This window comes from Dendrobates tinctorius, unplaced genomic scaffold, assembly GCF_039654945.1.
Source record: "Dendrobates tinctorius isolate UK_male_01 unplaced genomic scaffold, ASM3965494v1 ptg000032l, whole genome shotgun sequence".
Lineage (NCBI taxonomy): Eukaryota > Metazoa > Chordata > Amphibia > Anura > Dendrobatidae > Dendrobates > Dendrobates tinctorius.
In genome coordinates, this window is record NW_027361700.1 from 45,123,252 (window position 1) to 45,411,609 (window position 288,358).

General features: G+C 43.4%; 1 protein-coding gene across 1 annotated transcript; it reads right to left on the reverse strand.

Annotated features, from left to right (window-relative positions):
* Nucleotides 1–64,659: 64,659 nt before the first annotated feature.
* Nucleotides 64,660–201,982, reverse strand: C1QL1 (complement C1q like 1). Its single transcript, XM_073572866.1, has 2 exons — nucleotides 200,680–201,982; nucleotides 64,660–65,071 (listed from the first exon to the last, which is right to left on the reverse strand). Exons 1-2 carry the CDS (start codon nucleotides 201,289–201,291, stop codon nucleotides 64,892–64,894), a joined length of 792 nt encoding a protein of 263 aa, XP_073428967.1. The 5' UTR covers nucleotides 201,292–201,982; the 3' UTR covers nucleotides 64,660–64,891.
* Nucleotides 201,983–288,358: the final 86,376 nt, after the last annotated feature.

A 288,358-nucleotide genomic window follows, 5' to 3' on the forward strand; every position in this document is an offset into this window, starting at 1 on the left:
GTTTTCTGAGAGATAGCGGATAAGACGGGAGTGGACCAGGCGTTCCAGGAGTTTAGAGATGAAGGGAAGATTAGAGACAGGTCTATAGTTAGCGGCACAGTTTTGGTCGAGGGATGGTTTTTTAAGTAGTGGATGTATGATGGCATGCTTAAATGAGGAGGGAAAAATACCAGAAGAGAGAGAGAGGTTAAATATTTTAGTTAGGTGAGGGGTGACAGCAGGGGAAAGGGACTGGAGGAGATGTGACGGAAATGGGTCACTGGTGCAAGTAGTTGGGCGAGAAGATGCAAGGAGCCTGCTTACTTCTTCTTCTGTGACTGGTTCAAAATCAGAGAGTGAGTTAGATGCAGTGGGGGAGGGAGGACAGTGCATGGTATGAGGGGATTTGGAGATAATTTCCTGTCGGATCTGGTCAATTTTTTCTTTGAAGTAATTGGCCAGATCGTCAGCTCGGAGCTCCGTGGTTGGGGCCTGTACTCTTGGATTGAGTAGAGAATGAAAAGTGTCAAAGAGACGTTTCGGGTTATTGGACAGTGAGGTGATGAGGGTGTTGAAATAGGTTTGTTTGGAGAGGTGAAGGGCAGTGTTGTATGTCCTAAGCATAAACTTAAAATGGATGAAATCTTCGTGTAGATTGGATTTTCTCCACAGACGTTCGGCGCACCTGGAGCACCGCTGCAGGAAACGTGTTTGCACCGTGTGCCAGGGTTGTCGCCGTCTATGTTGTGGTGTTCTATTTATAGGGGGTGCAAATTCATCCAGGGCACTTTGAAGTGTTTCATTGTAATGCTTCAATGCAGAATCAGGACATGAGAGGGAGGAGATAGGGGCCAATGAAGACTGCAAGTTCTTCAGAAGTTTCTGGATGTTAATGCCCTGTATGTTTCTATAAGTCTGGACAGTGGGGGTGACCTGAGCAGCCTGGCAGTTCTTTATAGAGAATGAAAGAAGATTGTGGTCAGAGAGCGGGAGAGGGGAGTTTGCAAAATCATCCACTGCACAAAGCCGAGAGAAGACCAAGTCGAGGGAGTTTCCGTCTTCATGCGTTGGAGAATTAGTAAGCTGCGAAAGGCCAAATGAGGAGGTTAGAGATAAAAGGTGAGTAGCAGATGGGGAGAGGGGAAGAGCAATGGGGATGTTGAAATCTCCCATGATGAGGGTAGGGATGTTACAGGAGAGAAAATGTGGAAGCCAAGTGGCAAAATGATCCAGGAACTGATGGGAGGGGCCGGGAGGACGATACACCACCGCCACTTGCATGGAGAAGGGGGTGTAGAGTCTGACGGCATGGACCTCAAAAGAAGGGAAGACAAGTGAGGGTACTTGAGGGATAACCTGAAAGGTACATTTTGGTGATAGGAGCAGACCAACGCCTCCACCAGCTCTATTGTCTGATCTTGGGGTATGAGAGAAGTGTAGCCCCCCGTATGAAAGAGCAGCAGCAGCGGTAGTATCTGACTGCTGGATCCAGGTTTCAGTAAGAGCCAGGAGGTTAAGAGAATTAGAAAGGAAGAAGTCATGAATGAAGGAGAGTTTGTTACACACTGAGCGAGAATTCCAAAGTGCACAATTAAGAGAGATAGATGGCAGGCAGGGAATATTAATAAGATTAGAGGGGTTTCTGAGTGTAGCAGTGGAGGGGTTTGACTTTCTATAACATGGGGGACCAGGGTTGGGAGCAATGTCTCCTGCGACTAGGAGAAGGAGGATAGAAAGAGTGAGCAGATGGTTAAGTGATTTGTGAGAGCGTCTCTGGTGTTGAATGGTGGGACTGCCTGGATCTGTGCAATTTAACAATGTGAAAAGAGCGTGAGTGCTATACATAGGAGAGGAAAGAAGTGAGGGGCCAATATGGATGGAGTGTGGAGAGTTAATGCCAGGGCGGTGGATGTGTGTGAATGCAGCGGCCAGGATATTAATTACACAAATGCATATGGTATATATTTGTTGTACTCCAAATGTACAGGGAATAGATGTATATAAATGTCTTTACCTGTCTCCTGCCCTGTTTAACTGCCATGTTATAACTGCCAGAAGTACTTTGATACATGTACTTCGATTACATGTGCATAAATGCCACCCCTGCATAAATGCTCCCCCCAGCTAGGTCTGAATATATAGGAGGTTAAGGCTAAGTTTTTTTTTTTTTTTTGGCTCTGTCTTCTCGTTAATCAATCACACTAAATTGAGACACCAGGACCCAATAAAATGTTGTGGTCAAATAAACACATGTCCAGCACTACATGGATCATAAAGCACTTAGAAAAGTTTCTTGACCTCACAACATAAGGGGACAAGCAGAGTAAGTTGAAAAAAACTATATACCAGATATAAGTTTGCAGAGTTGAAAACACATAGATAGCATTCAGGATTAACTGCTTGCTGACATTGAATGGAGACACAGGAGTGGATTCAGAGCAGAGATTGGAAAAGCTGGTTACCAGATATAAGTTTGCAGAGTTGAAAACACATAGATAGCATTCAGGATTAACTGCTTGCTGACATTGAATGGAGACACAGGAGTGGATTCAGAGCAGAGATTGGAAAAGCTGGTTACCTGTATGAAGAGAATAGAGATGCGTGTCACATTCATCCATGTTATAACTGCCAGAAGTACTTTGATACATGTACTTCGATTACATGTGCATAAATGCCACCCCTGCAACCTTGTGCCAAAAGACAGCAGCCATGGGTTCTTCTAAGCAGTTGCCTCGCACTCTGAAAATGAAAATAGTGTAGGCCCACAAAGCAGGAGAAGGCTATATAGAAGATAGCCAAGTGCCCTTCCCTCGGTTCGAAATCTAAGTGGAGGTCAAGATAAGGACTGAAAGACCAAGCAAAATTTCAGTGAGAGGTGTGAACACTGCTGCTAAGTAGTGACAGACGAGCAAGTGCGGCAAGCAATCTCTGTTTGCTCACAGAGATATTAGCAGAGGTAAACACAAACGGCTGAGCCTGTTAGTGTCACAGGTCTCAGGTAAATGCACACACGGTATCTGGTCACAGGAGCAGGACCCAAGACAGAGGAGTTGCGTCTGTCTAGACCTACCGTGTGTGCGGCGTCGCTACTGCGGACGCCAAAGAGGACTGCAACTGCAGCGCGGCGTAGGACACTGCCGCTAGTCGACAAAGCCAGGAAGCAGGCGCAATGTGGATGATGCTGTAGTGGCTTGCCACGCGCTGGCGTTGACTCTAAGCTAAGTCACTGTACAAATTTGTAATATCAGAGGGAAGGGATCTTAATGAGTCATTCACAGGTTCATACATCCTACATCCATCATCATTCACACAGTAGCAACTAGAGACTATACTAGCACATGGCCGAACGGTCATGCGCGCTTTTTATAGCCAGGACCTTCTGGAAGCTTCCAGATCTCCGAGATGGACCAATGGCACATGACTCCCGATCTCCAATGGGAGATCATCTCGTGAGCATGCCCAGTAGAAGAACAGAGGGACTTAGTCTCTGGAGCTATCTGCAAAGCAATCTCCTCTGCGGTAGATAGACAGCAGGAGACCTGACGCCTCTACTGTTCAGAAGAAAACCTCTTATGTATCCTCACCATGAAATTCAGTGTCAGAATAATAATAATCTTTATTTTTATATAGCGCTAACATATTCCGCAGCGCTTTTACAATTTGTACACATCATCATCACTGCCCCCGATGGGGCTCACAATCTAAATTCCCTATCAGTATGTCTTTGGAATGTGGGAGGAAACCAGAGTACCTGGAGGAAACCCACGCAAACAAGGGGAGAACATACAAACTCCTTGCAGATGTTGTCCTTGGTGGGATTTGAACCCAGGACCCCAGCGCTGCAAGGCTGCAGTGCTATCCACTGAGCCACTGTGCTGCCAGGAAGTATGCCAAAGAACATGTAAACAAGTTGGTACATTTTGGAAACAAGTCCTGTGGACCGATGAGGCTAAAATAGAACTCTTTGGCCACAATGATCAAAGGTATGTGTGGAGAAAAAAGGGCACAGAATTTCAGGAAAACAACTTCTCACCAGCCATTAAGCATGGGGTGAATCAATCATGATTTGGAATTATGTTGCAGCCAATAGCATAGGGAACATTTCACAGGTAGAGGGGAAAATGGATTCAATGAAATTTCAGTCAATTCTTGATGCAAAGATAACACCTTCTATTAAAATGTTGAAGTTGAAAAGAGGATGGTTTCTACCAATGGATAATGATTCTAAACTCAATTCAAATCCACAATAGACTACCTCAAAAGGCACAAGCTGAAGGTTTTACAATGGCCCTCACAACCCCCTGATCTGGACATCATTGAAAATCTGTGGCTAGACCTCAAAATAGCAGTGCATGCAAGACAATCCAGGAATCTCACAGAACTGGAAGAATTTTCCATGGAAAAATGGATGTCTGGCTACAAAAAGTGTTTACAAGCTGTGATACTTGCAAAAGAGAGTGCTACAAGCTACTCACCATGCAGGGTGCCCAAACGTTTGCATCGGCCCATTTTCCGTTTTGTATTTTTGAAATATGAAAGATGAAAATAATTTTTTGCCTAAAATGCAAAGGAAATGTGACATCTTTAACTTAAGGTCTATTAGAGATCATTTCATCTTCATCTTGCTTAACTATTCACAATAACAGTCATTTTGACCAGGGATGCCCAAACTTTTACATGCCACTGTAAGCACATAGGGCCTATACCCCCTATATGGCTATCAAAATCACACCTTTAACCCTAGAACGCATACCATAGAAATTTACACTTTCACATACCTGGGGCCTTTTAGGCCTGTGTGCAAATAACGTGGAATAACTCAAATAAAAATGCTTTTCTTAGTTTATTTGAAAATTGCAAAGTAAGGATGCATTCCCACTAGAGCTGGGGTCCGCCAGGAGGGGATCCGTAATGGATATGACCTGGTGACCCCAGCTAAGGCTGGCGGAATCCCAGCATTCCGGCAGCCTTAACTGGAGTTACCAGGTCAGATCCATTACGGATCCCCTCCTGGCGGACCCCAGCACCAGAGGGAACGCAGCCTAAGATGTGAATATTTCAAAACATTATAATTATGTGCAAAAACAACAAAAAAGTAAGTACACGGGCTTAAAACGCCCAATATATGCATTCTATATAAATCTTTATAATAACGATTTTTTTGTCTAAACGTTTTTTATATAAAAGTTTTAGTAAACATGGTGTAGGAATATTTCGTTTCAAACTTTCCTTTTCAACTTTACTGATGACCCCAACAATTTTATGAAAAAAATGTACAGAAAACATCTCTTTTGGACAAGAATTGTGGAGTTCCTACAGTTCCTTGAGCAACTCTTACAATATTATGTGATGTGGTGCGTCCAAGAACCCCAGCAGTACTGTTCCAAAAAACATTAGTTTTGGATATTCTATTAATTAATTCTGCTGGATCCACTACTTCTTCATCATCTGAAGAATCACTGGACGATGAAGTAGAGACATTAGCTGGTGGCATGTACTCTTCATCAGACAAAGAAAGTTCAGTCTTCATCATAGAATCATAGAATCGTAGAGTTGGAAGGGACCTCCTGGGCCATCTGGTCCAACTCCCTGCTCAAAGTAGGATTCGCTAAATCATCCCAGACAGATGTCTGTCCAGCCTCTGTTTGAAGACTTCCATTGAAGGAAAACTCACCACTTCTCGTGGCAGCCTGTTCCACTCATTGATCACTCTAACTGTCAAAAAGTTTTTTCTAATATCTAATCTGTGTCTCCTCCCATTCAGTTTCATCCCATTGCTTCTAGTCTTTCCTTGTGCAAATGAGAATAAAGATGATCCTTCTACAATGTGACAGCCCTTTAGATATTTGTAGACATCTATTAAGTCTCCTCTCAGTCTTCTCTTTTGCAAACTAAACATTCCCGAATCCTGCAACCTTTCCTCATAAGACAGGGTTTGCAGACCGGTCACCATTCTGGTCGCTCTTTTCTGAACTTGCTCCAGTTTGTTGATGTCTTTTTTAAAATGTGGTGCCCAAAACTGGACATAATATTCCAGATGAGGTCTGATCAAAGAGGAGTAGAGGGAAATAATGACTTAACGTGATCTAGACTGTATGCTTCTGTTAATACATCCTAGAATTGCATTTGCCTTTTTTGCTGCTGCATCACACTGTTGACTCATATTCAGTCTGTGATCTATTAGTATGCCCAAGTCTTTTTCACATGTGCTGTTGCTTAGCCCTATTCCTCCCATTCTGTATATGCTTTTTTCATTTTTATTGCCCAGATGTAGTACTTTGCATTTTTCCCTGTTAAAAACCATTCTGTTAGTTGCTGCCCACTGCTCCAGTTTATTTATATCTTTTTGAATCCTCTCTCTTCTCTAGTATTAGCTATCCCTCCTAGCTTTGTGTCATCAGCAAATTTAATCAGTTTACCCTCAATTCCTTCATCTAAATCGTTGATAAAGATGTTGAACAATACAGGGCCCAGAACAGAGCCCTGTGGTACCCCACTTGAGACATTCTTCCAACTGGATGTGCAGCCATTTACGACCACTCTTTGGGTCCGATCACTAAGCCAGTTATGAATCCAACAGTTGCCTTGTCCATTCCAAATGATTGCTTTGATTTCTTGGTCAGTCAAACCCCTGGATGTAGAATGTGCCATTGTAACATTAGATGTCAGTAAACTAAAATGAAAAAAAAAAATGATTACAATCAGGGTTGTACACTCTTTGTTAGTGTGTGTGCTAAGGGTAAAGTGCAGCCCCCCTCCTCTCACCTTCAGCAGGTTACCACTTTCTTTTAGGTGCAGTAGAAGCCTCTGGATTTTTGTATCTCAGAAAGTTTCTTTTTCCAGAAACAAGAAAGCTGACTCCTTCCTCCAAAGTCTCTTCAGCAAGTAGCACACAATGAACAGGATGTTGTCTGTCCTCCTGGTCCTGTGTGTTCAGGACCTGTGATGATGTCAGAGACGCATAACTTTGTGAGGGAACCTCCTTCCCAAGATCACATGACCATGTAGTCAGGCAGAATCCCCACTCATCACAGCAACAGCAGAGTCATAAAGCATGATCATAAAGACAAAGTCTTCCCCAGCAACAGTAAAGACAAAAAGACTGAGAATCACATGTAAACCTAGTACAGGCCTAAAAGGCCCCAGGTATGCGAATATAGGGTATTCCCAAAAAAGAGTTGTTTTACCAAAATGCCTGTAACATAAAAATATATGAACAACTGGAAATTACTAACAACTATATACCTGAGGAATACCTAGAGTTTCAGAATTATAACTAAAGTAAACTTGCAGAAAATAGAAAACAATTAACCTAGCAGGCCTGCGAGGCCCCAGGTATGCGTTCTAGGGTTAATGATCTAATTGATGCCTCAATTCGGCAGAAATAGAAGTTAAACATGCTAATTAACATGCTCAATGTACCCTTCGTGTAGCAAAGGGACAGCTTAGTACATCGTCCGGCCTCTGGTTTTGCATGTCCCCGCTTCCTTCACTAGTGATTGATGTCAGCCACCAGTGAGGGAGGTAGTGCATTCGGAACCAGCCATGGAACAGTGAGCTGAGCCTCACACCAAGGGTGCACCGAGCAGCCTAAAGGTGAGTACACACAGTGCGGATTCCACTGCGGATTTTTCCCTGCGGATTTGCAGGTAAAGTGACCTGTGGTTTTCCTGCGGATTAGCCTGCGGTTCTCCCCTGCGGTTTGACACCTGGACAATGGAACAGGTGTCAAACCGCTGCGGAATCCGCAGAAAGAATTGACATGCTGCGAATTTAAAACCACAGCAAATCCGCGCGGAAATATCCGCAGCATGTGCACTGAGGTTTTGAAAACCCATTGGCTAACATTGCACTGTACAATGTTAGTGGATCTGCAGCGGATCCGCAGTGTGTGCACATACCCTTATTGGCATATCTGATTTAGCTTCAGTCTCTGCAAAAAGAAAGCAATTATAACACTAAACATTGTTATAGAAGCCATATACCCTACAAGAGTATGTACTTAGTTTATATTGTCGAATGGGCTGACAGACTCCCTTTAACTATTACAGTCATATGTAAAAGTTTGGGCACCCCTATTAATGTTAACCTTTTTTCTTTATAACAATTTTGGTTTTTGCAACAGCTATTTCAGTTTCATATATCTAATAACTGATGGACTCAGTTATATTTCTGGATTCAAATGAGGTTTATTGTACTAACAGAAAATGTGCAATCTGCATTTAAACAAAATTTGACCGGTGCAAAAGTATGGGCACCCTTATCATTTTCTTGATTTGAACACTCCTAACTACTTTTTACTGACTTCCTGAAGCACTAAATTGGTTTTGTAACCTCATTGAGCTTTGAACTTCATAGCCAGGTATATCAAATCATGAGAAAAGGTATTTAAAGTGGCCACTTGCAAGTAGTTCTCCTATTTGATTCTCCTATGAAGAGTGGCATCATGGGCTCCTCAAATCAACTCTCAAATGATCTGAAAACAAAGATTATTCAACATAGCTTTTCAGGGGAAGGATACAAAAAGTTGTCTCAGAGATTTAACCTGTCAGTTTCCACTGTGAGGAACATAGTAAGGAAATGGAAGAACACAGGTACAGTTCTTGTTAAGCCCAGAAGTGGCAGGCCAAGAAAACTATCAGAAAGGCAGAGAAGAAGAATGGTGAGAACAGTCAAGGACAATCCACAGACCACCTCCAAAGACCTGCAGCATCATCTTGCTGCAGATGGTGTCACTGTGCATCGGTCAACAATACAGCGCATGCATAACGCCTTTTTGTATGACCAAACAACTCAATCTTTGTTTCATCAGTCCACAGGACCTTCTTCCAAAATGTAACTGGCTTGTCCAAATGTGCTTTTGCATACCTCAGGCGACTCTGTTTGTGGCGTGCTTGCAGAAACGGCTTCTTTCGCATCACTCTCCCATACAGCTTCTCCTTGTGCAAAGTGCGCTGTATTGTTGACCGATGCACAGTGACACCATCTGCAGCAAGATGATGCTGCAGGTCTTTGGAGGTGGTCTGTGGATTGTCCTTGACTGTTCTCACCATTCTTCTTCTCTGCCTTTCTGATATTTTTCTTGGCCTGCCACTTCTGGGCTTAACAAGAACTCTACCTGTGTTCTTCCATTTCCTTACTATGTTCCTCACAGTGGAAACTGACAGGTTAAATCTCTGAGACAACTTTTTGTATCCTTCCCCTGAAAAGCTATGTTGAATAATCTTTGTTTTCAGATCATTTGAGAGTTGTTTTGAGGAGCCCATGATGCCACTCTTCATAGGAGAATCTAATAGGAGAACTACTTGCAAGTGGCCACTTTAAATACCTTTTCTCATGATTTGATACACCTGGCTATGAAGTTCAAAGCTTAATGAGGATACAAAACCAATTTAGTGCTTCAGGAAGTCAGTAAAAAGTAGTTAGGAGTGTTCAAATCAAGAAAATGATAAGGGTGCCCATACTTTTGCACCGGTCAAATTTTGTTTAAATGCAGATTGCACATTTTCTGTTAGTACAATAAACCTCATTTGAATCCAGAAATATAACTGAGTCCATCAGTTATTAGATATATGAAACTGAAATAGCTGTTGCAAAAACCAAAATTGTTATAAAGAAAAAAGGTTAACATTAATAGGGGTGCCCAAACTTTTACATATGACTGTATCTATATTTTCTTGACTGTCAGAGTATTTTCTTTTCTTTAAGGGGTCGGCCATCTTGACAGAGTAGCAAGTGTGAGGTGAATACATCAGTTTCCAAAAAAATGTTTTCCACATAGTAAACCTCAGTCAGAGAACAAATCATTGACTTTCGTGGGAAAATGTTTTGGGCATGCTCTATGACATGTGCAGAGGTCCCCGTGCAGTGAGGGGGATGAGGGAGTTTGTGTTGTCTGTGCTCAATCTCATAATGGAAGTGTTACTGTTCACTGTAATTATGTCTGTAACGATAAGTAGATGACTAGCAAGGATTTTTCTTTTTTAAATACAGATAGATGGAAATCTCAAAACTATCTAAAGTGATTTATCATTTTGACAGAAAACACAAGTTCCAATTCACCAAAGCTTTTACGTCAGAAAACTGACATAAAAAGCTGCAAAAATTTTGCGCAAAAAAATATCGACTTTTGGTGGTTTTACGCCATATTTGAACAGCTCTGACAAAGTAGGCAGAGCAGGTGCGACAGGGGCACAAATCTTATTCCAGTCCCTGACATTTGTAAGATTTGCACTTCACCCACTCATGGATGTAGATCTCTCATGAAGATGAGACTATAACCTTAAGGTACTGTCACACTTAGCGATGTACCGGCGATCCCGACTAGCGATATGACGCGGTCAGGATCGCTGGTACATCGCTAAGTGGTCGCTAGTGAGCTGCCACACAGGCAGATCTCACCAGCGACATCGCAGGGGTCGGGGGTCGCTACTTACCTGTCAGATGAGGTGATCCTGACGTCCTCCCGCCCGGCTCCACGCGTCGCTCGTCTCCACAGCAGGAAGCGCCGCAGGAAGCTGGCGACGAGAAACGGCCCAGGACGTTCTCGCGCGATCAGCGATGAGCAGCGGAGGAGCCGGTTGGAGGTAAGTATCACACATAGCAATATCGCTAGCAATATCGCTGCTACGTCACAAAACCAGTGACGTTATAGCGATTTTGCTAGTGATATCGCTTAGTGTGACGGGGCCTTTAATTGTTTTCCTAAGACACCTTTAACTACCGGATTAAAATACACCACATGCAATAGTGTGGCAGCCCCTTCTTCTCAATGAGCCTTAAAGAGCACCTATACCAGTTTGAGGCTGCCTTTTTTTTATTGAAGAATAGAATAGCTAGCCCAAGGACTCTTAGTCATCTGCATTTAAAATGGACAAGTGCAATCTGATAAAAAATTGGATTTCACTCTGACTAATGTTATTCAATGATTCAGTGCTCATCTGTGATTTTTTTTCTCAGCTTGGATTGGACTGAGAGTGGCCGCGTATATTGGACGAGACTCGCCAATGCAAGTCAATAGGTGCAAGAAAAAATTGTGAAAGGTCCCACGTAGCAAGTGGTGACATCACTATGGTGACTGGGGTTCATCGGCTATGAACTCCAGAGACATGTCTCATATCAGTGCTAGATACTGCAGGAGCTTACTCTCCGGTCTCAGTGTGTTCTGGCTGGCTTGCTGAGCAGTCTCATGATGCCACCACTCAACAAGTCACCAGGATGTAGCAGAGCTGCAGGTCTTTGTGCGACAGCATTACATAGGGATTATTGGCAAACAGGTGAGGAATATGGTGTTTTTTAAAATTATTTACATAGTAATAAATTGGAAAAAGAAGGTCGGAGTGTTTCTTTTAAGTAATGGACTTTATTCTGTGTGTCTCTTTTATTGGCTTAGTAAAGGGGGTGTCTTATAGACGCCTCTCCATTACTAACCCTTGGGCTTGATGTCAGCTGACAATACGAAGCTGACATCAACCCCAATACTATTACCCCACTTGCCACTCCACCAGAGCAAGTGGGAAGAGCGGAGGCTAAGCATCAGAATTGGCAAATCTGAAGGATGCACCATTTCTGGGGCAACTGATGTTTTTAGTCTGGGAGGGGGCCAATATCCACGCCCCCTTCCTAGCCTATTAATATCAGCCCACAGCTGTCTGCCTAGCCTTTGCTGGTTATTAATAATAAGGTGACCCAACATCAATTTTTTTGGGGGGTCCCCCATTTTAATAACCAGGAAAGGCTAAGTAGAAAGCTTTGAGCTGGTATTAATAGCCTGGGAAGCTCCATGTTTATTATACCCTTCCCAGGCGATAAACATATAAACTATATTGCCCCGTTCCCCAGCTATCGGCTTTCCCTCAGCTGATTATTAAAAAATTAGGGGCATCCCACATGATTTTTTTACTTTACGCATTTAATTATGAGCTAAATACATGTACAGTAAGCTGCATTGCACTGATTATATATCTCAATTACATCTAGGCATCTATCTATCCATTATCTATCTATCTATCTACAGTGCTGTGCAAACTAATTGGGACAAAGCATTTTTTTAAGTAAAATTGTATTCTATCTATGTTTCTATCTATCTCTGTATCTATCTCTGTATCTGAGATTGTTTTATTAGTTACTAAACTAGCTTCAAATGACAGAGAATTACCATATTTAAAAGTTCATGTTAAAAACGCATTGCATATGGATTCAATACACTTGTCATGAGGATGCTAAGGGAGAAAAATCGTATTGTATTTGCATGACACTTGTCTTACTTTTCAGTAACAACATCGGACAGATTTTTTTTATGGTGATGAGACTAGAAAGTCTAGTCTTTAAGGAGACATAAGAGACACTTGGGACCACTTTTGGTAAAAGGTGGTATTTAGAAAACTCACCAGTCTGAGATTCCCTGCTCTTTTCTTAAAGAAGCACTCCCATCAAAGTTTTTATCAACATAATATATTGCAGTCATCATATTATACAGCTCTGTGTACTTACAATTGCTCATTTTGCCTTTCTACTCAGTTAATTCTTCTCTTTTCTTTACTCTATGTAGAAACAGGAAGTCTCTTGTCCCTGCATTTATCTTTCCCCTCTTCAACTCCTGACCTAGCTTCTCCCTCCTCTCCCTGCCAGGGACTTTTGCAGTGATTTATGAATCATCCAGGGAAAATTGACCTCCTATTACTACATAGAGCTTAGAAGAATTCAGCTAGTCAGTTTTTAATCACATGATGTCATAGACCTAATGAAAAGAGAAGAAATAGCTGGGTGGAAAGGCAAAATGATAGGAATGTTTCTTTAAATAAAAATGGCACCACAGACTGATAACTGGTACTCTTTAAAAGAGTTGTCCATGGGATAAGTCATCAATATCAGATTAGCCGGTTTTCAGAATGACAGAGTATGGAATTGTAATAAGACAAATCTTCAGAAGAAAGTGTTCCGTGGATTTAGCTTTTTGCCTGCTCAATCTGTTGTGCACCCAGGATGCGAATGAAGCAGGTGTGGTGCTACAGCTTCATTCGTGTTGGAATTAGACAATTCTGTACTCTGTGTAGTAGCCATTCTTGAGTGCTGCAGCTTGGGCCTATTAAAGCAAATGGGAGCTGAGCTGCAATACCTGACAACAACCATTACACTTTTCTGCTCCAGCTCTGCACACTGTTTACATTCGACCCCACTGACAGCACTACAAACAGCTAATCGTTGGGTGTACAAGGTGTTACACACCCACTGATCTGATATTGATGGCCCACTAGAGAATAGATCATCAATATCTAAGTAATGATAGCACCTTTAAAACAGTGTACAGGCGTGAAACTGCACAGCTCAGTTCACACTTTGTAGAGCCTGTTTTCGAGTACTGCCATTTCGCTTCAATATGGCTGGTTTCACATTAGCATATTTGCGCGCAGCGCATCATGCGCTATAGGGCGCATGCGCCATGCTCCCTTAAGTTTAACATGGTGGGCGCATGGTCTAGCGCTTGCACGCATTCATCAGCGTTTTCGTGCACATGCGCTTTTTCCAGGTGTGCGCCCAGACGCACTAGACGCTACATGTTTCATTTTTTGTTCTGCCAAACCTCGTAAAAAAAACACTTGCGATCGCGTGTGCACGGAATGCGCCAAAATAACACATTACAGTCTATGGGGTCGCAGGCGTGAGCTTGGTCATGCGCACTCCAGCGCTTTTGAGCGCATGCGATTTTTGAGTAAACAATGTCTATACACTGGTTTAAACCACCTCCCACACAAAGCAACATTGTTTGCGAAGTTGTGTACATAAGAAGGTGTTTGCACTGGCAGAACAATACTCTACAGACAGCCTGAAAGAGACCAGACAGCCTGCAATAGACCAGAGCCATTATTTGGATCAAAGCTGCAGCATCAAGAATGTGAGTATTCTAAAATCTAATGTCTGCCTGTCCTTTCAAATGTATGATGCACTAATGCCTTTTATTTGTTTTTATTGCAGCATGTCTTCAGGGGATGAATATTGGCCATCCCGTGGTGAACTGGCCCAAGCAGAGTGTGATGTGAGTATCTTCCTGCCCTACATTTTGGGTAAGTATAGCTGCTGCATCTACACATGTGTAAAATTAATTTTTGTTCTTTTTCAGACATCATCGGACACGGTTTCAGAGGCCGAATTACAGGAACAGCCAAGCCATGTGTCAGCGGGGAGACGGCATGTAAGTATAGACTGACTTTGAATGTATTTTTTTTCCCCTGCCTTTTTTTCTGTCCTGTTTTTCATCTTCAATCTTTTTTCTTTTCTGTATCTTTTTCATTTACAAATATTTCCAAAATTATAATGTATTTTTTTTCTAGATTCCACAACGGGATGAAGAAATCGTTCTGGACAACGAGGCCCTGATCAACCTGGTCCAGTTGTGGGACAGCCGTGACCAGCAGCACACGAACAGCACGGTGACCCGACAGCTCTGGAATGAGGTGGCCGCAGCGCTGATGGATGGCTGGGACACTGCGTGTCAAAGGGTCCACAAGGATTTTCGTAAGTATTTCAATGCTCTGTGATGCCGCATTGACTCTTGGGCATGATGACACAGGTGTGTGTCATGCTACATATTTTCTAGCATGGTACACAATTGTGTTATCATGGCCAACAGTGAATACATTGACTATGGTATTGCTGTGTGGTGCCGCATTGACTCTTGGGCGTGATGACACAGGTGTGTGTCATGCTATTTTCTAGCATGGTACACAATTGTGTTATCATGGCCAACAGTGAGTGCTTTGACCTATTGTATTGCTGTGTGATGCCGCATTGACTCTTGAGCGTGATGACACAGGTGTGTGTCATGCTAGATATTTCCTAGCATGGTGCACAATTGTGTTATCATGGCCAACAGTGAGTGCATTGACCTATTGTATTACTGTGTGGTGCCGCATTGACTCTTGAGCGTGATGACACAGGTGTTTGTGATGATAGAGATTTTGCCATCAGTGCATTGTCTATTTTTTTTTCTTTGTTTTTCCCACAGTGAACAAAGTCAGAACCCATTGGTGCACAATGAAGGACCGCTTCAACAGGGATGTTCGTGATGAGGGCCAGGTTCAGCGGCAAGAACCAAAAGAGAATACCGCTATTATCGGGAGTTGGCGTTCTGTGACGGGAGTATTCTCCAGAGCAAGGAGGGACAACAGGCCTGGGAATAATCCAACAGATTTATTGACCAAAAAACAGGAACGGGGGCACCTCCCGACAATCCTTGTGCCAGATCACAAAACCATAGTCCTTTAAGAGTCCCAGAAATCCACCACGATCACACAGAGGCCGAAGCTTCCTCAGACAGCCTCGTCCTTCTCTTTTAGCATCCAACTCACATCTGATCTTAAAGCAAGAATGTATTGTCAGGGCTCCTGGGATCAGTCCATCTGAAGGGGGGTAGGGGTCACACCTACTATTCAATGGTTTGGTCCATCAGAAGATTCTAGAAATGTAAGGGCTCCACTTAGTCTACAGGATGTGTATTGTAGGTTATCTTCTGCTTAGGAAAACAATAGCCAAAGTTCCACTAGCTGTTGACACAAGCCTAAATTAGATTATGGTCCAGGTACATCACAAGACATTGCAAGTATTGGGGGAAGGAGACATGGTTAATTTACAGCAAATGAACCAGAGGAAAGTTAAATGACATATTATACAAAATACAGGACAGGGCAAGACTGCAAATCATGACAATCCCTTCCCCTCCCAATTTGTGTACGTACTAGGGACCTCTACAGGTCACTGGTTAAGTACACACAGGCATGGCTGACAGGACTCAGGGCTCCTCTTGCCTGGACAGTCCATCTGCATTTTGGTGTTGGCTGCCTCTTCTATACTGTATGGTAAAGTTATAGGGCTGCAGTGCCAGGCTCCATCGTAGTAAGCGTCCATTGTCCCCAGAGACTCTGTTCAGCCAGGTGAGGGGATTGTGATCAGTAATGACAGTGAATTCTCGTCCATACAGATACGGCCTTAGTTTCCTAAGGGCCCACACTACAGCCAGACATTCTTTTTCAACAGTTGCATAGGCCACTTCTCGGTCCAGCAGTTTCCGGCTGAGGTAGGCAATGGGGTGCTCGTCCCCAGCTGCATTCACCTGGCTGAGGACAGCTCCCAGTCCATAAGCAGAGGCGTCCGTCTGCACAAGGAATCTCCTCTTGTAGTCTGGAGCAGCCAGAACAGGGTCACAGACCAGAGCGTCCTTCAGCTGGTTAAAAGCCTCATCACAGGCTGGAGTCCAGATCACCAGCCGGGGCATCGTTTTCTTGGTCAGGTCGGTAAGAGGCTTGGCCACAGTGCTGAAATGAGAAACAAATTTTCGGTAATAACTGGCAGTGCCCAAAAAAGCCATAACTTGTTTCTTAGTTTGGGGTACAGGCCAGTCTCTAATAGCCTGGATTTTGGCAGGTTCGGGACGGAGCTTCCCTCCTCCTACTCTATGCCCTAGGTACTGGACTTCACCCATCCCCAATTGGCATTTATCTGGTCGAATGGTTAGGCCTGCTGCAAGAAGCAGGTCAAGAATAACGGCTACTTGGTTCAGATGTTCCTCCCACGTCTGGCTGAAGATAGCGATATCATCCAAGTAGGCACAAGCAAAGTCACCACATCCCCGGAGGATCTGGTCCACCATTCTCTGGAAGGTGGCCGGGGCATTCTTCATTCCAAAGGGCATATTTAGGAATTCATACAGACCAAAGGGGGTTATAAAAGCGGACCGTTCTCTCCCCTCCTCCGTCAGAGGGATTTGCCAGTATCCCTTACTGAGATCAAAGATAGTGACATATCGGGATCCAGCCAGTCGGTCTAGAAGTTCGTCAATACGAGGCATTGGGTAAGGATCACTGACGGTATGGTCGTTTAGTCGTCGATAGTCCACACAAAATCGAGTACTCCCATCCTTCTTGGGTACTAACACCACAGGAGAGGCCCAAGGGCTATGGGAGGCCTGGATTACCCCAAGCTGTAGCATCTCCTCCAGTTCGTGCTGCATGGTGTTTCGAACTGATTCAGGTACCCGGTAAGGAGCCTGTTGTATGGGACGGATGCCCTGAGTGTCCACATGATGTTGGGTGACGGTGGTTCGACCTGGTTGGGATGAGAAAGCAGCACGTCTCTGTTGAAGCACTCCCAGCATCTGGTTTTTCTGTAAGGAATCCAGGTGATCTCCCAGAGGAACCTGTTCCACAGTGGATGGGGCTCTCGCTGCTTCCACAAGATCAGGTAGGGAGTCCTCATCCTCTTGACCGTCCTCTGAAGCTAGCCGACAGCTTGCTATCATTGGAAGGGTCCGGTCATGGTACTCCTTAATCATATTCACATGGACAGTCTTTTGTCTTAGCCCCTGATCATCTAAAGCAAGAAGGTAATTGGTGTCATTCAGTTTTCTGAGAACCCGGAAGGGACCCTCCCATGTTGTCTGCAGTTTATTCTGCCGATGGGGAACAATCATTAAGACCTGTTGTCCTTCTACAAACTCCCGGTAGCGTGCTTTACGGTCATACCATGTCTTCTGTCTGGTTTGAGCCATCCGCACATGACTCTGGGCAAAACTAGCAAGTTGGGCCAGGGTTTCTCGCAGCTTTAGGACATAAGGGACAACAGGGGCCCCTGTATCTTCAACTTGCCCCTCCCAGTATTCCTTGAGCAGGGTTAAGGGTCCTCGGACCTTTCTTCTAAAGAGTAGTTCAAAGGGGGAGAACCCAGTGGACTCCTGGGGAACTTCCCGATAGGCAAACAAGAGATGGGGTAGGTACTTCTCCCAGTTTGAATCTCTGTCAGTGAAGGCCCTCAGCATATTCTTCAGAGTGCCATTAAATCGTTCACAAAGTCCATTTGTTTGGGGATGATACGGGGTCGTGCGGATCGCTTGTACTCCACAGGTGCGCCACAGACACTGGACCAGCTCTGACATGAACTGGGAGCCTTGGTCCGACAAGATCTCACTGGGAAATCCTACTCTGGTGAAAATGGTAACCAGGGCCTCGGCCACCTTGGCTGCAGAAATACTTGACAAGGCCACCGCTTCTGGATATCGGGTGGCATAGTCCACAACAGTGAGAATGTACTGCTTTCCAGATTTACTTGGTTTAGCCAGAGGTCCAATGATATCAACAGCTACTCTTTGAAAGGGTTCTTCTATTATAGGGAGCGGTTGCAGGGGTGCCTTTGGGTGATCTCCGGGTCGCCCTCTACGCTGACATATGTCGCAAGTTCGGCAGAAATGCGCCACTGCTTGGGAAATCCCAGGCCAATAGAAAGATTGAGTCAATCGCCTCTCGGTGCGGGTTTTGCCTTGATGGCCAGCAGTAGGAATATCATGAGCAAGGTGTAATAGGGGAATTCTGTATTTCTGAGGAACAATCAGCTGTTTGCTATAAGTCCAGGGCTTATCTAGGGAGTCGGCATTGGTAACCCGATACAGAAGTCCATTTTCTCTGATAATTCTTTCTCCATTCTCCCCTAGCTGCCCTATTTCAGCTCGAGCTCTAAAACTAGCTAGGGTGGGGTCAGTCTCCACTTCTTGTCTAAACTGAACTTTATCCCAGGTAACATTCATATTATCCCCACAAGAAGAATCACTCACCGGCTGTGACGGCAGTTCTGGTGGCCTCATTTCCATGGATGGGTTGTACACGTCCACATTTGCTGCTCTCTTGGCTTGACTTCGGGTTACCGCACCGACAAAGTGGCAATGAAGATTCCCCACATCATTTCCTAGAAGAACGTCTGCAGGGAGGCCGCTCATCACACCGACCATGCATTGTTTGGCCCCAAAGCCATAATCCAGGGTCACACTCGCTCTTGGAATATATCTCTGGGTACCTCCAGCCAATTCAATGGCAATTCCTGGTCCCTTTTGAATTGCTTCTGGTTGAATTACTCGGGGATCGGCTATGGTGAGAAAAGCCCCAGTGTCACGGAAGCCAACAACTTTTTGACCATCCAGCACGACCTCCTGTAGATGTTTGTGCTGAAGATCAGAAGAACAGGTGGCTGGGGCTCGCACCCCATAGACTCCTGGTAGGGAAGCCAGGATATCAGAGTCACTTGGCAAGTCATCAGGCACTGAATCCATCTCTTCTCCAGGTGAGGGGGTCTGTAGATAATGAACAGGCAAAGGCGGTCTGTAGGTGTTCTGCCTCCGTACACCTGGACATTGGAATTGCATATGCCCGGGCTGCCCACATCCATAGCATCTGCGCTCTGGGATTCTTCCTCCACGTCGTAGTCCCAAAGGTGGAGCAGGAGTAATGCGAGGCACAGTCACACGAAGGTCACCATGAGTTGATGGTCTAGTGGGATGGTGAATATTGGAGGCAGAAGGACCAGGGGCCGCCAGCGTTGGGGGGCTGGTAGTTTTTTTCTCCCTGAGTAGTAATTTTTTCCACTGAGGCTTGATGGTGAGAGCCTCATCAGCTAGAGCTGCAGCTTCCTCCACTGTTGCTGGTCTCCTTTCACGCACCCATTCCCGGATCTCAGCGGGGCACTTAAAATAAAACTGCTCTTTTAGGATGACCTGCAGGAACGTTTCCCAGGTTATTGCCTCCTCTGCCTCCAGCCAGCGATGACATATATGTTTGAGTTTGTGAGCATACATCTTGAAGGACACTTCCTCATCACAGGCTAAAGTACGGAACTGAGTCCTGTAAGTGTCTGGGGTTACAGCATAATGTTCTAGAATAGTCTGTTTAATCTCCGCATACTCACAGTTCAACCGAGGGTCCATAGCTCTATAGGCTGCGGCAGCTCCACCCTCTAAGAGCCCCACAAGATGTCGGACGCGCTCCCTTTCCGGGACTTCCATTAATCGACACTGATGCTCAAAGTCCAGGAAGAAGCCCTCAATGTCACCGGAAGCCTCATTAAACGGCTTGAAGTCTTTGCGGGACACTCTGGGGAGTTCCCTCATGGGGGATGCTGTGGGTACAGTCTGTCTGGAGCTTCTCGCTGCCTCCAAAGTGATCTCCCTCTCCAGCATTGCCCTCTCCTCCATCCTGCGCTGCCTCTCCTTGGCTGTGCGCATGACCTCCCTCTTATCTTCTATGGTAGCCTCTTCTCCCAGCAAGGCCATCTCCTCCTCTTACCACACAAGCCACTGACTTTTTTGGGTATTTACCTCCGACTGCCGCCTTTCCTCTCTTTGCTGTGAGGATCCTTCCTCAGCATCATCTTGCAGGTGAACTGCTTCCAAAGCCTCAATCAGCTGCTCCTTGGAGAGTCCCTTGTAGCTGACTCCCAGTTCACGGGCCTTTGTTTGTAGGTTCACCGCAGTCCAGTTCTTGTACTCTGCGGTGCTGGTTCCAGATGTTGATGGGCCGTTGTCCTCCATTCCTTCTGCTCTGATCCCACCGCTGCCACCAGTTTGTGACGGGAGTATTCTCCAGAGCAAGGAGGGACAACAGGCCTGGGAATAATCCAACAGATTTATTGACCAAAAAACAGGAACAACACGAAGGTAATTTGCAGAGTCCCAAAATAAGTCCACAGGAAACTGATTCGGGGGCACCTCCCGACAATCCTTGTGCCAGATCACAAAACCATAGTCCTTTAAGAGTCCCAGAAATCCACCACGATCACACAGAGGCCGAAGCTTCCTCAGACAGCCTCGTCCTTCTCTTTTAGCATCCAACTCACATCTGATCTTAAAGCAAGAATGTATTGTCAGGGCTCCTGGGATCAGTCCATCTGAAGGGGGGTAGGGGTCACACCTACTATTCAATGGTTTGGTCCATCAGAAGATTCTAGAAATGTAAGGGCTCCACTTAGTCTACAGGATGTGTATTGTAGGTTATCTTCTGCTTAGGAAAACAATAGCCAAAGTTCCACTAGCTGTTGACACAAGCCTAAATTAGATTATGGTCCAGGTACATCACAAGACATTGCAAGTATTGGGGGAAGGAGACATGGTTAATTTACAGCAAATGAACCAGAGGAAAGTTAAATGACATATTATACAAAATACAGGACAGGGCAAGACTGCAAATCATGACACGTTCCTAAGACCGATCCTTGCCACCAGAGCGTAAGTATTTTTTTGTATTGTATTGCTTTTTGCTCTCTGCTTTTCTATTCCACAGCAGTTGGCGCTTGTAAATGCATGATACTAATGTTTTTCTTTTCTTTTCACAGCACCTGGAGCAGCACCCTGCAACCTGTCCCTGGAGCGGTCCTTCATCGAACGACCTCGGACCCGTCCAAGCCATCCGACAGCCAGGAAGAGGCTTGCAGGTCAGCAACACAGACAACTGGAGACCAGAAAGCTGGTATTTCAGGTCTTCCTCTGTCCCAGGTCTCTGCCACTGGTTTTGCGGGCACTTCCCGCCAGTGGCAGAGGGCCTTGGACAGGAATGTCATGCCCGAGTTCATGCACTTGAGCACGGCCTACCAGAACAGCCTCAAGGCGCTGTCCGACAGAGTGGAAAGCTGTTTTGCCCTCACGGAATGCGGTTTTAATCACATGGACCACCGCTTCCACTCTGTCGACAGTCACCTTGACCGCCCGGAGGCCGACCTCAACCGACCAGCGCTCCATTTTTTCAGCAAAATTGAACGGGCCAAACACCTTAATCCTGATCAACAGCTGAATGTGATGCAGGCCTGCAACACTGCTTACTTGCAGACTATGCAGCAGAGTCAGCACATGCAGTAGTCAGTGGTGTCATTTCCAACTGTGCCACCAGTGACTCGCTTCACCACACTACCAACTTCTGCTGCATACCACTGCCGGGCCTCCTGCATTCCAAGCCAAGCCGGACACCACTACACCACCCAAGTCCGAGTGCTGCTGGACACTTCCCCGCAACCACCATGGTAAGCGCTGCTCCTGTCTAGAGCACCACCACCGCCACCGCTCCACCTGCTAGGAGCACTGCCACCGCTTCACCTGCTTGGACTACCACCAACAATCCTCCTGCTAGGAGCACCGCCACCACTCCTCCTAGGAGCACCACCATCGCCACCACTCCACCTGTTTGGAGCACTCCCACCGCCACCGCTCCACCTGCTTGGACCACCGCCAACACTCCTGCTAGGAGCACCGCCAGTGCTCCTCCTCCTAGGAGCACCGCCACTACGCCTCCTTCTAGGAGCACCGCCACCACTCCTCCTTCTAGGAGCACCGCCACCACTCCTACTGGTAGGAGCACCACCCCCGCCACCACCGAGCATCGTCAGCAGAGGGGTGATCTCCATTCCCTTTTTGTGCAAAGCCACCCAAGTTCAACCCGGTCCAGCTGGTCACCAAGGTCAAAGCGGTCACACAGTGCCAAAAGGTCCAGGCAGGAGACTCCAGGACACAGAAAGAAAAAAAACAAAAACTTTGTCTGTCCCTCCCCCCTCTCCTCCTACTGTGTCTGAACCTGCCTCCAGTTCCATCCCTGAGCTCCCTTCCCCCACTACTTTTGTCACCCCTTCCCAAAGAACCCCTTCCTTGCTTTCTAGCCATTCCTCGCCTCTCCACACCCCCAAAGTGCCACCATCTTCCCCCAAACGTCGTTCCCAATAACCCTTTTTTTATTTTACAATAAATGTAAAATTCTGGTTTCCAATAATACTGTTTGGTTATTGTATCTTTCGCTGCCTACACACACTGCGCCGTACACACACTGCACCGTACACTTTGCGTTTTTGCCACCGCATAGCTCCATTACTGACACATGTTTCTTGTGTCATTCCTGGATATATGTGTAGTCAAAAGCACAAATATATGACTTGTATTTTCCACCACCATTAGTGTCTTCAGTCTGCTAATATTAAAAAACAAATAAAAAACAAATCTGAACTGAGAAAAGTAAGTTAATGTGTATGCACAATGTAAGTGCATATAAACACATGACCATTAACCAGAGAAAACAAAAAGCAAAAAACACAAATATAAAAGTAAAAAATGTACTGCAAATAATGCATAAAGGTAATAATAATAATAATAATAATAATAAGGGTATTTAGTAAACATAATTTTGATCAAAATAACAGCTTAGGCCAGACTGGATGGCTTTCCCAGCTCAGAAAGAGGGCGGTCACACCCCTATATGCACTGAATGCACAATGAAATGAATAAAAAACAAATCTGAACTGAGAAAAGTAAGTTAATGTGTATGCACAATGTAAGTGCATATTAACACATGACCATTAACCAGAGAAAACAAAAAGCAAAAAACACAAGTATAAAAGTAAAAAATGTACTGCAAATAATGCATAAAGGTAATAATAATAATAATAATAATAAGGGTATTTAGTAAACATAATTTTGATCAAAATAATGTACAAGCCATCCCGCAACGTCACGGCAACCCTTGTGGGACAGTCCCAACTCTAGTATTTAAAACCTTTTCACTTGCCAAGTGGCGTGAATGTGAATAAGGGTCGAGCGGCTGAACCACTAGTAACAGATTAGGCCAGACTGGATGGCTTTCCCAGCTCAGAAAGAGGGCGGTCACACCCATATATGCACTGAATGCACAATGAAATGAATAAAAAACAAATCTGAACTGAGAAAAGTAAGTTAATGTGTATGCACAATGTAAGTGCATATAAACACATGACCATTAACCAGAGAAAACAAAAAGCAAAAAACACAAATATAAAAGTAAAAAATGTACTGCAAAAAATGCATTAAGGTAATAATAATAATAATAAGGGTATTTAGTAAACATAATACTAGAGTAGGGACTGTCCCACAAGGGTTGCCGTGACGTGGCGGGATGGCTTGTACATTATTTTGATCAAAATTATGTTTACTAAATACCCTTATTATTATTATTATTATTATTACCTATATGCATTATTTGCAGTACATTTTTTACTTTTATATTTGTGCTTTTTGCTTTTAGTCTGCTAATATTGACAGACTGTATAGAGGGTGGTGTTGAATGCAAGGCATATCTATTGTTACCTTGCCCAGGTATCATAAAAAGTTAATTGAGGATGGTGTGTTTTTACCATCATCATTTAACTATTTTTGACACAAGGCCAGGGGATTCTAGATATACCTTGTAATTAACCACATCCTCTATTCAGTATGCGGTGTATAAACTGAGGAGATGATGGGGAAAATACACGTCATATGTACTATACCCTGGCCTTGTATCCTAACTATTTATCACACCTGGGCAGGTGAATACACATATGAGTTAACCTGCAGTGTCGCTTCAGTCTGCATTATCTATTTCACACAGACTGGAGCGATGCTGCAGTTTAACTCATATGTGTATTCACCTGCCCATGTGTGATAACATTCTGAAGTCAGGATACGTTATTTTGGGCGTCCTCACTTCAGCATGATATCAGGCCTGGGGATTGTAGAAGTTGTATAAACTTTATTATCTCTCCAGTCTGCGTTCATACTCAAGCCACAGTGGTGCTCCTACAAATAATATTTATAGTCACATGGTCAGGTGTAATAAAAAGTGACGGATGCTAGTGCATCCCCAAAACACTATTTTTAACATCAGGCCAGGTGACACAAATATTAGTTGTATTATCTCCACCGTCGTTGTAAATTGAACACAAACTGGAGAGATTATAAAGGTCATACAACTTGTGTGTATGTATAGTCACCTCGTCAGGAGTGCTAGTAAATTCATGATGCACAAAACACAGCATCATGAATTCACTGGTACACCTGGGCAGTTGATTATTGTATTGGAGTGTATAAAAATAGAGTGCACTCGGTACAGGTATCAAAACAGGTTTTTTATTAACATACACGTAAGAAAACATTTTTACACTATTTGATCTTGCCATTCCACCCGTCCTACATCTGAGATAAAGTTGGCCGCAAATTGGTCCCTCATTTGGCCAACTTCAACGGATGACCTGAGTGGGTGCTGAGTGAATTCAGGCAATGGGTTTGGAGCTGCATCATCGAGTTCAAAGTTAGGGTGCTCTTTAGCCATCACAAAATTATGAAGAACCACACACGCCTTCACCACTTCATCCACTGTTTCCAGTTTCAGATTAATGGCTGTGGCGAGAATGCGCCATCTGGAGACAAGAATACCAAAGGCACACTCTACAGTTCTTCGGGCCCTGGTCAGTCTGTAATAAAAGATTTTTTTGGTGTGGTCCAAGTCCCAGCTGGAGTATGGTTTCATCAGGTTTTGGCACATTTGAAATGCCTCATCCCCAACCATTACAAATGGCAGTGGCGGACCTTCGGTGTGGGGAAAAGGCTGCTGCATAGGGAAATTGAAATGGCTGCCATACAACCTCCTGCCCTTGTCAGAGTTCTTAAAAGCCTGTGAGTCATTCCCACGACAAAATGCCCCAATATCCACTGCAACAAACATACAGTCTGCATCCGCAATGGCCATGAGTACTGTAGAAATGTACTTCTTGTACTTGTAGTACTCTGATCCACTTCTTTTGGGTTTGATTATCCGGATGTGTTTCCCAGACACCGCTCCCAAACAGTTTTTTCAGCTAGTCCAATCCACTTTTCCACGGTGGGCAGGGGCATAAATTCTAGACAGAGAACATCCCACAAAGCCCGGCAGGTGTCCGCAACTATTCCCGACAAGGTAGAGATTCCAATCCGGTAGTGGAAGTGGAGTGAAGAGAGGGTCTCTCCAGTAGCAAGGAATCTGTGAAAACGAGAAAGAACAAAAATTTTTATTTATGTATATGGTTTTTTAAAACAATAGAAAAAAAATAAAAAAATTAGTACGTGGCATAACAATAATTCTGCAGGCTTTTGTATACAACATGGCAGAACAGTAATTCTGCAGGCTTTGGAATAGTACATGGCAGAACAAAGAAAATTATGCAGGCATTGATTTGTAAATATTACAGGAGCCGTTACTCAGGAGGAATCGCTTGACGGAGCTGTGTGTCCTGTCTCCGGATGGATTCTTGGACACGAGCAAGCAAATCCCTGAAGCTTTCTTGGGACATCCGGGTATAGTCAGTAAATTTCTCCGGGTTTGCCTGGAGCTTGCTGTAGAGGGTATGGTATGCTCCACGGATCTCCCTCCCGGTGTTCAATAATCGGATGTATCCACAAATGCCGCCGCTGCCGTCTTCACTGTCTCTCTCTCTCCCTTTGTTGATGGCAAGCAAATGCAAAAGTCTGAGCCAGCGTGATGTCCAGATCCAAGTTGAAGTGAAAACTCTTCCTGCGCAGATCCATGTTGACAAAGGAAATAGCAAGTAAATCTGAAGAATTCAGCTGTAAACAGGGTATATATAAAGAATTCCCATGACACACACCACCTGATGTCCCATTGGTGCAGTCTGTTTCAAGAATTTTGCAAGGATTTTCATACTGTGAAATGTGACACCTAGACAACGTATGCGCATAAAAAAACGCAAGCAAAAACGCATGAAATCGCATACAAACGCTGCGTTTTTTGTCGTCATGCGCACGCTGATGCTTAAAAAAATCGCAGCGTTGATATGCGTTTGCAAGTGTTTTTTCATTGCGCTTCATGTGCGCACAAAACGCTGCGCAAAACGGCGCAAATGTGAAACTAGCCTAAGAGAGTTCTGTACACTGTTTACAATAGGCAGCTGATGGCACTGATCTGATATTGATGGAAGGAACAAAACAAAAGAGGGATACTTTGGAGTACTTACCACAACACAACAACACAAGGGGTAATAAATGAAGGGAGTGTTAGGACAGAAAAGAATTAAAAGGAGCCTGTCAACAGGACTGCGCTGTAACCTACAGACAGTGCTATGTCGGCACTGTTATACTGATTAAAATGATACCTTGGGTGATGAAATCCATCTTGTGGTTATTGTTCAATCAATCTTTATTTTCAGTGTTGAGCTAATGATATGCTCAACACTGATACTGATAGCTGCTACTGCGCAGGCGCAGCCGGCACAATTTTCAAACTGATTTTTTTTTGTTATGTATTTATTGATTCCATAAAAGAAAATAATTACACATGTAAGGGAGGCAAAGGACTGTAGTCGTTACCGGCAATACTGTAACATCGATGTCCAGTCCTTCCCCTACAGAAAACTGTATTCTTCTCTTCAGCATACCTGCATCTCCAAATCCAGACTTCCCTGGGCACTTCCCAGGCGACGACGGTCCCTCTTTCAGGCGACCCGAAGTAACGGAGACACAGTCTAGGTTAACTTGAACATTCTCTTTACTTAATACTTCACATGATACATCAACAATTGACACATCATGATATTCACTTGATTCCTCATCTTTCCCTGCTTGGCTGTCACTTCTGTCCAGTACACCCCCGGACCGGACCGTCCTAGACTGCTCCCCAGTTCCTTCCTGGCCTGACCTCGCCATGATGACAATTCCTTCTGCCTGTTTCGCCCCAGACTCGAAATGATCAGTCACTAGGTAAAGCATCCGGCTGTCTGTACCGAACTCGTCGAAGCTCCAACTTCCTTCATCTCCTCAGTCCAACCGACTACTGCCCTAAAAGCATCTGCCCGGGAAATAAGTCACCACATCTTTCCTTCCTGTCCTGGCCCACTGCTATGACACAGTGGCCGTGGGTAACGTGGGCTGCAGCACTTTAACGTTACATGGCTGCCGAGATGTCTAGGCCTATAGCCCATGTGGACACTTGGGCACCCTGTCCCCGTCTGACCTAACTTCCCAGAAACTTCTCTCTTACTACCTGGCAGCCCCTCCTACACTTAATCCTCTATGAACATCCTGTAAACTATACCTACAAGGCCCACTAGTATGCCCCCATCTAGTGGCCCATAGCAGAACTACACATCTAAGGTTCCCAAAAGGATGAACTTACCCTAAACTGTACATGAATATAAATATACATTACATTATATACAGTATAACACTAAGAAACGCATGATACAAAAAAATTTCTAAAACTTTTCTGATCGTTAAAAAAAACGCAAGTCACTTGGCTTAATGTAAGCCACATCCGGTACGCACCGCAGTTCATGATGCACAGGTGTCATCCCTGGATCTCAGTCCTCCAGGACTTAGAGACCTTCATCAATAGCAGCGGACAGTTTGTATTTACACTTTCCACAAATGAGGAAGCAGTCCTAGGAGAGGAGCTCCCCCTTCCCTTGAGGGGAGTACAGTCTTTCCAGAGGTTTCCAGTTAGGAAGATAGTCTCTCCTTTTTCCAGCAGAATGAGCGCAACAGGCGCAACAGAAACAAAATAGTCCATAGGCTCCATATATTCTGCCTAGCTCACAGTCCTGTAGGCTGAAATGACACACCTAAAAAAACATATAACTGACATGGGCAACGCTTTACCTTCAGCGTTGCCAGAGGCCGAACTTTACCCGCTTACCGTGAGCGGGGGGAATATCTTCTGGAGGGGCTACAGTGCTCACAGGGATGCGGAACAGTCCCAGCAGCTCCAACAAAGATGCAACAAGCATAACAGATCTTTTTCCAAATTTCAACGGCACGCACCGCGTGTCGCTCTTTCAGATGCCAACTCTGCAGCTGCAGAAGATGTAGATTGCACCATCGTTGCGCCACCAGGCTCCTGGGTGTTGGCTGAAGTTTGGGCCTGCACTGACTCCGGGAATAGGCCCATGTCGTCCTCGACGTAGTGGGTAACCTCAACCGCATAATACTCGTGAGGACAGTCCTCCTGGAAGAAGGAGATTCGGTCTCCTTTTTGTAGCAACCACCCAAACTTGACAGATGCACTAGCATATCATTAACTCAAAACTGCAAAACTGAAAATGAAGATTAAACAACAACCACAATAAACATTATAGATGGGATTATGCCGGTGCCTGCCCGCAGAAGGGGATTTTTTTCTTTTTAATATATATATATATATTTATATATTTATATATATAATATTCATTATGTAAAATAGGGGGTAGGTCAGTGAGGGATCAGTGACCTGTCAGAAGCCATACAGATGAATACCTAATCAGAGGACCACAAGAAGACCCCCACAGGCCCACCCCGAAGCACGAGCATATCATTAACTCAAAACTGAAAATAAAGATTAAACAACAACCTCAATATGGATTTTATCACCCAGGTATCATTTTAATCAGTATAACGGCGCCGACCTGACACTGTCTGTAGGTTACTGTGCACAATCCTGCTGACAGGTTCCGTTTAAGAAAGAAGGTGTTATGGTGTTAAGGTAAGGTAACATATCATAGCAGTAGAAAAAGACAAGTATCACTCACATATCCAAAACTCGTACATTGATTTATTGTGGCTAAGCACAATTTTCCAAAATTGAATGAGGCTTTTTAGTTTAACATTCAGACTGTATGAAGCCCACTGCCAGCCATGTCACGTCAAACCTTCTAGTGCAGGAGTGGAGAACCTCAGGCCTGAGGGCTGTTCAATGACCTTTACTTCTGCTACCAGGCAGATCCCGAGGACCTTAGTGCTTGGGTCAGTAGCTGCATGTTGACTGCTCGTGACCCTTTAATTTGTTCTTTTTCTGCGGCACGCAATGTGCACTACTGAACGCTGCAGTGCTTGCAATGAAAGATTACGTCCTGATGCTGGCCAGTGCCAGGACTTACTTTGTGGGCAGAGTTAGAGTGGGATGTGCTTTATTTCATAGTAACATAATAACATAGTTAGCAAGGCCAAAAAAAATACATTTGTCCATCCAGTTCAGCCTATATTCCATCAGAATAAATCCCAAAATTTACATCCTTCTAAAGAACCAAATCACCAACATAGTTTATGCTTCAGGAAGACATCCAGGCCTCTTTTGAACCCTTCGACTGAGTTCGCCATCACCACCTCCTCAGGCAAGGAATTCCAGATTCTCACTGCCCTAACAGTAAAGAATCCTTTTCTATGTTGGTGGCAAAACTTTCTCTTCTCCAGACGCAGAGTATGCCCCCTTGTGACTGTCACCTTCCTTGGTATAAACAGATATTTGTATTGCCCCCTTATATACTTATACATGGTTATTAGATCGCCCCTCCACCGTCTTTTTTCTAGCCTAAATAATCATAGTTGTTCTAGTCTCTCTGGGTATTGTAGTTCCCCCCATGCCCTTTATTAATTTTATATCCTTCCTGAGCACCGGTGCCCAAACTGAACACAGTACTCCATGTGCGGTCTAACCAGGGATTTGTACAGAGGCAGTATAATGCTCTCATCATGTGTATCCAGACCTCTTTTAATGCACCCCATGATCCTGATTGCCTTGGCAGCTGCTGCCTGGCACTGGCTGCTACAGGTAAGTTTATCATTAACTAGGATCCTCAAGTCCTTCTCCATGTCAGATTTACTGAGTGGTTTCCCGTTCAGTGTGTAATGGTGTTATTGATTCCTTCTTCCCATGTGTACAACCTTACATTTATCAATGTTAAACCGCATCTGTCACCTTTCAGCCCAAGTTTCCAACTTATCCAGATCCATCTGTAGCAGAATACTATCTTTTTTTGTATTGACTGCTTTACATAGTTTTGTATCATTTGCAAATATCGATATTTTACTGTGTAAACCTTCTACCAGATTGTTAATAAATATGTTGAAGAGAATAGGTCCCAACACCGACCCTTGTGGTAACCCACTGGTGACAGCATACCAGGTAAAGAATAGACCATTTATAACTACCCTATGCTTTCTATGACTAAGCTAGTTACTTACCCATTTACACACATTTTTCCCCAGACCCAGCATTCTCATTTTGTGTACGAACCTCTTGTGTGGCACGGTATCAAACGCTTTGGAAAAATCAAGATATACCACGTCCAATGACTCACCTTGGTCCAGTCTATAGCTTACCTCTTCATAAAAGCTGATTAGATTGGTTTGACAGGAGCGATTCCTCATAAACCCATGCTAATATGGAGTTAAACAGTTATTCTCATTGAGATAATCCAGAATAACATTCCTCAGAAACCTTTCAAATAGTTTAACAATAATTAACGTATTGGTCTATAATTTCCAGGTTCACTTTTAGAGTCCTTTTTGAATATTGGTACTACATTTGCTATGCGCCAGTCCTGTGGAACAGACCCCATTGCTATAGAGTCCCTAAATATAAGAAATAATGGTTTGTCTATTACATTACTTAGTTCTCTTAGTACTCGTGGGTGTATGCAATCCGGACCCGGAGATTTATCTATTTTAATCTTATTTAGCCGATTTCACACCTATTCTTGGGTTAGATTGGGGACCCTTAATATAGGATTTTCTTTTTCTCTCGGCATTTCACCGAGAATTTTATTTTCCACTGTGAATACCGTGGAGAAGAAGGTGTTTAATATATTAGCTTTTTCCTCGTCATCTACAACCATTCTTTCCTCACAATTTTTTAAGGTGCCTACACTTTCACTTTTGATTCTTTTACTATTGATATAGTTGAAATACAGTTTGGGATTAGTTTTACTCTCCTTAGCAATGTGCTTCTCTGTTTCCTTTTTGGCAACTTTAATTAGTTTTTTAGATAAAGTATTTTTCTCCCTATAGTTTTTTAGAGCTTCAACGGTGCCATCCTGCTTTAGTAGTTTAAATTATATCTTTTTCTGTTAATTGCCCCTCTTACTTATTGTTTAGCCACATTGGGTTTTTCCTATTTCTTGTCTTTTTATTCCCACAAGGTATAAACCGTTTACAGTGTTCCTATGTAAGAACACAGTGGCAGCATCTCCTCCTATGATGCATAAACCAGAGTCTCATATCTTCTGCTGGGAAGTATAAACCACAACCCCATGTCTCCTCCTGTGATGTATATGCCACAGCTCCATGTTTATACTCCAGCCCCAGTGTCTCCTATGGGATGTATATGCAGCAGTCTTGGTGTCTTCAATGTGATGTATATAGAGCAGTCTCGAGATCTCCTATGTGATGCATATACAGCAGTCTTGGTGTTTCCTATTTAATGTATATACAGCTCTCTTGGTGTCTCCTATGTGTTGTATATACAGCAGTCTCATAGTCTCCTGTGTGATGTATATACAGCAGTGTTGGGGGTCTCCTATGTGATGTGTATACAGCAGTCTTGGTGTCTCCTATATGATGTAAACAGCAGTCTTGGTATCTCCTATGTAAGGTATATACAGTAGTCTCCAGGTCTCCTATGTGATGTATACTGCACACCTCCCACTGTTTGAGTTGTATAAATGTAACGTGAACAGTGATGAATTTCCCAACATGAGGAGACCTGAAGTGTAATATACATCTGTGTTTGATACAACTTACTGCTGCGAGTTTTCTTCAACACCTATCATCACAAAGAGTAGCCTGAGCTCCAGATCGAAGCAAACCTGGAAAAGCAGTTGTGAGTAGCAACATCATCCATACCACCTAACACCAAAGAGAAACAGTTCAAGTAATCACATTAGGGATAAGTTAATTGAATGCTTGACCAAATATAACATGGTAATTTTCAAGTTGATCATTTTGTATCTTCCCTGAAGGATGTTATAAATATCCAAATGGCCCTCTGCAGAAAACATGTTGCACACCCCTGTCCTACTGGATGCTTAACCTTAAAGCTGAAGCACCACATACTATCCACCTGCACCAGCAGAGAGAACAACCTTTTCTTTTGTTTTACTTGGACCAGCACTCCTCCCAGGCGTTTTTAAGAAGAATTCCACCTATTTTTACTCTCATTTCATTGTCTGAGAACATGTGGAAAGTGAGAATTTTAGCTGGTGTTGGAGCTGTTTGGAGGCTATTATTGCTGTGGTTTTGTACCTGTGGGGTGGTGTGGTTTGGCGTCATGGGGGCTCAGCCTTGCCGCATGGGTTATGTAGATCACCAGGTTGCTTCCCCTGTTGGAGCACTATCACTGTGACAGCGGTTGGTGCCACGTTTAGGACCCACTAAGAAGTTTGCTGTGACGTGGCAGTGGGATTCATACTGTCTGATCAGAATGTTAAACTAAAAACCACATGTTTAATTTTTCTAAATTTTTGCTAAGCCGCAATAGATGAATGTGTGGTCCTTGTTTTTTACAGCTATGATGTCATGGTCATGATTCCATCAGGCATCTAGGAAGTTGGTTGTGACAGTGATAGATGTCTCAGGGGTCCCAGATCTGTGTATATTTATCCAGGGTGTTCTTAAGTGAGGCAGTAAGGCTTTGCAATGAGCGGACGTCTTTCAGTTGCCCGTATAGATCTAAACGAGATGAGGGGCTGTTTGTTTCCAAGCTTTTGTGATCAGAGACTTAGCAGCTGTGCAAATGTATAGGAACACCCTGGCTGACTTCTTACCCAGTGTTGAAGGGGGTTCATTCAGTATGTAATTTACTTAATCCATAAGAAGACGAAAGGAGACGAGGCCCTCTACCAACTCCCCACCATACACCAAAAAGGGGTAATAAGACTATACTGCCAGAAGCTATGAATGAGTTTGCCAATATACACTAACTTTCTCCAGCAGGTGGGTGGTATTGATGGGTCTAGGAAGTGAAGGAAAAATGCATGAGTAGTTTGAACTTAATTTGTTTGTACGCATACAAGATTTAATTGCTTGGCCCCATATAGTACTCTACTATATGACATATTTACACCAAGAGCCTGTTACCATTTATCCATGTATATAAGCCAAAGGGGGATGTCATAGAGAGTACGATATTTGATTAATTGCAGTGATAATACCCTTAGAAGAAGGACCCTGCCAATATAGCCTCTTAAATTGGGATGGGGGCACTGTTTGGAAAGATGATGCCCAATTTTAACGATAAGTCATGAATACTGTTTCTAAGTAGAGGCCAATCGCCTCAATGTTTCAGCAGAGGGAAAATGGTCGTGGACTCATTGGAAGGTGGAAGACTTGCGCTACTAAAATTGGCTCATAATAGTCATGGTTATTGGATACTGCATGGCTCTATTACTTTTGCTTTGTAGTGGTATTATATGAGCACTGTACAGTAGTTTGTGCTACAGTTATTAGACTTCTACTGAATTGTCGTAGACCAGTTTCCATCTCTTGATCATAATGACCTATTCTACCTCAACTTCTTCTGAAAAAACAAAGCATCCTCCTCAAAATGTTTGGCCCGGGTGATATATGAAGAAACCTACTTAATTCTAAGTGTGCTGTGTCAATGTGTCAGTCATTATTGTGTTATGTACATGAAATGTTTATGCGGTTATTAGCTTCTACACCTATATGTACTATATGTGTTGCCTTAGATGTGACTGACTCCTTTTGCTTGTAATTGGGCTGAAATTTGCAGATGTCTGCTCTACATATACTAATATAAATGACAAGTGTCCCTGAGTTTCCATCAATGTGACAGATTTTGCATAGAACAAGTATGTGACAGGGCACTGAGTTTTACTGAATTAGTTCGTAGAAGAAATAACACTAAATTCAACAGCAAAAAAAACACACAACAATAATAAATAAGGAGCGAAACAAATTTAAAGAGATAGAAGTCTACAAAATTTGTCAAAGGAGTTGACTTAGTAAGGATCGGCTTTTTTTCTCCCACAAGCAGTGCCACTCTTGTCCATTGACCGTTCCTGGTACTGCAGCTCAGATCAGATCAGATATAAACCAAAGATAGATGTTCAAGGTGGAAAAAAAGGCCATTTCTTTCAAGTCTTAAACAACTCTTTAAATTTCTAGGTAGTACCATACAAAATTATGCTTTTGGAACATTTTTCAATGTATCATTTTTCTCCTTATTCTAAGGTATGATCTAAATGTGTTTCTATATATTTAGACCGTATACAGTGATCTTAGTAACTGCCACTGTTAAAGGGGTTATCCAGGACTATATTAATTACTTACTGAGAGCCTAAGAACTAACAGGCAGGTAGTTGCTACCACAGTCACAGACCGCTCCTGACAGTGATTCTGTGGCTTCCCCTCCCGTCACGTTGACAAAGTAGTGGCTTGGTTTCCGCCCTGCTCTGTTGCTGGGGCGTGACTACCGATGTCATGCTGATTGACAGCTGGCTCCCTACTGCCTAACTGCGTGAAGCCAGCTGTCAATAACCATTGTGTCGGCAGTCACACCATAGGGGCAGTTGCCAAATTCTATGTGAGTGCTACATAACAGGGTTAGGGCTACATTTAGGCTATGTGCACACGCTGCGGATTCTGCTGCGGATCCGCAGCGGTTTTGGCCTCTGCGCATCCGCAGCAGTTCTGCAGACAATGTACAGTACAATTTAAGTCTATGTGTTTCACATTCTGCTGTGCACATGCTGCGGATTTTCAACTACAGAAAAGCTGCGGTTTTGAATCCGCAGAAAGAATTGACATGTCAATTCTTTCTGCGGATTCCGCTGCGGTTTGCCACCTATTCCATTGTCCAGGTGTCAAACCGCAGGGGAAAATCGCTGGCCAATCCGCAGGTAAAACCCAGGTCATTTTAGCTGCGGTTTTACCTGCGGATCCGCAGATACAAATCCGCGGGTGAATCCGAAGCGTGTGCACATAGCCTTAGGGATAGTGCTAGGGTTAGGGTAGTAATATCTACAATTTCTACAACCATCATCATTCAAAAGTTACTAGTCCAGACCTTCAAGGTCCCATAAAGGTTTCATAGTCTGGTTTCATACAAATACACCACTGACTTGTATGAGTTTACATTATTATAATTGTTATTATTGTATATTGAATGGCCTTCTGTTCAATCTCAAGCCATGGCAACTTGATGGATGAACACTCTGTAGGAAGGTCGATCTTCTGCAAGCCTAGATAGGTCCACCAGGGTCTTCTCTGCCATTATCTTGATAGCATTAAGCCATCTGGTTGGTAGTCTTCCTTTTCTCCTTGTTTCTTCTATTTTTCCGACCATGATGTCCTCCAGTGATTCCTCTCTTCATATGATGTGTCCAAAGTAGGTGAGTCGTAGCTCGGTGATCTTTGCTTTGAGTGACATGTCTGGCTTGATTTTTTCCAAGATTTATTTGTTCTTGCCATCTATAGTTTTGAAAACACCTTCTCCAGCACCACATTTCAAAGGCGTCAATTCTTCTTCTGTATTGTTTATTGTACAGGTTTTGCATCCGTATGTCACCACAAAAAATACCAAACTATGTACTAGCTTTATCTTCGTCGCCAGTGAAATGTTCTTTGATTTGAAGACCTTGTCCCAGTGACTTCACTGTTGATTTGCACATATCTATTCTCCTATTGACTTTGAGTGTCGTTGCTGCATTTTGAATTTTTATTGATCCGTGTGGGTGAGTTTATATACACGCAATTTTCTTTCCATCATATATGACTGAGCCTCTGATGCAGATGTGGACAGGGCCTCTTCTGTAGTAAGGAGCCTCCAAACAGCTTCCAGCGCTAATGTGAACATAGCCTTACATAATTCTACACTTGAAGAATAGATTTCTTCTATGCATATAAAGCCAGTGTTTTCATTATTGGAATATGCCAATAGAGGTCTTTTATTGTAGACTCTTGTATTGTTTTTTTCAGAAAAAATAAGATAAATATTTATATTAATAGCCCCACTGAAAACAAAACTGGTATGTCAATTACTCTATGAAAATGTTAAATTGTCTCTTTCAGTAAATGATCATATGCTGTTTGTTATATATACTGCTTACACCAATGTGCATATCACCCCTACCCGCACCCCTCCCATCCTGCAGAACACACAGTCTGACTCTGCACACTTCGGGCAGGTTCAGGGTGTATGGAGGACGCTTGATTTGAGTCAGTAATTGCTGTCTTCCCATCGGATTTTCCGGCTGACATCTCATCTCACCGGTGCTCGTGTCTCCCCCCATCTGATTTCTACCTATCCTCTTAATTGGGACTCTAGATCTGTAGATTCAGTGATTTTATCTGAGTAACTGACCCAAGCTGGGGGAGGGGAGCTACATTTGCTGCATTAAAACCAACTATAATTGAGTTGTTGTGTTTTAACTCTTTCACGGCTTCCACGCAGAGCATTTCACCCGAGCATGGCAATCTACAGTTATTGATCATAACTTGTTCCGAGAACTAGTATCCTGCTTATTTTGCTAGTTAGCATCACTTTTATCCCTACCGCCACTGTTAGCAATCGGACCTGGGAAAACCACCTTATACATCTTATAATAAACTCTGGGAACTTGAAAAGTAATGTAATATTAGCTTATTAATATTGCTATTGTTTTTGAAAGCCAAGTGTCAAACCAATTCTACATTCTTTTTGTTGTTAAACAAACAAAACAAAAAATAATTCATTTGGTTGCTATTTGTCAAAGAAATCTGCAACCCAATGTCAAAATTATTTAACTTGAATTGTCTGTATAATCATAAAAGGAGATATCCAGGATTTAAACCTAAAAGCATGTAGTTCCTAACAGAAGCAACTACCTGTCTGGCCTCTTTCACACGTCAGTGGTTCCGGTACGTGTAGTGACAGTTTTCTCACGTACCAGAGACACCAGGGGTGGGATTCAAATTTTTAACAACAGGTTCTGTGTTTGCGTGTAGGAAAAGCACATCCATTTTTAAGCCACACCCATTTACACACACCTTTTCCTCAAACATATGCAAGTAGTGGCGTAGTCAAATAGTTGAAAGAAAATAAATTGGGATGAGATCAGAACAGTGCACATTCTGGCCAGCGGCTCTCCTGACCCTAGTGTGACAGCTGCATACATTTCTATGCAGCTGTCTCACTTGACTGACCGGCTGGCCAGGCTGTGAACTACATTCTACAGTATAATGGCCCCACACGATGCTGCATACAGTATAATGGCCCCACATGATACTGAATACAGTATAATGGCCCCATATACTGCTTCATACAGTATAATGGCCCCACATGATGCTGCATACAGTATAAAGACCACACATGATGTTGCATACAGTATAATGACCCCACATGATGCTGCATATAGTATAATGGCCACATGTACTTCTTCATACAGTATAATGGCCCCACATGATGCTGCATACAGCATAATGGCCCCATATATTGCTTCGTACAGTATAATGGTCCCACATGATGCTGCATACAGTATAAAGACCCCACATGATGCTGCATACAGTATAATGGCCCCACATGATGCTGCATAGAGTATAATGGCCCCATATACTGCTTCATACAGTATAATGGCCCCACATGATGCTGCATACAGTATAAAGACCCCACATGATGCTGCATACAGTATAATGACCCCACATGATGCTGCATACAGTATAATGGCCACATATACTTCTTCATACAGTATAATGGCCCCACATGATGCTGCATATAGTATAAAGACCCCACATGATGCTGCATACAGTATAATGGCTCCACATGATGCTGCATAGAGTATAATGGCCCCATATACTGCTTCATACAGTATAATGGCCCCACATGATGCTGCATACAGTATAAAGACCACACATGATGCTGCATACAGTATAATGACCCCACATGATGCTGCATAGAGTATAATGGCCACATGTACTTCTTCATACAGTATAATGGCCCCACATGATGCTGCATATAGTATAAAGACCCCACATGATGCTGCATACAGTATAATGGCTCCACATGATGCTGCATAGAGTATAATGGCCCCATATACTGCTTCATACAGTATAATGGCCCCACATGATGCTGCATACAGTATAAAGACCACACATGATGCTGCATACAGTATAATGACCCCACATGATGCTGCATACAGTATAATGGCCACATGTACTTCTTCATACAGTATAATGGCCCCACATGATGCTGCATACAGCATAATGGCCCCATATATTGCTTCATACAGTATAATGGTCCCACATGATGCTGCATACAGTATAAAGACCCCACATGATGCTGCATACAGTATAATGGTCCCACATGATGCTGCATAGAGTATAATGGCCCCATATACTGCTTCATACAGTATAATGGCCCCACATGATGCTGCATACAGTATAAAGACCCCACATGATGCTGTATACAGTATAATGACCCCACATGATGCTGCATACAGTATAATGGCCACATATACTTCTTCATACAGTATAATGGCCCCACATGATGCTGCATACAGTATAATGGCCCCATATACTGCTTCATACAGTATAATGGCCCCACATAATGCTGCATACAGTATAATGGCCCCATATACTGCTCCATACTGTATAATGGCCCCACATAATGCTGCATACAGTATAATGGCCCCACATAATGCTGCATACAGTATAATGGCCCCATATACTGCTACATACAGTATAATGGCCCCACATGATGCTGCATACAGCATAATGGCCCCATATACTGCTTCATACTGTATAATGGCCCCACATGATGCTGCATACAGTATAATGGCCCCATATACTGCTCCATACTCCCCCTCTCTTCCCCCTCCCTTCCCCCTGGGCTCATTCTCATCCTTCCCCCCATCCCCCTTGCATGCATGGCTGGGCTCATTCTCATCCTCCCCCGGGGCTCTTTCTCATCATCCCCCTGGGCTCATTCTCATCCCCCTGTCCCCCTGGGCTCATTCCCCCCGTCCCTTGGGCTCATTCTCATCCTCCCTCCGTCCCCCTGGGCTCATTCTCATCCTCCCCTTGGGCTCATTCTCATCCTCCCCTCCAGTCCTTCTGTGCTCATTCTCATCCTCCCCCTGCGCTCATTCTCATCCTCCTTCCCGTCCCCCTGGGCTCATTCTCATCCTCCTCCCCGTCCCCCTGGGCTCATTCTCATCCTCCTCCCCGTCCCCCTGGGCTCATTCTCATCCTACTCCCCGTCCTCTTGGGCTCATTCTCATCCTCCTCCCCGTCCCCTTGGGCTCATTCTCATCCTCCTCCCGTCCCCCTAGGCTCATTCTCATCCTCCCCCCGTCCCCCTGGGCTCATTCTCATCCTCCTCCACGTCCCTCTGGGCTCATTCTCATCCTCCCCCATCCCCCTGGGCTCATTTTCATCCTTCCCCAATCCCCCTGGGCTCATTCTCATCCTTCCCCAATCCCCCTGGGCTCATTCTCATCCTCCCCCAGTCCCCCTGGGCTCATTCTCATCCTCCCCCTGGATTCATTCTCATCTTCCCCCCCATCCCCCTGGGCTCATTCTTATCCCCCCCGTCCCCCTGGGCTCATTCTCATCCCCCCATCCCCCTGGGCTCATTCTCATCCCCCCATCCCCCTGGGCTCATTCTCATCCTCCCCCATCCCCCTGGGCTCATGCTCTTCCCCCATGTCCCCCTGAGCTCATTCTCATCCTCCTCCCTGTCCCCCTGAGCTTATTCTCATCCTCCCCCTTGGCTCATTCTCATCCCCCTTGTATGCATGGCTGGGCTCATTCTCATCCTCCCCCGTCCCCCTCGGCTCATTCTCATCATCCCCCTGGGCTCATTCTTATTCTCTACCCGTCCCCCTGGGCTTATTCTCATCCCCCCTTTTGTATGCATGCCTAGGATCATTCTCATCCTCCCCCTGGGCTCATTCTCATCTTCCTTCCTGTCCCCTTGGGCTCATTCTCATCCTCCTCCCCATCCCCCTGGGCTCATTCTCATCCTCCTCCCGTCCCCTTGGGCTCATTCTCATCCTCCCCCTGGGCTCATTCTCATCCTCCCCCCCCTTCCCCCCGGTCTCATTCTCATCCCCTCATCCCCCTGGGCTCATTCTCATCCCCTCGTCCTCCTGGGCTCATTTTCATCCTCCCCCCATCCCCCTGGGCTCATTATCATCCTCTCCCCCGTCCCCCTGGGCTCATTCTCATTGTCCCCCTGGGCACATTCTAATCCTCCCCCCACCCCCCTGGGCTCATTCTCATCCCCCCCTTGTATGCATGGCTGGACTCTGTCTCATCCTTCCCCCGGGCTCATTCTCATCCTCCTCCCCGTACCTTTGGCCTCATTCTCATCCTCCTCCCCGTCCCCCTGGGCTCATTCTCATCCTCCCGTCCCCCTGGACTCATTCTCATCCTCCTTCCCTTCCCCCTGGGCTCACTCTCATCCTCCTCCCCGTCCCACTGGGCTCACTCTCATCCTCCTCCCCATCCCCCTGGGCTCACTCTCATCCTCCTCCTCGTCCCCCTGGGCTCATTCTCATCCTCCTCCCCGTCCCCCTGGGCTCATTCTCATCCTCCCCCTATTACCCTGGGGTTATGCTCATTCTCATCCTCCTCCCTGTCCCCCTGGGCTCAATCTCATCCTCCTCCCTGTCCCCCTGGGCTCATTCTCATCCTCCCCCCATCCCCCTGGGCTCATTCTCATCCTCCCCCGTCCCCCTGGGCTCATTGCCATCCTCCTCCCGTCCCCCTGGGCTCATTCTCATTCTCCCCCTGGACTTATTCTCATCCTCCTCCACATCCCCTGGGCTCACTCTCATCCTCCTCCCCGTCCCCCTGGGTTCACTCTCATCCTCCTCCTCGTCCCCCTGGGCTCATTCTCATCCTCCTCCCCATCCCCCTGGGCTCATTCTCATCCTCCCCCCGTCCCCCTGGGCTCATTCTCATCCTCCTCCCCATCCCCCTGGGCTCATTATCATCGTCCCCCTGTCCCCCTGGGCTTATTTTCATCCTCCCTCTATCCCCCTGGGCTCATTCTTATCCTCCTCCCTGTCCCCCTGGGCTCATTCTCATCCTCCTCCCTGTTCCCCTGGGCTCATTCACAACCTCCTCCCATCCCCCTGGGCTCATTCTCATCCTCCCCCAGTCCCCCTGGGCTCATTCTCATCTTCCTCCCAATCCCCCTGGGCTCATTCTCATCCTCCTCCCCATCCCCCTGGGCTCATTCTCATCCTCCTCTCCCCCCCTTGTATGCATGGCTGGGCTCACCTGAGTCCTCCTGTGGTCCCTGTGTGGAAATCTAGGCGCATGTATCCTCTTCCTGTATGAGCGGTCACGTTGTACCGCTTATTAAGGTCATGAATATGGACGCCGCGCCTATGGGAGTGGAGTGGCGTCCATATTCATTATTTTAATGAGCGGTACCACATGACCGCTCACACAGGAAGAGGATACCAGCATATGGAGCTGCAGGCAACGCTGGAGGAGGAGAGTATGATGTGTTCAGGAGGGGGAGGAGGGGGAGGAGAGACCAACCCCGGACTTATATTAAAATAAAAAAAAAACTTGCCCCTCTGCCACCCGGCCCAGCCCGCCCCTGGTGGCAGTACCGGATCGTGGCTCTGAATCTCCCCGGTTCGGGGAACTGGCTGCTTTTTTAGCAAGCGGTTCCATCGAACCGGGGAGAACCAGCCGAATCCTACCCCTGAGAGACACTGACACACGTAGACCCATTCAAATGAATGGGTCTGTGCACATGTCAGCGTGTTTTCACGGACCGTGTGTCCATGTGCAAAATACACTGACATGTCCATTTTAACATGGACACACGGCCCGCAACACGTGCTGCACACGTGCACGCGGAGAACTGTTCACACTGTCCTCCGTGCTCACGGACGGGAAATGTCAACTGTTCCGTAAAAGTTTGATTATTTTTATAAAACCTACGTTCCCTGGATTGATTACTGCCAAGGTTCCAGAAGAGGAAAACCTGGAGCCAATGGAGGCCTGCAGGCCAGAAGTTAGTGTGATGCACCCCACACACAACAGCACAATGGGATGGGAATATGTGTTATTTGTACAGTGTCAGAGCAAGTGGGATCAGCGACTCGTCCACGACTACCTCACTTGTGCACTTTACACCTCTTCTGATTTGTTGCGTAACCATGCTACTCACTTGTGTGTGCAGGATAACGTATCACAGGAACCATATCTATTTAAAAGTCTGGCTGATTTATTCCACTCCACATAAACCGCATCACAGGTAAACTTAAATGCAGCCTTTTCCAAGCACAAAGTGAAGCATACTGTAAAGAAAAAGTCCATACAGTAGTGTGGGTTCGCACACTTGGGTTAGAGTTTAGCTTCTTAGTCCTTTATTAAAAAAACCTCAATCCTAGAGGTCTGCACACCTTCAGACACAGACGGATGTGAGACAAACCGGCCACATTTTACCATGTGAACCACACTCAGGGCTTGGGTATGTGGGCAACCAAGCCTTTTCATCTCTTCAGCTGCCTGAAAACCTGGCCCAGATGTCCTACAAATCTTTTAGTACTATGTGTACTAGAGCATTACTTCAGGTTTACATCACAATGGACAATCACCTCCGTAATACATACCTCCCATCAACTATGCGCCCGGCAGCCATCTTACATACCTCGCTCTGCCTAAAGTACTGGGGCTGGGTATATTCTTCAACTAGACATGGGATTATTGAGAGAGCATCGGTATTACCATGTAGCGTCCCAGCTCTATGTTCTACACAGAAGTGGAAATCCTGTAGGGCTGGAAACCAGCGGGTAACTTGAGCATTTTCCCCCTTTTTCTCCAACATCCACCTGAGTAGGACATGGTCTGACACTAATTTTAATTTATTACCCTAAGGCTGGGATCACACATGCGAGAAACACGGCGAGTCTCGCATGTTAATACCCGGCACTGCTGCCGGCACTCGGGAGCAGAGCTTGCGGCCGCATAACAATACATGCAGCTGAACACTCCGCTCCTGAGTGCCGGCGGCAGTGCTGGGTATTGAGACGCAAGACTCGGCCATGTTTCTCGCATGTGTGATCCCGGCCTAACAGATAGTATCACAATGTGTTCACTGCCCACCTCATGGCCAAGCATTCCTTTTCTACAATGGAATAATTTTAATGCATGCTGACAGTTTCCTACTCAGGTAGAGTATGGGGTGCTCCTCTCCGTGTATCTCCTGAGAAAGGACCGCTCCTAATCTAACTTCTCAGGTATCCATCTGGAGTACAAATTCCTTTTTAAAGTTGGGGGCTACCAGGACCAGCTGCTTACACAGAGCTACTTTCAGTTCTTTGAAGACCGTCTCCGCCTCTGAAGTCCGTTTGACCATAGCTGATTTTGTCCCCTTAAAGGTGTTGTCCACTACTAGGACAACACCTTCTTGAACTTAATGTTTGGCCCCGATAAAATAAGAAAATATACTCACATCCAGTGCTGGTGCCCGCAGTTGGGGTCCCAGAGCTCTGGTGCGGTGGATTGACACGTGTTGTCCAGCGTCCAAACAGCACTGGCATCACTGTCTCAGCCTTCGTACGGGTTGAACATGAAGAGGAAGCCAGTGCTGCAGCTGATCTCTGACAAGGAGAAATGTTACACCTCAGACCTGAGTCCAACAATTTGCATATTAAATTTCCCAGAGGAGCAATGCACGGCAAATAAGCCTCCTTACTTTGGCATGCCAAAGCCAGTATGTCACTCGCCACTGAGAAATGTTACCTCTTAGACCTCAGTCCAGAGCCTCTCACTTAACCAAATCAGTTCTCATACTTAGCACTCATGAGGTGCAATAATCCAAAACACTGTGTCTGCAAATTGAGATTCTGATTTGGCTTTCATCCTAAGTCATATTTCAAGTGACTTGTAGGATTGTTGCTTCCAAGAGGTGGTGCTATAGAGTTCAAGTTCTCTTCCTCTCTGAAGAGGCAATTTACATATTAGTTTTTGCATCGTCATATTTTGAGAGCTGCAATTTTTCCATATTTCAGCAGATAGAATCATGTCATGGTTTGTTTTCGTGGGCCGAGTTGACATTTTTATAGGTCCCATTTTTGGGCTCATGACATTTTTTGATCACTTTCTATTCCAATTTTTGGAAGGAAGAATTAACAAAAAACAGCAATTCAGGAACATTTTGTTTTCATGCCGCTCCGCATGTGGTAAAATTGATAAGGCAGCTTTATTCTTCAGGTCACTATGATTACAGCGATATCACATTTACATAATTTTTTTTTATGTTTTGGCACTTTTACACAATAAAACTATTTTACAGAAAAAAATATATTTTTGCATCGCTGTATTCTGAGAGCTATTATTTTTTTTATTTTCCACTGATGGAGTTTTCAGTGATACCATTTTTATTTACCTTTGTGTTTTTGATCACATTTTATTCCACTTTTTGTTTGGCGGTATGATAAAAAAGCATTGTTTTTTGCCTTGTGTTTTTTTTATTTTACGGTGTTCACTGAAGGAAATGAATACTGTGACAGTTTTATTTTCCAAACATTTTTTATTATAATTTTACAATAATAATGACACAAGGGTAAAGGGAAGGAAAGAAGGAGGGAGGGGAAGGGTAAGAAAACAAAGGGTGTTACATTAGAGAACTCAAAGAATAACATGATGTACAAGACCGATACATATGTAACATATGAAAAATATCCGAGACATTTCACAGTTTGCCAGGTACATCTAAATGCTAAAAGTCCATTATGTAATATAATGAAATTTAGTCTGCAATCAAATTTCTGAGGCCTAAACCTAATAACCAAACTAAAAAAAAAAAACTAAGCCTTAATCTAATAACTAAAACTAAAACTCAGTCTACTTAAGTAGAAATATGTTCTAAACACGAAGTAAATTACCTAATAAAAAGTCCATTCCATATTCCCCATTTTTTATCATACTTCTCAATGAAATTGTTATTTATAGCAAAACGCCTTTCTAAACTGTGACAGTTTTATAAGTCGGGTCACTCCGGACATGACAATACTAAATATGTGTACTTTTTTGTTTATTTTTTTACATGAAAATATTTATTTATTGGTACAATATATATATATATATATATATATATATATATACTATAAACGTGTAAAGAAGAAGCAAGTCGGCACTGCCAATACTACTGCTGATGTGAGGCTGTCACATCCATACTGCACGTGGAGGCTGAACCCCGAGATCTCGGGTGCTCGTGCAGAAAACACAATGTATGACTCCAATGAGAGGAAAGAATAGCATAGCACTCACCGATCCAGGTGAAAAAGTCCGCTTTATTTAGCAATCCGCATTAAAACTTCATGGCCGGGAGGCTAGAGGGAGGAGTGAGCAATGTCTGACGACGGCCGTTTCGTGCTTACTAGCACCCGTCGTAACGTTGGGTCACCATGGCAATGATCGGGCCCTTGCAATGACATCGCAGTGGCACCAATCAAAGGGGAGCGGGAGCCCTTTGGCTCTCCCTGCCTTCTAAATGCAGCATTTGGAGAATTACACTGCCGGGAGAGGGAGTTAAACAGTGAGAGCTGGGAGTCAATTGTCAGATTCGTGGATCACCCGGTGACGATCATGCAATCACAGAGCCTGTGCGCACAAAATCGCCAAGATATATCCATACGTCCTAGGTCGGGAAGTTCTTCCAAACCAGGACGTATGGATACGTCTAAGGTCATAAAAGTGTTAAAACAGGTTTTTATGTAAATTTTTTTTTTTTTTTTGCATATTACTATCCATATTAAAAAAAGTATTCTGAATTCTTACAATTAAGCCTAATTTTAGACTCACACTACACGCTAACTTTAATTAGAAAAAAAATTTGGGGCCATCTTAAAAATGACTCTTTCCCAGTACTTTGGCATGCATCAGATTATTAAAAGTTTTCCATGCGGGCCATTGTAAAAATTAAATGCTTATAGTTGTTGCATAGTTGTTGCTATGAGACAAGCAATTCCAATAGTAGAAAAATATCTTAGCGCATATGGTGTTATTGTGCAATGTTCCAAATCTTGGACTGTTCATCAGTGGGAAATCTTTACTTCGGTCTATAATTCCAAAAGCTGTTTGTCTCCGAAAGCTGACAGGTGTCTCCATATGCAGGCTTTTGTAATCTGACAGTGTCTGGAGACCTACAGGTCGCTTCTGTGCTTTCTCACGTGCTGCACCTATTTTAGTGGTGGATGTGATTTGTGATATTTATGTACAGGAGGTACAAATTAATATATGGTGGTGGATGTGGTGGTGAACATCTCGGTGTTTCACGAGATTTGACATAGGTGCGAGAATTATGTAAGTATCAGAAGGGAAGAACATCTGTTTTCGGACCTGCTTCCTACACCTCAGTCGTTTGGCAGCCAGCACCCGACAGTCATACCTTACTGGATCCAGTGATTTTTCTTCATATACAACACATATATTTTAAGTTCCAGCGTCAAATTAAAAATAAAGGTACAAAATAATTAAAGGGAATAGGGAGATGAGGATGTAACACTGCAAGATGAGTAGGATTTGTTCTTAATGAAAAGAAACATCGGCATATGGTGCTTCCGACAGGGGGAACATTTGCAAATTTCTCTCACCTCTAGAAACGTCAAGTAATTGCTGTATTATTTTCTTATTGTGTATAACGTCTATTGCTGTCTGGGATTATATTTATTGCCAGTATGTGAGTGGAAGCGGAGTTTCATTTAATCTAGGTCCCAATGGGCAACCTTTACCTCGGGCTTTTAAACATACAAAAACATTTTATCTGTCTGGCTGTGGAGACTACACCATACCACTGATTCCTCTTTTCTATGTCCTAGTGCACACTTAATGTAGTAAGATGTTTAGATGCACAATTTGATCTACTACTGAACTACACTGGAACTGTCACGTTCCCCGTCCTGAGTGACACGGCCAGCAGGCCGGTAACTGATACAACAGGACGCGGCACATGTAATAGTCCTATGTGACGCAGCCCGCAGGCCGGTAACTAATACAATAAGACAAAGGGAATAGGGAAAACCTGGGTAACAATAACAATGGTGGCCCTGCGATAGGGAAGGGGGACGTGGAGACCTCCTGCACTCCCCTGAGTCAGTGTCTCTACACTCCTAACGTTCCCTAGGCCGGTTCCGCACCGGACGCCGATCAGGAACCTCAAAACCCTGACTCGCCCTGCACCTAAACCCTCACTAGGGAATTGGTCGGTGCGGAAAATAATCCCACCACTGCACTAAGCGCACATAAGGAAAAGTGACAAAACAGGGGAACACCACTTAGCTTTGCTCTGTTGCTTACGCTCCCAGCCACAGAGCCCACCACCTGCGTGCATCTTTTCCTCCACCGTCTCCGACATCTGGGTGCGCTGTCCAGAAACGGACCTTCTCTGCATCATAGTGCAGCCTTGGAGCAAACAGAGTCCACACCTGCGTGCAGCTGTCCAGAAACAGAGTTCCGCAAATGAGTCCAGCTTTTCTGCCAAAAAGTCCAGCATGCTTGAGTCCAGCTCTCAGCAACCAAGTCCAGCATTTTGAGTGCAGCTCTACACCGCAGCTGCCACTCCACCAATCCATGCACGAACACCCTGCTGACACCATAACTGTGACTCCACCACGCCATGCCAGCACTCCTTGCAGACACCATAGCTGACACTCCAGGAATCTCACTGAGCTGCCCGTGACTCTCATTTAGCTCCATCCTTCAACCAGGCTTGCTTGCAAATGAATACTTTATCACCAACCGTGATTAATACACCTGATACTCTCTTATAGAGCACTCACACCTGTAACATAATTACGTGCACAAACTAAGGTAACCAGAGTGCAATGACCCTAATGGCCACCGGGGGGAAAACTACAACTGAAATCACCACAGTGCAATGACCCTAATGGCCACCGGGGGCAAAACCACCCTTGGCACACAGCCAAGGGAAAAAAAAAGGTTACCTTGTGCATTTACTCTGTCAGATCCAACCTGGATCATGACAGGAACATAACCATGGTGTTCCCACGCTTGAGGAATATGTGTATTTTACAATATATATTTTTAAAGGAAACAAAAACAAGGTAAAAGCCAGCACCATTCAACCTGTATGTCAACTTGTCCTTAAACCAAAACTTGGACTGAGCAATCAAGCCTCTAGGTACCGGGTGCTCACAAAATGAAATGCAAACATGTATATAGGAAGAAAAAGTAGTGGCACTCACAGGTCCTGTAAAATCCAATGTCTTTATTCAGAAAATCACGTTTCACGCTTTCCTGCGCTTCTACGGGTCCTGGAAATAAGAATCCAGAACCAGTACTAGCGCAGGAAAGTGTGAAACAATTGTCCTCCTGCACATGTACTCCTTCCATATCTGCAGCCAATTTTAAACATGTTTTTCCGAATAAAGACATTAGATTTTAAAGGACCAGTGAGTGCCACTAATTCTTCTTCCTTACTAATATATATTTTTACTATAGGTAAGTACAAATAGACAATCATTAAAACCTAACCTCATAGGACTACATATATGAGCGTTCAATAAGGCCCATCAACCAATAATGGATAATTAGTTTTACTTTTTTTGTTTTATAATTTTGCCCAATATGTGTAAGGTTTTCGGATGTTCCATGGAGCCTGTTTTGCCCTCGTCCAAGATGGAGTCTGGTACTTTGCCCTGTCATTGAACTTCCTGTCAGTCCTGTTATTTAAGTCCGGGTCAGGAAAGACTCCTTGCCTGAGTATTTTGTTGCTGGTGGCTTCTGAGTTTCCTCCTGGCTTCTGGTGCTCCAACTGCTGCTGTTTACTCTGTGCTCTACCGCATCACTTTCAGCTGCCTTCAGTTCTCTGCACTGCTTCCTGATCCTGGCTCTGCTTACCTATTGTCCTGACTTCTAAAGAGAGGAGCTGCACATCTCTGGAACTGCTGTGATCTGTAAGACTTTGTCATTATTATTATCTGAATATTTACTCCTGGAACTGTGTCTGTGCGGACTGCGGTGTTGGACGTTAGCGAAACTTTTTCAGCCCTAAAAGAAGAACCCTTCTCCTTGTTGTTCACCATCTGCATATTTTCTACAGAAGTATAACACTTTAAAATCTAACCTTTATTAGAAATAATTAAGAACTATTTACCAATATAGCAATGAGATGAGACCTGCCATCTGGCCACATTACCTGCATGATGGATATTAAGCACTGATGCCATATTTCCTGGAGCCTCCTGAGGAAACATATGACGAAGGGGAAACGCGTCAAGGCTGTACACAGCAAGAGATACAGAAGAGTGGTAGTATGGATGAATTTCTTGCTCTGTTTAATACATGACCTCCTTCACTGTATAGACTTATCTGACATGAGTTCTATATGAAATCCCCTTATATCCATTGATTGCTCTATACTGAGATTATGGGTTCTTATATTATCCTGTTGAATTGTGAGCCCTCGCGGGCAGGGTCCTCTCTCCTTCATTACCAGTATGTATACCCCTTCACACATGTAAAGCGCCATGAAGTAAATGGGGTTTTCATGATAATAAATAATTATAGATTGTGCGTGGTCCGATGACAAGACCTTTTTCAATGAGTTTACGTAAACAAGGCCCCATTCAGACATCACATTTCAGATACGTGATCTATGATGGTCTATGGGGCTGTTTACCTGTCAGTGTCTTTTTGCAGATTGAGTGTCCACAAAAGAAAACGGAGACATGTCCATTTTGATCAATCACGGCTCAAAATAGGTGAGTGAAATAAATGGTTTAGTGAAAAAAAATAAATGGAGAGCACTTGAGGACATCTGTGTGTTCTCCAAGCACTATCTGTCTTCTACTGCTTGGTAGGAGATGCTTGGATGCTTTTACTTTTTCTTTGCCTATGAGAAAAATGATGGTAAAGTGGACACACAGGTCAACAATGGATGAAAATTGGTTCTAGTACACTGATGAAAATCATCCTGTATCTATATTGCGGTTACAGAATAAAGGCTCCAAGATTGACACACATTCTTATATTCAAGGGTAGTAAAGGCTTAGTACAAATACACACCAGCCATTGATGAGTTAAAACCAAATAACACTGGAGGAAGGCAACAATTATTGTCAGAGAGATCACTCTTGTGCTGTCCTTTGTTCAGAGCCCTGGAGTGCCCTCTCCGAGTGTCTGCATTCAGTCGCCAGTGTCCATGCATCTTGGGAACAGCTGAGCCCCAGACCTCTGCCTTTGGATCTGAGACCAACACACAACCCTCAGATTCCCTTCACATCAAACATTCACTTCATCACAGGAAGACAATTGGCTGGTTGTGACTGCCTAACATTTGGCCAGTACATAAGTGTCTGCCCTTCTCTCGACCTAACACAACAAGAGACAAGGACACTAGACTTTATGTAGTAAGCATTACATGATACCCTTAAAGGATTTTGTTGGGCAGCTGACTGCAATTTGTTGTCTTCAAACTATTGCTCTATTTTATGAATTATTTCATGCAGGAAGAGTTATTTCTTAAACTTGTGAAAATTGTAGTGTAGTGATAGGCCATGTTCACACGTTCAGTATTTGGTCAGTATTTCACATCAGTATTTTTAAGCCAAAAGCAGGAGTGGAACAATCAGAGGAAAAGTATAATAGAAACACGTCACCATTTCTGTATTTATCACCTTCTCCTGGTTTTGACTTAGAAATACTGAGATAAAATACTGACCAAATACTGAACATGAGAACGTGGCCTAAGTGTATTAATATACTCAGGGTCTGACTGGAGTGTCTGGGGCCCACAGGGGGAATAGACTCTAGGGGCCCACCTTACATATGCAAATACCTATTAGCCATTACCCCCGTTATAGTGGAGCATCAACTGTAAAACACAGGCGACACCTGTACAATAGCTTACATTAAATGGGTTCTTTGGTTAAAAAAAATTATTACCGATCCATGGGCTCAACAAGATAGGTGATAGCTTATTGATCGCTTAGGTCCGACCATTGTAAACCGCACTGATCGGAAGAATTGGGAAGTTTTATCCCTGACAGGACACTTATCCCCATTTTAAAATGCAGCGGTAGGTGGGATGTCTGACCGCAGCTCCATTCATTCTCTTTGCTGCTTGCCAATTGGGTCCCAGCAGTCAGACCCCCACCAATCAATACATCATCACTTATCCTATGGAGAGATGATTACTTGTTTTCATTGGAGAATCCCTAAAAGTGCATTTCTGCTGCTGTGTTCCAAGTATTTAATCACTAATGAAAATTAAGAATATTTTCCTAATTACTATCAGACAGAACAAATGACATCCGTACACAACACAATCTACTATAACAACACCAATAATATTACATACAAGGGAGAAATACCATCACACCATGACCAGACCACAAATTACCACCACATAGTGACCAAATCCTACAATACTGATCATGAATGAAAACCACAATACTAACCACCCAAGAGCTCTGTATGTAGTATATAGTATATACTGTAAGTGCTCAGGTAATACAGTCAGAGCCTCCTCCAGGTTTTCATGGGTCCCCGGCGAAAGAGTCTCCTTGGGCCCCTTTAACACATACCACGATTCATGATGCATAGATACCGCAGAGAAATATAGTTACAGTACAATGCAAAAGATTTCACTTACTTCTTACATTACATGAGCGATATCTATTGCAAACTCTAAAATAGCTCCGAAACCATCAAATCCTCACAGTGCACAGTGCGTTCCCTGGGGGAATCAATAGCTTTCATTTTAAACAGGACAGTATAGTCCTCCATACAGTATTATTGGCATCATGTAGTCCACCATACTGTAATATGGACACCGCATAGTCCTACATTCAGTATTATGGGCACCTCATAGTTCTCTATACAGTATTATGGGCACCATATAGTCCTCCATACAGTATTATGGGCACCACATAGTGCTCCATCCAGTATTATCAACACCATATTGTGCTCCATAAAGTACAGTATTATGGGTACCACATAGTCCTCCATACAGTATTATGAGCACCACACAGACCTCCATACAGTATAATAGACCTGACACAGTTCTTCATACAGTATTATGGGCACTACATAGTCCTCCATACTGTATCATGGGCACCACATAGTCCTCCATACAGAATAATGGAGCTCTTAAGAGCCCTTATAATAATAAAAATAATAATAATTTTTATTTATATAGCGCCAACATATTCCGCAGCACTTTACAATTAAGCAGGGACATGTACAGACAATAAATTCAATACAAGTTAAGACAATTTAAACAGTGACATTAGGAGTGAGGTCCCTGCTCGCAAGCTTACAATCTACAAGGAAATGGGGGGGGGGACACAGTAGGTGAAAAGTGCTTGTTAATTCAGGTCTGACAATTATAATAAATAGGGATTATCATATAAAGCTGCATGATCCAGTCATCAGCCCGTGTGTTTAAGTGCAATAGTCAAGTATCAAGTGCAGTTATCGCGTGCATGGAGGGTGTGGAGATAGATGAATAGTAGGGTGCAGATTCAGAATAATATTTGGAAGGAGGGAACAGGGCAAAGTTAGCTTACTGAGCAGTTGATGTGGTAGGCTTGTTTGAAGAGATGGGTTTTCAAAGCGCGCTTGAAGAGTTCGGGGCAAGGTATCAGTCTGATCGTCTGGGGAAGCGCATTCCAGAGAGCTGGAGCAGCACGAGAGAAGTCTTGGAGACGGAGGTGTGATGTTCGGATTACGGGGGATGTTAGTCTTAGGTCATTTGTAGAATGGAGGGCACGTGTAGGGCGATAGACAGAGATGAAAGAGGAGATATAAGGCGGTGCAGAACAGTGGAGAGCTTTGTGGGTGAGAGAGATGAGTTTATACTGGACCCTGTAGCGAATAAGTAGCCAGTGTAATGACTGGCACAAGATGGAGGCATCGGTGAGGCAGCTGGACAGAAATATGACCCTGGCTGCCGCATTCAAGATGGATTGGAGAGGAGAAAGTTTGGTAAGAGGGAGACCGATCAGAAGAGAGTTGCAGTAGTCCAGACGAGAATGAATAAGAGCGACAGTAAGAGTCTTAGCTAGAGTTGAGCGACTTTGGTCGGATCGGGTTTCGTGAAACCCGACTGAAACAAAATTTGTTTCAGATGAAACTGGTCCGACTAGGGCAAAAAAAGTCGGAGTTTCGTCCGAAACCCGACCCCAATGTAAGTCAATGGGGAATAAAAGTCGGCATTGAGTGGATGAATGTCATCCGCTTAATGCAGACTTTTATTTCCCATTGACTTGCATTGGGGTCAGGTTTCGGACGAAACTCCGACTTTTTTTGCCCTAGTCGGACCAGTTTCACAGTTTCATCTGAAACAAATTTTGTTTCAGTCGGGTTTCACGAAACCCGATCCGACCAAAGTCGCTCATCTCTAGTCTTAGCAGTTTCAAAGGTGAGAAAAGGTCTGATTCTGGAGATGTTTTTAAGATGCAGGTGACAAGAGCGAGAGAGTGATCGGATATAGGGAGTAAAGGAAAGTTCAGTGTCGAATATGACCCCAAGACAACGGGCATGCTGCTTGGGAGTTATGTTTGAACCCTCCAGGGTTATTTCGATGTTAGGTAGAGTGAGGTTAGTAGAGGGGAGAAACACAAGAAGTTCAGTTTTGGAGAGATTTAGTTTCAGATAGAGGGAGGACATGATGTTAGAGACAGCAGACAGACAATCCTTGGTATTTTGAATTAGGGTAGGGGTGATGTCAGGGGAAGAAGTGTATAATTGGGTGTCATCAGCATAGAGATGATACTGGAACCCAAATCTGCTGATTGTTTGTTCAATAGGGGCAGTGTATAGAGAGAAGAGGAGGGGGCCTAGGACTGAGCCCTGCAGGACCCCGATAGTAAGGGGACGAGGAGAGGAAGAGGAGCCGGCAAAAGATACAGTGAAGGAGCGGTCAGAGAGGTAGGAGGAGAACCAGGAGAGGGCTGTGTCCTTGAGGCCTATAGAGCGGAGCATAGTGAGGAAGAGCTGGTGATCCACAGTGTCAAATGCGGCAGAGAGATCCAGGAGAATCAGCAGGGAGCAATGACCTTTCGATTTAGCTGTTATTAGATCATTAGAGACTTAAGTGAGGGCAGTTTCAGTAGAATGTAAAGAGCGGAAACCAGATTGTAAGGGGTCGAGAAGAGAGTTATCCGAGAGATAGCCGATTAGACGGGAGTGGACCAAGCGTTCCAGGAGTTTAGAGATGAAGGAAAGGTTAGAGACAGGTCTGTAGTTAGCAGTTCAGTTCTGGTCCAGGGATGGCTTTTTAAGTAAAGGGGTTATGATGGCATGTTTAAATAAGGAGGGAAATGTACCTAAAGAAAGAGAGAGGTTAAATATTTTAGTCAGGTGAGTGGTGACCACTGGTGAGAGAGACTGCAGGAGCTGTGAAGGAATGGGGTCACTGTTGCAGGTTGTAGGCCGAGCGGAAGCGAGGAGCATGGAAACTTCTTCTTCTGAAACAGGCTCAAAGATATCTAGTGAGCTTGAGGTGCGGCAGGGAAGGGAGATGGGGCTGAGATATCCTGATGGATGTGGTTGATTTTTTCTAGGAAATAAGAGGCCAGATCCTCACTGCTGAGGTTGATGATGGGGGCCTGTACTTTAGGTTTCAGGAGGGAGTTTAAGGTTTCTAAAAGTCATCTTGGGTTGTTGGATAGTAAGGTGATGAGGGTGGTGAAGTAGGATTGTTTGGCCAGATGAAGGGCAGAGTTATAGGTTTTGAGCATGAACTTATAGTGGATGAAGTCTTCTGCTAAGAGAGATTTTCTCCACTGCCGCTCTGCACACCTTGAGTAGCGCTGAAGAAAGCGTGTTTGCATTGTGTGCCAGGGCTGCCGTTGTCTGTGTCGGGTCTTTCTGCGTGTAGAAGGTGCTGCTTGATCTAGGGCATTCTTCAGTGTATTATTGAAGTGTGACAATGCTAAGTCTGGACAAGAGAGGGAGGAGATGGGGGCTAAAGATGTGTGGAGATTGTCCATAAGCTGCTGGGTATTAATGGTACGTGTATTCCGATAAGTGTGGTAAGTAGGGGTGTCCCGGGTGAGGAGACAATTCTTGACTGAGAAGGAAAGAAGGTTGTGGTCCGAGAGCGGGAGAGGGGAGTTAGTAAAGTCGTGCAGTGAGCCGGGACGGGAGAAAACCAGGTCCAGAGTATTCCCGTCCTCATGTTTAGGAGAATTAGTAAACTGTGAGAGGCCGAATGAAGAAGTTAGAAAAAGAAGATGAGAGGCAGATTGGGAGAGGGGATCATTGATGGGGATGTTAAAGTCTCCCATGATGAGGGTGGGGATGTCGCAGGATAGAAAGTGAGTAAGCCAGGTGGCGAAGTGGTCTAGAAACTGGCGGGAGGAGCCTGTGGGGCGATAGACAACCGCCACTCGTAAGGAGAAGGGCTTAAAGAGTCTGACGGCGTGGACTTCAAAGGAAGGAAATGTAAGTGAGGGAACCGGGGGGATGACCTGGAAAGCACGTTGTGATGAAAGGAGCAAACCAACACCTCCACCGTGACTGTTCTCAGGTCTGGGGGTATGTGAAAATTTCAGCCCACCAAACGAGAGAGCTGCAGCGGTGGTGTCTGAATGCTGGATCCAGGTTTCTGTAGTAGCCAGAAGGTTAAGGGAATTACAGAGAAAAAAATCGTGAATGTAAGTCAGTTTGTTACACACAGACCGTGCATTCCAGAGAGCACATTGGAAAGCAATAGGAGAAGGCATGCACTGAATGTTAATAAGATTAGCAGGGTTTCTATATGCAGCTGGAGGAGAGTAATGTATGCTGGTGGAGGGAGGCCCAGGGTTGGGGGAGATGTCGCCTGCAACTAGTAAAAGGAGAAAAAACAGAAAGAGCAGGTGGTGGGATGATTTGTATGAACGCTTTGAGTGCTGCATGGAGGTATTGCCCTATACAGAATAATGGGCCCTATATAAAGCTCCATATAGAATAATGGCCCCATATATTGTTCCATACAGCATACTGGGCCCCATATAATGCTCTATACAGAATGGTACCCATATACTGCTCCATACAGAATAGGCCCCATATAATGCTCCATACAGAATTGGCCCCATTTAATGCTCAATACAAAATGGGCCCCATATATTGCTCCATACAGAATGGGACCCATATAATGCTCCAAACATAATGGGCCTCATACAATTAACCATATATAATAATGGGCCCCATATATTGCTCCATACAGAGGGCACAGAGGGCGCGCTGTAGTGACATGATCGTGCCCTCTCTCCTGAGACATCAGAAAGTCAGAAGACATGGAAGAGGCCAGAGCTGCGGAGGAACAGGGAGAGCAGTATTGCAAACAGTTTACAGTATGATGGGGTCTCCCATAGCGTCCCGGTGTCCTTGATAGTGAGTGGGCTCCTCCAGTTGCTCAGGGCCCCGCGACTTGCCCTGATGGTGATGTCAGCACAGAATACAGTGATCACCAGTAACATTATAGAAAGAAGTGCTGTATATAGTGTATAGTGTACAGGTATTGCAGTGATCACTAGTGTCATTATACACAGGAGCTCTGTACATAGTATACAGTGTATAGTGTGCATGTTCATATAATACACTGACTCACCAGTGACGTTTCTAGATGAAGTCCTTCTTCATCCAGCCAGGACTCGTTTCTGCAGACAATAATACACAGTTATCAATAGTTAATAGCTTCTAGAGCACATTCCCCAACTTATACACTACGCCGAGTGAAGAAAAAAAGTGACATAGTGCCATCCGTCCTGCACAGTAAAGCACAGTAACATGATCTCCATTTTATCCCCCCATGGAAAACAGTTTCTTAAAAATTAAATTGTATTAGAGCAGTAATAATGTCCCTTTTTGGACCCTAAACTAATAATGTATGCTCTTCAGTCCAATCACTAATTAAGTCCCTCATCTTGGCCCCCCTTATTTAATAATATAATCCAGCCTGGCCCCCATGTCCCTTGTCTTGGCTGGCCTCCATGTCCCTTGTCCAGGCTGGCCCCCATGTTCCTTGTCCATCCTAGCCCCCATATCCCTTGTTTTTCTGGCCCCCATGTCCCTTATCCAGCTTGGCCCCCATATGCCTTGTCTAACCTGTCCCCCATGTGCCTTGTCCAGCCTGGCCCCCATGTCCTGGCTCCCATATATGCATATTGGCCCCCTATATATCCATGGTTGCCCCATATGTCCCTTGCCCTGGCCTATATGCATCTTGGCCCCCCATATATCCATTTTGGCCACCATTTGTGCATGCTGCCCCCCATGTATCAATCCTGTCCCCCATATATGCATCCTGCTCCACCCATATATCAATCCCCAAATGTCCCTGTCCTGTCCCACATATGTGCATCCTGCTCTCCTATCTATCCGTCCTGGCCCCCATATGTTCCCTGTGCCGGCCCCCATATGTGCATCCTGGCTCTCCCCCCATACATCCATCCTGGCCCACACATGTCTCTGTCCTGGCCCCCATATGTGCACTCTGCCTCACCCCATATATCCATCCTGGCTCCCATGCCATGCCACATTCACAGGTGGAATTAAAAAAAGACTCCTCTTACCTTCCTGCTCCCTTCTTATAAATCCGGCGCTCGTGTTCAAATGGCCACAGGCCTAGCAGAGGCTGGCGGCTGACGTGAGTGCGCCCTTTGCAGGTGGCACACGACAGTGACATAATATACCGACAACATCAGACGCACAAATGTCAGCTTAATTGTAACGTGCGAAGCAGTGGTTCAAGTAATGAATGCTGTTTGCGCGCATCCCTGCAACATACTCTGACTGCGCTTTTAAAGGCCCCATGCTCTTAAAAACCGCAGGCTTTTTTTTTCTTCCTCCCCCCATATCTCTCGTCCATAACAAAGGTCCACCTGGGATTTCCCTGATACCTCGCCAGGCCAACTCACCGAACATCGATTTTCCCGCTTTCCAGCACAGCTTTTGTCCTCTTCTGAGTTACAGGTTGGCGATTCCGACCAGCCGGATCACACCGCGTTCTATGTGTGAGCCGGAAATCGATTTTACAATGTAATTCTGTGGAGTCTTGTTCTGATACTCCATAGATTTTTGTTGTAAAAGCCACTTCTGGGTCACACAAAGCCCAGTGTGAGCCAGTGAGTTGGAAGAGCCACGATGTGACTCAGAAGAGGAGAGAATTGGCCTGGAAACCAAGCAAGTTGGTGATTGGTTAGTGTATTAACACACTTACACAACATTACACTAACATTTAAACAGGTTTAAGGAATAAAAAATAAGGGTAGTGTTTCTTTAATGAGTTTAGTAATTTAACCCATAGTTTTGTGTGCAGAGATGATAAAAAGCTTTAAAAGGGAATTGGACTGTCTACAAATTATGCATCAATCAATAATACACAAAAATATAAAAAACTTTGTAATATATTTTATCAGACAAAACTCATACTTTCCACACTAATCAGAAACATCCACTCTAAAAAGACAGTTAAAATCCATTGTGGTCAGACAAGACAGATGGAATCGCATAGCGGTAAAATCCGCAGCAAGTTCATTATTCCTGCGGAATCGCGTCGATTCCGCCGCCATAGGAATGCATTGAAACGCTCACTTTATGCATGTGGCTATGCCCACCATGCGTAAAGTGAGCATTTCATATGCGGATGGTATCCAGGGTCTGGAGGAGAGGAGACTCTCCTCCATGCCCTGGGTACCGTATTCCTGTAGAAAATAGAATAAAAATAAAAAATAGTGATATTTTCACCTTCTAATGGCCCCCGGAGTCCTTCCTGCCCTCAGCCACGCTGCCGGCATCTTCCGGTCCCAGGGATGCATTGCGCGAATCACCCCAGATGACGTGGCGGTCTCACGAGCATGACGTCATCTGGGGTGATTCTCGCAATGCATCCCTGGGACCGGAACGTACCGGGAGCGTCGCTGAGGAGATCGGGGGCTGCCGGAAGGTGAGAATAACCATATTTTTTATTTTTATTTTTTACATTCTATCTTTTACTATTGATGCCGCATAGGCAGCATCAATGGTAAAAAGGTGGTCACACTTGTCAAGCACTATGCTTGACAAGTGTGACCAACCTGTCAATCACTTTTCCAAGCGATGCTTCAAATCGTTTGGAAAGTGCAAGCATTCTGCAAGCTAAAAACGCTTGCAAAACGCTTGTGTTTTGCTGGAAAACGCGAATTCCGCATTCTTTTTACCCGCGGCAGGGAGTTGCGGAAATGCTGTGGACATTTCCGCAGCATTTCTGCAACGTGGGCACATAGCCTAAGTGTTCTTCCATTAAATTTCCGACAAAGTCTAACATCAGATATTGTCACAAACATTTAGTTAGATATACTATAGAAACAAAAAGCAAAAATAATAGGACATTCACACATTACACCTACAGGAACTTTTATGACAACCAATTTTAAATTTAGAGAAATTAATATGGAGTTGATTTCCCTTTGCAGAATTAATAGTTTCCATTATTTTGTGATACAGGAAAGATATATGTCTTTGTAACGTGTTAGCCAGTAGATAGATGATTATTAAGAATTGCGAGTCCTCAGTGGTTGATACCTTTTAATGGCTAACTGAAATGATGGTAACAAATTGCAAGCTTTCGAGACTACTCAGGTCTCTTCATCAGGCATTGACTAATACAAAATCTGAAGAATCATATATTTATGCACAACACAGCACAGAAATAACTGCAATAGATAAGACAAGTGACGCAAAGCAGAACTATCATTATGGGAGAGTGATAGACGGTTATGGCCATAAATATTGGAACAGTTCATAGAGATTGTCAAAAGCTCTCTGTCCTCTCCAACGGCCGCAGGAACCTTTCCTTGCAACCAGAAAAAAATGTACAACCTGTCCATTTATAATGACCATAGACAAGATAAAGATCCCCAATTCACATCAGGACTACAAGATCCCAGGTACTTTCAGCTGTATCACATCTAATGTGGTGTACTTAATTATTTATACTAAATGTCCAACTGGGGATCTGTATGTGGGGGAGACTGGGCAAAAACTGAGAAGAAGGATGAATTCTCATCACCACACAATAAGAGAGAATGGATCTACCTGTGGCAAAACATTTTTGTATCCCAGATCACAGCACCATGGACATGAGGTTACTTGTATTGAAAGGTAATTTCAAATCTCAGAGAGACAGAAGGGTCTGGGAGTATAAACTTATGACAACCTTTAACACACTCAGTGCAGGAATCAATGTGTCGCATGGATTTATGTCTTTTTACATCAATTAAGGAATTTGCTCCTATGACCTTGTGGGGGCATCACAACACAGAACCAGACTCCAGATTACTATGAAACTTTCATACTCCTTATCTATGAACTGTTCCAATATTTATGGCCATAATTGTCCATCACTCTCCCATAATGATAATTCTGTGTTACGTCATTTGTCTTATCTATAGCATTATTTCTGTGCTGTGTTGTGCATAAATATGTAATTCTTCAGATTTTGTATTAGTCAATGCCTGATGAAGAGACCTGAGTAGTCTTGAAAGCTTGTAATTTGTAACCATCTATTCAATAAGCCATTAAAAGGTATCAGCCATATTTTTCATTCTTTTGTGGGTATTTATGCCCATTCATTCAGAAGAGCATTTGTTAGGTCAGACGCTGATGTTGAATGTGAGGGCTATTCTCACTATCTCCACTCTAGTTCATCCCAAAGGTGTTCAATGGAGTTGAGGGAGAGCCCTGTGAGGCCAGTTAACTTCTTCTACACCAAACTCCCTTATATATGCCTTAATGGACCTTGCTTTATGCACTGAGGCAAAGTTTTGCCAGAACAGAAAAGAGTTTTCCCTAAACTGTTCCCACAAAGTTAGCCAGGCAATTTTCTCCTAGATTTACCAAACCCAGACTTGTCCATCAGACTGTTAGATAGAAATGCGTAATTTGTAAGTCAACAGAACATGTTTCCACTTCTCCAGAGTCCAGTAGTAACTGCTTATTACCACTTCATCTGACACTTGGCACTTTGCTTGGTGATGTAAGACTTGCATTCAGCCATGGAAATCCATGTTATGAAGCTCCCGGTGCAGTTTTTGTGCTGATGTTAATGCCAGAAGAGGTTTGGACTCTGTAAGTATTGAGCCAGCAGAACATTGGTGTCTATTTTGCACTATGTGCCTCATCAATCGGTGACCCTGCTTTCTAACCTTACATGGTATGATACGCTGGGCTGAGTTACTGCAGTTCCTAAATGATTCCATGTTTCAATAACACCACTCACAGTTGATCGTGGAATATTTAGGATGGTAGACATTTCATGAACTGACTTGTCAAAGGCATGACCTAATAGGAGGGTTGAGCAAAAAGATTCACCCTGCCCTGGTCTGGGTTTACTCCTCTATGACATCTAGACAAGGACAGTCTTCACCTTTGTGCTTGCAATCCTAGGCCCAGGATCCTGGGCACCTCTACTAGGGCCCATGATATGGTGGAACGATGCATGTCATGATATTGCATCAGGCAAAGGGCTTAGTAAGTGTGAGAGGAAGCCGAACCCAGGATGTCATACTAAGTGAAGACTGTCTTGGCCCAGCTGTCACAGAACACCATTCTGGAAGCCAGACCATGGTAGCACAAACCTTTTTGCTGAATTCTACCTACTAGGTTGTCTCATAAAGCGATATGACTATGAGCTTTATAATAAAGAAATGCTTTACAGCATATACGGTCTGCCTTTGTTTTTTGGAATGTTGTTACCATCGAATCTGTCTTAAAATCTCTTTTTTTTGCCCTTTGCAACCAGTCATACCTCATCTTTGATTTATTAAACTGCTTTGGTAAAATGAAAGTTGTGATTTGATTCTATGAGTATCAGTATTGTCTAAAGACAGCTTTAATAAATCTCTTCCATATATTTATCAGAACTGGTAAAGTTGTTCATAAGGACCAATCAAGTCGAGACAAAATCTAATTGGTCCCTATAAGCAATTTCCCCAAATTTCCCTACATTTATTTTAATACATGCATGAATATAACTTTCCCATAAGACTTTTTCACTGAAATGACACCAAAAAAACACATTTTTTTTTTACAATTCCTAGAAGGATTTTATATTTACAAGAATTTTTTAGATATCCCACAGAAACATTACAGGACGAAAAAGGACAGAGCTTTTGCTATAGGTAACCCCTATGAAATACCAAGCAGGGATAACTTGTAGGATGTCAATAAACAGGGCACATAAGTCTTATCTTAATGTAAGATTAAGGTGTTCTTCCATTCCTCGCCTACTGTAGATATAATCTAAAACATGCAGTCTATTCTTCATTGACATGACCAACAAACGTGTGAAACGTCCTAAATAACCAGATGAGGCTGGTAAGCCCGCTAGGGAGATCTAGAGCCACTGTGAGCTCCGTAATACAGATTATTTGAGGACAGTATCTGCTAATAAATCATTTTGTGCCGGTCAATCTGATGCCCGGCAGGGTGGCATCTTTAAGTAGAGAGACATCAAACTTCACAAATCTAAATTAATTGGGGTCTGCAAAATGTGGACATAAAGTGCAGAAAAAAACATTATTTTAGCATTAAAGTGTTAGTTTTTTAATTAACAAGTCTCAGGGTATGAGTTTAGGATGCAGCTGCTAAATCTCATTGATCCTGTCTTCAAATGTAAAAAGTCACAATACGACAGGCCTGAGGAGGAGAACACAGCGCTCATGGATAGATCGTCCTGTACACAAGATATATACAGTATATATATATATATATATATACATATATATATATATTGTATATATACATATCTATATATGTTTTCCAGTCTGTGGGTGAAGATATTTTGTAACTCACTTATCTTTCTTTAACACTCTCTTTCTATATACTGTATATAATTACAAGATTTATTTGGGAATTCTAGAAATACACAGATTGAGGTAGAAGGGAGAAATAATGCTGGGGGCTATTAGGATTTAATTTAGGCACAAGAAACAAATGTTGGGCTGATGAAAGATATCTAAGCTGCCACACTGGAGCAAACATTGGAAATCAAGTAGTTGACTTTTACAACTAGGATATAATTATTATGAGTTGGGTAATAGTATAATGGCGTCATAAAGGCCTATGAATTTCATTTAACTATGGTTGATATATTCAAAGAGTATCTGTCACTAAAAGTCACGATACAAAGTACACACATTAATAAATACATCTTTGTAGACCTGGTGAGAATGGTGTACTCATTTTGAATACCATGTCAAAATGGATGTTTGAAAGTTTCCCCATCTGTTATTGAAAATCAGCATTTTATAACACATGCGAGTTCAAGTTTATTTTAAGAAAATATCCAAAATGGATGATTCAGCCATGGATTTTTAAAAGTAAGTACAAAAGTCTCATCAGGCCTAAGAGATCTATTTGATCACGCATGCAGTATGTATAGTGAAATCTAGTGACAGATCCTGTCTAAGTATGGAGGTGGCAACCTAAAAAAAGTTGCCAGATGTGAGCCAATGTGAGAGGTGGACTTGGCATGAAGGATGTTGGACAAATGTCGAAAAGGAGAATAGAAAAGATAAGCAAGGATGACTCTAACCAGAAATTCTTGCTTATGACTGATAGTACGAGGAGAATGAAGCTTAGAGGAGGGATGTAGTTAGGCTTAATAGGAATAGAGGTTGTAGAATTATGCATGGTTACTGGATAAGAGGTATAGGAAAAGGCTTTACCATTACTATTTAGACGGAAAATGAGTCTTGGTAGAGTGATGCAAACAGAGTTCTTGGAACCTTTCTACAAAGACAAAATTTGGTGGAATGATCTATGGGTTAGGCTTGGTGGAGAAGATGGCAGATTTGGAGGAAAAATATGGTTCTTGAAGAGAAGCAGCAGTGGAAAGATGCAGTATATCGATGATGTGAAATGCTCGTCAAAGGAATATATGAAGGGGCATAATGGATAGCTACAAGAAAAGACATAGGACATGAATTATACTTAAAGAAGGGTTACTGGAATGGAAGTGTTAAAGGCATGAAGCTTGCTGGATTCGATGGAGGTATATATTCATTGTAAAGGTAAAGGGAGGTGGATCAAGTCATGAGTCTACATAGATGACTATATGACAAGAGTATTGCCCTGCATTTTCCAAACATTGAAACAATTAAATAATTCCTAATAAGTAATGATGATTTGGCACAGAAGTCATGTCTGGAATAGGAAATTAAATTTGACAGCAAGACACCAAGGCAGTTTAGAGATATGATCCAAAACTGAAAGGAACTTGACTGGTATAGAGGTTATAAAAAAACGTACAGTTCATGAGATGTATAGGATTGGATTTTGAATGGGAATGTGGCCTCGAATGAGGACTGGAGGCAAGAGTGAAGTTAGGCCAGGAGTACAGTAGTGAGGCTTTATTGAACAGCTACACAGTGAACCATGGGAGATGGCACATGAGGCGTCAAGGACACAAGAGAGATGCTGGATAAGCAATGGGAGCAGCTACACAATCCCAAGCACACCATGTGCAATGGAGGGGATTTCAGTGTTCTATGCAGCTGTCCCAGGCTTCTCCCTCGGGATCTTTGCTCCCTGGCGGTGTAGGTAGGGGCAGTTTAGAGAACATTTTTCTCAGTCTGAATAAATGATGAAGCCAGAGAAGGTACTATATTTGTTGTTATTGCCTCCGTGAGCTTTTCCACCATCCAACTTGATGTAGACTTCATCACCCGCATCCAGATGAAGGATCACACTGTTACTGGCATAGTCGTAATTCTGGTCTGCATCTTGAGCAATGGCACTGGCTCGAACCTGCAGGAAAATAAGGAGAGAGTATAAAACATATATCTATGAAAAAGTAGAGACGTTATTTAATTGTTTTACTTTGGGCAGGGTCTGAAAGCTCTAAGTAATGTTATAATAATATTGGCGGGCACAGAGGGTACATTGAACCAAGGCCCTAGTGCTAAGGAACCCCAAGGACCCAGTATTGAGGTACTTTTAACACTTTTTCACAACATATGTAGCTGCATTTCCAAAGAAAAATTGGTCCTGTTATCCTTAGGTCTTGCTTGGCAAAAAGTAAATTCCTCAATGAAAATCCAAAAGAAAGCTGTGGTATTAGAAATATCAAATTTGCAAAGCTTTCAAGTTATTATCAATCGATAGATTAAGAGATAGCTTCCTGATTACAGGGGTTCTGACCGAGGGTACTCACACATCCCAAGACCAGGGCTCTGAAGAGTCAGGTCTGAATGGAACAGACGTTATACATCTGCATTTCCACTCCTTTCATTTTCTATGAGACTGACAAAAAGTCTCTTCAGAGCCCCAGGATCAGTGAGTGTTCAAATGGTGGGATCCGCATTAATAGGGACATTATATACTGTTGTGGATAGGCAATATCTTCAAAACTTGGCATTTACCAATGAAACAGAAAAAAAACAGACACCCACTCAAGTGGTAAATGAATGGCATCTGTGTGCTATCCCTTTTTTTTTAGCAATCTGGTTCCTTTAAATAATTGAGCCGCAAATAGGATCAAAAACAGATCTGACTCCATTTTATTTTGCAGATAATTAGTCCACAAATAAATGGATACGTGGATAGCTTCATGGACTACAATGTGTAAGTGATGTGTAAAAAACAGAGAGAATATGTAGGTGAAATATGTAAGTCTAAATGGAAAGTCCCTTTAAGAATATTGTTCCCGGGAATTATTTTATGGTAAATTAGTCCAGATACCACATTCACACATTTAGGATGTTTGGATCTAAACTAATTGCAATGTACCCATAATTCCTGTAGATTTAATGGGAATCTCATTTTCAGTGGCTGTACTGGCAAATATGTTCTAAGAAATGAGCTAGTCAAGAAATACAATTAGTGGGTCTTGTTTACTTGCGCAACAAGGGTAAAAGGAAATACAAGGTTTGGTTGAAAAAAATAAAATCTGAAAATAATAAACTAATTAGATGAAATCACAAGATGCAATTACCACGTCCTTTAATCTTACAAAAATCCATCAAAATAACCTTAAAATTGCAACAAGACAGAGAAATCTGATTCCACTTTATACCTCAGGAAGTCAATATTTTTTTGCGCACCGTTTCGTAGGCAGATGGACCCTTGACTCCTCTGTCTCTGAATCCCACAGTTATACGTATTGGAAATCAATGACCGTGCATTGAGTATATTGCCCTCAAGGGGTTAATCACAAATCTCTCTATTTTCAGTGGAAGCGCGGCGCCTTTGTGACAGGACAGAGGCACCCGTGAGGCAAGACACCAACTCCTAACACACAAGAAGCAGCACAGGTGTATTAATAAGGAGAATAAACAGCTCACTGTGCTAGTAATTAATGTCTCCAGTCACAGGCTCGCCTGCCAAGAACTAAAGAACGAGATAGAGAGAGAGGCAGTGAGAAGGAAGAGGAGTATGTGACTCATTAAAAGTGGCAGTCCCCCCTGCTGGAAAATAATTCTTGTTTTTTTTTCACTAGACAACTAAAGTCTGCCGTAACAGGCGATTGAGACAGTTTCGGACAACTGTCAGGGGAAATCTTTATACAAATGGTCACCACCAAGGACACCACACTTATCTGGCAATGAGTTGATCAGTCGGATTGGATCTAAGTTGTAGGCTGAAGTGGAGAAGATGCCTACAGCAAACGATGAGAATTCAGTTCTCATATTTCAGAGACCCTTTGAAAAGAAGTAATCCCAATTTTTTTGAATATCACAATTGCCAACCTAAAGTTTTTTTTTTCTGTAAATATTAAATATTCGGTATAAGGCCTCATTCATTCAGCTATTTTTGTTGTATGTGGGCGACCACTGTGTTTCACTGACAGCACAATGACAAATTATACTGTCACGACCCCACCACTCTCCGTGTCCTAGGGAGGCAGTGAGTGAGAGCTCAGCCACCCTATGGATAGCAGGGACGTGCTGGGCTGTCAGTAGTGTGGGTGACAGCTCAGCCGCCCAATGGATAGCAAGGGCGTGCGTGGCTGTCAGTTTTGTGAGTGACACCTCAGGCGCCCAATGGATAGCAAGGGTGTGCGTGGCTGTCAGTTGTGTGAGTGACACCTCAGGCGCCCTGTAGTATGCAGGGGCATGCAGGGCTGTCAGGATTGCTAATAGGATTGCCCAGCAGCTCAATCAGGCCAGACCTGCTGGGTTTCCTCCAGGTGTCACCTTTTCAAGGTGATTGCCTGGATATTTAACTGGCTGACAATGGTTAGACCATTGCTAGTCGTAGCTTTAGCACAGTGGTGTATTTACCGTGTTCTCTAGTGCTCTGTTATTCTGATCTTTTGCTGCCGACATTGGGCCTTGCCTCTGATCATCCGTTTGCCTAGGCACTTTGTCTCCATTCCCTACCTCCTCGGAATTCTGACTTCAGAATGTCACCTGTTTATTCCTTTGTCTTGCCCCTCTGTTTATGATGAACTCTCCTAGTATTTGACCCTAGACCGCTTGACTCAACTGCCTCACGGCTTTACAAGCGTCATAAGTACTCTATGGAGCTCTTCACATGTCACAGACTGATGGTCTGCATAAGGGTATGTTCACACTGGGAGTTTTTGCTGCGTTTTTAATGCTAATTTTCAACTGCTTTTTACAGTACCAGGAAAGCCTTTGAGATTTCAGAAATCTCATGCACACACATTTTTTTTTGTCTCATCTTGATTCTGTGCTTTGCTTCTATTTTTTGACATAGAGCATATGACTTCTTTCAGCGTTTTTGCAACGTTTTTCACCCATTGGCTTGAATGGGTGTTGAAAAAACGCTGCAAAAAGGCACCAAAATTGCAGCAAAAACACAGGTATCATTATTGCAGCGTTTTTTTCTACAGAAAAGCCATGAACATTAGCATGGACAAAGAGATACAAAAAATGCACCAAAAACACCGCACCAAAAACGCACCTAAACCTGCGTTTTTGCCTCAGCTTGTTTCCTGCCAAGAAATAAGGTTTTGCTGCAGAAAAAAAGCAGTGTGAATTTAGCTTATGCTGTCTATTTTTCACTGACTGGTTACTAGGAAAAGTTTAGGAAGCCTACTTCAGTTTCTTTTTACATACGAGGAAAACGGAATAGATATTTATAGTGACAATGGACACAATGACCAAAAACAAATGAAAATCGGATCCAGCTCTCTGATAAAAATTGTTACATTTTCTGTACACAAGAAAAAAAGACTAATTTGTAAATTCGCCCTAAATTATTTATTTTCATAGATTTGACTATGGATTATCAGCATTTACTGAGAGCTATAAAATGATAATTACAATCATAATAATCTGCACTATAATAACTAGTATAACCCCTTCTTGACCGGGCAATTTTCCATTTTTGCGCTTTCCTTTTTTCTTTGCTATTTGTCAAGAGTCATAACTTATTTATTTTTCCCTTGATATGGACTTGTGAGGGCTTTATTTTTTACAGGAGGTGTGGTAGTTTTGAATGGTACAATTTAGTTACATGCATAGTTACATAGGTTGAAAAGTTCAACCTTTCTCCACCAATAATACATTGTTACTAAATTAACTATAACCCAAAATGTTATGTGAGTTCATTTTATCATTTCTCAAAAATTCTAAGTGTGGTGAAATTGCACAAAAAAAAAAAACAATAAAAAACACGATTCCACATTTATTTGCGCTATTTTCCGGCATCCTCCTGACATAAAGAAGCAGGCTCCATACACGAGGACTCTACATTGATCGTACTATTACGTCTTATGTTAGGCAGATGTTAAAGAGAACCTGTCACATTGATGGTGCAGTCCTATCGGCGGGCAACATGTTATAGAGCACAAGGGGCTGAGCAAATAGATAAATAGTTTTGTGAGGAAAGGTCCAGTATAACTTGTATTTCTCCCACAACCTATATATTAATCTGCTCACCTCTTCCAGCTAATTGCAGGTGACACTGTATAATAATTGTGACAAGTTCTCCTTAATAACTTCTCTACTTTGTGGCACCTGATGCAATCACGGGATAGGGATGGTTTTCTATGGCAGCTGGGGGTCCTAAAACTTCTATGGCTGCATTTCTATAAGGTTATGCTTAGGTCTCGAGCTATCAAATTATCGCATTGTGAGGTCCCTTAGTGGTGTAGTAAAGTAATTAAACAGTTTACCAAAAATGTAATTAATTTTATTAATAAAAAAACAAATAAATAGCAAACAAATGAAATGAAAACAAAAAAAATATATTGGATAACAACAAATTTATAAAAGTCTGTAGAATAAAGCTAAGGCCTCCTTCACACGTCCTGGTGATTCCTGTATAGGAAAACATAGTACTGGTGAGATCCATGATCCGTGTGCCATTCGTTTGTCCATATGTGACATCCGTGTGACATCAGTGCATTTGCTGCCTGTGTGTCCATGTTTCACATATGTGTGTGGTCCGTGTATCCGTGTGGCACATAGTTGTGCCTGGGAAAAGCAGTACAGCTCACGCTGATCCCATGCACTGGGGGCTGAAGGCAGCTCTCAATATTGTCTCCTGGTCTCAGCGTGACTTAAAAGAAAAAAAGGTCTGGGTTCTTGCGCAATTTTAATAACCAGCAGAGGGAAAGCCCACGGATGGGGGCTGAGGTTAATAATGAGCTATTAATAACAGCTCACAGCTGTTTGCTTAGTCTTTCCTGGTGAATTTGGACCCCAGAAAAAAAATGACGCAGCATGAGGGTCCCCCTATAAATTCAAATCAGCAAAGGCTAAATAGATAGTTGTTGGTAATTATTAGCCTGGGAAGGGGTCAGAGATATTGCCCCCCCCAGGCTACCAACATCAGCCCTCAGCCACCTCAGAAATGGCGCATCCATAAGATGCGCTAAATCTGGAGCTTAGCCTCGCACTTCACACATGCCCTGTGATGGTGGCAAATGGGGTAATAGGGTTGGGGCTGTGGTCATCTTTGCATTGTCAACTGACATCAAATCCAAGGGTTAGTGATGGAGAGGCATCCATAAGACGCCCTCATTACTAACCTCATATTAAGTTTTGAAATAAACACACAGCAAGAATAAAATCCTTTATTTGAAATACAGCAAAACACCCTCTTTTACAAATTTATTTAAAAATAAAAAAAACAATGAAATAATGACATAAGTTCCACTGAAGCCCTTGTCCTTTGTAAAAGACAGAATAATAAACAACAATAATACGCACTTTACCCCTAATTTATTGAAGCCCTAATAATACTCACTTTACCCCTAATTCATTGAAGCCCTTGTCCTCTGTAAAAAATAAAATAATAAACAGCCATATTGCTCACCTGTCCTAAGTGAAGTCTAGCAATACTTTCCCATGCTGTAATCCATCTCTGTAATATCTGGTTTACAACCTGAATAGTGGCATGATGCAATTGTCTAGGCTGAAAACCATGAGACAATGAAGTGCTGGGAGCTCAATTGTTCCATGTGAAAAACATGACATGTGTGCACCACCATTGAATACAATAGGTGTGCGTGTGTCCATGTTTGCGACCTGCATATGGACACAAAAAACAGACGTGTGAAGGGGACCTAACACATTATTGAAACCATTAGGTAAAGCCAAAGATAAAAAGCAGGATTTTTGTTTTTAAATTGGACCTTGTTTCTTTATACCACCCATCAAAGGTTACTCAATAATTTATATATTATCAAAATTGTTCTATTAAAAAGTATGACAAGACCTTAAAAAAAACAAACAAGCCAAGCGTAAATATGGCTAACTTGATGATAAAATAAAATTCATTATGGGTATTGGATTGTGCAGCATTTTTACCCATTTATGCAAGTTCCACAATGAGTATTTTTTGAGTTATTGATGTTGAATATTTACTTCATTCATTAGCTAAATTAGGTTACTTTAGTTTTTTTTTCCATTGAGTTTTAAGTGCATTTTTTACATGCTGTTTTATCTCTTTTTTGACACTGTGGCTTTCCTCTTTTTGGTGTGTCATGGTTAAATAAAGTTGCTTTATGTTTCATTCTTCCTATTATTTACCTTCTACAAAACTTTATTGATAGAGTCATGTGTGGATTAAATATGTTTTTAAAAGTGTTTTTAGAGCATTTCCACAGTGGAAACACACTAGAAATGCACATGTGATTTTTTTACCTGCAGACTTTCTGCATCTAATACAAGTCTATGGAGAAAGTCCGCACATAAAACTTAGCGTACCCACAAGAGAGATTTACATATTGCGGATTTAAAACATGAACCAGAATGGACATGCAATTTCTATAAATCCAATTTTGTGCAACAGAAATATGTAGGGTAAAAAAAAACTCACCAAAAACTCATTGTGTGAACTTCTGTCACCAGGTTTTTCCCATACAGTGGCATGTAAGAGTTTGGACACCCCTTGTCAAAATTATTGTTATTGTGAACAGTTAAGCAAGTTGAAGATGAAATGATCTCTAAACAGCCTAGAGAATTCTTGATGCAAACCTAACACCATCTGTAAAAAAGCTGAAGTTGAAAAGAGGATGGCTTCTACAAATGGATAATGATCCTAAACACATGTCAAAATCCACAATAGACCACCTCAAAAGACGTAAACTGAAGATTTACAATAGCCCTCACAGTCCCCTCATCTGAACATCATTGAAAATCTGTGGCTAGAACTCAAAATAGCAGTGCATACAAGATGACTCAGGAATCTCACAGAACTGGAAGAATTTTCCAGGGAAGAATGGATGAAAATCCCTCAAACAAGAATTGAAAGACCCTTGTCACAGACCACCTCCAAAGACCTGCAGCATCATCTTGCTGCAGATGGTGTCACTGTGCATCGGTCAACAATACAGCGCATGCATAACGCCTTTTTGTATGACCAAACAACTCAATCTTTGTTTCATCAGTTCACAGGACCTTCTTCCAAAATGTAACTGGCTTGTCCAAATGTGCTTTTGCATACCTCAGGCGACTCTGTTTGTGGCGTGCTTGCAGAAACGGCTTCTTTCGCATCACTCTCCCATACAGCTTCTCCTTGTGCAAAGTGCGCTGTATTGTTGACCGATACACAGTGACACCATCTGCAGCAAGATGATGCTGCAGGTCTTTGGAGGTGGTCTGCGGATTGTCCTTGACTGTTCTCACCATTCTTCTTCTCTGCCTTTCTGATATTTTTCTTGGCCTGCCACTTCTGGGCTTAACAAGAACTGTACCTGTGTTCTTCCATTTCCTTACTATGTTCCTCACAGTGGAAACTGACAGGTTAAATCTCTGAGACAACTTTTTGTATCCTTCCCCTGAAAAGCTATGTTGAATAATCTTTGTTTTCAGATCATTTGAGAGTTGTTTTGAGGAGCCTATGATGCCACTCTTCATAGGAGAATCAAATAGGAGAACTACTTGCAAGTGGCCACTTTAAATACCTTTTCTCATGATTTGATACACCTTACACCTGGCTATGAAGTTCAAAGCGCAATGAGGTTACAAAACCAATTTAGTGCTTCAGGAAGTCAGTAAAAAGTAGTTAGGAGTGTTCAAATCAAGAAAATGATAAGGGTGCCCATACTTTTGCACCGGTCAAATTTTGTTTAAATGCAGATTGCACATTTTCTGTTAGTACAATAAACCTCATTTGAATCCAGAAATATAACTGAGTCCATCAGTTATTAGATATATGAAACTGAAATACCTGTTGCAAAAACCAAAATTGTTATAAAGAAAAAAGGTTAACATTAATAGGGGTGCCCAAACTTTTACATATGACTGTATATATATATATTTTTTTTTTAATTGCTACTTTTTTTTGCCTAAAATACAAAGGAAATTTGTCATTTTTAACTTTAGGCCTTTTAGAGATAATTTCATCTTCATCTTGCTTAACTGTTCACAAAAGCAGTAATTTTGCGCAGGGGTGCCAAAACTTTTAGATGCCACTGAATAATTTATGGTCACCACCATTCACCCTCATTATACTCACCTAGGGCGGTCCTACATCATCACACAGCTCTTGTGCATCTGTAAGAAGATGAGCCAGAGCAGAGTCAGCGGTTCTCTATGCACTTTGGAGCCGGAACTATCGGGACTGTCACCACTGTTGCCGGGAGACGATTTATCAGAATTGAGAGGACCTTTGCACTGGACAGTAGGGGGCGTGGGGTAGATAACGGGACTGAGCGTGTGAACATGAGAGATTTGGTGGGAAGGCGACACAAGTACAGGGTGAAGGTTGACTCTCCACTGCTCCGACTGTGAGCGCCATATACTCTAGCTCCCTGCAGATTGACTTACCATCGAAGAGAGTCCAGAATTAGCTGTCCTCGAGTGTTCCCGTACCGTTCCAGTCCTTATCGCCCGCAGTGTTAGATACTCGTTCTGATCATAGCGAGCCCGTTAGAGGTTCACATGCTGCTGTGGCCTGCGAGCCTGCATGCTGCTCGTGTTCTGCGACATCCCAGAGACTGTTCCCACATACCAACATACTCAAACCAAGCAAGCCCGGACACATTGGCATGGTCGGAAGACAGTGCATTTCGTTCCTCTGCAACAGAGCCAGAGACATTGTCTACAGACTACGACGCCGGCGGGAGATATTCCAGCCTCTCTCCAACAACAACTTCAAATGATAAGTTACCTCTTTCATACACCCCTTCCCCCAAATATTGTGTTTTTGTGCAAATTCTGTTGTTGTGCTCAGTGCTCCTGTGCTATTTCGTTGTTGTTTTCATCTCCCTGTGCGGAGTATCCCTTGTACTCAATATCCTGTTTAAAGTAAACTCTGTTAACCCCTTCTCTGCCTCCTGCTCTTCACTGCATCCAACGAACTTCACTTCCAGTACCTTTACACATACACAGGGGTGCGATGGAGGACACTGTGTGGTGACGTAGGATGCATCATCCACACTAAGCCAAGAAAGAGAACGGCATCGCAAGAAGACAGGAGGCGTTGAATTAAGATCAGCAACGCCCATTGGACCGGACCTCCACGTAGGTGTGTATAATAAAAGGTCTTTTTCTTCCTCGGAGGGCGAATTGGAGTCATATCTACATATATACATTTTAGAATGCTGTGACATGGGGCTGAAAGGTGGTGGCCTTAGGTTATATGGGAAAAACCTGGTGACAGGATCCCATTAACCTAAGGACTCGCTCACACGAGTGTATAACTTGGACATGTGGTCTCTGATGTTTTATCGGATAGCAGTTGGACCAAGGTTATACTATGGGGCAGTGCAGATATGTATTTTTATTTTCTCATGCTGTTTCGGCAGAATGAGAAAATATTTTAATTAATAGATCTGAGAATAAAAAATAAGTTCCACAATTGGATGTGTTAAAAAATGTCCCTGTGCTGAGATAATCTTATAAACGTGCCCCTGCTGTGTACTGTGTAATGGCTGTGTCTGAATGTACAGGTACATGGTCTGATCCTACCACATCTCCTGGGCAGGGGAGGACGCAGGTAAAACAGTTGTTAAAAACGACAGGAAAATGTTTTACCTCACAGAAAGCACAGCATGGGATTGCAGCTTATTTTATCTATATATTCTTTCTTGCTCACTTCCCTTCCCAGGAGCTGTGGTATGATCAGACCATGTCCCTGTACGGTCAGACACAGACATTACACAGTACACAGCAGGGGCACGTTTATAAGATTATCTCAGCACAGGAACATTTTATTTAATCACTTCCTATTGTGGAAATTATTATTATTCCAAGATCTATTGATTAAAATTAACTTTGTTTGTGGGAAAACCCCCTTAACCCCTTTCTGCCATTAGACGTACTATCCCATCCATGTGCCCTGGACTTAATTCCCAGGGACGGGATAGTACATCATAGCGATCAGCGGCGCCCACATGGTGAGCGCCGCTGATCGCGGCCGGGTGTCAGCTGATTATCACAGCTGACACCCGGCACAATGTGTCAGGGGCGGTCACGGACCGCCCCCGACACGTTAACCCCTTGCACACCGCGATCAAACACGATCGCGGTGTACCGGGGGTTAAAGGGAAGCATCGGCAGAGAGGGGGCTCCCTCCGTGCTTCCCTGAGCCCCCCACGGCAGCGCAATGTGCAGCGCTGCTGCGGGGGGGTCCTTCCCTGCAGTCCCCCGAATCCAAGATGGCGACGGGGACCTTCGGGGGCCTGCAGGGAGCTGGCTTCCTCAGTGCCTGCAAAGAGCAGGCACGAGGAAGCCTGCTGCACTGCCTGTGACAGATCGCTGATCTGTCACAGTGATCTGTGATGTGACAGATCAGCGATCTGTCACAGGACAGTGCTGTCCTACCTGGGACAATGTAATAAAGTTAAAAAAAAAAAAAAAGTGTTAAAATAATTTTAAAAAAATCGCCAAATAAATTAGAAAAAAAAAAAAATATTCCCCCAATAAATTATTTTTTTGGTAAAAAAGCAAAAAAAAAAACAACAATAAAAGTACACATATTTGGTATCGCCACATCCGTAACGACCTGCCCTATTAAACTGTCCCATTAGTTAACCCCTTTAGCGAACCCCTTAAAAAATAAAAATAAAAAACTAAGCAAAAAATAATGATTTATTATCATACCGCCGAACAAAAAGTGCAGTAACGCGCGATCAAAAAGACACATATAAATATCCATGGTACCGCTGAAAACGTAATCTTGTCCCGCAAAAAACGAGCTGCCATTCAGCATCATCAGCGAAAAAATAAAAAAGTTATAGCTCTCAGAATAAAGCGATGCAAAAATAATTATTTTTTATATAAAATAGTTTTCATTGCATAAAACTGACAATACATAAAAAAAGACATAAATGAGGTATCACTGTAACCGTACTGACCCAAAGAATAAAGCCGCTTTATCAATTTTATCGCACGCGGAACAGTGTAAACGCACCCCCCAAAAGAAATTCATGAAACGCTGGTTTTTGTTCATTCTGCGTCCCAAAAATCGGAATAAAAAGCGATCAAAAAATGTCACATGCCCGAAAATGGTACCAATAAAAACGTCAACTCGTCCCGCAAAAAATAAGACCTCACATGACTCGGTGGGTCAAAATACGGAAAAATTATAGCTCTCAATATTTGGTGATGCAAAAACTATTTTTACAATGAAAAGCGTCTTTTAGCGTGCGACAGCTGCCAAACATAAAAACCGCCATAAATAGTATATCAACCCCCCCGTTATCTCCCCCTTAGTTAGGGAAAAATAATAAAATTAAAAGAAAATGTATTTATTTTCATTTTTCCATTAGGTTTAGGGTTAGGGCTAGGGCTAGGGTTAGGGCCAGGGCTAGGGTTAGGGCTAGGGCTAGGGTTAGGGCTAGGGTTAGGGTTAGGGCTAGGGTTAGGGGTGTGTTATAAACTTCTGTGAAGCACTGAGGGGTTCAAAGTGCTCACCACACATCTAGATAAGTTCCGTGGGGGGGTCTAGTTTCCAAAATGGGGTCATTTGTGGGGAGTTTCAATAGTTTAGGTACATCAGGGGCTCTCCAAACGCACATGACACCCGCAGACCATTCCATCAAAGTCTGCATTCCAAAACGTCACTACTTCCCTTCCGAGACCCGACGTGTGCCCATACAGTAGTTTTCTCCCACATATGGGGTGTCAGCGTACTTAGGACAAATTGGACAACAACTTTTGGGGTCCAATTTCTCTTGGTACCCTCGGGAAAATAAAAAAATTGGTGACTAAAAGATCATGTTTGTGGAAAAAAAACTATTTTTTTATTTTCACGCCTGGGCGTTATAAACTTCTGTGAAGCACGGGAGGGGTCAAAGTGCTCACCACACATCTAGATAAGTTCCATCATCAGGGGCTCTCCAAACGCGACATGGTGTCCGATCTCAATTCCAGCCAAAAACGTCAAATGGCGCTGCTTCCCTTCCGAGCTCTGCCATGCGCCCAAATAGTGGTCTACCCCCACATATGGGGTATCAGCGTACTCAGGACAAATTGCACAATAACGATTGGGTCCTGTTACCCTTGGAAAAATAAGTATTGAGGGTGAAAAGATCATTTTTATGGAAAAAATATGATTTTTTAATTGTACGGCTGTATGTTATAAACTTCTGTGAAGCCCTTGGGGGTTCAAAGTTCTCACCACACATCTAGATAAGTTCCTTGGGAGGGTCTAGTTTCCAAAATGGGGTCACTTGTGGGGGGGTTTCTACTGTTTAGGTAGATCAGAGGCTCTCCAAACGTGACATGGCATCCGATCAAAATTCCAGCCAATTTTGCATTGAAAAAGTTAAACGGCGCTCCTTCCCTTCTGAGCTCAGCCATGCGCCGAAACAGTGGTTCCCCCCCACATATCAGGTATCAGCGTACTCGGGACAAATTGCACAATAAATTTTGCAGTCCAATTTCTCCTGTTACCCTTGGTAAAATAAAATAAATTGAACCTGAAGTATTTTTTTTGTGAAAAAAAGTTAAATGTTCATTTTTTGGGTTTATAAACTTCTTGAATGTGGTTTTGAGCACCTTGAGGGGTGCAGTTTTTAGAATGGTGTCACTTTTGGGTATTTTCAATCATATAGACCCCTCAAAGTGGCTTCAAATGTGATGTGGTCCGTAAAAATAAAATGGTGTTGCAAAAATGAGAAATCGCTTGTCAATTTTTAACCCTTATAACTCCCTAACAAAAAAAAATGTTGGTTCCAAAATTGTGCTGATGTAAAGTAAACATGTGGGAATGTTACTTATCAAGTTTTTTTGTGTGCCGTATCTCTGTGATTTAAGGGCATAAAAATTCAAAGTTGAAAAATTGCGAAATTTTAAAAATTTTCTCCAAATTTCTGCTTTTTTCACAAATAAACGCAAGTTATTTGAATGAAATTTTACCACTAACATGAAGTACAATATGTCACGAGAAAACAATGTCAGAATCACCGGGATCCATGGAAGCGTTTCAGAGTTATTACCTCATAAAGGGACAGTGGTCAGAATTCTAAAAAATGGCCTGGTCATTAACGTGCAAACCACCCTTGGGGCTTAAGGGGTTAAGTTCTGCTACTTCTCTGCACCTGTGCTGCGATTCTCTCGTGCGAGCGACAGAGTTTGAGTCAAGTGTCATTAGCATAATCAGCTCGACTCTTTTGGTTAGAGAATCAATGCTTGTGTGACCCTGACCTAAATGAAACACTCACATGAACATTTTCCATTAAACCTGTGCATAATGTGTATATACTGTAGTGGTCAGTATGTTATTATACTCACCTATTGCCTTCTTCTCCAGTATCCAGCGCCGTGTCGCTTCTCTTCTTAGTCAACATGGCGGCTCTTTAGACATACCGGATCACATTGTGTTCGATGTGTGAGTTGGAAGTCTCTTTTATAATGTCAGCCTATGGAACCCCATTCCGACAACCGATTGGCGTACATTGGGTATCCCGGAAGTGGCTTTATAGAGTCCAGTGTGATCTGGAGAGTCTGAAGAGCAGTGATATTGCTGAAAAGAGAAGCGGATCTGCGCTAGATACCTGAAAAAACGGCAATATGTGAGTTTAATAACACACTGACACTATAGTGCATACACATCTAAAAGAGTTTAGGAGAAAAAGAGGTACTGGTATGTTTTTTAAGGTGTGATTACTGTGCAAAATAGTAAAATATGAAAACAATATATATTTTTTATGAAAAATAAATATGTATGCATAGTCATTTTTGATGAACAGCAGAAATTTAAAATGAAAACCTCCAAAACAAATTGCTGTTTGTTTCCACTCCCCACAAAAATTTTTACCAAAAGTTAATGTTATATTTACACTAAAATAAGTTAAGCCAAAAGCATGAAGCTCCTTGGTCTTATAATGTGTAGTCTCTGAATTTCATGGGTGTTCTGGGCTCATAATTGAGATCAATATTCAGATCTTAGCCCCCTAACATTATCTACTTTCTTGATTGCAATACTAGATGCAGTTCATGGATAAGAGTGGCATAGCCATTCAGAACACTGCAGGGCTCTCCTATCATCTCAGATAACACAATAAGCAATTAGTATTTTGCCACTCGAGATTGATTGACATCCTTTTCTGTATTAGCATAATCAATCAGCATGAGCCATAAGATTCTGCATGAATATGAATACAATATAAGCAGGATTGCTCCTTATAGCCATTCACTTGTTTGTGCTCTGGTTTATTGTAGTCCCTTTTTTATTCAATGGTGAGTAGTTGGACAAGACCCCCCTCTCGCGAGGAACTTCATTGCTAGCAAGCAACAAGATGGGGAATGGCCCAAAAGTTGTGAAAAGTGTGTGGTAAAGATAGTAAACTGGAGGCCCTTCTAAGTGGCAAAATTCAACAACATAATAGAAGCCCTGCTATATCATAACTTCCAATTTTGAAACCCAAAAGATGGACATACGCTGTGCCGTGCAGATTACTGCAGCAATTCCTATGTTACACTAAACCACTTACCTAATCTCACCAAATCCTTTTATGCAAACACACAGAAATATTGCTCCTAGTGAGGCCCAATAGTTTTCCTACGCAGTATAGTACTGATTTTATGGCTTCTCACAGTGCTCTATACAACCAATATGCACCATCTACTTCATCCCTTTAAACACATACATTTCCATAAACACAATATAATGCCCACCACACATTAAATTCCCTAACACACAGTATGATGCAAACTCAATATGATACTCCCACACACAGTATGATGCCCCGTGTCACAATTCCGCCACTTGCTGTGTCCTAAGGATGCAGTGAGTGACAGCTCGACTGCCCTAGGGATTTCAGGGCCTCTTAATTTTGTGAATGCGAGAGCTTGGACACCCAAGCTATATCCATGCAAATCTGGGCCTTCTGAGTCTCCTCCAGGTGTCATTATTTCTGGGTGATTGTCTGGCTATTTAGCTGACAATGGTCAGACCCTTGCACGTTATAGCTTTGCTCGGTGGTGTGTGTTCATGGTGCTCTGTGTTCTGCTGTTCCGATATTTGTTGCCTGACCTTGAACGTTGCCTTTTGACTATTCGTTTGTCTTGCACCTTTGCCTTTGACGTACACTTCTGGTATATGACCCCAGACTCCCTGACTCCCTTGTCTCATGGCTTGTCTGCGAGAAGTGACTAGCCAGCATCACAGACCGCAGTACATTCTCACAAACAGCATAATGCACCCCAAAATGGCTCTCAAAGCCACCCTACCCTGACTGATTCCCACCAGCTGCCTCTCACACAATTTGACGCTCCCACATCCCATAAAGAAAATACAATGCCCCCACAGCCCCTTTTAAAAAGTATGATACCCTCACCGCCTCCCTCAAACAATATGATGCGCCTACATTCCCTCTTACACAGTATGATGTCTCCACCATCCCCCTCACACAGTATAATGCCCCACATTTTATTTTCTTACATATCTTGATGCCCCCCTCTCACAGTATGATGCCTTCGCCTTCATAGTCCCACAAACACAGTACTCCACCCCAGATCTCTCACAAACAATATGATGCCCTCACATTTAGTAGGATGGCCCCACAGCTCATCGCTTATTGTACGATGCTCCCCAACAGCCCCATCCACACAGTATAATGCCCCCTTGGTCCCTGCTTTGACAGTATGATGCCTGCCTCAGTCCTTTCCCAACACTGTATGATGCTCCTACAGAGGGATGCCACTACAGTCTGATACCTCCATGGTCCCCTCTTCACAATCCAATGCCTCCACAGTCACCTGACCACAATCCCCCACACAGTATGATTCCCCCATAACACCCCAAACAGTCTGATGCCACTATTCTCTCCCACATACAATTATGGTGCCCACATAGTTCCCCATGCACAATATGATGTGCCCTCATTTCTCCATAAACAGTATGATAAAAAGCAAAATTGCTTATTTTTACAAGTACTATACGATTTTTCACAGGGGCAGACACACAATTGGTGCAACTTGTGCAGCTGCACAGGAGTCCAAGAGGTAAGGGGGCACACTTCCATCTCCAAAACAAGTGGGATTGTGCACTGTAATGAGCTATTGAAATGTAAAGGGCCCTTATTCTGTTCTTGTACAGGGCCCTCTTCTGTCTGTGTCCACCCCTAATTTTACCTAGTTAAGAAGATAAGAACCCCTTTAGCGAGAATTTCATCTTGACTAAGGACATTCAGCTGCACCAAAGTGTTTCCCAAAATGAAAAGATACCCATCACTGACATCTGTTTCAGGCTTCCTGCCCCTCATCAGTGCAAAGCAGGGAACTGGTTTTCTGGTTCATGTTACAGGGCTTATTAAGGGTCAGACTTTGGCTTATAGAGTAGTTATTTCCAATAGATGGTACTAGAGAGCCAGTTTTGTTCCTCATAGAGGAAATATAATTTTGCATACCTATTCATGGACAAATTTTAGAAGACTGTTCCTGAGAAAGATTTTTTGCTGATGACTCCAGTACAGTGAGGACGTCAATCACTGAAGCAGCAGAGGACTAAGTGCTTAATATGAAGACAGCTTCTTCCCTATTTCTAGTTTGCAGATGAGGTGTTGAATTTTTGTGCCTGGAATAATCAGTGATTAATTTGTATGTATGGAGTGTATTGTACAGTCTGCTATTTGGGGGCTGCTCCTGATGACAGGTTGCTTTAAGTGAAGTGTGTGCGTTTTCAGCAGTATCTGTTTTATTCTTGCACACTTCACACATCCTACTTGAACGATTTGGAACATATGGGTAAATATTCCAAGTGTAACATCACATGGTTCAAGAAGAAAAGTTGTGCTCTCTGCAGATGTGCAGATCTTCTCACTGGAGAATTCCACAACGGCTAATCATTTATGTGTTGAGATTTTATAGAATAAAAGATAATGGAATTGCAAGGCTCTGTTCATACCATATTGGTGCCCAAAGTAAGACATATGCTACACAAAAGGAATCCACTATGTGCAAATACGGTACATACCACACATCTTGTATGCCATTAATGTTCATTATAACATATGTACACCTTACTGAATTTCCAATTCACACCATTTTTTTAATTTACAGGGGTTTTCCAGTCTACAATGAAAAGAGTGACTGCAGATTTTTGTATGCTCCCAGCGTATGCACTGTGCGCTGCGAAGATTACCCTTCTCTGCCCTGGAAACGGCAGTGATGTATACATTATGCATATTCCCAGGCAGAACAAGTCAACTGGGCGCGATCTCGCGCCATACAAGTGTATCGAGTGACTGCAGACTTTTCATTTCAGACCGGACATCCCCTTTAAATAGAAATAGGTTGAATATTAAAAAAAATGTTTACAAAGTATAAGAAATTAAAATACAATACAAAAGCACCCATTCAAAATAGAAAGAAATGCTTTAGTAAGGAAAAAATAACCTAGGAAAACTTCTTGCAGCGACCCATACTATACAATATATGATGTTATATATTCTGCATGGTGAAAGCATTATAACAATGTTAGAATTGCTGTTTTTTTTCATGACGCTTCCCAAATATCAGAATAAAAAGCGATCAAAAAGTCGTGCTTATTCGAAAATGGTACTGCAAGAGGTTTTTCGTGGAAAAGTAGTAAAGTAACCAAAATAATACATTTTACTTCAATACCTATTAGGGTGTGTGCACACGCTGCGGAATCCGCTGCGGATTAATCCGCACGGATTTTGCAAAAACCGCAGATAATCCGCAGGTCCATAGACCTGCGGATTATCTGCGGTTTTGCCTGCGGTTTGGTCCTGCGGATTCACTATCTCCACAATGGTGGAGACAGGAACCCGCAGCGGTTTCCGCAGAAAGAATTGACATGCAATTCTTTCTGCGGATTCAAAACCGCAGCAAATCCGCGCGTTTTTTTCCGCGGCGTCGGCACAGCGTTTTTTTTTTCCCATTCAAATGAATGGTACTGTACACCGCAGCTAAAACTGCTGCGTGTCCGCAGCGGCCAAAACCGCTGCGGAAACGCAGTGGAATCCGCAGCGTGTGCACACAGCCTTAAAGATCTCCAGGAAACACCTACATTTACAGTCCATGCAATAAAGCTTAAAGGGAATCTGTCACCCCATTTTAGCCCCATAAGCTGCGGCCACAGCCATCAGGGACTTATTTACAGCATTCTGTAATGCTGCAGATAACCCCCCGATGAAACCTGAAAGATAAGAAAAACACGTTAGATCATACTCACCGGGGGCCGGTGAGGTGGGTGTCATGGTCCGGTCAGGCGCCTCCCATCTTCATACGTTGATGTCCTCCTCCTTGCTTCTCCCTCGGCTCCGGCGCAGGCGCACTTTATCTGCACTGTTGAGGGCAGAGTAAAGTACTGCAGTGCGCAGGCGCTGGGAAAGGTCAGAGAGGTTCAGGGACTGTGCACTGCAGTACTTTACTCTGCCGTCAACAGGGCCGATAAAGTACATATGCACAGGAGCCAAGGGAGAAGCAAGGAGGAGGACGTCATAGTATGAAGATGGGAGGTGCCGGACGGGACGGCGACACCCATCGGACCGGACCGCCCCCTCCGGTGAGTATAATCTAATGTGTTTTTCTTATCTTTCATATTACATCGGGGGCTTATCTATAGCATTACAGAATGCTGTAGATAAGCCCCTGATGGCGGTGGCCGCAGCTGATAGGGCTAAAATGGGGTGACAGATTCCCTTTAAATGCGTAAGCAAGCAATAACTCCAATAAGTAGAAAAATGCAAGCCATTAAAATCATAATGAATTTTTACTATACAGTATATACTGCATTTATACACAGACAATATTAAAAAACATCTAAGAAAAATGAAACCCCACAGTTGAAAAATAGAGAAAAAGGCAGACACCTATAAAGCAGTAGTTAATCAATAGTAGGAATCTTGCTAACATGTACTGTATGCAAGTCATAAAGGAGAATGAGTAGGTATGGTTAACAAGTAAGATATAGATAAATAATGTAGGAAGTAGGGCAATAGAGTAATCTATCTAAGTAAGTCTCCTATGAAAAATAATAATACATAGACGTGAAATACATAAAATAGGAAGTACCCACATATCTCCAAAACTGCTGCAAGTTAATAGAGGGGTTCCGCCATAACCGACGCGTGTTTCGCAAGGAATGCTTGGTCCAGGGGTGGTGGGTTGTCAGAAGGGAACATATTTAAGCAGGAATTAAACAATGAAAGCTTATCATTACTTGCAAAACACCAGTGAGGGAAGCATACTGCTCGGCGTATTTAATTGTGCAATCCGCTCACTGCCATCTTGGAAATGTGTGTGCCAATGTGAGGCAACATACATGCATCACGGCTCACATGATCGGGTAAAGAAATGTGACCGCCATGACGTGCACCTCTAAAACACCGTGCCAAGGGGATGAAAAGGGGCGGTTCATAGTGACGCAGCATCCGTCATACAATAGCCACTGCAACTATATCACGTGGGTATACCTCTTGACCGAAAGGTCCTGAACTGACGGTTTGCAAAGGGATCCTTAAAAATGTAATATGCCTCGCGTCTGTTTCATTTGCATAGAAACTAGAAATGAACCAATAAGAACAAAAAAAGAAGAGGAAGAGGGGACCAATCTGAGCAATTAAATCAGAACAAAAATATATCATAGAATCATAGAATCGTAGAGTTGGAAAGGACCTCCTGGGCAGTCTGGTCCAACCCCCTGCTCAGAGCAGGATTCGCTAAATCATCCCAGACAGATGTCTGTCCAGCCTCTGTTTGAAGACTTCTATTGAAGGAGAACTCACCACCTCTCGTGACAGTCTGTTCCACTCATTGATCACTCTAACCGACAAAAAGTTTTTTCAAATATCTAATATGTGTCTCTTCCCATTCATTTTCATCCCATTGCTTCTAGTCTTTCCTTGTGCAAATGAGAATAAAGATGATCCATCTAAAATGTGACAGCCCTTGAGATATTTGTAGACAGCTATTAAGTCTCCTCTCAGTCTTCTCTTTTGCAAGCTAAACATTCCCAAATCCTGCAACCTTTCCTCATAAAACAGGGTTTGCAGACCGGTCACCATTCTGGTCGCTCTTTTCTGAACTTGCTCCAGTTTGTTGATGTCTTTTTTAAAATGTGGTGCCCATAACTGGACACAGTATTCCAGATGAGGTCTGACCAAAGAGGAGTAGAGGGCAATAATGACTTCATGTGATCTAGACTGTATGCTTCTGTTAATGCATCCTAGAATTGCATTTGCCTTTTTTGCTGCTGCATCACACTGTTGACTCATATTCAGTCTGTGATCTATTAGTATGCCCAAGTCTTTTTCACATGTGCAGTTGCTTAGCCCTATTCCTCCCATTTTGTATATGCTTTTTTCATTTTTATTGCCCAGATGTAGTACTTTGCATTTTTCTCTGTTAAAAACCATTCTGTTAGTTGCTGCCCACTTCTCCAGTTTATATATATCTTTTTGAATCCTCTCTCTTCTCTAGTATTAGCTATCCCTCCTAGCTTTGTGTCATCAGCAAATTTAATCAGTTTACCCTCAGTTCCTTCATCTAAATCATTGATAAAGATGTTGCACAATACAGGGCCCAGGACAGAGCCCTGTGGTACCCCACTTGAGACATTCTTCCAACTGGATGTGCAGCCATTTACGATCACTCTTTGGGTCCGATCACTAAGCCAGTTATGAATCCACCTAACAGTTGCCTTGTCCATTCCATACCTAGTCATTGTTTCAATAAGGATTGTGTGAGATACTTTGTCAAATGCTTTGCTGAAGTCAAGATATACTATATCTACAGCATTTCCCTTATCCATCCAATCAGTGATTCTGTCATAGAAGGAAATTAAGTTAGTCTGACATGACTTATTAGTTACAAACCCATGCTGTCTCTGTTTAATCACTTCATTCTTATCTAGGTACTTACATACATGTTGTTTAATAATTTGTTCAAAGATCTTTCCTGGTATAGAAGTCAGACTCACCGGTCTATAGTTGCCTGGGTCCACCTTCTTTCCATTTTTGAAGATAGGAACAACATTTGCTCTTCTCCAGTCTTCTGGGACTTCTCCTCTTCTCCAAGAATTTTCAAAGATTATGGAGAGGGGTTCAAAAATTTCTTCTGCTATCCCCTTCAGCACTCTGGGGTGTAATTCATCTGGACCTGGATACTTGAATTAGTTTAGGTTAGCTAAGTGTTTCCTCACTATCTTTCTGTTTATAGATATCCTGGATTCTTCTATTCCCTTAATAGGACAGTGAAGAACAGTTGATGTTACATTTCCTTTCTGAGAGAAAACAGATGCAAAATAGGAATTTAAAAGTTTGGTCTTCTCAACATCCTGGCTTACCATTTCATAATTTTTATCCTGTAAAAATCCTATAGTATCTTTGTCTTTTCTTTTACTTTTGACATATCCTCAAAATCCTTTATTATTGCTTTTGATGTCTCTTGCAAGCCTCAATTCATTGTCAGCTTTAGATAATCTGATTTGTGCCCTGCAAAATCTGCAGACAGCATTATATTCTACTTTAGATATGCCTCCCTCTTTCATCCATCCTGGTTTCCTTAAATGCTTCCTATTCTTCCCTCTTTTTGGAATTGTTAACAATTGTGCTTTGAGAATGTCATTTTTCAAGATTTCCCATCCTTCCTGTACATTTTTGTCTTTAAGGATATCCAGCCATTGGATCCCTCCAATTCTCTTTCTGAATCCCTTAAAATCTGCCTTTCTGAAATCTAACCTTGATGTCTGAGTCTTCACAGGTCTTCCTCCTCTAGTTATCCAAAATTCTAAAATATCATGGTCGCTACCTCCTAGGGTCCCAGCCACTTTTACCTCCTCAACCATTTCCTCCCTGTTTATAAGGATTAGATCCAAGGTAGCAGTTCCCCTTGTTTTCTCCCCTACCTTTTGGAAGATAAAGTTGTCAGCAAGAGAGGATAAGAATTTCCTTGACCTGTTAGTTTTGCCTGAGAGAGATTCCCAACAAATGTCTGGATAGTTGAAATCTCCCATGACAACTATGTCATATTTTTTGGAGAACTTGGCCATTTGATGCATAAAGAGTTCATCCATATCTTCAGCTTGCACAGGCGGCCTGTAGTAAATGCCTACAATGGTGTCCTTTCCATTGTTCTGTCCTCCTATTCTTACCCAAGCAGTTTCCATAGAACTCCCAGTCTGTGAAGCTTCAATCTCTGTGCAGATATACGCGTTTCTAACATATAATGCGACTCCTCCTCCTCGTTTATCAAGTCTGTTTCTTGCAAATAAGTTGTATCCTTCTAGTCTTGTATTCCAATCATGTGTATCGTCCCACCAAGTTTCAGTGATTCCAATGACATCATATTTCTTTTCCTGTGTTAGTAGTTCCAATTCTCCTTGTTTGTTGCCCATGCCTTGTGCATTAATATAGAAACATTTTAGATTGTGATTGGTTTCTCTTTCTCCAATATTTTTATTATTTAGATTATTTTGTCTTTGTTCTTCCTTTCCACTTCTAATAGCAGAGTTCTCCATAGCATTTGTCAGGTGTATGGCTTTTTCTGGCCTTTTGCTTCCATTCCCACATTGTTCTAGTTTAAAGCTCTCCTGATGAGTGTGGCAAGGCGACTTCCAAATACATGTTTTCCAGTCTTCGTAAGGTGCACCCCATCTCTAGCAAGTAGTCCATCTTATAGGTAATTCACTCCGTGATCCAGAAATCCAAATCCTTGCTGATGGCACCATCGGCGTAGCCAGTAGTTCACTTGCAGAATCTTATTCTACCTCCTTGTTCATCCACTGGGAGGATGGAAGAGAAGACCACCTGCGCTCCCAGTTCTTTCACTTTCTTTCCTAAGTTTTCAAAGTCACTACAGATGGTTTCCAGGTTGTTTCTTGCTGTGTCATTTGTCCCCACATGTATAAGCAGGAATGGGTAGTCATCTGTAATTCAAAGTATTTTCTGCGTATAAGGGAGAATTATATAAGCATGAACAGTTATGTCAACAACATAAAGCCAAGATACACAAATATATCTATAAATATACCAGACAAAAATGATATAATATACAATAACCACCATATGAAATACTGATCGCATTTGTTATGCGAAACAAATTCGCATAACCATGCAGGATATCCATAATAACAGAGCATACATCAATTTGTGCACATATATGGAAAATAAAAAGAATGGTCAACAATAACATATCGTATACACATACAGCCATAAATATATCCATACACATATACTCATAGTAGAAGCAATACATACATTTGAACACATACAAGTAGGGATAGAGTTACCAACATGCATACAAATATATGGCCAATATACTGTATAAACAACTCAAAAAATCAATGATCAAATTGACATGTGACAAGGTAATGCAAAAATGTGAATACCAGTGAAAAAGTGTTCAAAAGAAAAAACATATCTATTTTTTACCTGTGGTGTCTCATTTTTCCAATATGTTTTTTAATATTAGCTATGTACATATACAGTATATGTACCATATGTAATAAAAATTCATTATGATTTTAATGGCTTGCATGTTTCTATTTATTGGACTTACTATTAAAGAACTCTGTAACACCAGAACCCAAAAGATAATGGCAGAATTACTGTATTTTTTTTGTACTCCGTCACAAAAAATTAAACAGAAGTTAAACAATGCATTATATGTACCACAAAATAGTGACAATAAAGAATACAACTAGTCGTGGAGAAAAACAAGCCTCTATATGACTTTGTTAGCAAAAGATGTAATAAAAAGTGTCTAAATTTGGTAATGTTGTAATTGTCCTGACCCACAAAATAAAGTTCACTTGCTGTTTTTACTGCGCGATGAACGGCATAAAACAAATTGTTTTCAACAATGACCAAAAAACATTTGTGGAATTTCTGCTTTTTAAATTCTCCCTTAGAAAAAAGTTGATTCAAAATTAATTCATATCTCAAAATGGAGCCAAGTGAAAATATAATTGGATTTGCAGAGACAAAGATCTCTTATAGGTAACCTGATGGAAAAACTACAAAGTTGTGGCTTTTGGAATACAACGATGAAAACAACAACACAAACCTGTTGTATACTTAAATGGAATCTGTCAATAGGTTTTTGCTATATAATTGAATGCCCCCATAAAAGCATTCTTATCTTCCTGGATTGGCCCCACTTGCCACCCAAGGATAAGTTACCTCATTTATGTCACCAGAGCGCCGCTGCCTATTACTAGCTGCTGGCATTTTGCAGCCTTCAAAGTTTCATCAGGCGGAAGAGAAGTGTTAGGCCGGAGTCACACTTGCGAGTGCAATGCGAGAAACCTGCATCAATACCCGGTATTGCCGCCGGCGGTTCGGACCGGAGCGTTCAGCTGCATAGAAAGACATGCCGCCGCACACTCTGATCCCAAGTGCCGGGTATTGAGGCGAGAGACTCTTCTGAGTTTCTTGCATTGCACTCGCAAGTGTGTCCCCGGCCTTAGTCTGAGAGGTAATTATTCTTTCTTTAATTTTATTTATCACACTGCTGGGATTCAAAATGGTTGTCCAGTATAGCCAACTTCAGATAGTTTTTTCTCCAATGGCCAGAAAAGGGAAAAACGTGATACTCAAATTACCAGTTCCCTGTGACTCAGGCAATTTCTAGGTCCACTCACAAGTGGAGTAGACTGTGTCTGGGTTTCCGCCTCCAGTAGGTGTACACAACCGGAAATAATGCTCATCAGAACACATGTAGACTCTGTCGACACTATTATAGTCTATGGCCTCGTTGGTGAATATGATCGAATCTGGTTTGTGTGTAAGGATTTGGACACAAGCCCCAATGGAGAAAACCGCTGTGTGAAATGGCCCTTAGAGACATTTTTATGTTGAAAACCCTGTATGCACGAAGATGTCAAATTTTATTAAAAAAATAAAACTAATTTGGACAATAAAAACATACTACAACCTGTAAAATCCCAATAATTATAATACAATATGTACCATTATGCAAGTTTAGCTAATATTGAGGATTTCAGTACTATTGGCTGGATTCATCATTGGCGGTTTTTAACTCCCTTTTCTTTTTTTTTGTCTTGAGGTATTTGTTGATGTTTTTCTGTCAAATTCTTCAAAATGGCGCCCTTGGTTCATGAATTTTGCACAAAATCAAAAAAATTCTCTTTATTTTTGTCCTTAACTAATTTTGCATTTTTTGGGGTGGAAAAAGTCTCATGTTTAATAAAATGTCATCAAATTTGAGGAGGCTGATGGACTGATCTTGCCACATGCTTGTCTGATTTATGGACAGAAGTCTTGGTCGGTTCATAAGAAAAACTGCACTAACAAGAGAAAGTGGCCTTCCCCTTTAAATAATAATTCTAATTCATATCCCACAAGGGCCCTGTGGAATAAACATTACTTCCTCTAGATCAGGTTGATGGAACGATAGGATTTTTCTTTTTTTTCCCTTTCTCTCTTTTTACTTCTTTATTCTCATTTACATTTTGATTGTTTGATCTTATTGTTCCGTAATAATTATGGTATTTCATAAAAATAATAAGTATTTTTAAGTGGTCGTTCAATTGTCAGAATTTATTATTATTATTATTATTATTATTATTATTATTAATTGATTATTCTTTTGGAAAAAATTAGTATCCTAAGCACTTTAGTCAACTTCATTGATGTAATCTCTGGTGGCAACCTATCCTCTATTCTTTACCATTATTCCCCTGTCTTCCGAATGTGTGGGACAAGACTTAAGATTGTTGCCTCACGTTAAGATTCATTTTTTATGCCGGTGTTATTAGTAACATACGAACCCTACTACACAATTCGCTTTCAGAATTTCAGTCTTTTGTTCTGTATTCATAATTTGTCTTTAGTACTTTTGCACCTGTTCAGTTGTAAAAATCTTCAAGACGATAGCGAAGTAGTGTCTGGAGAAATCAAGGTCATACGCAGCTGGTTAAACAAAAACGAAAATCTAATAGTTTGTAAAAATGAAATAATACCATTTTTCTGCGCATTTATTAAGTATTTATGTTTTTGTCAATGACCTTGTTATGCCACTTGCCACAAGAAACGTCCAGTTTTAACCTTGGCATCTTGAAATTGCCCAAGAAGAATTCAAGGGGTTGTCCTTAAAGGGAATCTAAGTTTTTGGCACCTAATCTGAGAGCAGCACAATGTAGAGACCCTGATTCCAGCAATGTGTCACTTATTGTGCTGCTTGCTGTAGTTTTGATAACATCTTTGTTTTATCAGCAGGAGATTATCACTAGAGGACTACTAAACCTGCTGCCTTGTAGTCCTCCATATTCATGAGCTCTATATAACTCTGCCCCCACTACTGATTAGCAGTCTTCTGTATATGCTGTACATGGACAGAAAACTGTCCATCAGTGGTGTGGACGGGATTATACAGAGTTCAGCATTCAGGAAACCGCTATATCTGCTGGGATTTTACCAAAATTACAGCAAGTAGCTCAGTAAGAGACGCATTGCAGGAATCAGCATCTCTGCCCCTACGTTATGCTTCTCCAAGTGGGGATGACCCCTTTCCCCTACTGTTCATTGCAGTAAGAACATTATGGATATTGCATGGAGTCGCCATCTTCCTTCGGACTAATGACATTTATGACCCATATTTCTTGGGGCTGATGACCAAAATATTGAGGATATGTTTGCTTCATTGAACTAAAATATTTTCAAAGTGACAGATGTCAATCTGCCGTTTATCTCGATCACTGAATCTGGATCTGTCAATTCCTCCAGTTACTGTCGCGGCTAATGACTGCACGGAATTAGTGCATGAAGTATTTGCCGTTTTGTTTCCATCCAAGCAGGTGTCATATCGTAGCTGCCAACAGTTTGCAATCATTTCCAGTAATACTTTTGCTAATGATCTGATGTATTGAAGCCTATGATGTCTGATAAATTATTAGGAAATCAGAACCCAACTACTTTTGTCGCAATGACAGTTTAGGTTTGTTAATATATTAACACTTGGATAAGCTCCATAGTTGTCATTGGTAAATAAAGCTGTATATATATAAACATATATATATATACTGTATATATATATTTATATTGTTCTTAATTGTCAAGTGTCTGATTAAACAGCCAATCAGCAGCTTTGTGACTCCATTGGTGCAAGATATGACATCCCTATATATCTTTCATAAGAAAAAACAAACAGCATTCCATCCGGGTGAATATAAAGTATCTTATGACATCTTTATTCTGCCAAATGCAACGTTTCGACCCATAAGGGTCTTTTTCAAGCCTCCCTTTTTCCTATTGATCCCTATATATCTGTGATAGGCCTGAAGAGTCCTCAGCCATGCTATGCCATTGTACCTCTGCGGAGATTAGAATTTCCTTGCTTATTGCTACCTTGTTTAAGTTGTCTTCTACTGTGACAATAACATAGCTATATCAGTAGTATGTTCTTACATAATTAGGTCTCCTTCACATGTACTGTACGTGTCTCTGATACATGTGGCATCTGTTTTTACACATACCGGAGACACGTATCCACATGTATCCATTATAACCTATGGGGCTGCACTTATGTCCGTGTTTCCACACGGACCGTGTGTCCACGTGATCCTCACGTAGATATGTCTGTTTTTTTAAGGCAGCACAGATGACAAGGGCCAATAAAAGTCTATGGGTCAGTGTAAAGCCATATAGCACACGGATGATATCCGTGTGCCGTACGTGTAACACGTATCACAATAGAATGCAGAATAGCAATGACAGATTTTTATGTGTTAAAGATGTGCAAAGATAATAAATAAATAGATAATAGTTAAATACAGTAGATATCCGTCACATATATAATTAGTGCCTTACATATGTAGCTTACTAACCTAATAAATAAATAAATACATAAATGAAAAAAATGCCATGGGGTTCCCCCTATTTTTGAAAACCAGCAAAGGTAAAGCAGACAGATGAGAGCTGATATTATAAGGCTAAGGCTGGTTTCACATTTGCGTTTTTTAGCGCTGGAAAAAAACGCACATGTGCGCATGCGTTTTTTCCCCTATATTTAACATGGGTGCGCATACCTGCGCGCTTGTAAGCGCATGTATGCGATTTTCATGCGCTGCTTTTTTTGGGGTGTGCGTTTGTATTTTCCAGACGCAGCATGTTGCATTTTTTGGCCCTGCAAAAAAGCGCATGCGCACATATGCGCACGTTTTGCGCTAAAAATGGCCATTATAGCCTATGGATGCGCATATGTGCGCACTGGCATGCTCATGTATGCGTTTTTTTGCATATGCGTTTTTTTTTTTTAACCATGGAATTTAGGGGTTTGGGTTAGAGTTAGGGTTAGTTAAGGGGGTTTAGGGTTAGGGTTAGGGTCAGGGTCAGGGTTAGGGTTGGGGTTTGGGTCAGGGTTAGGGTTAAGTATGGTTTGGTTAAGGGTTAGGGTCAGGGTTAGGGTCAGGATTAGGGTTAAGTATGGTTTTGTTAAGGGTTAGGGTCAGGGTTAGGGTTAGGGTTAGGGTTAGGGTCAGGGTTAGGGTTAGGGTTAGGGTCAGGGTTAGGGTTAGGGTTAGGGTTAGGGTCAGGGTTAGGGTTAGGGTTAGGGTTAGGGTTAGGGTCAGGGTTAGGGTTAGGGTTAGGGTCAGGGTTAGGGTTAGGGTTAGGGTTAGTTAGGGTTTAGGGTTTGGGTTAGGGTTAAGTATGATTTGGTTAAGGGTTAGGGTCAGGGTTAGGGTTAGGGTCAGGGTTAGGGTTAGGGTTAGGGTCAGGGTTAGGGTTAGTAAAGTCATGGTTTGGGTAGTGTGAGGGGCCACCTAAAAATGTTGGAAAAAAACGCAAACGCGGTAAAAACGCACTAAAAACGCATACAAACGCATAAAAACGCTGCGTTTTTTTCATGCATGCTCATAAAAATGCTTGAAAAAAACGCAGCAGTTGTATGCTTTTGTATGCGTTTTTTCAATGCGTTTTTTTGCGGGAAAAACGCGCTGCAAAAAAAAGCAAGTGTGAAACTAGCCTAAGTTCACATGTAGCGGAATTCCCGCAGAAGTTACCGCGAGAATTCCAGAATTCCATTTCACGGGAAAATCGCATTTTAAATTCCCGCGGAAAAACTAGCGATTTGCAAGCGTATTTAGCTTGCAGAAGCTAGCATTTTCCAAGCGATCTGTAGCATCGCTTGGAGAACCGATTGACAGGTTGGTCATACTCGTCAAACATAATGTTTGACAAGTGTGACCAACTTTTTACTATTGAGGCTGCCTATGCGGCATCAATAGTAAAAGATAGAATGTTAAAAATAATTTAAAAAATTAAAAATCGGGTTATATTCACCTTCTGACGTCCCACGCAGCGTACCCAGGCCTCCGCGATGCTCCGACAGGTCCCGTTCCCAGTGATGCATTGCGGCAATGACCTTTGATGACGTTGCGGTCTCGCGAGACCGCTACAGCATCTCCAGACGCAAGGTCAGCAAAGGTCATCGCAATGCATTACTGGGAACAGGAGCTGCCGCGTGTATCGCTGAAGCCTGGGGACGCTGCGGGGGATGTCGGAAGGTGAATATAACCCGATTTTGTTATTTTAATTCTATTTTTTACAGGGATATGGTACCGACAGCCCGGAGGACAGTCTCCTCTCCTCCGGACCGTGAGTACCGTCCGCAAATGTTCTGCTTACTTTTCGCATGGTGGGCACAGCCACATGCGGAAAGTAAGCAGAACAATGCATTCCTATGTGGGCGGAATAGCCGCGATTTTGCAAATTAATGAGCATGCTGCGGATTTTTCCGCGATGTGATTCCGCCGTGGGAAAATCCACAGTATTAGCACAGCATTGCGGAATCCCATAGGAATGCATGGGATGCTGTTTTTTTGCGTTTTCGCGGCAAAAACATGAAAAAACCTGAACGTGTGATCGCAGCCTTAGGCTGGGAGGTCCATGGATGTTGGGCCCTTCCCATCCTAAGAATACCAGCCTGCAGCTACCTCAGAAGTGGAGCATCACATGAGATCCTCTAGTTCTGTCACTTCACCTTGATTCTTCCTGATGCCCTGGTGCGTTGGCAATTGGGGTAATGGTAGTTGGGGTTGATGACAGATGTGAATTGTCCAAAAACAAAGCTGACATCAAACCCTGGTGTTATTAATGGAGAGGTGTCTATTAGACCCCTCCATTACTAACCTAGTAGTAAAAAGGAAACACACAAAAACAAATACTTTATTTAAATAATGATCACCCAACACTTTCCCTGGTTCACCAAATTATAAAAAAAATAAATCCCACTGGAGTGATCTACAGCAATGTATATTATGGGGGAATCAACAGACTTGTATATTAGAATTGCTGAGAAGGGTCTACAGCAATGTATATTACGAGTGGGTCTGCAGCAATGTCTATTGTTGAGGGTCTGCAGCTATGTATAATACGAAGGGCTGGGGGGGCTGCTGCAATGCATAGTATGCAAAGCTGAGGTCTGCAGCCATGTAAATTATGATAGTCTGGAGGGTCTGCAGCCATGTATATTATGAAGGAGGGTTTGGTGCTATGTGTATTACGAGGGGCTGGAGGAGGTCTGCAGCAATGTAGATTATGGGTGAGTCTGCTGCAATGTATATTAATGAGGGCTTGAGGAGGTCTGCTGCAATGTATACCATGTGAGGCTGGGGTCTGTGACCATGTAAATTATGAAAGGCTATGTATATTATGAGGGGCTGAGGGTTTGTTGCTATATATATTATGAGGGTCTGGAGGGGATCTGCAGCAATGTAGATTATTGGGGCGGTCTGCAGCAATGCATATTATATGGGGCTGGGGAGTCTGTGGCCATGTATGTTATGGGGGGCTGAAGGTGTGTGCAGCCATGTATATTAGTAGGGGTTGGAGGATTGTTGCTATGTATATTATGAGGGGCTGGGGGGTCTGCAGCAATGTACATTATGAGGGGCTGGGATTTGTTGCTATGTATATTATGAGGGACTAGGGTCTGCTACACTTTATTCCCTGTGTGTATGGGAGTGTGGGGAGCGGTGTTGCACTGTTTACTGTTAGGGGCTGGAGATGACTTCCTCATTGTACACCCTGAACTGTTGTGATTGTTAATGGACTTGGGGTGTTTCAGTGTATTCTGTGTGTGGGGAGCTTGGTGGATTCTCTCTGAGAACAGTTACAGGAGGAGTGAGGGTCCTGCTTGCCAGCTTACAATCTATAAGGAAATAGTGGGACACAACAAGTAGAACGTGCTTGTTACAGTATGTACGGTCCAGCTTTCAATATAATAAATAAGGGTATTCATATTAAGCTGCATGATTCAGTCATCAGCCAGGATATGTCTGAGCACACATACTGTGTGCTGTTGGGTGCATGGAGAATGTGGAGACAGATGAAAAGGCTGGATCAGATTATGATTAATATTTAGGAGGGAACAATGGAGAGTTAGGTTGGTGAGTGGAAGTGATAGGCTTGTCTAAGTACATGTGTTTTTTAATGCATGCTTAAAAACATGGGGGCTAGATATTAGTCTGACCGTTTGGGGTAGTGCATTCCAGAAAACTGGCACAGCACGAGAGGAGTCTTTGAGACAGAGGTGCGAGGTTCGGATTATGGAGGATGATAATCTTAGATCAGTTGCAGTATGGAGGGCACGGGAAGGATGATAGACAGAAATGAGGGATGAGATATTGGGTGGTGCAGAAATGTGAAGAGCTTTGTGGGTGAGAGATATGAGTTTGTATTATATTCTGTAGCGAATGGGTAACCAATGAAATGACTGGCACAGGGAAGAGGCATTGGTGAAGCTGCCTGATTGAAATGTGACCCTGGCTGCCATATTCAAGATAGACTGGATAGGAGAGAGTTAGATTAGAGGAACATCGATCATAAGAGAGTTGCAGTAGTGCAGACGAGAGTGAACAGGTGCGGCAGTGAGAGTTTTTGCAGTTTCAAAAATACTATAGTACTATATAGTATGTTAGTACTATAGGCCTAAGTACTAACAGGCTTCTTCCTGTTGATACTTAGGCCCATAGAAGAAAAAATTAGTTGCTACCTACCTGCCTGCTGTGGCTGGTACCTATCTCTGCTGGCACAGAGTGGTCCCAGTTGCTCCTGCCAGCAATTTTGCAGATTCTGCTGACTTCAGGTTGACAGAGCTGCGGCTTCTCTTCTGCTCTCCTCTGTTGCTGGGGCGTCACTGCTGATGTCATGCTGATTAACAGCTGGCTCCCTGCTGCGTAATTGTTGGAAGCAGTCTGTCAATCAGCATGATGCCGACAGTCACGCCTCATGGACAGAGCAGTGAGGAAGAGGGAGAGCGGTCCATGACTGCTATGAGCCGTTGCTGGGTAGAACAGGCAGGCAGTTAGCAATTACCTGCCTGTTAGTTCTTAGGCCCATAGTAAAAAAAATAAATTAGTCCCGGAACACCCCTTTAACAGCATGCAGAGATTAATCTGAGAGGAACAGTCTCAGTTTCCTCCTATAAAGCAGTGTCTGCCCCTTTTGAAACAGTTGTGCCAAGTTTTGCAGCTATCCTGTAACCATGGGATAGGGGATAACTTCCTGATTGTTGGGAGAATGACTACTGGGACCCCCATCAATCCTGTGAATGGAGCTGTAAAGAGTCCCACCTGAAAGTAACAGAGGTCGAGCATGTGCACTTGTGCTCATTTCATTCTCAATGCGAGCACCAGAGATAGCAAAGCACTTTATCTAAATTATCTATTTTTTAAATTATCCTTGTTTCTGTGTAAATGACCAAATAAAACTATTTTTTTTGCACCACGCATTATACAGAGGTGATATTTTGTGTGGTCTGTTGTGGGTTGTATGCTAGGGCAGCTCCTAAGGCCACCTTCACAGGTCAGTGTCTCCAGTACGTGTGGTGACAGCTTTCACATGTACCAGAGACACTGACACGTGTAGACCCATTCAAATGAGTTTATCACAGTGCTAGTGGTGATGTAATGAAGGTTACTGTTACAGCTCATCGGCCGGCTCATACTGAACTGATCGTGGAAACAGCTGGCAGTGACTGGCGGTATGTTGTCACCGCTTGTCACTGAAGCTGCGCCCCAAGCTCAGCTCAGTGTGTTCTGGATTCATGGCTGAGCAGTCACATCATGCCACTGCTCAGCCATGTAATCCAGATGTAGCAGAACTGGACTTCTTTGTGGGACAAATGGATTGTCGTCGGACAGGTGAGGAATATGGGGAGTGTTTATTTCAAATGAGTCTGTCTTTCTTTCAATTAAAGGACTATACTCTGGCTGTGTATTTTTTACAATATGACTATGGGGGCGTCTTATAGATGGATCTCCATTACAAACCTTTGAGCTTGATGTCAGCTGACAATACAAAGCTGGCATAAACCCCAACCCTATTACCCCACTTGCCACTGCACCAGGGCAAGTGGGAATAGCGAGGCTAAGTGCCAAATTTCATGTATCTTATGGATGTGCTATTTCTGGAGCGGGTGATGGTTGATGTTGTTAGACTGGGAGGGGGGGGGCAATATCCCTGGCCCCTTACCAGGCTATTAATATCAGCCCACAACTGTCTGTTTGGCCTTTTAGAAATTATAGTGGGACCCTGCATCATTTTTTTTTCTGAGACCCCCAGTAAATTAACCAGTAAAGGCTAAGCAAACAGCTGTCATCTGTTCTTTATTTTACACACAGCAGGTGCTGAATACAACGCCCATCATTGTCACCTGGTCACACCGAGCTCAGGGAGGCCAGGCAACATTTATCCATGCTGTCTTCAGCACCTGGTGCCTGGGAACACAAAACTGATGCTTTGTATTATTTGGTGTAAATGGAAGCTGTGGGGTTCTCAGTTTTGCACATTAATTCCACCGGTCTGTTTCTACAAAATACATTATGATCTCGCTATGGTCTAGGATGTACATTTGAAAAAAACTAATTATGCATTCAGAGGCATCGCTGAGGCATTGACTGTGATGGTCAGACATAGTGCACCCATGTTTTACTCTCCTTACACCAGGTCAGAGGCAATCTGGGGAGGGTAGGCAAGGCATCTGTCCTAGGTGCAGCAGGTGCTACAGAGGCGCAAACGGTGGTAAGTGCTTCAGTGGAGCTGAAGACACCAAAGATTTATTGTAATGGGGGTGGGGGGAAAAAAATGGAGATTGAGGACACAGTTTGATGGGGTTGGAAGAAGTAGGATTTGAGGACAGTGTGAAGAGGGCGCCCTATATGGAAAGGAGAGTGCAGTGAAGAGGGCATGTACCATAAGTGGGAGAGTGTGAGGGTCATATTTTGTGCAGGTAATATAGTGAGGGGAAACTGTTTATTCAGGGGTTCAGTATGAGGCAGATATTTTTATTCAGGAACATTATAATGACCCTGCTATTTTAAGGGCATCGTGTGGAGAAGTGCAGCACAAAACCGAAGAAAATGGAAGTCTGCAGAGACGAGCTATGGATGAGAAAAATCATGGAGTCTGGACAAGGTGAAGAAAAGAAAGAGAACAACCCCAATCAGAGTCAACGTCATCTATCAGGTACCTGGATGTAAATGATTTTTTTGTGATACTGATAAATTCTCATTTTTTATTTGTGTTAGGAGCATTAAATGGGTTGCTCAAGTTTGTAATGAGTCTGCAGTCATTCTATGTGACTATAGACTTCTGAATTCTCACAGTGCGCCCTACACGCTGTCAGGATTCTCTCGTGCCGGTGATTTTCCTACATGCGATCACGTGCTGACTAGACATGCGTTGCCTCACTCAAAGAAGTTGTATTGAGTGACGTGGACATGACGTGGACGTTGGAATGTAGCCAGAAGTTTACAAATCGCATACTTGTGCAAGGGAGAATCTTAAAAGTGTGCAGTGCATGCGCTGGGAGAATTCAGAAGCCTGTAGTCACATAGTGTGACTGCAGACTTTCATCTCTAACCCGTACAAGCCCTTTAATTATAAAATGAAGCTCTGTAGCATGCCAATCCTAACAGTGTGTACTATACTCACTGACAGGATTCAGCTCTGCTTGCTGGTTCTATCAGTCCTCACATGGCCACTTTACTCATATGCAATTTTCATACTTATGGTCACGTGACATCGAGCGTTTCTTCCTGCTTCTGTCAATGTTCACTGAACATTGAGAGAATTAGGGAGTACAGCTCATCAGCACGTGACGTAAGTGTGAAAATCGCATATTTGCTTAGCACGGTAGGGTAGTAGATGAGGGCGTCAAACTGAATTCTTGCCCCCAGGTGCCGAAAAACCTAAATACACTTCTGTGCCAGGTATACATTTAGTTATAAAAGTATAGTAAAAACATCATCTGCTAAACTGCTAAAAAACCCATATTCCTGGCGTAAAGACAGTTGGACGCAAACATTATTGATTGTGTCAGCAGAGCGCTACATGGCGGCTTTGAATACTTTTTTGTGTATTTTCCAAATATACTGTAGTCACTTGTCTGGTGCTGCAATTGTCATGTAGATTTGTGCTACTACTACGTTTTTAATTGTATCCAAGTTTCTTACAAACAAGGACAAAGCATTGTATATAAACTATATACTGTTTCAGATGGTTTTGTTTTAGTTATGTTTTACAATGGTGGTAGATATATTTGTGAAGAAGAAATTCCCCCTACGTCTATTTTTAGCAAACCAAGAAGATTATGCTGTTATCTATACTTTTGCTTGTGTAAGGGCCTCGTCTCACATAGCGAGATCGCTAGCGAGATCGCTGAAGCGTCACCGATTTTGAGACGCAATAGCGACCTCGCCAGCGATCTCGCTACGTGTGACACGTAGCAGCAACCAGGCCCCCGCTGCGATGTTGCTGATCGTGCTCGAATGTCCTGGGCCATTTTTTGATCGCTGGTGTCCCGCTGGCCAGCGCACATCGCTATGTTTGACATCGACGAGCGGCCTCGTTAGCGACGCAGAAATCATGGACGCAGGCGGGAGTTGTCGGAATCGCTGCTGTGTGACAAGGTCCCAACGACCGCCGAGGTCGTTATACGGATTGCTGGATCGTTGCTGCGTCATTGGGTAAGTCTGCCTGTTTGACGGCCATGTAGCGATCATGTAGCGAGGCACCAACGATCCTTACCAGGTCGTATTGTTGTCGGGATCGCTGGTGCGTCGCTTAGTGTAACGGTACCCTTAGCCTGTAATATTGTCTTGTAAGCTGATATTTGATATAACATAGTGTGCTCTTATCCTTGATGAGTAATGAGTAGAGTTGAGCGACTTTTGTTTTTTTAGGGTCGCGTTTCGTTTCGTGAAACCCGACTTTTCCAAAAGTCGGGTCGAGCAAGATCGTCCGATTATAGGGAAAAGTCGGGGTCGTCCCGAAACACGAAACCCAATGTAAGTCAATGGGGAATAAAAGTCGGCAGTGAGAGGAGGACAGGAAACACACCTACAGTGCCCATTTGAATGTCAAAAGCATCAATTCTTCTTACTTAAGCTTGTCAACCTTAATTAACTTCATAATACAAGTTACGCACTGAAAAATGGGGGTTATTTGGCTAAAGTTGTGGGGGGGAGGGCTGGCTGCAGGTTTTCATGTGCCCTGGGCGAAAGAGCGCCCCTTTAACACATACCACAACTCATCAATGATCATGCTCCGATACGGCAGAGAAATAGCGGTATAGTACAATGAAAAATACTTCACTTTTTACATCTCATGACGAGGCCCATCTATTTCTCCATACAGAATCATTGGTCCGATATAATGTTTGAAACAGTATATGATGAGCTCCACATAATGCTACAGTATATGTTGGTCCCCATGGATGAAGCTCCACTGTCTTATGGGCCCAAATAATGCTCCAAACATAATGGGCCCCATTTCTAATGCTCTAGTGTATAATGGGCCCTGTAAATGCTGCTCCAGTGTCTGATGTCCACCTTTGGAATGTTCCAGTGTATGGTGGGCCCCATCTATCATTCTCCAGAGTATAGTGCTCCCCAAAAATTGCTGTCCCAACATTGAAAACAATCAAATAAGTCTCCTCGCTAGGGAATCCCTGTACTAGTCTGGACTCCTCGTCGTCCCCATCTTCCATCTCACTGCACAGTATTTCAACCTTGCAAGTGCTGTGATCCTGAGCAAGCAGGGGGGCCCACTCGTTGGCGACGGCACTGGCACACGGCCCCTGATAGTACGGTGGTGTGTCTGATTTGCGGGTGGGCCGAACCTGCACTTTCATCTGCAGCTTCCTCTTTGTCACCGTGTAAGATGGAACTGTATATGGGAAGGGTAACCTGAGTTTCATCAGGGTCAGATTCAGGCCGTGTAGCGTGCGAGGGGAATGTAGTGGTCTGGGTCAATGTACCAGCAGATTCATCGAGCAGTGGCTGGGCATCAGTGCACTTGTGTCGCCCCCAGGAGTACGGTCACCACAGTGGCATTACCTTCCTCCTAGGGAGTGTGATGTCATGCTTGGGAGCAACGAAGGATCTCTCTAGCAGGTTAACTGATTGGGCGGCGTTATTCCCACGAGTCATGACCCTCCAAACAGCGTTCATGAAGGCAAAGTGTTTGTTTTACGTGGGCAGTATGGTTGCAAAGCTGAACCTTAAAGGAATGTCCAGAAGGGCACCACCAGGAGTGGAGCCTACGGTTAAATTCGACTCCACCTGGGACACCTCAACCATGCCAGCTACAGAACAGATGCACACATTGCAAGCTTAATTCCGTTAACGAACGAGACTCCGTCATGCCCCGCGGTCCGAGTCCGGCTTACTAGAGGGACACGTGAGGCTCTGGAACATGAGATTGGCCAATAACTGGTGTGTCATGCCCTTACATGTCCGTGGCTGCATGTGCGCTACACTGAAAAGGCCAGCGTTTGTCGCTTACAGGTGCAGATAACCCGCTGAACAACGTTAGTGATGGGGATCACTGATTACAATTATTACCCGCGAACAATGATTTCCCAGTAAGTGCAGGTCAACTGCAGTTCCGGAATTAGGCCTAACCGTCATTCCTGAAAAAATGAAAAACTTACGTGTGCAAACCACAGGTGCTGTAGCTTGCTTAACAGCTCGCCAGCCGTTCTCACGCCCAGTATGGATTACACGTGATTGCACAAAGGTAAGAAAGGGTACCGTATCCCCAGATAACATGTATGGATAGCGTACACATTCAAAATATATGTCTCAGGAGGCAGGCTCAGACGGTGTTAGGCCCAGTATGGATTGCACGTGATTGCACAAAGGTTAGAAAGGGTACCGTATCCCCGGATAACATGTATGGATAGCGTACACATTCAAAATATATGTCTCAGGAGGCAGGCTCAGACGGTGTTAGGCCCAGTATGGATTGCACGTGATTGCACAAAGGTTAGAAAGGGTACCGTATCCCCGGATAACATGTATGGATAGCGTACACATTCAAAATATATGTCTCAGGAGGCAGGCTCAGACGGTGTCAGGCCCAGTATGGATTGCACGTGATTGCACAAAGGTTAGAAAGGGTACCGTATCCCCGGATAACATGTATGGATAGCGTACACATTCAAAATATATGTCTCAGGAGGCAGGCTCAGACGGTGTTAGGCCCAGTATGGATTGCACGTGATTGCACAAAGGTTAGAAAGGGTACCGTATCCCCGGATAACATGTATGGATAGCGTACACATTCAAAATATATGTCTCAGGAGGCAGGCTCAGACGGTGTCAGGCCCAGTATGGATTGCACGTGATTGCACAAAGGTTAGAAAGGGTACCGTATCCCCGGATAACATGTATGGATAGCGTACACATTCAAAATATATGTCTCAGGAGGCAGGCTCAGACGGTGTTAGGCCCAGTATGGATTGCACGTGATTGCGCAAAGGTTAGAAAGGGTACCGTATCCCCGGATAACATGTATGGATAGCGTACACATTCAAAATATATGTCTCAGGAGGCAGGCTCAGACGGTGTCAGGCCCAGTATGGATTGCACGTGATTGCACAAAGGTTAGAAAGGGTGCCGTATCCCCGGATAACATGTATGGATAGCGTACACATTCAAAATATATGTCTCAGGAGGCAGGCTCAGACGGTGTTAGGCCCAGTATGGATTGCACGTGATTGCACAAAGGTTAGAAAGGGTACCGTATCCCCGGATAACATGTATGGATAGCGTACACATTCAAAATATATGTCTCAGGAGGCAGGCTCAGACGGTGTCAGGCCCAGTATGGATTGCACGTGATTGCACAAAGGTTAGAAAGGGTGCCGTATCCCCGGATAACATGTATGGATAGCGTACACATTCAAAATATATGTCTCAGGAGGCAGGCTCAGACGGTGTTAGGCCCAGTATGGATTGCACGTGATTGCACAAAGGTTAGAAAGGGTACCGTATCCCCGGATAACATGTATGGATAGCGTACACATTCAAAATATATGTCTCAGGAGGCAGGCTCAGACAGTGTCAGGCCCAGTATGGATTGCACGTGATTGCACAAAGGTTAGAAAGGGTACCGTTTCCCCGGATAACATGTATGGATAGCGTACACATTCAAAATATATGTCTCAGGAGGCAGGCTCAGACGGTGTTAGGCCCAGTATGGATTGCACGTGATTGCACAAAGGTTAGAAAGGGTACCGTATCCCCGGATAACATGTATGGATAGCGTACACATTCAAAATATATCTCAGGAGGCAGGCTCAGACGGTGTCAGGCACAGTATGGATTGCACGTGATTGCACAAAGGTTAGAAAGGGTACCGTATCCCCGGATAACATGTATGGATAGCGTACACATTCAAAATATATGTCTCAGGAGGCAGGCTCAGACGGTGTTAGGCCCAGTATGGATTGCACGTGATTGCACAAAGGTTAGAAAGGGTACCGTATCCCCGGATAACATGTATGGATAGCGTACACATTCAAAATATATTTCTCAGGAGGCAGGCTCAGACGGTGTCAGGCCCAGTATGGATTGCACGTGATTGCACAAAGGTTAGAAAGGGTACCGTATCCCCGGATAACATGTATGGATAGCGTACACATTCAAAATATATGTCTCAGGAGGCAGGCTCAGACGGTGTTAGGCCCAGTATGGATTGCACGTGATTGCACAAACGTTAGAAAGGGTACCGTATCCCCGGATAACATGTATGGATAGCGTACACATTCAAAATATATGTCTCAGGAGGCAGGCTCAGACGGTGTTAGGCCCAGTATGGATTGCACGTGATTGCACAAAGGTTAGAAAGGGTACCGTATCCCCGGATAACATGTATGGATAGCGTATACATTCAAAATATATGTCTCAGGAGGCAGGCTCAGACGGTGTCAGGCACAGTATGGATTGCACGTGATTGCACAAAGGTTAGAAAGGGTACCGTATCCCCGGATAACATGTATGGATAGCGTACACATTCAAAATATATGTCTCAGGAGGCAGGCTCAGACGGTGTTAGGCCCAGTATGGATTGCACGTGATTGCACAAAGGTTAGAAAGGGTACCGTATCCCCGGATAACATGTATGGATAGCGTACACATTCAAAATATATGTCTCAGGAGGCAGGCTCAGACGGTGTCAGGCACAGTATGGATTTGACGGCCCAGATTACACAGCGGAGGAGCAGGGAGAGGTAAAGATTGCAAATGCTGGGGCCCTGCCCAAGCAAGGGGGGCCCACTCGTGGGCGTCGGTACTGGCACTGGGCCCCTCATAGTACAGCGGTGTGTCTGACGGCGGGTGTGCACCACCACCGTCAGAGACACTTGATTGCACTATGAGGGACCCTGTGCCAGTGCCCGCGCCCAAGAGTCGGCCTACCCACCTGTCCAGGGCAACGGCACTCGCACGGTGTCGTGCGCTAGGTGGTGACCCCGGCCATGGGGGGGGAGGCAGCACAGTTAGGGAGTTTTAGAAAGTGGCATATGTTGATGTTGGACATTCAGCTGATGCAAAAGGCGAAATAGGTCAAGTCCCAGGAAGAGGTGGACCAAAGCAAGCCATTTTTCTGTCACCCTATGTGTCATCAGGGGAAGGTGGGACAAAATCCTTGGAAACCCATGCATGGTTCATTTTAATGAAGGTTAGATCATCCACATTTTGGGTTGACAGACGGGTCCTTTTTTCTGTCAGGATTGATCCAGCTGCACTGAAGACTCTTTCCGATAGCACACTTGCAGCTGGGCAAGCGAGCTCCTGTAAGGCATATTGTGCCAATTCAGGCCAGGTGTCCAGTTTAGCGGCCCAATAGTCAAAGGGGAATGACCTGTGTGGGAGAACATCGATATGGGAGGAAAAGTAGTTTGTAACCATGGTTGACAACTGCTGTCTCCTGTCACTTTCCATCGATGCAGTATTACCAGTTGTGTGAGCGGTATTTGAAAAATCAGTCCACAACATTGTCATGAAACCCCTGTCTCCAACGCCACTTCTGCTGTGTGCACCACGAACACCTCTGCCAAGCTGCCCCCGGCCCGTACGGCTCGTGTGAGAACCATCCCCGCCCTCTGTGTGCTGGGAATGCCTCAAGCAACCGATTTACCAGAGTTGCTTGTTTATTAGCCAATATTAGGTCAAGGTTCTCCTGTGGCATGATGTTTTGTAATTTGCCTTTATAGCGTGGATCCAGGATGCTGGCCATCCAGTAGTCGTCATCGTTCATCATTTTGGCAATGCGGGGGTCCCTTTTTAGGATCCGCAAGGCATAATCTGACATGTGGGCCAATGTTCCCGGTGTCAATGATGCACTGCGAGTTCTGGTTGGAGGAGCACTTTCTGGCAAATCCACATCCCTCCAGTCACACACAAACCCTGTACCAGACCTTGCCACGCCAACATTTTCACTTGCCCCACGAGATGCATCCTCCTCCCCTAAATAATCATCCCCTTCATCATCCTCCTCCTCCTCTTCTTCCTCCACCTCGTCCAGGAGAGGTCCCTGAGCAGACAATGGCTGAATGTCATCAAGGATTCCCTCCTCCTCTTCCTCCTCATCAACATTGGCTGCAGACGCCTGCTCCTTAAGGTGCGTCAAAGTTTGCATGAGCAGACGCATAAGTGGGATGCTCATGCTTAGGATGGCGTCGTCTGCGCTTACCAGCCGTGTGCATTCCTCAAAACACTGAAGGACTTTACAGAGGTCTTTCAGCTTCGACCACTGCACACCTCCATGTCTGCTCTCAAAGTGCCTGGCCGTGTATCCTCCCACAAATGCATTATGGCCTGCCTCTGCTCGCACAGCCGCTCCACCATGTGCAGGGTGGAGTTCCACCTTGTTGCAATGTCGATAATGAGGCGGTGGTTGGGAAGGTGGAGCAATCGCTGCAGCTTCTGCATACGAACGGAGTGTACAGGCGACCGGCGGATGTGCGCGCACAGTCTTCGCACCTTCTGGAGCAGGGCTGTTAACTCCGGATAATTTTTGAGGAAGCACTGCACCACCAGGTTCAAGGTGTGAGCCAAGCAAGGTATGTGGCTGAGTTTTGAAAGGGCTATGGCTGCCACAAAATTACGGCCGTTATCACTAACTACCTTGCCTGCCTCAAGATGTACACTGCCCAGCCATGACTCAGTTTGTCGTTTCAAGTACTCGGCCAGCACCTCGGCGGTATGTCTGTCGCCCAAACACATCATCTGCAACACAGACTGCTGACGCTTTCCACTAGCTGCTCGATAGGGGGACACATCGTGTGCAACAGTGGCAGCTGCAGATGGAGTGCTCGTACGACTGCGCTCTGTGGACGAGCTTTCGCTTCTGGAGGAGGAGGAGGAGGAGGAGGAGGGTGGAACGCCTACAGCCAACTGTTTCCTATACCATGGGCTAGGCAGCACTGTCCCACCACCGCTGTCCCCTGTGGACCCTGCATCCACCACATTAACCCAGTGCGCAGTGATGGACACGTAACGGCCCTGGCCATGCCGACTGGACCATGCATCAGTTGTGAGGTGCACCTTTCCGCTCACTGACTGCTTGAGTGCATGGACAATGCGGTCTTTCACATGATGGTGGAGGGCTGGGATGGCTTTGCGAGAGAAGAAGTGGCGACTGGGTAGGTCATAGCGTGGTACTGCATAGGCCATGAGTTTGCGGAAAGCTGTGCTTTCCACCAACCGAAAGGGCATCATCTCAAACGAGATTAGTTTGGCAATGTGGGCGTTCAAACCCAGTGTACGCGGATGAGAGACTGAGTACTTTCTTGACCTACTCATAGTGTCTGGGAGGGTGAGCTGGACTTGAGAGCTGCATATGGTGGAAGTAGCGGTGGACAGGGCGAACTGAGAGAGGGTTGATGATGGTGATGGAGTTGGTGTTCTTTCTGATGGCCTAGAATCAGTCTTTTGTTGATATAACAGTGGGATTCCCTGACTGCTGTGGCCTTGCAACGACACCTCAACATTTGCTGCTGTGCTAACCGGTGGGCTTACAGTGGGGGAAACAATGTAGCGTTGATGACTACCTTCGTTGTGATCAGTTGCACATGTGGCACTTGAGGTTTGGTGTTGTGTCCACGCTTGCAAGTGCATGCTGGTTAAATGTCTAAGCATGCAACTGGTATTCAAATTTTTCAGATTTTTCCCTCGGCTAAAGGTCTTTGCGCACTTCTTACAGATAACCTTGGCCTGATCATGAGGATTTTGTTCAAAAAAGTGCCACACTGCACTCTTCCTACTTTGGCAGACATTTTGCGGCCTAGCACGCTGTGATCTTTTGACCCTCTGGACAAGCTGTCCAGCAACTCTTTTGATGTTTGGAACCTGTCTTTGGAGTGCTCCGGGCCTGCCAGATAACAGCTGTTGCGATGTCGATGTCTGCTGTGGATGCTCCTCATCTGAGCTATTGGAAGCAGCACCCTCTTCCCCCAATGGATGCCAATCTGGGTCAACAACTGGGTCATCCATCACCTCCTCTTCTATGTCATGTGCACCTTCCTCTGTGTCACCGTGTATGGTGGTATAGTGTGCGGGAAGGGGCACCTGAGTCTCATCAGGGTCAGAATCTGGCTCTGTACACTGCGAGGACAATGTAGTGCTCTGAGTGAATGTACCAGCAGAATCATCCATCAGCGGCTGTGCATCAGTGCTCTCCATGTTAGATTCATCTTGGACTGGGTAATTCACCATTTCACTTGATAATCCAGGCATGGTATGTGAAAACAGCTCCATGGAGTAATCAGTAGTATGGCCTGCGTCATCCTTCAATCTTGGTTGGGGTGAAGGACACAAGGAAAGGTGTGGTTCATGAACATGAGCCTCCAATGATGACTCAGTGCTTTTACTTTTTACAACTGAAGAAGAGGAGGCGATAGAGCTGGAGGCTGAGTCAGCAATGTAAGACAAAACTTTTTCCTGATGCTCTGGCTTTAAAAGCGGTTTGCCAACTCCTAGAAAACTAAGCGTTCGAGGCCTTATGTAGCCAGACGATGACGCAGGCTCAACACCTCCTGCATTCGGTCCTATTTTGCTCTTGCCACTACCATCAGATCCACCACCAACACCATCATTACCAGCTGCCAACCCCTGCCCAATTCCACGGCCTCTTCCACCAGCCTTCCTCATTTTTGGTAGAAATGTAGACAAAATCCAACAAACTATATAGTATGTAAAACAAGGTACAAGGTGTCTATAGGACAGGGGAGATTTTGAATTTCTGCACACACTTTTGGACACTGGACACTTTTGGATTGTGTGAGGCCCAATGAATATCTGAGCGCTATGTGACAGGCTCGATGGCACAGCTGTGACCTAAGTGACTAGAGGATAAGTGAGATTTTGTATCTCTGCACACACTTTTGGACACTGGACACTTTTGGATTGTGTGAGGCCCAATGAATATCTGAGCGCTATGTGACAGGCTCGATGGCACAGCTGTGACCTAAGTGACTAGAGGATAAGTGAGATTTTGAATCTCTGCACACACTTTTGGACACTGGACACTTTTGGATTGTGTGAGGCCCAATGAATATCTGAGCGCTATGTGACAGGCTCGATGGCACAGCTGTGACCTAAGTGACTAGAGGATAAGTGAGATTTTGAATCTCTGCACACACTTTTGGACACTGGACACTTTTGGATTGTGTGAGGCCCAATGAATATCTGAGCGCTATGTGACAGGCTCGATGGCACAGCTGTGACCTAAGTGACTAGAGGATAAGTGAGATTTTGAATCTCTGCACACACTTTTGGACACTGGACACTTTTGGATTGTGTGAGGCCCAATGAATATCTGAGCGCTATGTGACAGGCTCGATGGCACAGCTGTGACCTAAGTGACTAGAGGATAAGTGAGATTTTGAATCTCTGCACACACTTTTGGACACTGGACACTTTTGGATTGTGTGAGGCCCAATGAATATCTGAGCGCTATGTGACAGGCTCGATGGCACAGCTGTGACCTAAGTGACTAGAGGATAAGTGAGATTTTGAATCTCTGCACACACTTTTGGACACTGGACACTTTTGGATTGTGTGAGGCCCAATGAATATCTGAGCGCTATGTGACAAGCTCGATGGCACAGCTGTGACCTAAGTGACTAGAGGATAAGTGAGATTTTGAATCTCTGCACACACTTTTGGACACTGGACACTTTTGGATTGTGTGAGGCCCAATGAATATCTGAGCGCTATGTGACAGGCTCGATGGCACAGCTGTGACCTAAGTGACTAGAGGATAAGTGAGATTTTGAATCTCTGCACACACTTTTGGACACTGGACACTTTTGGATTGTGTGAGGCCCAATGAATATCTGAGCGCTATGTGACAGGCTCGATGGCACAGCTGTGACCAAAGTGACTAGAGGATAAGGGAGATTGGATTGCTTTTAAAAAAGCAGTTTGCGGAGCAGTGGGTAAACAGCAATGCCAGCCTGTCCGGAAGCCTTAGAAGGCAGCCCAACAACCAACACCACTGATACACCACTATATAGCCTCCCCTTGCACTGCACACACAGTGACTGGTGTGTTGTGCAGGCCAAATCGCTAGCAGCAGAAGCAGTTTTTTGGTCTTCTTCCCTGCCTAACGCTCTCCCTACAGAATCAGCAGCAACCTCTCCCTATGCTAAGATCGGCAGAAGTAAGATGGCGGTCGGCGTGCACGCCCTTTTATACCCCCTGTGACGCCCACCAAAGCAAGCCAATCACTTGCATGCCCTTCTGAAAGATGGTGGTGACCCGTGCCTATGTCATCACGTTGCCCACAGTGTCCGTGGATCCTGATTGGCTGAAAAAGAGCGCAAAACAAACTTTTGAAACGCGACTTTGGCGCGTAAGTCGCCGACCTCGTGGCCGACCTCATCCTAGGGTCGGGTTTCATTTCATGAAACCCGACTTTGCCAAAAGTCGGCGACTTTTGAATTTTTTCGACCTGTTTCGCTCAACTCTAGTAATGAGGTCTACTGATATGCTAATTTTACATTGTCTAGCCCAGATAATTTGTTGATTTTTAAAACAGAGAAAGAAAATCTATGCAAATAGATTACATAATCAAACAAGGCAACTTGGTCATCATTCTTTCCCTTATCTGTGAGGCTGGACTGAAGGACTCTGAGTAAATCTAAAAATAGGTTACATGCATCTGTATAAAGAGACTGAGACTGAGAGAGAGTGACAGCCAAAGATTCTGCCAATACATATCCATACATCCAAAGGACCAGAGACAGCACAGCAACCAATATCATGGCACCATCACGAGGGACATGGATCTATCATTCTACAGGAAACAAACTAGGAGTTTTCGGCTCCGGTTGGAAGAATACAGATCTGCTCCATTGACCATTGCTGGACCGGGGACACGTTTGGAGAAAGCCAGGATTGAGACCCACTGGTTGCCTGACTCCATGGAGATGTTCGGAGAAGCCAGGTTGTGACTCTCAGGTGAACTGGCCTTGTACCGGAATGGACTGTCATCTCCCTATGCTTGTCGTTACCTCCTCTCTGTGTGTGCCACAGGTGGGGTAGCGACCCTTAAGTAACATCTGCAATTTTCCGGGCGAGTCAGCGGAAGGGTGAGACTCTGTAATGTGCACCATCTTGGGTACCGTGCTGGGACTGTTCTATGTAGCTAAATAAAGCATTGCCACACTGTTTACCTTCACCCTGTGTTGTCTGAGCAGCGTTATGTCCACGTTAAAGGGAGAGTGGGCGTTTGTGGGATGATCCCTGGTCCATGCGGTTTTGGCTAACGTACCTGGCCGAACCCCCGTGTCTCCACATTATGGTAGCAGCAGTTGGATCCTACTCAGCCCAGCGGAACCAGGGGGCACTGAAGGTATACAGACAGACCCAGTAGACCATTGATGAGACATGCACAGCAGGTTTCGGACGCTACTATGTCCAACCCCACCAACTTGGCCTTGGGAAGAAAACCAGAGTCGATATATGACCTCAGCAAGAAACGGAAACTACAGGAGCTGTGCCAGCTTCAACGGATTGACTGGGATTTAATCCAATGGATACCAGTTTCTCATCAATTACGAGTGGAGTTTATTTTAACAATGAAGACATGGAATATGGACGTCCCCGACCCACCGTGTCTCCACAATATTTTTCTTCTGATTGTGTAATGTTGTCTCTGAAACTGATTGTCTGAGTCATTTAGGATCCTGTTGCTTACGCTCTCATCGCACTCATCACATATCTATTCAATTTGCATATAACTGATCACGAGTCAACCATTGTAACAACTGAAAGACGTGGAAAAGATAGAGGTTGGCTTTTGATTGTAAGTGTGCATCATGCATGGGGTGGTGATGTGACAGGCGTAGTGAGTGTGAAAACATGTAATATGAACAAGGCAAAAACTTTGAGGCTATCATGCATTTTTCAAGCTAAGCACTTATGTTTCTGACATGCAATTGTTTTCCTATATCTGTGTGGTACTCTCGCTTAAGATCAAATATGATCTATATATGATATAAATATGGTAAGCTAATGTTAGGAGTGGCGGCAGGCACTAAATAAAAATATAATTAAAGTGCCTTCGCCACTCGGGGTCCACCGTGCGGTAGCTGGAAAAACCGCAGCTAAGGGAAGGCAGAGTGATCTGGCGGCAGTGTGCAAAGGGTTAAACTGCACCCAATTGCACTAAGCAAGCTCTGTTACAATCACAGAGGCTGCAAACAAAAACCAAACACAGAAACGCTGAGTCTGTTTAAGGTCACAGAATCTCAGCGATGCACACGCGGTATTTATGGTCACAGGAGTAGCCTTAGTCAGCAGGACTACTCCGTCTAGACCTACCGTAGAGACACGTGTGCGTGGCTTCGCAACTGCGATCGCCCGTCAGGACTGCAATCGCAGTGCGGCGATAATTGCACCGCTGGCAAAATGCTGCTATCACGCTGGCGCAATGCAGACGCTAAGCTGCTGAGATAGATGGAGCAAATGCGCACTGGCACTAGCGCTGCTACTGGCAGAACTCAAACACTCACACAGACATAGTATCAGAGGAATGGGGGTTTCAAATGAGTCATTCACCAGTCCAAGCATCCATCAACATACAGCAGCAAGAATGAATATACTAGCGCATGGCGGAACAGCCATGCGCGCTTTTTATAACAAACGGGACCTTCTGGAAATCTCCAAGGCTCCAGGAAGAGCCAATGGGATTCGACACAGGACCTGAGCACCTGACTCCTGAACTCCAATGGGAGTTCGTCCCATGAGCATGCTCAGATGAGGGGACAAAGGACTTAGCCTCTGGAGAGAGTTGCCGCAGGGCAATCTCCTCTGCAGCAGGAAAAGCGCAGGAGACTGCAGAATGTGAGGATCTAGATTTCAGCAAAGGATAGGCAGAAATCTGACTCCTAACATTACCCCCCCTCCTAGGACCCCCTCCTCCCTGAGCCCTCCGGACCATCAACCTGTGCCCTGTGGTGGCATAGGGCACAAACTCATCCGAAGGCGAGCTTGGTGTCCTGGGAGGTGAGACGGTAAACCGGGACACCTGGACGGCATCAGTGGAGGCAAGGTCACCAGGTTTCAGAAGAGACACCTGGGAAATGGCGGCCGATGCAACAGAGCGTCGCTGTGAGTCGGCGGCCGTCGCCACCCTCTGCCTAGGAAGGCTATCCTGAGCACATGAGGTGCATGCTTGAATAAATCTTTTGATATCCCGAGTCCTGTGCGGCCACCAATACGCACCGGTCAATAGCTTCGTGGTTTGCATATAGCCCCGATGGTTGTGCGCATTGGACGCGTATGCCCAGGCGAGAACCTGAGTCCTAAGATGAGGAGGGACAAAAGTCTCGACGACCGGTTCAGATTCCGAGCATTGCGGGGAGCTGGCTTCCTGAGAAGCAGCACACACACGGTAACAACCGCAAAAGGACTCTTGGGTCGGACCTGTATCAAAACCATTGCGAGACACCTCCATGTGCTCTGGGGGTAGAACCTCTGGCTCAGGCAGCCCAAGAGGTTCAAAAAATTTGGGAGCCGAGCTAGCTCTCCGCTTGGAGTGAGCACACTCCATACCGCGCTCCGAAAAACGGAGGTTGATACGCGAGGAGACAGAAACTAGCTCCTCCAGGCTGGTGGGGATCTCTCTAGTTGAGAGAGCATCCTTGACATGCTCCGCTAGCCCACGCCAAAAAACGGGGATAAGGGCCTTGTCGGACCACTCCAGCTTGGACGCCAGTGTCCGAAAATGGACGGCATACTGGCTGACTGAGAGCGACCCCCGAGTCAGTGCGAGTAACTGCAGAGTCGTGTCATGCGTGACCCGTGGGACGAGGAAAACCTGCTTGATGGCCATTAACAGGTGCCCTGCGGTCCGTATCTCAGGATCACCGCGCTCCCACAAAGGCGTAGCCCATTCCAGAGCCTTGCCCGACAGTAGGGATATAACAAATGCCACCTTGGCCCGTTCTGTTGGAAATTGCGCAGCCAGCAGCTCCAGGTGGATTGAGCACTGGCTGATGCAACCCCTACAGGAGGCGCCATCCCCGGAGAACTTATCGGGTAATGGGAGGCAGGTGACTGTCGGTGCAAGGGTGGACACGGACATACGGCCTACCGCATCAGTTAGAGCCTGTACAGCAGCATCCGCAGCCTGTGCAGCGGCGAGAGCCTTCTCGAGGGTGAGTAACCGGTTCTCAAGCTGTTGTATGCACTGCATAAGTTGCTGCTGATCTGCCATCACTAGCCAGACCCAGGCGCTAGTATAATGTTAGGAGTGGCGGAAGGCACTAAATAAAAATATAATTAAAGTGCCTTCGCCACTCGGGGTCCACCGTGCGGTAGCTGGAAAAACCGCAGCTAAGTGAAGGCAGAGCGATCTGGCGGCAGTGTGCAAAGGGTTAAACTGCACCCAATTACACTAAGCAAGCTCTGTTACAATCACAGAGGCTGCAAACAAAAACCAAACACAGAAACGCTGAGTCTGTTTAAGGTCACAGAATCTCAGCGATGCACACGCGGTATTTATGGTCACAGGAGGTAGCCTTAGACAGCAGGACTACTCCGTCTAGACCTACCGTAGAGACACGTGTGCATGGCATCGCAACTGCGAACGCCCGGCAGGACTGCAATCGCAGTGCGGCGATAATTGCGCCGCTGGCAAAACGCCGCTATCACGCTGGCGCAATGCAGACGCTAAGCTGCTAAGATAGATGGAGCAAATGCGCACTGGCGCTAGCGCTGCTACTGGCAGAACTCAAACACTCACACAGATGTAGTATCAGAGGAATGGGGGTTTCAAATGAGTCATTCACCAGTCCAAGCATCCATCAACAAACATACAGCAGCAAGTATGAATATACTAGCGCATGGCGGAACAGCCATGCGCGCTTTTTATAACGAACGGGACCTTCCGGAAATCTCCAAGGCTCCAGGAAGAGCCAATGGGATTCGACACAGGACCTGAGCACCTGACTCCCGAACTCCAATGGGAGTTCGTCCCATGAGCATGCTCAGATGAGGGAACAAAGGACTTAGCCTCTGGAGAGAGTTGCCGCAGGGCAATCTCCTCTGCAGCAGGAAAAGCGCAGGAGACTGCAGAATGTGAGGATCTAGATTTCAGCAAAGGATAGGCAGAAATCTGACTCCTAACAGCTTGGGTGTGTTCCCATATATATATATGTACTAAACTTTGTTCTGTTATGGTGTTAATATTAAGGCTATGTGCCCACGCTAGCGTTTTTAAACACTCAGGAAAAGGATCCCCTTTCCCAGAAAACGCGCATCTTTTTCCGCGCGTTTCTTGCGCGGTTTTTGACGCGTTTTTGACGGGTTTTTTGACACGCGATTTCTGGGAACATTGGGGATGGCTAAAAATGCTGAGCAATGCGGGAATTAATGAGCATGCTGCGTTTTTAGCCGCTAAGCGATTCCTGAGCGGTTAAAAACGCATGCATTGGCACAAAAAGCCAAAAACGCATGCTAATTAATTTGATGCATCTTTTAAGCATTTCTGCAGCGTCTGATCCGGCACAATCGCTGAGGAAACGCTTAACAAAACGCATCGTGGGCACACAACCTTACTGTAGTTAGCTTGTGTGTATTCTCATACTTATGTAGTAAGATTGGTTCTGTTCCCATATCTATGTAGTAAGCTTTGGTGTTTTCCCATACATATGTAGTAAGCTCAGTTCAGTTCCGGTATATGTAGTAAGCTCAGTTTTGTTCCAGTATTTATGTATTAAGATTTTTTATGTTCCTGTATCTGTGTAGTGAGCTGGTGTCTGTTGCTGTAGCTATGTTGTAAGCTTGGTTTTGTTACTGTAGCTATGTAGTAAGCTTGGTTCTCATCCCATAACTGCATAGTAAGTTTTGTCATGTTTCCCTATCTATCTAGTAAGCTCAGTTCTGTTCCTGTATCTATGTAGTAAGACTGTTTCTGTTACCATATCTTTGTAGTAAACTTGGTTCTGTTAACGTATCTATGTGGCAAGCTTGGTTCTGTTCCTTTATCTGTGTAGTAAACTTGGTTCTGTTTCTGTATCTTTGTAGTAAGTATCTTTGGTGAAGATATTTCTATATATTGAATGCAATGCAACGTATTCAATCCACTGAATGGTGACTTTTGTGTAGTGAACTAGTAGATTTGTATTTGGGTCAGACAACTAGACAGCTAGTTATACTATAACAGTATTATGGTGTTATATCACTATAATATGCTGCACCAGCTACATTTAATGCAAAATAAATGACAATACTAATTCTCTAATTCTTAGTCCTTCTAAACGATTAAGCAGTTACTAACAGCTCGATATTGTATATAGAATTGCAAATGTGTGATCCCAATATGAAAACAGCACCAGCCACTGTCTTTAAAAGCCTTGCTACCTCTGCTGTTTTATACAGCAACCTAAGGTAAGCAAGTTAAAGAAGGGTCTGACGCAACTCGTGGGTCAGTGTTATGTGCTTGCTCCCCAGGCTAAAATTTGCCAGCCAGTCCCCTGGCCTTAGGGTATGTCAATAGAAGAATGAAAAAAGAACACTGTTGACTATTTCATTGCAGATTCCATTGAGAATTTGTGGCAAACACTGCCTGTCTTATATGTCAATTTTGTTACAGATTTGCCATGTATTTCCCCCATTGCTTTGCAAAGAGTGAGATGTGTGGTGAAAATCCAAAGAATTAAAATGCCATGGCTTTAAAAACTAAAGTGTTTCCATTTATGCGTTTTATTTTTGTCTCATTAGATTACTTAAATTATCATCCACTTTGCCGTGGATTTTCCACCTGCATTCCCAGACATAAAAAGCGCAGCATTTGTTAAGTGTGAACAAAGCCTAAAGCTGCATATACATTATTACCACTACAGGCAAAGGAAAGTATACAGTGCAGACATTGTGGTACTGTAGCCCCCATATTATACACTATCGTATAGGCAGATTTGTCATTTAGAAGTGCAGAAACATTGGGTACCAACTATTCATAAAAACATTAATATTATAATTTGGCTCACTACCAGGCAAGTATTCGAAGCTGTACATATTGCGGCACTGTGTGAGTACTGTACTCATTATCGATGTATTATTCTTAGTATTGTGCTATCATAGCCATTTCTTGGAGATGAGTTTCACATTTAAAATACAGTATGTCTGTGCTTGATTCCCATCAAATAAAAGTGTAGTGACCACGTAAAGCTCCTAAGCAGGTGGAGCATGGAGCATGAAATTGCTTTTTGGTATTTGAGCTTAATTCAAATAAAATGAAAAAAAAAAACAATGACAAAATTCTTCTGAAATATTTAGAGATCATCTAATAATTAGATCCTGATATAGCCACATGTCTTTTAAAGGAGTATCATTATCTTTCTGTACAATGCCGGCTTTACACAATGTAGTATTAGCACACCGCTATTGTGCATATCATTAGGGAAGGAGATTTTATAGTTTTTGTATTATATGGTATTTATATGGTCTCTACTTTATAACGTCAGATATTGAAACTTCCACTGTTTTCTGGACCAGCTGTAAAGTATTACCTATGTGGTCCCTGCTGATCTTCTGGTACGTCGATTGAGCAGAATTTGAATAAAAGAACATTTATGTGAATAGAAGTGCTGATCCTTTTACCAGTTTCTTTTTTCAAATATTTGCTTGTGTCAAATTCTGTCAAACATCCTGTTACGTGGAACCAGGTTTCAAAATCAAATTCACATATCCATGTTTTTCAGTCATAGTATGGACCACGATGTATGGACTGGCTGTGGATCTCTTTACCTGGAATTTTATAGCCTTATATGTGCCTTTGAGGCTGCTGAGTTGGGATTGGGAAGCCTTCAGTCTGTGAACCATGGTTAGGGTGCAGTCAGACTGCCGTATTAATCACACTTGGATTGCATTACAAGCCTCAGACTGGTCGTCGGCTCCCCTGGTTCTACCATGACAGCATGTATTTCTATGCAGCTGTCACTTTCAGGTAAGGAGAGTAGACGGCCAGTCCAAAGATTGCGATGCGATCCTCGCGTGAGTAATATGGCCGCCTGACCGCACCCTTAGAAAGGACGTGTGCTGCTGATTTAGTTTATTAGTCCTAGAGATTAGCAAATAAATTTGAGTGCAGTTCAATTGTACTAGAATTTTACTGAAATCTGCATTCGCCAAAATGATTATTTATTTTTTATTTTTGATTCTGCATGGATTCAGCAAAATGGTGGCATTTTTATGAGCCTTAAAAAGCGGCATAAAAAAGAAAACTTATACGCACCTTACTGCTCACCTCTTCGGCCTATCCACTCCTCACTGCCACCCATCTGGTCCTCGATGCAACTTCTGACCACTGCCAATCATGCAAGGTCACGGCGCACATCTTCAGAGTTAGAAGTACCTGCTCAGTAAGATAGGACATTTTAAGTGCTTTTGGCACAGATCAGAAGATGCGATGAGTACTGGACAGATGGCGGTGGGGGGAAGTGACTGGAGAGGTGAGTAGTGAGGTTTTTTATAAAAAAATGTTTATGTAACGTCCGTCTGCGGTCTGGGCTGCAGCCAGACAACACCCCAAGAAACACTGATACCCTTTACCCCTATACATGGATCTGGATTTATAGCAGAGCCCAGGCGGTGCTGTCTGAATAGGAGCAGTGGCCAGAGCAGGACGGTCGCCAGAGAGGGAGTTCCAATACAGGACAAAAACGTGGTAGTATCCGGGTCTAAACCAGTTGGGCAGCAGGGTACAAAAACGTTAGGCAGAAGCAGAGTCAGAAGTCCAAGCCAAGGTCAGAGTCATAACCAGGAGGGCAGCAGAGGTACAGAATCGTTAGGCAGAAGCAGAGTCAGAAGTCCAGGCCAAGGTCAGAGTCATAACCAGGAGGGCAGCAGAGGTACAGAATCGTTAGGCAGAAGCAGAGTCAGAAGTCCAGGCCAAGGTCAGAGTTATTCAACTATAGCAATTCACACAGTAACACGCAGGGGACCCAAGAATATATCCGGCGGCTTGCAAGACCAGTCCCAAGGTATTTGAGGGATCAGGTCACCCCTCACAGGTTCCCGGACTGCTGATGTCATCAGTACCGCCCCCAGGACCAGGCCAGATGATGATGCAGTAACCTTCTGATGACTGACAGAGGGGCGGAGCCTGCGTTCACCAGATGCCTGCACAGGTGCCCTTACTCTGTCAGCACCATAACTCATGGGCGAGTCATGGCACCTCCTAGTGACCGCGCCCAGAACAGCAGACCCCGAATTAAAAGGCAACGTGACAGACCGGCGCCTCCTAGAGGCTAAAGCCGGGACAGTGGGCCCTGAGTCTGATGCGACGGAACCACGGCCCCTCCCAGTGGCCGAGGCAGGAACCGCCGTCCCTGAGTCTGACGACGAAGTGGCGGTCCGGCGCCTCCTAGTGGCCGCGACCAGAACAGCAGGCCCCAAGCCTGGCGGCGACGTGACAGTTTTGTTGTTTTATTTTTTACATATTACATTTATTATGCTTTAGGATCTTGAGAGACCCCCAGACCATAATTCACATAATTCAAAGTTGTTCTCAGCTAATCTAATTTCCTAGGAAAATTCGCTCCAACAGGCAGATTCAAATTTTGCCTGATCCGCTCATCTCTAATTAGCCCCAAACAGCAATTATTATTTGCCTGACTACTTGCATATGGAATGACTAAAGTCTATATGGTCAATTAAATATTTCCTTTTCAGGTTCCCAGGCAGTTCATGCCAACCAACCATTGGACTTGAGTAGATTCATACATCATGTGCTTGTTGAGAAATTCACACCTATTTTCTGCAACAATGTAATAGCACAGTGTTAGTGAATTGGGTTATGTCTCACCTGGTGAGGTGGATCCACAAAGACTCTGGTCTCGAGCAGATTGTAAGTAAAACTGCACTAGTCGAAACTCGGGTGTAGAAGAACTGAGCAGTCATACTGGAAAAGTGGAACATGGATGTAGCAAAGCTGAACAGTGGAGCAGAAGTAGTGGAAAAACAGGAATGCCAACTACATTACGACTAAGATATCTCACCACCTGATCTGGATTTAAATGATCGGGTAGCATGATGTCATCAGTGCATGCCTGGTTGCCATGGCAACCCGACGTGCTGGATAAAAAGTCAGGAGGAAGGGAATTACAATACAGGGCTTTGTTCTGGAAATGAGACAGGTAACAGTACTACAACCCCTTAAAAGGCCCCACAGATGTGTCTGACAGGCAAGAGAGAAGTTGACTGGCATGGAACTTCTGCATGAATGTTCTTCCTAGGAACCCAACTACTCTGTCCAGTACCATGTTGTATCCATTCAATTAAACTGAATAGCCTTCCACCGACTCTCTTGCAGCCCAGTCTTTGGTTAAGTTCACACTTTTTGCTGGAATAGTGGTCTTTAAGAATGGTCTTGGAGACATTTTTAAGAACCAGATGACAAGCAGAGTGGCATGCCAACTGTTAGGACTCTTGAGAGTAGGAGGCAGCTTCAGAAGGAAGGTGACTGCATTTATTTGTTTAATCATTCTGAATGGGCCAATGGATCTAGGAGAAAGCTTCTTTCAGCTAGTTTTGAGGAAAATGTTTGTATTAGAGCGCCAAATCATATCCTAAGCCAAAATATTAATATTAGGATGTCTATACTTATCTGCATTCTGCAGCAGGTTGGCTTAAACCTCTGTCCTGATGTCATGGATGTTTAAATGAACCTATTCAAGGCAAGAAGTCATCTCTAAGCATGGATTTGTAAAGCAGGACTATGCTCCGATCCAAAGATCATATCAAAAAGACATTTCCAAGTGGCTACTGTCACCAAGATATTGCAGGAAATTTAGCATTGGCAGCACCCCTCTGAGAAGGAACCAGATGACCCTCATGTGTATTTATCATGTGTTTGAAGAGCCAGGACTTTTCCGTTCTGCAGTTGATGCGCTCCTTTGCCTGAGACAAGTCTGTAACTCTGTGGTTCAATATGCTTTCTAGTTTTACTCTGGCATCTAAGTTGGCTTGGAATAATAAGATCCTATTGACAACATTCCAGGCCGGGTTTTCCAGTCAGATAGATATAAAATGAATAAGGAAGAAGGGATCTGCTGGCATCATTCTACAATAATCAAGCAAATAAAATCAGATTTGAAAGGCAAATGCCCAAACAATCGCAGAGACTCAGAATTTACAATATAAACCAAGTAGCACTGTGGTGAGAATTTAAAATATAACTTTTAATAAATACGAAGTAAAATCAATGAATATTACCAATACCAAATGGCAAAGACAACAACAAACTAACCTGTTTAAAGGTCAACAAGTGTATATATATATATATATATATATATGTATATATATATATATATATAGTGCAACTGATGGTGGTTCAATTAACCTAACAAATGTGTATTGGTGTTGATGTCCTATAAATAGTGACAGGGGTCACATGTACATCATATACCATATTATTACATCATTATATACATGGAAAAAATTTAAATGATCTCACCCAGATGCTTATGTCCAAGGAAGGAGGATGACAATCATCACATCAAACACCCGTCTAATGCATACTAGTTACTTTAGTCAGGTGAAGCCAGCAGGAGGCCGTAATTGACCCTGAACACACAATTATGGCCTTCTTTCACCATAGCTCCCACCCTGACAAGGGCAGTCCACATCTGGCCCTGAAAGTGAATAGCCTTAAATTAATAACTTGCCCCTCCCGATGCGTTTCTCCCTATCGGATTCCTCAGGGGAGATAAATGCATGATATGATCATACTTATAGATCTTATTTCCAGTATCCTGATGGTTGATCTGGTTAATAACTGGTATATCCACATTTTTAGTAAAGTATGATATTAAATACCTTTTGTGTAGACTAGACATCAGGGGATCCCCTCATGTTCCCCAATTATGAAGCAGCTGTGAATGACATCCAAACCATCCACTTGTATCTAGCACTAGGAAGATGGGAGCTGGAATGAATGCCATTCATCCCATGCTTGTCCAGTGGAACGCACACACTTCCGACTTACAGACTTCCTGTCATCAATTCCCAAAGAGAGGGTCGGTGGAACGCACGCACTTGTTGTATGCGTCACTTCCTAGGTCCACTCGATTTTCATCAACAGGCATCAAATAACACACACTGTTGCAAGTTGTGGATGTGACAGATGAAATAACCACTCCCACCTTCAACGCAGTGCCGCTTTACTGTTTATTGGGAGGCACTGTTGTTTTCCAGACACACCTCTTCTATGTGTCATACTGCAGCTGATCATGTGACTATCAAATGAGGTAGTCTATTGTGGATTTTGATGTGTGCTTAGGATCATTATCCATTTGTAGAAGCCATCCACTTTTCAACTTCAGCTTTTTAAAGATCTTTTTTATAGATTGCGTTTTGTTTGCATCAAGAATTTGCTGAAATTTCATTGAATCCATTCTTTCTTCCACCCGTGAAATTTTCCCGATGCCACTGGCTGTAACACAACCCAAAAGCAAGATTGATCCACCCCATTTCTTAATGATTGGCGAGATGTTGTTTTCATGAAATTCTGTGCCCTTTTTTCTCCACACATACCTCAAATCATCTTGGCCAAAGAGTTCTATTTTATCCTCATTGGTCCACAAAATTTGTTTCCAAAATGAATCAGGCTTGTTTAGATTTTCTTTTGCATACTCCTGACTTTCATGGTTAGGACGCAGGAGAGGTTTTCTTCTGATGACTCTTCCATGAAGGTCATATTTGTGCAGGTGTCTCTGAACAGTAGAACAATGTACCACAACTCCAAAGTCTGCTAAATCTTTCTGTAGGTCTTTTGCAGTCAAGCGAGGGTTCTGATTTGCCTCTCTAGCAATCCTACAAGCAGCTCTTCCTGAAATTTTGCTTGGTCTTCCAGACCTTATCTTCACCTCCACTGTTGCTGTTAACTGCCATTTCTTATTTACATTTGGAGCTGAGGAAAGGGCAACTTGAAAACATTTTGCTATCTTCTTATAGCCTTCTCCTACTTTGTGGGCCTACACCATTTTCATTTTCAGAGTGCTAGGCAGCTGCTTAGAAGAATCTACAGCTGCTGTTTTTTGTCACAAAGTTAGAGGAGGCTGGGTTTTTATAGAGCCGGGAAATTTGCATCACCTGTCCTTTCCTAATGATGATAGAGAACAAACTATAACCCAAACGTTTGCATCGGTCCATTTTCCTTTTTGTAATTTTTAAAATGTAAAAAATGACAAAATATATACCGTATTTCTTTTTTGCTTAAAATACAAAGGAAATGTGTCATCTTTAACTTTAGGCCTTTTAGAGATCATTTCATCTTCAACTTGTTTATCTATTCACAACAACAGTAATTTTGACCAGGGGTGCCCAAACTCTTACATGCCGCTGTACAGCCTAGATCCTGTGGACTGGTACACTATAAATATCTTCAGTCTGGGTCCTTACAGATTTATGAATGCAACTGATGAGATGAAATAGTAAAATATGGTCCATAATGGTCTTCAGATGTCTAGATACACCCGGTAGACATATGGATAACCACAAATCAAAGTTTGAAAAAGAAGTAATGAAGAGAAATGAGCAGAGGATTGAAAAAAGTGGAGGTGTTTGCTGAAGAATGCAAACATCCAGAGGAATTGCTGAAAGGAGGAAAGGAGATAGGGAACAAGAAAAAGGAGGCGGGGGGAGCCGCAGACAAGGAGAAATATTCTGTCACACAAGAGAATGACGAAGCTTTGCCAAGACAAGCTAATCAGAAGCGACATTTGAAGAGGTGGATTTGTCCCAGCAGCTGCCAACATGTTTATGTGGAGCAGATGTATTCATTTTATGCAACAGAGAAGGAGGGGAGGGGGACTAGAAAGAAACTGCCTGGCAGAGCCAAGGACCCCCACCCTTCATCATCACGTGTATGTGGGGGGTCAGCTGAAAAGCAGCTTGTTGGAGGAAAGAATTAATTCTGGAATAATCAAAGCTCTTACACAAAGGGACAGAAAGTCACTACTGAGATGAAGGTGTGAATGAAAGGTGGAGAGGGTCTTGAAACAGCTGGAGCAAAGTAATGCAAAGAATGTAGAGATAGGCTAAGAAGAAGATGACTTGTGGTCATTATATATTTAGAGGGAAATATGCACTGCATTTGTGTATACATATATTTTGACACAGAGAAATATCTTTGACATATAGTGAAGCTACATATCCCAAAAGCAGAAGATAGAAGGCCATGGTGGGACCACAACATCTGGAGATACTTATTTGAAAGACCGATCCAGAGAATGAAAATTAAATTCCTCGCTTTTATGTGTATTCCCCATTTTTAGGGAGATTATGGCTGTAATTTACTTTGCAATTTGGAACATTTTGATTTTTGTTCTCTAAGGATCCTCTACAAGTCCTGGAACGTAGAACCATCTATATCATGCAGAGATGAGTTCTACAACCTTGATGCCAATTGACTATGCGATGTTGACAGCGTACTTCATTCTCTGTAGAGCTTTTTGCAGGGAGTATTTAGAAAATGTATTAAGGTACAACCTGCCCCTCATGTCCTGCCTATTGTGTATGGTACTGATACTGTGACAGGATATTCCATACTATCTAGCTCTGCCACGACCTTCTGGCTACTGTATGTTGGCCATTGTCAATGTTTTTAGGACAAGGTCACATAAAGGGAGTTTGTCAGCACAGAATGACTGTTCAAACTAAGTACAGGCACTCGGTGCTTCAGGGTGGGGACAATCAATTAAATATACGTACCTTCCCGTCTGCTTGGTTTCCATCTATCTCCTCCCTTCTGTGGCCTTATGAAGCAAGAGCTGTCAATCAAATAATATGGAATGGTGGAGACAGAGGGAAAACAATCAGGTGGGAAAATATATTTAAATGTTTGACATGATGGAACTAGCAGCGGGACTTAGTTTGAACAGTCATACTGTGCTGACAGAGTCCCTTTAACATTATATTCCATGAATAGGAAAACTGAGCTGTCTACCATTACTACGTTGCACTTTTGAATTCATGACACATGCTTCTGTCCATGGTGCTGATGGTAATAGTGAGACATATTACAATGTTCTCATCTGTTCCGCCAGTTGAGATATAATGATTAAGCGCCACTTGAGTTATAATGATTAATTGTTGTACAGTAATTCCTGGTGTCCTGGTGGGAATGCCCCAGACATCCCTAGGATAAAAATCGACATGTTGTCAACACAGCGGCCTAGAATAATCTTTCCTGACATCCTTGAATGTTTCCTGTTTTCCATGGCGCCATAGAGTTCTAGTCCTCATCCTCTCTGAAGAGGCAAGTTTAATTTCCAAGAGGAGCATTGCACGACAAATAAGCCTCCTTACCTTGGCATGCCAGAGCTGGCATGTCACTCTGCACAATGAGAAACGTTACCCCTTAGACCTCAGTCCAGAGCCTCACCTAGCCAAATCAGATCTCATACTTTGCACTGATGAGGGGCCACACCCCAAAACACCGTGTCTGCAAATTGACATTCTGATTTGGCTTTTATCCTAAGTCATATTGCAAGGCTCGTTAAAGCGTCGATAGTGAATTGTAGAATCTCTGTTTCCAACTGTTGGTGCAATAGACTTCCATGTAGCCCTGAGCCTACAATGCCACCTGGGCAACATCCTGGAGTAAGATCTAAATGACTTATTCTCAATTCCTGCACAGTCAAGCTATGAGTAGACTATCAGAGGGTGGGTGCGAATGTTGAATGTTGGGATCAGTACTGGAGGTGGGCATTAGAGACTCAGGTTCCTTAATCTACCAGTCAGACCCCATATCATTGACATAGTGTAGGTATACCATTATACCAATGGTCATACCCTATTTTGTCAGCGTAAACATTTTTTACTCATTGCAGATAAAATAACAAAATATATTGTATCTATCTATTATCTAGATTTCTATCTACAATATACATATGTTGATTAATTAGATGAAGCTTTTCAGGAGCTATGTCTTTCTGTAAACTTTCTCAATATTTGTCCTTGTTATTTCTTCTGTCAGTCATTTGGGTTGCATGGCACACGAAGGCCATGAACCTTTTCTTAATATCCTTTTAATTACCCAGAAATTGTCTGTATTTATTTAACCCCCTTGAACCCTCCATGCCTTGTCTCTGGAGTTCTATAAATAAACATATTCCTTTCCTATGACAGTAGATAACCCTATGTAGGGGTCACCTTCAATAGGGTCCTATATTTTCTGGCATAATGGCCCATTAATGGCATTCCCTGTCATCCAAGTCTGTCACTTCCAGCCTCTCCTTCGCTCCACCACCTCCATATAACAAAATCTCTAACCTCCCATCCTGTTTCTTCCAAGACATCTGTTCTTTGGAAATGTTCCTGCATTTTTTTAGACATAGAACCGGAGAAATTCTCCAGGGATGGCATGTTTTGAATCCCTCGCCCCCGTTGCTGGAAACAGACGCCTGTCTTTGGCTTAATTAGCTAATTACTTGTTCTTAACTACTAGGAGGTGTTTTCAATATTTGGATGGTTATAATTCCTTACAGCATAAGTCCTTCTTCTTATTATTATTCTTTTATTGAACTTTTTTTAGTATTCATCCTGTTTTTGCCATTGATTTTTACAGAATAGCCTTACTATCTCAAAATGTTTCAGAACAGGCACAACCAAGTATTATTATACTATGTGAAATGACAATGGTTCATACGCTGCTATGTAACAGTTATATACAGGGAGTAACTATATAAAAAGTCTATGAAGTACATTGGTGTGAATCCTTTCTCCTCAGTCTTCTACTTCTCTTAAATACATCCAGGTTAATTAATGCTAGTACTCTCTGATGGCATCTTTGGGTGTCATGCCACTCAGCAGCACTTGCTCCTCCGCTGGCAAAATACTGCTATGAAGTCACTTGGTGGCCAACTTTTGAGCCCAATTTCTAGTTCTGATTCACTTTGGTGCTCCTAGAATCCACAGAAGAGATGATAAGTGTCTGTTCATTGGCTTCACATAAGAGGAACCCCCACTAATTACATGAATGGGGATTCTGTCTCCCCCATTGTGTACAGCGATGGCGGACAATGTACAGAGCTGCTCCATTCAAAATCTATGGAACTGACAAAGATAACCAAATGCTGGCCTTGACTAACCCCTTCAAACCCATAGAATTTGAGGGGACACCTCACATGCATGTTCACCTGTCACTCCATTAATAGACTTTGAATGCGAGTGTGTGACTGCCGCTACATTCCTATAGGGGACTTGTAGGGAGGAGGGCATTGTTCTGTAGATAAGTGATACGTTGTGATTCTGGGAACACCCCTTAGGTGTTTAGCTGTGTCTTCTCGTAATGTTCATTGACCCAATTTTCGTTTTTTTCTTGGTACTTAAGTTTGGCATCCTGACTCTGTCAATTGCTTTCATCAGGCTGCCACCACTCCTGGTACTGAGTCAACCAATGGCTTCAGCCATGTTTTCAATTCACCTGTTCTGTAGATGGCCATTGCCATCAATTGAAGACATGTTTAATGGCTGTGACCTGGAAATTCTCAAGTAGAAAACACCTTCTCGTAGGATTAGAGTTGAGGAGCAGCAGTTCCAAAGCTTGGCTTACACCCATATTTTTCACATCTGGAAAGTCTAACTTTATGGAGGATGTACTTTTTTCACCAGAGATACTTTCCTAATCGTTAAGTGAATGTAACCTATTCGCTAACAAAACCTATACAGAAAACTAGGAGTATGAAGCCAAATAAGGGTACAATAATCTTTATTGAATATATACCACAATAAACAAGACAGATAAAAAGGAGATGCTAAAAACAGAGACTCCTTCCAACATGATTATGCATACAGTATTGACTATTTATTTGCTCTACAAAGAAGACATATTAGACTAACTTTTTTGTGAATGTATTATTGAGTCCTATCAATCTATGATACTTATATCTTTTGTATAGTAATTACCCTGGTGAGATATATTTCTGTTTTTAGCATCTCCTTTTTATCTGTCTTGTTTATTGTGGTATTTATTCTATAAAGTTTATGGTACCCTTATATGGCTTCATACTCCTAGTTTTCTGTGTAGGTTTTGGTTACAAAGTTTATAGGAGAGCCTTTAATCTTTGGTCTACTTGATAGCTATTGCAACTTATTTGATGTATAAAAAAATTTAAACAGAATTTCTCTTTTTGGTATTTTCTGATAGCCCTATAATAAAAATCAGAACGATGCTTAGACCCCAGAACTATCTTCCATTTCAAGTCGATGGATGTTAAGCAAACCTATGAATGCAAGCAGGGGATTAAATATTATGGATGGAGATGTTTCCCTGTCTGTGTCTGCAGAGTGCTATTGATTACTTTGGCAACTGTGTGCATGAGGCTTATGCTGGTCACTGTGCGCACTGAAACAGACAATGGTCTGTTTCAGAAAGAAAAAGCATTTTATTTGTTTACTGCTGTGTTTTTAGTTGGTACCCATACCCTCTCTATGACTATGACTATTGAATGATGTATGTTGTGGTCACGAAAATTAAAAACAAGTTAAATTATTCGGTAGAAATGTTATCTATGTAGATAGATAAATTGTAGTAATTATCAGCAGTGGTGTAACTAGAGTCCTATGGGCCCCTATGTAAAATGTGGCCCTGGGCTCCCATCTACATATTAGTTAGATCATATATTAGCCCTAGTGTGGGCGAGAGGGTCCCCATCGAGTGTCTGGGTCGGAACCAAGGGGACCGTCACTACAAGTTCCAAGTTCTCCTCACTACATCCACATCAGTGAAGCTTGAAGGAAAACCCACTTGGATTCATGCCAGCCACTGGAAGGCCCTGGAACGGAAGAGTGATGATCCTGTTCCTGCTGCTGATGACAGCCTTGCTCCAAAAGGGACAGACGCAGAGAAACCAATATTGCATTTTAAAGACAGCAACTCCTTTTAGATTTGATTTTAAGAAACATGTGTACTGGATGAATTACTTTTACTATAATCAACAGAGGTTTATGAATTACACTAGAGATGCAATCAGGGGAATAACAGATCAAGCTAGGCCCAACACCTTCCACTAACACAATAAAATATGTGAATACTCCCCCAAGAATTGACAAGGTTGAGAATGTGATATGATCTCTCAACCCACTCCAAGGAATTTGGTGAAGAAAATAATAACAAGCCCAACACTGGCGCTTAGGCCTTTGAAGTACCTGGAAGGAGGAGGGTGAGAGAATCATATCTGTTCTCAAAAGGGGGGACTGATAGGGAAACCCTGATTCTTTGGGGTCCCTTCATATACGGTCTTGCTCTTAATACTTCTATTAAATATTTAATAGATGAGCTCTCAGAGAAGAGATCACCTCTCACCTAATCGCTGCTATTCTTGCACCTCATGATTCATGTAACTGAAGGACATATCACGAGTTCCACGTAGGCCTAATGTAGATAATGAGTACATAGTCTTAGAATTAGATGAATCACCATAGATAAAGGGGCTATGAACCCTTATTAAGACAGGTTAATGAGGCTAATGCTAGGGTATTGTATAACCAATACCTGTTTACATCTTTTCCTGGAAATTCCCGAATGTATCTAATAATTAACAGCCGAAGACAATCTGATTGGTTGCCGAATATGAATGTGATTGGTTGGAACCATTTATGCTTACCTTTGATAATTAACTGACCAATGAAATATGATGATGTAATGTTAACACCCACCAGAAAGGGTATATATGACCACACCTTTTTATTAAATGTGTGCTTGGACAGCATCTTTGATACAGATACACCCTGTCTCTGTGTTGATCTGTCACCTTGCCCGGGCAACAAGCTATCAATCTGGCTACCATCCGGTATATCTAAAAGATCTCCCGTTGAGAGATAAAGATCAAACTCATCAGCGGAAACTGTTTCCGGGGGACAGAGTTCAGGGACGGACTGTGGAGACTGACAGGTGGACTGGGAGAGGAGCCAATATAAAAGTGGCGGGGAACGTGAGTCACAGTGAGTCAGCAGAATGAGACAGAAGGAGCAGGAGATTGTGGGAGCGACTGAGAGCCAGAGCGACTGAGAGCCAGAGCGACTCACCCGAGCCAGGAAGGAGGCCAAAAACAGGAGAGATACTTCCCCTGGACATCAGTGGGACGGCGCCGAGACGACCGTCCGAGAACCGCTGCCCCGCGACGACCAGCGGCCGCCGCCTTCCTCCTGCCCGCGGCTGTGGCCTGCCCGCGGTCACCAGCAGCCGTTGCCGCCTTGCTCCTGCAGCCTGCCCGCGGTCATCAGCAGCCGTTGCTGCCACGCTCCTGGCCGCGGCTGCGACCTGCCCGTGGACCCCAGCGGCCGCTGCCACCTTGCTCCAGCCCGCGGCTGCGGCCTGTCTCCCGCCGCCCACAGCCGCTCTGCCCTCACCCGTGGTTGTGGCAAGTCCAGTGCCGTCGGCGGCCACCACTGTCCCGCTCCGGCCCGCGGCAGGGGCCGAGCCTCTGCTTGCCATGGATTTCCCGTCGCAGCTGTAAGTTGCGCAGGTTGCCTGCCCCTCGCCACCCCACATCGCTGCTGCTTGCCCCAGTCCGGGGGCTGCGGCCCATCCGTCCAAGGACTCCGCCGGGGCCTGTGGTGCTCCAGTGTCATCAGAGCGCCGGAGCGCTCGAAGACTTAATCAACGCTTCAGCAACTGGGCCCAGCGACTGCTACGCCGAAAGACCACCATCCCGAACGGCGAGGGACGTCTGGACGGCTAAGTTGACTATATAATTAAGGACCCATAGTCGGCCATACCGCGGCCCTATAGTGACCGGCTATTGCAGGACGTAGTCGTGTTCTACCCCGTTTGTGTTTGCTTGTACAGTCATGGCCAAAAGTTTTGAGAATGACACAAATATTATATTTTCACATGATCTGCTAGCCTCTGGTTTTTATGTGTGTTTGTCAGATGTTTTTATCACATGCAGAAATATAATTGCAATCATATTATGAGTAGCAAAAGTTTATATTGACAGTTAGAATGAGTTAATGCAGCAAGTCAATATTTGCAGTGTTGACCCTTCTTCTTCAGGACCTCAGCAATTCTCCCTGGCATGCTCTCAATCAACTTCTGGATCAAATCCTGACTGATAGCAGTCCATTCTTGCAAAATCAATGCTTTTATTTTGTCTGAATTTGAAGGTTTTTGTTTGTCCACCCGTCTCTTGATGATTGACCACAAGTTCTCAATGGGATTAAGATCTGGGGAGTTTCCAGGCCATGGTCCCAAAATCTCTATGTTTTGTTCCCTGAGCCATTTAGTTATCACCTTTGCTTTATGGCAAGGTGCTCCATCATGTTGAAAAAGGCATTGTTGATCGCCAAACTGCTCTTGGACGGTTGGGAGAAGTTGCTCTTGGAGGACATTCTGGTACCATTCTTTATTCATGGCTGTGTTTTTAGGCAAGACTGAGAGAGTGCCCATTCCCTTGGCTGAGAAGCAACCCCACACATGAATGGTTTCAGGATGCTTGACAGTTGGCATGAGACAAGACTGGTGGTAGCGCTCACCTGGTCTTCTCCGAATAAGCCGTTTTCCAGATGTCCCAAACAATCAAAAAGGGGATTCATCAGAGAAAATGACTTTACCCCAGTCCTCAGCAGTCCACTCCCTGTACCTCTTGCAGACTATCAGTCTGTCCATGATGTTTTTCCTGGAGAGAAGTGGTTTCTTTGCTGCCCTCCTTGAGACCAGGCCTTGCTCAAAGAGTCTCCGCCTCACAGTGCGTGCAGATGCGCTCACACCTGCCTGCTGCCATTCCTGAGCAAGCTCTGCACTGCTGGTAGCCCGATCCCGCAGCTGAAACACTTTTAAGAGACGGTCCTGGCGCTTGCTGGTCTTTCTTGGGCGCCTTGGAGCCTTTTTGGCAACAAGGGAACCTCTCTCCTTGAAGTTCTTGATGATGCTATAGATTGTTGACTGAGGTGCAATCTTTCTAGCTGTGATACTCTTTCCTGTTAGGCCATTTTTGTGCAGTGCAATGATGACTGCACATGTTTCTTTAGAGATAACCATGGTTAACAGAAGAGAAACAATGATGCCAAGCACCAGCCTCCTTTTAAAGTGTCCAGTGGTGTCATTCTTACTTAATCATGACTGATTGATCTCCAGCCCTGTCCTCATCAACACCCACACCTGTGTTAATGGAGCAATCACTGAAACGATGTTAGCTGGTCCTTTTAAGGCAGGGCTGCAATGATGTTGAAATGTGTTTTGGGGGATAAAGTTCATTTTCTAGGCAAATATTGACTTTGCAAGTAATTGCTGTTAAGCTGATCACTCTTTATAACATTCTGGAGTATATGCAAATTGCCATTAGAAAAAATGAAGCAGCAGACTTTGTAAAAATTAATATTTGTGTCATTCTCAAAACTTTTGGCCATGACTGTATAGAGCCCCTGCGAGGGCAACCCTTGTTACCCCTTTTTGTTGGTCAGGCTGTGACTGAGGAGAGTTACCTCTAGGCCTATAAACATTATTATAAAAAGCACGAAACCGTCTCGCGACTCGTCACTGCATCCTGCGTACCTGCAAGTACCACACTTGTAGCATTATAAGTCCTATAAAGACATATGTGTTCCCCCGATAATGTAATAATTCCTGGTATAATGTCCTCTATCCTGGGCCCCTTCAGGAATAATGTATCCATCCTTTGTTCTTGGGACCATACATTTATGGGAGCTGTGCAACACTTTGCAAGCCTCTGTCAGGATGCTCTGTCACTTGAGGCTCTGATTACTATCTTCCCCCCCCTCACAAATACACTTTCCTTAATAATCCTTGGCACCAAGGAGGAAACGTGTAGGAAGGGATCATTGGGGTAATTGCTGTAGGTGTTGGCACTTGGGTTCTGATCTTGTAAGGGAAATAGCAATCAAATAAGGGAAACTACTTATACGATGGACTACTTGCTAGAGATGGGGTGCACCTTACGAAGACTGGAAAGCATGTATTTGGAAGTCGCCTTGCTACATTTGTAAGGAGAGCTTTAAACTAGAACAACATGGGAAGGGAAGCAAAAGACCAGAAAAAGCCATACACCTGACAAATGCTATTGAGAACTCTGCTATTAGAAGTGGAAAGGAAGAACAAAGACGAAAGAATCTAATTAATAAAAATATTGGAGAAAGAGAAACCAATCACAAACTAGAATGTTTCTATACTAATGCACAAAGCATGGGCAACAAACAAGGAGAATTGGAACTACTAACACAGGAAAAGAAATATGATGTCATTGGAATCACTGAAACTTGGTGGGACAATACACATGATTGGAATACAAGACTAGAAGGATACAACTTATTTGCAAGAAACAGACTTGATAAACGAGGAGGGGGTGTCGCATTGTATGTTAGAAACGCGTATATCTGCACAGAGATTGAAGCTTCAGAGACTGGGAGTTCTGTGGAAACTGTTTGGGTAAGAATACAAGGACAGAACAATGGAAAGGACACCATTGTAGGCATTTACTACAGGCCGCCTGTGCAAGCTGAAGATATGGATGAACTCTTTATGCATCAAATGGCCAAGTTCTCCAAAAAATATGACATAGTTGTCATGGGAGATTTCAACTATCCAGACATTTGTTGGGAATCTCTCTCAGGCAAAACTAACAGGTCAAGGAAATTCTTATCCTCTCTTGCTGACAACTTTATCTTCCAAAAGGTAGGGGAGAAAACAAGGGGAACTGCTACCTTGGATCTAATCCTTATAAACAGGGAGGAAATGGTTGAGGAGGTAAAAGTGGCTGGGACCCTAGGAGGTAGCGACCATGCTATTTTAGAATTTTGGATAACTAGAGGCGGAAGACCTGTGAAGACTCAGACGTCAAGGTTAGATTTCAGAAAGGCAGATTTTAAGGGATTCAGAAAGAGAATTGGAGGGATCCAATGGCTGGATATCCTTAAAGACAAAAATGTCCAGGAAGGATGGGAAATCTTGAAAAATGAAATTCTCAAAGCACAGTTGTTAACAATTCCGAAAAGAGGGAAGAATAGGAAGCATTTAAGGAAACCAGGATGGATGAACACAGAACTTAAGCACATGCTAAAAAGGAAGAAAAAAATGTTTATAAAATGGAAAGAGGGAGGCATATCTAAAGAAGAATATAATGCTGTCTGCAGAACCTGCAGGGCTCAAATCAGATTTTCTAAAGCTGAAAATGAATTGAGGCTTGCAAGAGATGTCAAAAGCAATATTAAAGGATTTTGGGGATATGTCAAAAGTAAAAGAAAAGTCAAAGATGCTATAGGATTTTTACAGGATGAAAATGATGAAATGGTAAGACAGGATGTTGAGAAGGCTGAACTTTTAAATTCCTATTTTGCATCTGTTTTCTCTCAGAAAGGAAATGTAGCATCAACTGTTATTCACTGTCCTATTAAGGGAATAGAAGAATCCAGGATATCTATAAACAGAAAGATAGTGAGGAAACACTTAGCTAACCTAAATGAATTCAAGTCTCCAGGTCCAGATGAATTACACCCCAGAGTACTGAAGGAGATAGCAGAAGAAATTTTTGAACCCCTCTCCATAATCTTTGAAAATTCTTGGAGAACAGGAGAAGTGCCAGAAGACTGGAGAAGAGCAAATGTTGTTCCTATCTTCAAAAAGGGGAAGAAGGTGGACCCAGGCAACTATAGGCCGGTGAGTCTGACTTCTATACCAGGAAAGATCTTTGAACAAATTATTAAACAACATGTATGTCAATTCCTGGATAAGAATGAAGTGATTAAACAGAGTCAGCATGGGTTTGTAACTAATAAGTCATGTCAGACTAACTTAATTTCCTTCTATGATGGTATCACTGATTGGGTGGATCAAGGAAATGCTGTAGATATAGTATATCTTGACTTCAGCAAAGCATTTGACAAAGTATCTCATACAATCCTTATTGAAAAAATGACTAAGTATGGAATGGACAAGGCAACTGTTAGGTGGATTCATAACTGGCTTAGTGATCGGACCCAAAGAGTGGTCGTAAATGGCTGCACATCCAGTTGGAAGAATGTGTCAAGTGGGGTACCACAGGGCTCTGTCCTGGGCCCTGTATTGTTCAACATCTTTATCAACGATTTAGATGAAGGAATTGAGGGTAAACTGATTAAATTTGCTGATGACACAAAGCTAGGAGGGATAGCTAATACTAGAGAAGAGAGAGAGAGGATTCAAAAAGATTTAAATAAACTGGAGAAGTGGGCAGCAACTAACAGAATGGTTTTTAACAGGGAGAAATGCAAAGTACTACATCTGGGCAATAAAAATGAAAAAAGCAGATATAGAATGGGAGGAATAGGGCTAAGTGACAGCACATGTGAAAAAGACTTGGGTATACTAATAGATCACAGACTGAATATGAGTCAACAGTGTGATGCAGCAGCAAAAAAGGCAAATGCAATTCTAGGATGTATTAACAGAAGCATACAGTCTAGATCACGTGAAGTCATTATTTCCCTCTACTCCTCTTTGGTCAGACCTCATCTGGAATATTGTGTCCAGTTTTGGGCACCACATTTTAAAAAAGACATCAACAAACTGGAGCAAGTTCAGAAAAGAGCGACCAGAATGGTGACCGGTCTGCAAACCCTGTCTTATGAGGAAAGGTTGCAGGATTTGGGAATGTTTAGTTTGCAAAAGAGAAGACTGAGAGGAGACTTAATAGCTGTCTACAAATATCTGAAGGGCTGTCACATTGTAGAAGGATCAACTTTATTCTCATTTGCACAAGGAAAGACTAGAAGCAATGGGATGAAACTGAATGGGAGGAGACACAGATTAGATATTAGAAAAAACTTTTTGACAGTTAGAGTGATCAATGAGTGGAACAGGCTGCCACGAGAAGTGGTGAGTTCTCCTTCAATGGAAGTCTTCAAACAGAGGCTGGACAGACATCTGACTGGGATGATTTAGCGAATCCTGCTTTGAGCAGGGGGTTGGACCAGATGGCCCAGGAGGTCCCTTCCAACTCTATGATTCTATGATTCTATGATTCAAATGGGGCGCTATATGGTAGACTAGGTCCAGTGTCATTCTGTGGCTCCTGTGGGTTTCTGTATCTGAACAGTCGGGTCTCATCTGGCAGGCTGCAGCCGCGGGCAGGAGGAAGGTGGCGGCGGCCACTGGTCGTCGCGGGGCAGCGGTTCTAGGACGGTCGTCTCGGCACCGTCCCACTGATGTCCAGGGGAAGTATCTCTCCTGTCTCTTGTAGTTGAACTTGGCCATCCGAGCCACCCACCGCTGCTCTAGGGCCCCCAGTTTGGCATTCTCCAAATGGGCTAACGGGTTGTTATCCGTCCGCACCACGACTTTGGAGCCCGCCAGGTACTCTGCGAACCGCTCCAACATTGCCCACACCACCACGAGGAGCTCGAGCTTAAAGGAGCTGTAATTGTCCGGGTTGCGTTCGGAGTCGTGCAGCGACCGGCTACCATAGGCGATCACTTTCTCCCGGCCGTCCTGCACCTGTGACAACACAGCTCCTAGTCCCTGTGTTATATTCTATGGGGGGCTACATTATATACTATGGGGAGGTGGGCTGTATTATATTCTATGGGGGGCTACATTATATTCTATGGGGGGCTGTATTAGATTTTATGAGGGAGGATTGCGTCATACTCTTTGATGGGGCTACATTATATTCTATGGGGAGGTGGGTTCTATTCTATTCGGGGCTACATTATATTCTATGGGGGCTGTATTATTTTTATATTCTATGAGGGATGATTGCATAATACTCTATGAGGGGCTACATTATACTATATGAGGGGGCTGCTTTATATTTTATGGGGGGTTACATTATACTCTGTGGGGTGGTTGCATTATACTCTGTGGGGTGACTGCATTATACTCTGTGGGGTGGCTGCATTATGCTCTATGGGGTGGCTGCATTATACTATATGTGGGCTGCATTTATACTGTATCGAGGACTATGGGGAATACATTATACTATATGAAGAACTATGGGGTGCATTATACTATGGGAAGTGAATTGTACTACATGGATGACTATGGCGGTGCAATATACTATATGGAGCACTATGAGGAATGTATTATACTATGTGGAGGACTGTGCAGTGTATTTTAATATATGGAGGACTATGAGGAGTGTATTATACTATATGGAGGACTATGGGAAGTGTTATCTATATATATAAACGCCTTATCGTGTCTGTCTGTAACCGAAATCGCGGGCCGCTGATTGGCAACCAATCAGTGACAGGCGCAGCTGTTTGTAACGGTAAGCTGTGCCTGCTGCTGACTGGTCGCGGCCGCCAGGCCCCCGCCAGGCCGCAACCAATCAGCGACAGGCGCAGCTGTTTGTAATGGTAAGCTGTGCCTGCAGCTGATTGGTCGCGGCCGCCAGGCCTTAATCTGTAAAAAGAGAATTAAAATAAAAAAAAGTTATTCTCATCTTCCGACGGCCTCCTGTCTTCTTTCCACGTGCCCGGCCTCGCGTTCCCTGTAATGCTTTGTGGCTTAGACCGCTGATGACGCCACTCTTGCGAGAGCGAGAAAGAACACCGACGTCACTCTCGCGAGAGCGAGAAAGAAAACCGACGACATCAGCGGTCTAAGCCGCAAAGCATTACTGGGAACGTGAGGCCGGGCAAGTGGAAAGAAGATAGGAGGCCGTCGGTAGGTGAGAATAACTTTTTAAAATTTTTTAATATTATTTTTGTATAGGGCCGCGGCAGTGATTGGTCGTGGCTACAGGGCCGCGTTGCTGATTGGTCGCGGACAGAGCGGTGAGGGGACCATGCACACCAGGAAAGGGGGGTGAGGGAACCATGCATACCAGGATTGGGGGGTGAGGGGACCATGCATACCAGGATTGAGGGGTGAGGGGACCATGCATACCAGGATTGGGGGGTGAGGGGACCATGCATACCAGGATAGGGGATAAGGGGACCATGCATACCAGGCTTGGGGGGTGACGGGACCATGCATACCAGGATAGGGGGGTGAGGGGACCATGCATACCAGGATAGGGGGGTGAGGGGACCATGCATACCAGGATTGGGGGGTGAGGGGACCATGCATACCAAGAAAGGGGGTGAGGGGACCATGCATACCAGGATAGGGGGGTGAGGGGACCATGCATACCACGAAATGGGGGTGAAGGGACCATGCATACCAAGAAAGGAGGGTGAGGGGACCATGCATACCAGGAAAGGGAGGTGAGGGGACCATGCATACCAGGAAAGGGAGGTGAGGGGACCATGCATACCAGGAAAGGGGGGTGAGGGTACCATGCATACCAGGATTGGGGGGTGAGGGGACCATACATACCAGGAAAGGGGGGTGATGGTGAGCATACATACCAGGATTGGGGTTTGAGAGGACTATGCATACCAGGATAGGGGAGTGAGAGGACCATGCATACCAGGATTGGGGGGTGAGAGGACCATGCATACCAGGACTGGGGGGTGAGGGGACTATGCATACCCCAAAAGGAGGGTAAGCGGACCATGCATACCAGGATTGGGGGGTGAGGGGACCATGCATTTCAGGAAATGGGGGTGAGGGGACCATGCATACCAGGATAGGGGGGTGAGGGGACCATGCATACCAGGAAAGGGGGGTGAGGGGACCATGCATACCAAGAAAGGGGGGTGAGGGGACCATGCATACCAGGATAGGGGGGTGAGAGGACCATGCATACCAGGATTTGGGGGTGAGGGGACCATGCATACCCCGAAAGGGGGGTAAGAGGACCATGCATACCAGGAAAGAGAGGTGAGAGGACCATGCATACCAGGATTGGGGGGTGAGAGGACCATGCATACCAGGTTTGGGGGGTGAGAGGACCATGCATACCACGAAATGGGGGTGAAGGGACCATGCATACCAAGAAAGGAGGGTGAGGGGACCATGCATACCAGGAAAGGGAGGTGAGGGGACCATGCATACCAGGAAAGGGAAGTGAGGGGACCATGCATACCAGGAAAGGGGGGTGAGGGTACCATGCATACCAGGATTGCGGGGTGAGGGGACCATACATACCAGGAAAGGGGGGTGACGGTGAGCATACATACCAGGATTGGGGTTTGAGAGGACTATGCATACCAGGATAGGGGGGTGAGAGGACCATGCATACCAGGATTGGGGGGTGAGAGGACCATGCATACCAGGACTGGGGGGTGAGGGGACTATGCATACCCCAAAAGGAGGGTAAGTGGACCATGCATTTCAGGAAATGGGGGTGAGGGGACCATGCATACCAGGATAGGGGGGTGAGGGGACCATGCATACCAGGAAAGGGGGGTGAGGGGACCATGCATACCAAGAAAGGGGGGTGAGGGGACCATGCATACCAGGATAGGGGGGTGAGAGGACCATGCATACCAGGATTGGGGGGTGAGGGGACCATGCATACCCTGAAAGGGGGGTAAGAGGACCATGCATACCAGGAAAGAGAGGTGAGAGGACCATGTATACCAGGATTGGGGGGTGAGAGGACCATGCATACCAGGTTTGGGGGGTGAGAGGACCATGCATTCCAAGATTGGGGGGTCAGGGGACCATGCATACCAGGATAGGGGGTTGAGGGGTAGCATGCATATCAGGATTGGGGGTGAGAGAACCATACATATCAGGATTGGGGGTGAGAGAACCATACATATCAGGATTGGGGGGTGCATTATTGCATTATTATTAAATCTTCAAAAATAAACTGGATATATATTCTAGAATACCCGATGCGTTAGAATCGGGCCACCATCTAGTAATACTATATCAAGGACTGAGGAGTTTATTATACTATATGGAGGACTATGGGGCATATTATATTATATGGAGGACTATGGGGTGTGCATTTTACAATATGGAGGACTGTGGTGCACATTATAATATATGGAGGACTATGGGGTGTATTATACTAAACAAGCAAAATGCTGCATATTCATCGAGTGACTGGATTGTTTATGCCGGAAGAAAAATAATTGTTCTTAGCAGCACATCGCCGGTGTAAACTGTAGATGTGCTGCTGACAGCATGATAATGTATGGGGACAGATTGATCTATTAGTGATCATTCTGTCCCCATCATTCTTCCTCAGACGGTGGAAAGAGGCAGGGAAACAAGTGTTAAACAATTTCAATATTGTCGATCACACTCATTTAGCGTCCTGAACTAAGTGCATGTAAATGCAACCGAAATGCTTCTGTGTGATGTGCAACATGTTAGCATTTGGGGCCCCATTTTAAACTTTGCATAGGGCCCCACTTTGCCTAAAACTGGCCCTGCCCCATAAAATATAATCTATCCCCATAGAATATAATGCAGCCCCCCATAGAATACAATGTAGCCCCCTCATATAGTATAATGTAGCCCTCTCATAGAGTATGATGCAATCACCCCTCATAGAATATAATAAATTTAATACGGCCCCCATAGAATATAATGTAGCCCCCCATAGAATATAATACAGCCCACCTCCTCATAGAATATAATGTAGCCCCATAAGAGTATGATGCAATCCTCCCTCATAAAATATAATACAGTCTCCCCATAGAATATAATGTAGCCCACCATAGAATATAACACAACCCACTTCCCCACAGATTTTAATGTAGCCTCCCCCCCGAGAATGGCCCCACAGACCAGTACTCACTCACTGATATATTTAAAAAAAAACCACAAAATCCTCAACTCTCCTGGCTCGGTTCCGGGCTCAACGACTGCAGTCTGCCCGGCACACAGTGGGTACGTGATAAAATAATGTCATCACGCACCTGCAGTGTCAGAGGCAGAGGGGAATGATAGGAGTGGGAGCATCACATGACGCTTTCTCCTCCATCATTGCTTTGAACTGTACCGGCGTCATATACGCCGGTATAGTTGAATGTGTCAGCGCTGGCGGGGGGAGTCGTCATTGGCGGCAGGCCACTGGCTGGGGGCTCCTGGGGAAGCGGGGGCCCTAGGCAGCTGCCTGGTCTGCCTGCCGTTAACGCCGGCCCTGGGTGAGATCTAATTATTTTTTTATGAGCACTGGTTTATGTCAGCACTGTACACCTTTTTTGTACTGTGGTTTATGTATGTGGCACAAAATACGCTATATCCCTACCTCAGGGTAAGCTCTAAGTTTTTAATTATGTTCAATGAAAGTTAGTTTTTATTATCTAATTCTATTCTATTATTCAAATTCTACCTCATTATAATTCTCTCCTTGCTTGGTCACATTTATCAAATAGAGAGGGTTTTTTTACCTCCATCTTGACTAGGGTTTTTTTTAGCTTGTTTTACACCAATCCTGTGCTCCTTTCAGTAATAATTTCCCCCATTCTGAGCCCCTTCATGTAATTATGTTCCTATCCTGGCCTCTTTCTGGTGTAATGTCCCCATTCCAGGGCCCATTTCAGTAAAAAATGTCCTGTTCCCCATCCTGGGCCACTTCCAGAAATACATGTCCCCCATTCTGTGATCTTTCCAGGTATAATTTCTCAGCTCTTGGGCCATCCTGTAATAATAATCCTCAATCTGCAGATGTCGAACACAGTTTTGTAAACAAATATTACTCTCACCTTCCCCTACTCCCACTACGCTCGGCGTTTTCTTCTATAGCAGGCGCAGAGCCCAGCGACTGATGTTGGCGTGCCTGCTATGGGTGTCGTGGCGTCCCTGTTATGCACTATGACTGACACCCTGACATCAGCTGCTGGCCCTGATTGGCTGTCAGCATGTATTGCAGTGCAGGGACCCGCCGGGTCTTTGCGCGGAAATACATTTCAGCTTAATGTGCATCCTCGGGCCAGGTCACGCAATAGTTACACCCCTATCACCCCCTGTAGGGTAGAAGGAATTTTCAGTATATAAATCAAATCTGTTTAACATTGAAGCCGCATACACATGTTTGACTTTCATTGTCCAAGTACAGGTCATAATGTCCTGACCAGCTTTACGTCTCCTGACCCAAACTTATATATGTCTGTGAGACTGAGCTCCAAATCTCCAGCACAGATTTATATTTAAAGGGAACCTGTTAATAGCATTTACTCAACTAAAAACACCACGATTGCCTTATAGTGTAGTTAAATTGCTATCTAAGAATGCCTGTATATGTATCTATAACATAATTATCTAAAAGATGAATTGTAAAGCGCCTGTCACACTAAGCGATATCGCTAGCAATAAGGCTATAACGTCACTGGTTTTGTGACGTTATAGCGATATTACTAGCGATATCGCTATGTCTGATACTTAACTCTGGCTAGCTCCCCCGCTGGTTATCGCTGATCGCGCGAGAACGTCCTGGGCCGTTTCTCGTCGTCAGCTTCCTGTGGCGCCGACGAGCGACGCGTGGACGCGGGCGGGAGGACGTCAGGATCGCCGTGTCTGACAGGTAAGTAGCAACCCCCGACCCCTGCTATGTCGCTGGTGAGATCTGCCTGTGTGGCAGCTCATTAGCGACCACTTAGCGATGCACCAGCGATCCATATCGTTGTCGGGATCGCTGGTGCATCGCTAAGTGTGACAGTACCTTAAGAGTATGACTCCACGTTCAGGAATTGCTGCACTTTGAACGCAGCAGATACCCGCTACGACCCAAAGCGCTGCCCCCTATTGTACGCACGGTGACTCCGCATGTGTTCATTGTACGTGATGTGGCACAGTCTGTGGAACCGCCGGAGCGTGACTCAGTTCAGCGGTGGGTGGAGAAACTACCCGGATTTGTATGAATCACCTGGTCAGTCTTAGGCCGCGCATCCATGGCAATCAGCGGAACGGTGCGGGATGGATTCTAGGTAACAGGGGTGAGCGGGCACACAGCTACTTGTTGCTCAGAGTCAGTGGGAGCATAGGCAGGGGGACTACAGCGCGGGCCTGAGCTATCACGTCGCTCCCAGAAGAGTGAACCAACCTTCTCCTGCTGCGCACTCTGTCTTCCCATCAAGTGTCCCGCTTTCCCGAGCACCGTCCCTTTTATCCCTGACACGCCCACTACTGTTGAGTGCAAAGGTCTGTCTGGGTCAGAAAACTTTCCCCCCGGCAACAATGGTGACAGCCCCGACAGTTCCGGAACCGGCGCAGGAGAGGTACCACCGGCCCGGTCCATCTTCCTACACTCCCCCTCTCCTTTTGCTCACCATTCCACGGGTGAGTGTTCTTGTAAAATGTGTTGGCAGTCTTCTATTCCTTGGACAAGTTGTTGCCAAATAAATTGGTCCTGATTTCGTGGTATTCCGGCTGTTGTTCGTTTGGAGCGCCATAAGCCATGGAGTAGGCGAGTCGCATTGGGTGGTCAAGTCAGGTTGCATAGGTGAGGGCGGGAGTGCCTCTGTTTCCACTGGGGCAGACTCCTTGGGAACTTCAGGTACTTGTCCCTCCCGTAGATCTTCGGATGGCTGTTCAGGACTTTCTTCCTCTTCACAATCTACTACGACTGGTGGGGGTACTTCAGGAGCATTTTGCACCTCTTCCACTTGATCAGGATCTTTTGACAGTCCGGGCCGAAGCATATTCCAGTGAACTATACGAGTGGCAGAGTTCTCTTTCCCTTCAGGCTGAATTTCGTAAACAGGCCCTTCAGAGTTGATTTGCCGTTTCACCCGATACGGGTTTCTCTCCCACTGGTTCTCCAGTTTGTCTCAAGGACGTTTTTCCCGAACTAGTACATGGTCCTCAGCTTGGAGATCTGTCCCCCGTAGCGCAGTTCTTTCTGCACGCTCCAATTCCTGAAATCTGGTCCAAAACCAGGAGATGCAAAGTCTGTAGACGATGACAATGTTCTCGGACCCAGGTGGACACCCCTGTCCATGGGTAGTCCTCCTCTGGATCTAGTTCCAGCTCGGTGATCTCTTTTCCTGACCGGCCAAATAGAAAGGTATATGGAGTATAACCGGTGGTTCGATGTGTTCGGTTATTGTACACCCATACTAACTCAGCCACGAACTCGAACCATCTGGCCTTCCGGTCTTTTTCCAGTTTTCTCAGCATTTGAATTAGGGTGCAGTTGAACTGTTCACAGGTCCCATTTCCCTGAGGATGATATGGCGTGGTGCGAGACTTCTCGATCTGATACTGACGGTGTAACTCTTCCATTACTTTAACTAAAAATCAGGCCCCCTGGTCGGAGTGAATTCACTTTGGGCAGCCGTACACTTGAATAAAATTCTTAAAAATGGCATGTGCGGTGGATTCAGCAGTCTGATCACGTGTTGGGGTCACTACAGCAAACTTCCTAAAGTGGTCCGTCATCACTAGACAATGCTCGTACCCCTGATGAGCCGGCCCAGTAGTCAGATAGTCTATCATCAGCACCTCCAAAGGAGCAGAAGTCACGATGATTAGTGTGGGATCTCTCTGCTCTGGTGGTTTCGCCAATTCACAACTTCTGCATAGCCTACAGGTCTGTTCCACTATCAGCTTCAGCCGAGGATGATACACTAACCTTTGTAACCACTGAAAGGTTTTCTCTTGGCCAAAGTGTGCTCCCTTTTATGTGCCTCTGTGGCCACCTTAGATAACAGTGTCTCCAGAATTACCACTTACCAGGTGACACCCAGTTCCTGCTGAAGTTGGACCTTCCGATACAGCAGTCCATTTCTCATTTGGAGTCTTTCCCACTGTCGAAGAATCCGCAGGGTCTCTGGAGACAGGACATCTCTCTTTCTCTGACTGGGAAGTTGCTTAGACGTTACCCACTGTTTCAGTTGAGCAAGTTCCCCATCTTCCTGTTGTAATCGAACCCACTCATCATGGGATCGCCCCAAGACACCCTCTCGGGCTGACACTTGCACCTGCTCCTGCATATTTGCCACCATCCTGGCAGTATCTTGGAACTTGGGAATCTCCTCATCTTCTAATTCCTCATCTCGGCTGTGATAAGGCATCAGCATGAGTATTCTCAGCCCCTTTCTTGTAGGTGATTTTTTGTCAAAACTTTGCCATCCTAGCCACCCATCGTTGCTCCAGAGCTCCTAGTTTTGCATTTTCCAGATGAGCCAAAGGGTTATTATCGGTGGGCACCTGTACTTCAGACCCGATAGGTATTCCGCAAACTTATCCGTCATAGCCCACACCAACACCAGCAGCTCTAGCTTGAAGGAACTGTAATTCTGTAATTGTCGGGATTTCGTTTGGAATCATGAAGGCATCGACTCGCATAAGCGGTCACCCTCTCTCTCCTGTCCTGCATCTGCAACAACACAGCCCCAAGTCCATGCAAGCTTACGTCGGTGTGGAGAATGAATGGTTGAGAGAAGTCTGCATATGCAAGCACGAGTGCTTCAGTCAATGCCTTCTTCGGAGCTTGAAATTCCTTTTCCTAACGGTCTCCCCATTGGATAATCTGATTCTTGGCACCTGAGGGCACTCCCTTTAAAAGTTCTAACAGTGGGTTCACTATACGGGTAAAATTCTTCACGAAACGCCAATAATACCTGATTAGCCCCAAGAACGCTAGGACTTCTTTCAGAGTCATCGGGGTAGGCCAATCCTGCACCGCAGCAATCTTCTCTTGGGATGGTTTCTCCCCTTCAGCAGAGACAAAGATACTCGATTTGGGTGCGAAACAGATGACATTTCTGAGGCTTCACCTTTAAACCGTGTCTTTGATGGCAGCTTCACACTTGTTCCAGTCTTTGTTAATGGTCTTCAAACGAAGCGGCATATACAATGATGTTGTCTAAATAAATGAGCATGGCTTCAAAGTTTAAGTCACCTAAACACTTCTCCATCAACCGTTGAAAAGTTCCAGGGGTGTTGGCCAAACCGAACAGCATCCGGTTGAATTCATATAGTTCCATGGGAAGTATGAAGGCTGTCTTTGCTCGATCATGCTCAAACATCGGCACCCGCCAATAGCCGCTGGCTAGATCCAATGATGAAAAGAAATTGGAGTTTCCTAGTGCAGACAAGGATACTTCAATCCAGGGTAATGGATAGAAATCTCACACGGTGCAGGCATTGAGTTTGCGATAGTCTACACAAAAACGTAGTGTACCATCCTTCTTTCGCACTAGCAGCCTCTGTTTAAAGACTTCCATTGAAGGGGAACTCAACACTTCTTGTGGTAGCCTGTTCCACTCATTGATCACCCTCACTGTCAAAAAGTTTTTTCCAATATTTAATCTGTGTCTCCTCCCATTCAGTTTCATCTCTTTGCTTCTAGTCTTTCCTTGTGCAAATGAGAATAAGATGATCCTTCTACAATGTGACAGCCCTTGAGATATTTGTAGACAGCTATTAAGTGTCCTCTCATTCTTTTTTGCAAGCTAAACATTCCCATTCCCTCATAGGACATGGTTTGCAGACTGGTCACCATTCTGGTCGCTCTTGTCTGAACTTGCACCATTTTGTTGATGTCTTTTTTAAATGTGGTGTCCAAAACTGGACACAGTATTCCAGATGAGGCCTGACCAAAGAAGATTAGAGGGCAATAATGACTTCACGTCTAGACTGTATGCTTCTGTTAATACATTCCAGAATTGCATTTGCATTTTTTGCTGCTGCATCACACTGTTGACTCATGTTCAGTCTGTGATCTATTAGTATTCCCGAGTCTTTTTCACATGTGCTGTTGCTTAGCCTCATTCCTTCCATTTTGTATATGCTTTTTTCATTTTTATTGCCCTGATGTAGTACTTTGCATTTTTCTCTGTTAAAAACCATTCTGTTAGTTGCTGCCCACTGCTCCAGTTTATTTATATCTTTTTGAATCCCCTCTCTCTCTTCTCTAGTATTAGCTATCCCTCCTAGCTTTGTGTCATCAGTAAATCTAATCAGTTTACCCTCAATTCCTTCATCTAACTCAGTGATAAAGATCTTACATTATGGAAGTATAATTGTACATAAAGGGCCATGTTTAGAAAGCTGTTTATCCACTTTGTACAGAACTGGTAGCATCTTAGATAGGTTAAAGTAGACCTAACGGCCTGCCCATGTTCCCCAAACTGGCCCATGTCTTTATTGCACTCTTTATATAGATTTAAACAAGCCTCTTTTGGGGGTTTCTTGCCCAGTGGATTTCAATATAATCACTTTTAGAATTTGGCCAAGTATATGCTAATTAATGGGTGACTAATCATGAGGGCATTGTGTTCCCCAGACTAATCGTCCCACTAATCATGTTATCATCCCACTGTGAGCATGAATAACATGATTTGTATGGCCGCCTCTTTTCAAATCTGTGCCTTCCGAAAAATGTGCAGTAAGCTGGGTGTACGCACTTCGGCTTCACTGGTGCACTGTGCATGCCCAGGTGGGCAGAGCTGGCGCAGTACTCAGTCAGCCATTACCATTGACTCTGTACATCTCACAGCTGGCTGTGTTTTACGTCTTTGCTGCCTCCCTAGCTATGTGCAGTGCAAGAAGGAGCCCAGGGTGCATAGGTCCATCTTACTGTGCATTGTCAGAGGGGAAGAGATTTGCAAAGATCCAGCATTGATGCCTCTTTTAGAAATCATATTACTCAATTCTAGAGGGGCGTGATAACATGAATAGTGGGGCATTTAGTCCGGGGGAACCCAACACCTCCACTAATTAGCATATTCATTAATTATTAAACCAATTTTAGGAAAATCTACTATGCAAGAATCCACTAAAATGGACTTTTTTTAATCTATATAAAAAAGTTGAATAAAGACATGGGGGTGCTTTGGGGAACATGGTCATGTTCACATTAATGCTTCTTGGAAGTTCCCTTTAAAAAACAATTGTATCACCATGCAGTTTATTTGTATCAGGAAGGCTAAGCTCTCCCATTGTAAAGGTTTATGTAAAAAAAATATTCAGGACAGAATGTTGAATCTAGAGACTGCATGATATTAGAAGGCCGACATTTACTTCAATCATTAACGCTATCGGAATCCAGCAATATAGAATGGAAGTTAGTAATATTCTCAATTGTATACTTGAGAAATACCTAAAATCCCATTCTCCGCACTTGGCTGGAGTTACCTTTTAGAATAAAACCAAGTGAGTTTGACTATTTGACAGTTAAATATATAAACAATGCCTATAAAATATTTGTGTAGATGTGTAAAGTGCTGTATCAGTTTAGCTTTTATCCAATTTACTCTTATTCCAATAAGCAGGGTTATCAGTACTGAATGGGATGAAAACCTTATAGCAGACAAAAGAAAACACCATCATCAACCAAGAAAGTGCAAACATCAAAGTTCAGTAAAATTTATATTGCATTGCAGAACTGTGGAAACTAAATAAAAAAGGGGGCACAGCATGGGACTCAATCGTGGCTTTGCTGCCATAGTAATGGATTCATGTTCCAATGGAGTTCATGAAATATAGTCCTCATTGGCCCCTTAAGCCCGATTCAGACAAGCAGTTTACTGTCACATTTGTGGTCTTATTGTGGTATTACTCAAGCAAGTCCCAGCTCGACCAAGGGTATACACTACAACCGGAATTAACATTTTCATAGATGCCTATGATTTCCTTCAGTCAGTCTTTGGATCTGTAGCCGGATTTTCACTTCCATCAAATGTGTGTAGTACCACGGTCACCGTGGGATAGCCTCATCAGCCGCTCCAGTACTCACTGTGCTGGAGGCTGCTTCATCCCAGGTATGTTGCTCACTCCTAGGGTTCAAAAGACTGGAGGCAGAGGCCGGAATAAACTACTTAAACAGTTTAACTTTATTTTCCCCAGGGCACAGCACATCCCAAACGCCTTCAGGACTCTTGACACGGTACCAGCAATACATCTTCATCTACAGCAGCACACAACTTCCACAATTACACTTGGGTGGACCACTCAATGACAATGGAGCAAGGAGCCTGGTGAATACGGCACTTCGACCTCTCTTCCTGCAACCGACTCCAGCCCATGAAGATACCCACCTACTAAGTCGTTCACCCCTTTATGGTAATGGTAATCCTGTCCGTGCACTCAGCTAGTGGCCCACTTGACTACTTGGTCAGCTCCCACACACTGACTGTCACTACCAACAGGGGCTCTTCTATTGACCTCCCTGGCTTGACAGTTTTCAGATACAGGCTGACTTCTCCATAGACTGGCTTCACTTTCACATCAGCTTCCAGACACAGGCTGACGGTTCCCCAGTGGCTCTCCCCACTGGCTGCTGCTGTAGGCAATTCACTCCACTTCTCTGCTCAGGGTGGCTGAGAGACTCTACTACACTTCGTGTCTCAATCAACCAGACTTGACAGGGATTCTGCCTCCTCACCAGTACTAGAGGCTACCCCAGGTTCAACTGAGCTGAAAAACAGGAAATCTCTCTCTCTAGTTCCCAGCTAACCACTCCTCTAATGTCCTTCTAGTTAACCCTCTAGTGACCTCCTAAAGGCTCCCACTATAAATGTGCTCAGTGCCCCACCTTGTGTCCATTCTCTATATCTACACTGTCTCTACAGCTATATACCTATATAATGCAATATGGCAGTAAACACCTATACACAGCTTACATATGCTGCACAAATAAGTGCATACAGTACATTCTAAAATATCAAACCTTTACAAGCGAACAGTGATAACAATATCTAAAAGGCTAGGCTTTGACCCTCTTACATGTGCCCATTATATGATTGTATGAAAGCCATTGCACGCTATGGTCCATTTGTACAATGGTTTACTGAACACTCACAATTGTTTCATATTAATTTATTATCAGTCATAGAGCTCTTCGCCCCTAAGCGAATTAAACCTTAACAACCATTATACTCGGTGCCGAATTACAGTGACAAGGGCCCACCGGTAACATTGATTTTGGGGGTCCACTTTTCAGCCACAGACAAATATTACATTACCCTCATTCACGTATTTTCCTACGTTTCTATTTATAAATATGTGGGGTTGTTTTTTAAATGTATAATATAGTGAATCAAGTGTATTGTGCCAACAACTGCTCCAATATGGGTTCACACTCCTGCATAGCGGCCCACCGGGGGAATCACCTGTTCCCCTATGGGCCAGTCCGAGCCTGATTATGCTACAAGATTAAGTGATAATTAAAATCATTGAAAGCAGGACTTATTTAAAAATACCTTTACGATCAAATTGCCAAAGGGTGAAAAAATGTCAAATAAACATTTTTATCAGCTAGTTGACTGACTTTAGTGCAGTAATTAGTATTAACTTGTACTCTCTGTTATACTTAGCACTAACACGTATTGATATGTGATGCTATGATTGTTCCAGATAAAAATGTCACCTATGTACTATGTACTATGACTGTATGCAATCATATCTCACACTGTTTTATAATGTTCCCTATTTGTCCCCGAAACTAGAGGGTTTCCCCTTCAACACTTTTTTATAATAAAAAAGGGACTGGTTTGCGATTGCAAGGAAAATAGCAAATTTATCAAACTTGTTGACCAATCTTCTGCTTTAGAAATTGGTAGTGAATATTTGGTAGAACTTGGTATTCTTGGTATTCTGCCCCATAGTCCCACAGGCAGCTATCTATATTGATGCTATAGAATCCAATGAGTGGACCCCGGAACCATTCTCTTTCTTAGGAAATCTTCTCCAATGTCAAGAAATCTGGATTCTACCACAGCTGAAGGACTCAGCTTTACTATACTAGACAAACTCACTTTTGTAAAAAAAAAAAAAAAAAAGGCAAAAAAATACACAGACGGAGATGTGGAAAAACTATTACGTGAACGTCTGTTCCTTTTCCCTCTTTCTCTGTGTCGAGATTCCTCCTTCACCTCAATGAAATAAGGCAAATCCCCCTTGTGAGTTTCAGCAGAGATCAGCATGTATCTGCTCTGCCTGTCACATCTGCCTAACATGAGAGGGGCTCCATGTCTTTATCAAACAGACACAAGCTCCTGCAGGCCATCCTTTTCTTGCCTCTTAATTTTCCAAAACGCTGGCGTTGCATACAGAAAACTAAAATTGATAATATTTTTTTTCTTACAGCGGCTGCAGGGCTCTTCAGGCACAAGACTTCTCTGACCAGTTCTGATGTAGATCTAACATTGGTTTATGAAGGGCAGAATCACATCTGGACTTATATAAAAGTGGCATCCTGGCTACCTGGCGTATGTGGCCTATTACCCGGGTAACCCTATGGACAATTCACCAAACAGGATTTCCAATTTTTTCTCCCACCACTAATTACACATAGGGCAACGCACATTTGTTTCGTCTTCTTCCCTGTAATGTGGACATTACTTCAGTTGTATCTGTCATAGTCTGTGTTTCGATACGACCATGTTTCTTTTTATTAATGATCAATCCAGATGGCAGAAAAATGTCAAAGGACTTCTCCAGAATTAGAAAGGGTCTACTTCTTTCCCAGAAATACCACTACCTTTGCCAGCGGCTTTGGCTGGTATTGCACCTAAGGATAATTCATTCTGAAGAAGGTCAGACAATGAGATGCAGAAACTAGCACAATCTATTGACAAGGGTGGTGCTGTTTCTGGAGAAGAAGACCCTTTTTTTCTAAAACTAGACAACCTCTTTTTTTTAAATCAGATACATTTTTATTAACAAAATTCAAAACAACAGACAATCACAATATAGCCAAAATTAACAGTGTCACCAATTTCAAAATTTCCTTCCCTCCCCCCCATTGCATATATGAACAGCCAATGATTGGTGATACAGCCTTCGTTCGGGATCATCTTCTCTCCAGCCATGGTGGCCAAAATGTCTCAAATGTTCTTTCCCCCTTTCTTTTAACATAAATACTCTTCTCTATGTTCACAATAGAGTCGGCCTGTCTAAGAAAATCCTTCAGCGTCAGCGGTTCTTCATTTACTAGACAACATCTTTAATTGGTTCCACCCATGTGGGTGTCAAATTTATCATGGCCCCCTTTATGTATACCCTTTTTTCTGTTCTTGTCATTGATTTGCTTTTGTTTTTTCTCTGAAAGGGATGCCTGGTTTTGATAACACCTTATTAAATTAATACCCTATTAAATTAATCTGGGTTTAAGAGGTAGGGGGCATTATTTAATCCTCCATCTAAGCAAGACTGTCACTCTGAAGAATCTGGCATATCTATACATTATACCAGTGAATGAGATGCAATTCTTCATTTCCCCTGTGGAGGCACTGCAGGAAAATTAAATACTTGCTTTCAGATTCCACTTCAAATTATAGGTGGGGTCACAAACAGAAGTACACGATGTGATCTCATAACTTGCAGGGGATTATTTTAGCAAATGGTTCACAACCCCGCTAAGTGCCTTTTTAGCCTCCTTTATTGCATATCTAGCCTTTATTCTCTTGAAACCATCTCGTGACAATATCTCCTTCCTTCTAAATTCTTCATACCAATCTCTTTCTTTTGTGCTCTCATTGTGCCACTTTTCTCTATCTTCAAATGCTTTAACTCAATCTCCATTCCTAATTATATAGACATTATACTTGGAGAACCTTTAGCTAGTGGAACCCTTGATGGACCCATGAGATATTGCTGGAGTGTCTATCCCTATTACTTTATTTTACAAGCGTTTACATTTGTATAGTTAAATGTATAAGCTTGTTAGATATTTTAGATTGAATGGGTTAATAATGCAAATCAGACTGGGGAAAGTAAAAAGAAATTAAGTGCAATAGATGGTGAGATGGGAGAGGCTAGAATAAAGGAGAAGAAAGGGTGGGCAAGAGAGAAGAAGCTGCAGGGAGAAGGGGAAAGTGACAGATGTGAGCAGGCAGACGGAAACGGACAGATAGAAAAAGAGAAACAGAGAGAGAGGGAAACACAGAAAGATAACAACTGACAGAGGGAAAGAGATGAGATAAGCAGAATTATACAAAAAGACAGCTGACTGTGGAGCAAAGTAGAGGAAATGGACATCAAAATCATTAACTCCTCCAGGACGTTGGTGCAGCAAGTAGTTTATCCTCATGGCCATTTGTACAGGACCAAATAATAGCCTCAAGAAACCCAAATATAGTGAGGGAAAATCAAGGTCAGAATGATTATTTCACAGGCATATTGCGTTACATATTGACATTTTACCACATTCCTTGGTGATTAACATCTTATTTTTCCAGAGGTCAGAACATTTTGTTTTTGATAAAGGGCTCCAAATTCCTGGAATAGACAGTGAGTTAAGTGATAACATTTGGGCACCTGCTGCCACTAGTATGCGGAGCTTAGGAGCATGCTGTATAGTTTTTACTATTGAGTGGAATATATTATCAGTATGCAATGAGCTCCTTTGCTCCCCCTGGTGGTGGATTTGACCACCAGAATTCTATCATTCTATCATTTACCAAGTAACAGTGGCTTTAAAAAAATGTTTGACACATCAAAGTGTCATAGCATCTTAACACCCAGATCCCCACTAATTTCTGAAATAAAGGGGCAGAAGCTTTCAGCTAAGTGCTACTTTCAATTAACAGGATTAGCTGAAGACAGATGATGACATGTCAAGATTTTTTTTTAATACTCTAATGGGAACCTATCAGCTGATTCATGCTGCCCAAACCACAGATAGCATTAATCAAAGACAGGTATAGTTTTCTCTAAAATGTTCCAGCATTTCTGAGAGAATAGTTTGAACATCTGGCCGTGGACTACAGAAATAGGCTATACTAGCCCGGTGCCCTCCTCAGTCGGCTTCTTCCCATGACGCTTCTAGTTGACAGGTCTCTCCCATGTGTGTATTTAGCAAGATAACGGTCAATCACCTGGAGTAATGCTGGGAAAAGACTCTTAAAACTATATTTTCTGTGAAATGCTGCAATCAAGCATCCAATGCTGATTCATGCTGTCCATGGTTTGGGCAGCATGATTCAGGTGATAGGTTCCATTTAACTGCCTTCCTTTGTCAGTAATTTATATCTGTATATAAAAAAACAACTCCAAAGAATTACTGATAGTGAATTTAAATTGTGAGCCGCATTGGAGTCAGTGAGTGAAAATAATAATATCTGTAAATCTCATTGGAATATATTCGCGCAATATAATCAAGCATATCAGAAAAAAAACAAAACAAAAACAATGCTCTGACATGTAATTGGATATTTTTGGACAGAGATCAATTGGGGATTTACAAAATTATCAGTCAATCATGAAGATATAGTTGGATTTATTCCAAAAAATCTACCTTTTTTACATTCATCTCGAACTGACCTTTATGACCTCCAAGCGCTAGCCATCACATTATATAAGACCACCATAAGGCCTCATTCAGATGTCCAATATTCGGGTACGAGTGCTATCTGTGGTTTTCACATGTCCATGATTGGAAAATCGTGGCGACATGTCCAATTTTGATCTAAGGGTCAGATAAAAGTCAACAATGCAAGTCTATGGGACCACGAAAAAATTGGACTGCATTCGGATGTGATTTTGAAGGACTGTCACATAGGAGAAAGTGGAGAAACCCTTCCTCCCCTCGCCCCCGTGCACGAGATAAATAAATGACTCTGTAATCAAATTGTGATCAAAATAAATCGATCCGTTTTTCTCATACGTGAGAAAAACAGACATCTGAATGAGGCCAAACGGTAAGCTGTACGTCTCTTGTTCTCCCGATACAAGCAATTTTTCCTTCCCAAGAGACATGTACCAATAACATTTAGTTTAAGAGGAAACAAACAGCATGTAAACCTAATTGTCGTCCTGCTTATATGTGCGCTGTTCTATTCTTTGCTGACCCAGCAGATTCTAACCCAGTTTGTTGATCTTTGCAAAATGTTTCCTTCAGAATAAAATTGCCGAGGCTGACATACAGTAAGATCATAGCATGTTATGTTTGTTCTTGGAGCTGTAGCTGTATTAATTATAGACTATGAGGACACTTTGGTCTCGCAGTCATTCCCTTCTTTGGCTCCTGCCAGTTCATTTCCATCACCACCATCAACCATCAACAGATCAATGAGGCCACGTTCACACATTCAGTATTTGGTGAGTTTTTTACCTCAGTGTCTGTAAGCCAAAACCAGGAGTGGGTGATAAATCCAGAAGAGGTGATGTGTTTCTATTATGCTTTTCCTCTGAACGTTCCTCTCCTGGTTTTAGCTTACAAATACTGATGTAAAATACTGACCAAATACTGAAAGTGTGACCGTGGCCTCAAAGGTAGTGTCTCATGAAGACAACCGTTGTTCATATGTCCCGTAAGTACATATGGACTTCAAGTTTGGGACCCCTTCTTTGTGTCAAATCAGAAGCATTCAGTAAGAGGGGTTTCCACAATAGCATTTTATCCATCCATATACAGTATGTATTACATGGATGATCTTAGGGGTCACTACAGGGGCGGACATACCACACAGGGGCCCAAAAGGTAAGGGGGCCCACTACCACCCGTAAACCAGGTGGGAGTGTGTATTTTGATGATTTTTTTGGACCGCAAGTGATTGTTCATACACATGAGCCCTCTTTTATCTGTTTCCGCTCCTGGGCCACCATGTAATAGTTTTAGAAAAGACAATTGGTACTGCCATTTGATTTTATTAACCATAACCCATTTTACAGGTTACTCCCCTTTGCAGAACCTTGTTCCTGCTCCCTTATTGTAAACTTGGACATCAGGGCAAAGGTCATGAAGCATCGAAGTGTCAACCACAGAAATTGCTGGTTTGTGGGAGGCTTTTGTGGCGCTTTGGAGATTTGCCAACTCTTATGAGACTTTTATAGATTTTTTTCCAGGGGCCTCCTGGATGTTCTGGGGAGAGTTGGCAAATATGGGAATATGCCATTATCCCTACAGAGGAATTGTTTGGCCACGGGTTTGTCTCGATCGCCAAAAAACATCACCCATAGTGATCAGCCGACCGATTTCAATTTAAGGGTATGTGCACACGCTGCGGATTCTGCTGCGGATTCGCAGCGGATTTGGCCCTGCGGAACCGCAGCAGTTCCGCAGGCAGTGTACAGTATAATGTTATCCTCTAGGTTTTCAAATCCGAGAGTGCACACGCTGCGGATTTTTCCGAGCGGAAAAGCTGCGGTTTGAAATCCGCAGCATGTTAATTCTTTCTGTGGATTCCGCTGCGGTTTGACACCTATTCCATTGTCCAGGTGTCAAACCGCAGGGGAAAACTGCTGGCCAATCCGCAGGAAAACCGCAGGTCACTTTACCTGCGGTTTTACCTGCGGATCCGCACAAAAAAATCCGCAGCGTGTGCACGCAGCCTAAAGGTTTAGACAAACATCCTCAGCTATTGGGTTCCATACAGAACTACACTGGTAGTTACAACCCTGCTTGCTGTTTCTTTTATTATGCACTATGACTGTTATTATACGTTCTAATGACTGATATTTTTTGTGGGTATTTTAAAATACATGTAAATCTGCTTGCAATGCTCTTGAAAGTATGAAAAAATTTGCAACAATGTACCATATTTTATTTAGCATGTTTCTGCATCTCCCCCAATAAAATAGCTTGCACCACACCTGTGTGCACATAACAGTGGAGCATGGTTATTGCATCTCAGTCAGTTTAAGTCTTACCTTCTCATATCTTGCTATTTTCTCAAGAAGTCTGCCATAAGCTGTCGGAGCTACAGTCAATAGCATGGGCTAATTAGCAGTTATATAGTTACCTATTGCTTTGCAGCACAGTGATAAGTGACAAGCCATTGAGTCTGAGAAAAACTATATTGAAAATCTGCAGCCTTCTCATCACAACACATCTATCCTGTAGTAAATGATCAACTTAACAGTGGATAATGATTATTACAGTTAGCTATAAATTATACTTTAGCCTTATAAGGAATCAGCTCAGGACCACAGACAGCAGCAAGTTATAGGCGAGCCTGTCCTACGACAAAACACCGTGGTATTCAGAGTCTAGATCTTCAGTCAAGTCTCATTCTCCAGCTACATCCCAAGAATGTAGCTTTCACTGACCTTGGAGTATAAAACTGGATCAATGCCCTGCTGTGTATCTGGCTGGGTTCACTTAGCGTTAATGGTGTGCATTTAACGCATCTGTTACATAGCGGCATTAATGCTATGTAACAGATGCGTTAACGCACACATACACTGCAATAGACCAGTGCATCGCTAACGCATGCCATAATCAGCATGCCTTAGTGATGTGCCATCATTCTGTGATGGACCCTGGGATGCGAGCTGCAGCGTCCAAGGGTCCGTCACTGCCAGCACAGATGAAGCATCTGCGCTAGCAGGATGACATAAAGCGATGGCATTATGGGAGTAGTGTTAATGCAGTCCGTCAACGCTATGCGTTGAACGGACTGTATTAACGCTATGTGAACCTGGCCTTAGGGTTGGTGAATTGCACTAAATAAAGATGTAATAAAGTGCTATCGCAAACCGGGTCCACCGTGCTGAGATGTAAAACTGCTGCTATAGAGCAATGACGGAACCAAGAAGGCGAGTGATTGCTAGATCACACAGTGTTAGATGCCACACCGTGTAAACAATACACAGAGTACCCAGTTCAGTTACTTCACTGAGCAGTACCGAATAAAAGAGCTCTGAGTGCTATACCCTTTTAAACATCACAGGGATAAAGCAAGTTTGACGCTAGTTGGGGTCCCTATCGCTGCCTCCAGGGAAGTCTAGGCTGGTTTTTGTGCTTGCTCTGAAACTCAGCTGTGCTAACCGCACACACGACCGGAGATAGATGCTAAGTCAAGCAGGAGTTCCCACCCTACACTGTCTGCCTAGACACACAGTCACACGTGCAGACAGAGTGGTAGCGTATCCACTCACACACAATCACAAATGACACTAGCACGCTGGCGTGCGCCTCTGAGAGCCTTTTATGCAGTAGGCTCAAGTCCAGTCAGACAGGACCTTGCCCGTGGACCAATCCGGAGCTGCCACATCACCAGAGCAGCTGACGACCGACGACCAATGAGAAGGTGCCACCTCACGGACATGCTCAGTACGGTGATCTCCGGACTTAGACTCCAAAGCGCTGGACTGTCCCTGTCAATCATTGGTTACTAAAAACTTGAATGTCACCTCTGGTGCAATACACCAGACACACACATGCCATGGGCTGAAAGTGGTGCCATATCTCAAAGGAAGCAGATCAATTTTTATAATCTAATTCTGGGCAGTCCCTTGTAAGAGGGTGAGCTGTGATCACATTAGGAGAGCATTATGACCCTGCTGCTGCATGTTTGGTCTGAGAGTGAAAGCCCAGGAAACTGTGTGTGCTGGGAGGTGGGGCCTAGTGTCTTCTGTGTAGGATGCTGGGAAGTGATGATTTTAGAAGCAGAGAGACTGTCATGTGAGAAGCTGTGTGTAAGGCAGCTGATAAGAAGCGAGGACTCTGGACTCTGTAGAGACTGTTTGCTGCCAGCGTGCATGTGAGGGTGTTAACACCTTCCTCTTGGGAACCTGTGGTTCTGCTGTAGGGTCGTGGGCCGGGCTGGGGGGTGGTCCCTCTGGATACCGCACAGTGACGTACAGACACAAGCTGGAGGCCAGTTTCGGGTGCAACAGGTCCAAGTTTATTCTCTCTTTCACCGTCCGCCAGACGGCCTCACCGCACACCGCACTTCTCTTCACAGCTCTCCAGTTACAGAACACATTTAACACACACTTTCTCCGGGACATATATATACGAAGCGTCCCCCTTTACACTCTGCGACGCTTCTGACAGCTCCGTCGGCCTGTGCACCAACAGTAATTTTACTGGTCAAACGTCGTTCGAAATACGGTGTCCTACATCCGGAGCCTCATCTATACTGTGGTACTTTATGTTAGGACCACCCCCTCTCTCCTCAGTCCCCCTGGTTGGGTTTTCCTCACAGTGCAGCAACTGTCACAGTCTCCTCGTCCCCCTGGGGACTGGAACTTTCTGGAACCCTCCTGTCACATTTATAGCTTTCCCGGTTCCCTGTAACTCTGGCCCCCATGACCAACGGTTTCTTAGCCCTAAGCTGATGTCAAATCCTATGCTCACACTCCTCCCTGCCCTCTAATGTCAGTTCAAGGTACTGCACGTCACCTACACTTTCCTAGCTGTTTTCCCTTTTGAAATCTGACCAGTCAGTCCGTCCGTCAGGTCACCTTCCCTACACTCTCCCTTCCTTTGTCTATTGTCGTCCCCGACAATCGTCGTCCCTGCCTTAGTCGTTCTGAAACTTCCCCTACTTTCTGTTGTCGGACCGGTGGTTAGGCCATACCTGCTATCCGCGGGGGCCAAACCAAACCGGGAGCACCATGTTCCGAGCGGCCTACTGCCACTCGCCAGCGCACACTCCACATGACGTCTTTCGAAACTGGGCTAGGTACACCTAGATTCTCTCCCTCCGGCGTGAACCTTCCCCTACTCTCCCCTTCTGTCACCTTTCACTATCCGGTACGCCATGATCGAGGCCTTACACCTACCAGATCAATACCAGCGCCCGACTTCTTCTTTCTGGGGTGCCTGTGGTGTCAGGGACCTGACCTAGGACTCCTGTCCGATTCAAATCTTCCATCTCTTTGTCTTTCTTTTGATTACCCATCATGGTCAGCGTCTCGGTCTCCCAGACCCTCTCAACTCGTAGACCCCTTTGGGCTCACACTTCCTTCAGTCACACAGACCTTCCCTTACCCGGACCTGTTGCATTTTCTTGTGCATATCATACAACAAACAACTCTATAATAGCACAAGTACCCCATTTTATGTTTTTTTTTCATTTACTTTTGCTTTTAAAACCAAAATAACACAACAAAACATCACATGTCTTCTTCCCCCCTTCCTTGGACATGGACACTCTCTCTCTTCTTCCTATCCCCGCTCTGTCAGGCCACATATTTACGTATAATTTTTCTATAAAAGGAACTTAGAAAGAAGAAAGAAAGAAAGAGGAAATAGTCGCAACAGTTAAACACAAAAAGAAAAATCTTCACTCTAAACGCAACTGTCCTTATAACCTGCACAACGGTGCAATGAACTCCTGACAGTTCAATCCACCTTCTAGTGGTCAGTAGTAAGGGACCCCACAGCCGTGGAGTTCCCGGGATACCGAGAGTGTCCACAACAGTTCTCTTTACGGGGGCTCGTGTTCTTCAGGTTCTGCGAGCACGGCTACCGTATAGTAACCGCAGGGGTAATATTCTTTATAATAAGAAACCAGATCCCCCTCTTGCAAAGCCCGGCCATGACGAATCGAGGTAATGTTAATATAAACCTTCTGGCCAGTTGCAAGATCCCGTATGAATCCGTACCCTTTGGCTATGTTCGCATACACGAGCCGCCCCAAAGATCTCGTAGCCGCCATACCAGCCTCTCCCTTTGCATGGAGCAGGTTCCATATCTCCTGCTCCCGGGCCTTCTTCTTAATAACCTCTGCAACCCAAATGGAGGGTACAATGCAGGCTCTGGAGTCCGGTGGGTGGGGCTCCGCCGCAGAAGAGAGCGAGGCAGAGGCGGCCGATGATGTCAGCGGCCCAGCAGCCACTGGAGCCGGGTGGGAGCAGCCGTGTTCTCAGAGGATTGGGTCACAGGGCCTGTCAAACAGGCCACAGCCGGTTCCAGTGCTGGCATAGCCGCGGCCACAGGGTAGGCCACACCTGAAGTTTCTGCTGGAACCGGGGTGGCGGCCGCCTTTGAAGATGAGATCGCTAGTGATAGAGGGGACGCAACGGTGTCTTCTAAGATCAGACTCCGCACCGGCGACACCGGGCGCGGCGGTTCAGGACCAGGAGCGGAGGCACTGCTCAATTCTGTATAGATGGTAGGGCCCTCCTTGGCCGGGCTCCCGGAAACACAGGATGCCGCGTGCTGCGGCTGGATGGTAAGGGCCGCTTGCGGAGCCACTGTCGGGGCTGGGGGAACTCTCACCTTCCCCGGCGCCGTGGCCTCCGTCACATCATCACGCGGCTCTTTCCGCAGTCTCCACTCTTCACTCTGCCATCGAGAGGGGCTAGCCTCCAGGCTCAGGGGCTCCGCAGGGAGGCTCACTGCTCGTAACTTCAGTGGCCGCTCCCGCTGGTTCTGCACAGGCTCCGCTTCTCCACTCAACATCCAGCTGCCTGCCCGTGGCTCTAAGGGGGACGTTTTCTGGTGAAGCTCGACCTCCCGCCACCATCGCCACTCCAGGCGCCCGATGCCTCGACACACGCAGCATCTCATACCGTCCGATGGGCAGCAGTCAAATGGCGCCAAGCAGCCGCAGACAAGCTTTCCCTCAGTGCCACTCCCTCTGCTGGGTGGGGCGTTGGCAGGCCTCTCCACCCATCTGCCAGGATCCAGTGTATGGGAGCGTCGTCCTCCGGGTAATACCGCTTCCCCATGGGGTACGCTAGAGGAGGTCCCAGTCCATTCTGAATAACTGTAAACACCTGGACCTCTTCTCTGCGTTGAAGTAACACCGTCATCCTGCCCGGTACCTGGCACCGCCCCGTATTCTCTGTTAACAACGCGGGTCTTCCACAGCGTTCCCAATTTGTAATCCACAGGTGGCTGATTTGTATTCCACAGGTGCTTATAATCCACACAGAGCAGTCTGAGTTTTTTTCCATCCCTTGGGGCAGGCCTGCCACAGAAGATGACGTATTAGCGGCGGCGATCCTACCGACAACGCTAAGTGTAGGGTCGTGGGCTGGGCTGGGGGGTGGTCCCTCTGGATACTGCGCAGTGACGTACAGACACAAGCTGGAGGCCAGTTTTGTGTGCAACAGGTCCAAGTTTATTCTCTCTCTCGCCGTCCGCCAGACGGCCTCACCGCACACTACACTTCTCTTCACAGCTCTCCAGTTACAGAACACATTTAACACCGTACTTTCTCTGGGACATATATATGTACCGTCCCCCTTTACACTCTGCAACGCTTCTGACAGCTCCGCCACTGTGGCCGCCGTAGGCCTGTGCACCAACAGTAATTTTACTGGTTAAACGTCATTCCAAATATGGTGTCCTACACCTGAAGCCTCGTCTATACTGCGGTACTTTATGTCATGACCACCCCCCTGACTTTCTCTCTCCTCAGTCCCCCTGGTTGGGATTTCCTCACAGTGCAGCAACTGTCACAGTCTCCTCATCACTTGAGCTCCCCCTGGGGACTGGAACTTTCTGGAACCCTCCTGTCAAATTTATAGCTTTCCCGGTTCCCTGTAACTCCGCCCCACATGACCAACGGTTTCTTAGCCCTAAGCTGATGTCAAGCCCTATGCTCACACTCCTCCCTGCCCTCTAATGTCAGTTCAAGGTACTGCACGTCACCTACACTTTCCTAGCTGTTTTCCCTTTTGAAATCTGACCAGTCAGTCCGTCCGTCAGGTCACCTTCCCTACACTGCTGTGGAACAATTACAGTCATGGCTATGACTAAGAACATTTTTGCTCGAAACGCGTAATCCCCTGGATCTACAATTTTAACAGCATGTTTTTAAAGATATTGCAATAAAGATGAAGTTTTAACGTCTATTCAACCATCTGATTTGGATGTTTGTTGCTTGAACTGTTTTGTTTGATTACCACAGCCGCTTTTTCCGAGCACCATGCTGAAGTCCACACCCAAAGCCACAGGAATTCATCTAATGGTGAGCTGAATACCCTTTTTCCCTCCTGTCCTGTCTGTATACTCTTTTGCCTCCTCCCCTGGCAAGGAGATGTGGAATGATCAGACCATGCTTCAGCATGGTCAGACACGGCCACTACACAGCACAGAGCAGAGACACATTTATAAGATTATCAAAGCAATGGAACATTTTTCATAACACATCCAATTGTGGAACTTATTATTATTTAAAGATCAATTGATTAAATCTTCTTTGTTCTTTGGACAATCGTTTAAGAGTGGTCTGACTTCATAAAATAGCTATTAAATAATGCTGGGCTGGTACATATTAATCGGCGGCTGTTTAATGCTAAAAGTCAGGTGGTGTAAACCCACTTTAACTTACCACCTATATTAACTGGAGGTCAAACTAGTCATGGCTGGTTTCATATTTGAGTCTGTGTGCGCAGCGTTTTATCCACAGCAATACGAATGCGTCATGTGTACATATCTTTAACATAGTGTACGCAGGGGCATGCGTTTGCATCAGTTCGCATGTGTCAGCGTACGCATGCGTCGTTTCTTGGTGTGCGACGGGGTCCGGCGAACGCACCATGTTGCATTTTTTGAAGCACCAAAAATCTGTCAAATATGCGCAGTCATGCGCATGCAGATGAGTGTGTAAAAAAAAGCATTACTGTCTATGGGAACGCATGCGCACGCAAGGACATGCGTATGCACATGCGTTCAATACGCATGCGTAATTTTAATGAGTTGGTCCAGGAAGTGATTCAACCACCTGCTAATTGATAGCTCTTTAAAAGGAAGTGTAGACACTGCAAGGCCATAAATCTCTGGACGATACCACAAGACTAGCTATGTAAGTATAGAACCTTTGAAAATGTCTGTCTCTCTCATTACTATTTGTACTTTGTACTAATTTTTTTTTCTGTTACATTTAGACTTGTCTACCCTTCTGGTGCATTGATGTCTCCTGGTTGTCTCCTGGTGCAGCAGTTTTCTCCTGGTTGTCTCCTGGTGCAGCGGTTTTCTCCTGGTGCTGCTTTCTGTCCTGGTGAGGACAACACTGTCTATGTAAGTATAGAAACTTTGAAAATGTCTGTCTCTCTCAATGCTTTTTCTGTTCCTTGTAGACTGGTCGACTCTCCTGGTGCTGCAGTTGTCTCTTGGTGCTGTGGTTGTCTCCTGGAGCTGCGATTGTCTCCTGGTGCTGTCTGTAATGTAAGTATTGGTCTCCATGGATTTTTTTTGTCTACATTGTTTTTGGATGTTTACAAGTTTAATTTTTCTTCTCTGTTCTTTTCTGTAGTGTTTCACTTGACTGCTGCCTGCTCTTCAAACATGTCCTCAAGCAAAGAACTGACTTCTTCCCCAGGGTGGACCTAACAAAGATTGTGTAATCACATTTGATATACTGATTGGTATGTATTGACTGGCAATACTATACCTGTGTTAAATCATGTAATTTCTTTACAGGTACCTGGCACTGATGAAGAGCAGGAGCAGTCAAGTGGAGAAGATTCTTCCCAGGGTCGTCGGGCTCATGTGTCTCAGGAGGAAAGACGGGGTGTAAGTAGTCTTTTCATCGGCATTGTAATAGAATTTTTTTCAGTTTTACTTAAAATTCTTTTTTTCTATTTTATCTATAGGTTTCACAACGGGAAAAAGCCACACTCGATATAGACAACGAGCAATTAATCCACCTTGTGCAAGAGCGAGTACCGTTGTGGGACACCTGTGACCGTCAGCACTCCGACAATGTGGTGATTCAACGTCTCTGGGAAGAAGTGGCAACATCGCTGCTGGCTGATTGGGACCGTGCCATGCCACGTGCCAGAAATGATTTTGGTAAGTGTTGCAATGTGGTCTGACGTGGCAGTGAACCTGTTAATGTATGTGCATTGTTTTCCAATTATTTTTTTCTTTTTCTTCCCCTTTCACAGTGAAGAGAATCAAAGTCCATTGGCGCTCGATGAAGGACCGCTTCAAAAAGGACATGAGAGAGGAGATTCGGGTTCGAAGTGGTTCTGCTCAAAGGTTCCGGAGATACGAATACAACCGAAACCTTGCATTTATATATACTGTATATATATATATATATATATATATATATATAAAGTAAAAAAAATAGGCAGCACTCAAATTAAATGTGAAAAAAAAGTGGATACTTTACTGATCCTCAAGTGGCAACGTTTCAACGGTGACCCGTCTTTATCAAGCTTGATAAAGACGGGTCACCGTTGAAACATTGCCACTTGAGGATCAGTAAAGTATCCACTTTTTTTTCACATTTAATTTGAGTGCTGCCTATTTTTTTTACTTTTGTTAATTTGGCTGTTGGGACACTGCTGAATAGGTTTTGCACCAACTATTTAATTTTGGTAGTGCTGCCCTTTTTTTGATATATATATATATATGTATATATATATATATATATATATATTTTTTTTTAAATAATGTTTCAGTTTGTTTCCCACACAGAACCTGGAGCAGCACTGCACAACCTGGATTTTTTCACTAATGTTTTTCTCTTTTCCACACAGAACCTGGCGCAGCACAACACAACCCAGATCATCCTCTGTTGAAGCGGCCCCTCATCTACCAGCCACTGAACAGATGCAGTCCCAATCATCCACCAGCGATGGAGCAACCTTGCAGGCTTCACAGGCTGGGGAACAGGCAGCCAGTCCATCAGGTTTTCCCCTCTCCCAACCCTCTGCCCCTGCTTTTATTGGGCCTTCTTATCAGCGGCAGAGGGCCTGGGAGAGGTCAGGCATGCCCGAGTTTATGCACTTAAGCTCTGTGTTAGGTTGATTGCTAACAGAGTGAAGAGTGGGTTCAAGGAAGTCAACAAACGCCTTGACCACCTGGAAGCTGACCTTGAGAGACCGGCGCAACATTTTTTCTGCAATAAAGTGGAGCATGTCGGAAAACCTTACGCCTCAACTCCAGCTGAACGTCATGCAGGCCTGCCAGGCTGCTTACAGCCACGCATTGCAGCAGCAGTCCCAGCAGCAGTCACAAAGCTACAATCAACAGGCTGGAGGATATTACCAGCAACGAATCTATTTCCCAATCTATTTCCCAACTCCCACACCACCGAACTATCCTCCACCACCACCGCCTCCAGTTTGTTGGCATATGCAACAGAAATGGACTTATTGTTTATGTAAAGGAGGACTTTACACTAGCCTGACAGCAGATGGCGATAGTGTGAAGTAATATGTTTGCTGTATTGTGGTGAGGGAAGTTATTTTTACTTTCGCTTTTGACTGTATTATACCAGCAGCATGGGCTGTGCGCTTCTGAATTCTTATCTCATGTTTACCCATAAGAAGTAAATGCTGTTTACTCAAGATAACTTGCTCAGTGAAGTTCTCCTGTGTACTGGTGAATTCTCAAAAGATACACTCTGCTACAGGTTATGGGCCCAGACACCCAGGACAGAGACACCCAGAAGATGACTCCAAACAATAAATCCAGACACCGGAGAAGCAGATAATCTCTGTTAACAGAAGGAGATAAAACCCAGTGAACGGAGGCTGAAAAAAAATCCAGATTCAGAGGGACAAAGGAATTTATGATTCCAGGAACTGGATGACCGCACACTGGAGATAATTGCAGAGAATCACCACACACAGGATATTCAGGAACTCTCAAGAAGAAAGAAGAATATCTTCATAAAACAAGTAAGATTATATAAAAATGATGTGCAGCACTGAGCCGGAACTCACAGTAGCTAAGCTGAACAGTGAAAATTATCAGTTATCTAAATTCAAAGTAAAAATGTTGTTATCTAAGGACGATTTATGGGAAGTAATCATTACAGATAGACCTGATGAAGATAATCAGACATAGTTTATAAAGAATTTAAAAGCTAGAGCCACCATTAGCTTATTATTATATGCTCAATTAATACACATAAGAAATGAGGCTATAGCGAAAGGAATGTGGGAGACATTGAAAAAGCTATATGAAAGACCCAGTTTAAATCACAAGTTATTTCTATTAAGAAAGCTTTACATTATGAAACTGAGTGCAAATGACGATATGCAGAAGCACATATTCTCAATGATGGAAGTATTATCACAGCTAAGGTCTATTGGTGAAGACTTTAAAGAAAGTCATGCAGCAGCAATATTATTGTGCAGTTTAACAGATTTGTATACAACCTTGATAAATGCCCTAGAGACAAGACCTGAAAAAGACATCACATTAGATTTTGTGAAAACAAGACTAATAGATGAATATCAGAGAACAAAAGAACAAACAAATGATTCTGCCACTGAAAAGGACAGAGGAAACGCTACTAAAGCTACAGAATTTAAAAAACCCTATAATAAAGAGACAAGAGAATGTTTCAGATGTAAGAAAAAAGGTCATTTAAAGAAAGACTGTACCATATGGAAAGCAGAACAACAAAAATTACAACATAAAGGGCATATACAGAAAGTGTAAAACACAATTTCCGATTCATGTGAGACTAATTGGAATAGCACATTTAAAGTAACAGACCAGAAATCATCACTTGGTTGGTTTATTGATTCAGGAGCAATGAGTCATATGACAAGTGACAAGAATTTCTTCACTGATCTTGATTTAGATAAGAAAGAAGCCATTTATCTTGCAGATGGGAGCAAAATAACCGTAGAAGGTATAGGACAAGGTATGCTAAACTGTTCAAACAAGTTCGGACAAGATTCAAAGATACTTGTACAGAATGTGTTGTATGTTCCAAAATTGGAAGGCAGATTGTTATCTGTGAAGCGTTTATCAGCCAATGGACTCACTGTAAAATTCAAACACAATGAGGGTGCAATTCTAGCAGGAAACAAGGTGATAGCCAATGTCAGGGCAGATGAACAATTATATCATCTTGACACATCAAAGGAACAGATGAAGGTATGTACACATGATCACAAGAACTGTATTCACATGTGGCATAGACATCTAGGACACAGACACCCTGACAGTATAAGGGAACTACAAAGAAAAGAATTGACAAAAGATCTAAAGATATCAGATTGCTCAATTACCGTAAGATGTGAATGTTGTATAAAATCTAAAGCCTCAAGAATATCTATTCCAAAAGAAAGTGAGATGAAAAGCAAAAGACCACTTGACTTGGTGCATACTGACGTATGTGGACCCATGAAAGTGACTACATCAGGAGGAAATAGATACATGGTAACTTTCATAGATGACTACTCAAGATACAGTGTCACATACTTAATTAAGAACAAAAGTGAAGTTTTTGATAAACTTGTAGACTATGTAACAAGGTCGAGTAACAAATTTCAAAGGAAGCCAAATGTCATCAGAAGTGATAATGGAGGTGTAAGGTCACAAAATAGAAAACGACTTAAGACAAAATGGTATAGAACACCAGAAAACTGTTCCGTACACACCTGAACAAAATCGAGTAGCAGAAAGGAAAACAGAACTCTGGCAGAAATGATGAGATGTATGCTGACAGATTCCAAACTACCAGAGAAATATTGGGGTGAGACAGCAATGACAGCTACATCACTACAGAACAGACTTTTTTCCAGAAAACTAAAGAAAACTCCATATGAACTGTGGCAAGGTATGAAACCAAGTGTCAATCATTTAAAAGTTTTTGGATGTAAAGTTTTTATATTCATTCCAACAGAAAAACGTTCCAAACTTCAAAACAGATCCGTGGAGGGAATATTTGTTGGATATAGTGAAAATTGCAAGGGATACAGAATCGTAGATCCCAAAACAGACAGTCACGGTGAGCAACAGTGTGACATTCATTGAGGATCTAAATGAAGACACTATGATTTCAATTGACACAAAAAAATGAGAAAAACAGCAGTGACATAGCTGAAGAAGTATTTGATAAGAAAGTAGTTGAAATTGATGAAGAATAGAATACTGAAAATGAAGAAATACAACTACAAACAGACACAGAACAAGACGTTCAATGAGAGAAAACAAACGTAAACCACCAAAACATCTCTCATACAAGACAAGCACAAGTAAAATTTATGAACCTACCTCTTGGGAAGACATCTAAACTCACTAAAGAAGAAGCTAATAAATGGATAGAAGCAACAGGAACAGAAATGAAATCCACGCATGGCTCAAATACATGGACACTGACAGATTTACCAGAAGGAAGAAAAGTCATAGGATGTAAATGGATTTTTAAAGTAAAACACCAAACAGATGGCATACCTGAAAGATACCGAGCAAGACTGGTAGCTAAAGGGTATTCTCAAAAATATGGAGAAGACTATGATGAGACATTTGCTCCAGTTGTCAAACATACTACAATAAGAACTTTACTTAGTTGCAGCAATGAAACAGATGGAACTGATATATCTGGATGTAAATACAGCATTTTTGAATGGAGATTTAACAGAAGACATTTACATGGAACAACCTCCAGGATTCAAAGATGAAAGAAACCCAAAGTTTGCAAATTACAGAAAAGCATATACAGTTGTGGCCAAAAGTATTGACACCCCTGCAATTCTGTCAGATAATACTCAGTTTCTTCCTGAAAATTATTGCAAACACAAATTCTTTGGTATTATTATCTTCATTTAATTTGTCTTAAATGAAAAAAACACAAAAAGAATTGTCCTAAAGCCAAACTGGATATAATTCCACACCAAACATAAAAAAGAGGGTGGACAAAAGTATTGGCACTGTTCGAAAAATCATGTGATGCTTCTCTAATTTGTGTAATTAACAGCACCTGTAACTTACCTGTGACACCTAACAGGTGTTGGCAATAACTAAATCACACTTGCAGCCAGTTGACATGGATTAAAGTTGACTCAACCTCTGTCCTGTGTCCTTGTGTGTACCATATTGAGCATGGAGAAAAGAAGACCAAAGAACTGTCTGATGACTTGAGAAACCAAAATGTGAGGAAGCATGAGCTTTCTCAAGGCTACAAGTCCATCTCCAAACACCTGAATGTTCATGTGTCTACTGTGCGCAGTGTCATCAAGAAGTTTAAAGCCCATGGCACTGTGGCTAACCTCCCTAGATGTGGACGGAAAAGAAAAATTGTCAAGAGATTTCAACGCAAGATTGTGCGGATGTTGGATAAAGAACCTCGACTAACGTCCAAACAAGTTCAAGCTGCCCTGCAGTCCGAGGGTACAACAGTGTCAACCCGTACTATCCGTCGGTGTCTGAATGAAAAGGGACTGTATGGTAGGAGACCCAGGAAGACCCCACTTCTTACCCTGAGACATAAAAAAGCCAGGCTGGAGTTTGCCAAAACTTACCTGAAAAAGCCTAAAACGTTTTGGAAGAATGTTGTCTGGTCAGATGAGACAAAAGTAGAGGATTTTGGGCAAAGGCATCAACATAGAGTTTACAGGAGAAAAAAAGAGGCATTCAAAGAAAAGAACACGGTCCCTACAGTCAAACATGGCGGAGGTTCCCTGATGTTTTGGGGTTGCTTTGCTACCTCTGGCACTGGACTGCTTGACCGTGTGCATGGCATTATAAAGTCTGAAGTCTACCAACAAATTTTGCAGCATAATGTAGGGCCCAGTGTGAGAAAGCTGGGTCTCCCTCAGAGGTCATGGGTCTTCCAGCAGGACAATGACCCAAAACACACTTCAAAAAGCACTAGACAATGGTTTGAGAGAAAGCACTGGAGACTTCTAAGGTGGCCAGCAATGAGTCCAGACCTGAATCCCATAGAACACCTGTGCAGAGATCTAAAATGGCAGTTTGGAGAAGGCACCCTTCAAATATCAGGGACCTGGAGCAGTTTGTCAAAGAAGAATGGTCTAAAATTCCAGCAGAGCATTGTAAGAAACTCATTGATGGTTACTGGAAGCGGTTGGTCGCAGTTATTTTGGCTAAAGGTTGTGCAACCAAGTATTAAGGTACTGTCACACTTAGCGATGTACCAGCGATCCCGACCAGCGATATGACGCGGTCAGGATCGCTGGTACATCGCTAAGTGGTCGCTAGTGAGCTGCCACACAGGCAGATCTCACTAGCGACATCGCTGGGGACGGGGATCGCTACTTACCTGTCACACCAGGCGATCCTGCGTCCTCCCGCCCGGCTCCACGCGTCGCTCGTCCTCACAGCAGGAAGCGCCACAGGAAGCTGACGACGAGAAACAGTCCAGGACGTTCTCGCGCGATCAGCGATAAGCAGCGGGGGAGCCGGTCGCTGGTAAGTATCAGACACAGAGATATCGCTAGCAATATCGCTATAACGTCACTAGTTATAGCGATATTGCTAGCGATATCTCTTAGTGTGACATGCCCTTTAGGCTGAGGATGCCAATACTTTTGTCTGGCCCATTTTTGGAGTTTTGTGTGAAGTGATCAATGTTTTGCTTTTTGCTTCATTCTCTTTTGTGTTTTTTCATTTAAGACAAATTAAATGAAGATAATAATACCAAAGAATTTGTGTTTGCAATCATTTTCAGGAAGAAACTGAGTATTATCTGACAGAATTGCAGGGGTGTCAATACTTTTGGCCACAACTGTATGGTTTAAAGCAAGCAGCTAAAGCGTGGAATGACAAAATCACTGAAGTGCTTACAAATGAAAAATTTCAAAGACGCAAAGCTGATCCTTGCTTGTACACAAAAAGGCTGAGGAATAGATGGATTTATGTACTCATATATGTAGACGACATTTTGATTTGTTCTGAACAAGAAAGGGATAAAGGAAACATTCTAAAAATCCTGAAGCGACATTTCGAAATCAAAGACTTGGGAAATGTGAAACAGTACCTAGGAATACAGATAGAAAGAGAACAAGACGGGCGTTTTCTACTGAATCAATATCACATGATTCAAGACATAACAGAAAAATTTGGATTGAAGGATTCAAAAACAGTAAAGTCTCCAATGGAAACTAATTATCTTAAAGAGATGAATAGTGAGAAAAATTTGTTACCAAATAATGAAGAGTACAGAATGGCAATAGGAAAACTACTGTATCTAGCGACTGTTACAAGGCCAGACATCGCAGCAGCAGTAGGAATCCTGAGTAGAAACGTGTCAAAACCAAATAAAGCTGACTGGAATGCTGTGAAGCGAGTAATGCGTTATTTGAAAGGAACCAGCAGCGTAAAGCTCAAACTACCCAAAAGTGACAATTGCATTTTAACAGGATACGTTGATGCAGATTGGGCTGGAGATCCAACTGTCAGAAGATCTACCAGTGGACATATTTTTTTCCTCTCAGGTTGACCAATAAGTTGGACAAGTAAGAAACAGTTAATTGTGACACTGTCTTCAACAGAAGTATGTTGCCGCAGCACATGCAAGTCAAGAAGTTCTGTGGTTAAGACAATTGTTGACAGACTTAGGACAACGACAGTTGGAACCGACAAAATTGAAAGAGGACAATCAAGGATGTCTTGTTCTTGCTCAGATGGAAAGAGTCAATCCAAGAACCAAGCATATTGATGTGAAGTATCATTTCTTGAGAGATCATCAGGAACAAGGAGTCTTGAAGTTAGAATATTGTCCTACTGAAGAAATGACAGCAGACATCTTCACGAAGGCGTTGAATGCTGATAAACAGCAGAGACTAATAAAAATGTTGGGTTTGACTGAATAAGTCCTTACTGTTGAGAAAGGGTGTTGGCATATGCAACAGAAATGAACTTATTGTTTATGTAAAGGAGGACTTTACACTATCCTGACAGCAGATGGTGATAGTGTGAAGTTATATGTTTGCTGTATTGTGGGGAGGGAAGCTTTCTTGTTGTAGTTATATTTATGTTCGCTTTTGACTGTATTATACCAGCAGCTATGTGCTTCTGAATTCTTATCTTATGTTTACCCATAAGAAGTAAATGCTGTTTACTCAAGATAACTTGCTCAGTGAAGTTCTCCTGTGAATCGGTGAATTCTCAAAAGATACACTCTGCTACACAGTTCACAGAGCGACCAGGCTGCCGAGTTCATTAACCCTGCAGCTGGCAGCATCCATTATGCTGCCCAGTCCAGCACCCCTGCCAAGTCCAGCAACCCTGCCCAGTCCAGCACCCCTGCAGCCAGCAGTATCCACAATGGGGCCCAGTCCAGCACCATGCCAGATGACTGCTACAGAGGCCACCACTCCCACTCGGCCAGGAAGACAGAGGTAAAAAAAGAAAAATATTTCCACCGGAACGAAAACCAGGAACCAAAAAAACATTCCCAAATTGAACCCACCACCTCCACCCTCACCTACCAATTTGTCACTACCTTCCCTTGTGTCTTTGTTCCTTCCAGTTTGTATATCGATTCCCATGATTCCACTTTGTCATCTATCACCAATGTGTCCACTGCCATCCCTGATCAAATCCTTCAATTTGTTGCACCTTCCCCTGTAGACCCTTCCCCTGTAAACCCTTCCTCATCAACCACCAACAGTCCTCACAGCTCCACACCCCCAAGGTCCACCCCATCTCACCTTCACGTAATCCCCGACACAACAAACAATCACCCTGACCTTAACCCTTCTTTTTTGTTAAATTTTGTAAAATAAAACTTGTATTTTGTTTGCAGTATATCTTATTTTATTTGTATCTTTATGCGCCGCCGCCACAAACACACACATGTGTATTGTATTTTTGAGGGAAGGTATTTTACTATTTAACTCAAACATTAGGGGTAAATTGTAACACTACATGTACATTTTTACATAACAGGTACATTTAAACATAACAGGTATGTAATTTTGACATTATAGGTAAATTTAAACATAACAGGTACATTTTACTTAACGGCTTAAATCATTTTGTCTTGCCATGCCACACATCCATTATCTGAAACAAAGTAAGCAGCAAACTTATCCCTTATCTGGGAAACTTCCACTGTGGTTCTCAGAGGGTGAAATTGGCAATCATGCAATGTAACAGGTTCCTCAGGTTGTAAGTTTGGTCGCTCTTTTACCAGGATGTAGTTGTGCAGAACAACACACGCTTTCATAACCTCATCAATATTGTCAATTTTTAGATTAATGGATATGTACAAAATTCGCCATTTAAATACCAGCAATCCAAATGCACACTCCACTGTTCTTCGTGCCCTTGACAGTCAGTAGTTGGAAAAATTTTTTGCGTGATTTAAGTTCCAACTTGAGTATGGTTTAATGAGGTTGGCACACATCTGGCATGCCTCATCGCCAACAACAATAAAAGGCATTGGTGGTTGATCAGTGTTGGGAAGAGGTCGTGGCTGCAGAAAATTAAAATCTTTCCCATACAGACGTTGGCCCATGTCAGAGATTTTTAAAGTCTGCAAGTCATTTCCTTGTCCAAATGAGCCAATGTCCATGGCAACAAATCTACATTTGGAATCCACAATGACCATTAGAACAATGGAAAAGTATTTTTTATAATTGAAGTACTATGTTCCACTTCCAGCAGGTTTCATAATCCTAATGTGTTTGCCATCCACAGCCCCCACACAGGTAGGAAAATTACACATTTCCCGGAATTTGGAAGCATTTTCAAGCCAGAGTTCAGTTGTGGGTTGGGGGAGGAATTCTTGCTGCAGATTGTCAACTAAAGCACGACAGGTGTCTACATTAATCTCAGTAAGTGTCGACACTCCAATCCTGAATTGAAAATGGAGTGATAATAATGTCTCTCCGGTAGCTAGGAATCTGCGGAACAGAAAGTGAGAAAAAAAATTAGTACATGGCTTTTATAGCAATCATATTAATGCCAGGTGTTTCTTTTTCCAAAGTACGTTCCTCAGGGTGACCAAACGAAGTTCCTCAGCAGGAATTGCTCGACGGAGCTGTGTGTCATGCCTGCCAATGGATCCTTGGACACGTAACAGCAAGTCATTGAAGCTCTGTTCTGACATCCTCGTTTAGTCAAAAAACTCCGGGTTTTGCTGCAGCTCTGTGTACAAAGAGTGGTAGGCTCCACAGCTCTCTCGGAGTTCAAGGATGGGGTGTTGCCAATAGTGAAGATGACATCTTCTCTGTCTTTCGCTTCTTCTTTGTTCTTGACAAGCAAAAGCAAAGGCAGCAGCCAATTTCAATTGTAAATCCAGATCTTCTAGGAAGCTAACCAGGTCAAGATCCATCTTGCAGCTAGATACAGCAGCCAAAGACGAGGATTTCATCAGTGCAGTGTGTCTATATATATAGAAATCCCATGAGACACGCCTACTGCGTGTCTGATGTCAAGGAAAAGCTACTGCAAAACATTTGAAATTTTTAACGCACAAACGACGCAAAATGCATGCAAAAACACATACAAATGCAGCGTCATGCGTAAGATGATGCGGATAAAAAGATTCTGCATAACCATGCGTTGGCATGTGTTTTTGCATGTGTTTGCGCATGCAGATGATACGCTACGCACAGAAACGCTAATGTGAACTTAGGCTAACATAGGAGCTGGGATTTTTCTGAACTTGATTTCATTCATCACATTGCAGACCACTACTGTACATCTTGTGAACCTAACATGGCTGCTAATCGGGAGCAATAGATGCATTCACATAAAAAATGTTCTTTAACCCATTCACTACATTTGAAGTATATAAATATATATATATATATATATATTTATATATATATATATATGTATATATATATATATATATATATATATATACACATATACAATGGGTACTGAAAGTATTTAGGCCCCTTTACATTTTTCACTCTTTGTTTCATTGCAGCCATTTGGTAAATTCAGAAATGTAGACATTTTTGCAAATTTATTTAAAAAGAAAAACTGAAATATCACATGGTCATAAGTAATCAGACCCTTTGCTCAGTATTGAGTAGAAGTACCCTTTTTAGCTAGTACAGCCATGAGTCTTCTTGGGAATGATGCAATAAGTTTTTCAGTTCCGTCAGGTTGGATGGTGAACATTGGTGGACAGCCATTTTCAGGCCTCTCCAGAGATGCTCAATTGGGTTTAGGTCAGGGCTCTGGCTGAGCCTGTCAAGAATGATCATAGAGTTCTTCTGAAGCCAGTCCTTTGTTATTTTAGCTGTTTGCTAAGGGTCATTGTCTTGTTTCTTTTTTAATAAATTTGCAAAAATGTCTACATTTCTGTTTTTTCAGTCAAGATGGGGTGCAGAGTGTACATTAATGAGAAAAAATGAACTTTTTTGAATTTACATAATGGCTACAGTGAAACAAAGAGTGAAAAATTTAAAGGGGTCTGAATACTTTCCGTACACATTCTATATATATATAAAAATTCCTTCTCACCCCCCGATGGGGGTGGTCTTTTTTGTCCTTTTTCATTCTCAGGTCCTCTACCAGAGGCCTAGTAGTTTGAGGGTTCTGCGCAGGATCTTAGTTGGTTCCCAGCATTGCACTTTTCTAGACAGAGCACTCAGATGTTGCTCCTGGAATCTGTTGTAGCCATTCTTCCAACTTAGGGGGTTACTGCTCCAAGTGCTCCTATCGTCACTGGAATCACTGTTGCCTTCACCTTCCACATCTTCTCCAGTTCTTCTTTGAGGCCTTGGTATTTCGCCAGCTTCTCATATTTCTTCTTTCTGATGTTGCTGTCACTTGGCACTGCCACATCTATTATCATTGCTGTCTTCTGATCCTTGTCTACTATGACAATGTCTGGTTGGTTAGTCAACATCTGCTTATCCATCTGGATCTTGAAGTCCAACTAGATTTTAGCCCTTTCATTTTCCACCACTTTTTCTGGGGTCTCCCACCTGGACTTAGGGGGACTTAGTCGATATGCTGTGCAGATGTTCCTGTATACAATTCCCACTACTTGGTTGTGGCGTTCGTAATACACTGTTTCTCCTTGCATTTTGCATCCTGCCACTATATGTCGGACTGTTTCTGAGGTTTCTTTGCATAGTCTCCACCTTGGGTCTTGTCTTGTGTGGTAGATTCCTGCTTCTATGGATCTGGTATTTAGTGCTTGCTCTTGTGCCGCTATGATTAGGGCCTCAGTGCTGTCTCGGAGTCCAGCTTTCTCCAGCCATTGGTAGGATTTCTCCATGTCAGCCACCACCATTATCTGTCGATGGTACATCCCATGCAGCGGCTTGTCTTGCCATGGCGCTTCATGTTCCTGTTCTTCCTTCCAGATCTGTTGTTGCTGCCTTAGGCTTTCTTTCAACATCTCATCTTTTGGGGCCATTTTTCTGATGTATTCCTGGGTACTCCTTGTTTCATCCATGATGGTGGCTTGGATGCATATCAAGCCTCGACCACCCTCCTTTCTGTTGGTATACAATCTTTGGGTGCTAGACTTAGGCTGGAGTCACACACAACGTCTAAAAAATCGGTACGATTTTGACGGACCACAATTGCACAAATGTTTCATGAACAGTGATCCGTTTGTCATCCGATTTTCATGCGAGGATGCGATTTTCTCGCATCTGAGCGTCCGTGTGACATCCGTTTGGCAGCCGTGTGACATCCGTCAGGCGAGATTTTGTCGGTGGCTTGCAAAATGGACATATAATGGATCACAATGACAGGCTAAAATAGAAAAGAATAGATATATACACATAGAATACATATATATATATATATACACGTCATTGAGATACACATATATATAAATATATATTTATACTTCATAGAGTTCTACATAGAACTCTGCGCAGCCTCCCTGATTTCACTGGCTGACCTGAGGTGAACTGGTGAGCGTGGGAAAAAATTCAGAAACTTTCCCATGCTCATTAGTTAATCTCCGGTCAGCTGGGGAGGCTGCGCAGGAAGAATGAATTCATTCTGGCAGTGGTTTAGAGCGGGCAGGTCGCATTAGCACTGGTCCCGTTCTAAACCACTTAACCCCTTCCGATGGATTGCAGCGGGGGACGTGACTGACCAGCGGAGAGTTAAGGATATTATTGGTTTTTTGTTCTATTTTTTTTACAGGTTGATGGTTTATTTATGGATTAGCAGAGCAATAAATCTGGTCAAAAATGTGGTGTCTTTATTTCATTAAAATAATTTTTCATTCATGTCTGTGTGTGTTTATTTAACCCTTTAATAGACTAGGGTTAATAATGGATCAGTGTCTTATTGACACCTCTCCATTATTAATCGGCTTAATGTCACCTTCCAATAGCAAGGTGACATTAACTCATTCTTATTAACCCATTAGCCACTGCAACAGGGCAATGGGAATAGAGAGGCTAAGTGCCAGAAAAGGCGCATCTTATAGATGCGCCTTTTCTGGGGTGTCTGGGGTCAGATTTTTGTAGCCAGGGTGGCCAAAAACAATGGTCCCTCTCATGGCTATTAAAATATGCCCTCACTCACTGGCTTTCCCTCTCTGGTTGCGCATTTACCACGGGAGCCCACGCAAATTTTTTCAACAAATTAACCCCTTTATTTAACACCTAGATCTCCCAAATTTTGTACACAAACCCTAATCTAATTATTAGTCAGGGACATATAAAAAACTAAATGAAATAAAATGGTTTACTGTATGTAAACCATGTGTCATTTCATGTCAGGTTTTAGAATGACTTCACAGAAGCCGGCAATTGATTTAGCGGCTGTTCTGCTATGTAGTACTCTATGAAATGTAAATATATATATATATATGTGTGTGTCTCAACGACATGTATATATATATATATATATATATATATATATATATTCTATGTGTCTATATCTATTCTTTTGTTTCTTTATTAAATATGTCAGTGTGAATTTTCTGGCTAGCAAAATGACTTGCTGGCTTTTGTTAAAGGACGCCGGGTGAGATTTTCTCGCAAGTCACACTTGTGGTCCGTTTGTAATTTTTTATCGCACCTATAGACTTGCATTGGCGAGTCCGATCCGATAATCGGTGACAATCGCAGCATGCTGCGATTGTATCGGCCCAAGGAAAACGGCCGTTAAAAAAATCGGATGATGGGAACTGCCCCATAGATTAACATTGGGAAGATTGCAATACAATTTTTTATCGCATTGCACTCGTCCGTTTTTGTCGCTAGTGTGACTCCAGCCTTTGGGTGGAGACCTCCATGCATTGTGAGTAGCTTTCTTGTCTTCTCATCTGCAGCTTCCATCTCTTCTTTTGTCAAGCACACAATGCCAGCAGGGTATCTGATAACTGGCAGGGCATATGTATTGATGGTGCAAATTTTATTCTCTCCATTTAGCTGGCTCTTCAGGACCTGTCTTAAGGCCCCTTTACATTTAGTGATGCACCAGCGATCCCGACCACGATACGACCCGGTCAGGATCGCTGGTGCATCGCTAAATGGTCGCTAGTGAGCTGCCACACAGGCAGATCCCACAGCGATGCAGCAGCGATACAGCGGTTGTTACTTACCTTTCAGACGCGGCGATCCTGACGTCCTCCCGTCCGCGTACACGTGTCGCTCGTCGGTGCCAGCAGGAAGCCCAGCAGGAAGCGCCCGACGAGAAATGGAGCTGCGCGATCAGCGATGGACAGCAGGGGAGTCGGTCGGAGGTAAGTATCACACATAGCGATATCGCTAGCGATATCACTGCTGCGTCACAAAATCGGGGATGCTTTAGTGATATTGTTAGCGATATCGCTATGTGTAAAATCCCTTTTACCCTTTGATGGTATTTGAATGTTGCTGCTTTCCTTGCTTCCTCATCATGGTTACCGTATCCGTGTGGGATGCTGAGGTACTTGTAGCATGTCTGTACATCTGCTATGTGCCCTGCTAGTAATTCCATTCCATCAGTCTTGATGCCTCTCTTTATTACCAACCGTCCGCATGTCTCTAGTCCGAAGGACAACCCGATGTCTTCACTGTAGATCCCTGTCAAGTGGATCAGTGAATTGATGTCTCATTCGTTTTTCTCTTACAGCTTGATGTCATTCATGTAGAAGAGGTGGCTGATGGTGCTTACATTCTTGAACTTGTATCCATAGCCAGACTCTGTAACTATCTGACTGAGGGGGTTCAAGCCTATGCAGAACAGCAATGGGGACAGTGCATCACCTTGGTATATGCCGCATTTCATGGTCACTTATGCTGGTTGTCTTGAGTTGACATCCAATGTTGTTCTCCATAGCCCCATTAAGTTTCTGAGGAAGGTTCTTAATTTCCTGTTGACATTGCACAATTCCAAGCATTCACAGATCCACATGTGTGGCATTAATAATAATAATAATAATCTTTATTTTTATATAGCGCTAACATATTCCGCAGCGCTTTACAGTTTTGCACACATTTTCATCACTGTCCCCGATGGGGCTCACAATCTAAATTCCCTATCAGTATGTCTTTGGAGTGTGGGAGGAAACCGGAGTGCCCGGAGGAAACCCACGCAAACACGGGGAGAACATACAAACTCCTTGCAGATGTTGTCCTAGGTGGGATTCGAACCCAGGACTCCAGCGCTGCAAGGCTGCAGCGCTAACCACTGAGCCACCGTGCTGCCCATTGAGTCATAGTACTTTCTGTAGTCAATCCAGGCTGTGCTGAGATTTGTCTGTCTGGATCTTGAGTCTTGAGCGACTGCTCTGTCTACTAGGATCTGGTGCTTCGAGCCTCTGGTGTTGGTTCCAATGCCTTTCTGAGCTGGATTCAGATACTGGTTCATATGGTTCTGTAGCTTGCTGGCTATGATGCCTGACAGGAGTTTCCATGTTGTTGTAAGGCAGGTTATTGAGCGGTAGTTGGATGGAACTGTTCCTTTGTGAGGATCCTTCATGATCAGCATTGTTCTTCCTTGTGTTAGCCAAGATGGGTGGTGGCCTGCCTCTAGCAGTTGGTTCATCTGCTTTGCTATGCATTCATGTACCGCTGTTAATTTCTTTAGCCAGTAGGTGTGGATCATGTCTGGCCAGGTGCTGTCCAGCTCTTCATGTTCTTGACCCACTGTTGGATGTCTGCTTCTGTAATATATATATATCTCTATCATGGGTTCAAGGTGCTCACCACATGTCTAGATAAATTCTTTGAGGTGTCTAGTTTCAAAAATGGGGTTGGGGGGGCTTTCCACTGTGTAGGAACATCAGGGGCTGTCCAAACGTGACATGACACCCGCAGACCATTCCGTCAAAGTCTGATTTCCAAAATGTCACTCCTTCCTTTCCGAGCCCTGCTGTGCACCCAAACGGTAGTTTTCCCCCACATATGGGGTATCGACGTACTCAGGAGAAATTTTACAACAGGTTTTGGGGTCTATTTTCTTCTGTTACCCTTGTGAAAAGAAAACATTCGAGGGTAAAAAACATTTTTGTGGGAAAAAAATTGATTTTTTATTTACATGGCTCTACATTATAAACTTCTATGAAGCATCTGGGGGTTCAAGGTGCTCACCACACAACTAGATAAATTCCTTTAGGGGTCCAGTTTCCAAAATGGTGTCACTTATGGTATTTTCCAGTGTTTAGGCACATCAGGTGCTCTCCAAACGCGACAGAGCATCCACTCTCAAATGGCTGTACATTTTTGCTTTCAAAAAGTCAAATGGTGCTTCATCCCTTCCGAGCCCTGCCGTTCACCCCAAGCAGTAGTTTCCCCACATATGGGGTATTGGCATACTCAGGAAAAATTGCACAACAAATTTTGTGGTCCATTTTCTCCTGCTACCCTTGTGAAAATAAAAAAATGGGGCTAAAGTATTTTTTTGTGAAAAAAAGTAAAATGTTCATTTTTTCCTTCCACCATGCTTTAATCCCTGTGGAGCACCTGAACGGTTGATACACTTCTTGAATACGACGTTGAGTACTTTGAGGGGTGTAGTTTTTAGAATGGTGTCACTTTTGGCTATTTTCTGTCATATAGGCCCACCAAAGTCACTTCAAATGTGATGTGGTCTGTAAAAAAATGGTTTTGTAAATTTTGTTGGAAAAATGAGAAATTGCCGGTCAGCGTTTAACCCTTCTAACTACCAAACAAAAAAAACTATGTTTAAAAACTGATGCAGATGTAAAGTAAACATGTGGGAATGTTATTTATTAACTATTTTGTGCGACATGACTGTCTATTTAAGGAAATAAGAATTAAAAGTTTGAAAATTGTGAAACTTTCACCAAATTTCCAGTATTTTCACAAATAAATGAAAGTCATAGCCAATAAATCTTACCACTATCATGAAGTACAATATGTTCAATGGATCAGTGGGATCCATTGAAGCGTTCCATCGTTATTACCACATAAAGTGACACTGGTCAGAATTTAAAATTTTGGCCTGGTCATGAAGGTGAAAACAGGCTTGGGGTTAACATTATTATCCTTTTCACTTTGACTAGATAATGGAACACGCGTATATTTAAACATGAAGTAGTGTACATAACTGTTTCCATATACTTATGGATCTCATTTATCAAGACTCTCTAAAAGAAATACTGTCTTTGCTGACCATAGCAACCAATCAGGGCTCAGCTTTCACTGTTTAAAGGGAATTTGTCACCTCATTTTTCAATATGAGATGTGGCCACTGCCATCAGGGGCTTATCTACAGCGCTCTGTAATACTGTAGATAAGCCCCCGATGTAACCTGAAAGATAAGAAAAACGAGTTAGATTATACTCACCCGGGGGTCCGGTCTGATGGGTGTCGCGGTCCGGTCCGGCACCTCCCATCTTCTAGCAATGACGTCCTCCTCCTTACTTCTGCCGCGGCTCCTGCGCAGGCGCACTTTATCTGCCTGTTGATGGCAGAGTAAAGTACTGCAGTGCGCAGGCGCCGAACCTCTCTTGCCTTTCCCGGATCGGATCAAGATCGGGCTGGAAAAAGATGCAGCATGCTGCGATTGCAATCAAATATCGGTTCGCATCCCGCAATAGAAGTCAATGGATGCGGAAAAAAAAATCGTACAGCACTTGCACCATGTGAATGTTGTCCTATTTTTAAGCACCGGTGTCCTATGAAAAGCTGGCAATTCATGTGAGGCTACTGTAAAATAACACTGACAGCTTACAATAGAAAAGATAGAATACATATATACGCATAGAATAGGTGTGTGTGTATACAGTCATATGTAAAAGTTTGGGCACCCCTATTAATGGTAACCTTTTTTCTTTATAACAATTTTGTTTTTTGCAACAGCTATTTCAGTTTCATATATCTAATTACTGATGGACTCAGTTATATTTCTGGATTCAAATGAGGTTTATTGTACTAACAGAAAATGTGCAATCTGCATTTAAACAAAATTTGTCCGGTGCAAAAGTATGGGCACCCTTATCATTTTCTTGATTTGAACACTCCTAACTACTTTTTACTGACTTCCTGAAGCACTAAATTGGTTTAGTAACCTCATTGAGCTTTGAACTTCATAGCTAGGTGTATCAAATCATGAGAAAAGGTATTTAAGGTGGCCACTTGCAAGTTGTTCTCCTAGTTGATTCTCCGATGAAGAGTGGCATCATGGGTTCCTCAAAACAACTCTCAAATGATCTGAAAACAAAGATTATTCAGCATAGCTTTTCAGGGGAAGGATACAAAAAGTTGTATCAGAGATTTAACCTGTCAGTTTCCACTGTGAGGAACATAGTAAGGAAATGGAAGAACACAGGTACAGTTCTTGTTAAGCCCAGAAGTGGCAGGCCAAGAAAAATACAAGAAAGGCAGAGAAGAATGGTGAGAACAGTCAAGGACAATCCACAGACCACTTCCAAAGACCAGCAGCATCATCTTGCTGCAGATGGTGTCACTGTGCATCGGTCAACAATACAGCGCACTTTGCACAAGGAGAAGCTGTATGGGACAGTGATGTGAAAGAAGCCGTTTCTGCAAGCACGCCACAAACAGAGTTGCCTGAGGTATGCAAAAGCACATTTGGACAAGCCAGTTACATTTTGGAAGAAGGTCCTGTGGACTGATGAAACATAGATTGAGTTGTTTGGTCATAAAAAAAGGCGTTATGCATGGAGGCTAAAAAACACAGCATTCCAAGAAAAACACTTGCTACCCACAGTAAAATTTGGTGGAGGTTCCATCATGCTTTGGGGCTGTGTGACCAATGCCGGCACCGGGAATCTTGTTAAAGTTGAGGGTCACATGGATTCAACTCAGTATCAGCAGATTCTTGACAATATTGTGCAAGAAACAGTGACGAAGTTGAAGTTACGCAGGGGATGGATATTTCAGCAAGACAATGATCCAAAACACCGCTCCAAATCTACTCAGGCATTCATGCAGAGGAACAATTACAATGTTCTGGAATGGCCATCCCAGTCCCCAGACCTAAATATCATTGAACATCTGTGGGATGATTTGAAGCGGGCTGTCCATGCTCGGCGACCATCAAACTTAACTGAACTGGAATTGTTTTGTAAACAGGAATGGTCACAAATACCTTCATCCAGGATCCAGGAACTCATTAATAGCTACAGGAAGCGACTAGAGGCTGTTATTTTTGCAAAAGGAGAATCTACAAAATATTAATGTCACTTTTATGTTGAGGTGCCCATACTTTTGCACCGGACAAATTTTGTTTAAATGCAGATTGCACATTTTCTGTTAGTACAATAAACTTCATTTGAATCCAGAAATATAACTGAGTCCATCAGTAATTAGATATATGAAACTGAAATAGCTGTTGCAAAAACCAAAATTGTTATAAAGAAAAAAGGTTAACATTAATAGGGGTGCCCAAACTTTTACATATGACTGTATATATATACACATATATACTATATATAAATATATATATACTGTATATATATATATGTCAGTGACACACACACACATATATATATATATTTATATATATATATATACTGCTCAAAAAAATAAAGGGAACACTATTCCATTTGCAACAGGCTGTATGTGTTCCCTTTGTTTCTTTGCGCAGTATTTATATATTTTTATATTGCATAGAGAGATAGATAGAATAGCCGGTAATTCATTTGTCGGCTTCTGTAAAATCACTGCAGGAGCCGAAAGGATAGAAGACATGGATTACATACACTAAATAGATGCAGAATAGGTAGATATATACATGTCAGTGACCAATACAATTGGTAGTGTGTGTGTGCAAATTAGGGGACATGTATGTAATTAATAAAAGATTCTTTTTGGAGGTAAAAATGGTGTGGGCTCCCACCCAATTTTTAAAACCAGAAAAGGGAAAGCAAGCCACTAGGGGCAGATATTAATAGCCTATGATGGGACCAAGGTTATTGGCCTCCCTGGCTAAAAACATCTGCCCCCCGCCACCCCAGAAACGTGCCTCTCTCCGGCACTTAGCCTCTCTCTTAGCCTAGTTGTGGGGTTGATCTCACTTTTGTATTGTTAGGCAACATCATGCCCACAGCTTAGTAATAGAGAGGTGTCAATAAGACACCTATCCATTACTAATCCAATAGTTGTTAAGGGATTAAATAAAGACAGCCAGAAAAAAGTATTTTCATGAAATAAAACACTACACAGTTTCCCATCTGTATCATACAGCTAATCGATGTGACGCTCTCGATCTCCTGTAAAAAATAGAAAATAACAAACCAACAATGTACCATACCTTTCCATCGGTGTGTCCAATGCTGCAATCCATATCTGGGGTATATACAGTTTACAACCAAGATGGTGCCAAGATGCGACCGTCCCAGCTGTAAACCACTGATGAATGAGGAAATGCGCACAGCTTCAGTGACTATCTATCTAATATATGTGTGTGTGTGTGTGTTTTGAAGAATATTTAGTTTGAAAATGATGTGTAAATGACATAGAGAAGTGCTGTATGTAAAAGCTCATGTTAAAAATCGCATTGCAGTCTGATAGCAATAGCACTGCATTCTGATGTAAATCGGATACTAGGTGTGAAAAATCAGATTGTACTCGCATAAAAAACACATGACACTTGCATTATACTCTTCCGACTCTCCTGCATCAAAATCGGACCGATTTTTAAATCGCTAGTGTGTCTCCAGCCTAAGGGTGGACTTATGTATGGACTAATTTTATATTATAAAACAATCTACCACAAAATACACATGTCCTACATTGTGGATTTTCATGTGGATTTAACATAAACTAAAGCCATCACCTTTACCGTCTCTTTTACAGGCAGAGCGAAGTACGCCTGCGCAGGAGCGAGATTAGGGGCGGTAAGTGGATGAAGTAGGATGCGTCATCCACATGAAGCAGGGCAGCAGGACTCAGATTGCGGGGAAAGACGAGGCACCGAGCAAGACCAGTGACGCCCATCGGAACAGACCACACCATATTGGGAATTATAAAAGGTATTTTTTGGGATGTGGTTAGGGGCTTATAGGCAGGTTGCTAGACTACTGTGAAGAAGGCGCTAAATGTGGTGGCCTTAGTTTACATTGAGAAAACCCAGTGACAGGTTCCCTTTAAAAGCCATGGATTTGTTGCAAATTTTACTCTTTGCAACTTGTGAAGTCTGGAGCAAGACCGTAACATATCCACATCTGAATCCACATTAAAATCCACATGAAAATTTTGTGATGGATTTACCAATGGTGTAAAATTCTGCTACATATGAGTTCACCCTAAACACACGAGTATGAGGGAAATAAATATGAAAAAAAAAATCATTTTCGCACAAAACACCACCATGTCCAGATCACAGTGATAGGATCATAAATCAACCATCTAAGTGGTGTGCAGTACACAATCACCTCCAGTGCGCACTCGTGATGCCATTTCCACCCTAGCTCTCATTCCTCTATTAGTATTTTTTAATAAAATAGTCGGATCATTGCCTTATGACAGAAATCCTTTTGATTAATTAACACTTGATGTGCCAGGAACCATGTGTGAGTGACATTGTCTGAGAGCAGCTTGAGACACAGATCAAACCTCACACTGAAATAGGGAGGATGTTACGGGTAATTACGAATACGCTGAAGACCCCTAAAATAAGCAGCCAGGTTTATTGCAGGTAATTGCTGTTGTAGGTTATCATATCACACATTTGTGCAAGGTTAGTAAATTAATTAGTGTTCAAGGATATCAGCATAAACTGTAAAGCAGTGAAGAGGCGGCATCCCTAAACTCATGAAGATAAATAAGGCTAGTGTATTATATCCGATGTTGGCCAAAGGAGTGTGCGACTTATGCATCACATAGGGCTCATCACTTACCCCTGCCAGAGATAGCTTGGCAACAGAAGTTTGCACCTCCATGAATTTTATAGCACAAATATTAAATATTTTATGTATATCAGTTTTGCACAGTACAGTGATGGTATTCTTATTTGTGCATCTGGTTATATTTAGGCTTTGTATGCTAGGGCTATTCATACAATGTTAGAGCCTTCTTGTGGAGCTGGGGAAGGAAGGAATTTAATTTAATCACACTCATATGGGTAATAAGTTAATAACTGTAGTAAATTTAAATGACTGCTATCTAGCAAAGATTCCTATCCTAAATTGAACAGGACAGATGCCTGTAAGCATTTGCACTATTGCAGTAGGAAGCTCTGCTGCTGTGACCTCAAAAAAGCTTTGTTGAACATGGCATAGGTGATGTCCAGGTGTATGCAGATGCTCAGCATTCAAAAAGACAGGGTAGATGGCAGTATGGGCAGACTCTACTTACCTCACCACTCCTGATATCTCCAGTATTAGATCAGAAAGATAGGGTGGACCAATGTAAGCAGCCTCTTCTTACTTTAGCAACCCTGGTATCTTCCATATTCAATCAAATAAACAGGGTGGACAGCAGTGTGAGCAGTCTCTTCTTACCTCGGCACTCCTGGTATCTCCAGTATTATGTCAGAAAGATAGGGTGGACCACAGTGTGAGCATCCTCTTCTTACTTCAGAAACCCTGGTATCTTCCATATTCAATCAAATAGACAGGGTGGACAGCAGTGTGAGCAGTCTCTTCTTACCTCGGCACTCCTGGTATCTCCAGTATTATGTCAGAGAGATAGGGTGGACCACAGTGTGAGCATCCTCTTCTTACTTCAGAAACCCTGGTATCTTCCACGTTCAATCAAATAGACAGAGTGGACAGCAGTGTGAGCCTCTTCTTACTTCAATACCCCTGCTATCTTCAGTTTTAGACAATATAGACAGGTGGACAGCAGCATGAGCAGCCTCTTCTTACCTCAAAACTCCTGCTATCTTCAGTTTAACACCATATAGACAGTGTGAACAGCAGTGTGAGTAGCCTCTTCTTACCTCAGTTAACCTGATATCTTCAGTATTAGATCCTATAAACATGGTGGACAGCAGTGTGAGGAGCCTTTTCTTATCTCATCACCCCTGGTATCTCCACTATTAAATCAGAAAAATGGGGTGAACAGCAGTGTTGGCAGTCTCTTCTTACCTTAGCAGCCTGGTATCTACAGTACTAAATTAGAAAGAATTAGGTGGACAACAGTGTGAACTGCCTCTTCTTACCTCAGCACCTCTTGCATCTACAGTATTAGATGAGAAAGACAGGGCAAATAGCAGTGTGACCATTCTCTTATCTCAGCACCATCGTATCTCAAGTATTAGATTAGAGAGACAGGGTGTACAACAGAGTGAGCAGCCTCTTCTTAACTCAGCACACCAGGTATATTCAATATTAGATCAGAAATATAGGGTGGACAACAGTGTGAGCAGTCTCTTTTTACCTCAGCATCTCTTATATCTCCAGTGCAAGATGTGAAAACAGGACAGATAGCAGTCTGGCATCTCCAGTATTATATGAGACAGAGAGGGTGAACAGCAGTGTGAGCAGTTTCTTTTTACCTCAGCATGCCTGGTTGTCCAGTACTAGATCAAGTAGACAGGATGTACAGCAGTGTGAGCAGACTCTTCTTACCTCAGCACCCCTGGTACCTCCAGTATTATATGAGGCAGACAGGGAGGACAGTAGTGTGAGCAGCCTCTTTTTACCTCTAGTATTAGATCAGGATATTCATTGAACACATATCTTCCTACCAAAGAAGAACATATTGTGAGATATGTGTTGCAAAGGTTGCGTTCCTGTATGATGTGAAAGCCATAAGTGTTTCTCCAACATTATATGTGCTGAGAGCAATCCAGTCTCTATATGGGCTTGGCTTTCATGGTGGGTAGGTCAGAGATGGGCGGGATGCCTACCCACCATATCTACACCTCCAGGGTGTGGTTGGAGGGAGTTAAATGTCCAACCAGTTTTTTTTTTTCTCTGTCTGTGTTGTGTGGAGAAAAGGAAGCTGAAGATCCTGAGAGACCTGCCACATGTGATGTCCCAGAAATACTGGGCAGGACTGTGTATGAATTGTTTACTTTCTTTTGAGACAGAAAGGCCTTTTTCTGTTACCAGTTTGGGTTTATGAAGTAATAAACCATCCAAAATACAAGATACAATTGTGGGCGCACTCAGCTATGCATGATAGCAACATCAGTGATATGGCCAGGTGCCGCTGCAGTGGAATAATGACAATAGAAAAAGGAAAAGAAAAAGCACCACTGCAAAAAAAAGCACACACTGCACCAATTAAAGTGACGACTGAAATAAGTAATTTTTATTGATACAAAAGAGTTATACACAATAAAAACATGATAAAATCACAAAACTAAGGCATCCATGGTACCTAAAATGCATATCAATACAACTGTATGTATAAGTACATATATTGTGAGCATATAATCCAGCGATACTATAGCACTATAGCAGTATACCTCCCTATTCCCAGACTATGAGGACTAAATAACCCTAAACAAAGCCCAGCCCATAATATAGCAACCACAAACAAAAATCCATGTTATATAGTTTTCATGCTAGGACCCTAATAAGCCCAGATATTGGGTAATGGTCCTGGGTATGGCATCCGTGTATCTTTATTTCCATTGCGACTATTGATTGTCTTGGTGGCAGTTTTAGATATTGTTTTGCCTTACTACGTGTCCTGGCACCACTGACATGTGGAGTTAACTTCTCTTTCCCCTTCTCCTTGCTATCTGGGCTTATTAGGGTCCTAGCATGAAAACTATATAGCATGGATTTTTGTTTGTGGTTGCTTTATTATGGGCTGGGCTTTGTTTAGGGTTATTTAGTCCTCATGAGCCTGGGAATAGGGAGGTATACTGCTATAGTGTCGCTGGATTATATGCTCATATTATATGTACTTATACGTATGACATTTTTGTATTGATATGCATTTTAGGTACCATGGATGCCATAGTTTTGTGATTTTATCATGTTTTTATTGTGTATAACTCTTTTGTATCAATAAAAATTACTTATTTCAGTCGTCACTTTAATTGGTGCAGTGTGCGCTTTTTTTGCAATGGTGTTTCTTCTTTTCCTTTTTCTGTAATAAATCATCCAGAGACTTTAACCAAACATGGTCCTGTGTCTACATCGAGGATCAGCTAAGGCTAGTTTCACACTAGCGTTCTCGGGCGCAGCGCAGGGCCGCCGCTAAGCCCCGTCCCCGGCCGCACCCCCTCCGGTCAGTTCCTCCTCTGATCGCATGACGCTACATGTGATCAGTGTACCCTATATTTAGCATTGGGTACGCTGACCGTGCACTGGTCGTGAGCTGGTATGGTTTTGCTGGCGCTGCGCCCAGCGCACAAAAACGCGCTGTGTTGCATTTTTGTGCGCTGGGCGCAGCGCCAGCAAAATCATACCAGCGTACGACCAGCGCACGGTCAGCGTACCTAATGCTAAATATAGGGTACATTGATCGCATGCAGCATCATGCGATCAGAGGAGGAACTGACTGGAGGGGGCGCGGCCAGGGGCGGGGCTTAGTGGCGGCCCTGCGCTGCGCCCGAGAACGCTAGTGTGAAACTAGGCTAAGTGAACTGTCCTTCCACAATACTCACAAGCCCTTATCCTACAGTCTAGGACAAGTTTATTTTAGTGTAACAAGATGTCAACCATTTTAATTTACTAAAATAATTAGCTCCCTAAATTAAAGAAAAACTGATTAGCTAAATAAAGGTATTTAGTAATTTATTTAAATTTTATTTAATTTTTTTCTATTACTGGAGTAACCCATTAAAGTGGTATCTCTACCTAGCCACTGGAAAGTTGACAAATGTTTGATTGGTGTGTGTTTGACTACTAAGACTCCCCAAAGATTGCCAAAATGATTGGTTATCTTCACCTCCTCTCTGCAAAACGGAGTCTTTAAAGGGAGCCTGTCACATTCCAAAATCAATATTAACCTGCAGATAGGAGGTTAGTCTGCAGGTTAATTGTATTCCAAAGCTGTCCAGACCAGCTGCTGTAGTGAAAGCCAGGCTGCTGGGATGAAATGAACTTTATTCCTCCTGGCAGTAGGAGGTGTTGCAGTTACGGCTTCTGTTACCACTCAATACATAGTGAACGGGGGCTGTGACTACACCCCGGTACTGACTGACAGCTGGCACAGCAATGTATCAGTACAGTGTTGGCTGAATGTCAGTGCCGGGGCGAGGTTACAGCCTCTCACTATGTACAGAGTGGTGACTGAAGCGCACCAGTCACACCTACATCACTGACAGCCAGAAGCTGCCGGGAAGGATAAAATTAATTTCTTCCTGATTAAGGAGGCTGGGCAGCTTTGCAATTCTAATAACCTGCAGATTAACCCCATATGTGCAGGTTCATAGCATTTTGAAATGTCATAAGATTCCTTTAGGCCCCCTTCACACGTCCGTTTTTTGTGTCCGTATGCAGTCTATTTCTTAAGGACCGTAAATACGGACACAAGCATATCCATTGCATTCAATGGTGGTGCGCACATGTCAAGTTTTTCACACAAACTGTATGTCAGTGAGAAATACTCGTACACATTTACACACACTATGGACAAAATGTTTACTGCACACATGCACACTGATGACACACCAATGAAATTTTCTCACGGTGCTAGCAGTGATGTCATGCAGGTTACCGCAGTTCATTAGATAGCTCACACTGAACTGACCGTAGGACATGCAGTAACCTCAATGACGTTACTGTTCATCACTGAAGCTGCGCCCCGAGCTCAGTGTCTACTGGATTCACGACTGAGCAGTCGCATCATGCTACCACTTAGCCATGCAATCCATATGAAGCAGAGTAGGGCTCTTCATGGGACAAATGGATTGTCGTCTTACAGGTGACGAATATGGTGCTTTATTATTTTTAATCTTACAATAATAAATGGGAAAAAGAGGATGGGAAGTGTTTATTTTAATTAAAGGACTTTTTCCTGTGTCTTTATTACAGTGCATTTGACTAGCTGGTTAGTAATGGGAAAGTCATAGATGCTTCTCCATTACTAGCCCCTGGGCTTGAGGTCAGCGGCCATAAAACAGATGACATAAGCCCCAACCGTATTAACTGACTTGCTACCATACCAGGGCAAGTGGGAATAACTGAGGCTAAGCACCAGATTGGCGCATCTTATGGATGCGCCATTTCGGAGGTGGCTGAGGGCTGATATTTTTAGCCTGTAAGGAGGGCCAATATCCATGTCCCCTTCCTTTTCTATTAATATAAGCCCACAGTTGTCTGTTTAACCTTTGCTGGTTAGAAATTATAGGGGGGCCATAAACTAACCAGTAAAAGCTCACCAAACAGCTGTGAGCTGTTATTAACAGTCTAGGAACTTTTAGGGCTATTGGCCCCTTTCCCAGAATAGTAACATCAGCCCCCAGCAGTCGGCTTTCCCTCTGCTGGTTATGAATATTACGGGAGATCCCATACCATTTTTGTGTTTAAATTCATTTATTTAAAAGTAAAAAAAAAAGCAAGTACAGAAAAAAACCCACACAGACAGCACACAAACACATGGATGTCACATACGTACACACTCCTGGCACACAGGCACGGACCTCGCCATTACTGTTTTTCCCAGTACCAAAATCACCAGGACATGTGAAGAAGGCCTAATGGAATGGCAGTAGAACACACGTGCCGCTGCTCCTTTCAAAGTCTACAGGACTGACTGAGTCTACTAAGTACAATGCTTTATACTGTATAATCCTGGGCCTACCATAACCAACCAGCTCAGGAATCAGGAGTATACTAACTTGGAATTGATCAGTAGTTTATTCTATATTACCCAACAACCATGCTCCTTCTATTATCCAGGTGGACAAAGCATTCTTTAGCAACTCCTTATAGGAACAGTATTTTTTAAAGCATTTGGCCTTCTGATTTCCCGATCTTAAAAGTTAAAATCCTGCAACACAAGCTGATTTAATATATATATATGTAAATACATTTTCTACTTGTTGCGTTTTTCATTTGTTTAGTGACAGCAATTCCTTCCATCTTAAATAAGTGAAAGTGCTTATCACCATGGAAGATAACACTCAAGACTGCTTGACAGCTGCTGCAAACCATCAACGCTACTTCAGTGGTTTGAGTTTTTTGTGAATGGTGAGAAAAGAAAGTTGAAGAAGGTTGTGGGAGCTGTGAAATAGTCTTACAATTTAAAAGCCGAATATAACATGATGTTCATTTAAACACTCATACATTTATGCTAGCAGACAGCTACAGACTTATTTTTTAATAAACACCAACTTACAACTATCTTTAAGTTTTAGTTAATTGAAATCTTCAGTTTCACTGCAGGTTGTAAAGTGAGATGTTGTAAATGGATTGCTGGTTGTACTGACATCTAATGGTGAATATGAAAATTGCAATAGTTCATAATTTACTTTTACATTGATGATCAGAACAAACTGTGATGAAAAATATCATCCAACCTAATAAATGCCAGATTATCAAATATTCTGGATAATTATACTTTTATAAAAAAAAGTAGATAAAACTACCTTGTAATAGTTAATCAAGACAGAAATAAAACGATAATACAAAATCTGTCACTAATTATTTAACCAGTTTTTTACTGAGACAAATTACAATTTAACAGAATTTTTCTATTATCAGATGCCAGATTAAGGGAAGATCACTGTATATTCCCTTAGATATTGTTCACTTAGAGCATATGATAAACTATTTTAAGCTATCATACAGTCCTGTTTGTATTTTTTAAATGTTAAATAATAATAAAATGTGTACTTTCTGGTCTACTGTTATGAAATTTCAGAAAGTCACAATTTTCAATATTGTGACTTTCATACTTCACTTTTCTCTAAGGAACTCTTGTTGCTGGATTTTAGGATTTTATTATTTCGCATTGTGAATATTGAAACCTAAAGAAGTATTTCCTGGATTCTCTCATTTATCTTTAGTTCCGGGACTTTTCTTTTTGTTTTTCCATTCTTGCTGGAATAATTGTTATGCTGCTGCTTATGGATTTTTGCTGCCATTCTCCAGGGAACAAGCAAGATAAATTGAGAATTATTGGTGGGAAGCCGAATTTACAGGGGTTTAGAGATCTCAATTCTATTAGCAGGCAGAAGCCTATTACTTCCAACCTTTCTTTACAGCAGTATATCGTATATCTTCTGTGATTAAAACAGATTCTAGCTGGCACTGTGGTTCAGGGGTTGGCCTTATTGTCGTGTAGGGTTCGAACAGCAATATAAGCTCGCCATGGCTTTCAACCAAAACTGGCCAGTGCCTTCCACATACATGTCTCTTATTTAGGATATAGCTTAATAATTCTGGTATGGTAAGGGTAGGACTTGATGAAGTAATGTATATATTTGTCTACATATACTTACTTTTCATCCTTTTTTTTAGAATCTTTTTTCCTTTCATCACAGGAAAATCACAATTATCTCAATTACCTAAATGTTCTCTAGTAAGAAAAAAGTGACCACCAACATGGGAAAATGGCATTTATTGCTACAATTGTGAATTGTGACAGTATTGAATATTTTGTGATTGTCGTGTGTGAGTTGGGGTTTTATACTGTGGTTTTAGCGTCTCTCGTGGGTGAACCCATGTCAATATGGATCCCTAACCTTAATTATTACTAACTTTCTAATATCTGGAAAGAGAAAAGAGGTGTGTAGAGTGGACGCGATCAACCCCAAAATCATCAAAAAATAGCATAATATTGTCAAAAATGGTAAATTTTTATTTGGCATACAAAAGAAAAAAAACACACAAGTGACAAGAATAAGATTAAAACCAATTAAAAAGGCCAAAACAAATTAGCCATACATGACACTCCAAAAAGTCAGGTTCTGGAATAGGAACCTGACGTTTACCCCCTCCAATATGCTGGGCAAAGACCTGCAAAACAATGATGTATGAAAATACAAATGCATGTGTAGAAAGAGACCTATTTAAACCATATGCTAGATATAATAATATAGGATAACAAGGCATGGAATACACAAAGCGCATACAATTTGCATAACAGGGAGACTTGGACAAATGAACCTGGTTACAAATAACCACAAATAACCATAAAAACAAGAACCCTTGTTATTGAGATAGTAGTTTACACAAAAAGGTTCAGACCCAATACATGGTTTGCAGTTCCCAAAGAAGGCTATCTGAGTAATCCATAAAATATGGTGCCTCCAAAGAAACAATGAAGCCTCCAAGTATACATGATCACATGCAGAGTGAAGGATATATACACAAAAAAATTCACTATGATCTCAAACGAAGGCTAGAAATGTCTCTAAAATAAGAGACATGCAAATGCACAAAATGCCTATAAATTACAGACCCATTAACAGTGAGTCATGTAAAGGTCTTAAAGTGAGGCCAAATACCCGCAGGGTCTAGTAACAGGAGGGGGATTGACACCCCATGCGTATCGCCACCTCTGACGTGGCTTCCTCAGGGGAAATGGAGCTGTACTCCAGTCACAGGCGGCATCCTTTTTATATGCCATAAGATTAAAATAGATTACTTACATATGGTATGCTAGTGCGGCGCTCGTGGAGCTGGCGTCCGGAAGTGACAAATGCGCAGGCGCCAAGGTTCAATCGAAACCGAAACCTAAGAGTCAGGGGACGGCACAGGCGCAGTTTGAGTGAATGCCGTGTAGATATGACTGCGCATGTGTGGGAAAAAAGGCACCCACAGCTGGTTCAATAACTAAGGAGCTGGCATCCAGAAAGAGCAAGTGCGCAGGCGCCGAAGGTGGATCAGGACCGGAGCCTGAAAGTCAAATGCGGCGCAGGCGCGGTAATGAATGGGTGCGCAAACAAGCAATACCGCGCATATGTAAAAGAGACAGACACCCTATAATGGCATGTAGCCAATAATGAAGCATCGAATAGATGGCACTGGCGCAGTAAGGATCAAAACCTGGCGGACATGACCACACTGATAGGATGAAACGTACAAATAACCTGTGATAAATGATGACGGGGGGTTAAATAGTATGCATGCGCCATAGATTGGCCTTTTTAATTGGTTTTAATCTTATTCTTGTCACTTGTGTGTTTTTTCTTTTGTATGCCAAATAAAAACTTACCATTTATGACAATATTATGCTATTTTTTGATGATTTGGGGTTGATCGCGTCCACTCTACACACCTCTTTTCTCTTTCCGTGTACTGCTTTTTCAGGTGTGTGGATAGCAGTCCCCTATAGATAGTTTGTAGTGCCCTCAAGCTTTTTTGCTCAACTTTCTAATATCTATCTCTCATCTATCTATCTATCTATCTATCTATCTATCCTATATCTATCATCTATCCCATATCTATCTATTATCTATGTATATCTATCTATCTATTATCAATCTATCTCATATCTCTCAACAATTTATCTATCTCATAGATAGATAATAGATAGATAATAGCTATCTATCTATCTATCTATCTATCCCATATCTATTATCTATCTATCATCTATCCCATATCTATCTATCTATCTATCTCATATCTATCTATCTATCTATCTATCTATCTAGATAGCTATTTGTCATCTATATATCTATCTATATATTATCATCTATCTATATCTATCTATCTATCATCTATCTATTATCTATCTATCTATTAGCTATCTATCTACCATCTATCTGTCTCTATGTATCTCATGTCTATCTCACATCTATCTTATATCTGTATATGTATCTTTGCACCAACATAACAAATTGGATGGCAATTAAATCTATAGAAATGGGGCATGTGCATTTTTGTTTATATTATGTGACATAGGGGCTATTATCTATTTTTCTTAACTATTATATGCTCTATTGGATTATTTTCTATATTGCACTTTTTTGTATTTAGTTACCAATAGCAACTCTGTGATTTCTTTGGCTCTCTGACAGTATAGAATGAGCACAGCTTTACTAGTGCGCTGTCACTGGCGCTTCATTCCTGTTAAACCTATGTATCTAAAAGCAGAATACCCTCCTGGCATTCAAACAAATGAGACCTACATTAGATATCACTTAAGTAATACGTACTCTGGGAGAGCAATGTGTACATGATGTACATTTTTGTAGCTCCCTGGCCTATAGGATGTACCACCTGGGGTAGGAATGTTACTGGTCAGAGGTTTTCTGTGGCTAGTCAATTCTCATATATGTGGTAATCACCATCGTTTTGCTTCTGTTTTGTCTCCTTATTCAACTGAGATTCACCAGTTCTAGACTATCCAACAGTGACCTCACCTTTAAGTTATCCCTGCCTCACGTTGATTGACCTTGTTGAACCTCACGTTATCTCAGTGCGTCCTCTAAGAATCCCTTTAGTCTCATCACCATCCTAGTCACAAAGAAATTTTCTTTGGTGACAATCAGTGTGTGCAAATAGGCAACATGGCCAATTCCATCTGACCCAATAGTGAGCTAAACCGCTATAAAGGTAATGAGTCCAGTCCACATTGTTGCTGTTACTTACTGTAGACTATATATTTGTATGTAAATGAGAATTATCTGATTCATGAATTATCAGAACAGTCATCTGACGAGCTTGAATTGGCCTTACTTGACTAGAATTTCAAACCCAAACGTTATAGCTCTTTGGGTTCAACATAGGATAGTTCTTAATTTGGCCCATATCAGCTCATTCAAGTCTTAAAATAGACTAAACAACCAGGCCAGTTCCTTACTGGGTTTTATCTCCATCTCTGCAATAGATATTATCTGCCTATTTTAGCTTTATGTTCCTCTTAGAGACTTAGGTGCCAATTCCACTTGTAATACAGCCAATTCTTGACCCTTGCCAGATTCTGTTCTTCAATGGTTGAATCTCATAGTCATTCATAAAGGTATTTTGTCCTGTCATTTAATATATTATTACTCCATGTTGTTTCAGAATTTCACTGGCTTTTTGCTGTTCCACATTGGACTGTTTTTCTTTCAAACTTGACCTTCACTATAATCCAAACTTCTCAAATCCGCCATTACCCTCCAATGTGTGGTTAATTCTAACACAATTTTGGTCTTTCTTGCATCCGATTTTAATTAATCTTTTGCTTCTTTTACTCTTTACTATAGACAGTGTTGTCTCCATATTCAATCCGTGTCTTAGACAATGTTGTTCTTTCTTGATGCAAAATATCTTCGGTAATAAATCCTTCTACTCATCAGCTTTAAACATTTTGCCCTACTTTTGACTAGTCCGTGTCTTAGGAAGGGATCTCTTTGTATCCCTGTCTTAGATGTCTCTACTTACCACTCTGTTCCTTTCATGTACTAGTTCTGTCCTTGTATTTTTGTGTTCTTTGAACTAGCATCATTTGCATTTTTTTGTTTTCTTTGTAACAAAGTACTGATGGGGAGAAGAAGCGCAAATGGGAATTTATTCACCTCATTGTAAACACAACAATGTCCAAACCATAATAGAATATCAGTCCTTCTCCTTTGGGAAGGTGGCTTTTTATATCATTGAGAACATTGAATTAGGAGATGGAAGATATAAGAGTAGACTGTTCTGTACTTTCTTTTTCATGAATTTTACATTTATTTTTTTCTTCTGGTGTCATTACATTTTATAGTACATTAACAGACTTACGGTATCCCCTTCAAAATAAAGTTTTATTTTAATGCTCACTTTTTAATAATTCTGTCTTTGAAATTTTAAAATCCCCTTTAATGTTGGTGGTGGTCACATATTTTCCATGTTTTTGATTTTTTTTTCTACCATGATTGGATTAGACAGTTGTCATAATTTTTTTCATTCCATGACGTGACCAGCAATGTAATTGTTGAAAAAAAGGACTGTCCAAAAACAAATTAATGTTACATATTACAGTGATAGAGGGTTGTCTGAAAACGTTTGAAAAATGTTAATAAAAAAAATAAAAAATTGTCTGGAACTGAGAATTGTCATCTGGATCACGTCTCTTTCTAACCTCAATGATCATGTTCCCTGTCTTCAAGAACTAGAATCGTCCACTGGAACTTCTAAACATCCGCCTATGTCTTCTCAAATTACAGTTTGTAGGTAGTTTGATTTCCATAATGTCCTACATTTGATGACTAGCTGTCAATTTTCCAAATGTTCAAAAAATTTTCTCAAGATACCCAGATTTGGAATATTGTCTTTTTATCATCCTCCACTCCAACTTCTTTGACGGCTGCAGCAATATATACTCAGTCCCATCTTCTTCCCTGTCATCCCTAAAATATCACTTGATTAATCTGAAGAAAATCTAAGATGTTCTTGACTGCTCCTCAAGAGTTCTTGACCACATATTTTCTAGATAATTTACCTCTCTTCTTCTCTAGGCGAGATTTCTTTCCTACCATGTATTTCCAACCATGTGCTAACTGTCTACCTTTCATTAGGCAGCTAGTTTTTCACTTCCTCTGGGTAAACTCATTTTCCCTGCTCCACTGAGCTATCGCACCCTTGTCTGTGGGTGATTTAACGTTTAAACTTTGGAGACGGGATAAGCGCTGTCCCTAAGGCGTTCTATTTAATAAGTCACCATTGTGACCATTGTTCTTTCTCCTAAAAAATCTGCATCAGTCAATGTTTGGATAGTAATAGGAATAGGATAATAAGAACATGTAAGCTTACGGGGACCGCAGAACAAGAACCTTTAATACAGTATGACGGCCACAATGTAGCTGCCCCGTGTAGTTCATGGCCGACTTCGTTAATCTACATTACTCATTTTCCCTCTAGGGTAGCTTGTTTTTTCATGCTAATTAATTCTGATAGTGCCAATCAGGAAGCTTCTCAAGTGAAGATTGTGCCGAACTTCTAGAATAGAGGGAAATTCTAGTGAAAATAACCCATTAGGAATCTTTAAAAATCTTTCTGCACTCCTTGCTGTTTTCTTTTCTTCCTCTCACAAAATTCTGTACAATAGCCATCACTTAATTTACTTTAGAAGTCTAATACGGAAAACCTCATATAACCCTATAGAAAATCCACAGCTTAGCACAGATTTCATATGAATATTTTCAGTTTTTTCAAGTTCCCAGTGGAAAGAAAGTGAAGAGAAAAAGCTTCTAGTGTGACAAATGCACAGTGCGGTGCTCATTTTATATGGTGCTTCTTATTCAGAAATTATTGCCTTATGATATCAATTCTAAAGGATGGAATTTTTTTTTGCCATTTATGAAAACGGAATATTTTTACATTTCTGTATTACTATTATTTTGCTAATTTTTACATTTTTTTTTATTAATGGTGACTTTATGAATTCTATACAAAATATATACAATATATGACTTTGCAGAAAAGAAATAGCAATCTGAGATTTTTAAGACTTTGCGAAATTAACTTGATTCAATCGAGTTTATATCTTTTACTATTCATCTTAATACAATTACAATTTTGAAATAAAATTCAAAAACAATCCTTTGCTGCACACTCACCTGACCATTTTTGCAGAGGTCCGCCCACATACTGGTGCCATCTCCACCTCTCATTAGGACATGGTAGGTAAAGAAGTAAGTGCCCGGTACTGTGCAGCTGAACCTCCCACTTGCCGCATCGTAGTTGTTCCCAAGGTTGGTGACCACATCATCAAATTTCAGGACCTCATAACCCTCATGGGGGTTCTTCAGACCAGCATAGAAGGCCACACGGGGAATGGTAGTGTATGTGGCTGTACTTATTGCTCCATTCACACCTCCTCCTGACAAGCCTGGTGGTCCAGGTTTTCCTGGTTCTCCTCGTTCTCCTGGTGGTCCCTGTGGACCTGGTGGACCTGGTAGCCCAGGCTCTCCAGGTGGACCTGGTTTTCCAGGGCGTCCAGCTTTTCCCTGAGGGCCTTGAACTAAAGTTGATGGAGCTTGTTGTTGTCCTCTGTCACTCAACGGTTCAGCTCCAGTCCCGGCTCTGATGCTGGTACTAGTGGTGGTTGCCCCTGCTTTGCTGAGATAGGGGTCGCATACCATCCGGCAGGTGCCCAACATTTCATAGTGGCCATCAGATCCCACTGAGTTGACCAACACAGGAATTAGGATGACCAATATTAGAACCATCACCACGCCAATAGCCACTGCCACCAATGTCTTCCTCCCAAGGCCAAACGGGGCCAAGGGACGGGGGGTTGCTCGGCTGGGGGGAGCTATGGTGCCGAATGTTGTGGTGGAGAGGCAAGGTGGCCCCTCCAGAAAAGAAGGGGATAGGTAGTCTTGTAGAAGTCACCACAAGCAATGTGGTAAAAGAAAATTGCAGACTAGAAGAGCAAGAACAAAATAAAAGCAGTGGGGTGAGCAAAACTAGGAGGAATAAAAGGAGACAAAAGTGAGAAAAAAGAGATCAAATATAAAGACAGGTGAGAACTTGACAGAACTTGCAGGAAATAATATGCAAATAAAGAAAAAAAAGAAGAATGGATCCCTGGCAGGAATGAGAAGAAACTGCAAGAGATGGGAGAAATGTGTGACACAAAAAAGTGAATGGATATTATGTGACAGAACAGTGGAGAAAGCAATGATTAAGAATAGAGTGGAAAGGGAATTGTATGAGAAAGATAAGAAGAGGGGTAGGAAAGAGAAAAGACAGGAGATCAGGTAAATGCGAATACTTAAAGAGAAGAGGATTAAAGTGAGAAGAAAAGAGAGAAGCAGCTGCAGTGTCGGACAGGGACAGAAGGGAGAGAGCTGGAAAGATGAAGATTACGAGAAAGGGAGAAAGCTGCTGAGGCAAGGCAGAAAGGCAGCAGGGAATCTAACTTGTGAGAGCTTGGTCTGTGCATCTTGACTGTTATATATGAAACAGAGCAGTGCCCCCTAAAGGATGAAAGAGAGTATGCAGCTCTGTGCAGGGGGAGACACAGGTGTAGTATATTTGTCAATAGGTGCAAACACCCTATAAACTACAGTATAATGCACCACTTCAAAGAAAAATAAAAGAACCATTTCGAATGACTTGTATTTCTGAATGGTTACTAAAAAATGCAGTCTGTTACTTTCCCAATCACTATTATAGAGGAACACAAACTAAACAAACAAAACAAAAACAGTTGTACTATTAATGTATGTTATTGAGCCTACTGAGTAAATATCCAAAGTACGGTGAGTATCGCTAATTGGTCCTTCAAATTTAATAACTTAGCAGGAACTACCGTCACCAAAATACAGGTGCTTCTCACATAATTAGAATATCATCAAAAAGTTAATTAATTTGAGTTCTTCAATACAAAAAGTGGAACTCATATAATATAGAGTCATTACAAACAGAGTGATCTATTTCAAGTGTTTATTTCTGTTAATGTTGATGATTATGGCTTACAGCCAATGAAAACCCAAAAGTCATTATCTCAGTAAATTAGAATAATTAACAAAAAACACCTGCAAAGGCTTCCTAAGCATTTAAAAAGGTCCCTTAGTCTGTTTCAGTAGGCTCCACAATCATGGGGAAGACTGCTGACTTGACAGATGTCCAGAAGGCAGTCATTGACACACTCCACAAGAAAAGTAAATTTTGCATTTAATTTGGAAATCAAGGTCCCAGAGTCTGGAGGAAGAGTGGAGAGGCCACAATCCAAGCTGATTGAGGTCTAGTGTGAAGTTTCCACAATCAGTGATGGTTTGGGGAGCCATGCTGGTGTAGGTCCACTGTATTTTAATAAGACCAAAGTCAGCGCAGCAGTCTACCAGGAAATTTTAGAGCACTTCATGCTTACCTCTTGGATATTAGATATTGGATATATTGTTTATTTTTTCTCCTTTTTGGAATATATTACTGTACTGCAGAACACTGAGACTTATTATGTGTATTTGTTGCTACACATGGTTCTATTGCTGCCATTATTGCCTGCTTCCCCCCTCACCCCTCCCCCTCCCCCCCCTTTTTTTTTTCCTCTCCTGTTTTTTCCCCTTGTTTCATATATATAGTGGTTGTAACTATGGCTGTCATTGTTTTGACTTGTTTTCTTGTTCAACCTCAATAAAAATAATTGACAAAAAAAAAATATGCTTCCCTCTGACAACAAGCTTTTTGGAGATGGAAATTTCATTCTCCAACAGGACTTGGCACCTGTCCACACTGCCAAAAGCACCAATACCTGGTTTATGAACAACAATATCACTGTGCTTGATTGGCCAGCAAACTCTCCTGACCTTAACCCCATAGAGAATCTATGTGGTACTGTTAAGAGGAAGATGAGAGACACCAGACTGCAGGCGAGCTGAAGGCTGCTATCAAAGCAACCTGAGCTTCCATAACACCTCAGCAGTACCACAAGCCAATAGCCTCCATACCACACCGCATTGATGCAGTAATTGATGCAGAAGGAGCCACGACCAAGTATTAAGTGCATTTACTGAATATACATTTCAGTAGGCCAACATTTCAGATTTTAAAATCATTTTTCGAGCTGGTGTTATAAAGTATGAGATAACTACTTTGGGGTTTTCATTGGCTGTAAGCCATAATCTTCAACATTAACCCATTGACGACCAGAGCTATTTTTGGTTTTGCATTTTTCTTTTTTTGCTTCCCTTCTTCCCAGAGCCATTTTTTTTTTATTTTTTAGTCCAAATGGCCATGTGAGGGTTTGTTTTTTGCAGGACGAGTTGCATTTTTGAACTACACCATTGGTTTATCATGTTGTGTACTGGAAAACGGGAAAAAAATTCCAAGTGCTATGAAATTGCAAAAAAAAGTGCAATCCCACAATTGTTTTTTTTTTTTTTTTTTTTTACCATGTTCACTAAATGCTAAAACTGGCCTGCCATTATGATTCTCCTCCAGGTCATTTTCTGATACCCATAGCGTCTCCATTTTTCATGATCTCGGGTTGGGTGAGGGCTCATTTTTTGTGTGCCGAGTTGACATTTTTAATTATACCATTTTGGTGCAGATACGATTTTTTGATCGCCTGTTATTGCATTTTAATGCAATGTTGTGGTGACCAAAAAAACATAATTCTGGCATTTTGACTCTTTTTCTCATTATGCCATTTAGCGATTGGGTCAATATATTTTTATATTGATAGACCGGATGATTCTGAATGCGGCGATACCAAATATGTACTTTTTTTTGTTTTATTTTGGATGGGGCGAAACTAAAGGGCGGTGATTTGAACTTTTAAATATTTTTTATTTTTTTAATATTTTTAAAAACATTTTTTTCTGCTTTTGGCATGCTTCAATAGTCTCCATGGGAGACTAGAAGTTGCAATACTTTAATCGACTCTACTACATACAGGCTACGATCAGATCATCTGTATGTAGCAGAAATGCTACACTGGGCGGCGCTCATAACAATCCAGCGGTGACAACCATAGAGGTCAGATGGAGACCTTTAGTTGTCATGCCAACCCATCCGTGACCCACGATCACGTGGGAGCCCACATCAAAAGGAGGGAGTCCAACATAGGCATTCTATTACGCCCGATGTCGGAAAGGGGTTAGCAGAAATAAACACTTGAAATAGATCACTCTGTAATGACTCCATATAGTATATGAGTTTCACTTTTTATATTGAAGAAGTGAAATAAATTAACTTTTTGATGATATTCTAATTTAGTGAGACGCACATGTACATAACTTGTTCATAGCACTGAGTCAGGATCTAGGACCAATCCCTCCGATAAATGTATTTCGGTTGTTGATTAATACTTATGGGATACCTTGTATGCAGGTCCCTCCTCAGGTCATACCACAGCATCTCTACAACAGTCGTGGGCAAACATAATTTTGCTTACTTATTGTCATTATTATTTTATAATAATTGTTATCACATAATATTCAGCAAAACTAAGTACGATGACTAGCTGTTAATGCTAATACATGTTACGATAGGGCTTATCATACCATTTGTAAAGGGAAAAAATATCCAGGTTACCGTAGATAGAGACTCGTGGGTTGGAACCTCGCTACTGACCTGGCACATATGGACCATTCCTACTTTAGACTTATTATACTCTGCATTCTTACCTGTAGCTGCTAATCAAAACTATAACATTTACTGCTTTTAAATATTATATATATATATATATATATATATATATATACACAGTATATATATATACATACATATATACTGTATATATATGTATGTATATATACTGTATAAATATATATATATATAAATATTTAAAAGCAGTAAATGTTATAGTTTTGATTAGCAGCTACAGGTAAGAATGCAGAGTATATATATATATATATATATATATATATATATATATATATATATATATGTATATATATATATATACAGTATAGACCAAAAGTTTGGACACACCTTCTCATTCAAAGAGTTTTCTTTATTTTCATGACTATGAAAACTGTAGATTCACTGTGAAGGCATCAAAACTATGAATTAACACATGTGGAATCACATAATTAGCAAAAAAGTGTGAAACAACTGAAAATATGTCTTTTATTCTAGGTTCTTCAAAGTAGCCACCTTTTGCTTTGCACACTCTTGGCATTCTCTTGATGAGCTTCAAGAGGTAGTCACCCGAAATGGTCTTCCAACAGTCTTGAAGGAGTTCCCAGAGATGCTTAGCACTTGTTGGCCCTTTTGCCTTCACTCTGTGGTCCAGCTCACCCCAAACCATCTCGATTGGGTTCAGGTCTGGTGACTGTGGAGGCCAGGTCATCTGGCGTAGGACCCCATCACTCTCCTTCTTGGTCAAATAGCCCTTACACAGCCTGGAGGTGTGTTTGGGGTCATTGTCCTGTTGAAAAATAAATGATGGTCCAACTAAACACAAACCGGATGGAATAGCATGCCGCTGCAAGATGCTGTGGTAGCCATGCTGGTTCAGTATGCCTTTAATTTTGAATAAATCCCCAACAGTATCACCAACGAAGCACCCCCAAACCATCACACCTCCTCCTCCATGCTTCACGGTGGGAGCCAGGCATGTAGAGTCCATCCATTCACCTTTTCTGCGTCGCACAAAGACACGGTCGTTGGAACCAAAGATCTCAAATTTGGACTCATCAGATCAATGCACAGATTTCCACTGGTCTAATGTCCATTCCTTGTGTTCTTTAGCAACACAAAGCAATAAATAATACTACTCCTGATATTTAGCTTAAGTATTTATAAGTATACATATACAGTACAGACCAAAAGTTTGGACACACCTTCTCATTCAAAGAGTTTTCTTTATTTTCATGACTATGAAAATTGTAGATTCACTCTGAAGGCATCAAAACTATGAATTAACATATGTGGAATTATATAATTAACAAAAAAGTGTTAAACAACTGAAAATATGTCTTATATTCTAGGTTCTTCAAAGTAGCCACCTTTTGCTTTGATTACTGCTTTGTACACTCTTGGCATTCTCTTGATGAGCTTCAAGAGGTAGTCACCGGAAATGGTTTTCACTTCACAGGTGTGCCCTGTCAGGTTTAGTAAGTGGGATTTCTTGCCTTATAAATGGGGTTGGGACCATCAGTTGTGTTGTGCAGAACAGGGCTGCCACTAGGAATTTCGGGGCCCCATACTGGCAAAATTTTCGGGGCCCCTTGAAACTCCGCCCAGGCTCCACCCAGCCCCGTCTCCACCCCTCGAACCTTCCAAAGTCCCACCGCTCTCTTGGAACAACTCCACTTCTGCACCATGTCCTCACAAATCACACATTAACAGTTCCCATCACCACACACATAGCCAGCAGCTTTTGTTTTGGCCAAAAGATTTTTTAATCCGCCACCACGACAAAGTAGACTCTTTTGGTTAGGCCCTACTCTACTGTAACTTACTAAACATTTGCTAAAATATCCAATACAATTTCGGTATATTTTTATTTATTTTTCCATTTTTAAAATTACCAATAATGCCACATACAAGGGACAAATACCACCGCACCATGAACAGCCACCATATTACCACCACATGGTGAACTAAAATCCCATATACAAGGAACAAATACCATCACGCCATGACCAGACCACATTTTACCACCACATAGTGACCGGGGCCCCACTCCGGGCCCACTCTGCTCATCGGGCCCTATCCAGTAAGGGCAGTGATGCCCTGATAGCGCCCCTGCTTAGGTCAGTGGGTTTGGGAAGGATACTTATATTATAAAGTTTTCGGGAATATTAGGAATAATTAAGGTATATAAAAGAATTGTCCAGCTGAAAAAAGTGTATGGCCGGGGTCACACGAGTGATGATTCTCTCATGTGAGAGAATCGGCTCAATTATGCTACTGACACTCAGCTCAAACTCTCATCCAAGTGTCATCTGATTCTCTTGCATGAAATAATCGGAGCACATTGAGAAGACAGGGAACTTAATTTCTCCATCTTCTCCATTGTCTGAGGTCGTGGATTCAGACTGCACTCAGCTGACAGCTGAGTGCAGCCTGATGTTTCACACGCATCCATAGATTTCAATGGGTCCGTGTGATCCGAATTCCAAAGCCACTCACAGCATGCTGCAGATAATTTTTCCACAGATGAATTCGGTCTGTAGAAAAAATCACAGATCTGCGATGCCCCATAGTATAACACTGTGCTGAGTGTTATGCAGTAAAACATCACATAGCGCTCAGCCGTGTTATACGCTCGTGTGAGCGAGGACTGAGAGCCTTCATTCCCCCTGCAGATCTTCTCTCATTAGCCTCTCATGCTGGAGTACGGCCTCAGTTACTTTTCTGTAATACTGTGGAATTTTTGCATACTTTTAGGGTGTATGCACACGTTGCGGATTCTGCTGCAGATTTTTCCACACAAATTTCACTGAATCCGCCAGTAAAATGACCTGCGTTTTACCTGAGGATTTTCTGCAGATTTTGTGCAGATTTCCACAGCGTTTCTACACCTGTGGATTCCTATAATAAAGAGGTGTAAAAATGCTGCGGATCCGCACAAAGAATTGACATGCTGCAGATTTAAAGCCACAACATGTGCACAACAGTTTTGGTTTTAGATACACTTTTGGGCTATGTGCACACGTAGTGAAACGTGCTGCAGATTTTTCTGTGTGGATTTGGAAAAATCCACAGGTCAAAAGACCTGCGGTTTACCTGCAGATTAGCCTGCGGTTTCACACCTCACAATGGAGAAGGTGTGAAACTGCTGCGGATTCCGCACAAAGAATTGACATGCTGCGGATTGTAACCCACGGAAAAATCCGCAGCATGTGCACTGCGTTTTTCATTTTCCATTGAAAACAATGGTACTGTACAGCGCAGCTTAGCTGCTGTTCCACAGAGCCAAAACCGCTGCGGATCTGCAGCAGAATCTGCAACATGTGCACATGGCCTAAGGGTACAACGCAGCAGAATCTGCAATGTGTGCATATACCCTAACATATACTGTGTTTGTGATATATATATATATATATATATATATAGTGTGTGGTTGTGTTACATGACATCTCTGGGAGGTGCTATAAATCCTGATGAGCAGGGTCCTGGCCCCCTGTCCCCTCCAGAGAAGGATAAGGCTGCTGTGCCCCCTCCGCCCCTGACAGGACACCACAGCTCCTTTCTGAAGACTGAAGTTTCTTTACATAAGTTTGGAGAGTAAATGCAGGGAACCCTGAGAGGGGGCTGCTGTGTCCTGTCAGGGGGCAGGCTGTGCTCAGCGGTCTTATGCTTCTCTGTAGGAGGTGAGGGGGCACTCAGCTCTGATGCTGTGTCCTGTCAGGGGGCAGGCTGTGCTCAGCGGTCTTATGCTTCTCTGTAGGAGGTGAGGGGGCACTCAGCTCTGCTGCTGTGTCCTGTCAGGGGGCAGGCTGTGCTCAGCGGTCTTATGCTTCTCTGTAGGAGGTGAGGGGGGCACTCAGCTCTGCTGCTGTGTCCTGTCAGGGGGCAGGCTGTGCTCAGCGGTCTTGTGCTTCTCTGTAGGAGGTGAGGGGGCACTCAGCTCTGCTGCTGTGTCCTGTCAGGGGGCAGGCTGTGCTCAGAGGTCTTATGCTTCTCTGTAGGAGGTGAGGGGGCACTCAGCTCTGCTGTTATCTTGGTCTATAGCTGATACAGACAGGGGTCAGACTCAGGACATCGCAGCGTCCTTCCTTGGTGAGTGGCTGCTGTGCTGATAGTGTGACTGACGCTGTCACAGAGCACACAGCCCACTCACTGAGGATCCATCTGCTACAGGGACTGGACTAGATCCTGGCAAGACACTCACCGGGGGACTGAGGGCTGCACTGCTGCTCAGTGACTCACTCGTGACTGTGATGGGAGAATACTAACTGCACTGCACTAAGCCTGCGCTCAGCCAGGATTGGTTGCTGGAAAGTCCCGCCCTCCTGTTGCTCAGCACTGGCTGCCTCTCCAAGCTGTCTGTCACAATGACTCCTGCTCCCTCCACACACACAGCACGCCGGTTTATGAAAATTCTGAGCCTGGGGCCCCTCCAACTCCTGGGCCCCTTACACCAGTAAGGCTAGTAATGCCCTGATGGCGGCCCTGGTGCAGAAGTCTGGTGGATACACAGCTGATAGTACTACTGAATAGACTGTTAGAATTTGTATTATGGCAAGAAAAAAGCAGCTAAGTAAAGAAAAATGAGTGGCCATCATTACTTTAAGAAATGAAGGTCAGTCAGTCCGAAAAATTGGGAAAACTTTGAAAGTGTCCCCAAGTGCAGTGGCAAAAACAATCAAGCACTACAAAGAAACTGGCTCACATGAGGACCGCCCCAGGAAAGGAAGAACAAGAGTCACCTCTGCTGCAGAGGATAAGTTCATCCGAGTCACCAGCCTCAGAAATCGCAGGTTAACAGCAGCTCAGATTAGAGACCAGGTCAATGCCACACAGAGTTCTAGCAGCAGACACATCTCTACAACAACTGTTAAGAGGAGTCTTTATGCAGCAGGCCTTCATGGTAAAATAGCTGCTAGGAAACCACTGCTAAGGACAGGCCACAAGCAAAAGAGACTTGTTTGGGCTAAAGAACACAAGGAATGGACATTAGACCAGTGGAAATCTGTGCATTGATCTGATGAGTCCAAATTTGAGATCTTTGGTTCCAACGACCGTGTCTTTGTGCGACGCAGAAAAGGTGAATGGATGGACTCTACATGCCTGGCTCCCACCGTGAAGCATGGAGGAGGAGGTGTGATGGTTTGGGGGTGCTTTGCTGGTGACACTGTTGGGGATTTATTCAAAATTAAAGGCATACTGAACCAGCATGGCTACCACAGCATCTTGCAGCGACATGCTATTCCATCCGGTTTGCGTTTAGTTGGACCATCATTTATTTTTCAACAGGACAATGACCCCAAACACACCTCCAGGCTGTGTAAGGGCTATTTGACCAAGAAGGAGAGTGATGGGGTGCTACGCCAGATGACCTGGCCTCCACAGTCACCAGACCTGAACCCAATCGAGATGGTTTGGGGTGAGCTGGACCACAGAGTGAAGGCAAAAGGGCCAACAAGTGCTAAGCATCTCTGGGAACTCCTTCAAGACTGTTGGAAGACCATTTCGGGTGACTACCTCTTGAAGCTCATCAATAGAATGCCAAGAGTGTGCAAAGCAAAAGGTGGCTACTTTGAAGAACCTAGAATAAAAGACATATTTTCAGTTGTTTCACACTTTTTTGTTAATTATGTGATTCCACATGTGATAATTCATAGTTTTGATGCCTTCACAGTGAATCTACAGTTTTCATAGTCATGAAAATAAAGAAAACTCTTTGAATGAGAAGGTGTGTCCAAACTTTTGGTCTATACTGTACCTTGATGAGCACTTCCCCAGACATTTTGAAGGTCCCCGCCACACAGTATGATCCCCCCCACACACACACAATATGATGCACCCAGTCACTCCTAGACAGTATGATGGCCCTATAATGACACACACAATACAGTATAATGTCCCCCGCAGCTCCTTCCACACACTATGATGACCCCCATAGCTCCCCACAATGTGCAGTATGATAGTATGATGGTCCCCACACTCCCTCCACACAGTATAATGGCCCCCACTGCCCCTCACACTTTATCATGCCCCATAGTGCCTTCCACAAGTGATGACTTACAAAATATACAAAAAACAATAACCATTCCCTGTTGCATGTGAACTGGGTTTCATGCAGCAGATGTGATCTTGTGACCTCATAGCACCTGCTGTGCTGAGACTCAGACTCACAAGCTGAATGGTGGAACATGGAGCAGACACCATTCTATCTACATCCTTTGTCCTGGGTTGCAGATACTGTTGAGAATGAGCCGTTGTTGTCTTTGAGTATTATTAAAAACAGACACCCACTCGAGAAATTAGCAACAGTCCTGATTTTTCCTAATCTGTAGACAATTTCTCTAACCAAGGATTGAAGTACTCCAAGGTCTTTAGCTATACTTTTGAAACGATTTTTTAGCTTTATGCTTTTCTATAATGCATCTTCTGATGCCTTTTGATGGTTATTTTCCTGATTCACATTAAAATTGGGCATTGCTAATAGGCTGTAAGCTGACATGGTGCACTACATGTGTTTGTGTGACCGGCACCTTATACAAGTCTTATCATTGTGAATTCTAATACTAATCAACCACTCATGCCATGATGAATAAGTGCATGAAGGGGTTGTTCCTAAGTATTCTGCACTTGTGCTGCCTCTGTCTTATATCATGGGGGATGCAACATTCTGCAGTACAATAGTATTGTGACCAGGTATTGTAGATATATCTGCTTTTTGATAGTTTTTGGATTTTATGTCCTTTTCGGTGAATTGCTTTTAATTTTAGTGTATGGATTTGTTACACAATAAGGACCTCTTGGCCATAACCCTTCCAGTGCACCAAGTATTGTAGGGAGCGATGTTGGATGCGAGAATCTACAATCCTCGAAATCTGAAACTCTAGATTTCCATCAACCACTATTCAGGGCGGTGGCAGGAGTGAGGGCTCAAGAGGTTCCATATATTTCGTGAGCAAAGACCTAGGGAAGACATTGTGGATCTTAAGAACCTGAGGTAGCTCAAGATGAAATGCTGCTGGATTAATAATGGTGGTTATTTTATAGGAATTAATAAATTTAGGTCCCAACTTCCAGGAAGGAACCTGATATTCCTGGTAGACAAAGTAATTCACATTCAGGTTTGGACCTGGCAAGCGTTTTCAGTCAGCCATACGTTACTATCTGTCTTCCATAATCTTTAAATTACTCAGAACCCCCCCGCCACACAGAGGAGAGCGACAAAGCAAAACGTTACTCTTCCGGAACTCCTTAAGCCCCTCCCCTGCTAAAAGTACCAAATTGTGGATGGTAACCATATGCGCCAAAGAATGGTGACGGTGATTATTGATAGCAAATTCTGCAAGTGGTAAGTAGGGTGCCCAATCCTCCTGATTTTCGATTAATGCACTCGGTCTGTCCATTCAACTGGGGATGAAAGGCAGAGGAAAAGGACAGCTGCACCCCCAGTCAATAACAGAACACCCTCCAGAACACGGAAACAAACTGGGTCCCCCATTCTGACACCACATCGGAGGGAAATACATGAATCTTCCTAATCTCAATTATAAACACCTGAGCAAGAGTCTTGGCATTCAGAAGTGCCGCTGTTGCGACAAAATGAACCACTTTACTGAACCTATCTACAACCACTAAAACCAGATACTGCAGATACTGGTAGGTCAGTAATAAAATAAATTTACAAGTGTGTCCATGGCCTGCTAGGAATAGGTAGTGGAAGAAGGGTGCCAGATGGATGGGTATGCGATACTTTAGAATGTGTGCAGATAATGCAAGCAGCTACTTGTTCAGCCACATCCCGATGCAACCCCAGCCACCAAAAACAACAAGAAAGGAGGTCAGCTGTTGCCTTACCACCTAGATAACCAGCAAGCACAGAGTTGTGATGTTCCCAATTACTTTGTGGTGCAGACTTGGTGGCACAAATAAACTTCCCGGAGGGCAGGATGCCAGGATGTCCCCCTGAGCCTCCAACACCTACGTTCCAGCTCAGGGTACAATGCCGAAATGACTACCCTCTTCTACAAAATCGGGACAGAGTCCTTATGGTCACCACCGCCAGGGAAACCCTGGGAAAAATCATCAGCCTTGACACTTTGGACCCCTGGACAAAAGTGACCATAAAATTGAACCTAGTAAAAAACAGGGACCATCTAGCTTGCCTAAGGTTGAGACATTTAGCCGATTGAAGATATGGCAAGCTCTTATGGTCAGTGATAACTATAATAGGATGGACACCCCCCCAACCAATGTCACCATTCTTCGAATGGCAGTTTAATTGCCAAAAGCTCCCTATTACCCGCGTCATCATTTTTCTCAGCCGAAGAAAATTTTTTTAGAAAAGAAGGCGCATGGATGCCATTTCCCAGGGGATGGACGTTGAGACAACACAGCCCCAACCCCCATCTCCAATGCATCACATCCACAACAAAGGGCTGGGAAACATCGGGTTGACTAAGTATATAAGCAGTGGCAAAACAGCTTTTAAGGGAGGAAAAAGCCTGCAGGGCATCGTCTGACCATTTGGAAAAGTCCGACCCCTCCCTTGTCATGTCAGTAAGGGGTTTCACAATTACTGAATAATTCTGGATGAATTTCCGGTAAAAATTAGTAAAGCCCAAAAAACGATGTAGGACCTTCAAGTTCTTGGGACGGTCCCAATCAAGGACAGCACAGATCTTCTCCGGATCCATCCAAAAACCTAAAGATGACAGCAGATACCCAAAAAATTGCACCTCCTTGACGGCGAAAACACGTTTTTCTAGTTTGGCATATAATTTGTTACCTCTTAATATTTGCAGCACCTGTATAACATGCCCCTGATCTGTCTACAAATCAGGAGTGTAAACCAAAATATCATCTAGATAGACCACCACAAACTTACCCACCAAATGATGGTAAATATCATTGATGAAATGCTGAAATACCGCAGGTGCTTTGGTCAGACCGAAATGCATGACCAGACTCTCGAAATGACCCTCAGGGAATTGAACGCCATCTTCCATTCATTCCCTTCTCTGATTCTAACCAGGTTGTAGGCCCCCCTTAAATCCAATGTGGAGAACACTTTAGCTCCCAGAACCTAGCTAGGGTCAGATTGATAAGACAGTGATATTCACGATGAGGAGGCAAATCCTGACCCCCTCTCTTAGAGAAAACATCCTCAAACCCCGACAAAAATGCAGGTAAGGTTTCTATAGAGACTGTAGAAAGGGAAAGATTTAAACAGTTCTCATGGCAGTAATCCCCCACTCAATGATCTTCCTGGCTTGCCAATCCACCAACAGATTATGTTTCACCAACCAGGGAAGACCCAATATAATTAGGTTGGGAAGACATATTGTAGCAAGGAATTATTTCCGAATGAACCGACCCCACTCTCAGTCTTACATTATGTACAATTTGAGTGAGAGCTTTCTGTGCAAGTGGTGCTGAGTTGATAGCAAAGATGGGAATGGGGTTAGATAAAGCACAACAAAGCAGCTTGTGAGTTCTGGCAAACTCCGAATCAACCATGCTGACTCCAGCTCCACCATCAACAAACACAGAAATCTCCTCGGTTTTGCTCACCAGCACCACCAATGCAGCCCTTGCTTATTCCACTCTAGACTACCAAGGATTAAATGAGTCTCCTTTTGTTTAGGCATCAAAGGACAGGCGCCAATAAGTGTCCCCTTTTTCCACACAAAAAAACACATCCTTTTTTTGCGAACCTCCTGGGAAATGTGGAATGCAGAGGCACACCCTAATTGCATGGGTTCCCCCACCCTCTCCCATATGGGTTCACCACTATACTGCTGCCCTGGCAAAGGGGCAATACCCCAAAAAAGAGGCTCAAGAGAAGGTGGTCTTACCCACCTATCCCAAAGGCGTCTGTCAAAAAGTATAGCCAACGACATAGCCGCCTTAAAGGACTCAGAGGTTTTACAGTGGGGCAAAAAAGTATTTAGTCAGTCAGCAATAGTGCAAGTTCCACCACTTAAAAAGATGAGAGGCGTCTGTAATTTACATCATAGGTAGACCTCAACTATGGGAGACAAACTGAGAAAAAAAAATCCAGAAAATCACATTGTCTGGTTTTTTTTTCATTTTATTTGCATATTATGGTGGAAAATAAGTATTTGGTCAGAAACAAAATTTCATCTCAATACTTTGTGATATATCCTTTGTTGGCAATGACAAAGGTCAAACGTTTTCTGTAAGTCTTTACAAGGTTGCCACACACTGTTGTTGGTATGTTGGCCCATTCCTCCATGCAGATCTCCTCTAGAGCAGTGATGTTTTTGGCTTTTCGCTTGGCAACACGGACTTTCAACTCCCTCCAAAGGTTTTCTATAGGGTTGAGATCTGGAGACTGGCTAGGCCACTCCAGGACCTTGAAATGCTTCTTACGAAGCCACTCCTTCGTTGCCCTGGCGGTGTGCTTTGGATCATTGTCATGTTGAAAGACCCAGCCACGTTTCATCATCAATGCCCTTGCTGATGGAAGGAGGTTTGCACTCAAAATCTCACGATACATGGCCCCATTCATTCTTTCATGTACCCGGATCAGTCGTCCTGGCCCCTTTTCAGAGAAACAGCCCCAAAGCATGATGTTTCCACCACCATGCTTTACAGTAGGTATGGTGTTTGATGGATGCAACTCAGTATTCTTTTTCCTCCAAACACGACAAGTTGTGTTTCTACCAAACAGTTCCAGTTTGGTTTCATCAGACCATAGGACATTCTCCCAAAACTCCTCTGGATCATCCAAATGCTCTCTAGCAAACTTCAGATGGGCCCGGACATGTACAGGCTTAAGCAGTGGGACACGTCTGGCACTGCAGGATCTGAGTCCATGGTGGCGTAGTGTGTTACTTATGGTAGGCCTTGTTACATTGGTCCCAGCTCTCTGCAGTTCATTCACTAGGTCCCCCTGCGTGGTTCTGGGATTTTTGCTCACCGTTCTTGTGATCATTCTGATCCCACGGGGTGGGATTTTGCGTGGAGCACCAGATCAAGGGAGATTATCAGTGGTCTTGTATGTCTTCCATTTTCTAATTATTGCTCCCACAGTTGATTTCTTCACTCCAAGCTGGTTGGCTATTGCAGATTCAGTCTTCCCAGCCTGGTGCAGGGCTACAATTTTGTTTCTGGTGTCCTTTGACAGCTCTTTGGTCTTCACCATAGTGGAGTTTGGAGTCAGACTGTTTGAGGGTGTGCACAGGTGTCTTTTTATACTGATAACAAGTTTAAACAGGTGCCATTACTACAGGTAATGAGTGGAGGAAAGAGGAGACTCTTAAAGAAGAAGTTACAGGTCTGTGAGAGCCAGAAATCTTGATTGCTTGTTTCTGACCAAATACTTATTTTCCACCATAATATGCAAATAAAATGAAAAAAAAACAGACAATGTGATTTTCTGGATTTTTTTTTCTCAGTTTGTCTCCCATAGTCTCCCATAGTCTCCCATAGTCTACCTATGATGTAAATTACAGACGCCTCTCATCTTTTTAAGTGGAGGAACTTGCACTATTGCTGACTGACTAAATACTTTTTTGCCCCACTGTATATACCGCCAAAGCATCTTTCAACCTTTCAGTGACAGCCTGAAGAAATTGGCTTTTTAGAGCCGGGTCATTCCACTTAGTATTAGTTGCCCACCTTCGGAATTCAGAGCTACAGTCATAGCCAAAAGTATTGACACCCCTGCAATTCTGTCAGATAATACTCATTTTCTTCCTGAAAATGATTGCAAACACAAATTCTTTGGTATTATTATCTTCATTTAATTTGTCTTAAATGAAAAAACACAAAAAGAATTGTCCTAAAGCCAAATTGGATATAATTCCACACCAAACATAAAAAAGAGGGTGGACAAAAGTATTGGCACTGTGCGAAAAATCATGTGATGCTTCTCTAATTTGTGTAATTAACAGCACCTGTAACTTATCTGTGGCACCTAACAGGTGTTGGCAATAACTAAATCACACTTGCAGCCAGTTGACATGGATTAAAGTTGACTCAACCTCTGTCCTGTGTCCTTGTGTGTACCACATTGAGCATGGAGAAAAGAAAGAAGACCAAAGAACTGTCTGAGGACTTGAGAAACCAAATTGTGAGGAAGCATGAGCAATCTCAAGGCTACAAGTCCATCTCCAAAGACCTGAATGTTCCTGTGTCTACCGTGCGCAGTGTCATCAAGAAGCTTAAAGCCCATTGCACTGTGGCTAACCTCCCTAGATGTGGACGGAAAAGAAAAATTGACAAGAGATTTCAACGCAAGATTGTTCGGATGTTGGATAAAGAACCTCCACTAACATCCAAACAAGTTCAAGCTGCCCTGCAGTCCGAGGGTACAACGGTGTCAACCCGTACTATCCGTCGGCATCTGAATGAAAAGGGACTGTATGGTAGGAAACCCAGGAAGACTCCACTTCTTACCCCGAGACATAAAAAAGCCAGGCTGGAGTTTGCCAAAACTTACCTGAAAAAGCCTAAAACATTTTGGAAGAATGTTCTTTGGTCAGATGAGACAAAAGTAGAGCTTTTAGGGCAAAAGCATCAACATAGATTTTACAGGAGAAAAAAGAGACATTCAAAGAAAAGTACACGGTCCCTACAGTCAAACATGGCGGAGGTTCCCTGATGTTTTGGGGTTGCTTTGCTGCCTCTGGCACTGGACTGCTTGACCGTGTGCATGGCATTATGAAGTCAGAAGACTACCAACAAATTTTGCAGCATAATTTAGGGCCCAGTGTGAGAAAGCTGGGTCTACCTCAGAGGTCATGGGTCTTCCAGCAGGACAATAACTCAAAACACACTTCAAAAAGCACTAGAAAATGGTTTGAGAGAAAGCACTGGAGACTTCTAAGGTGGCCAGCAATGAGTCCAGACCTGAATCCCATAGAACACCTGTGGAGAGATCTAAAAATGGCACTTTGGAGAAGGCACCCTTCAAATATCAGGGACCTGGAGTAGTTTGCCAAAGAAGAATGGTCTAAAATTCCATCAGAGCATTGTAAGAAACTCATTGATGGTTACCGGAAGCGGTTGGTGGCAGTTATTTTGGCGAAAGGTTGTGCAACCAAGTATTAGGCTGAGGGTGCCAATACTTTTGTCTGGCCCATTTTTGGAGTTTTGTGTGAAATGATCAATGTTTTGCTTTTTGCTTCATTCTCTTTTGTGTTTTTTCACTTAAGACAAATTAAATGAAGACAATAATACCAAAAAATTTGTGTTTGCAATCATTTTCAGGAAGAAACTGAATATTATCTGACAGAATTTCAGGGGTGTCAATACTTTTGGCCATGACTGTATACCGCTCCACTGACCGTATTCCCTGCTGAAGGTGATGCAACCTGGACTCAGCCAAGGCGACTCGGTCAGGGTCATCATAGATAAGGGCTAGAGTCCATAAAAATCCCTCCACAGACTGAAGGCAAGCTGAATCCTGCAGCAAAGAGAAAGCCCAGGATTGCGGATCTCCCTGTAGTAAAGAGATCATAATACCGACTTGCTCTTCATTTCTGGAGGAGTGAGGAAGCAGTTTAAAATAAAGTTTGCAATCTTCCTTAAACACAAAAAAACTTGTCTCTTCCTCCCCAACACCTGTCTGGTAGAGCAACTTTGGGTTCAGGTTGGACCAGCCTACCTGCAGAGACCCCAACATCAGCGACCTGCAGCTGCTGTCACTGCTGCTGAACCTCATATCAGAGGTCATTCACCTCCAGAGACAGACAGCATAGCTGCTCTGTCAGCCCTGAAACCGGATCCATACCAAGGGATTAAAGGAAAAAAAAAACACACACACACAAATTAAACCACGTATCAGTTTTTTTCCCCCTTAAATATGCACGGCCAGTGATAATGTCACGCACAGTGTATGTAACAGTGCAACAAGATGGGTTGAGGGGACAGGAGCCCATCACTAGGGAAGGGGGGTATGGGGACCCCTAGGCAGATCTAACGTCTTCCTGACTGCCCTAAACGTCCCTATGTAGGTTCTACACCTATTACCGAGCAGGGACCTAATCCCTGCCTGACCCTAGAAATAAGCCCTGCTTAGGGAAGGATGAGATGTGCACTAGTCAATCCCCACTACAACTAAAGACAGCTGGGATAGTCAAACAAGGGGGACACTTATCTTGACTGGACTCAGAGAGGTAACACCGACATCCTCCTGCAGCACCAAAGAGGAAGATCGCTAACTGCTATAGCTCCAAGCCTCAACAGGGGAAAATGGAAATATCACAGGTGATTCCCGGAAGCAGAGAGGAAGTCTATAAACACCCAGTCCAAGTGTGTCAATTAGAGCCAGGGGGAGGTTGCCACTGGTTCCAAGAGTCAGAAAGACTAAGAAGGCATCTGCAAAGCCATACGCAGAGACCTTCTCCAGCAAGATGCTATGCGACTGTCTGCAGCCTCTGACACACCCGTGACACCTGGACAGACTGAAGATATGGATGAACTCTTTACATCAGATGTTTATGTTCTCAAAAAAGTATGACATAGTGATTATGGAAGATTTTAACTATCCAGATATTTGTTGGGAATCTCTCTCAAGCAAAAAGGTATGACTCCAGAAAATTCTTATCTTCTCTCGCTAACAACTTTATCTTCCAAAAGGTAGAAGAGAGAACAAGAGGATCTGCAATCTTGGACCTAATTCTCACCAATAAGGAAGAAATGGTTGAGGACGTAAAGGTGACTGGGAATTTAGGAGGCTACGATCATGCTATCCTCAAATTTTGGATTACAAGAGGAGTAAGACCAACAAGGACACAGACTTTAAGGTTGGACTTCAGAAAGGCAGATTTTAATGGACTCAGAAAAAGGGTAGGAAAGGTCCAATGGCTAGATGTTCTCAAGGACAGAAATGTCCAAGAAGGATGGGAGATTTTTCTAAATGAAATTCTCATTGCACAATCGGTAACAATCCCAAAAAGAAGGAAGAATTGGAAGCATTTAAAGAGATCAGCGTGGATGAACACAAAACTTAATCACTTGTTAAAAAGGAAAAAAGAACTTTATAGCAAATGGAATGAGGGGGGCATATCCAAAGAAGACTATAATTATGTTTGCAGGGAATTTAGAGCAAGAGTTAGAACATATAAAGCCAGTAAATAAGTAAGTCTTGCAAGGGAGACCAAAAGCAGTAAAAATGGATTTTGAGGGTATATCAGAAGGAAAAGAAAAGTCAAAAATGCTCTAGGATTTTCACAGGATAAAAAGGGCGGTTGAAGTGGTCAAAAATGATGTTCAGAAGGCCAAACTTTTAAATTCCTATTTTGCTTCTGTGTTCTCTAAGAAAGCAGTTGTAACATCAACTGATCTTCATGGTGTAGTCGAAGGAATAAAATAATCCACACTATCCATAAAAAGAGAGATGGTGAGGGAACACTTAAAGAATTTAAATGAATTTAAATCTTCTGGTCCAGATGAATTACTGGGATATTGAAAGAGTTAGCAGAAGAAATTGCAGAACCACTATTCAGAATCTTTAAAAAAAATCCTGGAAAACAGGAGAGGTCCCAGAAGATTGAAGAAGGGCAAAAGTTGTCCCTATCTTCAAAAAAGGAAAGAAGATGGAGCCAGGAAATTACAGGCCAGTGAGCCTTACTTCGATACCAGGAAAGATATTTGAACAAATTATTAAACAGTATGTAAATTTTTGGAAATGAATACAGTTATTAACCAGAGTCAGCATGTGTTTGTAGCAAACCAGTCATGCCAGGCTAATCTAATTTCCTTGTATGGTGGAATCACTGACTGGGTGGATCAGGAAAATGAGGTAGATATAGTATATCTGCAGCAAAGCATTTGATAAAGTATCTCATATTATCTTTATTTAAAAAATGACCAAGTTTGGGATTGACAAGGCTACGGTGAGGTGGATTAATAACTGGCTCAGTGATCATACTGAATGAGTGGTAATGAATGGTTGCACATCTAATTGGAAAACGTTTCAAGTGGGATACGACAAGGCTCTGTCCTGGCCCTAGTGTTGTTCAACATTTTCATAAATGATCTAGATAAGAACTGAATGTAAACTAATCAAATTTTCAGACGATGGAAAGCTTGGAGGGATAACTAACACTATAGAAGACAGAGAAAGGATTCAGAAGAATCAAGATAAGCTGGAACATTGGACAGCAACTAATAGAATAGTATTTAACAAGGGAGAAATGCAGGATTCTACATCTGGGCAAGAAAAACAAAAATTACATCTATAGAATGGGAGAAATAGAACTAAGCAACAGTACGTGTGAAAAATACTTGGGTATACTAATAGATCACAGACTGTGCATAAGTCAACAGTGTGATGTAGCAGCAAAAAAGGAAACACAGTTTTAGGATGTATTAAGAGAAGCATAGAGTATAGATCACGTGAAGTAATTATCCCTCTCTATTCCTCCTTGGTCAGGCCTCATATGGAATACTGTGTCCAGTTCTGTGCATCACATTTTAAAAAAGACATTGAAAAACTGGAACAAGTTCAGAGAAGAGCTACCAAGATGGTGAGCAGACTGCAAACTATGTCCCACGAGAAATCGGTGGATCTGGGAATATTTAGCTTGCAAAAAAAGAGAGCTAAGAGGAGACATAGCAGTCTACAAATATCTGAAGGACTGTGACAGTGTAGAGGGATCATCATTATTCTCATTTGCACATGGAAATATGAGAAGCAATGGAATGAAACTGAAAGGGTGAAGATAGAGATTAGAAAAACTTTTTTACAGTAAAGGGTGATCAATGAATGGAACAGCCTGCCATGAGAGGTGGTGAGTTCTACTTTAATGGAAGTCTTCAAACAGAGGCTGGACAGACATCTGTCTGAGATGGTTCAGTGAATCCTGCTTTGAGCAGGTGGTTGGACATGATGACCCTGGAGGTCTCTTCCAACTCTGACATTCTATGATTCTATAATTCTATGATTCATGTGTTTTTCATCTTTGCAGGACACTTCCAGGCCCTGAAATGTTGGTTAGGGTAGTTGGGGTGTATTTCTATAGTCTTGGGCAACCTGCCTCAACTTATAGTATGGGCATGAATATAGGGTTGTAAGCTGACATGCACTATGCATATTAGTATTACGTATGACTGGCACCTTATACAAGTCTGTGTGCATTTACATCACTAAGCAGCCACTCCCTTATGAATAGCAGGGGAGAGAGTGGTTGTTTAAGGTTGCTGTTATTCCTTTTATAATGGGGCTGCTGCTTCCTGCAGTATATTGGTATTGTGAGCAGGTATTGGTTACTATGGCTGATTATTTCTGTAATTTTTTGGGATTTTATGTCCTTTTTGGTGAAAAGGTTCATACTAACCCATCTTTCTGGAGAAAAAGAAATTTGTCAGTAAATAGGCTTTGAGTGTCTTTATTTAAAGGGAACGTGTCACCAGGTTTTTGCGATCTCATCTGAGAGCAGCATAGTGTAGGGAAAGAGGCCCTGATTACAGTGATGTATCACTTAGTTTACTTGGTGCAGCATTAAGAGATTTCTCTGCTGTAGATTTAGCAGAGTTCAAAAATCTGAACTCCCTACACCCTTGATTAGCAGCTTTCTGCGTACATTGTATATTGACAGTAAGCTGCTAATCAGTGGTGGTGTGGTTGGACCAGGACTCATGCAGACCCCTGTCCAAGCAGTAATAATCTCCTGCTGATAAAACACTGATTGCATTGAAACAACAGCGCACAGACTAATAAGTGACACATCAATGGAATCAGAGTCTCGGCCCCTGCCTCATACTGCCCTCAGATTACATATCAAAACCATCCTTAATTGAAACTCCTTTTACCAATTGACTCTTGGAGAAATCATTACCATAGATGTTCACTTAGATTTCCTTTGTGATTATTCAATAATAGATATGAAAGATACAACTGTTTTTGTTATAAGCTTAGTTAGATTGTGATTTTTCGATAATTGTTAGTTAGATAGCAATCAGGCCACATTTTATAAGCAATGTGGAAATCCAGGTACGGTAATTCCAAAGGGTTCACTTATATTCCAGTGCAAAAATTATAGGAAGCATTTATCAAAAGCAAATAAAGCAATTTGACAAGTTTAAGAACTTTAGCCTGATGTCCATATTACTTTTCAATGCCCATACAGCAATATATATTTGGCAACTGCAAATGAGAGTGAGGGTCCAGAAAACCATTAAAGGGGTTGTCTGGAATTAGAAAACAGCATTAAGTGAAGGGGACTAACCTACACTGCCAGTCTTGGCGCAGTTTCTAGAAAATTAAATCCCTTTTTCTATATTAGAAAACCCTTTAATAACGTCTCAACTATAATATATATATATCTTGTGAAGCCATTGCACATAATGATATGTGGCGGGTCATAGGACCCCCAAAGGGATTTTTACTGGGCCGCAGGAGCTTAAAGCTGTATGTCTGACATGTAGGACAGATCAGGATATTCATAAATTAAAGGACCACTAAACCTAAATCTGTCAGCTTATAAAAGTGCACATTTACAAGAAAGCTGTTAATATTCGCACATTTGTATGTAAATGATTGGGAAAGTTTTCAGGTCTGGAGAGATGTGAGATAAAATAGCGATCATGAGAAAGATATATTTCTGAACGTGCTGTCAGTCATCCTACTGAAAAACACCCTCATCTTCTTGGTATCAAATGGATGATAACAGGGAATAATAGATTCAATTCTTGCATGTTTTTATATGACTGACCAATCAGCATTGTTGATTGACTGTGGTCCTTGTAATATGGGCTCAAGGAGCAAATACAGTGGGGAAAAAAAGTATTTAGTCAGTCAGCAATAGTGCAAGTTCCACCACTTAAAAAGATGAGAGGCGTCTGTAATTTACATCATAGGTAGACCTCAACTATGGGAGACAAACTGAGAAAAAAAAAATCCAGAAAATCACATTGTCTGTTTTTTTTCATTTTATTTGCATATTATGGTGGAAAATAAGTATTTGGTCAGAAACAAGCAATCAAGATTTCTGGCTCTCACAGACCTGTAACTTCTTCTTTAAGAGTCTCCTCTTTCCTCCACTCATTACCTGTAGTAATGGCACCTGTTTAAACTTGTTATCAGTATAAAAAGACACCTGTGCACACCCTCAAACAGTCTGACTCCAAACTCCACTATGGTGAAGACCAAAGAGCTGTCAAAGGACACCAGAAACAAAATTGTAGCCCTGCACCAGGCTGGGAAGACTGAATCTGCAATAGCCAACCAGCTTGGAGTGAAGAAATCAACTGTGGGAGCAATAATTAGAAAATGGAAGACATACAAGACCACTGATAATCTCCCTCGATCTGGTGCTCCACGCAAAATCCCACCCCGTGGGGTCAGAATGATCACAAGAACGGTGAGCAAAAATCCCAGAACCACGCGGGGGGACCTAGTGAATGAACTGGAGAGAGCTGGGACCAATGTAACAAGGCCTACCATAAGTAACACACTACGCCACCATGGACTCAGATCCTGCAGTGCCAGACGTGTCCCACTGCTTAAGCCTGTACATGTCCGGGCCCGTCTGAAGTTTGCTAGAGAGCATTTGGATGATCCAGAGGAGTTTTGGGAGAATGTCCTATGGTCTGATGAAACCAAACTGGAACTGTTTGGTAGAAACACAACTTGTCGTGTTTGGAGGAAAAAGAATACTGAGTTGCATCCATCAAACACCATACCTACTGTAAAGCATGGTGGTGGAAACATCATGCTTTGGGGCTGTTTCTCTGCAAAGGGGCCAGGACGACTGATCCGGGTACATGAAAGAATGAATGGGGCCATGTATCGTGAGATTTTGAGTGCAAACCTCCTTCCATCAGCAAGGGCATTGAAGATGAAACGTGGCTGGGTCTTTCAACATGACAATGATCCAAAGCACACCGCCAGGGCAACGAAGGAGTGGCTTCGTAAGAAGCATTTCAAGGTCCTGGAGTGGCCTAGCCAGTCTCCAGATCTCAACCCTATAGAAAACCTTTGGAGGGAGTTGAAAGTCCGTGTTGCCAAGCGAAAAGCCAAAAACATCACTGCTCTAGAGGAGATCTGCATGGAGGAATGGGCCAACATACCAACAACAGTGTGTGGCAACCTTGTGAAGACTTACAGAAAACGTTTGACCTCTGTCATTGCCAACAAAGGATATATCACAAAGTATTGAGATGAAATTTTGTTTCTGACCAAATACTTATTTTCCACCATAATATGCAAATAAAATGAAAAAAAAAACAGACAATGTGATTTTCTGGATTTTTTTTTCTCAGTTTGTCTCCCATAGTTGAGGTCTACCTATGATGTAAATTACAGACGCCTCTCATGTTTTTAAGTGGTGGAACTTGCACTATTGCTGACTGACTAAATACTTTTTTCCCCACTGTATATCCTAAAACCTCTGTCAGTGGTAGTCAACTTGGCATATTCTGGTGGTCTCAAACATCTCTTTAAATAAATTAAAGAGCCACACATCACATCCATTGCAACATGCATGTAAATAGCAAGCAGTTCATGCACCTAACCACTATGTGCACACAGAGCCAGTCGCGTGCGACCATTATTTTTTTCAGTTGTCTAATCAGATCACACTCGGCCATTCAAGTCTATGGGTCTGTGAAAAAAATCGGACCACACTCGGATGACATCTGAGTACGGTCCGATTATCATAAGCTGACTGAATGGAGAAGATGGAGAAACTTTATTTTTTATTCTCCACATCTGATAAAAGCAGATCCCACTCTGACCATACTCAGATCAAATTCTGATCAAAGTCTCACTAGCATAATTTTATCGTTTTTCTCGGATGAGAGAATCTATGGTCGTGTGATCTTAGCCTTATAATCAAATTTGCAATGTTGAAAATTCAGCAAAAAAATCCCACCAAAAAATAAAACCACAAGACACATTAAGACATACTATTTTTACCTAGAATAAAGAAAAACAATGAAAGTCTATGGGAAAAAAATGCCACAAACTGCTTGAAAAAACCCTCATACACACAACATGCTGTTTTTTGTTAAAGAAAGTGATTGACCCAATAAATACGAGTAAAAACACTACAGGGAAAAAAACACACTGTAGTGCATTTGCTAATTTCCCTATAACTGGGCAACGTTATGCAAAAAAAAGTAGTAAAAAAAAAAACAGGAAAACGGCAACAAATACTGTGTGTGAAGTCAACCTGCAAAGTTTTTGCAATTTTAATAGTAGGTAAGAGGAGCATTTGCTTAGAATTTAGTGACCATTCTAATCTCTTCTGCTGTAGGCATCTACATCATTGGTCAGTATGTTCTCTCGCATGCATATAGATCTGTGAGACAGCGCTGCATTCATAATTGATCCCCTTCCGGTAGTTCTACTTCCTATCTGTAGCAATTCTCAACCAGCATAGGCACAATTCAAGAGCTCCAAGATCTCCTAACACGAGCTATAGACAAGTCCCAAAGTCTCGAATACAGAGAACATAAATCCAGATGCTTCAGACAATTCACTCTCCCAGATTTTGACCTCTGATCTAATAAAGAGGTGCTGGGGTTTTACAAGGGAAACGGCAAAGAAAATAAAACCTTAATGTTATAGTAACCTGGAGACACTGGGAGCTGTTTTTTCAGAGTTATTTCCAAATGCAGGTCATGTTGTCTGACCTATGTGAGGAGGACCCAAAAAATAAGACCCCATTGGAGAGGCAAAATAAAAATTTCACCCTAGAAAATAATCACCACAAAGGCTCAGACGACCACAGAAAATGTCGTAAGGAGACCTATATAACTAGAACTATGAAAGTAGATAAAACCATAAAATCAAAGTAACACAACTGACTGAAGACCTGCATTCACAAATAAACTGCACTGAAAAGCTAGGAATGTGTCAGACACATTACTAAGCATCATAACCTACATTAACAAAGCCATGAGGGAGTTACAGGTTACAAATCCGAGGCACAACTGTCATAGTTACGCCCATTGTCACTGTAGTGAAGCATACTCCTTTCTTTCACTAAAGGATTCTTCCCATCTTCATAGATGAGTGTTGTTGGATAGTGCTTGTGTTACGGGGACCAGGGGGGTAGTCTTGGTGGAGAGTGGCTGCTCTGTCGCACCCTGGCCCTCCGTCACATAAACACGTTGTCCCTTCTGTGGTACTCTTGGTGGTTCATTTACTTGCACATCAGAGTCCCCTCCCTTCTGCTGGGGCCGTCTTCCTTTAAGTACCACGCAATGACAGTCAGAGGCCATGTCCAGTTCCAACAAAACAACTTTATTCAGTTCTTTACACAGCGCGTCCAGTTTTGTCACAGAAACAGCACAAGATTCTTCACAGAGTACAACCTTTCCTTTCCCTGTGCTGTCCCTCACTCCTCCAGGAGTATCGCAGAGTCGTACTGTCGCCTCAAGTACCGCAGCCTTCTGGCTGGTCAGCCTAATCCGCTTGAGGAGTTCCCTGTCCGTTACCATGTTGATGCTGCCCTGTATTCCTCCACCAATGTGTGCCTGTCAGCCCATAGGCCCTGGACAGCTGGGCTCCCATCTGTCCTGTCCTTGCTCCCAGCCCTAATTAATTGAACTCAGGAAGCTCCCTAATTTACTCCCAGTTGACCCCTCCTAACTAAATCCTATTGGTCTAACTTGTTCCTATATTACTCTATTGTATTCTATTGTTCCCCCCCAGTGGGCAAATCATCCTACACTTTCCCTACACATTAACATATGTACATTGCATTATACATTATAGCAGCATTGTAAGACATATGAGGTAATATACAGGGTGGTCCAAAAGTAGGTGGACAGAAAATGATAACATTTATTTTGATTTATATATAAAATTATATTTACTACCACAAGCATAACATTGACAATTAAATTTTATTCTGAACACTAATACAAAAGCCCTTAAATGTTATCAACACAGGTGCTCAAACTGTTTTCCATCACAATTTGCACAGCTTGGAAGTCTGCCTCTTACGCTTCGACAAACATTTTTGCACAAGTCTCTTTGGGTATTAATTTCTTGAAATGCATCTCTTATGTAATTTTTCAAATCACTGACACTTTTTGGTTTTCGACTATAAACTTTGTCCTTGAGTACTCCTCAAAAGAAAAAATCCATTGGGGTCAAGTCTGGTGCACGTACCGGCCAATCAAGTGGGCCTCTTCGGCCAATCCATTTATTAGGAAATGTTTCAAGATACTCGCGGACTACTCTTGAATAATGTGGAGGGGCCCCATCTTGTTGGAAATAAAGGTCATTTCAATTAGGCTGTTGCTGTAACCGGGGAACAACTTGATTCATTAGAATTTCGAGATACTTATCTCCTGTGACTGTTCCATCAAAAGAAAATGGTCCAAAAACACCAAAACTTGAAATGCCACCCCAAACATTGACACCAGGCTCATTTAGTTGTTGCTCTAAAGTTAAATGCATGTTCTCATTATACCAGTAAATACAATTATGTCTGTTAATATGGCCAGATAATTTGATAGAAGCTTCATCACTCCACCTAATGTTATCTAAAATTACTGGATTTTCTTTCGTTAAGCATAATCTCACTAAATTGCAGCCTCCTGTCTGGATCATCCTCCAATAAACCATGAGTTAGACGTGGACGATAAGCTTTCCACCCAATAGATTTCAGGAGTCGCATGATGGAAGCTCGTGACTCTTCTCTTCTGGTGGACTTTTTTGGACTCTGAACAAATGTTTCAGCAACAAGTTGTTTATTATTTTCTGTACAGGCTGTTTTGGGTCGACCAGTTTTTGGAGCATTAAGGATTGAGCCAGTGGCATTGAATTTGTCACGAATGCGGTAAATGGTTTGTCTCTTTGGGGCTTGAGTACCAAATGTTTCAACCCTATTTGGTCTAACTGTTTCAGCATTTTGAGATTTCCAATACTCTTTTAAAATCCATTTTCTTTGATCTGTATTTAAATTATTTGCCATTATGGGTTATCTGAATTATCTGAAAAAAAAAACAGATTTGGGGGAGATTTATCTGAGAAAACTGGATCTGTGAAACTGACTCAGTTGCCCTTACCAACCAATCAGATTCCACCTTTCATTTTCCAAAGAGTCTGTGAAGAATGAAAAGTGGAATCTGATTGTTTGCTAAGGGCAGCTGAGTCAGTTTCACTTTACACCATGTTTGATAAATCTCCCCTTTCATAACACTATTACACATACTGTCCACCTACTTTTGGACCACCCTGTGTATAGATATATAAAAAACATTACACAAAATATATCAGACACATAAAATATACCAGTTTTGCAGGGACGTGGGTAAGGAGTGTGGGGTATGAACTCGTCTCTGTACCCCATTACACTTGCACTTTTGCAATTTACTTTTTCTTTAAAGTTGTAATCGTTCTTAAGAAATTAAAGAGGTTGCCCACTACTTTTACATTGATGATCTATCTGGAAGATCAGACATTGATGACCTATCCTAAGGATAGGTCATCAATGTAAAAGGAGTGGTCAACCTTTTTAATATTTCTCTTTTCTTTTGTTTACAGATCGTTATCTAGGAGACAGACCACCATTGCTGTCCAGCTTGTAAGCAGTGCACTGAAGATGGATAGGATTAGGAGATAATAGTGCCCTCCAGAGATCCGGGCAAGCTTCAAAGCAGTGCTTACAAGCTCAAAATAAAACAGCTTGTAGGCAATGTGCATATTCGGCCACTGCTGCAAAACAGCAGTAGTGGTCAGTGACTTAGGGAACCAGCTGAATACAAGAACAACTAAAATTTTTAATAAACAGTACATTACAAAAGTGCATGTTTTTATAAGCATTATACAACAATACCCATCTATGAAGATAGGACTACCCATTTAAGTATCCAGCTGAAATAAGTCTGTACTGTACACGTCACAAACATTCAGTGGCTTGCAAAAAAGTATTCACCTCCTTTAGCATTTTTCGTGTTTAGCTCTCACAATCTGTAATTTCACTGTTTTTTTAGAGGGTTTGCATCAGTTCATGTAAAGAACATGTCTACAACTGTGAACATTTTGTATTCTTTTTGTTGTGAAGCAAACAACAAATAGGACAAAATTATTGAAAACTTCGGTGTGCATAACTATTCACCTCCCCTAAAGTCAGTACTTTGTAGAGCCTCCTTTTCAGGCAATTACAGCTGCAAGTCACTTGCTTTCCACTTCTTGCATCTGGGAATTTTGCCTATTCTTCAAGCAAAACAGCTCCAGCTACTTCAAGTTATATTGTTTCCTCTTGTGAACAACAATCTTCAAGTCTGACCAAAGATTATCAATTAGATTAAGGTCTGGGCTTTGACTTAAGGCCCCGTCACACTAAGTGATCTTGCTAGCAAGATCGCTGATTTTGTGACACATCAGCGATCTCTCCAGCGAGATCGCTGTGTGTGATGGGGATCAGCGACCGGCCCCCCAGCCGGTTATCGCTGATCGTGCTCGAGCAGCCAGGGCCATTTTTCGATCGCTGGTCTCCCGCTGCCCAGCGCGCATCGCTGCGTGTGGCAGTGAGACACCAGTGACCAGCGACGCTGGACGCTAATGTAAACGTTGAGTATCCAGGAGTCATGCGGCTCCTGGATACCCGACGTTTACATTAGAAACCAGCATCCAGCGTCGCTGGTCCTGATCGCTGGGGCTGTCTATGTGACAGCTCACCAGCGATAAGCCTAACGATGTCCCAGCGATGCCACCATGTCAGATCGTTGGTGGGATCGCTGGGACATTGTTTAGTGTAACAAGGGCCTAAGCCACTCCAAAACATTTACATGTTTCCCCTTAAACTACTTGAGTGTTGCTTTAGCAGTATGCTTTGGGTCATTGCCTTGTTGGAATGTGAGCCTCTGTCCTAGTCTCAAATCACTGACAGAATGAAACAGGTTTTGCTCAAGAATACCCTTGTATTTCGCACCATCCATCTCCCCTCTACTCAGGCCACTTTCCATGTCTCTGCTGGTGAAAAAAAGGCCCCACAGCATGATGTTGCCACCACTATATTTCACTATTGGGGTGGTGTTCTTGGGGTGATGAGCTGTGTTGGTTTGGTGCCATACATAGCATTTAACTTGGTGGCTAAAAAGTTAAATTTTGGTCTCATCTGACTACAGAACCTTCCTCCATACATTTGGAGAGCTTTCCGCATGTCTTGAGGCAAACTAAAAACGAGTCTTACAATTTTTGTTCTCACTCAGTTTTGTAGTGTTCTCATGTATAGTCTGGGGAGTTCGTGAATGAGACGTTTTCTGTCAAAGTAATGCCCGTAAGTATGCACAAAATGTCATGTCTATCAGGGTTGCACTGGAGAGATGATGGTATACTTGTCAACTTCTCAGATTTGGGAACAATGCCCCTATCAACTTACCTACAACAATTTTAAGTTTTCTGAATGTGCCTCTGGACGCCAGGGTTCAACATCAAGACAATGAAAAAGGTCGACTTCTACTTTACAGGAGATTCCAGAATTGCCAAGTCGTCTGGGAGGTTTCCTCTTTTTTTCAGGAGCAACCTGTACGGTCAAGGAGAGTTGGCAAGTACGGGTGACCATCACTCTCTATTATAGTCTATGGTAGATACAGAACAGTTGTCCATACATTACATAGGGAGGAAAACACAGGACCACTTTTCCTGACTTACTAAACTAGCATAGATTGCTAAAATATTTTATTTCTGATCTGCAGCCCATAAAATATTCCTCTAAAATAAAAGGAAACCATGATGACTAAAATGCACAAAAACAAGAAAGAACACTCATTTACACCTACAGTCCTCAACCAATTTAGTTAACTTGCCTGTGCTTTTTCCTGTCTGCTTGGCACCATGCCCAGGCCAGACAGAGCATAGCTGCCTCAGAGCAGCAAGAGAAAGTTTTTTTCTTTTTTGTACTCTAACATCATATGTCATCAGGACATAAGGCTTTTACGTTTGCTATTCCCATGGCTTAGTATCAGGCTTGAAGATGACAATCAGGCCTAAAGAAATCTGCACGAAGGCCTCTCTATTCAGTAGCTTTCATCATGCTGCTAAAATATGTATTGGGAAGTATCACGGTGACATCAACTGTATGATATCCCCATCTGAGCAGGAGAAAACCTAAAGGACAAGTTGCCCTTTCTAAAGATACGCACACGGAAAAAAAACTTTTGCAGGTGTTGAATCTTCTTAACCACCCACCCCCCATTTTACCCTAATTAAATAGCAAGAGGCACGTGATATATAGATTGAAAAGGCCACTATGTTAATCAAAGCAACATAAAGTTGATTCAGGGTAAACTGATGGAGAATTATGTTTTATAACACTAAACAAAAAATACCTTAAACTCCCAAATAAATCACAGTAGTTATGCTACATAGGTCAGGGGTTACAATCTATATAATAGCAAAAAGCTTTCATAGAATTCTATCAGTTGCTCCTGGAATCTGACAACACTTTGTTGACAGACATAGCCTTTAAGCGGTGGGATATGACCTATTCACCACTTGGCCCTGTGCATATCACAAGCATGGGGATCCTTCTTCTTCAGTGGCCAAACAATGACAACCGACACCTACACGATTCCATTGTGAAAAAAGTATATTGCGCCATTCATTTCTTCACTGGATGCCACTGTATTTCATACAGCCAAAAACACGTAAACTTTGATATATAAAGCTGAATTTCCTTTTGTCCAGTAAATATGAATCTATGGATCCATTTAAGGCAGCATATACCGTAAACGGAAATAAAAAATACAGATTGAAAAGACTTTAGAAATGATAGTAAATTTCTCACTTCATTTTCACTCAGCTCCACTAAAGTGTGAAAAGGTGAGGTGGACCATCTCTCATCAAATTCATCATAGAATCATAGAATCATAGAATCGTAGAGTTGGAAGGGACCTCCTGGGCCATCTGGTCCAACCCCCTGCTCAAAGCAGGATTCGCTAAATCATCCCAGTCAGATGTCTGTCCAGCCTCTGTTTGAAGACTTCCATTGAAGGAGAACTCACCACTTCTCGTGGCAGCCTGTTCCACTCATTGATCACTCTAACTGTCAAAAAGTTTTTTCTAATATCTAATCTGTGTCTCTTCCCATTCAGTTTCATCCCATTGCTTCTAGTCTTTCCTTGTGCAAATGAGAATAAAGTTGATCCTTCTACAATGTGACAGCCCTTTAGATATTTGTAGACAGCTATTAAGTCTCCTCTCAGTCTTCTCTTTTGCAAACTAAACATTCCCAAATCCTGCAACCTTTCCTCATAAGACAGGGTTTGCAGACCGGTCACCATTCTGGTCGCTCTTTTCTGAACTTGCTCCAGTTTGTTGATGTCTTTTTTAAAATGTGGTGCCCAAAACTGGACACAATATTCCAGATGAGGTCTGACCAAAGAGGAGTAGAGGGAAATAATGACTTCACGTGATCTAGACTGTATGCTTCTGTTAATACATCCTAGAATTGCATTTGCCTTTTTTGCTGCTGCATCACACTGTTGACTCATATTCAGTCTGTGATCTATTAGTATACCCAAGTCTTTTTCACATGTGCTGTCACTTAGCCCTATTCCTCCCATTCTATATATGCTTTTTTCATTTTTATTGCCCAGATGTAGTACTTTGCATTTCTCCCTGTTAAAAACCATTCTGTTAGTTGCTGCCCACTTCTCCAGTTTATTTAAATCTTTTTGAATCCTCTCTCTCTCTTCTCTAGTATTAGCTATCCATCCTAGCTTTGTGTCATCAGCAAATTTAATCAGTTTACCCTCAATTCCTTCATCTAAATCGTTGATAAAGATGTTGAACAATACAGGGCCCAGGACAGAGCCCTGTGGTACCCCACTTGAGACATTCTTCCAACTGGATGTGCAGCCATTTACGACCACTCTTTGGGTCCGATCACTAAGCCAGTTATGAATCCACCTAACAGTTGCCTTGTCCATTCCATACTTAGTCATTTTTTCAATAAGGATTGTATGAGAGACTTTGTCAAATGCTTTGCTGAAGTCAAGATATACTATATCTACAGCATTTCCTTGATCCACCCAATCAGTGATACCGTCATAGAAGGAAATTAAGTTAGTCTGACATGACTTATTAGTTAGAAACCCATGCTGACTCTGTTTAATCACTTCATTCTTATCCAGGTATTGACATACATGTTGTTTAATAATTTGTTCAAAGATCTTTCCTGGTATAGAAGTCAGACTCACCGGCCTATAGTTGCCTGGGTCCACCTTCTTCCCCTTTTTGAAGATAGGAACAACATTTGCTCTTCTCCAGTCTTCTGGCACTTCTCCTGTTCTCCAAGAATTTTCAAAGATTATGGAGAGGGGTTCAAAAATTTCTTCTGCTATCTCCTTCAGTACTCTGGGGTGTAATTCATCTGGACCTGGAGACTTGAATTCATTTAGGTTAGCTAAGTGTTTCCTCACTATCTTTCTGTTTATAGATATCCTGGATTCTTCTATTCCCTTAATAGGACAGTGAATAACAGTTGATGTTGCATTTCCTTTCTGAGAGAAAACAGATGCAAAATAGGAATTTAAAAGTTCAGCCTTCTCAACATCCTGTCTTACCATTTCATCATTTTCATCCTGTAAAAATCCTATAGCATCTTTGACTTTTCTTTTACTTTTGACATATCCCCAAAATCCTTTATTATTGCTTTTGACATCTCTTGCAAGCCTCAGTTCATTTTCAGCTTTAGATAATCTGATTTGTGCCCTGCAGGTTCTGCAGACAGCATTATATTCTTCTTTAGATATGCCTCCCTCTTTCCATTTTATAAACATTTTTTTCTTCCTTTTTAGCATGTGCTTAAGTTCTGTGTTCATCCATCCTGGTTTCCTTAAATGCTTCCTATTCTTCCCTCTTTTCGGAATTGTTAACAACTGTGCTTTGAGAATTTCATTTTTCAAGATTTCCCATCCTTCCTGGACATTTTTGTCTTTAAGGATATCCAGCCATTGGATCCCTCCAATTCTCTTTCTGAATCCCTTAAAATCTGCCTTCCTGAAATCTAACCTTGACGTCTAAGTCTTCACAGGTCTTCCGCCTCTAGTTATCCAAAATTCTAAAATAGCATGGTCGCTACCTCCTAGGGTCCCAGCCACTTTTACCTCCTCAAGCATTTCCTCCCTGTTTATAAGGATTAGATCCAAGGTAGCAGTTCCCCTTGTTTTCTCCCTTACCTTTTGGAAGATAAAGTTGTCAGCAAGAGAGGATAAGAATTTCCTTGATCTGTTAGTTTTGCCTGAGAGAGATTCCCAACAAATGTCTGGATAGTTGAAATCTCCCATGACAACTATGTCATATTTTTTGGAGAACTTGGCCATCTGATGCATAAAGAGTTCATCTATATCTTCGGCTTGCACAGGCGGCCTGTAGTAAATGCCTACAATGGTGTCCTTTCCATTGTTCTGTCCTTGTATTCTTACCCAAACAGTTTCCACAGAACTCCCAGTCTCTGAAGCTTCAATCTCTGTGCAGATATACGCGTTTCGAACATACAATGCGACACCCCCTCCTCGTTTATCAAGTCTATTTCTTGCAAATAAGTTGTATCCTTCTAGTCTTGTATTCCAATCATGTGTATTGTCCCACGAAGTTTCAGTGATTCCAATTACATCATATTTCTGTTCCTGTGTTAGTAGTTCCAATTCTCCTTGTTTGTTGCCCATGCTTTGTGCATTAGTATAGAAACATTTTAGTTTGTGATTGGTTTCTCTTTCTCCAATATTTTTATTAATTAGATTCTTTCGTCTTTGTTCTTCCTTTCCACTTCTAATAGCAGAGTTCTCAATAGAATTTGTCAGGTGTATGGCTTTTTCTGGTCTTTTGCTTCCCTTCCCATGTTGTTCTAGTTTAAAGCTCTCCTTACAAGTGTAGCAAGGCGACTTCCAAATACCTGCTTTCCAGTCTTCGTAAGGTGCACCCCATCTCTAGCAAGTAGTCCATCGTATAAGTAGTTCACTCCGTGATCCAGAAATCCAAATCGTTGCTGACGGCACCATCGACGTAGCCAGTTGTTCACCTGCAGAATCTTATTCCACCTCCTTGTTCCATGGCCATCCACTGGGAGGATGGAAGAGAAGACCACCTGCGCTCCCAGTTCTTTCACTTTCTTGCCTAAGTCTTCAAAGTCTCTGCAGATGGTTTCCAGGTCGTTTCTTGCGGTGTCATTTGTCCCCACGTGTAGTAGCAGGAATGGGTAGTCATCTGTAGGTCTGAAGAGTCCTGATATCCTGTCAGACACATCTTTAATTTTTGCACCTGGAAGACAGCACATTTCTCTTGTAGTTATATCCGGTCTGCAGATAGCGGCCTCTGTTCCTCTCAGCAGGGAATCCCCCATGACCACCACTCTCCGTTTCTTCTTCACAACATTTTTCTTTCTCCATCCAGGAGGACTCTGAGGGCGTACAAGGTTGCTGTTTGTTGGCAAAGTCTTATCCTGATGTATTTCTTCATCGTTTTCCTGCGTGAGAGCCTGGTACTGGTTCCTGAGCAGTATGGGTGCTGACTGCCTCCTGATCCTCCTGCTTCTCTGGGTCACATGTCTCCATTCCTCTGTTTCTTCAGGTGCACTTCGAATTTCTTCTCTTTCTGTAACATGAAGAGATAATTCTGCTCTGTCCAAGAACTCTTCACCTTCCTTAATGATCTTCAACGTAGCTAACCTCTCTTCGAGATTTTGCAACTTTTCCTCCAACAGGGACACAAGCTTGCATTTGTGGCATGTGAAGTTTGGCTTTTCCACTGGTAAATCTGTGAACATGTAGCAAGAAATGCAGCTCACCAAATGGCTCCTGGCCTCTTCCATCTTGAGATTTCTTAAAAACGATGAAAGATGAGCCAAATTTCGCGCGCCGATTGGCGCGCGGTTTTTCCAATTTCCTCTTTTCAGCTGCAACGGCCAAAACCCAGTGATCGTTGAGCTCGCGGAGACTCTTCACTTATCCCAGAAGGCACTGGGAATATGCAAATGATCTCCTCAAGACTCTTCCCCTGGTTTTCCGATTTCCTCTTTTCAGCTGCAACCGCCAAAACCCAGTGATCGTTGAGCTCGCGGAGACTCTTCACTTATCCCAGAAGGCACTGGGAATATGCAAATGATCTCCTAAAGACTCTTCCCCTGGTTTTTAGTCATTAGTGGAAATGTTTGCTACTAAACAAATCTTATGCCAGCAAGGACTGGAATAGGATTTGTGGTGAGGCACACACTGAGATGTATGCCACTCTTGTGTCCCTCCTGATTCATGAAGAGGCGCATGCCTTTCCATGAATCAGGAGCATCTGACTCCAGCACATCTCCTGTAAAGATTCCAGACTTTCCTTTGTGCCTATACGCCCTTATCCAAGATGAAGTCTTGTATCTTGCCTTGTCATGGAACTTCCTGTCTTTTCTGATTATTTAAGTCCCGGCCGTGTGTTCCTCATTGCTGGAGTATTTTGTTGCTGTGGGCTCTTGAGCTCCAGCCTGTCTACTGGTGGACTCCCTGTGGCTGCTGCTCGTTACTCGGTGCCCTACCTCTCCACATTATGCTGCCTACAGTCCTCTATGCATCTCCCTGATGCTGTCTGTGCTTAACTACTGTCTGGACTTCTAACGTGGAACTATTCACCTCTGGATCTGCTGTGGCCTGTAAAGAATCCTGACATCACCATCTCCTCTAGGCTTGAGTTTGTTGGGCTGCGGTTCTGGACTTTTGCGGGACTTTCAGCCCAAAAAGGTACATATAGTGACTTTCTCCTGTTAATGCCGCGCCCGTATAATGTTGGTCTACGTTTAAGTGCTGTGTGCATTTCCACCCATATGATTGCTGAACTTCTACACTTTAGTGCTGTGTGCGTGCTCATTTATAATATAGCTGGACTTCCTTATTAAACGTGGTGTGCAGACCCAACTGCTATGGGGCCACTGAGTCAAGGGAGGCCCTCCAGGTGCCAGAGAGCAGCAGCTGGAGACAGGAGCCTGTCCCCGCTGCTAAAGAGAAATGAATATTCACGCTTCCCCATGCCTCCATGGGTGTGGAGAGGAGTGAATACCATTTTACTTTAATAGCGGGCACCGTTAGCCACAGGCTGCGGCTAACACTGCCCGCTGGTGCTGCTGAATCGAGGCCCTGGAGGTTGGCCCCTAAAGGGCAGCAAATCCTGATTGCGATCCCTGCAGCTTGGGAGCAGAGCAGAGCTGCAGGGATCCGACGCCATCCTCCTTCTTCCTTCCTGCCCGCCTGCCCGGCACTTCCAGTCTGACTCAGCGCGGCTGGAAGATGTCATCATTTAGCACGTCTGTTTCAAAGAGGAAGCTGCCGGGATGTGCTGCAGGAACATGCGGAGAGGTGAGTGGGTGCTGTGTGTGTGTGCGGCTGTTTATGTATGTGGTGCGGTGCTTTGTGTGTGTGTGTGAGAGAGTGGTGTGGTGCTTTCCGTGTGTGGAACTGTATGTGTGATAGTGGTGTTGTGTGTGTATTGGAGATATTGGAGATTGGCAATGATGTGGGTGATGGAGAGAGCAGTGATGGGGGTGGTGGGGGAGAAGGCAATGTTAGTGGTGAAAAGGACGATTAGGGTGGTGGGGGAGAAAGCAATGATGGAGGTGGAGAGGGAGAAGGCAATGATGTGGGGGGAGGCAATGATGGTGATGGGGGAAGGCAATGATGGTGGTGGTGGGGGGAGGCAATGACGGGGATGAGAGGAAGACAGTGATGATGATGGTGGGGGAGGCAATGATGGAGGTGGTGGCTGGGCAATGATGGGGTGGTGGGGAGAAGGCAATGATGGTGGTGGGGGGAAGCAATGATGGTGGTGGAAGAAGGCATTGATGATGGTGGTGGGGGGAGGCAATGATGGAGGTGGTGGAATGGGCAATGATGGGGTGGTGGGGGGAGGCAATGATGGAGGTATTGGAATGGGCAATGATGGGGGTGATGGGGGAGAAAGCAGTGATGGTTGTGGTGGAAAGGACAATGATAGTAGTGCTGGAAAGGACAATGGTAGTAGGGAGGAGGCAATGATGGAGGTGGTGGGTGAGAAGGCAATGATGGAGGTGGTGATGAGGACAATGATGAGGTGGAGAAGGAGAACAATGATGGAGGTGGAGGGGGCTGCATTATACCCTTTCAGGGGGGCTGAATTATACCCTATGAGGGGGTCTACATTATATTCTGTGAGGGGTTGCATTATTCTCTAAGGGGCTACATTATACTATATGAGGGGAGCTGCATTATGCCCTATGAGGGGGCTACAGTATATTCTATGGGGGGCTGCCTTATGAGGGGGTTGCATTATACTCTGAGGGGGCTACATTATATTCTGTAGAGGGGCTGCATTATACCTTATGAGGGGGTTGCATTATATTTTGTGGGGAGCTGTATTATACCCTATATCGGGGGCTGCATTATATTCTATGAGGGGGGCTGCATTATATTCCATGAGGGAGGCTACGTTATATTCTATGAGGGGGCAACCCCAACCCCTGCTACATAATTAAGACATGTACTACCTTATATTATACCCAGTTATTAGAGTGTTTTACCACACAATTGGTGGTCTTGAATTTATTTCTATGTAGCTACATAGTGGGCCCCAAGAATGATTTTCTCTGATGGGCCCAAGGTGCTCCTGTCTGATGCTGCCCACGTTTAGTGCCTTGTGCACACCTGCATCATATTACTGTTGGACTGGTTCATATTAGCAGTCGCGCCTCGCTCTTCAGTTACACTGGACATTTCCATATTGTGCTGTGCATTCATTACTGTTGCAGGAAGTGCTCTGTTAGTTTTGCTTTACTTGCATCATTCTATATTGTGCTGTGTTTTAGTTACTATTGCAGGAAGTTCTCTGTTAGTTTTTTTCTCTTGTTAATATACTCATTTGCATTAACTTTGGTCTCAGTTTCATATTATCCCATGCAATCAGATTCCGTAGTACCCATATAATTGTTACATCTCCTCCTCATCATCAAGTCCTACGTTTACAAAGCTTGTCTTGATGAATCAGGCTCATTGTCTTTAGATAAGTGTTCCTCAGTTAACTGTTACATCAGGTGTTCACTACACAATTTGTAGCCTCCCTCGGTGACTCTGGCAGCCTCCTAAGTTTCGCTCTTGTCCTGGCTTTGGAGGTGCAGTTTGATTAATGATTTAGAAGCAGTTCTTTTGTTTCAGCCATGATGAAAAACTTCATCAAATAGGGACAAGGAGACCATTTAGTGTCATCCACTAGTTACACTCTCCTTACTCAGCCTTGACTACTTCTCCGTCTTTTTCTCTGCTCCACACCATCTACCTTGGACTCTTCCACAAACGTCTGAAAACCTCAACTGGGAAGCCACTAATTAGCTACAGTGCTCTCTGCTGTAGGTTACAGCTCAAGCAATCATTCAATTATCACCTACCAAGTAAATGGTTAATAAAATTTGTTCATGATCCAATTTTTTTTAACAGTTTAGTTGAGCCACTTAAGTGCAATGTAACAGCTGGCTCTACATCCTGGTAGATGTAATTATATGTATGCTTTAACCCCTTTCCAACATGGTCCGTAATAATACGTCCCTGCACTCTGGTACTTATTGACGCGGGACGGATTACTACATCAACACAATCGTGCGCGCTTACAGGCTATGCGCGTGCGATCATCTCTGCTCTGGGTGTCAGTTGATTCTGACAGCCGACTCCTGTCACAGTCTCGCACCACTCTCGGCACTTTAACACCCTAAATACTGTATTCGAACTCAATCGCAGCATTCCGGGAGCAGGTATAGGGAAGGCAGCCCCTTTGTCCTTGGATCGGACACCCCATGGCATCATCGCGGATCTTTGCCATGGTGACCCAATGTCATCATGACGACATCTGGGTCACCAGAGCTAGAAAAGATTATAGATCATGCTCAAAGCATGATCAGCAACTTTCTCTGTCAGTGCAGAGGTGACAGTTTGCATAGCAAAATTTGTTCATTTTGATCGCAGTAAGGCTCGGTGCACATTTATCCTGCTCTCTGCGCTGAGCGCTTACACCGGGGTTTCCGTGTAAGTCTCTGAAATACGTGATTCAGACAGAACCCCCGGTGGAAGATTCCCTACTGCTTTGCAAAGGCTCTGGAAAAGCAAAATGGCCCCTTGCCCCTCAAAAGAAATTCAGCAAATTCTGCACTTCTAAATGCCCCCCTCCCTTCTGAGCCCCACAGTGTACCTAAAGCACATATAGCATCCACATGTTTGGTATGCAGTGGTGCTCATTGTAAGCAATTATGCAATAAATTGTGGAATCTGTGATAATGGTAGATGTAGCTTAATGTATACAGGATGTGCAGAAAACTACTCAAACTCTAAGCAACACAATCAACTGAGACCAATGTCAAGAGTCCTATAGCATTACACTGCAGTGACACTTCTTGTAACTGATGTTGCCATGATTAATGTGTGCAGTAGTTATAGGCTAGCCTCCCAACCATCCTGGATCCAACGTGACAGTCCCGATTTTGACCCTCCCTCCCGCTGTCCCGCCCGGGAGTCTATTTTTCTCGCACTGCACTGAGATAAGCTGCATGCCCCTCATGCACCCCATCCTCGCCCTCCCAGAGAGACCCATCGCAGCCCCTCACAGCCAGCAATGACGTCGCTAGGCTGTTCTGTACACACAGGACCTGTGATGAATTAACAGGAGGGGAGGAGTCAGGGGTCACATGATCAGGGGCCTCAGTGTATGCAGGACTCTTCTGTGCTGGATGTAATGGTGCTGGATGAGGGGAAGTTTTTGTGTGGGGTCAGGAGGGGTTTACAGGGTGGATGTAGCAAAGCTGTGTGTGTACGAGGTGTACAGAGCGGAGCCGTGTGTGTACGAGGTGTACAGAGCAGATCTGTGTGTGTACGAGGTGTACGGAGCGGAGCCGTGTGTGTTCCAAGTGTACAGAGCAGAGTTGCGTGTGTATGAGGTGTACTGAGCGGAGCCGTGTACGCGGTGTATGGAGCGGAGCCGTGTGTGTACAAGGTGTATGGAGCAGAGCTGCGTGTGTATGAGATGTGCAGAGCGGAGATGTATACGAGATTTACGGAGCGGAGCCTCATTTTTACGAGTTATAAGGAGCAGAGCCACATGTTTATGAGGTGTACGGAGTGGAGCCGTGTGTTTATGAGGTGTACGGAGCGGAGCCGCATGTGTACGACGTGTACGGAGCGGAGATGTGTACAAGGTGTATGCAGCAGAGCCGCGTGTGTACGAGGTGTACGGAGCAGAGCCGCGGGTGTATGAGGTGTACGGAGCGGAGATGTGTACGAGGTGTACGGAGAGGAGCCGTGTGTGTACGAGGTGTACGGAGCGAAGCTGCATGTGTATGACGTGTACGGAGCGGAGATGTGTACGAGGTGTATGGAGTGGAGCCGTGTGTGTACGACGTGTATGGATCAGAGCTTCGTGTGTACGAGGTGTAGGAAGCAGAGCTGTGTGTGTACGAGGTGTATGGAGCGGAGCCGTGTGTGTACCAAGTGTACGGCGCAGAGCCACGTGTGTATGAGGTGTACGGAGCAGAGATGTGTACGAGGTGTATGGAGCGGAGCCATGTGTGTACAAGGTGTACGGAGCAGAGCCGCGTATGTATGAGGTGTACCGAGCGATGTATACAAGGTTTACGGAGTGGAGCCACGTTTGTATGCGTTGTACGGAGCAGAGCCGCATGTTTACGAGGTGTACGGAGCGGAGCCGTGTGTGTACGAGGTGTACGGAGCGGAGCCACGTGTGTGCGAGGTCTACGGAGCAGAGATGTGTACAAGGTGTGTGGAGCGGAGCCGCGTGTGTACGAGGTGTACAGAGCGGAGCCGCGTGTGTACGAGGTGTACGGAGTGGAGGCGCATGTGTACGAGGTGTACGTAATGGAGCCCTGTGTGTACGAAGTGTACCAAGCTGAGACATGTGTTTATGGAGCGGAGCAGAGCCGTGTGTGTACGGGGTGTACAGAGTGGAGCCACGTGTGTATGGAGCGGAGCCGCATGTGTATGGGGTGTACAGAGCGGAGCCACGTGTGTACGGAGTGGATCCGTGTGTGTATAGGGTGTATGGAGCGGAGCTGCGTGTGTAAGGGGTGTACGGAGCGGAGCCGCATGTGCTCAGGTGGGCACTACAATGAGAGCCGGGCTGCTATAGTATCTTTATAGAATCTTTCTTTCTCTCTCTCTGTTTCTTTCTCTCTCTCTGTTCTTTCTTTCTCTCTCTGTTCTTTCTTTCTCTAATAATCTTTCTTTTTTCTTTCTCTCTGTTCTTTATTTCGTTCCTCTCTTTTGTTCTCTTTCTGTTCTTTCTTTCTATCTCTCTGTTCTTTCTTTCCCTTCTTCCTTTCTCTCTCTCTGTTCTTGCTTTCACTCTGTTCTTTCTTTCTTTCCCCTCTTTCTTTCTCTCTCTAATCTTTCTTTCTCTCTCTAATCTTTCTTTCGCTCTCTGTTCTTTCTTTCTCTCTCTGCTCTCTTTCTTTCCCCTCTTTGTTTCTTTCTTTCTTTCTCTCTCTGTTCTTTCCATCTTTCCTCTCTCTCTGTTCTTTCTTTCTTTCCCCTCTTTCTTTCTTTTTTTCTGTTTTTTCTCTCTCCCTCTCTGTCCTTTCTTTCTTCCCCTCTTTCTTTTTTCTCTCTCTGTACTTTTTTTTTCTGTCCCCTCTTTCTTTATCTCTCCATCTCTGTCCTTTCTTTCTTTCCTCTCTTTCTTTCTCTCTCTGTTCTTCCTTTCTCTCTCTCCTTTCTTTCTTTCTTTCTTTCTTTCTCTGTGCCCATAGTACCAGCCACTGTGCCCATAATGCCAGCCACTGTGCTCTCAGTACTAGTCAGTGTGATCAGCAGTGCTAAATGGGTGTGATTGGGGCGTGGACATGCGTGTGACTAGTTGTGAAATTACTGTGGTCGGGGAGTGGCATAATATTTGTCGTGGCGCATTGCGCGTGCCGCAGCCTTTGTCCTCTTTCCCTTCTTCAAACATTGGGAGGTATGGTTATAGGGTGTGCAAAGGTAAAAGTTACACCTGGGCCCTGGTGCATGATGGAGTCCAGCTAGCAAGAGAGGTATATAACAAGTGGTAGATACGAAGCTATGGTGTACATTTTGCACTGGGACCCAAGTATTTGTGCTTTCCTAAGTGTGGGATCCAATCAATGCCCATATAAGAGGGCCATGTCTGAGGTATAATATGTATCTAAAGTAAGTACTGAGCTGGATTTACCACTTGGAATGCTTCCCTTAACCCCTTCACCACCTTTAGATTGTTTTTTTTGTGTGTGTGCTTTCGGTTTTTGCATCCTTTCTATAAAAATCTATAGCTTTTTATTTTTCCATCAATATGGCCATGTGAGGGCTTGTTTTTTGCTGGACAAGTTGTACATAAAAAGTACAATTCCCCAATTATTTGTTTTTATTTTTTTTTACCATGTTCACTAAATGCAATTATGATTCTCCAGGTCATTACAAGTTTGTAGATACCAAACATGTATAATTTTTTGTATTTGAGTGATGAAAAAAAAATCCAAAGTTGGTAAGAAAAAAAAATCGCCATTTTCTGAGATCCGTAGTGTTTCCATTTTTCGTGATCTGGGGCTAGGTGAGGGCTTATTTTTTGCCAAACTTACATTTTTATTGATACCATTTTGGGTAGATATCATGTTTTGATCACCTGTTATTGCATTTTATTGCAATGTTGCTGCGACCAAAAACATCATAATTCTGGTGTTTTAACTTATTTTGTTTCTAGTTACGTCTTGTACCGTTCAGATTCTTTTTATATTTTAATAGATCAGGCGTTTCTGAAGGTGGTGAACCAAATATGTGTTTGTTTGCTTCTTATTTTGAATGGGTCAAAAGGGGGGGACTTTTATATTTTTAAAATATTTTTACCTGCTTCAATAGACTCCATAGGAGACTTAAAGCTGCGATTTTCTGAACGCTTGTGCTACACATAGCAGGGCTCCAGCTCCAGCCCTGCGATATGTAGCAGAAGTGCTCATCTGCTATGAACGCTGGCCACTGGGCGGCGCTTATAACAGAGCAGCAAAGACAACCACAGGGTTCACTTGTAGACTCTGGGTTGTCATGCCAACCCATCGGTGCCCCGCGATTATGTTACAGATTGCGTCAATGTGCAGGTATTATGACGCACTTTCGTTGCGTCCATGTTAAATGTCACTGTCTACGATTATTGAAAAAAAAATGGGGAGACAAAAAAGCGCAATAAGGTCTTATCTACGTTAGAGAGGAAAGAATACACCAAGAAATTTGCTCACCTGGTTAGGATGAGATATAGGCTGGTGGCTGCTGCTGCAGATCCACAGGTCATCAACAACCAGAAGAAGTCATGTATTCAATGGGAATTTGTAGTTAAACTCCGCGCTGCCGCAAGGATAAATTCCAGGAGAATGTCACGGATTCACAGTGGTTTATTCAACGCGTTTGATACTTGTGATATCTGTACATATTGTGTGGTATTTCCTGATGACGGGGGCATGGGACCCACGAAATGCGTTGAATAAACCACTGTGAATCCGTGACATTCTCCTGGAATTTATCCTTGCGGCAGCGCGGAGTTTATCTACAAATTCCCATTGAATACTGTAACAACCTAATACCAGTTTGTGTGCAAGTTGGTGTCCATTAGTCAGGGCCTCTGTCCTTCTCAGCCCTTATTCATACAAACGTCATTAGACAAATGGTAAGGTTACTAGAGATTAGGACCATCCTGAATGGGGTCACCTTGACGTGGTGGGATGGCTGTTACTTTTTTGATCAAACTGTTAATGTTATGTTAACCAAGTACCCTATGTTATTTTCATGTACTTACATGCTGCATACATACCAACTTATATTCCAGTTCATTGCCTTTTCTGTATGTAATTAATATAGTTTCTAAACAATATTCTGCATGGCTAAGGTAAACTTGGACAATAATCCTTTGAGACCAATGGGCATTGGCTTTTTCAACAGTTCACCTCTTAGGAAATGTTAGTATTACTTTGTGACCATAAATGTGTGCTGCATGAGGACAAACAATCACCAACTTGTCACAGGCTGTGGGCTCATCCATAATCATTAATAGGACAAAAAATGTATATTATTATAATTCTTGCAGTAATACAATGACGCATGCTAAACTACATAAATGCTACCTAAAGTAAGCACAGTCGATAATCTCATGGAAATGGAAAAATCTATTATGTGAATGGGAACTCTTATTTGCCATTTACTGATATGTAACAATTGTGTTCTATATTCTTATACACCTAAAATAAAAGGCCCTATGTGAAACCCTAAAGTCCCATTTTCTATGACAACAGTTCTGGGTATGTGAGGAGCTGAAAACATTGTGAAATTATATTATGCAGGCAGTAGTCTGACAATTGCAAACTCACAAGTTTCCGAATAGAGGACGAATCTTTCAAATAAGTGGACATCTGTTCATCATGACAACGGATAACTATTATGAAGTCTTCTGAAATCTCTCTGTACAAACTTAATTAGTGCAAAGAAAATATGTCTGCTGTCACTGGTGAGGTTAATAGAGGTCACTTCTAAATCTGCAGCAAGACAGACCTGAAACAAGGTCTGAGAGAGTTACTAGTTTAGATGGTGTCCAGAAAAATGACCCAGAGGTGATAGTCGTGACAGTAGTCATCCGTCACGCTATACTTTCAGTGAAGAAGATGTCGGAAACACAGCTGAGCGGCAGGATCATTGTTCATATGGGGGAAATATGGATGGCCAAAATGAACTAGATTCTGGTGTTCGGGTTTCAGGTCAAGTAACATGGTCATCAGTGTGGTTATACGTTGGTTAAGAGTTGGTTTAATTATCTAGTGTGAAAGTATGTTTTAGCTTTCGTCAAACTAGATCAAGTTGGATGTGGCAGATCTCCTGTAATAATATATGCATAGCATTCAATGTTATACTGTAGGAAAACTGCAGGAGAAAAACTGGCTTCAAGGCAACCCAACCCTCTTCTAGATGCATCACATCAGCTTACGGTAATTGGTCATCTAGATCCACAAGCAGAACAGTTGGCTTGGAGCATTAGGTCATATGTACAATAGACAAAAGCGAAACTCTTCCCCCACTAACCTCAGAATGAGTGTTGTTTCCTTGAGTCTCATCTATACAGGGCACTGTGCAGACCACATATTTGCTTAAGATGTGTCCCATCAAAATAGCAACTTTATGGTAAAATTGTATAATCGGCAATAGCACAAAAAGAGGACTTGAAAATCCTCCAAAGATTCAAAAATACTGCAAAAAAGGCAGAGCTATCTGTCGGAATTTTAGCGCCCGTCGTCTGGATACATCGGACATAGTAACATTTTTTGTCTGCGTTGAAAAGGCGGATGGTGACAGATCCATCGCCGTCCGTTGTCTGCTATAATGGACGCCTATGGGCGGCAGATCCGTCGGTGATGGAATCCAGTGACGGATTCCACTTTTTTAAAGTGAGCATGCCTGGAAGAATTTCCATTCATTTAATTTAACCCCAAAAGCCATCCTGGCACAGAAAATTCTCTCTCTCCTTTTCCAGAGTTCTGTTCCTTTAAATTTCATACACTGGCTGCTGCGACAGATCCGGTGCATCAGTTTTTTGCCAATCTGCAAAGGATCCGTTTTTTCACACTTTGACGGATTGCTACTGACTTCAAAAGACTGAGGTGTGAAAGAGGCCTAACAGAGACAACAGCATGATACAGGCTGCAATTAACATCAGAAACTAGGGCTTTACAGAAACTGCACAGAAAAAGCATAATACAGAAATGCTGCAACACTGTTCTGCTCTATACAGAAGTGCAATCTATCTGTAAGCAGTGCAAAAGGATTATAACAAAGTGCAGGATACATTGCATAATATACCTAACTACACAGTACATTGCACGGTGGCTGCATATACAGATTCTTACATAACACACAGGTACCTTTGACCTTCATCGGAATCCGCTTACCAGGAGCAGTGCTTTGTAGGGAGAGAGTCAGGAACACATGTGTAAGACTGAAAGGTCCAGGGGAAAATGTCTGCAAGCCTTCTTGACTGGGAAACTAAGGGGGCGGTTCTAATCAGAACACATTACTTGTTAAGTAAGAAATATTCCTAAATCCAGGAACAGGACAAATGGGTACCTAATGACCTCTAATCGTTATAACTGGTAATACATTATGAATATTTAACTTGCTGCTCATGAATGGGCAGAATACTTCCCACTTGGCATCAACGGATGCCACTATTTGGTTCTTTTGGGGAAAATAACAATTCAAGTTCAGTAACTGGCTGGAGGAATAGTTTTGTTCTCCCCAAATTTGCACACTATGACCTCTACTTTGCGCACCTTCCCGTCCTTGCTGTGAAGGGACTTGGTGACTAGGCCGAGTGGCCACTCATTTCAATGCGACTGACTATCTTTGATGAGTACAACATCGCCAGATTGGATGTTTGGGTGATCTTTCTGTCATTTTGTCCTGTTTTGCAGAGTGGAAGAGATACTGCTTCTTTCTTCTGTCTCAAAAGACATTGGACATGCTTTGTACTTGCCTCCATTGTCGTCTGTAGAGGTTTTTGTCATGGAATTCTCCAAGTGGAGCTCATGGGACACAGGTTTTCTGCATGAGTAACATTGCAGGGGTAAGGACTGTTGAGTCTGCGGAATCACTGTCAGCGGCCTAATCAGAACGAGCTTCTGCAGCATGCTGTCTTCTGGAATGGGTCGTCCCTTATTGAGATTGTCTATTTCTCTGGTGTAGGCTTCATTTTGTACTACACGAAGTATCGTAACCTTGGCTCTTTCCAGTTTGGGAGCGGTAACCGCATGCTTGCAGTGATGCCAACCTTTACAAGGTCTCTGGCTTGCAGGTAGTGGTGATTGTAGGACTTGGCTACATGAAGTAGACAAACGATGGCTCGAACAAGTGACTTCCAGGTTGAGAACCTGCTGAACCGATGAGATTCGAGGTGATGACTTGAAATCACTGTATGTAGAGCAGACACTCGAGGATGGAGGTCTTCGTCGGTATCTGGATCCACTAGTTCGAAGGTATCTGGCCTGCTGATGTGGGGCATCGAACGGTACAAGGAGGCAGGGTCTGTGAACCGTGTAGTGTCCTTAATATGACTTGGTGCAACGGATCTAGATGCATGGTCTGCAGGATTGTGGTGAGTAGATACGTAGTGCCACTTGTGAGGGCAGGTGGATCTTCTTATCCTCAGTAACTGGTTGCTGACGTAGACATAGGAGCATTGCGTTTCATTGCAGATGTATTCCAATACCACCTTGCTATTGGTGTAGAATTCTGCATCTTTGGTCTCCAGATTCATCTGAGAGAAGTTTGGCCAGCTCAACTGCAAATATGGCAGCGCATAGTTCCAGTCTGGGTATCGTGTGTTCACAGAGTGGCGCCAATTTTGTCCGGGTCATAACGAACCCGATATGGCATTGTTCATTTACGTCTATGGTTTTGAGTATGCTACTGCTGAGATCGCTTAGACTGATGCATCTCAGAAGATGCAACGTCTTTGTGTTTTGACTTCTGTGGGTGTCACAGGAGCATATGGTCATTTTACACGAAGGTCAGTCAAGGCTTCGAGAGACTTTCTCCACTCTGCCCACAGCTCAGCTTTTTCTGCCGGAAGTGGATCATCCCAATCAGATGTGTCTTGGGTGAAGTCTCTTAGCATCACTTTTCCTTGGATGGTTACTGGAGCTACAAACCCCAGGGGGTCGTATATATTATTCACGAAGGAAAAAACTCCTCTGCGCATGAAGGGTTTCTCATCTTTGCATATCTGAAAGGTGAAAGCATCTGTCTTCAGATCCCAAAGCAATCCAAGGCTTCGCTGCATGTGAAGGAAGTCGATGCTTAGGTCTAAGTCCTTTAGATCGCTGGAATAGTTTGAGAGGGAAAGGCTTCCATCAACTCTCGGCTGTTGGAGGAAATCTTGTGTGACCTTAGCTTAGACTGAGCCAGCATTTCTTGAGCCCTTTTAGCAGACTGATTGCAGCCTCATTTGTTGGTGTGGACTTCAAACAGTCGTCTACGTACAAGTCTTTTTCTATGAAGGATCTGACGTCTGACCCGTACTCTTCATCGCCCTCTTTGGTGGAATTTCAGAGGCCGTAGATAGCGACTGCTGGGGAAGGGCTGTTCCTGAAGCTGTACCCTCATCCAGTACTCTGCGATGTCTTTGTCCAGGTCCAGGTCAAGAAAGTGGGATCCTCTGAGTTGAACGACTATAGACCAGTAGCACTCACATCTGTAGCTATGAAAGTCTTCGAAAGAATTATGATATCCCACCTGATAAAATTCACGCAGAAGCTATGGGACCCGCTTCAGTTTGCCTATAAGGAGAATCGTTCGGCAAACGACACTGTCAATCTGGCACTGAAGTACATTTTGGATTATACAGATGAACTGCACTCATATGTCCGGATTCTTTTCATGGACTTTAGCTCAGCGTTCAATACCATTGATCCGAATTTACTTCATAAGAAAATGGTAGCTCTTGGAGTCCCTCTTAACTTATGCTTGTGGATTTATAACTTCCTGACAGCCAGGATACAGAGTGTAAAAGTTGGACCATTCACTTCGGACACCTTGGTCACAAACATCGGGGCACCTCAGGGGTGTGTTTTGTCCCCGTTACTGTTTTCTCTCGATACGAATGATTGCATCTCTTCAGCAGACTCAGTAAAAATCTTGAAATTTGCCGATGATATGACACTGATTGGTCTCATCAGGGGAAATGCTGAAGACTTGTATCGGAGTGAGGTGGAAAGAATATGTGACTGGTGTAAAGCCAATAATCTTGTACTCAACACTAAAAAAACTGCTGAGATGGTTGTGGATTTTAGGAAAGATCAACATGAGATACTTCCAATCTACATCCATGACGAAGTGGTTCTTAGGGTCACAGAGACCAAATTCCTTGGTGTTATCATCTCTCATGATCTTAAATGGGGGAAAAACGTGGATGCTGTTATAAGAAAAGCACAACAGAGGATGTTCTTCCTGCGTCAGCTGAAAAGATATGGTTTGTCTAAGAATCTGCTGATCTTATTCTTTAATGCTGTCATCAGATCTGTGATTTGTTCCTCTCTGATAGTCTGGTATGGGGGAGCCACTGCGCATGACAAACTCTGCTTACAAAGGACTTTCAGAACAGCAGAGAGAATTATAGGTTCCCCCCTGCCTAAAATCCAGGATCTTTATGATAAGAGTATTCGATCCCACGCATTGAAAATTTCATCCGATCCCTCTCACCCGGGACACTCCTCATTCCAACTACTCCCTTCAGGACGTCGCTTCAGAGTCCCCAAATGCAGCACCAACCGCCATATGAACAGCTTCTATCCACTCTCTGTTCAACAATTAAATCGTCATGTGTAGACTATATACTGTATCTGTCTTGTTAGATGTTACTTGTTGTATCTGTTGTTATATATTATGTTGCCTCTTTGCCACAAAGAATTCCTTGTATATATGTAATATGTACTTGGCGATAATAAATTTGATTTGATTTGATTGATTTGATTATCGCGGTACCAGAAGAACCTCAAATAGTTTTTGTGTTCCTCTTTGACAAGAAAACAGTGTAACATCTGTTGTATGGAAGCCATAAATAACACCAAATCTCTGCGGAAACAGAGTAGTACTTCCAGATGTCTGTTGTTGGTCTGGGCCCGACAGTAGGAAATCATTCAATGAGATGTCTTCATATTTGGCGCTTGAGTTGAGTACCACTCTTATTTGACCTGGCTTCTTAGGATGGTACACTCCGAAGATGGGCAAGTACCAACACTCCTCTGAGTGCCGAAGTGCAGGTGCAACCTCTGCGTGATTGTTCTGGAATCTTTCCCAAGAAGTGTTCCTTCGTCTCAGGTGACTTCTGAAGCTTGTGTCTGAGGGAGATGAATCGGTTGTAGACCAGTTCCCTGTTGTTGGTTAGGCATCTTCTCTGAGGTCGAAATGGTAGAGGTGCGACCCAACTGTTCGACTTGTCTTTGACGATCTGTCTATCCATGATGTCCAAGAACATTCTGTCTTCTATAGACATTGCTACCTTGTCATCTTCCTTTGTCCTGTGGAAGACTGTACATCCTATGTGGTCTTGTTCACATTCACAGGCGTGATCCTCGTTGGTAGGAACTAAGAAAGGGCAAGGTTGGGGAGTGCTGTTCGGTAATTCCATTAGAAGCAGACTATTGTGACATGGCTGGAAAAGAGATGGACGCCCATTTTCTAGAGTGCTGGTAAAAATACTGTTGACTGAGGCCGGCTTGTGTGTTCCTCCTAGACAGACATCTCCTATAATGACCCATCCAAGGTTGAGCCTCTATGCGTATGGAGCCTTCTGAAAGCCGTTGATAGATTCTCTAGCCTTGTGGGCTCGCAGTATATCTCTTCCCAGGAGTAAAGCTATTGGGGCTTCTGGATCTAACTCAGGTATTAGGTGGGCTATATGCTTCAGATGGGTGTGATGTGTCATCACCTCCAGTGAAGGTATCTCAGACCTGTTGTCCGGAATCTGGTTGCACTCCAGGATGGTTGGTAGCGATAGGCTGGTCTGGCCATCTATGGACTCCACCTTGTATCCAGTTGCTTTCCTCCCAGCCGTCTCAACGGTACCTGAACACGTCCTCAAGGAGTAGGGAGAACCGAGGCCTACAATGCTGAAGTTGTTAAAGAAGATGGACTGGGCTAGAGACCTCTTACTTTGGTCGTCCAGGATTACATATATCTTGAGCGCTTTGTCCCTGTGGCCTGCTGGGTAGACTCAGGCAAGGCAGATTTTTGAACAGGAGCATCCTCCTGTGAGTCCCTTACAGATGTCCATACATTGAGAGGTGTCCACAGGGGTGTCTTCATCAGTGTTTTTCGGCTTCCCACCATGCTCCTCTGCCTGCAACAACACTTGTTGTGGTGATCCAGGGTGCAAGGCTGTATTGTGATCCATGCCACAGCATTCTGCACATTTCACGCTAGCTTCACAGTTCCTGGCGAGGTGAGAGGTTGTGGCACAGCATTTGAAAGCAGATGTTGTTTTCCTTGAGGAAACCCTTGCGATCCTCCAAAGACTTCTCCCTGAAGGCTTTGCATTTTAGTAGAGGATGTGGTTTCCTGTGTAGAGGACACTGCTTACTGACATCTTGAGGTTTCTCCTATTCTGGAAGGGGCTTACTCGTATTGTGAGGAAGACCTGTGGATGTAATGTTAGTTTTGTGGACTACCACGGGTGTCCAACTGGGTTTAACATGAGGGCAGTGGAACATGACAGAGTGAAGTCAAAACTAGGGTCATTTCTGATCCTAGCTTACTGGGTGACAAATTCAACAAATACAGTGAAAGGAGGGAATGGTACATTATGAGTTTGTTTATACCGTGAACCATATGTAACCCGCTTTTCTTGTAGGTTGTAAGGAAATTTTTGTGCTATCGGATTGACACCCCTAGCAATGTCTAAGAATGCCAATCCAGGCAAGTGTGCTTCCTCCTGGGCAACCTCTAACTCTATCAATAAATCACTCAATTCTCTAAGCTTTTGATAGCCTTTGGAGCCCTATCTTAGGGATATCATCAATTCTTTTGAATAAAGCATTCTCTATGACTTCTATAGACCCATAGCATTCATCAACTCTTTCCCACACTTTACGTACACCTATGTGTGGATACTTTATATTAATGTCTCTTAGTCTTTGGGCATGCTCGACTGACTCACTTCTGAGCCACTTTACCAGGAGATCTAACTCCTCACTACTAGAAAGGTCCAGACCTTGAATGGCGTTCTGGATTGAGGCTCGCCATGATCTATAGTTTCCGGCTTTATCAGTGAACTTTACAAGTCCTTTTGTAACCAGTTCTCAGTGGGCAAAGAATTTTGCAAAGTCCATGGTGGCTTGGTCAGTGCTGGTACGAGCCAGTGTGTTATAGTCATGACTAGTGTGTGCTGTATCACCATACATGTAAGACGCTTCTGGCTTTGGAGAGCCTGTGCAGTACCTTCTCGGTGGAGGTGTTTCTTAAAGGCGGGACGGGAGCTGTACCTTCTGCTCGGTGGAACGTTAGCTGTGGTCGACATCTCTGTGCTGGGTGTCTTCTTGTCTGTAATAGCGAAGTTCGGGGTTGGATCACTGGTAATCAGCATAAGCTGGTCGATGTGGTGCGTGAGGGCTGTCATCCATGCCGGAATGTTGATGGACATACTCTGCAACACGCTGCGCTGGGTCTTGCTGTTTTAGATCTGTTCTGAGGACATTGCTGCATCTCTCATAATCAGGATCCTTCATAGCTTCCAAGTACTCTGCCTTAGCTGTTGCAGCTGCTGTCTCTTTGTCTGCCACAAGTCTTTTAAGAGACGCTCGCAGGCACGCACTCTCTGCCGCTTTTGCCCTGCCTGCAAATGTGCAGTTTCTGCTTGCAGGCTTGCAGTTTCAACCTCTCTGCCTGCAAACGTGCCTTTGCTGCTTCGTGCTCTTCTTGTCTCAGCTTTAGATGCATCTCTTGTTCGGCGAAGGAGGACCTCGCTTTGGCCACTTCGGCACAAGCGACAGCAGCGAGCTTTGCTATTGACGATCTGCTAGAGCTTGCTCGTGACCTCATTTTGAGTGAGGATGTGTTTGTCCGAGACATTGTGCACTTAGCTGCGTACTGCTGAGTATGTTGGCGGGAAACAGTGTATAATCGGGTGGGCTTCCACATGGTGGGAATGGTGTAGCGCTTGTTGGTGGGCTGCACTCTCGTTCTGCGGCTGTATGGCGGCTGCTGTGATACCCATATGTGGAGCAGTGCGGGTGTTAGCAGTCCCGTACAGTCTGATCAACTACAGCCTGTGACCGGCTATCAGTTTACTGAAGGCAGCTAATCTTTTCTTACTGGGCCTGGACTCTTGTTTCCTGCCACTGTATGGCCGCTGCTGTTATACCATTATGCGGAGCAGTCTGGGTGGTAGCAGTCCCGTACAGTATGTGTAATCACCACGTGCGACCGGCGGTCTGTTTTTACTGTTCTGCCTTCCTCCACATATGGTGCTGTGAGGATTTCAGCATACAGCTAAACCTCATCCACTTCCCCAGTAAACAGACTGTATAGATGCTTAAGTATATTTATTGAGGTAATGATGTGAACTTGGTAACAGTGAACGATGACGATTGACAATAATGGTGGGCAATAATGGACGATGTAGTAAATGATAACGGATGGTAAAAACTACAAGGAAATAACAGTCTATTACTGGCAGATAATAGAGATAACTGCATGATACAGGGTGCAATTAACATCAGTAACTGGGGCTTTACAGAAACTGCACAGAAATAGTATAATTCAGAAATGCTGCAACACTGTTCTGCTCTATACAGAAGTGCAATCTATCTGTAATCAGTGCAAAAGCATTATAATAAAGTGCAGGATACATTGCACAATATACCTAACTACACAGTACATTGTACGGTGGCTGTGTAAGGGAGGGCCAGGGCTGTAGTCATGGCCGCACACTCATTCATCTCTGTGTCCTGACATCCTCTTACATGAAAATAATGTCCATTATTCAGCATACCTGTGTCTTCATGTCCAGCTCCTACAGGATCTTACCTCTGCTGCAGGAGACTCTCTTCAGGCAGATTTGCAAGAATTGAGACATAGACCATTTCATCTGAACAACTTTACTGACTTCAGGACACAGCACATCCAGTTCTGTTACAGCAATAACATCACGCTTCAAGCAGTACATATCTTCCACTTTCCCTGTACTCCTCTCACTGTCGCACAGCACGTACCTGGGTCAGACCGTGACACACTGCCCCTCAGTGTCCTCCCCATCCAGACTCACTTTCACTGGTGGTTCCCTTAGCCGTCTCGCCTCGGCTGTGAGAGAACACGCCCAGGATGAGTTCTGCCACATGGTGAGTGACCTGCCCATCCTTTCTACTATGTCCACAATTAGAGCACTGTCCTCTCCTTGCACTGACACTGCTATCACTGCTGTCACTGCTGCAGTCTTCTTCCCACTGGCCCTGGATGGCTGGTCTTAAGCTTCAAACATTACGGGGCCACTGCATTGTCCCCAGGGCATTAGTCCCCTGGACGGTGAGGGGCTCTCTGGCCCCAACTGAGCTGCTTCAGCTCCCTAGCCTGACTGACTCAATACAGGAAATCCTGCAGCTTAACTTACAGCTAGCCCCTCCTAAACTAAACATGTTCTGACTTGTCTATTATTCTAAGAACTGTGTGTACTGAAATGCTCCCATCTTGTGGCCAAATGAAGGTACTACGCTCTCCCTATAAACCACAGTGCACAACCTATGTACATAGCATCAACAAGATATAAGACAGTATACATAAAGACATAGCAGAACATACTGTATATACACATTATAGAATTAACTTCTTAGGTAATACAGCAGTAGGTGTAGCAATACCCTTCCATATGAGTGGTAATACACTTTAAGTGTAGCAGTATCATAACAGTAGTATTAACTATACATTACATTACAGCAAACAATATCAGAACCTGTTAAGAGGGTGGAACAAAGGGAAGCACATTCCTTCATCCCCTTACAGCTACATATACAGATTCTTACATAACACACAGGTACTTTTGACCCTCACCGGAATCCGTTGGTCAGGAGCAGTGGTTTGTAGGGAGAGAATCAGGAACACGCGTGTAAGACTCAAAGGTCCGGGGGAAAATGTCTGCAAACCTTCTTGTCCGGGAAACTCTGAGGGTGGTTTTAATCAGAACACATTACTTGTTAAAGGAGAAATGTTCCTGAATCCAGGAACAGGAAGAATGGGTACCTAATGACCTCTAATGGTTATAATTGGTACTACATTATGAATATTTAACTTGCTGCTCATGAATGGGCAGAACAAACTATCTTTTCATACTGCCAGCAGAAAAATCATAGATATGATTTGCTACAGATTTCCGATTGATGGAATTGGGTATCTGAGCTCTTTTGCTGATCAGTTAAAGTAATGTCATCATGCGCAGTGATGTATATTTGTTGTTTGTATTGCAAATCAGTCCTATTCACATGAATGCAACTGAGCTTTTTCTGTAATCCCTCCTATAAGCTGATCAACAGGGGCATTGGAAGTCATCTCCTACAAAATTAGATATTGATGGTGTCTCCTAAAGACCCTCATACACATTAGATGGCGGCAAGTTAAATAATACTTCAGCTGATCGTTCAGCCAACAGCCGTCTAAGTCATCCCTACCATACATAGAAGTGCTTGTTCAGCAGAGCTTCTGCTTTGTCTACGAGAAAGCCACCGAAAACCAACCCTCCCTTACATAGGAGTGCTCATTCAGTTGATCTCCTACCTTGTCTATGAGAAAGATTCCGACAGACATCTCTGTGGCTTATCTACAAGAGAAACAAAGCAATCAGCAGTCTGAAGTCAGACATGCCCAACTAACATCTCCCCCGACAATCAGGTGCCCGATACTCCTATCTACATTGAAGTGTCCGCCGAACCCAACAATATCGATAGGTGCAACTGTCATTAGTCTTATATCTATGGGGAAATTTAGGTTACGCCAATAATATCATAGTGCTGGAAAGCCCTTTAACTTGTTTCTTTTGATTCAGGTGTATGCATATTTGAGCTTGAAGGGTGTATAAAAGGCTGCTAGACATCTCTCATAATGAAAACAATTTGATAAATCCCAAATACAACATATCGCAAACATTAAATTATTAGAAATAAGATCAGTGGGATCTGTCAAATACAATCTACAGTCTAAGACCAATTTTAGTTACAATTTTTATTTCTAAAAAATTGCAAAATTCTAAAGGACATAATTGTCAAGAGTATCTTGTGGTTCCAAGGACAAAGTAGAAAAAGCAGTCACTGACAAAAAGTGAGCCACATCATCATGGGCAGAACCTGTGCTCCTCCACATAAAAATTTTTGAGGTTTTTATTAATGTCTCTTTTTGTATTCCGATTTATAGGACATGCCTGCTCACTCCATCGTCACATAATCTCCCTCCTGCAAGCCTCCCAACAGTCCCGATTTTCACAGCCTATCCCGACCGGGATTTTACTTTCCTGCACTGCCACGCCCCCCCATGCACCGATCCCATTCAATCCTCGCCCTCCCAGAGAGACCCACCGCAGCCCTTCACTAATAAATCCCAGGAATGACGTCACTGGGCTGCTCTGTGCTCACAGGACCTGTGATGAGGTCACAGAAGGATAGGAGTCAGGGGTCACATGATCAGGGGCCTTAATGTATACAGGACTCTGCTGTGTTGGTTGTCATGGTGCTGTATGAGGGGAAGTTTATGTGTGGGGTCAGGAGGGGTTTACAGGGTGGATGTAGCAAAGCTGTGTGTGTACGAGGTGTACGGAGCGGAGCTGTGTGTGTACAAGGTGTGCGGAGGGGAGCCACATGTGTACGAGGTGTATGGAGCTGAACCGTGTGTACACGATGTGTACAGAGCTGGGCCGTGTGTGTACAAGGTGTACGGAGCGGAGCCATGTGTGTACGAGGTGTACGGCGCAGAGCCCTGTGTGAACGAAGTGTACGGAACCATGGAGGCACTTCAGGGAATGCTTCAGATCCAGCACCGTGTCTTCCTCCGACAGCGCGGACAGCGGGATCGCCTTGGAATCAGTGATGCCAGCCATGTGAGTTGATCGTGATATGTCCTGCATCGGGAGGCTCAGGTGGGCACTAGAAAAAAGGAAACCAGCTGTCATGGGGCTTTAGGGAAAAAACAGGAGATGTGGAACCTGGGCCCCTGAACTGCCCCTCAAGCTAAGGAGGTGCCCTGACTTTCCTTAATATGGGGATACACTTGATGGTAGTGAGGCCCAAGTCCCCGACCTGTCCCTATCTCCTGTTTAGCCCTGAGCTAAACACCGAACCCCCTCCCCAGGAGGTGAGACAGGTAAAAAGTGTACAGCACCAAATAACATACAAGGAAAGATACGACAGACACCTAAGGGTTAAATGAACTAAAAAACAAAGCTTAGCTTGCTCTGCTGCAATGCTCCTGGACAGCAGAGTTAGCCACTTGACAACATTCAGCTGAAGCACCACTGCTCCTGATAGCTCCTCTCTTCAGCAGCTTAACCACTGCTCCAGATAAGCTGAACCACCTCTGCACCAGGTAGGTCCAGTCTTCACCACGGTTGGTTTCCAAATGAACTGTATTACCAACAGAGATCTGCAGCACCAGGTGGCCTTATAAAGGGAAGTGGGAGTAGTCACCACTTGCTGACTAAATAAACATGTAGTAACACCAGCGGTCATCGGGGGGGAAACCCAGCAGTCAACCAACTACAGTTTTAGTAACACCAGCGGCCACCGGCGGCAAAAAAACTAATATTAACTCCCGATGGTCTGAAAGGAAAAAGGTTTATATAAGAGAATCTAGACTTTGACACAGATCCAAGAATTAATCGTGACAGTACCCCTCCTTCAATGAGGGGCCTCTGGACCCTCAACACCGCACCTCACCGAAAAACCACCTACAGTGAGGATGCCTAGATCCACCAGAGTTCACCTCAGTAACTACCTGACCCTCAGGTTTATGGCAAAAGTGGGCAGATGGAAGTGGCAATGTATGGTTTGGAGGCACCACAAATCTCCAGAGCGCCCACCTGGGGAATAAGTTGTGAATGGGCATTACTGGGGGTAACTCCAGCTGGCAAGTCCCCGGGCCGAGAATGGCCGACACCCGATACGGCCCGATCATCCGAGAATTCCAGACCCCAGCAGCACACTTCCAGCACACTTCCACCAGATGTTTTTTGGTGGACACCCATACATACTCGTTCACACACAGGTCTGGACCTGAACATTTATTGCCATGCACATGTTTTCCACAAGATGGTGAACTCTTTAAGGAACTGACAACAGAGGCATCCCCCTGTGTCACAACACTCACACCCCACAATTCACAGAGGGAACCACCGCCCTCCTCCGACCCCTCCTCCTACGAGGACTCCGCCTCTCAGGGCTGGCTAATGGTGAGGGTTGAGACTTGCCCCTACTCCCTGGCAGCACCTCTGCTGCCCCCACTGGAGAAGAAGGGGACGGCTGTAGAATGACGGCAGAGACAGTAGCCCCCAGGCAATAGCCCTCACACGACTGATCCCAGCTGACTACTTCCCTAGACCGCCAATCTATGACCGGGTTGTGTCTTTCCAACCAAGGGAGGCCTAAAACGATAGGTGATGGCATTCCCCCCCAAGACATAGCATGACAGGGACTCTACATGATGAGTCCCTATGCACAAATGTATATTTTCTATGACTTGGGTCAACCTCCCCTGGCTTAGTGGGACAGAGTCAATGGCCTGGACGCTTAGGGGTTTGGCCAGCATCCTACACCTCAGGCCATGGGTCCGGACAAAGTGAGCGTCCACCAGATTGACTTCCTCTCCACTGTCCACAAACACCGGTATGCCCTCAAGTACCCCGCCAACCACCACTTCTGCTGACAAAGTACACTGGGAGGAAATATACACTCCCTGGTTGTCTCCCTCCACATGACCAGGGGGACGCTGCTTCTTAGGTGGTACGGAAGATTTGGCGCGAGCCGTCAGACCCTGATAAAATTAACAGTCTGCCCACAGCGAAAACATGCCCCCAAACCAAGACGAACCGCTGGCAACACCATTGGGGAACCAACTCCTCCCACCTGCCTGGGCTCGTCCGACTGAACCAATGAGTCCTCCTCCCTAGCAAGGACTACAGGGGCCATATTCGCCAAAGCCGCAAAAAAACTCGTCCCCAACCGTAGAGATGGTGAGTCGGCCGGCAGGGAGAAGGCCCAGGATTGGGGATCACCTTTAAGGAGAGATATATTGAATCCCACCCGTTGTACCACACTCCCTAATGAACAAGGGTGGAGCCTGAAGTATAGCTTGCAGGCCTCCTGAAAAATCAAAAAATTATCTCTCCCTCCAGAAAACCTGTCTGGCAGAGATAACTTGGGTTTTGGTTGAGTCTGAACCTGAGCTGAGGCCCCAAACCACACCAACTGCTGCAGCTACTGCTCCACCACACCACGCAGCACCCCAAGCTCCTCAGTGAGGGTCTGCAGCAATTGGAGACAGGTCTGCATTAGGGCCATGGCTCACCAGAAAAAATGGGAGGTTGGTAATAATGTCACGGGGCAGTAGGGAAAAAATTGGAGACGTGGAACCTGGGCCCCTGAACTGCCCCCAAACTAAGGAGGTGCCCTGACTTTCCTTAACTTGGGGGTACACTTAATAGTAGTGAGGCCCAAGTCTTTGACCTGTCCCTATCTCCTGTTTAGCCCTGAGCTAAACACCCAACCCCCTCCCCAGGAGGTGAGACAGGGAAAAAGTGTACTGCACCAAATAACACACAAGGAAAGATAAAACAGACACCAAAGGGTTAAATGAACTAAAAAACAAAACTTAGCTTTATCTGCTGCAATGCACCGTACAGCAGAGTAAGGCTCCTGAACTCAGCTTTCAGCAGAACCACCCCACTGCTCCTGATAAGCTGAACCACCACTGCACCTGGTAGCTCCAGTCTTCACCCCGATTGGTATAAAAAAGGAAGTGTATCACCAACAGCTAGCTGGTGTACCAGGTGACCTTATATAGGAAGGTGGGAGTGGTCACCAGCAGCTGACTGACTCAACCCTCACCATTAGCCAACTCTGAGAGGCAGAGTCATCGCAGGAGAAGGGGTCGGAGGAGGGTGGTGGTTCCCTCTCAGAATTGTAGGGGTGTCAGTGTTGTGACACAGGGGGACGCCTCTGTTGTCAGTTCCTTAAAGGGTTCACCATCTTGTGGAAAATGTGTGCATGGCAATAAACATTCAGGTCCGGACCTGTGTGTGAATGAGTATGTATGGGTGTCCACCAAAAAACATCCGATGGAAGTGTGCTGCTGGGGTCTGGAATTCTCGGGTGATTGGGCCGTATCGGGTGTTGGCCATTCTCTGCCCGGGGACTTACCAGCTGGAGTTACCCAGCTGGATCTGTGTCAGTTTGGGCTGCTCTGGTATAAACTTTTTTCCTTTCAGTCCATCGGGGGTTAATATCAGTTTTTGCCGCTGGTGTTACTGCATGTTTAGTTGGTCTGCTGGTGGGTTTTTCCCCCCGGTGGCCGCTGGTGTTACTACATGTTTAGTTAGTCAGCTGCTGGTGACCACTCCCACCTTCCTATATATGGTCACCTAGTACACCAGCTAGCTGTTGGTGATAGACTTCCTTTTTGATACCAACCGTGGTGAAGACTAGAGCTACCTGGTGCAGTGTTGGTTCAGCTTATCAGGAGCAGTGGTGGTTCTGCTGAAAGCTGAGTTCAGGAGCCTTACTCTGCTGTATGGTGCATTGCAGCAGATAAAGCTAAGTTTTGCTTTTTAGTTGATTTAACCCTCAGGTGTCTGTTTTATCTTTCCTTTGGTTTTTGGTGCAGTTCACTTTTTCCCCTGTCTCACCTCCTGGGGAGGGGGTTGGGTTTTTAGCTCAGGGCTAAACAGGAGACAGGGACAGGTTGGGGACTTGGGCCTCCCTACCATCAAGTGTACCCCTAAGTTAAGGAAAGTCGGGGCACCCCCTTAGCCTGAGGGGCAGTTCAGGAGCCCAGGTTCCTCTTCCCCGGTTTTCCTACTACTGCCCTGTGACATTTTCTTTCTCTCTGTTTCTTTCTCCCTCTCTGTTCTTTCTTTCCCTCTCTAATCTTTCTTTCTTTCTCTCTCTGTTTCTTTCTCTCCCTCTCAGTTTTTCTTTCCCTCTCTAATCTTTTTTTCTCTCTCTCTCTGTTCTTTCTTTCTCTCTGTTCTTTCTTTCTCTCTCTGTTCTTTGTTTCTCTTGCTCTGTTCTTTCTTTCCCCTCTTTCTTTCCTTCTTTCTCTCTTTGTTCTCTTTCTTTCCCCTCTTTTCTCTTTCTCTCTGTTTGTTCTTTCTTTCTTTCTCTCTCTGTTCTTTCTCTGTCTCTCTCTCTGTTCTTTCTTTCTTTCTCACTATCTCTCTGTTATTTCTTTTTTTTCTTTCTCTCTCGGTTCTTTCTTTCTTTCTTTCCTCTCTTTCTTTCTCCCTCTCTGTTCTTTCTTTCGCTCTCTGTTCTTTCTCTTTCTGTTCTTCCTTTCTCTCTCTCTGTTCTTTCTTTGTCTCTCTGTTCTTTCTTTCTTTATTTCTTTCTCTCTCTGTTCTTTCTTTCTCTCTCTCCGTTCATTCTTTCTTTCTCTCTCTCTGTTCTTTCTTTTTCTCTCTCTCTTCTTTCTTTCTCTCTCTCTCCTTTCTTTCTTTCTTTCTTTCTCTCTGTTTTCTTTTTTCTCTCTCTCTGTTCTTTCTTTCTTTTCCTCTGTACCAGTCAATGTGCCCACAGTACTAACCACTGTGCCCATAATGCCAGCCACTGTGCCCTCAGTACCAGTCAGTGTGATCAGCAGTGCTAAATGGGTGCGATTGGGGCGTGGACATGGGTGTGACTAGTTGTGAAATGGGCATGTTCGGGGGAATGGCCCAAAATGTGTCGTGACGTGCTGCGTCCCTCTTTCCCTTCTTCAAAACTTGGGAGGTATGCTCCTGATCATTCATGGACCAGCCAAACGAGCAAGCTAACAATCTGAAAATAGAAGTGAAGTCCCACACACATACCGGTCCAATTTTTCAAACTTTATTGTATGGTCATATAAACATACGACATCTAAATAATAAAAACACTCCAGCCCGCTTCAAACTAACGTACTGAATGGCTTACGTGAAAGATTACTAATTAATTAATCTAATTATATATACAGTGGCTTACGAAAGTATTCACCCCCTTGGCATTTTCTATGTTTTGCTACCACACAAACTGGAATTTCACTATTTTTTTTTAAGGTTTGCATCAGTTCATGTACAGGACATGTCTACAACTGTGAGCATTTGGTTTTCTTTTTTTGTGAAGCAATTAACAAATAGGACAAAATAACTGAAAAATTCACCGTGCATAACTATCCATCCCGCTAAAATGACTACTCCTTTAAGGCAATTACGGCTGCAGGTCACTTTGGATAAGTCTCTATGAGCTTTTCACATCTTGCCAGTGGGATTTTTGTCCATTCGTCGAGGCAAAACTGCTCCTGCTCCTTCAAGTTAGATGGTTTCCTTTGGTGCACAGCAATTTTCAAGTATGACCACAGACTCTCAATTCTATTATGGTCTGGGCTTTGACAAGGCCACTCCAAAACATTTACACATTTTACATTAAACCACTCAAATGTTGCTTTAGCAGTATGCTTTGGATCATTGTCTTGATGGAAGGTGAACCTCCGGCCCAGTCTCAGATAATTGACTAACTGAAACAGGTTTTGCTCAAGAATATTTCTATATTTTACACCATCCATCTTCCCCTCAACTCAGACCATTTTCCCTGTCCCTGTGTCACAAGGATACTGTGACAGAGTGGGGCTATAAAATCATGGCATCTGGTTTCACAAACTCCTGCACTGGAAAGAAATACTTCACTATCTTATTAAACAGTGCAGGTGTTCCACCCCCCAGTGTTTCTGGGATGCAGTTACTGACAGCTCGGCCATCCAATCCGGTATAGGGGCGTGCTGAAGCTGTCAGTACTTTGATTGACCGCACTGCCATCCAATCTGGTACTGGGGCGTGCTCAGTTGTGAGTGTGTTGATTGACAGCTCGACTAGCCGATCTGTGACTGGGAGGTGTCGGCTGTCTCAGGTGTTCACTATCTCGGGTAATGGCAATGCCTACTTAACTGAGCAGCTTCTCCCAGACCACTGCCAGATGTACATTTATCTTGTGAGGTTTGTGCTCTGTGCTCTCCTGTGCCTTGTGTTCTGTTTGCTTGATCAGTTGCCTGACTTTGGACTTCGTTATGACCATCCGCCTGTCTAACCCCTTCAGTTCTGATCCGTTAATCTCCCGGTATTCTGAACTTGGAACGTTACCTGACTACGCTTTTGTCTCTTCCTTCTGTTTATGACGTACCTGAACTTGGATTCCTTGACCACTCCGACTCATGGCTTGGCTGTGAGAAGTGACTAGTGTCACAGCAGTTTTTTTTTCTTCAGTTGAAGCTCCTGGAACTTCCTACCTGGATTATCTAAGCTGTTCAGCGTTGGATACTCCACTCTGCTATATATGCTCGCCTCTGGCACTTGGGAATTACTAGTATTAGTTCTTACTGACTGGTTTAGAATTAGCGGTGTAGTTCATGGTTTGAGTTGGCATTTGGAGATTTGTTCAGGAGATTTTTGCTTGGAGTTTTGCTTGTGCGTACATCCTCATCCTCTACTATTTTGTTACTCTTTCCTTTAACTCCCCTGTTTTCCAATCTGTTGTTTGGTGAGTGTATTTTGTATGATTGTTGTTTTCATTTATTCCTGTCCGTCTTACCTTGTTTTTTCCATTTAATGATAATGAAATTGATGGTGCTCCAGCGGATCATCAGAGATTGGGATTCTTTTTATAACCCAATTGTACTTCTCAACAACTTTATCCCTGACTTGTTTGTGCCTCTTGCATAATGGTGCTGCAGCCTCTGTGGCCTTTCAAAAAAGGTGTGTATATACTGACGGATCATGTGACACTTAGATTTGCTTTCCTTTCACTAAGCATGTGACTTATGAAGGTAATTACTTGCAGAAGAAATTTTTAAAGGCTTCATCGATAAAGGGGTGAATACATATACAAATGCCAATTTTTAATTATTTGATCCCATAAATTAAATTTATGCCTAAATTTATCTCAATTCACTTCACTAATTTAGACTAATTAGTGCTTATGCATCACACAAATCAGATTCCAAAAATATTTAAGCACAGGTTGTAATGTAACAAAATAAGTAAAAAGCCAAGGTGGTGAATACTTTCTCAAGCCACTGTAATATAATATAATTATATAATAATATCATACTTATTGGAATAATATATCAATTTAGAAGCAGGAAATTTGTATAAAAATTGTATTTATATAAATACACAAATACAATGATGGCAATACCAAATAACAACCTCCCAGACCATTTGTTTCCTGTCTTTCCATCAATTTCTGAGGGATGTCCAGTTCTAGGTAATGTCAAATTTCAGACATTTGTTGATGACTGTCTTCACAGTGCTCCAAGGAATATCTAATGCCTTGGAAAAAATTTTGTACACTTCTCCTGACTGATAACTTTCAATAATGAGATCCCTTTCTTGTGTTGTAAGCTCTTTATGGTTCATGACTTTTGCTGTAAAATGCAACTAAGAAAATATCAGGAAAATCCTATTAGAACTGCTAAACTTTATATGGGGATAATCAGAATCTTTGTAAATTATGGCAACTGTGTACTGACTACTGCTTAGCATGAATTTAAATATGATTGACTCATTCTGAACACAACCACGTCCCTAATTATAAGAGGGTGTTTATGCTTATGCAACCACATTATGTTGGTTTCTATGTTTTTATTTTCTCCTACAAAATGATTTCTATTTGTTTCTAAGTAGATTTCTACAGACTCAGTGGGGAAAATAAGTATTTGATACACTGCCAATTTTGTAAGTTTTCCCACCTACAAAGAATAGAGAAGTCTGTAATTTTCATCATAGGCACACTCCAACTGTGAGAAACAGAATCTGAAAAAGAAATTCAGAAAATCGCATTGTATGATTTTTACATAATTAATTTGCATTTTATTGCATCAAATAAGTGTTACACCCAACTGTGGCACACGTGGATTTGTGGACCCACTGTGCCACAGGATCGGAACTTACTAGGAAGAGGCATAGCTAAGCGGCTACCAGATGTTCACTGAAGCTCCTGATAATGGAGACAGACTGGGCTGCAGGTAGCCCAGGGCAACATTGAGTTTCAGCTCACTCCAAAGATTTTCTATTGGGTTCAGGTTTGAAGACTGGCAAGGCCACTACAGGACCTTGAAATGCTTTTTACAGAGCCACTCCTTAATTGCCCTGTGTATTTGGGTCATTGTCATGCTGAAAGACCCAGCCCCGACCCATCTTCAGTGCTCTTACTAAGAGAAGGAGGGGGTTGGCCAAAATCTTGGGATATATGACCCCATCCACCCTCCCTTCAATATGGTGCAGTCTTCCTGTCCCCTTTGCAGAAAACACCCCCAAGGTATGATGTTTCCCCCACCATGCTTTACAGTTGGGACTGTGTTTTTGGGGTAGGTGGTATTGCTGGAATGAGCTGGGGGATCTTGCATGCTTGGCAAGATTTTAGTCCATGACAGCGTAATGAGTTACTAATGGTAATGTTTGAGACTATGGTCCCAGCTATCTTCAATTCATTGACCAGGTTCTCCCTTATAGTTCTGGACTGATTTTTAACCTTTCTCTGAATCATCCTTACCCCACGAGGAGAGCTCTTGCATGGAGCCCCAGACCTATTGACAGTCATCTTGTGTTTCTTCCATTTTCTAATAATTTTGCCAACAGTTGTTGTCTTCTCGCCAATTGCCTATTGTCCTGTAGCCCTTCCCAGCCTTATGCAGGTCTATAATTTTGTCCCTGGTGTCCTTAGACAGCTCTTAGGTCTTCACCATGGTGGAGAGGTTGGAGTTTGATTGATTGAGTCTGTGGACATGTGTGTTTTATACTTTTACAGGTAACAAGTTCAAACAGGTGCAACTAATACATGTAATGAGTGCAGAGTAGGACAGCTTCTTAAAGAAAAAACTAACAGGTCTGTGAGAGCAAAAATTCTTGCTGGTTGGTAGGTGATCAAAAGCTTATTTCATGCAGTAAAATGCAAATTAATTAGGTAAAAATCATATAATGTGATGGTTTTCTGTTTTTTTATTTTTAGATTCTGTCTCTCACAGTTATAGTGTACCAATGATAAAAATTACAGTTCTCTCCATTCTTTGTAGGTGGGAAAGCTTGCAAAATCAGCAGTGTATCAAATAATTCTTTTCCCCACTGTATGAGTGACAGTAATGGAGGAAAAGTTTTGATATGATTCTTTTTAGTATGATCTCACATTTTAACAGGGCTATGTAGACTTTTTATATTCACTATATCTTGCTATATATTTCTCCTAACACTTTTTTGTAATCTTTTCTGTATTTTTCTTTTTTGAAAAATTTTTATTTAATATCACTATTTATTTGCATGTATTTAGATATATGCTATTTTTAAAAAAATTTCATGATAGGAGGGGATAAACATCATATAAAATACGGTAATTGTTTCTAGTCTTAAATGTAAGCCATGAATAAAAACTGAATAGTTTGAAACATGTCTGAGCTTTTATTTTTTATCTGGAGAACGATACAATACTGAAAAGTCAGTGAAAATTACACTGATATGTGTGCTGGACTTCCCCTCTACTCCAATTGTAGTCATCCACGAATCTAAGAGATCCTCTTCAAGTAACCTTTGATTCTTAATGACAGATAATGTTCACAGACCCTACACAAATAGACGTCAGTATGTGTTTTCTTGCAACCATCACACTATCTATCACGGAATTCTATAGGTTGTGAAACCGTTTATCAGACCGACATTTGTAGCGGATAATGAGTTTTTTTTCTCATGCTAATGTCACTGGTTTTCGCACCTAATTTTACTTTTTCACAGCTACACTATAAATGTAGAATTTGTGACATTTCATGATTTCACATGTGATTGTAATGGACACGAGGATGATTGAGGAGCAATGCTGAATTATTGAAAAAGTAATAAAAAAATGTTAAACGGGTTCTCCGTAGTCTCATTGTAGATAGATAAATAATGACTTACAAAGGTGCAGGCTGTATACAGTACGCTTCCAGCACAGGACTTTGGAATAACAAGATATGATGGTCAAACTGTCAGCCATCCAGTAATCCTTATGACACTGAGTCACTCCCTCAGAAGCAACAAAGTATCCAGTATTAGAATATATTTTTACCCCAATCTATGTTAATCAGGCTTGGACTGGCCCACAGGAGAACAGGAGAATCCTCTGGTGGGCCCCTGTGCAATAGTGGGCTACCACCCTCTTATATGAGCAGTACTTGGCACCATATACATATGATCTGTATGATCTTTTAAAATATTTGAAATAAATTTGAGGATTTTATGTATTTTTGGGACTCGCCAAAATTTCTTTCCTACAATATACTTGCATCACTATGTACAGAAAAAGACAGCATCTTATACATTTACCATTCTACCCCGTTCATTGTTATATAAATTTGTGATTGAGGATAATGTCACATTTGCATGTAGCTGAAAAGTGGGGCCCTGGATTTGGTTACTTGTGGGCCCTTGGCGCCCCAGTCTGACACTGATGTTAATTCTTGGATTATGATTGTAGGCCATGATAGAACATTTTCATATATGATTATATATATATATATATATATATATATACTAGCTGAAGAGCCCGGCGCTGCCCGGGCATAGTAATTAACTACGGTTAGTTATAACAAATTATAATGATTACCGTATATCTATACATATATAAAGCTGAGTGTATAGCCCCACCCACTCTGCATAGCCATATTCACTATAATGTCCCACATCATCCCGTCAGCCAGAGCTTCCAGACTACTACCCCTAATATCCCACATCATTCCGTCAGCCAGAGCCACAGGACTACTACCACTAATATCCCACATCATCCCATCAGAGCCACCGGACTACTACCCCTAATATCCCACATCATCCCATCAGCCAGAGCTTCCGGACTACTACCCCTAATATCCCACAACGTCCCATCATCCAGAACCACCGGACTACTTCCCCCTAATATCCCACATCATCCAGTCAGCCAGAGCCACAGGACTATTACCACTAATAATCCACATCATCCCGTCAGAGCCACCGGACTACTACCCCTAATATCCCACATCATCCCATCAGCCAGAGCCACCGGACAACTACCACTAATATCCCATATCATTCTGTCAGAGCCACCGGACTACTAACCCTAATATCCCACATCATCCCACCAGCCAGAGCCACCGGACTACTACCCCTAATATCCCACATCATCCCATTAGCCTGGGGTCAGAACCAGAGCGCTGAGTTGATTGGCCCTAACTTCCATACCGGGGATCCCTTTAAGAGAGGCCTGGCATCAGAACCAGAACACTGAGGGATTTACCCTAACTTCCATACCGAAGATCCCTTTAAGAGAGGCCTGGGGTCAGTACCAAAGCGCAGAGTGGACTGGCCCTCACTTCCATACCGGGGATCCCTTTAAGAGGGGCCTGGGGTCAGAATCAGAGCACTGAGTGGAATTGCCCTAACTTCCATACCGGGGATCCCTTTAAGAGAGCCTGGGATCAGAACTAGAGTGCGGAGTGGATTTGCCCTGACTTGCATACCAATGATCCTTTTAGTAGAATCCTGGGGTCAGATTCTGAGCACTGAGGGATTTACCCTCACTTCCATACAGGAGATCTCTTTACGAGAGCCTGGGGTCAGTACTAGAGCATTTGAAGGCAATTGCCCTGACTTCCATACCGGTGATCCCTTTAAGAGAGCCTGGGGTCAGAACCAGAATGCTGAGTGGAATTGCCCTAACTTCCATACCGGGGATCCCTTTAAGAGAGGCCTGGGGTTAGAACCAAAGCGCTGGATGGATTTACCCTGACTTCCATACCAATGATCTCTTTAATAGAAGCCTGGGGTCAGAATCAGAGAGCTGAGGGATTTCCCCTAACTTCCATATCGGAGATCCCTTTAAGAGAGGCCTGGGGTCAGTACCAAAGCGCAGAGTGGATGCCCTCACTTCGGTACCGGGGATCCCTTTAAGAGGGGCCTGGGGTCAGAATCATAGTGGAATTGCCCTAACTTCCATACCAATGATCCCTTGAAGAGACCCTGTGGTCAGAACCACAGACCTGAGAACAGTCCTAACTTCCATACCGGGGATCCCTTTAAGAGAGGCCTGGGGTCAAAACCAAAAGCGCTGGATGGATTTGTCCTGACTTCCATACCAATGATCCCTTTAAGAGGGAAGATGTGCCTATGGGATGGAGAATGTGTGATGTGTATATGGGCACGGGAGGGGGGGATTCATTTCTGTCATGTGCTTTCTGCTCCTTTCTGGGGAGCAGACAATGGCTGGGAGCTTATGTTTCCAGGGATGCTAGATTTCTCCCACCATGTCAGTGTCTGCTGAGGTGTTTTCTGGAGTGAGAAAACTGTTGCTCATAGCAACCAGTCACAGCTCAGCTTCTTTTAAACAGCTCTGGTGAAATGAAAGATGCTTAGTGATTGGTTGCAAGGAAAACTATTGCTCATAGCAACCAATCACAGCTCAGCTTCTTTTAAACAGCTCTGGTGAAATGAAAGATGCTTCGTGATTGGTTGGTGATACACATACACACATTCAAGTTCATATATATATATATATATATATATATATATATATATGGATACACCTAAATAAAATGGGAATGGTTGGTGATATCAACTTCCTGTTTGTGGCACATTAGATACCGCAGAAGAAATGCTAGTCTAAGGGGTCAGATTCCATGTAGGAATGCTCAGACCTGACACCCATAATGTGGTGGTGCACCATCTTGCTGGAATAACTCAGGGAACGTGCCATCTTCAGTGCATAAAGAGGGCAACACTCCATCATGTAGCAATTTCAGATTTCCAGTGGCATTGAGGTTTCCATTGATGAAGAATGGCCCCACTATCTTTGTACCTCATATACCACACCATACCATCAATTATGGGTGTCAGATCCGAGCATTCCTACATGAACAGTTTTCTGGAAAGTGGATTGGTAGTTGTAGGCCAGTTGAATGGCCACCAAGGTCTCTGGATCTGACCCCCTTAGACTTTTATCTTTGGGGTCATCTGAAGGCAATTGTCTATGCTGTGAAGATGCGAGATGTGCAGCATCTGAAACAACGGATACTGGAAGCCTGTGCTAGCATTTCTTCTGCGGTGTTGCTATCAGTGTGTCTAGAGAGGGAGAAGAGGGTTGCATTGACAAGCCAACACAATCGGCAGCACTTTGAACATATTTTATAAGTGGTCATAAACTTGTAAATAACTCATGAAATTATAAAGTTATGTTAAAACCAAGCACACCATTGTTTTTTCTTGTGAAATTCTCAATAAGTTTGATGTGTCACATGACCCTCTTCCCATTGGAAAAAATAAAGTTGGATCCAAAATGCCCAACTTCAAAATGGCCGCCATGGTCACCACTCATCTTGAAAACTTTTCCCCCTCCCATATACTAATGTGCCACAAACATGAGTTGATATCACCAACCATTCCCATTTTATTTAGGTGTAACCATACAGATGGCCCACGCTGTATATATACCGCTCAAAAAATAAAGGGAACACTTAACCCCTTTCTGACATGAGACGTACTATCCCATCCATGGGACCCACGCCCCTATGCCCATGGACAGGATAGTACGTCTAGCGCGATCAGCGGTGCTCACGGGGTGAGCGCTGCTGATCGCGGCCGGGTGTCAGCTGATTATCACAGCTGACACCCGGCACTATGTGTCAGGGGTGGTCACAGACCACCCCTGACATGTTAACCCCTGGCACACTGCGATCAAACGATGCGACGCTGCGATGTGCAGCGCTGCTCCGGGGGCCTCCTGCCCTGCAGGTCCCCGGATCCAATATGGCGGCGGGGACCTTCGGGGGCCTGCAGGGAGCCGGCTTCCTCATGCCTGCAAAGCGCCGGCATGAGGAAGTCTCCAGCACTGCCTGTGACAGATCGCTGATCTGTCACAGCGATCTGTGATGTGACAGATCAGCGATCTGTCACATGACAGTGATGTCCCCCCTGGGACAATGTAATAAAGTTAAAAAAAAAAAAGTGTAACATAGTAACATAGTAAATTAGTTTTGAAGGCTGAAGGAAGACCTTATGTCCATCTAGTTCAGCCTATTTTTAGTGCAGCTGTTCTGCATTGTTGATCCTGGGGAAGGCAAAAAACCCACAGAGTAGAAGCCAATTTTCTCCATAGGGAATAAAATTCCTTCCCCTAAGCTGGGTCAACCATCTACCTATAATATTCTGTTATTCGTAACCTTCTATACTGTTACTCACAAGAAAAACATCCATTCCTTTCTTAAATTCATTGAGTGAGTTGGCCATCACCACTTCCTCAGGAAGAGAATTCCGGAGCCTCACTGCTCTTACCGTGAAGAACCCTCTTCTATGCTGGTGCAGAAATTGTCTTTCTGCCAAACGAAGAGAATGCCCCCTTGTTCTTGTCACAGTCCTTGGTACAAACAATTCACTGGAGAGATATCTGTATTGCCCTCTGATATACTTGTACATATATATTAGGTCTCCCCTAAGTCTTCTCTTTTCTAGAGTAAATAGACCTAATTTTGATAACCTTTCTGGGTATTGTAGTGAACCAACTCCATTTATCATTTTAGTAGCCCGCCTTTGAACCCTTTCAAGTTCAGTAATGTCTTTCTTGAGCACCGGCATCCAAAATTGCACACAATACTCCAAGTGTGGTCTGACGAGTGATTTGTACAGAGGGAGAATTATGTTTTCATCTCGTCTCCCCGGACCTCTTCTAATGTATCCCATGACCCTATTTGCTTTGGTGGAGGCTGCCTGACATTGGGCACTCCAATTTCGCTTCTTATTGACTAAGGCCTGTTTCACACATTCGTAGTCGGCGGTCAGCTGATCCGCCCCTTTGAGCGAAGTACGGATGACCGCGGACTACGGATCCGTGAGCGGCGTCAATTAAAGGGACCGCGGGTTGTTGAAAGTGCTATCGCGCGATAGGCCGAGATCTCGCGAGGAATAGAGGAGGCGGAAAAGATCGCGCGATGGTCTCTCTCTCTCCCCTTACCCGACTTCCGCGCGATCTGCCTCCCCGATCTCGGCCAAGCCATCGCGCGATCTTGTCCGGCTCATCGTGCGATCTTGACCGCCTCCCCGATCTCGCGATGGGCCGGCCGAGATCGGGGAGGCGGTCAAGATCGCGCGATGGCCAAGATCGGGGAGGCAGACAAGATCGCGCGATGGCCGAGATTGGGGAGGCAGAGAAGATCACGCGATGGCCGAGATCAGGGAGGCAGACAAGATCGCGCGATGTCCGAGATCGGGGAGGCAGACAAGATCGCACGATGGTCAAGATCGGGAAGACAGATCGCGCGGAAGTCGGGTAAGGAGAGAGAGAGATTTTCAGCCAGCAGCCAGAGAGGAGTGGGGGTTAAAAATGTTTACAAACACAAAATAGCAGATCCTGGCACTGAAAAAACGTTGCAGGGTCCGTCCGGACATGTCAGCGGACGGCAAAATCTTGGCGGATCCGCTGACATGCAGATGCAACGGATCACCATCAGTCAAAATCCGCCGATAATGCAAGTCAATGGGGAAAAAAACGGATCCGCAAAGAAAAATGACAGATCCGTTTTTTTTGCAAAACGGCGGATTTTGACTGATGGTGACAAACGGATGTGTGAAACAGGCCTAAGATGCCTAGTCTTTTTCCATGTCTGATTTCCCCAGGAGTTTCCCATTTAGTAAGTAATTGTAGCATCTGTTTCTCCTTCCCATGTGCATAACCTTACACTTATCTGTATTAAACCTCATTTGCCATTTTTCAGCCCAATTCTCCAATTTACTCAAATCTGTCTGTAGTTGCAAACTGTCCTCCTTTGTGTTAACTACCTTACATAGATTTGTATCATCTGCAAATACTGATATTTTACTGTGTAAGCCATCCACTAGATCATTAATAAATATATTAAATAGTAGTAAAATAGTAGTAAAAATAATTTATAAAAAAAATTACTAAATAAATTAAAAATATATATATATTCCCTATTAAATTCATTTTTTATAAATAAAAAAAACAATAAAAGTTCACATATATAGTATCGCCGCGACCGTAACGACCCGCCCTATAAAACTGTCCCATTATTTAACCCCTTTAGTGAACTCCTTAAAAAATAAAAATAAAAAGCAAAGCAAAAAATAATGCTTTATTATCATACCGCCGAGCGAAAAGTGCAATAACGCGTGATCAAAAAGACGGATATAAATATCCATGGTACCACTGAAAATTTCATCTTGTCCTACAAAAAACGAGCCACCATACAGCATCATCAGCAAAAAAACAAATAAGTTATAGCTCGCAGAATAAAGCGATGCAAAAATAATTATTTTTTATATAAAATTGTTTTCAGTGCATAAAAGCGCCAAAACATAAAAAAAAGATATAAATGAGGTATCGCTGTAATCGTACTGACCAGAAGAATAAAACTGCTTTATCAATTTTACCGCACGCATAATGGTGAAAACGCACCCCCCAAAAGAAATTCTTGAAATGCAGGTTTCTGTTCATTCTGCGTCCCAAAAATCGGAATAAAAAGCGATAAAAAAATGTCACATGCCCGAAAAATGGTACCAATAAAAAGTCAACTCGGCCAACTAAAAATAAGACCTCAAATGACTCGGTGGGTCAAAATATGGAAAAATTATAGCTCTCAAAATGTTGTGATGCAAAAACTATTTTTACAATAAAAAGCGTCTTTTAGCGTACATAAAAACCCACTATAAATAGTAAATCAAACACCCCTTTATCCTCCCCTTAGTTAGGGAAAAATAATAAAATTTAAAAAATGTATTTATTTCCATTTTCCCATTAGGGTTAAGGTTAGGGCTAGGGTTAGGGCTAGAGTTAGGGCTAGGGTTAGGGCTAGGGTTAGGGTTAGGGCTAGGGTTAGAGTTAGGGCTAGGGTTAGGGTTAGGGGTGTGTTGGGGTTAGGGTTGGAGTTAGAATTGGGGGGTTTCCACTATTTGGGCACATCAGGTGCTCTCCAAACGCAACATGGCATCTGATCTCAATTCCAGCTAATTCTGCGTTGAAAAAGTCAAATGGTGCTCCTTCCCTTCCAAGCTCTGCCATGTGCTCAAACAGTGTTTTACCCCCACATATGGAGTATCAGCCTACTCAGGACAAATTGCACAACTTTTGGGGTCCAATTTCTCCTGTTCCCTTAGGAAAAAAAAAATTGGGGGGCAAAAATATCATTTTTGTGGAAAAAAAATATGATTTTTTATTTTCACGGCCGGGCATTATAAACTTCTGTGAAGCACTTGGGGGTTCAAAGTGCTCACCACACAGATAAGTTCCGTGGGGTTCTAGTTTCCAAAATGGGGTCACTTGTGGGGAGTTTCAATAGTTTAGGCACATCAGAGGCTCTCCAAACACGACATGACGCCCGCAGACCATTCCATCAAAGTCTGCATTCCAAAATGTCACTACTTCCCTTCCGAGCCCCAACGTGTGCCCATACAGTAGTTTTCTCCCACATATGGGGTATCAACGTACTCAGGACAAATTGGACAACAAGTTTTGGGGTCCATTTTCTCCTGTTACCCTTGGGAAAATAAAAAAATTGGGGACTAAAAGATCATGTTTGTGGAAAAAATATGATTTCTTTATTTTCACTCCTGGGCGTTATAAACTTCTGTGAAGCCTTTGGGGGTTCAAAGTGCTCACCACACATCTAGATAAGTTCCTTGGGGGGTCTAGTTTCCAAAATGGTGTCATTTGTGGGGGTTTCCACTGTTTAGGCACATCAGGGGCTTTCCAAACACGGCATGGCGTCCAATCCCAATTCCAGCCAGAAAGTCAAATGGCGCTGCTTCCCTTCCGAGCTCTGCCATGCACCCAAATAGTGGTTTACCCCCACATTTGGGGTATTAGCGTACTCAGGACAAATTGCACAATAACTTAAGGGGTCCTGTTACCCTTGGGAAAATAAAAATTGGGGGTGAAAAGATCATTTTTGTGGAAAAAATATGATTTTTTAATTGTACGGCTGTACATTATAAAATTCTATGAAGCCCTTGGGGGTTCAAAGTTCTCACCACACATCTAGATAAGTTCCTTGGGGGCTCTAGTTTCCAAAAGGGTGTCATTTGTCAGGGGTTTCCACTGTTTTGGCACATCAGGGGCTTTCCAAGTGTGACATAGTGTTCGATCTCAATTATAGACAAAAAAGTCAAATGGCGCTGCTTCCCTTCCGAGCTCTGCCGTGCGCACAAATAGTCGTTTACACCCACATATGGGGTATCAGTATGCTCAGGACAAATTGCACAATAACTTTTAGGGTCCTGTTACCCTTGGGAAAATAAAAATTGGGCGTGAAAAGATCATTTTTTTGGAAAAAATATGATTTTTTAATTGTACGGCTGTACGTTATAAACTTCTGTGAAACCCTTGTGGGTTCAAAGTTCTATCCACATATCTAGATAAGTTCCTTGGGGGGGTCTAGTTTCCAAAATGGGGTCACTTGTGGGGGTTTCCACTATTTAGGCACATCAGGGGCTCTCCAAACGTGACATGGCTTCCGATCTGAATTACAGCCAATTTTGCATTGAAAAAGTCAAACGGCACTCCTTCCCTTCTGAGCTCTGCCATGCGCCGAAACAGTGGTTCCCCCCCCACATATCAGGGTACTGAGGAGAAATTGCACAATAACTTTTGCAGTCCAATTTCTCCTGTTACCCTTGGTAAAATAAAAAAAATTGTACCTGAAGTAATTTTTTTTGTGAAAAAAAGATAAATGTTCATTTTTTTTAAACATGCAAAAAATTCCTGTGAAGCACCTGAAGGATTAATAAACTTCTTGAATGTGGTTTTGGGCACCTTAAGGGGTGCAGTTTTTAGAATGGTGTAACTTTTGGGTATTTTCTATCATATAGACCTCTCAAAGTGACTTCAAATGTGATGTGGACCGTAAAAATAAAATGGTGTTGCAAAAATGAGAAATCGCTGGTCAACTTTTAACCCTTATAACTTCCTAACAAAATGGTTCCAAAATTGTGCTGATGTAAAGTAAACATATGTGAAATGTTACTTATTAAGTTTTTTGTGTGCCATATCTCTGTGATTTAAGGGCATAAAAATTCAAAGTTGGAAAATTGCAAAATTTTCAAATTTTTCGCCAAATTTCAATTTTTTTCACAAATAAACGCAAGTTATTTGAATGAAATATTACCACTATCATGAAGTACAATATGTCACGAGAAAACTGTCAGAATCACGGGGATCCATGGAAGCGTTCCAGAGTTATTACCTCATAAAGGTACAGTGGTCAGAATTGTAAAAATTGGCCCGGTCATGAACGTGCAAACCACCCTTGCGGGTAAAGGGGTTAACCAACACAATCTATTAGGATTTGTTCCCTTTTTTTAGCAGTATATGATTATATATATATATATATGTATATGTATATATATACATATATTATTAGATTTCTGTACAATCCCTTAAGAGATACTTTTCATTACTGCCTAGCATCATAAGCATGAACCCTCATGCAAATTACTAACAATGGAACACGATAATGACTACTAGGACCATTAAGAAGTATAGATTAATATCAAGGTAATAACTCCATGTAAGCTTAACCCCTTCACCCTCAATTGTTACAATTCTGATCAGTGTCCCTTTATGAGGTCATAACTCTGGAACACTTCAAAGGATCCCATCGATTCTATGATTATTTTTTCGTGACATATTGTACTTTATGATAGTGGTAAAATTTGTTTGACATGACTGACTTGTGTTTATTTGTGAAAACATCTGAAATGTGGCTAAAACTTTGAACATTTTGCAATGTTCAAACTTTTTATTCTTATGCCCTTAACCGGAGAGTAAAGTCACACAAAATAATTAATAAATAATATTTCCCACATCTCTACTTTATATCTGCATAATTTCTGAAATATATATTTTTTTGTTGGGAAATTAGAAAAGTTAAACGTTGATCACCAATTTCTAATATTTCCAACATAATTTACAAAACAATTTTTTTAAGGACTACATTTTAAGTGATTTTGGTGGGCCGATATGACAGAAAATACCCAAAAGCGACACCATTCTAAAACCTGCACCCCTCAAAGTACTCAAAACCACATTCAGGGTATGTGCACACGCTATGGATTGGGGTGCGGATTTGGCCGCGCGGATTTTGTAAAATCCGCAGGTAAATCTGCAGGTCAAAAGATCTGCGGTTTTACCTGCGGATTAGCCTGCGGTTTTGCCCTGCGGTTTTTCATCTCCACAATGGAGGAGATGGCAAACCGCAGTGGAATCCACAGAAAGAATTGACATGTCATTTCTTTCTGCGGTTTAGAAACTGCAGGAAAACCGCGTGGAAAAATCAGCACCGTCTGCACTGCGGTTTTTAATATTCATAGGATATTATGGTACTGTACACCGCAGCAAAAACTGCTGCGGATCCGCAGCCACCAAATCCGCTGCGGAACCGCAGCAGAATACGCAGTGTGTGCACACATCCTCATGGAGTTTATTAACTCTTCAGGTGTTTCACAGCAATTAATGCAATGTGGAAGGAAAAAATGAACATTTAACTTTTTTTCACACGCATTTTATTTTTGTAGCAACTCTTCTATTTTCACAAAGGTGACAGGAGAAAATGGACCCCAAAATTTGTTGTGTAATTTCTCTTGAGTATGCCAATACCCCATATGTGGGAGAAAACTATTGTTGGGACGCATGGCAAAGCTCGGAATGGAAGGAGCACTGTTTGACTTTTTAAACGCAAAAATGGGTGGAATCGAGAGCGGACATCATGTTGTGTTTGGAGAGCTCTTGATGTGCTTAAACAGTGAAAAAAAACCCACAAGTGACCCCATTTTGGAAACTAGATGCTTCAAGGAATGTATCAAGATGTAAGCTTAGCAAATTGAACCTCTAGATGCTTCACAGAAGTTTATAACATAGAGTTGTGAAAATACAAAGTCACATTTTTCTCACAAAAATGTTTTCTTAGCCTCAAAATTAGCATTTTCACAAGGGTGACAGGAGAAAATGCACTATAGAATTTTGCTGTGCAAATTCTCCTGAGAACGCCGATACCCAATATGTGGGTGAAAACCATGGCAGGGCTCAGAAGGGAAGGAGCGCCATTTAACTTTAAGTCATGTTTGGAGAGCCCCTGATGTGCATAAGCAGTGGAAACTTCCCCACAAGTGATACCATTATGGAAACATCAATTTACAAATTCCACCTCTCAATTGTTAACACCATATGTGCCTCAAAAGAAATTTATACCATTGGGTGTGAAGAAAGAATAATTACATTTTTACCGGTAAAATGTTGTTTTAACCCCAAATTTTTAATTTTATAAGGGCTCATAGGAAAAAATTGACCTTTCAGTTTGTTGTGCAATTTCTTCTGAGTACGTCAATACCCTACCGGTAATCAGGAACTACTTTTGAGGCACAGTGCAAAACTCAAAAGGGAATCATTTAGTGCAGATTTTACTGTTATGGTTTGTATGTGCCATGACCCACTGGGAGAGCCCCTGAGGTGCCAGAACAGCAGAACCCCCCATAAGGGACCTATTTTTACAAACTACACCCCTCAATGAAATCATATAAGAGTTGGGTTTCTGCCTTTTTTATGCCATTCCGCATTTGGTAAAATTGATAAGGCAGCTTTTTTCTTCGGCTCAGTACGATTATAGTGATACCACATTTATATAATTGTTAATGTTTTGCCTCTTTTGCACAATAAATAAAAACCATTTTATAGAATAAGAATTATTTTTGCATCGTTGTATTCTGAAAGCTGTAACTTTTTTATTTTTCCACTTTCGTAGCTGTATGGCGGCTTGTTTTTTGCGGGACAAGAGGACGTTTTCATCTGTACTGTGCTTATTTACATTTGTCTTTTTAATTGCGTTTTATTCCACTTTTTGTTCGATGGTATGATGAAAAATCGTATTTTTTGTCTTGTTCCTTTTTAATGCTGTTCATCTAAGGGGTTAATTTGTGTAACAGTTTCATAGGTTGGGATGTTGCAGAAGCGGCAATACCAAATATGTTTGCTTTTTTGTTTATTTTTTTCATAAAAATACTTTTTTATGAGTACTATATATATATTTATATATATATATATATATATATACAGTATACATACATATATAAATACTTCTCAAAAAAATAAAGGGAACACTAAAATACCACATCCTATGTCATAGTGTTCCCTTTATTTTTTTGAGCAGTATATATATTATTTTGTGATTTTTAAAAAAATATTAAAATTTTTTTTACTTAGTCCCTCTATGGGATTTTCACGTTTTGCAGCCTGATCACTGTTATAAAGCATTGCAATACATTCTAAACTGTCAATGCTGTAATGATACACAAGCTTGTGAGACCACGCTCTGAACATGGTCTAACAAGCTTGCTAGCGTTGTGACCTGGATGTCATCAGGACAACATTGGGTCACTGTCACGCCGTCTCTGCATACTCACCCGGCCACCGCTCCCACGCCGCAGCCCCCCGCCGCCCGACATCCACGGAGGTCACCTCTGACAGGCTTGCGGCCGGCAGCGTCTCTGCATGCAATGCGCATGCGCCATAGGCTGCGGCCGCGCCTACCTTCTGCTTCTTGTGCTCCGGCTATGCCCTGACCCGGAAGCACCCCCCTGACCAATGGCAGACTAGACAGGGGCATATCAGGCCGCTTCACCCTGAGGGAGGCGCCTGATCGTTGTGTTTCCTAGCACACTAGGCCCCGCTTCTTTGTGTGCTCTCTGCAGTCTCACAATCCCGTTCTCGTGTTCTCCCTGCAGCAGCCTCGCAGTCCTGCTATCAGTGTCCCCTGCTGCACTCCAGTCCTGTCTCCGGTGTTCCTGTTCCATCCTGCTACAGTCCTGCCATCGGTGTTCCTGTCCCATCCTGCTCCAGTCCTGCCGTCCTACTCCAGTCCTGCCTCCGGTGTTTCTGTTCCATCCTGCTCCAGTCCTGCCGTCCTACTCCAGTCCTGCCTCCGGTGTTCCTGTTTTATCCTGCTCCAGTCCTGCCGTCCTACTCCAGTCCTGCTTCGGGTGTTCCTGTCCCATCCTGCTCCAGTCCTGCCGTCCTACTCCAGTCCTGTCTCCGGTGTTCCTGTTCCATCCTGCTCCAGTCCTACCATCCTACTCCAGTCCTGCCTCCGGTGTTCCTGTTCCATCCTGCTCCAGTCCTGCCGTCCTACTCTAATCCTGTCTCCTGTGTTCCTGCTTCAGCCATCCTTCCACGTTCCAGTCTACAGTCTTACTCCACTCCTGTCTCCTGTGTTCCAGCTCTGTTCTGCCATCTACACTTCAGACCCACTCTCCTACTCGAGTCCATCCTGAGCCGCCCCTTTGGTACCGGCTACCGTGGTACTCGAACCCCTTGGCCTGCTCCTAACGGTCCCTGTATAGGGGTCGGTTCACCTGGCAGCTCGCCCGGGGCCCCTCGGTGCCACGGCCCAGAGGGTCCACTCCTGGAGATTCCAGCTCCAGACAAGCCACGCTAACAGTACGATCAGGCCATGGACCCCGCCGGTACCACTGCTGCCACCCAGAAAGAGTTAATCTTCCTGCGGGAGAATCAGGGATGCATTATGTCTACCATGAAGTCTATGGACACCCGTTTGTCGGCCCTGCAGGTGGCCGATCCTGGAACTGCCACTCTACTGGCCAGTCTTCAACAGGAGCTGGGCCAGCAACAAGATACTCAAGCCCATATTTTGTCTCGCATCGCCTCCTTTGATAGCCGCTTGTCGGTCCTACACTCTGCTGCCGCAGCTCTGACTCCTCCGCCCGCTCCTACAGCTCTCTCGACGCCCCACCTCAGCAAACCGCCTCGCTTCACTGGGGATCCTGAGCTCAGCAGGGGGTTCTTAAATCAGTGTAGCCTCCACTTTGAATGGTTGCCGCAGCAATATCCCTCTGACCGGGCCAAAGTAGCCTTCATTATGTCCCATCTGGAGGGAGAGGCCTTGTCCTGGTTGAATCTTCTCTGGGAACGTGACGATCCCATTGTCTCAAGTCTTCCAGTTTTCTTGGATACTTTTCGCAGGGTCTTCGATGAGCCGGGTCGGTTAACTGCTCTCACTGAGTCACTCTTTATCCTACATCAGGGTTCAGCTCGGCTGGAATAACACAGCTATGGTAGGGGTGTTCTGGCACGGTCTTTCAGGCAGAGTAAAAGATGAACTCGCAGGTCGAGATACCCCGACCACCTTAGAGGACCTTATCTCGCTAGCTACCCGCTGTCATGATCGTTGCTGGATCATGTCAGTTAAAAGCACTGATAACTAGAGTTGAGCGATACCGTCCGATACTTCAAAGTATCGTATCGGATGGTATCGGCCGATCTTTAAAAAAAGTATCGGTATCGCCGATTCCGATACCGGAAGTCCCATTCAAGTCTATGGGACTTCCGGTATCGGAATAAGAAAAACCCTTTCCTGCCTTTGTACAGCCTCTCTGGGGTCTGTACGGGCCTTTCGGGGGGCTGTGCCGGCCTGCCAGGGGGTCTGTGCAGGCTCCGGTGGTCTGTGCCGGCCTGCCGGTGGTCTGTGCAGGCTCCGGGGGGCTGTGCCGGCCTGCCGGGGGGCTGTGCCGGCCTGCCGGGGGGCTGTGCAGGCTCCGGGGGCTGTGCCGGCCTGCCGGGGGGCTGTGCCGGCCTGCCGGTGGTCTGTGCAGGCTCCGGGGGTCTGTGCAGGCATCGTCCGATGGGACTACAAGTCCCATCGGGCGATGCCTGCTACCATGACAGTGATTGACACATTAGCCAATGATGGGACAGTAGTAGTCCCATCATCCGGCTAATGTGTTAAATGTAAAAAAAAAAAAAAAAAAAAATTACATGCTACATACATACAACATGCATACTACATACATGCTACATTCATACTACATACTACATACATACTACATTCATACTACATAAATACTACATGCAACATACATACTACATATATACTACATGCATGCTACATACATACTGCATGCTACATACATACCACATATATACTACATATATACTACATGCATGCTACATACATACTACATGCTACATGCATGCTACATGCTACATACATAACACATATATACTACATGCATGCTACATACATACTACATGCTACATACTACATATATACTACATGCATGCTACATACTACATGCTACATACATAACACATATATACTACATGCATGCTACATACATACTACATGCTACATACTACATATATACTACATGCATGCTACATACTACATGCTACATACATACTACATATATACTACATGCATGCTACATACATACTGCATGCTACATGCATGCTACATACATACTACATACATACTACATGCTACATACATACTACATATATACTACATGCATGCTACATACTACATACATACTACATGCTACATACATACCACATATATACTACATACATACAATACATTCATACAATACATACATAGACATACAGTACATATAACATAGAGTAACATACTTACCAATACTTGTCACATTGTTCCCCGAAGCCATTGTCTTTTCCGGGATAAATATTAACATAACAAACCACAAAAATACTCACCCACGATCCGAAGCAGTCCACGAGTGTGTCCCACGACGATCTTGGGTAGAGAACTGCAGCATCAGCTGTTGCTGCCGTTCTCTACGGGCTGCAGGAATCCAATGACGGAAGGTAGGTATCCTTCCGCACTGTATTCCTCCGCCACTTAAAAAAAAAAAAAGTCCCTAGTCTCACTTTATGCCATTGCTGTGTGGGAATTTCCCACGCAGCAATGGCATAAAGTGAGACTAGGGACTTTTTTTTTTTAAGTGGCGGAGGAATACAGTGCGGAAGGATACCTACCTTCCGTCATTGGATTCCTGCAGCCCGTAGAGAACGGCAGCATCATCTGATGCTGCAGTTCTCTACCCAAGATCGTCGTGGGACACACTCGTGGACTGCTTCGGATCGTGGGTGAGTATTTTTGTGGTTTGTTATGTTAATATTTATTCCGGAAAGACAATGGCTTCGGGGAACAATGTGACAAGTATTGGTAAGTATGTTACTCTATGTTATATGTACTGTATGTCTATGTATGTATTGTATGAATGTATTGTATGTATGTAGTATATATGTGGTATGTATGTAGCATGTAGTATGTATGTAGTATGTATGTAGCATGCATGTAGCATGCAGTATGTATGTAGCATGCATGTAGTATATATGTAGTATGTATGTAGCATGTAGTATGTAGCATGCATGTAGTATATATGTAGTATGTAGCATGTAGTATGTATGTAGCATGCATGTAGTATATATGTGTTATGTATGTAGCATGTAGTATGTAGCATGCATGTAGTATATATGTAGTATGTAGCATGTAGTATGTATGTAGCATGTAGTATGTATGTAGTATGTATGTAGTATGTATGTGGTATGTATGTAGCATGTAGTATGTATGTAGCATGCATGTAGTATATATGTAGTATGTATGTAGCATGTAGTATGTATGTAGTATGTATGTAGTATGTATGTGGTATGTATGTAGCATGTAGTATGTATGTAGCATGCATGTAGTATATATGTAGTATGTAGTATGTATGTAGTATGTATGTGGTATGTATGTAGCATGTAGTATGTATGTAGCATGCATGTAGTATGTATGTAGCATGCATGTAGTATGTATGTAGTATGTATGTAGTATGTATGTAGCATGCAGTATGTATGTAGCATGTATGTAGTATGTATGTAGTATATATGTAGTATGTATGTAGCATGTATGTAGCATGTAGTATATATGTAGTATGTATGTATTATGTATGTAGTATGTATGTAGCATGCAGTATGTATGTAGCATGTATGTAGTATGTATGTAGCATGTAGTATGTATGTAGCATGCATGTAGCATGTATGTAGTATGTATGTAGCATGTAGTATGTATGTAGCATGTAGTATGTATGTAGCATGTAGTATGTATGTAGCATGCATGTAGTATGTATGTAGTATTTTTTTTTTTTTTTTTTTAAACATTTAACACATTAGCCGGATGATGGGACTACTACTGTCCCATCATTGGCTAATGTGTCAATCACTGTCATGGTAGCAGGCATCGCCCGATGGGACTTGTAGTCCCATCGGACGATGCTTGCACAGACCCCCGGACATCAGCACAGCCCCCCGGCAGGCCGGCACAGCCCCCCGGCAGGCCGGTACAGACCCCCACAGGGTGCACAGACCACCGGCAGGCCGGCACAGCCCCCCGGCAGGCCGGTACAGACCCCGGGCAGTCCACACAGCCCCCCGGCAGGCCGGCACAGCCCCCCGGCAGGCCGGCAGAGACCCCCGGAAGGCCCGAAATGACGGCGCATCATGATGCGCACACACCGCGCATCATGATGACGTCAGGCCGTCAATCAACTGAACTTCCGATTCCGATGCCGAATTCCGATATTGAAAAAATATCGGAAGTCGGTATCGGAATTCCGATACAGCAAGTATCGGCCGATACCCGATACTTGCGGTATCGGAATGCTCAACACTACTGATAACCTTTTTTTTTCTCTGTGCTTGGAGATAGCTTTTGCCCCCGGTGGCCATTATGGTCATTGCACTGGTGTTTTTGATAGTTTTTGCCCCGGTGGCCATTATGGTGATTGCACTGTATTTTTGGTTCTAGTTTGCCCCCGGTGGTGGTGAGTGTAACTGCACGGGAATCACTAACAGGTGTGTTTCCTCAATAAAGGTGTGTCAGTAGTGCTCACTCACGTTGGTGATATTATTAGTGTTTTCCAAGCAGCCTGGGTGAAGGAAGGAGCTGGAGGAGAGTCCTGGAGTGGCAGCTATGGTGTCAGCAAGGAGTTCTTGGAAAGCATGCTGGAGTGGCAGCTATGGTGTAGAGCTGCACTCAGTTTGCTGGACTCTGTCGCTGGAAAGCTGCACTCGGGTGCTGGACTCGGTTGCTGGACAGTTGCACTCAAGTGCTGGACTCTGTGGCTCCAAGGTGGCAGTCTAGCTAGCGCTGGACGCTGTTGCTAAAGTGGCACCCAAGTGTTGGACACGGTCAGAGGGGATTTCCTTGTCGCTCTGACAGAGCTTGGTGGCAGCATTCAGGAGGAAAGCTGCATTCTGATGGTGGACTCTGTTGCCAGGAGCAAGTGCAACAGAGTAAAGCTAAGTTGTGTTCCCTGTTTGTGTTTTTCCTTGGTGTGTATTAGTGCAGCAGTGGGGCCAGTGCCTGTACCGCCCAGCTCCCTAGCGAGGGATAGGTGTAGGGTGTGCTAGGGTCACAAGTTCCTGATTGTCGCCCGGTGCGGAACCGGCATAGTGAACGCTAGGAGCGTTAGGGACACTGACTCAGGGGAGTGCAGGAGGTCTCCAAGTCCCGTTCCCTATCGCAGGGCCCACCGTTGTATCTGTTTCCCCTTTTCCCCTATGTCTTGTTGTGTTAGTTACCGGCCTGCGGGCTGCATCACACAGGACATTTACGCATGCCGCGTCCTGTTGTTTCAGTTACCGGCCTGCTGGTCGCATCACACAGGATGGGGCACGTGACACCCGCATTGACCTATGCTTCCAGGAGCACGCTCGGGAGTCAGCGAGAGACAGGAGGTCCACTAGGCCAGCTCCCTTTTTCACCCGTTTTGCCAGTCCTCGGTCGGCTGAGTCTTCTTCTTCCTCCTCGGTCGAGCCCATGCAGATAGACCGTCTCAAGTTGGCCGAGTTGCGTCAGCAAGAGAGGCGGGCACAAGGTCTGTGCCTTTATTGCGGAGCTTCATCGCACTATATCTGCACCTGTCCTAAGAGACAGGGAAACTCCTCTGCCTAGGTCAGGTAAGAGAGGCCTCCCTAGGTGATGATGATCCCTCTCAACCTCTTACTATTTCTGTGCTTCTGGTTTCAGGGGAGAGACGTGGGTCTGAGGTGGCCTACGTGGATTCGGGCTCGGCAGGTAACTTCATTCCGCCAGAAGAAGTGGACAAATACCAAATTTCCATGGTTGCTCTATCTAACCCTCTCCAGATTGCCGCGGTGGATGGCAAACCGCTACAGGTGATCGTCACCTTGATCACTGAAGAAGTGGAGTTGCAAGTCGGAGCCTTACATCGAGAGAAGATAGCCTTTTACGTTTTGCCTAAGCTCTCCCACGCCATTCTACTCGGTCTCCCATGGTTAAGGACTCATCAGCCTGTTGTCGACTGGTCTTCTGGGGAGATACTCCGCTGGGGACACTCGTGCCAAGCTCGCTGTGTGACTCCTGTCCGCCTGGCGGCCGCTCCTCGGTCGCCCCCAGACCTTCCGGGTCTCCCTCCAGCCTACAGTTCCCACGCCGATGTCTTTGATAAGAAGGAAGCAGAGGTCCTTCCTCCACACCGGCCTTTTGACTGCCCAATTGAACTTGTTCCTGGTTCAACGTCCCCAAGGGGCAGAATCTACCCCCCGTCTCCCGCTGAGACCACAGCCATGTCCGAATACGTCCGGGAGAACCTCGCCAAAGGTTTTATATGGAAATCCTCGTCGCCCGCGGGAGTCAGGTTTTTCTTCGTCAAAAAGAAGGACGGAA

What these genes read in the sequence shown, in the direction of transcription:
- C1QL1 (XM_073572866.1), bottom strand. Translation starts at nt 201,291, where the DNA reads ATGGTTCTAATATTGGTCATCCTAATTCCTGTGTTGGTCAACTCAGTG. An exon ending in ACCTCTGCAAAAATGGTCAG is followed by an intron (nt 65,072 to 200,679) that starts GTGAGTGTGCAG and finishes ATTTTCCTGCAG; the next exon opens with GTTCGAGCCAGTGCCATTGC.